The sequence below is a fragment of the Suncus etruscus genome, chromosome 15 (genome assembly GCF_024139225.1).
Source record: "Suncus etruscus isolate mSunEtr1 chromosome 15, mSunEtr1.pri.cur, whole genome shotgun sequence".
NCBI lineage: Eukaryota > Metazoa > Chordata > Mammalia > Eulipotyphla > Soricidae > Suncus > Suncus etruscus.
Window position 1 is genome coordinate 32,612,280 of NC_064862.1, and position 284,596 is coordinate 32,896,875.

General features: G+C 48.4%; 6 protein-coding genes and 3 non-coding genes across 10 annotated transcripts; 8 read left to right on the top strand and 1 right to left on the bottom strand.

The window, feature by feature from the left end:
* Nucleotides 1–16,520: 16,520 nt before the first annotated feature.
* On the top strand, nt 16,521–21,031 carry RNF215 (ring finger protein 215). The gene is made up of 9 exons (XM_049788835.1): nt 16,521–16,829; nt 17,067–17,216; nt 17,852–17,923; nt 18,003–18,085; nt 18,367–18,523; nt 20,196–20,315; nt 20,396–20,539; nt 20,701–20,803; nt 20,888–21,031. The coding sequence occupies exons 1-9, from the start codon at nt 16,539–16,541 to the stop codon at nt 20,908–20,910; spliced, it is 1,143 nt and encodes a 380-aa protein (XP_049644792.1). The 5' UTR covers nt 16,521–16,538; the 3' UTR covers nt 20,911–21,031.
* Nucleotides 21,032–22,989: 1,958 nt separating this feature from the next.
* On the bottom strand, nt 22,990–43,226 carry CCDC157 (coiled-coil domain containing 157). The gene is made up of 12 exons (XM_049788792.1): nt 43,162–43,226; nt 35,010–35,157; nt 33,606–33,863; nt 29,210–29,381; nt 27,914–28,562; nt 27,340–27,417; nt 26,874–27,064; nt 25,582–25,758; nt 25,246–25,438; nt 23,946–24,118; nt 23,409–23,497; nt 22,990–23,326 (listed from the first exon to the last, which is right to left on the bottom strand). Exons 3-12 carry the CDS (start codon nt 33,851–33,853, stop codon nt 23,086–23,088), a joined length of 2,211 nt encoding a protein of 736 aa, XP_049644749.1. The 5' UTR covers nt 33,854–33,863; nt 35,010–35,157; nt 43,162–43,226; the 3' UTR covers nt 22,990–23,085.
* Nucleotides 43,227–43,425: 199 nt separating this feature from the next.
* Nucleotides 43,426–68,850, top strand: SF3A1 (splicing factor 3a subunit 1). The gene is made up of 16 exons (XM_049788783.1): nt 43,426–43,620; nt 46,696–46,817; nt 55,445–55,652; nt 56,854–57,111; nt 60,822–60,896; nt 61,551–61,701; nt 62,018–62,211; nt 63,005–63,122; nt 63,941–64,126; nt 64,821–64,942; nt 65,044–65,289; nt 65,752–65,974; nt 66,331–66,485; nt 67,455–67,556; nt 67,647–67,718; nt 68,360–68,850. The coding sequence occupies exons 1-16, from the start codon at nt 43,558–43,560 to the stop codon at nt 68,459–68,461; spliced, it is 2,397 nt and encodes a 798-aa protein (XP_049644740.1). The 5' UTR covers nt 43,426–43,557; the 3' UTR covers nt 68,462–68,850.
* Nucleotides 68,851–80,839: 11,989 nt separating this feature from the next.
* Nucleotides 80,840–127,842, top strand: TBC1D10A (TBC1 domain family member 10A). Its single transcript, XM_049788823.1, has 9 exons — nt 80,840–81,078; nt 110,114–110,213; nt 117,980–118,087; nt 123,185–123,291; nt 125,216–125,330; nt 125,410–125,475; nt 126,085–126,274; nt 126,365–126,519; nt 127,159–127,842. Exons 1-9 carry the CDS (start codon nt 80,852–80,854, stop codon nt 127,633–127,635), a joined length of 1,545 nt encoding a protein of 514 aa, XP_049644780.1. The 5' UTR covers nt 80,840–80,851; the 3' UTR covers nt 127,636–127,842.
* Nucleotides 127,843–131,958: 4,116 nt separating this feature from the next.
* CASTOR1 (cytosolic arginine sensor for mTORC1 subunit 1) lies at nt 131,959–137,216 on the top strand. 2 transcript variants are annotated; one of them, XM_049788841.1, is made up of 9 exons: nt 131,959–132,078; nt 132,350–132,420; nt 134,797–134,984; nt 135,067–135,199; nt 135,457–135,583; nt 135,990–136,097; nt 136,260–136,342; nt 136,436–136,530; nt 136,661–137,216. In XM_049788841.1, exons 1-9 carry the CDS (start codon nt 131,966–131,968, stop codon nt 136,727–136,729), a joined length of 987 nt encoding a protein of 328 aa, XP_049644798.1. In that variant the 5' UTR covers nt 131,959–131,965; the 3' UTR covers nt 136,730–137,216. The 2 variants fall into 2 exon arrangements, with proteins under 2 accessions (XP_049644798.1, XP_049644799.1); XM_049788842.1 differs by having other exon boundaries at nt 135,460–135,583.
* Nucleotides 137,217–179,294: 42,078 nt separating this feature from the next.
* Nucleotides 179,295–182,036, top strand: LIF (LIF interleukin 6 family cytokine). The gene is made up of 3 exons (XM_049788875.1): nt 179,295–179,313; nt 180,844–181,022; nt 181,626–182,036. The coding sequence occupies exons 1-3, from the start codon at nt 179,295–179,297 to the stop codon at nt 182,034–182,036; spliced, it is 609 nt and encodes a 202-aa protein (XP_049644832.1).
* Nucleotides 182,037–186,335: 4,299 nt separating this feature from the next.
* LOC126031594 (U6 spliceosomal RNA) lies at nt 186,336–186,442 on the top strand. The gene has a single exon (XR_007503426.1). It is a non-coding gene; the product is annotated as a U6 spliceosomal RNA (small nuclear RNA).
* Nucleotides 186,443–198,402: 11,960 nt separating this feature from the next.
* LOC126031830 (U6 spliceosomal RNA) lies at nt 198,403–198,509 on the top strand. The gene has a single exon (XR_007503651.1). It is a non-coding gene; the product is annotated as a U6 spliceosomal RNA (small nuclear RNA).
* A 72,859-nt stretch (nt 198,510–271,368) lies between these two features.
* LOC126031682 (U6 spliceosomal RNA) lies at nt 271,369–271,472 on the top strand. Its single transcript, XR_007503514.1, has one exon. It is a non-coding gene; the product is annotated as a U6 spliceosomal RNA (small nuclear RNA).
* The last annotated feature ends 13,124 nt before the right edge of the window (nt 271,473–284,596 follow it).

The following is a 284,596-nucleotide window of genomic DNA, read 5'->3' on the forward strand; positions in this document are numbered from 1 at the left end:
CAGAGAAACAGGCCCAAAGAGGGCATGGCTTGCCCCAAAGTGTTAGTGGCATGAAAGTGTGGCCCAGAGCTGGGGCATGTGGATGTGCTCCGTGGCCCTCACCCACCCTTGCAGCCCAGGACTCTAAGAGTCTCCAGCCTTCTGGATTTCAACCACAAACATTTCAAGACCTACCTAAAACTTTTTTCCAGAAAGTTGCCACTTTTCAACCTCAACAAAGACCAGCTTTCTGTAATAAACATTTATGCATATGTTTGTAAGTATTTTTTTGTTTGTTTGGGAGACATGCCCAGAAATGCTCAGAATTTCCTCCTGGCTGTGCTTAGGAATCACTCCTCGTGGGCTCAGGGAACGGTATCAGTTGCTGGGGATCTAACCCGAGTCAGTGGCATGCAAGGCAAAATCCTTACCCGTTGGCAAAATCCTTACCCGTTGTACTATCTGTCCAGCCCCTATAACAAACGTTTAAGTTTTGATTATGTTCTGAATTCAAATTTAACTTTTCTACTTGGGACTCTGAGAAACAAGAAAGCAGAATGGCCTTGGATCCTCTGGGAAGAGTATATAGGACGCCTATTCAAGGGAAGCAACTTGGCTTCACCTCAGGTATACCCATCCACCTATTGGAGTCTACTAGAAGTTAGAGTGAGGCTTCTCAGCCCAAACCTGTGACTTGGAGACCCCTACTTCTTCCCTGGTGGAGCAATTCCTGGAGACTCCCAGGAGCCTTGGTTTGGAATAGAGAGCTCAAGGAGTTGAGTGAAATCTTTGCATGCAGGAGGCACAGGATAGATTCCCCAGCACCTCATATATCCACCAGCAGTGACCTGTAAGTGCAGTCAAGAATAACTCCTGAGCTCCTCCAAAACAAACTAACAGGGTTAAAGAGATAATCCTGGGGTTAAGGCATTTGCCTTGCACATGATCATGTAGAGTTCGAATCCCCAGCATGCCGAATGACCTCTGAGCACTACCAGGTGTGACCCAAAATACCTTCACTTGCACACAAAGAACACTTCCTCAATCTGTCATTGTCAAGTCTTGTGACTATCTGCTTTTCCTCCTCCACTTATCAAAACATGTCAAACTCAGACTTTTGCAGAACAGTCCAAACCTATATTAATTACTTGCTCCTGGCTGTCAAGCTGGTTACTAACAATGAGCCCCCTTGTCCTTGTCCCCATCTTTTACCTTCCCTCATACCCCTGTCCAACAACCCCTCTCTAGGTATATTTGTCCCCTACTCAAGAATCTTCAGTGATGGGGCCGGAGCGGTGGTGCAACTGGTAAGGTAAGGTGTCTGTGCCTAGTGCGCTCTAGCCTAGGACAAACCTTGGTTCGATTCCCCGGCATCCCATATGGTCCCCTGAGCCAGGAATGATTTCTGAGCGCAGAGCCAGGAGTAACCCCTGAGTTTCACCAGGTGTGGCCCAAACACCAAAAATAAATAAATAAATAAATAAATAAAAGAATCCTCAGTGATGACCCCAGAGCTAGCATAATGGGTAGGACATTTGCCTTGCACGTGACTGACCCAGGTTCCATCCCTGGCATCCCCATATGTTCCCCCAAGCCCTGGAGCACAGAATCAGGAGAACCTGAGCACAGCTGTGTGTGTCCTCTCTTCCAAGAAAGAATTCTCAGTAGTTCCCTAGACAGTCCAGTCTTATGGTTCTGGATGACCATGCCTCCCTCCCATATAATTTCCTTTTTATTTTTTTATTTATTTATTTATTTTGTTTTTGGGTCACACCAGGCAGAGCTCAGGGGTTACTTCTGGCTCTATGCTTAGAAATCGCTCCTGGCAGGCTCGGAGGACCACATGGCATGCCTGGATTCGAACACCATCCTTCTGCATGCAAGGCAAATGCCTTACCTCCATGCCATCTCTCTGAACCTTTATTTATTTTAAAAATAGTATCTTTAAGAACCATGATTACGGGCCTGGAGAGATAGCACAGTGGTGTTTGCCTTGCAAGCAGCCGATCCAGGACCAAAGGTGGTTGGTTCGAATCCCGGTGTCCCATATGGTCCCCCATGCCTGCCAGGAGCTATTTCTGAGCAGACAGCCAGGAGTAACTCCTGAGCACCGCCGGGTGTGGCCCAAAAACCAAAAAAAAAAAAAAAAAAAAAAAAAGAACCATGATTACAAACATGTTTGTAGTTGGGTTCCCAATACACTTTCCTTTCCATTGAAGAATCCCCTCACTGACCCTGAGATGTGCCTCTGCCTCCTGCCCAGTCAGAGATGCTTTCCTTTCACCTGCATTCTTATCTGTCCTAGAAGTCGAAGTTTCTCTGTTTCTAGGATCATATGCTGTTTCTAGGAGCCTCTCCCCACCACCCCCCCCCCACACATACCTGGGAGCCTCTTTCTCCCAATTCTAACACTGATTACTTAGGATTATTGTGGTGAATGTCAAGGAACAGTCAGGACCAAAAGGACAAGTCCAGGGCCAGAGAGATAGTAAGCACAGCAGATAGAAGTCTCACTTTGCATGCAATTGATCCAAGTTCAATGACCCAAGTTTGATCTCTGTAGATAGGCCCCAGGAATGATCTCTGAGCACAGAGTCAGAAGTAAACCCTGCCTGCCACTGGGTGTGTTTCAAAAGCCAAAACAAACAACAACAAAACAAAAACAGGGAGTTGGAGAGATAGTACAAAGGGTAGTAGTGCATTTGCCTTGCATGCAGCCAACCCAGGTTTGATCCCTCACATCCCATACAGTCTCCTCCAGGAGTGAACACTGTTGTATATAAAAACATTTCCAGGGCCCGGAGAGATAGCACAGCGGCGTTTGCCTTGCAAGCAGCCGATCCAGGACCAAAGGTGGTTGGTTCGAATCCCGGTGTCCCATATGGTCCCCCGTGCCTGCCAGGAGCTATTTCTGAGCAGACAGCCAGGAGTAACCCCTGAGCACTGTCAGGTGTGACCCCCCCCCAAAAAAAAAGGCAAGAAAACATTTCCATAAGATTTGCCTGTTGTCCCACCTTTACCTTTCCTATTCTGCTGTTGAGAGCAGAATAGTTTGGGAGCGAGGTGCTTGGGGTCTTTTGGGAGAGTTTGCTGGTGGCTCCAGGTTTTTTTGTTTTTTGTTTTTTTTTTGGTTCTTGGCTTTTTTTTCTTGAGCTGGCAGTAGGCTTACAAAGGACTCTCTGCACCCAACCTTTTACCCTTTACCCTCCTGTCTGTGTGGATTATTTGCTGCAGATAAATATTACCAAGATCTCCCCCCAAAAGGGGAGAGGGGATGAAAATCAATTTCTCATTCTGGGAGCTCTTTGAGGATACACAAATAACAAAGAAGTAAACGGGACCCCAAGCACCTCTGACTGTACAGCCCCTCAAAACAACAACAAAACAATAGGAAGAGACTAGTCTACTAGTGCAGGAGAGGGAGGTGATCCCCAGTCTTTGGGTCTCCTGCCAGCTCTGTGCCAGGCTTGCTGGTTTAGGTGTCCCCTGTCTGGCACTGCATGGAAAGCAGGCAATGCTGAGGGGCATTGATGTGAGAGCCAAGATCTAGGAGGAGCAAGGGCTTATCATTTAGTGTCAGGAGTTAGCTTCTGGTTTAGAATTTGTATTTTTCTGGAATGTGATCTGGACATTGAACTGGAAGCCCCAAACTAGACCCCCACCATGCCATTTTTTGGGGTCAGTGGTTGGATATACCAGCATTGCTCAGGATTTACTCCTGGCTTAGTGCTCAGGGACACACGCAGTGGTGCTTGGGAGACCACACAGTGGCAGAGATTGAAGCCAGAGTTTCTGTGAGCAAAGTCTGCATCCCATTGGCCTACCTCCCTGGCCCTCAGCCATGTTCACTGTGTGTGTGAGGTGGGGGAGAAGATAGGCACAACTGGCTGTGCTCAGGGTTTCTTCTGGTTCTGGGTTCAGGGGCAACTCTTCAACCATATTCTTTTTGTTTTGTTTTGTTTGGGGGCCATACCTGCCAGTGCTCAGGGGTTATTCCTGGCTCTGTGCTCAGAAATCACTCCTGGCAGTCTAAGAGGACCATAAGGGATGCTAGGGATCGAACCAGGTCTGCCATGTGCAAGGCAAACCCCCTACCTCTATGCTATTGCTCCAGCCCCTCAACCATATTTTTGAGCGAATGAACTGAGGGGTTTGGGGCAGCAGTGAGCACCTCGGTGATTTACCCTTGATCTATGGGATTGACCCCATAATCAGAGAGGCCCAGGGCACTCTGCTCTCCAATGCCATGGTGCCAGCGGGAAGGGGGTGGTGCAGAGAATCGGGCATGGTGATTCGAGAATCAGAGAGAACTCTTTTAAACCCTTCAGCAAATATTTGTGAAACACTCGACATCCAGGGAGGCAGGATAGCAGGAACTCTCTGGAAAGCTCTCGTATTTGTTTGCAGATGACCAGGCAGAATGGCTCTACTCCCTCCCCCACATCCCTGCAGAGCTGGGTTTTCCCAGTGGCCTGAGCACCTCAGACCACTGGTCAAAGCAGAAAATGGGGTTCCCAGACTTTGTAGGATTGTGGAAAAGTAAGAAGGAATACAGAGCACACAAGGAATAGGATTTAAAGAGTACAGGGGGTAAGACACTTGACTTGCATGCAGTTGACCTGGGTTTAATCTCCAACATCCCATACAGTCCTCCAAATACTGCCAGGAGTAATCCCTGAGCACATAGCCTGGATTAACTCCTAAATATCACAACTCCCCAAAACAAAGAATTGATTCCTCCTCATAGAGAGATCATAGAGCACTTAAGGCACATGCCTTGCAATCGGTCACCCTGGTTTGATCCCTGGCACCATACCATCCCCCAAGTATCACCAGGTACATACCCCAAATACCTTTCCCTATTTCAAGTGCACAATTAAATAGCTTCAGTGTATTTCAGGTCACATATGAGGTGGCCTGGGAAATCCCTGGCACTGCAGGGCACGAGGGACCACTTTCCTGGCTCCCAATTGTGAAACACTGAAGGGGTCTCCTGAGCACTATTTGGGAGCTGGAGAGAACCTTTGCATGGGGGACCCTCAGGTTCCATTTCCTGCACCACATGGTCCTCCAAGCCCTTTAGCTGGAAGCAGCCTCCAAGTATGACCTGGTATGATTCCACCGAAAAATAAGAAGACTTAGGGGCACAGGAAGTAGGAGAGGTGGGTGCTAGGAAGGACTTCTGAGTGATAGGGAAAGGAATGGTTCTAAGATCCTCAATTTGGGGTACTCTGTGGGGACATATTTCTTCTTTAGAAGCCTTCATATCCTCGTGAAGTCAAACTGGAACAGCTGAGAGCATCCTGGTTATGTTTATTGGTTTGTTTTATGCCACCAGCCTGCAATGCTTAGGGGATATTCCTGACTTGGTACTTGAGGAATCAGCCAATGCCAAGGACCAAACCCAGGGCTCCCACATGAAGGTGTATGCATCAGCCTTTTGCATCATTTTCCAGACCCTGAGAGTGGCTTTGATGGTTGAGGGCCATTAAGAGCTTGTTCCTGAGGGGTGATGTACAGAGGAAGAAGAGAACACCCTTGGAGAAGCAGAGAAGAGAAGAACATCCTGCCCACCTACAGAGAACAAGCTTAAAGCCCTTCAGAACCTGACCCTTTGGGAAGCAATTCAGAGACTTTCGTTTTGGGGCTACACTCAGTATGCTTTCTCCTAACTCTGCACTCAGGAATCACTCCTGCCAGTGCTCAGAGAACCATAGGGGATGCCGGGAATCAAACCTGGGCTGGCTTCATGTGAGACAAGTGCCCTACTGGCTGTACTATTGCTATGGCCTCACTCCAGTGACTTCTGCCACAATTTCTTTGCCTTGCTCACTCCTAGGCCTTGGCTCCAGCCCCAAGAAAACTAAAGCTGGAGAGAGCGACAGGTAGCCCAGAGCCCAGCATCCTCAATGACAAACACCTGGGTGCCCAGAGCCTGGGGACAGAGATAATCCTTGCCTCTCACCCAGGCTTCTGGGAGAATTCCAAGTGTAATTTGTGCATACACAAAAAAAAGTGAGGGACTTGTAAATGCGGGGGATTATATGGACTATTGTGTGCTTTTCTGCAGGCACAACAAAACGTGAGAAATTGAGCACATCTGGCTCCTCCCCATAGCTCCACTTCCTCCTCACTTCCGCAGTCCACCTGGGCTTTCTGAAGACACAAATCCTCTCTCCACCCCACTTCCCACACCCGAACCCCTCTAATTAACTCTCTTACCTTGCTCAGTATCACGGTCTAATCCATAAGCCCTTTCTCACCCGTCTCCAGTTGTCTCCAGGAGTCAAATCCCTTTAGAACAAGGTGGCCCAGTTAGCTTCAACCTGGAGTGGGGTGGGGGTAGGTTCACTGCAGGACACCCACCCTCCACCCCTTGCCTGCTCTGGTCGTAGCTGGCACCAGATTCTGTGTTGCTGAAGACCAGCTTTGAACCTACCAATCCACCAGGGGCCAGCCCAATCGGACACAGTCTTTTTGTTTGTTTTTGTTTTTTTGGGTCACACATGGCAGCACTCAGAGGTTACTCCTGGCTCTGCACTCAGAAATCACTCCTGGCAGGCACGGAGGATTATGTGGGATGCTGGGATTCGAATCACCATCTGTCCTGGACAGCTACGTGCAAGGCAAATGCCCTACCTCTATGCTATCTCTCTGGCCTCCTGGTCACATGTCAAAGTGACTTGACATTCATACCTCCATGTCCCTCCCATGCATGCCAGAGACACTAATCTTACCACATCCATAAGATCCAATGCACTCATCCCCACAAGAACCTTGGATAGTGCCTGAGATTTGGATCAGCTGTTTTTATTGAAGCTTCCTGTCTCTTGCTCCATATCTGTGTGTGTGTGTGTGTGTGTGTGTGTGTGTGTGTGTGTGTGTTTAGGGGCACACCAAGGGTGCTCAGGAGCTACTGCTGGTGCTCAACTGAGAGGTCACTCCTGGTGGTGCTCAGGGCATCACAGTGTTGGGGAGCAAATCCTACATGCAATCATGCGCTCAACCCCTTGAGCTATCTCTGACTCTTCCTTTTTTTTTTTTAGAGGGTGAAGGTTTGGTCACACCCAGTGGTGCTCAGGGCCTATTCCTGGCTCTGTGCTCAGGGGTAACTCTTGGTGATGTGAAGATGGAGATGGGGAGAGAAGGAATTGTATGTGATGCCAGGGGTTCAAACCAGAGTTGGTGGGATGCAAGCTATGACAAGTGCCTTAACTCCTGTACTATCCATCTGGCTGCTTTTTTTTTTAGGTTTTTTTGGTAATGGGCACACCCAGAGTTCTTAGAAGTTACTCCTAGTTCTGTACTTAGAAACTACTGGTACGGGGCCGGGAAGGTGGCGCTAGAGATAAGGTGTCTGCCTTACAAGCGCTAGCCAAGGAACGGACCGCGGTTCGATCCCCCGGCGTCCCATATGGTCCCCCCAAGCCAGGGGCGATTTCTGAGCACATTGCCAGGAGTAACCCCTGAGCGTCAAATGGGTGTGGCCCAAAAACCAAAAAAAAAAAAAAAAAAAAGAAACTACTGGTAGACTTGCGGGACCGTATAGGATGCCAGATATCAAACCTGGGTTGGCCGTGTGCAAGGCAAGTGACCTCTCTACTGTACTAGTTCTCTGACCCCCTTTTAAAAAAATTTTTATTATAACACTATAATTTGTTGGATTTTTTGTTTGTTTGTTTTTTCGGGCTACACCTGTTTGATGCTCAGGGGTTACTCCTGGCTAAGCACTCAGAAATCGCCCCTGGCTTGGGGGGACCATATGGGACGCCGGGGGATCGAACCGGGGTCGAGATCTTTCCTTGGCTAGCGCTTGCAAAGCAGACACCTTACCTCTAGCGCCACCTCGCTGGCCCCTATAACACTATAATTTACCAAATTGTTTATAATACAATAGTTTCAGGTATTGACTGCTCAAACACCAATCCTACCACCAGTGAGACCGTGTTTCCAGTTTCCCGTCTATCACCTCAGCCTGACCAGTGCAGTCAAACAAGCAAACAAGCAAATTTACTTCATATTGTTTGTTACAGCACAAAGGCAAATGGAATTATCAAAGCTTAGATCAATAAGAGTCTATTTGTAAGAATTGTTCTGCCTCTCAATAGTCTCACTAAAATCATTGTCTAAACATTTACTGGAATGCGGTTGGTGCCAGTTGAGCCTTCTATGTTATTGTTTAGGCTCACCGAGCTTGGTGGTCATCTGTGCAAATTTCCAAACAGGTTTGCTATGATCCTACTGGGCTAACAATACTGTGAACTTATTTTTGTGGGGGGGGTCACACCCTACGGTGCTCTGGGGTTACTATTGCCTTTGCGCTCAAGAGCTTCTGGCAGGCTCAGAGTACCATATGGGAAATGCTGGGATTTGAACCACTGTCTTCGAATCAGCTGTGTGCAAGGCAAACGCTTTACTGCTGTGCTATCTCTCTGGCCCCAATACTGTGAAATTTTTGAGGTGTCTTATTGTCAAATATGCAGTTACAGAGTTTAGGATCTATAGATCTGGAACAATTTGGTGACTTGGTAGTTGATGAGGCCCAGTTGTGAAGCTTGGCCGATTCAGTGTAGGAGGGTGTCAGGTGTGTCTTCTGGCAGGAAGGGGAATCTGTATCTTCAGAAGGCCCTAGAGCAGTGGTCCTCAAACTACGGCCCATAGGCCACATATTGTATTTGTTCCCGTTTTGTTTCTTCACTTCAAAATAAGATATATGCAGGGCCAGAGTGGTGGCGCAAGTGGTAGGGCATTTGCCTTGCATGTGCTAACCTAGGACAGACCTCGGTTCGATCCCCCAGCTTCCCATATGGTCCCCCAAGCCAGGGGCAATTTCTGAGTGCATAGCCAGGAGTAACCCCTGAGGGTCACCGGGTATGGCCCAAAATAAAAATAAAAAAAGAAAGAAAGAAAGAAAGAAAGAAAGAAAGAAAGAAAGAAAGAAAGAAAGAAAGAAAGAAAGAAAGAAAGAAAGAAAGAAAGAAAGAAAGAAAGAAAGAAAGAAAGAAAGAAAGAAAGAAAGAAAGAAAGAAAGAAAGAAAGAAAAAAGATATTTGCAGTGTACATAGGAATTGGTTCATAGTTTTTGTTTTTACTATAGTCTGGCCCTCCAATGGTCTGAGGGACAGTGAACTGGCCCTGTTTAAAAAAGTTTGAGTACCACTGCCCTAGAGTTGTTAGCTCAGACCAGTCTACTTGGAAAGAGTAGGCTCCCTTTTATTTTATTTTATTTATTTATTTATTTATTTTTTTTGGTTTTTGGGCCACACCCGGTGACGCTCAGGGGTTACTCCTGGCTATGCGCTCAGAAGTCGCTCCTGGCTTGGGGGACCATATGGGACGCCGGGGGATCGAACCTCGGTCCGTCTCCTAGGCTAGCGCAGGTAAGGCAGGCACCTTACCTCCAGCGCCACCGCCCGGCCCTATTTTATTTTATATTTTTTATTTTTAGGCCACACCTGGTGACGCTCAGGCATTACTCCTAGCTATGCGTTCAAAAGTCACTCCCGGCTTGGGGGACCATATGGGATGCTGGGGATCAAACCCAGGTTGGTCCTGGGTCAGCTGCATGCAAGGCAAATGCCCTGCCACTGTGCTATTGCTCCTCCCATCCCCTTTTAATAAGATTATTGGCCCATGCCTTTATGGTATAGAGATCCCAGGGCATCTGAACCCCGAAAGCAGAGCCCCAAAGCCTCTCTTATTGCCACTGGCCCTGAAGTCTCATGGGTGGTGTGTTCCTCTGAGCATAAACTCAAGGTCCCTGAGTAAAAACAGCAGAGACCAAACTCTGGGTCCCAAGTGGCCTCATTCCCAGAGCCTCGTGTGCCGCCTAGTGGCCTCTATATTTAAAGTTTCCAGGGCTTTTGGAATGCAGACCTTCTTACCCCTCATCTTAACAGCTCCACCACCTGGGGGTGGTGGTGGTGATGGTCACCAAATACTTCGTCCAATTTTAAGCACAGCTTGGTGCCCCACTAGACAAGCACTTCAGAGTGGAAGATCAGCCCCCAGCATTCACCCATCTTGCCATACACCCTCTTTTCCTGATTCTAAAGCACTTTCTCTACCTCCATCCTATTCCTGCTTGGCCACCACAACTACTTCTTTGGGGGAAGGGGGGTTTCACACCCGGCTGCACCCAGGGGTTACTCCTGGTTTTGTGCTCAGAAATTGTCCCTGGCAGGCACTGGGGACCATATGGGATGCCAGGATTTGAACCACTGTCCTTCCTGAATCGGCTGCTTGCAAGGCCAACACCCTACTGCTGTGCTATATCTCTGCCCCTCCCACCACAATTTTTTTTTTTGTGTGTGGTTTTTGGGTCACACCCGGCAGTGCTCAGGGGTTATTTCTGGCTCCAGGCTCAGAAATTGCTCCTGGCAGGCACAGGGGACCATATGGGGCGCTGGGATTCGAACCGATGACCTCCTGCATGAAAGGCAAACGCCTTACCTCCATGCTATCTCTCCGGCCCCCAACCACAACTTCTTATCTTCTGAGGTTCCCCAACACTTTTAGAAGGTCAGGGAGGATGGTGGAGGTGAGGCAGGGTGGTGAGGCAGATTGGGGGAGTGGGGGGAGAGCATTGGCGAATCTCACACACTTCCCAGGCCAGCCCTGGGCCCCAAATTCTTGTCTTCTAAGAAATGAGCCACTCACAATTCAGGACACTGCTTTAAGATCTTTTCACCCAAATTCCATCTGACACTTGGGAACACAGCCCCAAATAAAGGGAGTGTAGCACCTATCAGCTACCCACAGTGCCCTAGAAGCAAGCTAGGAATTTAGGGGCCAGGATTGGTGGGGTGTGGGCAGGCATTTTTCCTTCTGGATTGTCTCCTGGTTCTGTCTTGTCTGTCCATCCATGAAGAAGGGGTGAGTTAGCAGGCCCAATGACTTCTTTCTAGCCCCAACGGGGACCCCCTTCTTCCCATGGGGATCTCCTCTTCAGAATCTGGGTTCCCCAGCTCCCAACCAGGATCTCTCCAGGCGCTTTGGTGTCAATCTCTGCGCCTTGGCCACTCAGTTTTCAGGCTGATACTCCCTCCAGTGGCAGCTCTGAATCTTTGAAGCTTTGGAAGCTTTTGAAGCCTTGAAGCTTTGAATCTTTGGCTCCAAATCCTACTTCAGAAGGGACCAGCTATCACAGAGAAACATCTTCAGGCACTCACTGAACTAAAGCTCATCCAAGACCCCCAATGATCACTCTGGGGGAGGATAGTCAGGCACAGCGGAGTCCTGCTTCCTCACCGAGTCCTTGGGGGAACAGAAGTGGATGTTTGTGTGAAAAGCACAAGCTTATTCTAGATGGAGGGGACATGTGTTAGCAAGAATCTGCCTCGGGCAGGAGATTGTGTGTTGGGTCAATGAGGACCCTCTGCCAGGGAAGGTGAGGTGGGGGCAGAGGGCAGATTATGGGAACAGGAACAGGTAGATGATCTAGTTAATGGCCTGGCTGATGTCACTGTCCTTATAATCTGCTTACTGGGGTGGCAGATGGGCTGAGACACTGAGACAATCACCAAAAAGGAAAGCAAGATTCTACAGACACTAGGGTCTCCCTCTGAATGCATCTTGCAACTTTTGTTTGTTTGTTTGTTTATTAATGAGGAGGGGATGACTTTGGGGCTGCACTCGAGAGTACTCAAAGGTTATTCCTGGCTCCTTGCTCAAGAGTGACCCGCAGAGTTGCTCAGTACACCAGGGTCTGCTGTACTTTCTCTCTAGCTTCAATTTTTGCAACTTTGAGTGGCTTCAAAATATCACCAATAGGGCCGGAGAGATAGCACAGCTGTAGGGCATTTGCCTTGCATGCAGACAACCCCAACCCCAAATGAACTCCGGTTCAATTCCCAGCATCCCATATGATCCCCAGTGCCTGCCAGGAACAATTTCTGATCACAGAGCCATGAGTAGCCCCTGAGCATTGCCAGGTATAACCCCCCCTCCAAATATATAAAAACCAATAGCAGCAACAAGTTTCACATGCCAAGGTTTGAATTCACTGGATTTGAAGTAGCAAAGGGGTGTAATATTTTTTCAGAATATTCTTTGATGAGTCCAATATTTGTTCTATTTTGACAGCATAGGCCTTCATTTTGTTCTAGAGTATATTCCCAGGTATATATCCTGAGAATCTACATGGCCCTTTAATTTGATAGAAAATCATTTAACCACGCTGTACTCTACTTCTCAACCAAGCCTTGTCCACATCACAATATATAGTATCCCTTGTTCCATATTCCTGCCAACACTTGGCAAGGCCAGACTTTTCCATTTTTGGCAGCCAATCTCTTGAATGATCTAATTTTATTTCTCTCTAATGATTATGATGACTATTTTTTTTTTGTATTTATTTACTGTAATTCTATGTTTCTTTCAAAGTCACACGTAGAAGTTCTAAGGGCTACTGCTGACTCAGGGGTCACTTCTGGCTGTATTCAGGGGATCTTGTGGTGCTACATATTAAACCCAAGTCAACTGGACCCAGAGCAATAGTACAGTGGTTAAGGTGCTACTTGCCTTGCACACAGCCAGCCTAGATTTGACCCCCAGTATCCCATATGGTTCCCCAAACACTGCTAGGAGTAATTCCAAAGTGGAAAAAAAAAAAAAAAAGGAGTAACTCTCTGAACATCAGAGGGTGCATCAAAATTTTTTTGAAGAAAAAGACCTCACAAAACTCAAGGCTCCTGAATGCAGAGTATGTGCTCCAACCCTTTGAGCCATCTCTGGCCTCTATTTCCATTCTTCTTTCTACTTTTGTCAAATTCCCACTTATCGCCTGTGCATGTATCTCCATATCTGAATGCCCTGTGAATGCATCACTTAGTTGGAAATAGTTTCTTCTAGTTTGTGGCTTTTCCAGTCACTTGATTCCAGTGTTTTGGTTCACAGATGTTTTTCATTTTATTGTGGGTGGATTTTTTTTTACAATCTTTTCCTTTGCAAGCTGCTTTTATTATGCCTATTTTATTTAAAAAAAATCCCTGGACTTTGAGGTATCGAAATATTCATTTTTCTAATATATCTATTTGGTTTTTGGGTCATGCCCGGCAGCACTCAGGGGTTACTCCTGGCTCGACACTCAGAAATCGTTCCTGGCAGGTACGGGGGACCATATGGGATGCCAGGATTCGAACCACCGTCCTTCTGCATGAAAGGCAAATGCCTTACCTTCATGCTATCTCTCCGGCCCCTTTTTTCTAATATATTTAAATTACTATTTTTCTGTAATACCGGTACTATTACTTTCTGTAATATTTTTCAGTAAGCTGGATGCTGCGGGTTCACTCTGGGGGTAGTTGGGGGACTATGTGGTGCTAAGGATTGAACCCAGGGCTCCTGCATGTAGACCATACCCTCTAGGGTTTTTTTGTTTGTTTGTTTGTTTGTTTTTTGGGGGGACTACACCCGGTGACACTCAGGGGTTACTCCTGGCTATACACTCAGAAATCACTCCTGGCTTGAGGGACCTTATGGGTCTCCAGGGGATCGAACCTCGGTACATCCTAGGCTAGCGCCCACAAGGCAGATGCCTTACACCCTGCGCCACTGCTCCTACCCTGTTTTTTTTTTGTTTTTGTTTTTGTTTTTTTGAGACCATAATGAATTACAAGTGTTTCACAGTGTATTTCAGGCATATATTGACAGTGAATTAGGGCCATTCCCACTACCAGTGTTGATCTCCCTCCACCATAGTTTTCTGCATGCATCCCAAACCTCCACCCTTAGCATCCTGGACTACCAGTATAACAGGTCCACTTTGTGTTTAGCTTGTTATAATTGGGTCTCTTGATTCTGTTGTCATTCATTTGGGCTTGGCATACCCTCTAGTCTTTTGATCTACAACCCTGGCCCTCTCAGATTTAGATCGTTAATCCACATGGTTTTGTATTTTTTATATGTATAATGTACTAAATGGGTTAAATTTAATTTATTTTCCTCCTGGTTAATTTACTTTCTTAGCATTTTTTTTTATCAAATTGCACATTTTACCACTTTCTGCCTTCCAAATGCAATGCTTCCTCCATCATCTTGTTTGGTTTGGTTTGGTTTTTTGGACCACACCTGGTGATGCTCAGGGCTTACTCCCAACTGGGCTCAGGAGAGCATATGTGGTGCCAGGGACAGAACCTGGATCAGTCGCATGCAAGGCAAGTGTCTTCCCTTGCTGTACACTATTGCTCTAGTCCTCTCCATCTCTCCATGTTTATGTGTGAGGTATTTTCCAGGGCCTCTCGCCTGAGAAGTATATATTCTAGCGCTGAGTCTTTCTTTCTTGCTTGCTTTCAGCTTTAGGAGCATCTTGGTACACCACAATGGAATGGAGATGTTTATGTACATGTTCACTGTAAGATTTTTCATTATTTTTTTATTTGCTTCAAACTTTTCATAATAAAATATTAAGGGGAGGAATGTCAGGGCTCATAGGTCTGTGTTGTTGTTGTTTTTTTTTTAGTTTGTTTTTTGGGTCACACCCGGCAGCACTCAGGGGTTACTTCTGGTTCTAAGCTCAGAAATCGCTCCTGGCAGGCTGGGGGAACCATATGGGATGCCAGGATTCGAACCACTTTCCTTCTGCATGCAAGACAAACGCCTTACCTTCATGCTATCTCTCTGGCCCCAGGTCTGTGTTTTTGTTTTAGTGTTACACCCAGCAGCGCTAAGGGATTACTCCTGGCTCTGTGCTCAGAAATCTTTCCTGGCAGGCTCAGGGGATCATATGGGATGCCGAGAATTGAACCCGGGTCTGTCCCAGGTTGGCTGCATGCAAAGCAAACACCCTACCACTATACTATTGCTCCAGCCCGAGCTCATAGGTCTGTGGCCTTTTAAGCAATGGACAATGTTGTTTTCAAAGTCTTGGGTTTCAGGTGAGCCAGTTACAGCAGCTTCCACCCTTGGTGACAAAAAGAGGAGTACTAAGATAAGGAGTGAAACCATCCTTCTGGATGGCATCAGTGATTACTTGTGAGCGGTATGAGTGGCAGTGTGGAGAGACAGAGTCATCTTATTGTACCCATTTCACAGCCCAGGAAATTTCACAACCCAGGAAAGGCTGGTGTGAAGGGACTGGACCTTTTCTCTTAGTGTAGTCAAGTATACACAGCCCAGACCCCTCAGGCCCTTTGGGAAGCTAGCCTCCATCTCCCTAGTTTGCCTTTCCTCTCCAGCCTCTGATTTTCAGCCTCCTTAAACTGGCATGGTGGGGAAATGGAAATGGAGTCCCAGAAAAGAAGGAATACAGCAGCCAGACCTCTCTGTAGGATTAGGTAGTTGCAAATCTAAAGCCAGTGATCCTCAGAACCATGGCTCCCCTATTTCTGCTCATCCAGGCCTCTGATTTTGCCTTTCTCTCCAAGACACCCATTTCCATGATGTGGGGTGGGTGGGTGGATGGAGGGGAGAGATATATGAATAGATAGATGGAGTAGGATGAATGCATGCCTTGCAAGCAGGAGACAGGGTTCTACTCCCAAGCCGTCTTCCAGGTACTGCCAGAGTGAGGCCCTCAACCAGGAGTAGCCCCTGAGCTCCACCGGATATGGCCCCCAAACTAACTGACTTGAAGTCACTGAGATAATACAGTGAGTAAAGTGCTTGCATAGCACATGGTTAACAACATGGGTTCAATCCTCAGAATTCCACAAGATTCTCTTCAGGCAGGGAGACCTAGTGGAGTGTTGCCTGAGCACAGAAGAGGAATCCCTGAGCACTGCTGAGTGTGACCGCTAAACAAAACTAAAGAGACTAGAAACAAGATAAAAACCAGGGGCCGGAGAGATAGCATGGAGGTAGGGTGTTTGCCTTGCATGCAAAAGGACGATGGTTCGAATCCTGGCATCCCATATGGTCCCCCAGGCCTGCCAGGAGCGATTTCTGAGTGTAGAGCCAGGAGGAACCCCTGAGCGCTGCTGGGTGTGACCCAAAAACAAAAACAAAAAAACAACAACAACAAAAATAAACCATCTCTCTGGGTCTCCCCTACTTCGTTTCCCACCCCCCAGACATACCACATGGGCTGTGAGCGCCTCCCCTTCATTTTTTCTTTTTTTGGTTTTTGGGCCACACCCGGTGACGCTCAGGGGGGTTACTCCTGGCTATGCTCAGAAAACGCTTCTTGCTTGGTGGGGACCAAATGGGATGCCAGGGAATCGAACCGCGTTCAGTCCCAAGGCAGACAGACAGACGCCTTACCGCTCTGCGCCGCTACTCGGGCCCCTGCACCTCTCCTGACCCCCAGCTGGTGACGCTAGAGTTCCCTGCTGCCACCAGGGGGCGCACGCGACTCTACCCGAGCGAGCCGCCGAGAGGCCACGCCCAGCCAACCAGCGCCCCGCCCCGCCCGGCCCCGGACACGCCCCATCCGTCACCAGCCACGCCCATCAGACCTAGGCCACGCCCCCACAAGAAAATATCCACGTCCGTCAAGTCTAGGCCACGCCCTTCTGTGCTCAGGCCACGCCCCGTCGGCCTCCGCCGCTGCGATCCGCGCGCCGGGACCCAGTCGCCCTTGTCTCGTCTCGTCTCGTCTCGTCTGCCCGCGGGCTCCAGCCATGGGCCCCGTCGCTCGGCCCGCGCTGAGAACGTCCCCGCCGCCGCCCCCGCCGCCCCCGCCGCCGTCGCCGCTGCTGCTGCTGCTGCCCCTGATGCCGCTGTGGCTGGGCCTGGCGGGGCCCGGGGCCGCAGCCGACGGCAGCGAGTCCCCCGGCGGGGTGGGGCGGGGCGCGGCGCGCGCGGTCCGGGTGGACGTGAAGCTGCCGCGGCAGGACGCGCTGGTCCTGGAGGGCGTCCGGATCGGCCCCGAGGCCGACGCCGAGCCCCCGCTGGGCGGCCGCCTGCTGCTGGTGAGCCCCTCCGGGGACCCCTGCAGCCTGGATCGAGCCTGACTGCGGCCGATCGGGAGGCTAGGAGGGTGTGGGGGTCCTCCCCAGGCGGCCCCGGGCCACCCCCCATCTTCCTGCACTGCAGCTTCCCCAGGCCTGAACCCCGCACAGTGAGGCCACCGCTGCCCAGCTCCTGGGTATGCCCCAACCCGCCCTCCCCTGCTCCCCATTCTGTCTCCTCCCTCGGGCCCGTTCCAGATGGACGTCGTGGATGCAGTGGACGGCGAGGAGAAAGTGCCAGCCGATGACTGGATTGCAGTGGCCTACGTTGGCAAGGAGCAGGAGGCCCCGTTCCACCAGGAGAGCCAGGGCGGCCCGCAGGCCTATCCCAAGGCCCTGGTCCAGCAGGTGCTGGCCTTGTCTATTGGGGGAAGGGGGACCCGAGAAGAAGAAGGGGTCGTTAGAGCCAGACCCTGAGATGGGCTCCTCTGAACTGTCCTGAGATGGGAGGGGACCCTGGTTTGGAGCATCATCCGGTCAGCAGCAGTGGAAGCAGAGGGAGTGCAGAGAGAGGCCAGAAAGAAAGTCAGGAAACTGGGCTAAACTGAGAGTGTCTGATAGTTTCCTGCAAGGACTCCGGCAGACACAACATTGCTGGGGTCCTACAGAGTGACAGGGGTGTGTGTGTGGGGGGGGAGGCAGGAAGAACAAACTTCTGCTTTCCGTCTTGAGCCCTGGTAGAGGATCTAAGGTGCCTGCATACCTGCCTGCCTGCCTGCCTGGCACACGCCGACTCAGTGTTGATTCCTGGCAGGACATATGGGTTCCTAAGCACAGAGCCAGGAGTGGTCTCTGAGTGCTGCTGGGTGTGACCACTGAACAAAACAGTTTGTGCCCTTGACCCTGCAGCAACAGATTCTGGTCTGTGCAGAGGAAAGGCACCCTATGCAATACTCCGGCCTCAGCAGGAGGGACTGGGGTGTGAGCAGGTACACCCTAAGTTAGGGTGTACACACACCCTAAGCCCTTCCTCTGCCTTACAGATGCAGAGGGCACTCTTCCTGGGGGCCTCTGCCCTGCTCCTCCTCATCTTGAACCACAACGTGGTCCGAGAGGTAAGCTAGATCAGGTGGCTTGGGGGGTATGCAATTCGAAGGCCTGGAGACTCCGCTGACCTCTCTGTCCCCCCTCTAGCTAGACATCTCTCAGCTGCTTCGGCCCGTGATTGTCCTTCACTATTCCTCCAACGTCACCAAGCTCTTGGAGGCATTACTGCAGTGAGTTAGGGCTTGCGATTCGGGGGGGTCCCTGATCTAAAGATGGGTCATGGAACTTAGCACTAGGGAGAGGGAAGACGTGACTGTGGGCAGAAGGGATGAAAACCAAATTCCTAAGCAACTGGTTCTTTCCTGAACTATCAGGAACCCTGACCTTGCCAGTGTGAGAATAGGAAGGGACAGGAGATGAAGCAGTTGCTGAGAAAGACCCAGTGGGGTCAGGGGTCCAAAGATCGGGGTGCTTGTGTGGGGGTATCTTGACCCCCTGTGCTCTAATGCAGGAGGACACAGGCCACAGCTGAGATCACCAGTGGAGAGTCCCTGTCCGCCAACATTGAGTGGAAGCTGACACTGTGGACCACATGCGGCTTCTCCAAGGACAGCTCCGGGGGCTGGCAGGACCTGGTGTGCCTGGGAGGCAGTCGTGCCCAGGAGCAGGTGGGTGCCATGACCAAGCAGCTTGAGCCTCGTCCGCCTCCCAGGGCTGTCATGAGCCTTTAGTGGCATGGCCTTTAGTCAGCCATGGCAGGTGCTGACCCCAGGTTGCAAGAAGTCATTGTTGCCACCAATGCCCTGCCTAGAAGCTTCCTTCAGTGGAAGAAACTTGACTTTCTCAACACTCCAGGACACTTATCTGTTCCTTTTCTCTTGTTTTGGGGCCACCTCCGTGGTACTCAGGGTTCCACTTCAGCTTTTTGTTTTGTTTTGTTTTTGTTTTTGGGTCACACCCAGCAGCGCTCAGGGATTATTCTTGGCTCTGTGCTCAGAAATCATTCCTGGCAGGCTTGGGAGACCATATGGGATGCCATATGGGAGTCGAACCACCATCCGTACTTGATCGGCTGTTTGCAAGGCAAACGCCCTACCGCTGTGCTATCTCTCTGGCCCCTCTGCTTCAGCTTTTTGGTGGAAATGGGAAGGTGTTGGGGGCTATACCTGGCAGTGCTCAAGGAGCTGTTGCCAGCTCGGTGCTCAGGAGTAACCTCTGGCAGTGCTCCAGGGACTCTATCTGGTGCATGGGATTTGAACCAGGGTGGTGGCCACTGAAGAGCATGCAAGCCTTTTCCTCCTGTCTGAGCTTTGTGGCCTTCTACTCCTGGCTTTAGGCTTAGGGAAACCATGCCATGAAATGCGGGGGATCAAAAACAGACTTTTGGCATGCAAAGCAGGTACACTAGCCCTTTGAGCACTCCCCAGTCCTGTTCTTTTTTTCTTTTGATGGGGGAAACACACAGTGGGGTTCCTGGCTCTGTGCTAAGGAATCAGTCCTGACAGAGCTCAAGGGACCATATAGGATGCTGTGAGTCAAACCTAGGTCAGCTGTGTGCGAGGCAAATGCCCTACCTGCTGTGTTTCCTTTCTCAAGCTTTCTCCTCCTCTCTGGCCACTCTGTGTCATTTACTGGCTTCAGCACATACCCCATCTTGCCCCCAGGTTTTGTCCATGCTTGGCAGCAGATGTCGACAGTCTTTTCCTGTCTATCTGGAGACCACCCAAACCTTCCTTCCTGCTTGCTTTGGAAAGTCTCCCTCACACCCTCTGCTCACACCCTCTCCTCAGAGATAGTTAGGCCTTCCCAGGCTCTTAGGACACCCCCTCCTATATGAATGTTGGGGAACAGGATTGTCTCCATTAGGCCTAGATTTTCCAGTGCCCAGAACCAAGAGGATTCATTTTGTTTTGTTTGGGAGATGACATACCTGGCTATGCTTAGGGCTTACTACTGGCTCTGCGCTCAGGGATCACTCCTGGAAAAGCTCAGGAGACTATATGGGGTACCTGAGATCAAACCCAGATCTACTGTGTGCAAAGCAAATACCCTACATGCTTTACTATCTCCGTAGCCCCCAGCATCAAGAGGATTCAAAAGGACTCTGCAGCCATTTCTGCAACTACACGTTGAAGCTTCCATGTATGCAAAAATATGTACTTGCAGAAATATGTCTGTCCCAGATGAGGCTGGGGCAGAAGACCCGTGTGGGTACTTTAGCATGTGGGTAAGAGAAGGCAGCTGCGGAGCACTCAGGCTGAAGCCTAGTTCTAGGGTGGATTTAGTGTAGGGCGGAGGCAGGAGCAAGGCCAGCGGCCCTGACCTGCCTCTTATCTCCAGAAGCCCTTGCAGCAGCTGTGGAATGCCATTCTGCTGGTGGCAATGCTCCTGAGCACGGGCCTTGTCGTCCAGGCCCAACGGCAGGCATTGCGACACAGCCAGACGGAGCCCGGCAGCCAGGTGGGAGCCAGTCTCTGAGAGTCCCTGCACCCCCCTGGGGGCCAACTGCAGCCTCCCAACTGTGTCTGTCTCCCCACCAGGTGGACCTGCTCAAGCGCCGAGTGGTGCAGAGACTGGCCTCTCTAAAGACCCGGCGCTGCCGCCTGGGCAGGGCTGCCCCTGGACCCCTGGAGCCGGACACTGAGACATGTGCTGTGTGTCTGGACTATTTCTGCAACAAGCAGGTTTGTGTCCTGGCAGCGGCCAGCTGTAGGTCAACCTGGGAACCCCAGGCACTGCCCCCTTTCACTCCTAGGATCACTCTGCATGGATTCCCACCCCACATCATGGTTTTGGTTCCTGGCTCGAGGGCGGGGACCCCCACCTGAGCCTCCCCTATCCCCAGTGGCTCCGGGTGCTGCCCTGTAAACATGAGTTCCATCGTGACTGCGTGGACCCCTGGCTGATGCTGCAGCAGACCTGCCCACTCTGCAAGTTCAACGTCCTAGGTGAGCACCAAGGGGTTACCCTCGGCCAGTTCTGCCTGCTCCCCGCCTCACACATGCCCCCTGTGTTCTACTCCACCCCTGCAGGGAACCACTACTCTGATGATTAGCTGCACTGGCTTCATGTCTGCCCATGGGGCTTCTCCCATCAGTACCCCTGACCTGGCTGTTGGGCCCCCGACAGTGGGAGAGCCAGAAGAGGAAGTGCGTAGGTGGGAGGAGGGAGCCTCCTCTCCTGAGGGCTGAGGTGCCCCTTGCATCCACATGGATATGGAGGGTCACAGCTCAAGATTCCGGTCCAGACCTGCCAGTCAAGGAAGAGAGGTCACCTCACCGTTCTGTGACCCTGGGGAACCTGTGTCTGCCCCCGGAACTGCTTCTTCCTGGCTCCTTCAAGCTTCCGTGGCCTGCCTGGCACGTATCCAACCAGGCTTTGTGCTTATTTATTGGACAGTGGGTTGGAAGAAAGAGCCCTCAGCCTTGGCGGCCCCCTGGCTCGACTATCTTTCAGGACAGTTGTCCAAGGTAGCAGCAATGATAGACCCAATGGTTTCTCCGCTGCCTGCCGCCCGGTGTGGGCGTTGAATCCAAGAGACCAGAGTCCTGAGGACCTCCTGGCACTTTGTGGTACCCAGGCCGCTACCCAGGATACTTGAAGCCACAGGAAATGTGGTGCATCTTCCAGGGGCATCTTTGTTGTGTTTTATTTTTTAAGAAGACCTGGGGTAGGAGGGGAGGTTTAATATGAAATAAATATATTTTATCAGAAGACATAAAATGTTTGAGGGTTTTTTTTGTTTTTGTTTTTGTTTTTGTTTTTTTGGTGGGAGGTAGGCCACAACTGGTAAGCCCTTAGCTTAGGGGATATTACTGGCTCTTTCCCTTGGAATTATTCCTGGTGGACTCAGAGGACCATATAGGATGCTGAGGATCAACCCCAGGTTGGCAGCATGCAGGGTAAGCACCTTTCCTCTGTACTATCTCTCTGGCCCCTGTGTGAGATGATTCAAGATAAACAAGTGCTCTTGGGTCTACTGCTTGTGGGAGGTGAATTCTAAAATGGATGGGATCCCCCAATCCTGGGGATGGGAGCACTCTAATGGACACTTCACTGCCTCTGAGGTCCTGTTGCCATGGTTCTATGGCACAGCTGCCCTGAGTGCACATTTGAGTGGGCTTGTGTGGGAATGGGAAGCTAGAGATTCTCTCACCGACTTGGAGGGGCCTCTGAGAGCCAAGTGGTCAGATTCTGTCCACCACAGAATATACAGACAATAGATGAACCCTGGGACAACTGAGGTGACCCTTGGGTTCCAGCCTTCCAAGCCACAAAACAGCCCACACCAGAGGAGCTTTTCTGGCCTGGCCTGGACTCTGATTCAGGGAGTCCCCTCAGAGTCCTGTCACTCCTTAGCTTCCCTCAGTAAGCCTGAGGTGGGCAGACCTGGCCTTGCCACTTTCAGCTCCACACAACCGCTCTGAACACTTCTCTTGTCAGCAGAGGTGCTTGCCAGCTGCTCCTAGAATTCTCAGCAGCTGTGCCTTCAACCTACCCTGAAAGGAAAGGAGACTCAGGAGGATGTGAGCATGGCCTAGAGGTACTCCTGGCCCAAGCCCGAGGAAGCTGGGGCTGGCAGGGTGTACTGCTCTCTGACTGAGGTCTGGCTTGGCTGTGGATAACCTGGATCCTCAAACATTCTGAGACTCCAGTTCCCTGGAGAGAAGCAGTTCCTCAGTGAGAGGTACCAGTCCTCTTCAGGCCCTCAACAGCCTCCCAAGTTTGGAGCACTGGTAGGAGGCCCAAGTGGGCGCTAAGCTACAGCTGGCACTGCTGCCATGAGCCCAGACCTACCAGCCCAGTCTGACTCCTTTGTCACCTCAAGGCCCCCCATGGAGGCTGCTCCTTCCCCCTTCCCTGAACCTCTCTCTTCATTTGCTGAGCATCACTGAGTCCTTAGACCTTGCTATAGAGATGAACAGACTGTCCTTTACTGGACTCAGTTTCTAGAAGTTTTTCTGCCCCCTTTTCTGCTGCCCATGCAGCAGGAAAATGGGAAGCTCCCTCAGTAAGCCAGGCCTCTACTGGTCATTGACCCCCAGGTTTAGAGACACAGTGGGTCCTTCCAGGCCAAGTCAGGAAGGATCCTACCCGCCTCCCTGAACCTCCAACACAAGTAATGAGGCTGATATCACAGGGGTTGATGGCCTAGGCTTTATTGCACTGCGTGGGCTTCCACTCAGACCCTTAGCGCCCCCCACTCCACTGCAGGCTGCGTGAGCTGCTCCTAGGGCAGGTGGGTCAAGCTGACCTGGTCCTGGTTCCGGGAGAGTCTCCTCCTGAGCCTCGCCAAGGCCCGGATGGGGTTTTGGGCACAGGTGATCGGCTGGGCCACGTCCTCAAGGGGGGACCTGCTAGGCTGGCCGCCGCGGGGCTGCAGCACTGGGGATGCAAAGCGGGGCTGGCCCGGCAGGGTGCGGCCCATGCTGCCTGTCCGGCTCCCCAGTGGAACCCTCCTGCCCTGGAGTCTGAGGAAGGTGACGGTAGGGTCACCAGTCACAGGGGATACCCTCTCAGCCCAGGCACCGCCTCAGGAAAAGGATCACTCACCCTGGGGAGGTCCTTGGGGACTGGACAGGGGGTGATGCTCCCCGTTTCCCTTTGCTGGGGGGTACCCAGAGTTGGTCTTGTGAGACCATCTGCAAAGAAAGGCCCAGGAAACCCTGCCCCACTGTACAGATGGGGAGTCTGCCAGTCAGGGCGAGTGCTAAGGGGCCTAGCATTTCTGTTTTTGGTGGTTGTTCTTTAATTTGAGGGCCACACCTGGCAGCGCTCAGGGATTGCCCCTGGCTCTGCACTGAGAAATTGCTCTTGACAAGCTCAGGGGACTATGTGGGATGCTGGGATTCGAACCACCGTCGCTCCTGGATCAGCTGCTTGCAAGGCAAATGCCCTACCGCTGTGCTCTCTCTCCAGCCTCCTACATCCCATTTCTGGGATGTGAAGAGTCCCAGAGTCACCATGGTTGCAGGGAGCCACACTGCCCTCACACTTTTTTTTTTATCTTTTTTTTTTGTTTTGGGGTCATATTATGGTTTCCAAACTTGGAAAGCCCACTCCCATAGGTGTGAGGGCAAGGCTGCGTACCTTGAGGGCCCCCTGCTGGGCCACCTCCTGGATTTTGGACAGCATGGACTGGAGCCGCTTATTTTCTTCCTGGAGGACCTGGATGCGGATGCTGTTGGCCTGCACCTGTCTCTCCATGTCATCGGTCACGTTGCCGGAGCCTGTGGGGGTGTGGGGGGGGGTGGAGATGGTATCTGGAATGGCATGGTGGGCTCAGTGAGTCACGCCCTCAGGCGCCTGGCCAGGCCGGCAGCTGAGTGTCCTTGGCCAGAGGCCCAGAGGTCCTCTCAGCCCTTTCCCCTGCCAAGCCCTACCGCACAGGACACATCTGAGACTGGAGGCACCAAACACTCACTTAAGACAAAATGAATAGGGCTGGGGAGAGGGGGTTGAATGCCTGCTTTGCACACATCTAAGATCGAGGCTCTAAACTACAAACCTGGGCTGGAGCAATAGCACAGCAGTAGAGCGTTTGCCTTGCTGACCCAGGATGGACCTCGGTTCGATCCCTGGTGTCCCATATAGTCCCCCAAGCCAGAAGCAATTTCTGAGCGCATAGCCAGGAGTAACCCCTGAGCTTCACTGGATGTGGCCCAAAAACAAAAAATGAAAACTACACAACCTTCTAAGCACCAGTTATCCCTGAGCACAGAACCAGGAGTATCCCCCATGCACCACTAGGTACAGTATCTCAAAGCAAAACAAAGATTTAGTAAATGGGTCTTCCTAATGTCTCTCTCAGAGGCAGCTCCAGTTCAGCTTTGAGGGCCCCAAATCCTCTGGAAGAACCTTTCTCACACTTCAGGACAACACGTCCTCAAACTCTGTGAACCACGAACGTAGCTGCCTGCTCCTGCTTTATGAGAAAGGGCTGATGTCTGCCTGGCTGGATGACACCGGGAGAGGCTCCATGCCTAGATCCCCTAATAGCAATGGATTCACGCCCCCTGCCCCCAATATTTAGAGCCTAGGTGGCCTGATATCCAGTCCTCCATTAGGGCAAGCACCAAACAGCTGTATAAAGCTGTCCGGGAGACTGGCACTGTGTTCTAGGGGCTGGTCCCTTGGTACAATCAAAAAATTTCAGGATGAATGACAGGATGGCAGAGTGGAAAGCACAAACCACCAAGCTGGCTATATACCAAGCTGGCCTTGGGGGCTAGGGGGAAGGGTCCTCAGTTTCAATGACACTGAGGATCAACTAACACAGGAGTTACATGTGGCAGGGGCTCTGGGGGGGCAGCCCCCCATTACCACACTTGTTGCAGGCCCCAATGTGAGTCCTCAGCTCCCCTACCCCTGGTCAGGCCCCTTAGTGCACCTTCCACCAGCCCTGAGCCCCTACTTTGAATCTGGGCCTCGCTGGGCTTGTGCAGATCTGGGAAGGCCACCAACAGCCGCTCTCGCTCGCCCCGCTCTGCCAGCTCCCGCTCCAGATCTGAGATGGTCAGCCGCAGGTCCGTGGTGGTCAGCTCTAGTTCCTGCTTTTCCCACTGCAGGCTCTGCAGCAGCTCCTGGTATGCAGGGAAGCTTAGGTCTGGCCCGCAGCACAGCTCCCAGCTTCCCTGGGAACCAGCCTCCACCTGCCACCTCCTTTCTGTTCCCCAGTATCACGGGCCAGGTATGCAGGCTCCTGGGGCTGACCGAAGCTGCCCACCTGCTGGGCCTGGAGCTGGCACCACCCTAGATCCTTCTCACTCTGCAGGTTCTGCAGCTGCTCGTCCACATTGGCCCGCTGGGCCTCAGCCTCAGCCAGGCTACCCTGCAGCTCCTCCCGCTCTTGGTCCAGGCTGTCCAGCTGTTGCAACAGGGCTCGCTGTTTGGCCTGCAGGGACTGAATGAGGCAAACAGGCAAGGAAAGGAAACCATGAGGTATAGCCATTTGGAACTGAGGAGACTCCCGCACCATGATCCCCAGCTGTCCCCTGGTACAGCACTTGTCCGTGCCCAGGCAAGGCTGAGCACACAAGTGCACAGAAAGGCAGAGAAATGATGGCTGCAGGCTACATACCCTCATCCAGTTGGGCCAGCCCCATCCTCTGCCTCTCTCACGTACAGGCTCCTGGCCTGCCCAGCACTGGCTGGCTTCCTGCTTCTCCCTAGCCTTGTCCCCACTTAGGATTCTGAGAAAGTCTTGTCCTTGGGGCTCCAGTGCCCCATCAGCCTTGTCACTCGCAACCCACATGTCCTCACATCCTCTGAATAAAGCACAGCTCGGGGAGCCAGTGCTTGCCTCAGCACCTCAGGAACTTCACTTGCTCTTCCAGCACACAAGCAGTCAAGATTCTCTCCCTGTTCCTGAGGTGGGAAGGGGCTATGAGACCTGCTCACAGCAGATACCCAAGGCCCATGTCATTGTGACTATTTGCTGGGGAACTGAAGCATGCTACACTTGGAATTGAAAGGTTGGGGTGAAAAAAAAAAGAAAGTTTGGGGTGATAACTCAAAGGAATGGAGTACAGGCTTTGCAAGTTGGAGGCCTGAGTTCAATTTTCAGCACCTCAGTGGTCCCACTGGTACTAAGACAACAAAATACAAAAAGCCTTTGTAAGACCCGTCGGGGGTCAGGCTTAAATTAGGGTCAACCTGGGCTCTATGCTTCCCCTCTATTTTGTTGGTTTTGGTTTTGAGGCCCCAACCTGCTCAGGAATTACTCCTGGTAGTGTTCAGGGGACCATATGAGATGCTGGAGGTCAAACCTGAGTAGACAGCGTATAAGAAAAGCGCCCTACCTGCTGTACTATCTCTCTACCCCAAGATTACTTTTCTGATGTATTCTCTTTTTTTTTGTTTTGTTTTGTTTTGGGGCCACATCTAGCTATGTTCAGGTTTACTCAGGAGAGTGTCTGCTTGGGGGATGATATGAGATGCTGAGGAGTGAACCTGGGTCAGCCATGTGCTGGGCAAGTGCCCTACCCACTGTACTATCTCGATGGCCCCTGGCCTCACCTCCTGGTGGCGAACCATGCTATCCACACGGGCCTTTTCCTTGTCCAGCTCTGTGTTGGCCCAGAGGATCTGCTGGCTGGCCCCATCCAGACGCTCAGACAGAAGCTGCACCTGTTCCTCCAGCTGTTGCACCTGCCTCTTGGCCTCTGCCCGCCCCGCCACCTCCTCCACCAGCTGCTGGGACTTCATCTCTGCAGGACCAAACAGCTTTGTGAGGGGAAATGAGGGGAACGCTGGGGCGGGGGTGAGGGGAGGCTGTTTCCCACAGATAGGAGTCCCATGCAGGAGTCCTATACAGTCTATTTCAGAATTCTCAGTCACCCAGTGGGGAACCCCAGCTCTTACCTTACCACTGTGGGTTCTCCTGGCTCAGACCCTCAAGTCAGGCCCACCATCCTCTGTGACTCCCTCTATTGTCACCCCTGAAACTTGGCAAATGCTGGCAATGGGCCAAGGGAGTCCTCACCCATGTCCTGCATGGTCTCCCGCTGCTGCTTCAGCTCCCCCTCAAGAGTGGTCACCTTCGCCTTCAGGTCACTTGTTTCTGAGGGAGCCAAGAGGGGCTTTCAGAGGCACTGCACTGAGGGGCCAGTGTGCTTGGCAGGGGAGTCTGGGGATACCCGTGTGCCCAGTTTCCCAGGCCAGGTGCACATCCCTGATCCTCTGAGTCTTAAGTGGCCTCTTGGGAGGCCTTGAAAGCCAGTGATTTGCCTGAATTCCAGGTTCAGGGATGCTGGGCAGTGGCAGGGTCCTAATGTTGGGGCCAGTGTCTCTACACGATAGCTTTCTTGAAACAAAAATGTCAGGTGCAGGGCAGGCCACCCTGGCCCTGACAGGATTCCTGGTCCCTCTGATGAGCATCTGTATTGGGCACTGACTCCAGGATTAAGTAGGATTAAATGACAATGAGCAGCCTTGGAAACTGGCTGGAGCAGCGCCTGCCATTCCCTGCCTGTCCCTGTGCCCTTGCCCACTCTCCTGTTAAGATTACTTCTACACCACAAGGCACTGGAGCAGCGTCCTGGCCTCAGGGCACTGACCTGTCAGCAGTTGCTGTTGCTCAGCCTCATGGGCAGCCTGATGCTGCTTAGCCTCGTCTGCCTGCCGCTGCCGCTCTTCCTGTTCCTGCTGCAGAGCCTGCTCCAGCTGGCCCACCTGTTTCCTCAGTTCTTCTTTCTGGGCCTCAGCCTCCTCCAGCTGGGCCCGTAGGGGCCCCACCAGCTGCATGAGTGCCCCCACATGTTTGCTGAGGCGTGTCAGGTCTTTGCTTTGCTCGGTGGCCCACTGGCCCATGGTGGCAGCTGGCAGGGGCTTGAGCCCCATACTGTCCTGCACCAGTGGCTGGAACTGGCTCAGGGCTGACGGCAGGTTCTGGCTCTGACACAGGCCAATGAGCACCTTGCCTACCTCCTGCAGGCTGCCCTGCACACGGATGCATGCATCACAAGGCACTAGGGCTGTCTCCACAGTCTGGCAGTGGATGCTCCGGGTGTCTTCCACAGCGGTCCTGGCCACAGAGTGCAGGGGCACTTGCCCAGGGAGACTTTCGAGCTGCTGATTGGCGAGGGGCAGGCCAGACCCAGGAGAGGAGGCCTTGAGGAACTTGACAGTCACCAGTTCAGGGCTCCTGGCTGGCTCCCCTCTGGCTGTGGGCTTGGAAGTAGGGGTCTCCCCTTGGTTTGCTCCTTTCTGTGGTCAGGAAAAGAAAGGGAAAGGAAGTGAATGGGGGCTGGTTTGTGAGGTGGCCTCTCTCTTGGGGACTTCCGTGATGGCCCCTCCTGATGCTTAGACCTGCCATGTCTGATGCCAACGTGAATGGGAGATGCTTCTCTCTTTCTCGGCCTCAACTTACCAAGTTTAGGCCTCCCCTCTGCTCCCATCCCAGTGCAACAGTCATGGGCATGGAATGGGGAAGTGACAGAGAGAGCCCCTGCAGGACTCACTCTCATGTCACCGAAGCTGCTCTCAGTCTGAGCTTCCTTTCCTTCATGTTGATAGGGGTCTTTCCCACCAGGCAGCTGTGAAGGTTCCAGAACAACCCATGACAGGGTAGGGGAGAGGGCTATTTAGCCCCATGACCACCCAGCTGTGCTCTGAGGGAGTGGCAGTGATCTTGTTCCCATTGGAGAGACCAAGCAACTGAGGCTTGGAGGCCCAGCCTTGGCTCTACAGCCAGATGTTAGCTAGGGTGTTGTGAGGGCCTTCATCAGAGGCTGGAATTGACACTGTTCTCTAGGGTGTGGGAGTGCCACAGTGCCCATGTGGTGGGCTAGGAATTTGGCACAGGGTAGAACGATTGGGATGGCATATTGGGAAAGGGGGTGGGGCAGACCCACCTGGGGGGTTGCAGGTTGGAAGAGCATTCCCAGTTTCAGTAGACTGTTCCAGAAGCGCCGCACAGTGAGCCCCACAGAAAGGCAAGGCCCCATGGCCCGGGCAGGGGCCACCACCTGCTCTGAGCCCAGGTTCTCCAAGTAACTCGCACAGCTCTGCAGGAGCAGCAGGAGTCTGTGGGCAGAGAGGCTGGGGCAGCATTAGGCCACCCTCATACCTTATAAGCTGCTGCTTCCATGGAGTTCTGGGAAACCAGACCCAGAAACTTGGGTGCCTCTCCAGCTGCCAGGTCAGCTTCAAATCCAACCCCAAGGCTACTTCCTCTAGGAAGCCCTTCCTGAACCCTCAGGCTCCACTCAGGGGTATCTGCTGTGTGTTCTGGTGATGGCACTTCTGACTGGCTGTTCCTGTTGGCTCAGGATGCTCTGAGAGCCAGAACTTTCCTCCTCTGGCTCCCAAGTACTTGGTGGCCGTGAATGACTTGGTGGCAGTGTATAGCTTAAGTGCTTTTACTCACAGTGGGCAAAGCTGATTGGGGTGAGGGGTTTGCCAGAGTCTTGGGGGTAAGCATTTGGGGCAGGGGGATCCCCATTATCCTGAATGTAGCCAGACACTTCTCCAGAAGACAGAGTTATTACTCGAGAGCCCAGTAAGGGCTCCAGCCTAACCTGGGAGCACAACACTGGAGTCAGGTGCTAATCTTGAAGTGGAGGTGTTGGGAAGATAAGCGTGGATTTGCACACAAGCCCAGCTTGTGCTGTGTTCACAAATGTGCCTGGCAGATAAAGCAGGTGTGTGGCAGGTGCAGGAGGTTCATCCCAAACCACTGGCCCAGGTGGGGAGAGTGGACAAGAACATGTGCAGCAACCTCTGAGCCTGTGTTTCCTGGGCACAGGGACATGCATGCCTACTGCAATGATAAAAGCTATGGGCCAGGAAAGGGCCTAGAGAGAAAGGACAGCATGTGGCCTTTGCAGAGCACCCGGTCTGCCCAGATAGAGAGATGTTCAGGGAGACTGCTGTGCCATCTGCAATGCCTTCATCATCAGACCCTTTATAAGATGAGCAACTCCAAGGCCACAGACCAGCCTCAAGCTGTGGCCCGGTTTCAGTACGAACCCGGGGGCTGGAGGATGGAGAGAGAGAGAGAGGGAAAGAATGGGGAGAGAGGAAAGAAAGAGAGGGAGAGAAGTGAGGAGAGAGAGAGAAAGAGAGAAGAGAGAGAGAGAGAGAGAGAGAGAGAGAGAGAGAGAGAGAGAGAGAGAGAGAGAGAGAGAGAGCGAGAGAATGGGGGGGGGGAGAGTGCTCTGCCAGGAGTTAGACACAAATCAGGCATCAGAAATGATGAAGTGACATGCAGGTGAACTGCTATGCCCCCAGAGTCACAGGCAGAAGGCAGAAGGGGATAGAAGAGGGAAGTGGCGGGACAGTGGATTTAGTGGCAGGATACTGCTACTTTGGCAGTGGTTGAGGTCTGCTAAGATACTTAAAAGAGGTATGAATTGTGTCCTGAAAACATGAAATCAGAGGCTGGAGTGATAGTATAGTAGCTAGGGAATTTTCTTTGAACTGGGTTCAATCCCCAAAATCCCATATCGCCCCATGAATTACTCAGGAGTAATCTCTGAGTGAAGAACTAGGAGTAACCCCTGAGCACTGCCAGGTATGACTCAAATCCCAAAATCCAAAATCCAAACAACAACAACAACAAAATATCAAATCATGTAAATCAACATTACTGAAATAAAATACAATTTTTTAAAAGGGGAAAATGAAATGAATAGGTTCAGGGATAGCTCAGTGACAAAACCCCTGCCTTTGTAAATATAAGGCCTCAGATTTGATCCTTGCATGGCTGCCCATGCACTGAACCTGGCAGCATGGACCACTGGGTTCTCCAGTGTCACAGGTGTGCACCACCCCCAGCACTGCAGCCAAAATGTGTATGAACATCTCTAAAGAGGATGACCCCCAACACACAGGTGAGTATCCTGACCAGGTGTGTGCCATCTCCACTCATCCCAACAACAGAAAGACGTGGGGGGGGGGGGGCGGGCGCAGAGAGATAGCACAACAGTAGGGCATTTGCCTTGCACATGGCCAACACAGGACGGACCATGGTTCAATTCCCAGCATCCCATATGGTCCCTTGTGCCTGCCAGGTGTAATTTCTGAGCACAGAGCCAGAAGTAACTCCTGAGCAGCACTGGGTATGACTCAAAAACAAAAATACCCCAAAAATAAAAAAATAAAGTTAAGATATCAGTTTCAGGGGCTGGAGAGATAGCACAGTGGTAAGGAATTTGCCTTGCACACAGCCGATCCAGGACTGATGGTGGTTTGATTCCCAGCATCCTGTATGGTCCCCCAAGCCTGCCAGGAGCGATTTCTGAATGCAGAGCCAGGAATAACCCCTGAGCGCTGCTGGGTGTGACCCCCCCCAAAAAAAAGAAGATATCAGTTTTACAGAATTGGGGGGGGGGGGCAGGATTTCCTAACACAGGGCACTTCTCACAGCCTGGAGAAGTTAGATGTGTTCTTGGGTCCAACACAGGCAACTGGGCTCTCCACACCCAGGCTCCTCCAGGTCACCAAAAGTTTACCCTGCCTTCTCTGTCTTCCTGCAGGACATCCCACCACTAGCGTCCCTGACTTGACCCCTTCTCCATCCCTACACATGCACAGAAGTCTGGACTATGGGACTTTTGGAAGAATAAGCGGAAGTAAATGCTAGTGACCTCAAAAGTGAGCATAAAAGTGGTGGGGCTGCGGCTCCTTCCAAGCAGGGCCAGGCAGGGATTGGAAAAATACAGCCTATGTTGGTGCTGGGGCCCAACAGCCTGCAGGCTGCCAGGAAAGAGCCTGGGATGGAAACTCTGATCAGCAGCTGTGGGTTCCCACCACCCAGAGATCTTCGTGGCAGCTGGTATGGTAGCCAGAGAAGCATCAGCCAAAGCTGTGGGCCACAGGAACAGTCAGGTGGCCAGCGCCCCCCTGAGGGCAGCCAGGTTAGGACAGCAGAGCCCAGCCTGAGCTGCCTGGGAACTGCAAGGAAACACAGGTGGTCCAAGCTGTTTTCTCTTTGGGGGTGGGGAAAGATGGGGATTGGGCCACACCATGCACCCTGCAGTGTTCAGGGCTTACTCTGTGCTTAGGAACCACCCTGGCAGTGCTCAGGCGGCCATATATAGTGCTGGGGATTTGATATAGAGCCTGCCAAGTGCCAAGACAAATACTGTAACCTTTGTACTAGTGTGAGACAGGTGCAGTTACATTTGTGTGTACTCTGTCAAAGTCATCTTCTTAGGGCAAGCAAAGAATATAGCACTTGAGGCACTTGTTCAGCATGCAGCTGACCTGATTTCTGGCACCATGGTCCCCCAGAACCGACAGGTATAGCCCTAGAGACCCCCAGCACTACCAGAGAGGTCCAGGTATTTCTAACCTCAAGTCCCTGTACTGAACTGTTGGCTGAGAATTTCCTCTTTCTCTTGAGCTCCTCTTGGGAAGTCCTTATTTATTTATGTATTTATTTATTTTGGTTTGGGGGCCACATCCGGCAATGCTCAGGGGTTACTCCTGGCTCTGTGCTCAGAAATTGCCCCTGGCAGGCTGCAGGGGGGGGGGGGAGTGGAGACACACCCATATGGGATGCCAGGAAAAGAGCCTGGGCCTATCCTAGGTCAGCACCATGCAAGGCAAACACCCTACCGCTGTGCTATCACGCCTGCCCAGGAAGTCCTTTTTTTTTGTTTATTTTTTGGGCCACACCCAGTGTTGCTCAGAGGTTACTCCTGGCTGTCTGCTCAGAAATAGCTCCTGGCAGGCACGGGGACCATATGGGACACCGGGATTCGAACCAACCACCTTTGGTCCTGGATCGGCTGCTTGCAAGGCAAACGCCACTGTGCTATCTCTCCGGGCCCAGGAAGTCCTTTTTTAAAAAAATAAAAATAAACCATAGACATCAACTTGGAGGTCCCTATGGTTGTTGCTGTCTTCACAGGTGGGAGCCAACAGCAGACTGGGGCAGAGGGGATACTGCAAAGGGTGGGAGCACATGGAAAGACCGTGGGAGCCCCAGGTTCAGTCCCTGGCACTGCTGGAAGTGGCCTCCAAAGATAAATCCAAAGACAAAAATATCTGGGGCTGGAGAGATAGCACAGTGGAAGGGTATTTTGCCTTGCATATGGCTAACAAGGGAGGGACCCAGTTAGATCCCTGGCATTCCATATGCTCCCCCAGCCTGCCAGGGGTGATTTCTGAGTGCAGAGCCAGGAATAACCCCTGAGCACCGCTGGGTGTGATCCAAAAAAACAATCAATCAATAAAGTTCAAAAAGAAAAACAAAGACAAAAAAATCCGTTTAAGGTGACTGGGTTTGGGACGGGCTCTCACCTGTCGATAACCAGCTCTAGTAGCACGGCGTGGGACAGCTGTGTAAATTCAGGGTCCCCAGGCACGTGGTCATAGTGCTCTAGCAGGGCCACCATGTCCAGGTCACAGGCCACACGATCCGGGAACTTCCAGGAGGGAAAGCGTACAGGCCCAGCTCGGGAGAAGACATCCACAATGGCACCCTGCAGGTCGGTGAGGTCCTTGCGCAGGCTGTCCATGCAGACCTGGCTGCCCAATAGGTGTGCCATGCTCTGGCCCCTAGGGAAGGCAGAGAGCAGCACTAGAGGAATGGGCCTAACTTGCAAGTTAGACCACTTGCTCCTAGGACAAAAGTGCTTGAGGTGCATGGCACAAGTCTGGTCCTCCAGGTCATTGGTTCCTTTGAAACTTGGCAGTGGGTTTCCTTAACAGTAAACTGGCCCCAAGCCTACAGAGCCTGTGTGTGCTAAGCTTCCACTAAATTCTGGGCAGATATAGCATCTCCCATCTTTCCCTCACTTTAAAAATAATAAAGGCATACATTTGTAAATATTTTGTCCAGGGCAAGCAGGAGAAAGCTGTAAGGCAGGGCCATTATTCTAATCCTGAATAACATCAGGTGCAGATAACAATAGACAAGACCATCCCTGTGGGAGCTGGTGTCTGGACTGTCTGCTTCCTGTCTTCTCCTGCGTGATTTGAATCCATTTGTCACATTCTGAGGACCAGTGAAGACAGTGACTACAGACTGTGGCCTCGGTCCGTGGGGGAGAATGTGGAGAAGTGAGTCCTGGCCCCTACCATGGTATGGCATGTGCCATGGTTGGGGGAAACAAGCCATCAACTGCAGCAGTCAGAGCCCACTTTGCTTAGAGATGGGAAACTGTAAACCTGCCAAGCCTTGCAGCAGGAGGCCCTATTCCTTTGTGGGGTCAGCAGTACAGGGCTTCCTTGTACCTCATCACCTTCCTGAAATACACGGGTAACTCAGGTGATAATCATCCATGGCCCCATTGACCCCTACAAAGCCAGGTTTAGGTGGAAAACCTTGTTTCCCCCAACCTCTTTCTGCCTTCTCATTTCCCTCATCTGGGAGGTAGGGTTGGGGAAAAGTACTCCCTACTATAAAAGTAGCAGGCTAATTCCCTTTCTTCCTTCCCACAGGGTGCTGTCAACTCCATACCCACCCTCTCCCAACCCAGTGCCACACACACCATGAGGCATCCTTCACTCTCTGTCTGCCCTGAAGCCCCCCCCCCCACCTCATTCATTCTTTATCTGGCAGCTCTGAGGCCAGGAGCCAGCTCAAAGGGCTGAGTCTAGTATTGCATGAAGAAGCCCTAAGGGCCAGCCTATAGCAATATGTACTAAGATGCTCCAAGGCCTCAGAACTCAAGCATCCTGTAGGACCACCCATGGCCTCACCTCAGTGCAGGTGTTGGCCTGCAGTGCTGGATATGAATTTGTCCAGGGCAGATTAGCCTGTGGATATGGGGCTTGGGGTCAGAAGCTCTTCATCAGGAGCCTCACTACCTGTCTCCTGTGTGGCCTGGTGTCCAGTAGCTCTTCAAACCTTGGGGATGAATAAAAGAGCAAACAAGGAGGTGAGCAGGCAGTCAGGTGGATTTCCTGGGGGCTGAACGAATGAGATTAGGAAAAGGTCAAGGAGATTGTTACCCTAACCCTGAGCACAGATGATAGAGCACTGTTCCAGTCCTTTGTGTTGGGCCATATCCTGTAGTGCTCAGGGTCTATTCTTTTTTTTTTTTTTTTTTTTTTTTTTTTTTTTTTTTTTTTTTTTTTGGTTTTTGGGCCACACCCGGTGACGCTCAGGGGTTACTCCTGGCTATGCGCTCAGAAGTCGCTCCTGGCTTGGGGGACCATATGGGATGCCGGGGGATCGAACCGCGGTCCATCCGAGGCTAGCGCAGTCAAGGCAGGCACCTTACCTTTAGCGCCACCGCCCGGCCCCCTCAGGGTCTATTCTTGCTCATACTCAGGAGTGATCCCTGGCAGTGCTTAGGGAATCATATGCCTAATCCTAACCATTAGGGTTGACAAGCCCCTTATCACCTGCATCATTTCTTCAGCCTCTAACATTATAGACATCCATAGAACCTACTAGGTGCCCCAAATCTGCACCCTTTTACAGGCAAAGAACCTGAGCCTCTGAAGCTGGGTTGCCCAAGCCCATTCAGAGATATGTGATTCTTTTTTGTTTTAAAAGGGGGAAGTGGATGGGTACACCTGGAAGTACTCAGGGCTTACTCCTGGGTCTGTACTAAGAAATTACTCCGGGGCCGGGTGGTGGCGCTAAAGGTAAGGTGCCTGCCTTGCCTGTGCTAGCCTTGGATGGACCGCGGTTCGATCCCCTGGTGTCCCATATGGTCCCCCAAGCCAGGAGCAACTTCTGAGCACATAGCCAGGAGTAACCCCTGAACATTACCGGGTGTGGCCCAAAAACCAAAAAAAAAAAAAAAACAAAAAAACAAACAAACAAACAAAAAAAAAAAACAGAAATTACTCCTAGTGGTGCTTGAAAGACCACATGGGATGTTGGGGATTAAACCCCAGTCAGCTACATACAAGGCAAATGCCCTCTCCACTGTACTATCACTCTGGTCCCAGAGATGTGATTGATTCCAGTGTCACTGCTCTGTCCTCATGCCAAGCTGCTTCTAGAGGAGAATGTCCAAAATATTCATATTATGATATAATAAGAATCATTTATGGGGGCCTGGAGAGATAGTATGAAGGTAGGGCATTTGCCTTTCATGCAGAAGGATGGTGGTTCAAATCCCGGCATCCCATATGGTCCCCTGAGCCTGCCAGGAGCAATTTCTGAGTGTAGAGCCAGGAGTAACCCCTGAGCGCTGCTGGGTACGACCAAAAGAAAAAAAAGAATAATTTATAGAATTTTAAAATTTTCATTTTAAAAATGAAATAAGTAAGGTCCAGAGAGAGAAAGAGAGAGAGAGAGGAGAGAGAGAGAGAGCAAAGATATGGAGAGAAAAAGTAAATGAGAGAGAAAGAGAGAACAAGGATTGAGGCACTTACCTTGTAATCTCTAGTCTAGGTTTGGTCCCAAACTCCCCCAGTCACCCAACAGAAAAATAAATAATTGATATAAAATGAATGAAGCAAATTGTTTAGCTGGGGCTATAAATCAGCAGTAGCCACTCACCTTCCCTGTGTAAGGTCCAAATCCAGGGCTCTGTGTGTGTGTGTGTGTGTGTGTGTGTGTGTGTGTGTGAAAGAGATTAAAAAGCAAAGCAAAACAAAACAGAAACCTTGGGGCTGGAGCTATAGTACAATGAGTAGATCATTTGCCTTGTATGCAAGTTCAATCCCCCATATACTATATGGTCCCCAGAAAATGGCCAGGAGTGATTCCTGAGAACAAATCTAGGAGTAACCACTGGATACTGCCAAGCATGGTCTCCCAAAATAACAAACCAGCCTTCGAGGGCTGAAGAGATAGTATAGCCAGTAGGAAATTTGCCTTGCATGCAGCCAATCTGGGTTCAATCCAAGGCACCTAATATGGTCCCCAGAGCCTACCAGGAGTGATCCCTGAGCACTGCTGGGTGGGCCTCCAAATATAAACAAGCAAATACAAGGCCTTCTGCTGGACTAGAAACAGCTCAACTTTAGGGCTGAGCACATGCTTTGCATATGGAAGACTGAGTTTCAGTTCCTGGCACTGCATTCGTGGGCCCAAAACTGAAAAAAAAAATAACACAGAAGTTTACTGTAGTATACCCAAAGTATTTCACTTAAGCCTGAAATCAATATTAAATTATCATTATATTTTGGAAGGGCCATACTGGAAGGTGCACAGGGCTTGCATTCAGAGGTCATTTTGGTAGTACTCAAGGAACATATGGGGGTGTCTGGAATCATACTTGAGCCAGCTGTGTACAAGGCAAAGTGCCCTACCTGCTGTACTATCCCTCCTCCCACTCAATATAAAATTATTAAGGAGGCTTTGAGGGGTACACATGATGTGCTCACAGCTTATATATGACTCTGAACTCAGGGATCACTGCTGGTGGTGCTCAGGAGACAGACCATATGGGGTACTGGGGATTGAATCTGGGTCAGCCATGTCTTCAGCCCTGGGAAACTTTCTTTTCAATAGTCAGTCTCAAAATCCAGTGTTCAGTTGGGTTTGGTTTTGATTTGAGGGCCACAAATCAGTAGTGTTCAGTGGCTACTTCCAACTCAGTACATCTCCTGGTAGTGCACCCGGATAATGTGGTGCTGGGAATTGAGCCCAGTGCTTCTATATGCAAAGCATGTGCTTGACCCATGGAGCCTCCAGTGTCTATTTGATATTTACAGCACATCTCAAGATCTGGACTAGAGACCACTGTGAAATGCATCTCCATATGAGCTAGCAGTAGCCAGCCGCGTGACAGTGCAGGCACAGAGGTTGAACTGCTGTGGATTATTCATTCAGTTCAACAAATGATTTAAAATCTACTGTGGGGGGCTCGGAGAGATAGCACAGTGGCGTTTGCCTTGCAAGCAGCCGATCCAGGACCAAAGGTGGTTGGTTCGAATCCCGGTGTCCCATATGGTCCCCCGTGCCTGCCAGGAGCTATTTCTGAGCAGACAGCCAGGAGTAACCCCTGAGCACCGCCGGGTGTGGCCCAAAAACCAAAAAAAAAAAAAAAAAAAAAAAAAAAAACACAAAAAAAATCTACTGTGGGGTGGGCACTGAGTCAAGAATAAGGCCACGGGGAGTCTAGCAGGAGGAGGCTTGGCAGGCCCACGCCATGCCGGAGGCCTGCTTGGCCAGGCCTAGGGGGGGGTGCGGGATTTGGGTAACCCCAGCACCCCTCTGCCGCCTTGCTCCAGATCTCCAGGGCTTCCCCGGGCCACAGCCCTGGGCAAGCCGGTGAGTTGGGTCCCTTGGTGGAGTTTGAAGGTACCCTAGGCCTTCCCCCACTATCCATGCGGCTCCTTAGGGAGGGTCTGGGTGGGGCTCTGAACTTCTGTTCTCCCAGCTTCTTGAAGGATCTCTCCTTCCTGGGAGCCGGGAGTCTAGCAGGAAGAGGCTTGGCAGGCCCACGCCATGCCGGAGGCCTGCTTGGCCAGGCCTAGGGGGGGGGTGCGGGATTTGGGTAACCCCAGCACCCCTCAGCCGCCTTGCTCCAGATCTCCAGGGCTTCCCCGGGCCACACCCCTGGGCAAGCTGGTGAGTTGGGTCCCTTGGTGGAGTTTGAAGGTACCCTAGGCCTTCCCCCACTATCCATGCGGCTCCTTAGGGAGGGTCTGGGTGGGGCTCTGAACTTCTGTTCTCCCAGCTTCTTGAAGGATCTCTCCTTCCTGGGAGCCGGGAGTCTAGCAGGAGGAGGTTTGGCTGGCACTGGTAATCTCTGTCCAGTCTACATTTTCAAAATCACAAGAAACATTAATAGTACTCTCACAAGAAACATTAATAGTACTCACTATCATTGAATTATGTTTTTATGTATGCAGAATGTCCATTTTGTACTCTGCCCTTTTGCATACCCCTTCATAAGTTCATATTTCTCTTTAACTTCTTTAACTCCTATCATCATTACTCCTTTTTTACCCTTTCTAACTTAAGTACTGTTGAGTCCTAATTCACAGACCAAAGTGGTGCCCTAGAGTTAACACCCACCCAACTATTTTAAAAGGCATAAAAAGGACACATATCTTTTCAACATTTTATGGGTGTTTTCTTTGACGGCTATAACTTTTGCTAAATACTTTCTTATACAGTGATGATCCCCCCCCCATGTTTTTTATCTTCTCTTTATGAACTGCTCAAGATGGAATTTGGTGTGAAAGAATCCCTCAGTTTAATACTTATGTTTGAACCAAGTCATGGGTCTTGTTGGAAATGTTCTTATGCCCCCATATATCTGATAGCACCACGTGGCTTTATATCTTGTTTGCGTAGGCACACTAACATAGGAAAATACTATACATACCAATAAGTTCTTATCTAATAAAAATGGGAACTCACAAATCATGTAGTGCAATGAGACCTTACACCCTGAACATTGACATAAAGACCTGGCACAGGCCTCAGAAGAATGGGCATTCTCCATTTACCCCTTGATCTACAGAAGACATTTACAAAACATCCAAGGTTGTATATAACATCACCTGGAGGCATTCCTGTACCAGGGACGACCCTACAGCTGCTCTGACATCGATCTACTCAAAAGAGACATCCCTTAACACTGAGAAGACAACAAGAACAATGACCTGTTTACTGGACAGGGCTTGCTGTATTGCCCCTTTATGGTGAGGTTTGTCTATAACATCACCTGGAAGCAATCCTCTACCACGGAAGACCCTACCACTGCTCAGACATCGTCCTGCTCAAAAGAGACTTCCCTTAACACTGAGAAGACTTAACAACAACAACCTGCTTACAGGACAGGGCTTCCTGCATTCCCCTTTCATGGTGAGGTGAAACGAAAAGGCACTCCACATCATGACTTCAATGTAGGACATGCAGATTCCAGAATCTTTAATACAGAAACATGAGACCAACAACAGAGACTGTGTGATAAGTGTGTTGGCGCTACGGACAATGTCTTGGAGCGAACGATAACTTTCCTGAGGCCTAGAGCTGGTCTTATGCCAGGAAACTTCAGGGGTAGGATCTCTTTGTATTTAGGCCAAGGCTATTTCTTTCCATGCCTCTCATATTTTGGTGGGCCTATGCAAACAACAATTGCCACTCTAACACCGTTTTTACTGTGCTCCTTTGACTCTAATCCTTAAAACACACCCATTTAAAATTTGAGGTTAACTTAAGCTAATATGCATGTACATGGAAATGTAAAAAATACTATGCCTCTAATGTTTAAGGAGTTACGTATGTTTGATGGCTTTAGATTGCCTTGTGTGCTGTTAAGAAATATTATAATGTGCTACAATCTGGGGACTTGAGGGAAAAAGTAATTGCACATGGATTCTGTTTTATTTATCTTAACTTTCTTTGGTGAAAATTCAAAGTTATGATATCAGCAAGGGGACTTCTTCTGATAATTATGTTATGGGTGATTGTCCTTCCACTGTAACTTTACCTTATCCTCTTTCTTTGCATCTTTTGTTCTCATAATTCATAATAAAAAATTATAAAAAAAAAAAAAAGAATAAGGCCACATAGGTGACTGCACAGGACCTAGGTTGTTTGCCTTATATACAGCTAACCCAGGATCAATACCCAGCATCCCATATGGTCCTCCGAGCATTGCCAGGAGTGATTCCTGAGTGCAGAGACAGGAGTAACCCTGAGCCTTTCCAGCTGTGGCCCAAAAGCAAAAATAAATAAATCAGAACAAAAAAGAACAGGAACATTGGCCCCGAGACAGCTCTTTAGGCTGCATGCTTGTTCTGCATGTAGGAGGCCTGTATTTAATCCCTAGAATCATATGGTTCCTCAATTATGAAGCCAGGAGCAACCCCTGTGCAGTGCCAGGTGTGGCCAAGCTGCCTCCACCACCACCCCTGCCAAACAAAAACAAAAACCAAAAAAAACACCACAGGGCAAAAGCAGGGTACACAGGGCTCTTACCTCAGGATCCACCACCATCTTGCTGAAGGTCTCCAAAGGACCCTAAACTGTGCTTTGCAGTCCCCTTCCCACACAACACTTGTGTGTTTGCCTCCCAACACTCACAGACACACACAGTCCCATGTCCTGAACGTTTGTTGACTAGGCAACTACCTCTTGTGAAATAATGGAGCCCAGGAGATTTTATGTCCCTAGGGGAATGAGGCAGAAATAAACAGGAAGGGGAATAAAAGTGAACCAAACATGGGTTTGCTTCCTGCACTGGGAGAATGGAAATTCAAGTGAGCAACCCCACCCTCTACCAAGGGAGGTGTTTGCAAGGGACAAGCACCTGGAGTTTGCTTATGAAATCAAGAAACACTGAGATGGTCATTTCAAATGACACTGCTGCCATCTGGGGCCATCAGAGAGATCAATTCCTGATAAGCAATGGCAAGTGCCAAAGGATCAAAAACAAAAATAGAAGCCAGAGATAGTACAGTGGGTAAGGCAAGTATTTGTCTTTCAAGTGCCTGTGTGAGTTTCATCCCCAGTGCACCACCAGGATTGATCCCTGAGCATGGAGCCACAAGTAAACTTTGAGCATCACTGAGTGTGGCCCAAAACAAAATAACAACAACAAAATATATGTATTTATATAAATATATATATGAAGCCAGAGACATAATATAAGGTTAAGGTGTTTTGCCTTGCACACACAATCAAACTCAGTTTAATTCCTGGTGCTACGTAGTCTTCTGAACATCACCTGGCACAACCCTGGAGACCCCTGAGCACTACTGGGTGGCTTAGGTTATCCTCAGCATTGCATGACCTGAGTAGCACCAAACACTTGGGCCGTCACATTGAACTTCAAGCCCCACTGCTGAGAATTTCCAGGAGGTGTACCGCCACTCTCCTTTCCCCCAGGCCAGGGCCTCTAAGCATTATTGCTTAGAAGGCAGCCAAAAAATCCAAAATAGAGGCTGGAGATCTAGAAAAAGCAAGCAAGCCACTTGTTTACCTGAAGACCACCTTGGTTCGATCCCGAACACCCCATATGGCCCACCAGAAATAATCCTTGAGCATTGTGGTTGTGGACCAAAAACAAATAATAAATCCAGAGTATTTAAAAGAAGGGGCAGGTGAGATAGTTTCAAAGGGAGGCAAGCTGTACATGCGGAAAGCCCAGGTTTCAATCCTGTCACTACATAGTCTCCAGAGCACTGTCAGAAGCAATCCCCAAGCAAGGATCCAGGAGGAGCCCCCACGCATCGAAGCTGGGGGTGCAGAAAGCAAGGAACCTTGAGCTATTAGGAGACAAAAGCTAACACTGGTGAACGAAACTCTGGTATCAATAGCATTGTAAATTACAAGGAATAAAAACTAAATTTTTTTGAAGTCAGAAATTTAAGGGGCCAGGGCTGGAGAGATAGCATGGAGGTAGTGCATTTGCCTTTCGTGCAAAAGGTCGGTGGTTCGAATCCCGGCATCCCATACGGTCCCCCGAGACTGCCAGGAACGATTTCTGACATAGAGCCAGGAGTAACCCCTGAGCGCTACCAGGTGTAACTCAAAAACAAAAACAAAACAAAACAAATTTAAGGGACCGGAGATATAGCATGAAGGTAAAGCATTTGCCTTGCATGCAGAAGGACAGTGGTTTGAATGCAGGCATCCCATAAGGTCCCCTGAGCCTGCCAGGAGCGATTTCTGAGCATAGAGCCAGGAGGAACCCCTGAGCGCTGCCGGGTGTGACTCAAAAAACAAAAACCAAAAAAAAAAAAAAAGTTTTCTAATGGTGGTGTGCCTCGTGATTTTTTTTTCATGAAGAGTGTGCCTTAGCACCAAAAGGCTGCAAAACACTGGTGGACGTAGCCCGGAGGTGGCGCTAGGAGAAGGCGCGCCTCCGGGGGAGTGGGCCAGCGAGAGGCCAATGAGGTGTCAGCGGGGACTGGAAGGCGGAGTTCTAGGGAGCTAAAAACCTAAAAAGGAAAAAGGAGCGACGCAGAAGGGAGCGTGACGGAGAACGCCTCACCAGTCTCGGCCGTCGCGGCGTCAGCCCTTGGAACTGCCGCTGGTCTCCGCAGCTAAACCCCAGCCCGGTGCTCTGACAGCTGTCATGGCAACGGCGTCGCGCGCAACCCCTCCCCGCCGCAAAGGGACCGGAAGTGCGTCGTGCGATGGGCTCACCGGAAGTACGTCTCTCAGACGCGCCATGGCAACGAGCTCTCCACCCCCGGAGGGACCGGAAGTGTGTCCACGGGGGCGTTACCGGAAGTACGTCATCCTAGCTTCAGCGAGGACGTGCTTGGCTCCCGCCATCTTGCGCGCTTAGGCGTACGGTCAGTGCGGGGAATCCTTTTTTGGGACTGCTGACTCGTTCACCGACATTGAGGCGGACTGGCAGCCCTGAGCGTCGCCGTCATGCCGGCCGGACCCGTGCAGGCGGTGCCCCCGCCGCCGCCCGTGGCCACCGAGCCTAAACAGGTACTGCACCCCCACCCTTCCCGAACGTCGGCCGGTACGGGGCCCTTTAGCGGGACTTTGGCGGGACTACAACTCCCAGGAGGCCTTGCGCGCCTTGGTCGGACTACAAGTCCCAGGAGGCCGCGCGCGCTTTTGGGGCTGCACGGTCTTCTGGTCGTGAAACGGGTTCGAGCCCTCTGTGTTCTCCAAAGTCTGCCAGGGTCCTCGTCATGATTTGGGGATTTATCAGAAATGTGAAGTCTCTCCGATCTCAATAGGAATCTGCATTTTTGGGGGGTCATACCCGGCAGGGCTCAGGGATTACTCCAGGCTCTACTCTTAGAAATCGCTCCTGGCAGGCACAGGGGACCATGTGGGATGCCGGGATTCGAACCACCGTCTTCTTTTTATATATATATATTTTTTTTTGTTTTGTTTTTTTTTGTGGGGGGGCGGCCACACCCGTTTGACGCTCAGGGGTTACTCCTGCCTATGTGCTCAGAAATCGCCCCTGGCTTGGGGGGACCATATGGGACGCCAGGGGATCGAACCGCGGTCCGTCCTACGCTAGCGCTTGCAAGGCAGACACCCTACCTCTAGCGCCACCTTCCCGGCCCCATCGAACCACCGTCTTTAGAATGCAAGGCAAACAGCTTACCTCCATGCTATCTCTCCGGCCCCGGAATCTGCATTTTATTTTACTACCAGCCTTGCCCCGCAGCCTGTGCACAATTAAAAAAAAAAACACCAAAACCCGAATTATCCTGCCTATGGCACAGCTTTGGTACTTTGCGAGGGAGAGGGTTACTCCTGGCTCTACACTCAGAAATCGCCCCAGGCAGGCACAGAGGACCATATGGGATGCGGGGATTCGAACCACCGTCCTTCTGCATGAAAGGCAAACAAACGCCTTAACTCCATGCTATCTCCGGCCCCAGCTTTGGTACTTTTTAATATCTCTTCGGGATTTACTCTTAAACCAGCCTATGTCCTGCCGTTGCCTGGCGGCACTGTTACTGCAATGAATGAAGCGCAAGCCCAGCCTTTAAAGAGCTCGCAGACAGGTTGGGAGACAGTCTTGTGAATGTTCAACCCACTGTTAATTGCTCCATGAAGTTTATTGCTCCATGTCAAACAGTGTGTCAACAGACCTCCAGCCGCTGAGTGGGGGAAAATATTGCAAGTGGAATGCGCCCAGTATTAAAATTGGTCAGTGGCCAGAGAGAACAACGGGGAAGGCTCTTGGCTTGGCTTGTTTGCACACCGCTCACCCTGGTTTGAATTCCGGCATCCCAGATCAGATATCCAAGCCTGGCCAGGAATGATCCTCGAGCCTCTTAGGCTATGCCCCGCCCCCCCAAAATTAAAATTTCAAATACAAAAGCGGTGATCCTTTATGAGTGGCTTTGATCAGTAGAGAGAAAGGCAGGTGAGAGCCATGGAAATGAGCAATAATTTGCCTCAGAATAGAAATTCCTAAAAACCTAGCTTTTTTTATTTGTTCCTTGCTGTTTGTTCCACACTCTACAATGTTCAGGTGTTATTACTGGATTTACACTCAAGGATATTGGGACCTGGCTGCATGCGAGGCAAGTGCCCACCTGCTGTACTATCCTTCCAACCTGGTTCCAAAACTTTTTTGGCCTACCTTCCTTGTTTTTAGGAAAAAAAACACTATCAATATAGGAACAAACTGAAAGCATCCTCCAGTTGTTTCTAAGACTCCTGCCAACCTTGAATTCCTCCAGCATTGCTCCATGCTCTCTTTCCCACTTTGGGAAATACTGTTCTAGAAGGATAAATAGGAGTTAGTTGGGAAAGGAAGTAACTAGAAACAGAGAAGGTTCCTGTCCGTTTCTCAAATGTGTGTATGTTCTATTGCTACAATGATTAGGAATCATACAGCTGTGCATGCTTTAGTTGTGGTATTGGCATTCACCTGGCTGATGTGTCCCGGAGTGAGGTCCCAGTACCACATTCTCCTACAGTGCATGTGGGTGGCCCAGGGGCTGAACTCACAGTCTCACACTTACACAGTAGGTGCTTTTACCAATTAGTTGTTATCAGGTCCCTTCCACATGTATCCAAGTATCGTTGACCCCTGACCTATATCTAGTCATCAGATTCTACCAGATGTAAATGCCAGAAAGCCAAGGTACCAATTCAGTGTTGCTTCTGGCCTAGGGTAAACAGGGCTCTATGCTCAAGGATCACTCCTGGCAGGATTCAGGGTGCTGGGAATCATAATCAAACTCTCATTCAAGGCAAGCACTCTTCTTATAGTACTATTGCCTCTGCCTGAGTAGTGGAGGGTTGTTTGGAGGAGTGCTCATACAGTTAGGTAGCCCTGAAGCCGATACATATTACATGTTGTGTGTTCCAGTGGAGTTCCAAAAGCTTTTCAGTGTTGCTTGCTAGGTTCTCACTGGGAAAGGGCATTCAGGAGTGTGTTTCTTGGATAAACTGATACCCTGTGCCAGAAACATTTCTGGTTGTGGGGATAGAGACTAAACCTTCTGGATTCCAGTATATGGGTCTTTGTTTTCTTAGGGGGTGGGACCCACATTTAACAGTATTTAAGGGCTGTTTCTGGCTGTGTTCAATCAAGATGGATCCCTGGTGGGACTCAGAGAACATTATAGTGCCCTAGGGATTCAGCTGAGGTCAGCCACATTCATGGCAAGGTCTTTACTCCAATACTATCTCTTTTTGTCATCATCTTCCCACCATCTCAATACCTGGGCACTTGATAAAATTCAGGTCTTGCTGGAGGGGGCCAAGGAGAGTACTCCTTGAGGAGACAGAGATTGCCAAACCCAGTGGTGGTCAGGATCAAATTGAGGCACCCAAATGCTGCACATATGCTCTGTCTTTAGAGCCATCTCCCCTGCCCTAGGCTGCCCTTTCCATGGGTTCCCTGGGAGAATCCTGTGCAGGGATGGTGTCAGTAAGAACCCCCCTTTTCTGTGTGAGAGGGTTTGAACCCAGAGGGCATCTGTAGAAGGAAATTTGTTTGTCCTAAAGGAGTTTTTAAGCTATGGGACTACAACCTCAGTCTGCGAGTTTTAAGCTTTTTTGCTTTTTCTATTTTCACAGCCCACCGAAGAAGATGCCTCTTCAAAGGAGGATTCTACCCCTTCCAAGCCAGTGGTGGGGATTATTTACCCTCCTCCGGAGGTCAGGAATATCGTGGACAAGACTGCCAGCTTTGTTGCCAGGTAACCTAGCATCTTTTGCTTATGGGTATGGCACTAAAAAACATCTTAAGTTTGCACAAGGGTAATGTCTGCATTTGTTGTTGTTGTTCTTTCCGGGAGGATTGTTTTCAGGTCATAACAAAGAATGTTTAGAGTTTACTCCTGGCTTTGGTGAGGCTTTGTGGAGGAGAGCTTATGTGGTATTAGGGATTGAATTCAGGTCAGCTGTATGAGAGACAAGCACCCAGCCCACTGTACCATCTCTCTGATCCTTTTACTTTTTTGTTTTATTATTTTGGGTGCAGAGGGTGTTTGGGTCACAACTGGCAGTTCTCAGGGCTTATCCCTGGCTCTCTTCTCAGGGATTATTCCTGGTGGGGTTCAATGGACCATGTGGTTATGCCAGGATCGAACCTGGGTCAGCCACATTCAAGGCAAATACCTTACTAGCTGTGCTATCGCTCTGGCCTCATTTACCTGGGTTTTAGAGGCTCAGGCCCCATTAAAACATATAGAAAAAGAACATGGCAGTGAAAGAGGTAACAGCAGAGCTGCTTCCTACTGCATGCCTGGTAGTGGCAAGTGGTGAGACAAACCCAGCCCCGGAGTCACCAAAAACTTGCTTCCAAAGCAGGCTAGGGAAAGATCTGGAAAGACACACATACAAGTAATATGTTTTCCTTCCTTCCTTCCTTCCTTCCTTCCTTCCTTCCTTCCTTCCTTCCTTCCTTCCTTCCTTCCTTCCTTCCTTCCTTCCTTCCTTCCTCCCTCCCTTCCTTCCTCCCTCCCTCCCTCCCTTCCTTCCTCCCTCCCTCCCTCCCTCTCCCCCCCCTCCCTCCCTCCCTCCCTCCCTCCCTCCCTTCTTTCCTTCCTTCCTTCCTTCCTTCCTTCCTTCCTTCCTTCCTTCCTTCCTTCCTTCCTTCCTTCCTTCCTTCCTTCCTTCCTTCCTTCCTTCCTTCCTTCCTTCCTTCCTTCCTTTCTGTTTTTGGGCCACACCCGGCATTGCTCAGGTGTTACTCCTGGCTATCTGCTCAGAAATAGCTTCTGGCAGGCACAGGGGACTATATGGGACACCGGGATTTGAACCAACCACCTTAGGTCCTGGATCGGCTTCTTGCAAGGCAAACGCCGCTGTGCTATCTCTCTGGCCCCACATACAAGTAATATGTGTGTCTGTCTGAATCCCTGTGTCTGAGAAAGACAGAAGAGGTAGTTTGATCCTGTTATTGTGAAAGGACTCTTCCTCAGAGCCTCAAATGTCCCGCCTCAAACTAGTACTGCGACAGGAATGGACCCAGTTGTAACCACTTGCAGCATGCAGGTGTTTGCCAGCTTCAGAGCTGAGGAGGAAATCAGTCCTAGCACTTCTACTCTAGTCACACATTCACTTTTCCTAAGGGGAATCTTAGGATCAAATCCAGGGCCTCATTCTTTTTTTTCTGTGTGTGTGTGTGGGGGGGGGTTGGATTTTGTGCCACACCTGGCAGCACTCAGAGATTACTCCTGGCTGTGCGCTCAGAAATTGAAGATCCCGGGGCCGGGAAGGTGGCGCTAGAGGTAAGGTGTCTGCCTTGCAAGCGCTAGTGTAGGACGGACCACGGTTCGATCCCCCGGCGTCCCATATGGTCCCCCCAAGCCAGGGGCGATTTCTGAGCGCATAGCCAGGAGTAACCCCTGAGCATCAAACGGGTGTGGCCCAAAAACCAAAAAAAAAAAAGAAAAAAGAAAAAAAAAAAAAAAAAAAAAAAAAAGAAATTGAAGATCCAAGGAAGATCCAAGAAAACAGAAACAGAAGTAGCTCCTGAGAGCACCACAGGTTGTCTCCCATAAACTTGACCCCTCCAATAAACAAAAAAAATTTTTTTTTTGTTTTAGAAGCCACACCTGGAGGTACTCAGGGGTATACCTCTGGCTCTGCGCTCAGAACTTGCCCCTGGCAGGCTTTGGGGGACCATATGGGATGCTGGGGATCTAACCGGGTCTGTCCTACAAGGCAAACGCCCTAACACTGCTATTGCTCCGACCCCCGAGATTCTCATTCTTATGCCTCATTCTTATGCTTTATTACTGAGCTCGCAGATGGAATTATCGTCATGGCCTCGTTTTGTTCCGCAGACTAACATATCCCCAATTAAGGAGATATAAAGTGATCTTTTTGCATCCAACATTCATATTCAGCCTATAGATCTATTGTTTGTCCTCACTTTGCAAGGGTGGGGGGCGGGTTGGCCTCACCTGGTGTTGCTTAAATGTTAATCCTGTCTGTCTTGGGGACCCATATGGGTTGCTGGGGATCAAACTCGGGTTGAATTCACACCAGGCAAATACTCTATCCATTATATTACCTTTCTGACCCCTGTTCATATTACCTCTATGACCTCTGTCCTCAATATTTTAAAATTTTATTTAGGGGCCAGAGCAATAGCACAGCGGTAGGGCGTTTGCCTTGCACATGTCCTATCCAGGATGGATCTCGATTCGATCCCCGACGTCCCATATGGTCCCCCGAGCCAGGAGCGATTTCTGAGCGCATAGCCAGGAGTGACCCCTGAGCGTCACAGGCTGTGGCCCAGAAAAGCAAAAAAATATAATAAAATTGTATTTATTGGAGGGGGCCGCAGCGATAGCACAGCGTTAGGGCATTTGCCTTGCACACAGCCTACCCATGATAGGCCTAAGTTCTATCCCTTGTGTCCCATATGGTCCCCTGAGCCTGTCAGGAGCAATTTCTGAGCGCAGAGCCAGAGGTATACCCCTGAGTACCTCCAGGTGTGACCCCTAAAACAAAAAAATTTTTGTTTATTGGAGGGGTCAAGTTTATGGGAGACAACCTGTGGTGCTCAGGAGCTACTTCTGTTTCTGTTTTCTTGGATCTTCCTGGTTGTGCTCAGGGGACCATAGGAGGTGACAAGAATTAAACCAGGTTTAGCCATGTGGGAGACAAGTACCTTAACCTTTGTACTATCTCTCCAAACCCACAATAATTTTTAACAAGTTGAACTAGTTGTCACCATATGAAAATGAGGCCTTGCACAATAAATTTGGGTTTTTGACTTCTTGACAAACTGGACAATTCCCTCCATGAAAGTTGGAGAGCTGCCCTCTGTCTGTGCTAACCCCTAGGGAACACACCTCCCCCGAGGCAACTTTCTTTATAATCCAGTTATGGTTGGTTGCTTCCTTCCTTCTCTATGGTCTCATAAAATGAAACATAGAAAGTGCTTATTTGGGGCGGAGCAAATAGTACAGCAGGTAGGGCATTTGCCTTGCACAAGATCAACCCGTGTTTGATCCCCAGCATCCAGTATGATCCCTTGAACCTGCCAGGAGTGACTTCTTAGAGCACAGCCAGGAGTAATGGCTAAACACTGCTGCTGCTGGATGTGGCCCCAAAACAAACAAACAAGAAAAGTGCTTACTCTTATTGGTGTCTTTCACCCTTCCAGGCTCCTTTATTTGAGACCCTTTATCTCAATTTTATTTATTTATTTATTGGTTTTTTGGCCACACCTGTTTGATGCTCAGGGGTTACTCCTGGTTCTGCGCTCAGAAATCGCTCCTGGCATGGGGGACCATATAGGACACCAGGGGATCGAACCACAGCCCCTCCTAGGTTAGCGCATTGCAAGGTAAACACCCTACCACTTGCACCACCACTCTGGCCCTCCTTCATCTCAATTTAAACTTTATTTTTTATTTTATTTTGTTGGGGCGGGGGCACATCTGGTGATGCTCAGAGGTTCTGTACTCAAGAATTACTCCTGGTAGGCTTGGGGACCATATGGAATGCCTGTCCACTACACTATTGTTTCAACCCCGCAATTCAAAACCTTGTATTTACCTGAGTATTAATTTCATTGCTTTGGGCTTTTTTTATTGTTTTTGGGCCACACCCAGCTGTGCTCAGGGATCGCATTGGCATTGTGAGTGCTGGGAGGACCATAGGTGCTCCCAGGGTTCTTGAGCTGACTACATGCAAGATAAGCTCCTTATTCAGTAGTCTATGTCTCTGGACCCTGCTCTGAGCGTTTTGTTTTGTTTTGGGGCCACACCTGGCAGTGCCCAAGGGTTACTACTGGCTCTCTGCTCAGAAATCGCTCCTGGCAGGCACAGGGGACCATATGGGATGCTGGGATTTGAACTACCTTTGGTCCTGGGTCAGCCGCTTGCAAGGCAAACACCCTACCACTGTTCTATCTCTCTGGCCCTGCTCTGAGCTTTTTGAATGTTATTAGGCCCCAGTTTTTGGAATCATAAATGTTTTTTTGTTTTTTTATTTTTAGCAATGTTCTTGATACCCCTCTCCCCACCCTAGTATTTTAAAAAAAAAAAAAAGAAAGATGGGGCTGGAGAAATAATATATTTGCCTTGTACACAGCTGAGCTAGGTTCAGTATTGTCCCAATAAAGTCCCATATAGTTTCCCAAGCAAGACCAGGAGTGATTCCTGACTGCAGAGCTAGGAGTAACCGCTGAGCACCACCAGATGTGGCCATAAACAGTACAGTGGGTAGGGCATTTGCCTTACATGCAACCAACCAAGGTTCAATACCCGACTTCTCATATGTCCCTCAAACCCAGGGTTGATTCCTGAATTCAGAAAGCCAGGAGTAACCTCTGAGCGTTGCTGGGTGTGGCCCAGAAACCAAAAAAAGAAAGAAAGAAAAAGTAGAAAAGGGGTGTTGGGGAAGTATCTTCACAATATGGAGACTAGAATAGATCCTACCAGATGTTTTCACTTTTTCCTGTTTTCTTCGGGCCTTTGGGCATCTTATTTTTAGAGCTGTGTAATACTAGCAGAGACACTTTGCCATCCTGCCTTTCTCTTCACGCTGTGTGGTAAGCATTTTCTCCTATTCCCTAGTGCTTACCACTCCTCCAGGGACAGAATGAGCCCAGAGGCAATTAAGGGCCTTCTTTCCTCTAAACAGCTCTCCTGGACTTTTTTTTTTGAGGTTGTTCCCACCTCTTCAATTTGGCAAATAAAGCTATGGGCAAGTACTTTATGCCAATTTCTGCTGCCACTGAAATAAAAGTTTATCCAAATTCTTAAAAATAAATTTGTTGAGGCTAGAGAGATAGTACAGCAAGTTTGACGCTTTACACATGGCTAACTTGGGTTCAGTCCCCAACACCACTTAATGGTCTCTTGAACACTGCCATGTGTGACCAAAAAGAAAAAAAGAGGAAGAAAGAAAAAAGATTTTAGGGGATAGAGAGATAGGGCAAGCAATAATGTGCTTGCCTTTCATCTGCTCTTCATCCACTTTGACTCTGGCACTGCATATGATCCTACTGAGTACCACCAGATGCCATTTTAGAGTATAGAGCCAGGAAAAGACCCTGAGCAATAAAAGTATGGTGTCAAAACAAAAAAGAGAAGTTATGGGGCTGGAGCAATAGCACAGTGGGTCAGGCGTTTGCCTTGCACATCACTGACCTGGATTTATTCACAGTATCCCATTTGGTTTTCTGAGCCTTCCAGGAGTGATTTCTTTTTTGTGTGTGTGTGTTTTAGTTTTTGTTTTTGGGCCACACCCAGCAACATTCAGGGGTTACTCCTGGCTATCTGCTCAGAAATAGCTCCTGGCAGGCACGGGGATGCCGGGATTTGAACCAACCACCTTAGGTCCTGAGTCGGCTGCTTTCAAGGCAAACACCACCGCCAGGAGTGATATCTAAGTGCAGAGCCAGGAATGATCCCCGTCACTGGGTGTGGACTTCCCCCCCCCCCCCCAAAAAAAGAAAGAAGTTTACGGGGGGAGGGGGGGGAGTAAGGGGCAGTTTATACACCGAGCAATGCTCAGGAATTACTCCTAGCAGGGCTCAAACCAGGATTTTCTACATGCAAAGCAAGCACTTTACCCACTGTACTGTCATTCCAGCTATTTATTTTTTTAACTTGATTTATTGATTGATTGGTTGGTTTTTGGGCCACACCCAGAGGCACTCAGGGATTACTCCTGGCTCTGCACTCAAAAATCCCCCCCCCACACAGGCTGGGGAACCATATGGGATGCTGGGAAACAAACCGGGTTCCTCCCGGGTCGGCTACATGCAAGGCAAATGCCCTACCACTGTGCTATCTCTCCAGCCGCTCCAGTTCTAGATGTATTTTTGACTATGTGACGGGGTCAGTAGTGCTCAGAATTTACTCCTAGCTCTGACCTCAGATATTCCTGTCAGCCTCAAGGAAATATAGTGGTGCCCAGGAATTGTACCTAGATCAGCCATGTGCAAGGCAAGTACCCAACTGCTGTACTGTCTCTTTGGCCCTCATGAACTAGTTTTGTTTGTTTTGTTTTGGGGCCACACCTGGCAGCGCTCAGGGGTTACTCCTGCTCTGCACTCAGAAATTATTCCTGGTAGGCTCGGGGATCAAACCCGGATCAGCCGTGTGCTAGGCAAACTCCCTACCCATTGTGCTGTCACTCTGGCCTCATGAACTAGTTTGTATGTTGCAATGAAGGGTTGGGCTAGTGTCTCACTCCAGATGAAGCGAATGATGAGGAAGGACCCTCAGCTTCACTTCTTTCCAGTTCTCACATTGATAGTATAGGTAGTAAAAAGTCACAATAAAGTGGATTTCCGAAAGCAAGTTGTTTTCTCTAGATTATGTCTTTTCTTCTATTTTCCTGTCAGGGAACTGAAATGGAAATTACCCTTAAAACGTCCCACCAGCTATGTTGAGTCAGAATCATGTCATTTTCCTGCTGAAAATCTATTCCTTGTGTTCTAGAATATAATTCTAAAATTAACACGAAGCTGATTTAGTGTAGCGGAGTCACTTGGAATGAACCTGCCTGCCTTCTTGCTGTTTTTTAACTTGCAGATTGTATCCTGATGTAGGGTGAGGTGTTGTGGTTTATGAGGCAGGGGTAGAGGAGACCCCCCAGAGTCCCTTTTTTGAGCAGCTCTGTCGGCTCTGGCCATGTGGCCTAGTTTAGCAGCCCAGTATGGAAAAGGGGTGGGAGGAGAAGGCTTCTGCTCTGAGCCTGAGGTTCCAGTTGGATCATGAGTGGTCAGAGCAAGGCTTCATGGTGTTCTTAGTCACACTACAGAGTGTGATCAGAACTTGCTAAAGAGTTCGCTTGGGTGTCGTTGGCCCTCTAAGTGGCCCAGATATTGGTAGTGGCTAATCTAGGGTGCAGCAAATCACCCTTCCCCGCTTCAGCTGATAATGCTAGGGTGTGAAAGTTGAGGCGGCTCTCCATCAGCCTTGGTGTACTCCTTGGTGTTGATGTAGCTCCGAGGTCAGAGCTCTGGTTAGAGGGCAACAGACATGTCCACTGACACGTCCTCAGAGCAAATCCTCTCAAGTTTATGAAATGGCTCCCCTCGCCTTCACAAGGGTCACAGCCTCGTGCATTTTGGGCCAGGAAAGCAAAGAGAATGTTGGGGATTTGATAAGTCAGTAGCAAGTCCAGCACAGTTCCGTGTCTTGTGTCTTTGTGGGCTATGTGCTTTCTGACATATCTTTTGCAGGTGTGTATCTATATCTATGTGCATAGAAGTGTGTGAGACTTTGATGCTTTATCCTCAAGATGCAAAACATGATGGTTGGCCAACTAGCATGTGGGAGGACTTTTCATTATCCTGAGCGCATACCCGGGGTTAGCTCTGAACAGAGGAAGGCAGAAAAATAGCCAATGGGGGTGGGGAAGGGGGTAGTGCAGATACTACTTTAGTTTTGTTTGAGTGCTATGCCTGATAATGCTCATGGCTTATTCCTGATTCTGCATTCTGGGATTAATTCTGGTAGCTCTTAGGAATCATATCAAACCTAGGTCTGCTGCTTTCAAGCCCAGTGTGACTGCACTGACTCTCTGGCCCTTGATGGTTTTGGAAATAACAAGCCAGAATGAACAGAAGCCCAGAATAGTTTAGTCAGTTGGTCAATTGATAGGATAGGTCTGGGGGAATGGAAAAAAGACTCAGAGAGTGGAGTTTGCTAGAGCCTCAGGTGTGATCCCTGGCACTTACTGCATGTTTTCTAAGCACTGCTGGGTATTCTCCAAAAACAAACCAAAGGAGTGACAGGCCTGGGAGATGGAAGGGAACTCCTGTGCCAAATTGAGAGAGTAGGTGGCACACTGCATGCCTATGATGCCGCTGGACTCCAGGAGGCATTAGCTGACTGCTTAGGACAAGCCAGTTGATGGGTAGTAGCTTTAAGTCACATCAGGTGGGGATATATTTTGGTTTTGTTTTGTTTTGGTTTGGTTTTTGGGTCACACCCAGTGGGGCTCAGGAGTTAGTCCTGGCTCTGTGCTCAGAAATCACCCCTGGTAGGCTCGGGGACCATATGGGATACCCAGAATCTTTTATTTATTTATTTATTTATTTTGGTTTTTGGGCTACACCCGGCGTTGCTCAGGGGTTACTCCTGGCTGTCTGCTCAGAAATAGCTCCTGGCAGGCACGGGGGACCATATGGGACACTGGGATTCGAACCAACCACCTTTGGTCCTGGATCGGCTGCTTGCAAGGCAAACGCCGCTGTGCTATCTCTCCGGGCCCTGGGATACCCAGAATCTTATAACCAGATTCCATCCTGTAAGCAAATGCCTTACTGGTGTGCTGTCTCTCCGGCCCCTCAGGTGGGGATTTAAACTAGCCTGTTAATTGCAACCTTTTTTTCTCCTTCCAGAAATGGTCCTGAATTTGAAGCTCGGATTCGACAAAACGAGATCAACAACCCCAAGTTCAACTTTCTGAACCCCAATGATCCTTATCATGCCTACTACCGCCACAAGGTCAGCGAATTCAAGGAGGGGAAGGCTCAGGAGCCTTCAGCCGCCATCCCGAAGGTCATGCAGCAGCAGCAGCAGGCCACACAGCAGCAACTGCCCCAGAAGGTGAGCTCTAGCGTCTCCCCTCATTCACTCAGCACCTGCAGGGAGGACAGTGCAGTCAGACACTGCAGGTCAGATCTTGCAGCCATTCCGGGAGCACAGTGGGGCTGTCATCCTCATCTTACAGCTGCAGAAGCAAATCCTGAAGCTCAGGCTGTGTAGCCTCGATTGTCAAGGCCTATGGTTGGTGATTGAGGTGCCCTGCTTCACTGGTGCCCCCTGGGGGCTGCTCAAGAAGGCCCACAGAGTAACCAGGTCGTTAATAAGGAATCTGAGCCTCTGAAAGAGTGGTTTGGCCTGTGACAAAGGGAGTCCCTACCCTTCCATGACCACTGGAGCCCTTGTTCCATCCATCCCTTCTATTTTACCTTTGATACTCTCTACTTGCTTTAACTCTCCCACCCTTAGGCTGAGCCAGAGACTTTGAGGCCCAGGTCTAGGATTGGTTGGGTTTTGGGTTTTTTTTTTGTTTTTGTTTTTGAATTTTGGGCCACACCCAGTGACGCTCGGGTTACTCCTGGCTATGCACTCAGAAATCGCTCCTAGCTTGGGGGACCATACATGACGCCAGGGAATTGAACCGTGGTCCGTCCTGGGTCAGCTACGTGCAAGGCAGATGCCCTACCCTGCACCATCGCTCTAGCCCCTAGGATTGTTATTGATGATGGAAAGGCCAACACTCTATCTGGACCATTTTTTTTTCATTTTGCTCCACTTCTAAGCCCATACAGTGGATCTTTGCTGGGAGGTCAGTGGGAGGACAACACTGAAGTAGACTTTGTGTTGTGGAAAAAATTCACAGTTCCTATTCTGTCCATAGCGTGGTCCTTAGAGAGGCCAGTGAAGTAGCAAATGTGGAGCTGCCCTGTCCAGTGAAACCTTCTGCATATGTAGGAATTGCTGTGTCCTTTGCCTGCCTTGGATGGGATTTAATAGACCATGCTCCTGTTGGATCTTCTGCCAACCAGTCTAGGCTCAGTCTCACCACAAGAACAAGTACAAAGGGCATGAGTCTGAAGCCATTCAGGGAGCTGAGGCCACAGTTTGCCAGGAAATTGACGCCATTGTGAATTAGGATTCTCTCACACCAAGTGCGTGTGGGGTTCACAGATGAGCAGAATGGTCCTACCCAGGGTACATTCCCCTGTTCCCCTAAGCCCATCTAGCCCTGTGCAGATTTCCTTACACTCTCTCTGCATCTTAGGTGCAAGCCCAGGTGATTCAAGAAACCATTGTGCCCAAAGAGCCCCCTCCTGAGTTTGAGTTCATCGCAGACCCTCCCTCCATCTCTGCCTTTGACCTGGATGTGGTAAAACTCACAGCTCAGTTTGTGGCCCGGAATGGGCGCCAGTTTCTGACACAGTTGATGCAGAAAGAGCAGCGCAACTATCAGTTTGACTTCCTCCGCCCCCAACACAGCCTTTTCAACTATTTTACCAAGCTGGTGGAACAGTATACCAAGGTATGTGGGCCCATGGGATGTGCCCGGTGACTGAGCCGTGGGAAGGGAGGCTTCATTGTCTATATACGCTAACATCTCCTATCTGCAGGAAAACCATAGATGTTAATCATTTTAGTTTGGGACCAGGGAGAAAGGCTTATGACAGTTGCATTGCATGCAGCCAACTTGGGTTGGTTCTGTAGCACCACATATGGTACTTCTGAGCCCTCTCTGGAGTAGCCCCAAGACCAAAACATAAAATAAAATAAACTTTCCAGCTCAGAACTGAAGAAATAGCTTGATAAACTAGAGCACATGCTTTGTTTTGTTTCAGTTTAGTTTGGGTTTGGGGCCAGCCCAGCAATGCTCTTGACTCTGCACTCAGGAATCACTCCTGGTGGGTGCTCGGGGGATTATATGGGATGCCAGAAATTGAACCCGGGTCAGCCATATACAAGGCAAGCACCTTAACTGTTATTCTATCTCTCCAGTCCCATGGAGCACATGCTTTTGTAGAGCTGGGAATAACCCCTGAGTCCCACTGTGTATGGCTCCAAATTACTTTCTGTACCTTCCAACCTCCATCAGAAAAAAGTTTCAGTTGAATCTGAAATGAATTTTCAGTTATTTGTGTGGATCTAAGGAAGCAAACTTCCTTTGTTGCCTCCTGTTAACTAATTTATTCTCACAAGAGCTTAGAAGAGGAATGATTTTGCTCCTTCTGTAAGAGAAAAAATAAAGCTTAGAAAGGTGAGGAATCCTATAGTGTCATTTGGGGGCTCTATCTCAGGCTTCACTCCTGGATTGACTCTGGGGGATTGTATGGAGAGTTGGGTAAGACAGGTACCCTCCTTGATGGACTCTTGCTCCAGCCCTTTACAATAATTATTTTATGTGGACTCTGAGTTTGTCTGTCATTCATGGAACTGCTTCTGTGGTTAAAGCTTCCCTGAACCCTTTTCTTTTGTTATTTTACCTTTTTCCCTTAGAATTTGAGGGAACAATAGTTGGTACTCTAAATTGAGATTACTAAATTGATGTCTCTATAATCATGAAGAAAAACTCTCAGAATGGATTGGTTCCTGGAAATAAATCAATAAGGAGAATAAATGAAGGGATAAATAAAGAGGATGAGCACAATAGTACAGTGGGTAGGCTTTGCCTTACAGGTCAACACAGGTTTGATTCCTGAGCCAGCCAGAATTTAAACCCTGAGCACCACTCAAAAAGGGAAAACCAAAAAAAAAAAGAAGAGACAGCTGAACCACATTGTCAGTGACACTACCATTGAGGCTGTTTTGAATAAAATCTGTTTTTATACTCAGCAGATACCCATTTAGTTCTGCTCACTGTGGTACTAGATATTTGGAAGAGAATAGATGTGAGAAATCCTTGTGTTGGTGAAGTTGCTAGACTGTCAAGGGGGTGGCAACAAAATGAACTTTGGAGAAGGGCAGGTATTGGTCTCCACTTGTTTCATTTCCAGCAAAGTAAAAAATAAAAGTTGGATTAAAAAAATCAAGGATATGGGCCCAGAGAGATAGCACAGCGGCGTTTGCCTTGCAAGCAGCCGATCCAGGACCAAAAGTGGTTGGTTCGAATCTCAGTGTCCCATATGGTCCCCTGTGCCTGCCAGGAGCTATTTCTGAGCAGACAGCCAGGAGTAACCCCTGAGTAACGCCAGTTGTGGCCCAAAAACCAAAAAAAAAAAAAAAAAATCAAGGATATGGGCCAGAGCATTGGTGCAAGTGATAGGCCTTATGCCTCGCACGCACTAACCTAGGATGGATTGCAGTTCGTGGTTCGATCTCCCAGAGTTCCGTATGCTCCCCCAAGCCAGGAGCAATTTCTGAGCCCATAGCCAGGGGTAACCCCTGAGCTTCACAGGGTGTGGCCCCAAAACAAAGAAACAAAAACAAAAAAAATCAAGGATATGAAACTGATAGACTGCTTTTAAATAGGTGGTCAGGGGAGATCTGTTACTATATACCCAAGGATTGAAACACATCGACCCCTAAAGACAACCATCATATACTGGCTGCACAGTCTGTCATTGGTTTTGTTTTTGTTTGTTTGGTTTTTGGTTTTTGGGTCACACCCGGCAGCGCTCAGGAGTTACTCCTGACTCTGTGCTCAGAAATCGCTCCTGGCAGGCTCGGGGGACCATAGGGGATGCCAGGATTTGTACCACCGACCTCCTGCATGCAAGGCAAATGCTTTACCTCCATGCTATCTCTCCGGCCCCGGTTTGATTATATTTTTATTAATGGGTAGTTGGGCTTTGGTATGCTAGGATTGAGCCCATCTGGTCTTTGATAATGTAGACTACAGGTCAAATGGAAGAGGCCCCAAGTTTGAGCCCCAGAACCACATGCATACACAATCACAATTGGTTTGTGATGGAAAAACCCATCAGAGCCAGAGGATAGTATAGCAAGTAGGGCATTTGCCTTCCACCAACTAACCTGGGTTTTATCGCCAGCATCCAATATAGTCTCCCTGAGTAACTCCAGGTTACCCTTAAAGACAGCCAGGGGGCTTAACTGGTAGCACAGCAGGTGGGGCACTTGCCTTGCACATGGCCAACCCAGGTTTGATCTCCTGGCATCCCATATGGTCCTCTGAGAACCACCAGAAGTAATTTCTGAATGCAGAGCCAGGAGTAGTCCCTGAGTACTGCTGGATGTGACCCAAAAACAAACCAAAGAATTATACATGTGAGATGAGCCCTGTTGAAGCCTGTTCCTCTGAGCACACCTCTGTTCTCTATGCTTTGTTTTGCACACTTTGCTACTGATCATTGCAAAAGTATTGGATGGGATGATATCAACTTTGTTGGGGGTGGGGGCAGTTGGGCCACATCTGGTAGTTCTTAGAGCTTACTTCTGACAATGAATAGAGGATACCAACTCTTTTCTTTTTCTTTTTCTTTTTTTTTTTCTTTTTTCTTTTTTGGTTTTTGAGTTATACCCAGCAGTGCTCAGGGGTTTCTCCTGGCTCTGTGCTCAGAAGTTGCTCCTGGCAGGCACGAGGGACCATATCGGATGCCTGGATTTGAACCACCATCTGACCTGGATTGGCTGCTTGCAAGGCAAACGCCTTACCGCTGTGCTATCTCTCTGGCCCCTGATGATACCAACTCTTAAGTAGTAGTTTTTGTTTTTTTTGTTTGTTTTTGTTTTTTCTGTTTGATTTTGGTTTTGGTTTTTGGACCATACCTGGCTGCACTTAGGGTTACTTTTGGCTCCTTTTTCAGAAATCGCACTTGGCAGGCTCAGGGGACTATATGGATGCCTGGAATCAAATCATTTGCAAGGCAAATGTCCTACCTGCTGTGCTATCACTCCGGCCCCAACTTTAAGGAGTGATCTAAGTAAAACAGGTTAGAGAGGTTATGAAACTCCCCCAAATAACAGCCAGGTGGAGCTGGAATTGGGACCTAGAGCTCATGGTTTCTTTTTTTTTTTTGGTTTTTGGGCCACACTCGGCAGTACTCAGGGGTTACTCCTGGCTGTCTGCTCAGAAATAGCTCCTGGCAGGCACGGGGGACCATATGGGACACCGGGATTCGAACCAACCACCTTTGGTCCTGGATCGGCTGCTTGCAAGGCAAACACCGCTGTGCTATCTCTCTGGGCCCCGAGCTCATGGTTTCTTGTGGGCCCTGATAATGACCACTTCTTCGACTCTTGTCCTGCACTGACCATGACTATAACTCACCTGTGTTTCAGATCCTGATTCCACCCAAAGGCTTATTTACAAAGCTCAAGAAAGAGGCGGAGAACCCCCGGGAAGTTCTGGATCAGGTAAATTGAATTTCTTCAACCAGTTCTTGATGGTACGAGAGTGAGCTTTGTTTCAAGTTTGGGTATAACCTGACCTTGCCAGGTAGCAGGCAGTGGAGAAATGGTGGGAACACAGCCTTATGGCTAGCTACAAAGACTGAAGGAATGTGCCATCTCTGCTCCCCAGCACACCAGCACATTCTCTTTCTGCTTTGCTTTGACTTAGGAGGTCTTTTCCTCCTCCACCCTCTCTAGAAGCCAGTTTCTGGAGAGTGCTTCAGGTTTTCAAGATTCCCTGAGAGATGGTCACTGTGGGTGCTGGCTGTTGGGGTGTCTGTTTTTGCTGCAGCTTTTCCTGCAGGCACATGGCTGTTTTTTTAGCCAACTTCCTGGGGCCAGCACAGCTAACTAGCAGAAAGCTTTGTGGGTAGAACAAATGGCTGCTCTTAGGTTCAGATGGAGGTTTCTAGCATGGACAGTTTTCCTACTGTCCAAATTCTGGGCTGCCTGAAATCAGATGCAGATGTCACAGTTCACACTGGGAAATGGTCCTTGTGCAAAGGGCAGCCTCCTATTCTACAGGTAGGTACTTGCTCTGGAGTTAGTCCCAGAGTAAGCCTGCCTGGGAGTTGACGCTGACCGAGCATGGTACCATACTGTTCTCCATCCCCTCAGGTGTGTTACCGCGTGGAGTGGGCCAAGTTCCAGGAGCGTGAGAGAAAGAAGGAAGAGGAGGAGAAGGAGAAAGAAAGGGTAGCCTATGCACAGATTGACTGGCATGATTTTGTGGTGGTGGAAACAGTGGATTTCCAACCCAATGAGCAAGGTAGGTCAGCTAGAAGTGACTTGAAATGGGAAAGAGATGGAAAAGTTGCTCGGGGCCACTTCTGAAGCCTCGGACAGTTGTCGAGGAGCAGCAGAATTCCACAGAGGGTGCTGTCAAGGTCTTGTCCCTCTCTGCTGGGAAGCTCTGCCACACAACTCCTTTTAAATCTGCTTCAACCAGTATGTGTTGTGTGGGCCCTGGGGATAGGAGTGAAATCAATTGCCGGCCTGTAGAGCTGATGGATCAGGGCTAGGTATCTAGGCCATTGATGAGCATGCCTAGAAGTATTCCTCTGACTTTTGACTCCCTCTGCCAGGAAACTTCCCTCCCCCCACTACCCCAGAGGAGCTGGGGGCACGAATCCTCATTCAGGAACGCTACGAGAAGTTTGGTGAGAGTGAGGAGGTGGAGATGGAGGTTGAATCCGATGAGGAAGATGAAAAACAGGAGAAGTCTGAGGAGCCGCCTTCTCAACTGGACCAGGACACCCAAGTTCAAGACATGGATGAGGTAAGTTCTTGGGAGAGGCAGTGGGAGGACTTTTTCCCTGGAGGGAGCTGCAGGAGATGGAGCCTGGAAAGGGGCCATGGGCCCCAGGCAAGGCGGTTCTGGCTGAGATGCTGCCCAAGTTTAGGAGCACAGAGCCTCTTTCCAACTCAAGCAACAAAGATGTATTCATAGGCGAGGATCTAAAGGCTGGGCACCCCCGTCCAGTGGCCTTGCTCTTCACCCAGAGGTCCTGCCCCCACTATCCCACACCAATTCTCAGTGAGGGATCCCCTGCACCACAGGCTTGGGCACATTCAAACTTCACCCTGAGGATCAGTACTTCCCAAAGCTTGGCAGAAGAAGCCTGTGCCTCTGTGGGGCTACCACTTAACCCCTTCAAGCCATGCCCTCCAAGTAGGCCAAGCATCTCCAGAGCCAAGTTGCTCTGGAATGAATTTTTCTACCACCCAAGAAGAAAGGGCTCCTCTGTCTGTGGGAATTGACTTTTTCTCTTCCTCCCAGCAACCCTGGTGAGCAGCTCCCATTGAGTGCTGCCCTTCCCCACCCCCACCCCCACCCCCCATTCTCCAGCATGGTAAGCGCCCTTGGCCTCCTGGGACCTCCTGGTGCCAGCTGCTGGAAGTGCCTGGGCAGAGTGTTCGCACCGCAGCTCCCGAAGCTCCCATTCATGTTATGAGGAAATGGCTTGGCTAGCTGCCGCCTGGCCTTACTGCCCCGGCGGCTTAGCACATGGGTTGTGGCTGGCAGAGGCCTAGACTTGCCTCTGAATCCTGCCACTGTTGTTGCTTTTCAGGGTTCTGATGATGAAGACGAGGGGCAGAAAGTACCCCCACCCCCAGATACACCCATGCCTCCTCCTCTGCCCCCAACTCCAGACCAGGTCATTGTCAGAAAGGACTATGACCCCAAAGGTAAGTCCTGCCTTCCTGCCTTCCCTCCACTTTTCTTTTCTTTTTTTTTTTTTTTTTTTTTTTTGGTTTTTGGGCCACACCCGGTGATGCTCAGGGGTTACTTCTGGCTGTCTGCTCAGAAATAGCTCCTGGCAGGCACGGGGGACCATATGGGACACTGGGATTCGAACCAACCACCTTTGGTCCTGGATCGGCTGCTTGCAAGGCAAACACCGCTATGCTATCTCTCCGGGCCCTCCACTTTGCTTTTCTAGTGGCTTCAAATAGTTGGTTAGGAAGGCACTTGTGACCCTATGCCATAGGCCTCAGTGAAGAATGTGGCTTAACCATCTCTATAGTCTGGCACCTTATATTTTGCCAGGGACAGAGTGGCCCTAAAAGAGTGGCCCGGAGGGATAATACAGGGGGTAAGGTGCTTGTCTTCATGCAGTTGACTCCATTTTCTTTTTTTTTTTTTTTTTTTTTTTTTTTTGGTTTTTGGTTTTTGGGTCACATCCGGCGGTGCTCAGGGGTTACTCCTGGCTGTCTGCTCAGAAATAGCTCCTGGCAGGCACGGGGGGGCCATATGGGACGCCGGGATTTGAACCAACCACCTTAGGTCCTGGATAGCACCACTGTGCTATCTCTCTGGGCCCAGTCGACTCCATTTTCATCCTCAGCAACACATGGTCCCCTGGGCACGAGTCAAGAATAGGCCATGAGCACTGCTAGGCCTCACCTCTCCCCATCCCCTGGTCCCCCCCAAATATGTGTGTTGAATGAATGATGTGTAAATAATATAGCCTCTTAACCAAACTATCACATCTGTTTCCTTTTAGCCTCTAAACCGCTGCCTCCAGCCCCAGCTCCAGATGAGTACCTTGTGTCCCCCATCACGGGGGAGAAGATCCCTGCCAGCAAAATGCAGGAACACATGCGCATTGGGCTTCTCGACCCCCGCTGGCTGGAGCAGCGTGATCGCTCCATCCGTGAGAAGCAGAGTGATGACGAGGTGTACGCTCCAGGTGAGGCGGGACTCCCCACCCATACACACCCTTTCCTGACTCAGCTTTGACTCACTGGTCTGTGGGAATCTTTTAAGTGACAGTCAACCTGCTTTAAATGTAGGAAGCAACACTTGAGTTTCACAGAAGCTGCTGAGAATAGGTGCAGCCTATGATGCTCAAAAAAAGCTCCCCATTTCCACATGGGCTTCCTAAAAGACTCCATCAGGTTTAATCCCTGACACCACATTTGGTGCCCTCAGTCCCTTCAGTCCTCTCAGCAGGGAGTAAGCTGTGAGCACAGCCAGGTGTGGTCTAGAAATCAAAATAAAATACAAGGCACCTTGGGTACACACTGGATGTAGTTGGTCAGTGCCCATTGGGATCTTAACGGCAGATCAGGTTCTGAACTAAGAGGTACTTGTTTTGGGTACTGTGTGGCTGCATGGTCTTGCTGACCAGATGAAAAATAGTAAATAGGAGAAAACTGCCTCTTGGCTCATGTGGCCTTGGCCTCTCAGTTGCCTTTCTGACCCACAGTCTTGTTCTGAGTGGAGTGGTGGAGCACATACTAGTTGCCAGCTTGGTGCCAATTGGGTGGCTTGAAGGATAGGAGTACTTTGTTGGGACATGCAATCAACCTGGTATCATGGACCCGGGCACCTGCTTTAGTTTCCCTGTCTGCCCTCTGCCTCTATTCTCTGACCCTCGCCAGGTCTGGATATTGAGAGTAGCTTGAAGCAGCTGGCTGAGCGACGTACTGACATCTTCGGTGTGGAAGAAACAGCTATCGGTAAAAAGATTGGCGAAGAGGAGATCCAGAAACCCGAAGAAAAGGTGAAGTGCTCATGACCTCCCACCAGGAGTTTCCCAAGAGTTGTGACAAATGGTTAAAGTTCTAAGAGCTGTGACAAATGATGGTTTGGCTTCCTTTGTAGGTGACCTGGGATGGCCACTCAGGCAGCATGGCCCGTACCCAGCAGGCCGCCCAGGCCAATATCACCCTCCAGGAGCAGATCGAGGCCATCCACAAGGCCAAGGGCCTGGTGCCGGAAGATGACACCAAAGAGAAGATCGGTCCCAGCAAGCCCAATGAGATCCCCCAGCAGCCTCCCCCACCGTCCTCTGCTACCAACATCCCCAGCTCAGCCCCACCCATCACCTCAGTGCCCCGGCCACCTGCAGTAAGCCAGGATTCCCTTTTTGTCCATCATCTAATGTCAGTTCTTGAGGTTGGATACTGGTAACTGGGGTACTGGGGCCTGAGTAGTGCTGAGTGGTAAAACAAAACAAACAAAAAAAACACCTCTGTGAAAGGGGACCTCTGGCCTTATCTTCTAGCTACTTGGGAGGATTAGAACAAAGGGGGTGGAGGCCAGTTGACAGATGTGACAACATAGGCTTAGGGCAGAAAGGGAGTGGAACTTGGAGTCTCTGGGGTCTGCTAGCCCCCTCTTCGGTGGCTCTTGGCAACTTGTTGTGTCCTAGGAGAATTGCTTTGGGCAGCTCTCTGGGACAGCCTTGAAGCCCTGGGGACTGTGTTGGGACACAGTCCATTTCTACTCTATTTCTACTCTCGGGCAGTCACTGGCCAGTTGGTAGTGGTATGTGCTTCTGACATCTGACTGGCTGTCTGTGTTCTGTAGGTCTCTCCCTTGCAGATGCCACCTCCAGTTCGCACCACGGTTGTTTCTGCGGTTCCTGTCATGCCTCGGCCACCCATGGCCTCTGTGGTTCGGTTGCCTCCAGGCTCGGTAATCGCCCCTATGCCACCCATCATCCATGCACCCAGGATCAATGTGGTACCCATGCCACCCTCAGCACCACCCATCATGGCACCTCGACCACCCCCTATGATTGTGCCAACAGGTTAGTGTCTGCAGGCAGAGTGGTAGCTGATGGTAGTGCCCACTCTTGCAGCAGGGAAGGGGGTCATCTCCAGAGGAAAGCCTTAGGTGTAAAAGATGAGAAGCCAATGTAGCAGAGCTGGTGTCTATGCACCCAAAGTGCTAGTCTGCTAGCTCCTGTCATCAGTTCTGTCTTTCCCTGGTCCCTAATATGGGCAACCTCCCAGATGCCCTTGCCAGAAAACCTGCCACCAGGTTCAGCCCGGAATAGCACTTCACACCTCTAGAGAAACAGGAAACTCTCACCTTTCCTTACCCCTCAGCCCTGGGTATCTGCTCCTTCTCCCCACATATAACTGCTGTTTCCTGTCCTCACAGCCTTTGTCCCTGCTCCACCTGTGGCCCCTGTCCCTGCCCCAGCACCAATGCCCCCCGTCCACCCCCCACCTCCCATGGAAGACGAACCGACCTCCAAGAAGCTGAAGACAGAGGACAGCCTCATGCCCGAGGAGGAATTCCTGCGCAGAAATAAGGTGTGGGGTCCCAGAGCATGCTGGCCTTTGCCTGGAGTGTCTGGGTGTGACTTTAGCTTTAGTCATTCATCCTTGGCCCATTCTATATTCTTACTATGGTTTGGGCTGGTGTAGCCTGAGGCATCATGGGAGACCTGTGAGGGGTTCTAAGCACCATTAGATGTGGGGTCAGCAAAAGGGTGTAGCCACATGGGTGGGCCCTCCTGTGAACTCACGTTGTGGGTCAACTACAAGTGTTGAGACCTGAGGTGGTTCTGGGACACACCCAGGACAAGGTTTGGGTGCCTGGTCTTGTCTTCTCTGTTCTGTTTCCCATCTACAATCTTGCCTGTTTTGGGGTATTTGTTGGGTATTAGAAACAAGAGGGTGAGAATCTTGGTCCTCTTAGTTCCTAGGGAAGTAGCATAAACACAGCACAGGTCCAGGGTCATTCTCTTGATACATTCCATCAAATCTCACTTTGTTTTTCTCCTCTCAAATGAGAATTTCCGTTGCTTAAGCTCTGATGCCAATGCAGAGCTACCCAAACATGACTCCTTGTCCAGAGTGTTCACACCAGCACATTGTCAAGCTAGTTAGTCATTGGGTCAGAGTTGGGGGAACCCACACCAACCTCCCAGCTTAGAGGTTTCCTCTAAGGTTTTCATTAAGGTTTCCTCCTTTATGTGTTGGGTTTGTCCCAAACTTTCCATGCCACCACTTCAGCTCCTCCCTACAGGAAGTAGAACAGAGATCTGTTGATGTTACCTTTTTTGTAAATCACTGTGACAATAGTGTTTTATGTTTGTGGCTTAGATAGGCAGTTACTGCACACTACTGGCAGGCAAGCGATCATTTGAAGATGAGAAAGAATGAGAGCAGACATGACAATGTGTGACCTTGGCTAGACTGGCCTGGAGATGGGGGTGGGGGTGCTGTTCCTACTTGACCATGAGTTCCCAAGGCTAATGGCTGCTTCCTATTTTTTAGGGTCCAGTGTCTATCAAAGTCCAGGTACCCAACATGCAAGATAAGACAGAATGGAAACTGAACGGGCAGGTGTTGGTCTTCACTCTTCCCCTCACAGACCAGGTATGTGTGTATGCCAGTTGCCAGCAGATTTGAGGTACAGAGACCCTTAGGATGAGGGAATGAGTGATTCATTTATCTCTGATTTCACAGGTTTCTGTCATCAAGGTCAAGATTCATGAAGCCACTGGCATGCCTGCTGGGAAACAAAAGCTGCAGTATGAAGTAAGTAGAGTAGCTGCATCTTGGACTTGGGCACCCTTTCATTCTTGTTCCAGAAGCTAAACTACCCCAAGGAAACAAATGCAGTAACACCAGGGTGTGGCCCCATCTGCATCCTATCCAGAGGCGAAGCTGCTGTATGGCTGTAGTGGTGCACCTGGGACCTACTGGGTTCCGACTTTGTTCAGTCCCAATCCAGTTTGATGTGTCCAGAAAGGCCTCAGTTGTAAGGGTGGAAATCTGGGGGCAGTATGTTGGGAATGGCCACGTTTCTGGCCAAGTGGGGTTCCTTTTGAGGAGTCTGGCTTTAGGAGGAACTCAGAGGTGTTAATGCTCTGTCTTGTCATATAGGGCTGCTGTTTGCTTCCTCTTTTGAATGTTGACCAATACCCACTCTGCTCTCTATCTTGAGGCTATTGTATGAGATGATTGTTTCAGGGCTATGATTTGAAAGTCTGAGTTCTATGGGATCCTTTCCGGCCAGCTTTTAGGGAAAAGTATAACTTGGTGGGAGGAAAGAAAAGGCATTTGGGGAAGAGTCAGAGCCTCCAGTATACTCCCTCACCCCCAGCCAGACCCCTCATTCAAAGCACATCTTGTTCAGGGCATAGTTGGCCCTCGAGCACATACTCTCTGTTTTCCAGGGCATTTTCATCAAGGATTCCAATTCACTGGCCTATTACAACATGGCCAACGGCGCTGTCATCCATCTGGCTCTCAAGGAGAGAGGCGGGAGGAAGAAATAGATGAGAAACCAGTGAGATTCCAACCGCTGCTGTTGGGTCTCTCTTCTCCTCCCACCACCTGTTGCATACCCTGAAGACTGCTTGCACATTCGTCTCCCTTGTACCAAGTTTGGAAGTTGGATCTACAGTGTTTCCTTCCCCGGACCCCACCTTACCCACAGTAATGAGAAGCAGGCATTTCTGAGCCACACTCCTCCTGGTGATGCTGAGCTCGTTTATGTAAGGCCTTGATTTGGAGAGGTGCCTTCTCTTCACAGCCGATTAGGTAGGAAGCTTGCAGGATAGCATCACAGTGCCAAGTGGTACTTGGCTAGTAGGATGTCATAGATCTTTGTTGTTAATCATTTTGTATCTTGCCTTGGCTTGTCTAATAAACCTCTTGGACCCTTCTTGTGAGATTAATTGACATCTGAAGACTTAATCGTTACCACCTTTTAGCCAGATCCTTAGCAATGCAAGTACAGTACCATGCCTGGTGGCTCCTTCTGTTTAAGAAATGCCAGGGTTGGGGCCGGAGAGGTGGCGCTAGAGGTAAGGTGTCTGCCTTGCAAGTGCTAGCCAAGGAAGGACCACGGTTCGATCCCCCGGCGTCCCATATGGTCCCCCAAGCCAGGGGCGATTTCTGAGTGCTTAGCCAGGAGTAACCCCTGAGCATCAAACGGATATGGCCCGGAAAAAAAAAAAAAAGAAAGAAATGCTTGGGACGGGGCCAGAGAGATAGCATGGAGGTAAGGTGTTTGTCTTGCATGCAGAAGGTTGGTGGTTTGAATCCCAGCATCCCATACAGTCCCCCGAGCCTGCCAGGGCCGATTTCTGAGCTTAGAGCCAGGAGTAGCCCCTGAGCACTGCTGGGTATGACCCAAAAAAAAAAACAAAAGAAAAAAAAGAAGTGCTGGGGTTTTTAGCTAAATTCTTGCCAACAAATCATTTGTAAATTTTTCTTAACTTTTTTCTTTAAATAACACATTGGGGGGGGGGGGCAGAGAGGTAGCACAGTGGTAGGGTGTTTGCTTTGAACACAGCTGACCCAGGACAGACCCCGGTTCAATCCCCCTGTGTCTTCATATGGTCCCCCAAGCCAGGAACGATTTCTGAGCATATAGCAGGAGTTACCCCTGAGTTTCACTGGGTGTGGCCCAAAAACAAACAAACAAACATGGAGGGGCTGGATTGATGGTATAGTAGATAGGGCTTTTCCCTTGCACATGGTTGACCTGAGTTCAGTTCCCAGCACAACATATTGTCACCCAAGCCTCAGCAGGAATAAGTCCTAAGCATACTGGGTGAGGCCCAAAGACCAAAATAATAAATAACAAAAATGAAAATATTGAAAGGTTGGTGAGATAATAGTACAGGGGTAAGGCCCTTCCCTCAGGCACAGCCAACCCTGGTTCAAGTTTCCAACACCACATAATTGTATCACCAGCGTCAACAAGAATAATTGTTGAATAGTGAGCCAGGAGAAAACCCTGAGCAATGCTGGGTTTGGAAGGATTGCTGTATTTTACCATGTAATCTCAGCTCTGCATGATTATCAAGACTTTTTGGGGGGTGGGGGTCATTTGGTGGCATTCAAGGGTGTTACTCCTGGCTCTGCTCTTAGAAATCGCTTCTGGGTCCCGGAGAGATAGCACAGTTTGCCTTGCAAGCAGCCGATCCAGGACCAAAGGTGGTTGGTTCGAGTCCCGGTGTCCCATATGGTCCCCCTTGCCTGCCAGGAGCTATTTCTGAGCAGACAGCGAGGAGTGACCCCTGAGCACTGCCGGGTGTGACCCAAAAACCAAAAAAAAAAAAAAAGAAAAGAAAAGAAATCGCTTCTGGCAGGCTCATACGGGGGACCATATGGGATGCTGGGATTCAAACCACCGTTTGGCTGCTTGCAAGGCAAACGTCTACCACTGTGCTATCTCTCCGGCCCCCCTCCATTTAATTTTTGAAACTACTCCATGAGGTATTAGCAAGGTTCAGAGAGGTGAGGTCATTGCCGAAGTCAGAACCATTATTTAACCACTACCCAACCCTCTGCCTCTTCCCCTTATCCAAATTAAAATTTTTAGTTCCAGAACAAGGTAACCCACCTAGCCCCCTTATAGTGCCAATCGTACGTCTCAACCACAAAACTATGAATTTGTGGGATTTTATTTCTCCCCTTTGGACATTTGTTTGCTAAAGATGTCTCTTAGGACAGTTTCCAGAAGAGGGCTTCATGGTTTGGGGGTCTAGAGTATACCCACTGCAAGGTGCTCCTCTAAGGCTTCAACCCCCAACAGCTGTATCATCCCAAGAGGGAACAGGACCAGGAGACAAGGGAATTGCCCATTTCAAGCTCTCCTTTCCTCTTGGGATTAACTTTGGGGGTAGAGGACCAGGGCGTAGTGTCAGGCATTCTCCATAGATCTTTCAGGCTCTCCCTGAGCAGGGCTGTGATTTGATACCAGCAATATAGTTGGGCGGAAAGGGAGTGAATGGGGCCTTTGAGCCATCCTCTAGGCACAAGCCCAGTTTCCCGGAGCTACTGAATGAACATCTGTATTGACTCATGCTACTCTACAAGGCCCATTGACCAGGGGACCTTGTGATCATTTGTGGCCACAGATCCGGCACTTGGCGTCCTTGTTTGGGACCAGTAGCATGTAGGCAGCAGCTTGCTGGGGACAAAGCTACTCACACAGCTCTTCTGGCTCGCTTTGATCCTCTGGAGTTCAACAGCCTCCTAATTTTAAATGAGAAATACCCACGCAGCAAGGACTCTGAAAGACCAACGCAGCTCTTCTTCTCTCCTTTCCTGCAGTCCACACTATCCTCACTACTTAATCAAACCATTCTGTAATGGGAAGAAATCCTATTGTGGGATTACTGAGGAAACTGGAGGGTTTCTGCTTTGAGTTGTTAAAATGCAAATTACTCAAACAAAGGACTCTGGGAGTCTAGACAGTAAGGAATTTTAATACATAGTGGCTTTGTAACTAAGGAAGCCATTAATCATTAGAACCATCCACTAGATTCTTGTCCTGAGATCAAACTCAGGGCCTCATATATCCAAGATAAGCACTCCCTTTGAACCATATCCACAGACAGACCTTTTTTACTTCCTAAAATGACTTTTTTTTTTTTTTTGGTTTTTGGGTCACACCCGGCAGTGCTCAGGGGTTATTCCTGGCTCCAGGCTCAGAAATTGCTCCTGCCAGGCACGGGGGACCATATGGGGCTCCGGGATTCGAACCGTTGACCTTCTGCATGAAAGGCAAACGCCTTACCTCCATGCTATCTCTTCGGCCCCCTAAAATGACATTCTAATACAGAATTTATGAAAAGGTTTAGGTGATATTAGAGCATATACTATGGTTTTGTTAGAGTATGTGTAAAGGGTTAGGTTAGGGTATTTGCTTTAATGAAAATTTGATAATTAGTAATTTTTATATTTAATTTTTACTTATTCCCATTGTAAGGCAAAAAAAAGTCACTCATGAGCCAGAGCAATAATAGTACAGTGAGTAGAGCATTTGCCTTGCATGTGGCTGACACGGGTTCAATCTCCAGCATCCTATGTGGTCCCTGAGCCTGCCAGGAGTAACACCTGAGCATTGCTGCGTGTGACCTAAAAAACAAATCATGAAGGGTATGCACAGTAGTCTAAGGTTATTTGTTTAGGGTTGGAGAGAAAGTTCAACAGACTTAATCACATGCTTTGCATGCAGGAGGCCCAGGTTTGATACCATACACCACAATGTAGGTGTAGAGCTCCCTTGAGCACTACTGTGAATGATACCCTTGTACTGCCAGGTGTGGCTCCAAAATAAAGTAGCTTATATATATATATATATATATATATATATATATATATATATAAGCTACTTTATATATATATATAAATATATATATATATTGTTTGGTTTTGGTTTTGGGGACCACACTCAGCAGTGCTGAGTCAGCTTACTCCTGACTTAGACTCAGGGATCACTCCTGATGCTGCTGCAAGACCATTTTGGGTGCTGGAATTGAATCCAGGTCAACTGTGTCCAAGGCAAGGGCCTTACCTGCTGTACTGTTATAGTTTTAGTCCGTCCCATAGCTATAATTTTTTTTTTTTTTTGGGAGAGTACAAACTGCGGTGCACAGGGCCCAGTTTTGGCAGTGCTCAGAGGACCGTGTGTGATGCCAGAAGTTAACTAGGTGTAAGGCTAGTTCTTTATTCCTTTATTCCTTGTACTATCTAGCCTTTGTTTATTTTGTGGTGTGTGTGTGTGTGTGTGCGTGTGTGTGTGTGTGTGTGTGTGTGTGTGTGTACCTGGTGATGCTCAGGGGTTATGGCTCTGCACTCAGGAATTACTCCTGAGATGCTGGGAATTGATCCCATGTGCAAGGCAAAACACCCTACCTGCTGTACTATCGCTCTGCCCCCATCCAGCCGTTTTATTTTGGAACCATACCCAGAAATGCTGGGAAACAAACCATCTTTCAGGTTTTGCATTTTTTAAAATATGAGTGTCAAATGTAAGATCTTAAATATTGTTTTACCTAGTTAGGAAATTTGCTCTTACTAGTCTACATTGTTTATTAAAAAAAAAGTGTAACAATTCCAGGTCCCTCTGAGCCATCTAATCCCTAAGCTGGACAGGATACACTCTTGCTCCTTATCGTATCATTACCTAGAGGATACTGTTGCATTAAGTGGAGTTCAATTAGGCCAATCAATGTTCCCTTTCCCTGAGTTCTGATAAGATCAGAATAGGCAGGTGTCCTGATGATACAGGCATGGAACAGAAGCCACCAAAAAAAATCATATGGATGCGAGGAGGAAAGTTGTCAGCCTGGATCTGGCTATCAGGGGCTCTATCTTTAGGATGAAGCAACCATAGAAAGGAAAATAAAGAGGGAAGGAAAATGGGACAGGAACCCTGATGATAGCTTTGAATTTGATGATAGCTTCTGGATCAAACTGTTCCTGAAGCTTTTTTGGGGGGGTGGGGAGTGGGTAGGTCACACCCAGCAGCGTTCAGGGGTTACTCCTGGCTCTATGCTCAGAAGTCGCTCCTGGCAGGCTCAGGGAGCCATATGGGATGCCGGGGTACGAACCATCGTCCTTCTGCATGCAAGGCAAATGCACTACCTCCATGCTATCTCTCCGGCCCTGAAGCTTATTTAACTTATGAATGTAAACTGTAAGACTCACAAAATACTGTTTGGATTTGAGTTCATTTGGGTGTGTTTCCTACCATTTGAACCAACAAATTCTGTTTTTATGGGTCTTTCCCAACCAACTGTTCCAGGGATATTGCCAGCTCTGCACAGGGGACCATATGTAGTGCCAGGGATTTTGGTTGGTCATGTGCAAGATAAATGCCTAAACCCTGTATTAGCTCTCTGACCCCTGGAATAATGTTTGCTTGTTTGTTTTTGGGTCATACCCGGTGGTGCTCGGGTTACTCCTGGCTCTGAGCTCAGAAATCACGCCTGGCAGGAATAACTCGAGCAATGCTTGTTGTGGCCAAAAGAAAACAAAAACAAAAATGCTGACAGGTTACCCGAGCACACAGAAGTTGCACTCCCTGTGATTGAAGAAAGGGGACTCCACTGGGGCCTATATAGGAGCCATAGAGGAACAGCTTCTCCATAGAGAAACAAGTATTCAGAAATGACCACAGCAGAACAAGATACCTCATCCACCCATTCCTGATATTCCTTAATGTTTTGTTTTGTTTTTAGGCCACAGCTGGTGATGGTCAGGGGTTGCTCGTGGCTCTACACTCAGAAATCACTCCTGGTGGTGCTCAGAGAATCATATGGGATACTAGGGATTGAACTGGGCTGTCCATAGGGCAAATTCCCTGCCTGCTATCACTCTGGTTCATTTCCTAATGTTTGTATTTGTTTGTTTGGTTGGTTGGTTGATTGGTTTTTGGGTCACACCCGGCAGCGCTCAGGGGTTATTCCTGGCTATTTCCTTGCTCAGAAATTGCTCCTGGCAGGCTCGGGGGACCATATGGGATGCCAGGACTCGAACCACCGTCTTTCTTTATGCAAAGCAAATGCCTTACCTCTATGCTATCTCTCCTGTCTCGTTTCCTAATGTTTTAAGCACTTTGCCTGTGTCAGTTCACAAGCCAGGGCATCTTCCTATTTTACATTCAAGTAAACAGACACAGAAAGGTTGAATGATAAGCCCACTGTCACACAGTACAAAGATAATAAAGAATGTGGGGCTAGGGGCTGGAGAGATAGCACAACAGTGTTTGCCTTGCAAGCAGCCGATCCAGGACCTAACGTGGTTGGTTCGAATCCTGGTGTCCCATATGGTCCCCCGTGCCTGCCAGGAGCTATTTCTGAGCAGATAGTCAGGAGTAATCCCTGAGCACCGCTGGGTTTGCCCCCCCCCCCAAAAAAAAAAAAGAATGTGGGGCTAGAGAGAGAGTACAAAGGCTTATGAGGCTGTTGCCTAATACGTAGCTGCCACTGTGATCCTGATTCGGATCCTGGCACCGAATATGGTTTCCCAGAACTGCCAGGTATGGCTTCTGAGCAGCCCTTCCCCTGACCAAAATAAAGAAAGGAAAAGAGAATGTGTGCAAATCTTTATGTCCTTGCATTCCTATAGGACTGGCTAAGCATCTCTCATCCTAAATGACAGGCTCCAGACCACCCAGATGTTGCACACTGTTGCTGAAGGCCTTGTGTTTGTTTTATTTGTGACACACCCAGTGATACTTGGGATCTGATCTATGTCTGGATCTGTGCTCAGAAATGAGTCCTGGAGGGGCCAGAGAGACAGCATGGAGGTAAGGCGTTTGCCTTGCATGCGGAAGGACAATTGTTTGAATCCCGGCATCCCATATGGTCCCCTAAGCTTGCCAGGAGCGATTTCTAAGCGTAGAGTCAGGAGTAACCCCTGAGCGCTGCCGGGTGTGACCCAAAAACAAACAAAGAAAAAAATGAAGTGAGTCCTGGTGGTGTTCAGTGGACCATATATGGTTCAGGAATTTGAACCTAGGCCTTCGCATGCAATGCAAGCACCGTAACCCCTGTACTATCTCTCTACACGCATGGCCTCTTAGTTTGTACTCCAGTGAACCATATCACTCTGCAGGACATTCCACTGGGTTATTTACTCACGCCTCCTCCCCTTTATTTCTCAAGCCTAACCACACAATATGCTGGATCCGCTTCTCTTTCAAGGACTTTGTACCTGCTCTCCTGCTTCTTGTGCGCTGTTTTCCAAGATCTCCCAAAGGGACGCCCTCATTTCCATCTATTTTCACACTCCGCTCCACTCTACTTTGTCTCCACAGTTTTCTGTGTTTTCTGTGTTTGTTTTGTGGGGGTTGAGGGCCATATCTGGTGATAATTCGGAGCTCCCACCTGGTTCTGAGTTTGGGGACCACTCTGAGTGCTGAGAAACACAATGAAGTACTGTTGGATTAACCTGTTTCCATCTTTTTCAGGATGTTTGTTACTTATTGGTCGGAAACACCTTTGGATGGAAGCATCCTTTGCATTGGCCTCTTACACTACCTGTTCCCCACCCCTGGGTGTAATCTTGGGCTTCCCATAAAGAGCTTGAGTTGGGCTCGAGTCTCGGGGTAAAACCGCTTGCAGTTTCAGTTTTCCACCACTGAACTATCTGCTTCTTAGGAGCAGAAGGCTTGCGTGTGGAAGTTTCTGAACCTGTTTTATCTCATTAACTGTGTGTGCATTATTTCCTGCATCAACATTTGCTTCCAGACCCAAATCCCTCATAACCCGCATGAGATTTCCACTACAAAGTGCCAGGAATTGAACCAGGGTTATCTATGAACAAGGCAAGCACTGCTGTGAACTCTTCTGCTGTATCTTTTTTTTTTTTTTGTTTTGTTTTGTTTTTGGGCCACATCTGACAAGTGCTCAGAGGTTACTCCTGGTTCTGTGCTCAGAAGTTATTCCTGGCAGGTTCTGGGGACCATGTGGGATGTCGGGGTTCAATGTCAGGTTCCTGTTTGTTCTCCTTCATTGGAATATAAACTATTGGGCTGAAAATTTATCTCATGCTCATCACAAGAGTAGTATTTGATCCATTGTAGGTTTAACAAATAAGTTAAAGAACTTTGGAAGTTGAGAAAGTCCATAAATGTAACATTTGCTTATTACTATGTACAGGAAATTTAAAGAAAGCTCACCAACTCCTCATTAATTATCCCTTCTTACAATGATTATTTTGGGCCACACCTGGATGTATACAGAGATAATTCCTGGGTCTGCACACAGAAATCATTTCTGGCAGGCTTGGGGGACCATACGGGATGCTGGGGATCAAACCTGGGTTGGCTACATGCAAGGCAAATGCCCTATCTACTGTGCTATTGCTCTGGCTCCACTAATTATCTTTTTTTGTTTTGGTTTGGTTTTTGGTCACATCTGGCGGTGCTTAGGAGTTGGTTACTCCTGGCCCTTCGCTCAGAAATCGCTCCTGGCAGGCATAGGGGACCATATAGGATGCCGGGATTCAAACCACCGTCTGTCCTGAATTGGCTGCATGCAAGGCAAACACCCTACCACTGTGCTATCTCTCTGGCCTCCAATTATTATTCTTAATTTTCTGAAAAGGAAACATGTCTGAGAAATTTAGCCAATTTTCACAGTAATACCCAGTTATTCTGGATAAAGGGTATAACCATGAAGAAACCCAAGCCATGTCCCATTGATTTAATTAGGCTAAAACTCCCCGGCTATAGACTGGTTATATTCAAGACAGTGATTTTGCATAGCCTCTGCAAACTATAAATTCCACCATGGCTGCCACTTCACATACTAGATACTTAGCATGTATTTGCACAATAGAGTCTCAGAACAAATTTTTTTTAGTATTTCTGTTTTTCAGATGAGGAAAAGAACTCAGAGAAGTGATTTACTCAAGGTTACAGATGTGAGCCGAGGCAATATTAAGTAAAAACAAAACAAAACAAAAAAACTGGAAACAAGGACATCAGAACCTTAACATGAGTTTGGTTATGTTTGACCCCAGCAGTGCTCAGAGGTCATTCCCATGTGCTGGGGGGAGGGGGTCATGTAGTGCTGAGTATTGAACCTTGGCCTCCTATATGCAAAATATGTATTCAGCATATTGAGCTATTTTTCCAGTCTGAGGCCTTAATTTGAAAAGTATCTATCACTCTGTCTTATCCCCCAAAGAAGGAGCCTTGGGTGTCAGTTCTGTTTCCTACCCCCACCTCAAATACTGCAGAAATGACCATCCCCATGACTATGTCCTAGAGCTGAGCATGTCTGAGATCTCTGCACAAAAACGATCACGTCAAAGGCCTGTGAAGATTTCATCAGGCTTAGAGCTTCGTGTCTGCTCCAGTTTTCACTCCCTTCCCACTTCTCTGGGTGAGGCCCACACCCACATGTGAATCTGGAAGCTGTGACTAAGCCTACCACTCTGTTTGGACCCCCCTGAGAAAAGGAACATCCTTTCAGATGGAGGCTTTAAGACCAAAATAGCCTGTGCCCACTCCCATGTCTGCTGTTGCTCTGTTTATGGAAAACTAAAAACCTATGGAATGTGAAGATTGCATCGTGAATTCTTCCAGAATGTATGTGCACATGGCATCAGGACAATCACTGGTAAAATCACTCAAGACTCTAAACTCCCCTAATATCAGAGCTGGCACTGGGCTCCTCAGTGGCCTATCCTAGCTCTGCAGTTCAGTCCTGGATTTTGTTTTAGTTCATTCTCTTCTTCGGGCCTATCTCCCAGGTTGCAAGAGAATGTCTGGTGACAAGATGAAAGTGACTTATAAATCATAGAGGGTCAGAGTTGTAGCGGAAAGGGCTGGAACACACACTTCGCATGTTGGAGGCCCAGTTTCAACCCCCGCACTACATAGTCCTTCAGTATCCTGAGGAACAACTCCTGAGTATATAACTAGAAGTAGCATCTTAGTACTTTGGGGTATGACTCCAAACCTGACAGATAAATGAAATAAAGTACTGGGCTGTAAAGATAGCACAGTGGTAGAGCATTTGCCTTGCACAGACAACTCTGGACAGACCTGGGTTCGAATTTGCGTATCCCATATGGTCCCCTGAGCCAGGAGAGATTTCTGATCTCAGAGCCTGTAGTAATCTCTGAGCACAGCCTGGTGTGGCCCAAAAATCCAAAAAAAAAAAAGTACTAAAACAATATGGATTAGCCTCAAAGACATTATACTATGCAAATAAAGTAACACACTAAAGGTTATGTAGTATATGATTTATTTCATTTGTATGGGATATCCAGGGGAAAAAATCTATAAAGACAAAAAATAATACTGGAGGGGCACAGCGGGTAGGGAGTTTACCTTGCATGTGGTGGACCTGGGTTTGATCCTCGGCATCCCATTTGTTCTCCTGAGCACCGCTAGGAGTGAACCTGAGTGCAGAGTCAGGAGTACTGACTGACTGAGCACTGCCAGGTGTGACCCAAAAACAAAACAAAACAACAACAACGAAAAAAGAACACTGGAGGTTGCTAGGGGCTTGGAGGAGGAGAAAGGGGAGGAGTCACAGCTAAGGAGTAGGGATTTCCTTTCTGGGTGACTGGGTGTGGCCTCCCCTCCAAAGGTGACCTAATTAGATTATGATGATGGTTGCACAACTCTCTACATCTGCAAATATGCTTAAATATTTACTTCTACAATTTAAATGGTTTTTATGGCATGTCCATTCCATTTCAGTAAAGTGGTTTTGTTTTTGTTTCGATTGATTCATTTCTTTTTTGCCACACCCACTGGTGCTCAGGGCTTACTCTGCTCTGCATTCAGGGATCACGCCGAGCCAGCTAGAGGACTATAGAGGAGAGCAGAACCTGAGACAACTCCATGCAAGGCAAGAACCCTTGCTATACTTCTTTTTTCCGTTTGATGCTCAGGGGTTACTCCTGGCTAAGCGCTCAGAAATCGCCCCTGGCTTGGGGGGACCAGATGGGACGCCGGGGGATGGAACCGTGGTCGTGATCTTTCCTTGGCTAGCGCTTGCAAGGCAGACACCTTACCTCTAGCACCACCTCGCCGGCCCCCCTTGCTATACTTCTATCTCTCCGGCCTTTCAATCAAGCTTCTTTTTAAAAAATTCTAAGATTACGGGGCTGGAGAGATAGCATAGAGGAAGGGCGTTTGCCTTGCATGCAAAAGGACGGTGGTTCGAATCCCAGCATCCCATATGTAGCCCTGAGCCTGCGAGGAGCGATTTCTGAGAATACAGCCAGGAGTAACCCCTGAGGACAGCCGGGTGTGACCTCAATCCCTCCCCCCAAGAAAAAGATTATAAGATTACAAGAGAAAGGGGCTGAGAGATAGCATGGAGGGAAGTCATTAGCCTTTCATGCAGAAGGTTGGTGGTTCGAATTCCGGCATCCCATATGGTCCCCTGAACCTGCCAGGAGTGATTTCTGAGCCTAGAGCCAGGTGTAACCCCTGAACACTGCCAGGTGTGACCCCAAAACCAAAAAAAAAAAAAGATTACAAGAGAAAGCCGGTAGGACTTGGGGGCGATGAGGGAAACCTCAATAAACGTTGGGCCATAGTTTATTTTAATTGAGTTTCCCAAGAGCTAAAATCCAAGAAGCAGGGAGCAGCTGGAGAGGGGAGAGCTTGTGAAATTTCGTATCAGGCCCGGACTTTTGAGCCCTGAGTGAAATTGAGAACCACCTGAGGCTCCTCAAAGCTTAGAAATCAATGAATGGGGGTCGGAGAGATCTCATGGAGGTAAGGCATTTGCCTTGCATGCAGAAGGTCGGTGGTTCGAATCCTGGCATCCCATATGGTCCCCTGAGCCTGCCAGGGGGCGATTTCTGAGTGTAGAGCCAGGAGGAACCCCTGAGCACTGCCGGGTGTGACCCAAAAACCTAAAAAAGAAAAAAGAAAAGAAAGAAATCAATGAATGGCTGCAGCCAGCAATAGCAATCCGCACCCAAACAAGCACCTTCAGAGGTATGATCAGGGGGCACTGAGAGAGAAAGGCCGCATTGCAATTCCCATCCCGTCCCTCTCTCCGCCTCGCCTCTCTGCAGGTGACAGGGCAGAGAGAGCCGCTGGCTCGGTCGACCCGGAAAGGCCAGAGGAGCCGGTTCAGGTGCTCCGCCTTGATGGACAGCCCGAGGTGGGCGTGGCTCCCGCGGACGGCGGCCCCGCCCCGTCGCGGCGGGCCCGTTGGCGCCAGCCCGGGGAAAGTGGGCGTGGCCCGGAGCCGGCGGCTCCCATTGGGCGCGGGGACGCTCCCTTCGGCGCTAAGCCCCGCCCCCGCCGGCGAGGCGGCCAATGGGCGCGCGACGGGGGCGGGGCTCCGGCGGCTCCGGCGGCTGAGGTGGCTGAGGTGGCCGCGGAGGCCGAGGCTGAGGCTGAGGCTGCGGCTGGGGCTGAGGCGGCGGGCGCGGCCGGGATGGCGAAGAGCCCCGGAGAGAACGGGCCGCGCGTGGCGGTGCCCGCGGCGGCTGCTGGCGGGGAGAGCCTGTCGGGCACCCGGGAGAGCCTGGCGCCCGGTCCGGACGCCGCCGCCGCCGCGGACGAGCTCAGCTCCCTGGGCTCCGACTCGGAGGCCAACGGCTTCGCCGAGCGCCGCATCGACAAGTTCGGCTTCCTCGTGGGCTCGCAGGGGGCGGAAGGCTCGTGAGTTGGCGCCGGGGTTCGCGGTGGGGGGCCTCGAGAGGGACGGGCGGCGAGACCCGCCCCCTCACCCCAAGTTCACTTCCGACCCGCGCCCCTCCCCCCGGCCAGGGGGAGGGGTGGGGAAGGCCCACGACCCCCCCACCCCGTCCCAGGGCTGGGTGACGCCCCCAGTGGGCGCCTGGTCCCAGGGGGCTGCCCCTCCCTCCCTCCCAGTGACAGGTCGACTGCATGGATCCCCCCCGTCCTGCACCCCCAAACACCCACCCACCCACCCTCGTCCCTCCTTTCAGAACAGATTTCACTCACAGACACACACACACACACACACACACACACACACACACACACACACACAGTGACCTGGCAGATATCGGGATTCGAACCAGTGACCTTCTGCATGAAACGCAAACACTTCACCTCTGCAACCAGAACAGACTTCACTGACACACACACACACACACACACACACACACTCACACACTCACACAGAACAGACTTCACTGACACACACACAGAACAGACTTCACTGTCACACACATACACACACACAGAACAGACTTCACTGACGCACAGAACAGACTTCACTGTCTCACACACATACACACACACACACACACTCACACACTCACACAGAACAGACTTCACTGACACACAGAACAGACTTCACTGTCTCACACACACACACACACACACACACACACACCCGACCCTTCCTTCACCTCTGTAACCTCTGGATACACTGCATTAGCTACAGCAGCCAGTCCCAGCTGGGCTGCATTCGAACCTCTGCCTTCCCCCTTTCCATCCTCCTACTCCCTCTTCCCCCCATGGAAGGGATAGAGGGGATAGCACGATCCTTTCGCACCCCCCCCCCCTTGGAAGCAGATTGCTCCCTGACTCCCGCAGCAACAGGTGGGTTGTGTGTGGGTCGGTAGATGAAGTCCCCATTCTCAGTTCCCCAGCAGGAACCAAGAAGACTGTCAGTCAGCTGTCCTGTACTGTAAACTGAGGATCCAGGGGGTGGGCTGGAAGATCTAGGAGGTCTCTGCTCAGAGTAACATAGATCATCTCTTTCCCCCCACCTACCCCCCCCCCAGAGCCTCCAGGCATCCAGCACAGGCTGGGAGGTACCTGGGCAGTCCTTCTCTCCAGGATGGTCAGATTTGGGCAGCCCCACTGCCTCCACTGAACGCTTCCTTCCTCTCCCTGACCTTCCTAAGAATCACAGCCCAATTCTTTGTGCCCCTTGTCTGCCCGTTGGAACAGCCCGTCTCTGCCCACAGCTTCTTAGGACTTACAGAAGGGCCTTGATTATTTTTTCAAGACCCACTGAACATAAGCAGTTTCATAAAGGTCACTTCCAGGATTTTCCTCACCCCACATTTCACATTCACCATGTCTTCTTCTCCTGTGGAGACATGTAGGTCTCCCTCTTAGGGAGAGACTTCCTACCTGTGATATCTTTCCTCAACTCTCCTCACTTGCTCATCAGACTGACTTTTCTTTTTTTGGGTTTTGGGCCACACCCGGTGACGCTCAGGGGTTACTCCTGGCTATGCGTTCAGAAATTCTCCTAGCTTGGGGGACCATATGGGACTCCAGGGGAATCCAACCGTGGTCTGTCGTAGGCTATTGCACAAGGCTCTCCGGCCCCAACATCAGACTTTTTCAGGACTCAGATCACCTCTCATTCAGAGTGCTCACTTTGATTTAATATCTTGCCACAGATTCCCACTGATTGGCTTGGAAGAATAAAAGGGGATTTAGGGCATTTTCTGAATTGAGGACCAGTTACAAAGACTCAAAACCATGGAAGGGGAGAGTGAGGAAGGAATTCTAAATTGCATTTGTGGGACCTCATACAGAAGAGCTCAGATGTGGCGGTGCATTTTAGGAGACAAGAATCGTTACTGCATACTTGTTAGGCTTGCTAACTAAATCTTGGGATCCCAGGCAGTGTGTTAGAATGGGAAAAGACCTGATTTAGGAAAATCATACTTGCAGGCTGTGTGACCTTGAACAAAATCCAGAATCTCTGGGCCTGTTTACTCACTGCAAAGGGCAACAGTAACACCTACTTTCAAGATTACTGTAGGGATGAAATGAGACCAGGTATGTGAAAGTTAGTCTAGCACACTGCCTGTTACAAGTAGTGGCCAAGAAAATGTGACTTCTTTTTCTTTCCTTCTTTCTAAAAGTCTAAGAATTGAGAGAGAAATTAGGGCCTACCTCTGGCATTTGTGGATAGAGACCCCCGTGAGAGTACCTCCCTTTGGTTGTAGTCCCCAACCAGGTAGACATGTCTTCCCACCTTCCAACCACATATTGGGTTCTGTTGGATTGTGGTTGAGATCAGATCCCAAGTCCCATTCTTTTCCTTCCTCACTTTACTTTCAGCCAACCCAAAATTTCTGTTGCCTGAAAACTTAGATGCTCCTTGTTTATATTGTGGTTCTAAAAAGCTTCAAAAGTAAGTCATTGCCCAAGGCCCTGAGTGGGGAAGTTATGGGAAGTTTCAGGGTGAACGCCCTTAACCCAGTCTCGTGGTTGAGGGCTAAGAGTCCATGTGCTATCCAGAGAAGTGAAACATTAGTACTGATGGCTGCAGTGGAAATGGTGCGAGACTCTGGCTCCAGTCTAAAGGTCTTTTTCAGTACCCTGGGTTAAAGGTTGTCTTGAGAAGGACTATTTTTGCAATTACCAGGGGATGGGGTTTGGAGAAAAAGGCAGGTCAGAAGTTACCCTGCGTAGATGACAGACTGTTGTTAGGTTCCTAGCATGAGTAGATCTTTAAATCATAGGACAAGCTGGAAGGGATTTTAAGAAATTGATCCTTTTAGCCTTTATTTATGAAGATAAGGAACTGAGGCCTAGATAAGGTAACTCATTATGGGCTGGAGAGATAGTACAGATTGGGTAGGATTCTTGGGTTCTTCCCGGCACCTCATATGGTCCCCTGAGCTCAGAGCCAGGCCTTCAGCTGGATGTGCCCCACTCGTCCCAAAATCAGCATATTAATAGCTGAATCAGGACTTGGCCTCAACCTTTCTGGCTCCCAGTTGGGTAGTTTTCACTGATAAATTCATATGACCTGTGGTCCTAGCAGAAAACCAGATGTTGGATAGGTGAAACAAAGTTCCTAGCAGAAACCTGTCTGCTCTTCTCCTAGCTCAGCATTCTTGATTCATGAGCTGTGTAGGCGGCTAACTAGGATGGCCCAGAAAGGGGAAGAGTGTGTTGTCTTACCAGTTTATTAGATTGACAAGCCAGGCTCGGGGCCAGGCTTAATCATTGTTTCTCCTTAAGACTGTAGCGAAGTAAATGCTCATTAATTATTTAATAGCTGCCATTTATTAATAGATATTTCAAGTGAGAAAGCTGATAAAAGTGACATGCTTCGCTCATTTCTGATTTCCAGCAGTAGGCTCTTTTTCATTTCTTCACCTTATTTGTCTTTTATTTTGATGTTTTTGTTTATTTTGGACTACATCCTGCAGTGTTCAGGGGCTACTCCTGACTTATGCTCTGGAGTCACTCCCGGTCGTGCAAGGGGTTGGGCAGGGAGGGTGGACAAGGGTGGGACATAGGTATTACTAGAGAATTATTCCTACATTGGCCACAGGCAAGGCAAATGCCTTGCCCCCATGCTCTGGCATTTATTTGCCTACTGAGTCTACTTTGCAGGGAAACTTGGGTGAGCCTGTCTGCCAGTAAGAGAGACAAGAAAGGCAGTCAGAGCGGCCTTGTAAATGAACTAGGCACAGATAGTGATAGTAGTAGGGTTGTCTATTTTGCCGTGACTGGAGACTGAGCTGGTTGTTGGAAGTGTTCTTTGGAGTGATGGTTACTATTCCTAAGAAGATGTTTGGGTCCCTTCTATAGCTAGAGGAGGAGGGTAGGAAGGGTACCAGTTTGATAGAGGTCTCCTGGCCTGAGGGAGAAATCTTGAGATTGATGGGGCTCTGACCTCCCACTACTCCCCATGTTATTGGTAGGGCTGGCCTCCTGTGACTGGAGCTCTTCACCCAGCATCAGTCTGTTCGGTGCTGCAGGCCAGATGAGGTGAAGAGCTATGATCTCTGGGATCCCGTGGGTGTTGACTTCCTGCTAAGGGAGTGAAGGATCAGAGCTGAGCCCGGGAGAAACATCTGGAATAATAGTTGTGTCTTCTGCTGATTCAGTTCCTCTGTCTCCTAATTCCTCCACTACTTCTGGCCAACAATGTAACCCCTGTGATTTTGAAAATTGTAGAACTGGCTTAATTGACATCTCTATAGTTTGATGTGTGCCAGTTTTTGTTGGGGTAGAGCCAGGGCACTCTGACAGGCCAAAGCCTGCCTCCCTGACTTCTCATTACCTTCTGCTTTTTGTGAACTCAGATCATCTTCTTTCCTTTTGCTATTATAATGCCACAGAGAATGTGTTGCTGGCTGTGGACTAGTCCCTGGGTGGCCCATATGGAAGGAGGCAGTTAACATGGAAGATTCTGGTTTTCTACTCCAGATCATAGTCCTTTCATTTTCTCTCTTTTATCTCCTCCTCTGGTCTCAAAGGAAAATCTGGTTTGGTGGCCTCAGGGGTGTTCTAGGGCTTCAGACAAGACTTAACTTGGTGTGGAAGGAGGTGGGCAGCATACCAGCTGCTACCCTGGGAAGGTGCCTGTGTGTCCGTCTGCTAGGAAATCCTAAGCTGTGGGAAAGAGATAAGGCCGAGGGGCCTGCTGGATGTTTTGTCCTGCCAGCCTCTGGGTCTGAAACAGAACCTCCAGAAGGCCAGTGAGGCCTGGCAATGGGCCAGCCACTCAGTCTGTTTATTCTGAAGTGGAAGAAAGGCAGTGCCCTACGCTCCCTCCTTACACAAATTCTGGAGTCTGGTTGGCTGTGTGACCTTGGACATAGCTCTTTGCTTTTCTGAGCCTCAGTTTCCAATTGTGAAATGGTTACAATAATAGTGACTTTGCAGGTGGTTGTAGATTTAAACCAATCGATATTTTCTTTGTCTTTTGGGGTTGGAGGGTGGAGGCCACGCTCTGTGTTGATTGGAGTACTGACTGTGCTCAAGAATGACCTCTGACAGTGGTTGGAGGACCATATGTGGTGCCAAGGACAAGAACTGAATTGGGGTCAGCTTCATGCAGGCAAGGCTAGTGCTTTATGTCTTATACTATCTCTTTAAACCCTGAACTGATGTTTTAATAGAGCATGGTATTAAAATAAAAGCATGGTATATAGTGGGCACTCAATATATCCCCCTTCCCACACCTACAAAGTGGAGTAGTAGCTGGTAGGTCTCTCTCTTTTCTTTTACATCTGTGTGTGTGTGTGTGTGTGTTTACTGGGGTGTGGGGTAGAGGGTGCTTCAACCATGCCAACAGTGCTCAGGAGCTATTCCTGGCCCTTGGAATTGAGTCAAGACACATGCAAAGCAAGTGTCTTAAATTCCTCTACTATCTCTCTAGCCCTATCTTCCCCACCCCCTCCCCATGCCACACCCTGCGCTCAGGGGCCACTCTTGCCTTTTTGGGGGGTGTATTTGAGCCACAACTGGTGGTGCTCAGGGGTTACTCTGGCTCTGCACTCAGGAATTACTCCTGGCAGACTTGGGGACCATATGGGATGCCAGTGCTCAAACCTGGGTCCATCCTAGGTTGGCCACGTGCAAGACCCCTACAGCTGTGTTATCACTTGGCCACTCTTGCCTTTTCCTTCAGGAAAGACCCTTAGTGGTCCTCTTAATTTTCTGTTTTCCATTTCTGCTTCTGATAATGGGTATCAGTGAGATCCAACCTTAGGGGCAGGGATGAACCTAGCAATGATGAACCCTTACTTTCCCCTCAGAGAGGTAGTTATCTCCATTCTATGTATGAGTAGATTGAAGAGCTGAGAAAAATGTCCAATGTTTGCTAGCTGGTAAATAGAATAACTGGGACTAGAACCTGTTTCTTGGTGGTGAATCCAGTAACTAAACGGTGCTAAAGTGGCAATTGGCAGAGTAACAGGTGCTCACCAGTCCCTGAGGTCCCCACGCCAGAGCAGGAGTTAGCAGAAACTGTCCCAGCTTGTAAAGCAATTCAGTTCCCAGCACAGTGAAAGTCCATGAGTAGCCAAGTAAGGGAAGTCCTGAAAACATGATGCTGCCTGGTCTAGCCTGTCCATACAAAGTTCCCACTACATTGCTTTTGACTTAGAGTACTGTGTAATGTTCATCTAACTTTGATATCCAGTCTGTGCCTTTTGGAAGAAGTATTTCCTTCCTTCCTTCCTTCCTTCCTTCCTTCCTTCCTTCCTTCCTTCCTTCCTTCCTTCCTTCCTTCCTTTCCTTCCTTCCTTCCTTCCTCCTTCCTTCCTTCCTTCCTTCCTTCCTTCCTTCCTTCCTTCCCTCCCTCCTCCCTCCCTCCCTCCCTCCCCCTCCCTCCCTTCCTCCCTCCCTCCCTCCCTCCCTCCCTCCCTCCCTCCCTTTCTTCCTCCCCCTCCCTCCTCTTCTTTCTTTTGGTTTGTTTTTGGACCACACCCAGTGGTGCTCAGGGTTGCTCCTAATTCTGATCTCAGGGATTATTCCTGGTGGGCTCAGGGGACCTTTATAGGATGCTGGGGGATCAAACCTGGATTGGCTATGTTCAAGGCAAGCACCCTACCTGGTCTGCTATATCTCTGGCTGACAAGAAGTGTTTTTTTGTTTGTTTGTTTGTTTTGTTTTTTTAATTTAAGGAAGAAATTATGCTCACTATATAAGTGAGAAATTGAAGGTTTGGTGAATTCTCACAATTATTTAACAAAGCAGTTATATTAGGAAGAAATCCTAGAATTTTTGCCACTCTGTCTATTGCCACTACAGCTACATGGACTTTCTCATTCTCTTCTCTTCAACTCAGTTGAGCCTTCAGGCTGGGATGCATTCATTACTCACTACCAACTGTCTCCTATTTATTGCCAGTATCCAACAATTTTTAGCCACATCCTGCTGTACACAGACAGGGTTTACTCCTGGCTCTGTACTCAGGATTTATTCCTATCAGTGCACAGGGGAACCACTGCTGGGGATCGAAGCCAGGTCCATCAGGTACATCACTTTCTTTCTCTTGAAGGCTGGACACCAGAAGGGGATAGGGGGCCTTATTTAGCTTATTTGTTGGCCCTTGGTAAATCTGGTCCTCTCTTGGGCCCAATTACCTTCTCTATCAAGGAGAAAACTTTCCAGGCTGAGCCATTGGCAAAATGTTGCCTCCTGATGTTTCCACCTGCTTAAAAACTACCTATGCAGGATTTTAGGGCAACTGCTGATTTTTATTTTCTCATCTTTCACTTTCTCTTTTTCCTTCCTCCAACATTACAGGTCCCTTTCAACTCTTCAGAGGCCCGCATTGTTTCTTTTTATTGTTATTCAGGTCTTTAGGTCGAGAATTAGGTAGTGATCTCAGGAACCTCAGAGAGAAAGCCATGATTTACTTTTCCTAGCATATCTGTCTTACCAGTAGTTTCTCAACCAAACATTTATGAAGCACTTACTCTGCCAGCCCTGACTAGAATAGGAGATTCATAATTGAACAAGACATCTGTGTCTTGTTCTCAAGGGGTGTTGAAAGACTGGTTGAAAATAGAACCACAAATAAATCATCACAGTGTCGAACAATAAAGGCTGTAATATAAAGAGGTGTGTGATTGCTTTAGAAATATATGGAAGGGGGCCGGAGAGATAGCATGGAGGTAAGGCGTTTGTTTGCCTTTCATGCAGAAGGTCATCAGTTCGAATCCCGGTGTCCCATATGGTCCCCCGTGCCTGCCAGGAGCGATTTCTGAGCATGGTTGCCAGGAATATCCCCTGAGCACTGCCGGGTGTGACCCCCCCCAAAAAAAAAGAAAAAAAAAAAGAAATATATGGAAGGGGCCGGAGAGATAGCACAGCGGTAGGACATTTGCCTTGCACGCAGCAGACCCAGGGTGGACGGTGGTTCGAATCCCGGCATCCCATATGGTCCCCTGAGCCTGCCAGGACCGATTTCTGAGTGTAGAGCCAGCAGTAACCCCTGAGCATGCCAGGTGTGGACCTGAAAACTAAAAAAGAAAAAAATTCATTTCATTGAATGGAGCCCCTTCTATGTGCCAAGTCCCTCTCATAAACAGCTCTTTGAGAAACATGGTGTGTCAAGGGCGGACGTTACAGGAAGAGCAGGGGTCATGAGGAAGTTGTTTGGTGAAGAGAGGAAAGGAAAATTAGTTGAGCATAGTCAGTTTAACTTCAAATGTGTTTTTCATCAGAATTAGTTTCATGATAGCATGGAAGAGGGCATAAAGAGGAGCAGTCCCACAGGTGGTGAGACTGTAGCAACTAATAGAATTAGTAGATACTAGAACAGCTCCAGAAGATTATGATGGGACCTGGAAAAAGATAAAGAGACCAATAAGGGGCCAGTGGGTAGGGTGCTTGCTTTGTATGCTGCCTACCTAAGTTTAATCCTCAGCATTTTATATGGTCTTGGTAGCTCTGCTAGGAGCCTTGAGTACAGAGCCAGGAGTAAGCCCTGAGCACTGCTGGGTGTGATTCTGCAACCCTCCTACCCCCCCCCACACACACACACACAAAAAAGGAAATAAAAAAGACCAATAAATGTTCTGTAGCTGGCAGGCTATATAGTCTGATGGGGAGGAAGGAAGGAAGGCTTGAAACTAGATGAGGGGGCCCTGACTTCTCATAGAGTTTATCCTGATTTGGCCACAGAGAGGGGAGGCCAGCTGTGACTTCGTCTGCTATGAACAGTAGGCTGCTGCTGACTCTGCTTTCTAACAGCTCTAGACTCCTGAAGCTGCCTGGCATTGACTGGCACAACCATAGCATATCAAGGGGTTCTTTGTCTTTCTGTAGGAGAGCTGGTTAAACTGACCTGGTTGGGAGGGTAGAGGAGAGAGGTACTGAGCTCTGTGGTCTGCCTTGTAAACACTGATGGCAAGAAAGGCTGCAGGGAGGGGCAGATTCCTCTACTAGAAGATAAGGCATGAAGCCGTAGAAATACTCTCTAGGGGCCGGGCGGTGGCGCTAAAGGTAAGGTGCCTGCGCTAACCTTGGACGGACCGCGGTTCGATCCCCCGGTGTCCCATATGGTCCCCCAAGCCAGGAGCAACTTCTGAGCACATAGCCAGGAGTAACCCCTGAGCGTTACTGGGTGTGGCCCAAAAACCAAAAAAAAAAAAAAAAAAAAAAAAAAAAAGAAATACTCTCTAGAGTGATTTTTTGTTTTTGGGTCACGCCCGGTAGCTCTCAGGGGTTACTCCTGGCTTTATGCTCAGAAATCGCCCCTGGCAGGCACAGGGGACCATATGGGATGCCGGGATTTGAACTACCGTCCTTCCGCATCAAAGGCAAACGCCTTACCTCCGTGCTCTCTCTTTGGTCCCAAGAGGAGGAGGTTTGAGCCTTGGGCTCAACAGCAGTTGAACAGAGGCAGAGTGCTGGGTTGACCTTACTTTGAGATTTCTGTTCCTCTCATCCTAGATTCAGTTGTGCATGGCACGAAGTGGAAGTAAGTTTGATGCTGATGAGTTAAGTAGGCAAACCCTCAAATTTTAGGGGGACTCAGTTCTCAGAAGAGATTCTGGGTACAGATGTGAATTTTATCAAATATGTAGTAGAAAAAGGCTCCCAACTAGGCACAGGATCAAGGTGCAGGTGGCTCTACTCCTTGCTTATCCTTGCTTTTGGGACTTAGGTTCATTCCTTGACCCCATCTTAGAGTTGATACTCCAGTTTCTCTCAGGCATTTACTCTATGTGCTAGCCCAAGGGCCACCCACCCACTCCTGCCCTGTAGGATTAATAGGAGGAGTTGGAGTTTTACCTTAAGTAGTTCATTACTAAACTAGAAGATAAAGATGTGGTGTATATACTAACAGATCATGAAGATAGTCCAGATGACTAGATTAGAAGCACAAAAGACTTCTGAGCAGGTAGGACACCTGACTGTGAGACCTGAGAAAGTTGCTGAATCTTTCTACTTCAGTTTCCCTCACAAACAGGTAAGGCTGTTAAAAGTTGATGTTGAAGAGCTCTTCTACTTCTAAATTCTGTGACTTGAAATATATAGAAAGTACTTTGCCAAGTTTTTCCTGAGAAGCCAAACAAATGCAAGGGATTGTTCGTGTCAGAGCTGAAAGAAGCTACCCCTTCCAGCATGTTCCTTGTGAGAGGATCTTTCTGTAGACTCTTGCTTTGTGACTGCAGATTTGGGTGTGTAATCTAATCAAAAGATCCTCTGATCTTTCTAGTCTGCAAAGTGCTTTTCTTCTTCTTGCCCTGTAGTAATCCTTACCGAACAACAGGATAAGCTTTATTTTAACCCTGTTTCAGACAAGGAAACTAAAGCTGAACAAGTGATCAGACCTTCCCAATTTTCCACTGTGAGGCCTCCCTTCCCTCCCTGGTAACTACTGTGAGGCCTCCCCTCCCTTTCTCAGCCATAGAACTTCAGCCAAACCCCAAATATTTACATTTGTAGTAGTCTTCTTGAGCTGCTTTTGATGTTGAATTGTTATGATGGATGCATACTTCCTGTCCTAGGTCTTCACACATGTATCCCTGATAGGTACCCCAAGATGAGACAGGAGCAGTCGAGTAGTGAGGGTGCCAAGAAACATAATGTGGAGTTTTCTTTCTCTTTCTGGCTCAAACTGTATGTCCAGAGTGATCCTTTGCAAGTTGCCACTTTAAGGAGAGTATTGTTTCTTTTCTTTTCACTCTGTCTTGGTTTCACAGAACTAAAAGAAGACTCTAAAATTGGTCGAGGGGCTGGAGAGAGCACAGCGGTAGGGCATTTGTCTTGCATGCAGCTGACCTGGGAGAGACTCAGTTTGATTCCCATTATCACATATGGTTCCCCAGCCTGCCAGGGGCGATTTCTGAGTGCAGAGCCAGTAGTAACCCCTGAGTGCCACTGGGTGTGGCTCGGAAACCAATCAATCAATTAATAAAGTTTAAAAAAATAAAAATACCCACCACCACCATCATCACCAATAAACAAACGAACAAACAAACAAATAAATAAATAAAAATAGGGGCCGGAGAGGCAGCGCTAGAGGTAAGGCCTTGCAAGTGTTAGCCTAGGACGGGCCACGGTTTGATCCCCCAGCATCCCATTTGGTCCCCCCAAGCCAGGGTCGATTTCTCAGCTCATAGCCAGGAGTAACCCTGATCGTCAAACTGGTGTGGCCCAAAAGACCAATAAATAAATAAATAAATAAATAAACAAACAAACAAACAAATAAATAAAATTGGGCTTGGGAAATATTGGGTTCAGGACATCAGTAGTTCTGCTGCCTACAAATCTGACTCACTTTTTTTTCTTGGTGGGGGCAAACTCAGCAACTTTTAGGTCTATGCTCCGGGATTCTGGCAGGGAACGTACATGGTGGCAGGGATCAAATCTGGATCAGCTGCATCCAAGAAAAGTGCCCTGCCTACTCTATCTCTCTGGTCCCTGACTCACTTTGTAACCTTGCATGTAAATGGGTTAGATGGTGATCTTTGAGAAGTGGGGGATGTTATGAAGGTTAAGGATGCTGATGTTGGTACAAGGTAGCCAGCACAGAATCTGCGACAAAGCAAGGGCTGTGATACATGATGGGTTTTATGAGATTTATCCTATGAGGTTCACTTCAGACTTTTGGCAAAATGGTGAGAAAACGAGAACTTGGTTGTGAAAATTCAGATTTTTCAGATTTCCCCAGTTTTTATGTGTACCACCCTTGGGCTTTAAGAGTAAGGCAGGAGTCAGTCTCATTCAACTTGTGTGGTCTGGAGCCTTTTAGTTTGCCAGAGCAGATTAGGAATTTTCCCCCTTCTCCCACCTTGCCTTCCCCATTTCTCAGTGAGTCATTTGGGAACAGAGCCATTAGTGGACCCTGACTCAGGATCAAAATCAAAGAATCTGATCTTTCACTTTGGTCTGTGGGGTAAAGCAGAAGTGAGAGAGGTATTGGATCATCTGAAAGATTCAACGTCAAGCATGCAGTGTGCAACCAACCATAGGGCTCCTGGGACCTCTTTCTTCCTGGGTAGTGGTAGCTATTTGGGGAATCAGTGAGACTGCTTCATATTCTCATCACTCATCTGTGTTCCTTATAGACTTTCATCCTTGGTACCTTGGAATTGGAGATTTAGTACAGCATGTAAGGTGCTTGCAAGCTGCATGCAAGGAAAGTGCCCTGCCCACTCTATCTCTCTGGTCCCTGACTCACTTTGTAACCTTGTGTCTCAGTGGGTTAGGTAGTGGTCTTTGGGAAGTGTGGGGGATGTTATAAAATTAAGGATGCTGATGTTGGTAAGGTAGTCAGCACACGGTCTGCATGCAGCCAACTCAAGCTCAATTCCTGGCATCCCATGTGGTTCCCTGAGCCCATCAGGATCAACTCCTAAGTGCAGAGCCTGAAGTAACCCCTGAGCACTGCAGGGTATGGCCTAAAAGCCAAACAAATAGGCAAAACAAAACAAAACAGAAACACTTTCTAACTCTGAGTGAGCCCCTCCATCTTCCAGCATAATCAGGGTGCATCATGAACAGATAGCCTGCTGGGTCAGGCTTTCACCTGTACTACCTCATTTAATCTTGTAAAACATAGTTATCAGCATAATCTATATTTTATAGAGGTAAGTACCAGCTGCCAGTGAGGTGAAGTGATGTGCTAGCATTACCCATTCATTTGTTGGCTTTGAAGCCACTAAACTCGAAATTCCCCAGGAGCCAGGCTGTGTGTGCCCAGCACAGTCTAGTAGACCGCATGACTTTACTAGAGTTGAGTGACAACACAAGAACACAGCCGGGGATCCACCTCCCAGGTCTGTCCTCTGCTCCTCTTAGATGGTGATTGACTTGCTGAAAACCTTAGTTTCTTTATGCAATAATTAAAGCATATCTCTCAGGGCTTATTGTCAGTATTAAATGAAATCATGTCAGTTAAGTACTGAGCACTATGCCTGGAACGTGGTGAGTGCCTGGTAAGTGTTGTAATTGGCATTCAGTTATGTTAATTGAATACTTGAATTATAATATTGTTAAAAGGCCATTATTGAGTGTATCTGTGCTCAGCCCTGCATTGGACTTTGAAGAAGATAAAGAGTTCACGTCAAGAGCCGATCCAGGACCAAAGGAATCGTCCCATATGGTCTCCCGTGCCTGTCAGGAGCTATTTCTGAGCAGACAGCCAGGAGTAACCCCTGAGCAATGCTGGGTGTGGCCCCCCCAAAAAACAAACAAACAAAAAAAAGAGACTGAGGACACAACTCTGCAGTTGAGTGCTTGCTTCATATAGGTGTAGCCCTGGGTTTGATTTTCAGTACCACCACCATCAAAAATTATCAGAAGCAACAGAAATATATATCAGGGTTTTGCTCAGGGAACTATATTGGATAATGGGGCTTGAATCCTTGTCAGCTGCATGCAAAGCAAGTGCTCTGTCCGCTGTATGGCCCTCTTCTCTAGCCTCACCAACAAAAATTAAAAAAAAAAAGTAAAAGCTACTATCAGGCTAGAGAAGGTATGTTCCTTTAGAAAACTGAAACTAAGAGTGGCTGACAGGTCACAAACCTAATCAGTCTCTCACAACATGTTTAATGAGCACCCACTAGACAGGGGCTTTCATACTAGGACCAGGACATACTGTGGAAAAAGATGTCTGCAGAGTCCCTGCCCTCTTTTTTTTTTTTTTTGTTTTTGTTTTTGGGCCACACCCGGCGGTGCTCAGGGGTTACTCCTGGCTGTCTGCTCAGAAATAGCTCCTGGCAGGCACGGGGGACCATGTGGGACACTGGGATTCGAACCAACCACCTTTGGTCCTGGATCGGCTGCTTGCAAGGTGCTATCTCTCTGGCCCGAGTCCCTGCCCTCTTGAAGAAAGCTGTTAGTGGAATGCTGCCTCAGCAGAGGGGAAAGTTGGGCGGGGAAGCTGTACTGGCTCCACTGGCCTGATCACATTCCCGAAGGAAGCCAGGCCTATTGCTTTTAACTAGCTCATGCTCATGATGCATCCTGTGCCTTTCTCTCCCTGGCCACTCCCTTTTTTCTTTTAGAGAGCATCTCCAAAGTCAGCTCCCTGGGCTGAGGAAGATGGCCAAAAGGGTTGGAGTGCAATGTATTGCCTTTAGGAGCCCCAAGTTCAAACCCCAGCACTACATGGACCTCGGAACACTCCTGAGTCCACCAGACGTGGCCCAGTAACATCAATAAAAAAGTTAGCTTCCTATTAAACTCCTCATTAAAACTTTCCCTGAACACCTACCCCTACATCCTTGAGGTTTCTTGTATTTAGCAGCACCTTTTACATGTTTCTGTGATAGAACTTCTGTCTGTGCTAATTATTAAATTATTATTATTATTAATTATTATTATTAAATTTTCACCTTTTATTCCTTTTTGTTGTACTTGTTGCTGCAGTGACCAGGAGTTACACATTTGGTTGTAATGATCACAGGTCTCCTACCAGATTAATTATATTGTTCGCTCACACTGGGATGCAGTACACCAAAGATGGTGGTGGTGGTGCTTGCCAGGGAATCCATACAGCTATGTCACCAGGTCATTTTAGCATGTGAAAAAGTCCTTGAGATCTAAGAGGTGGCCTCACACCTGCAAGACAGGTACTCTACCCTTAACTCTCCCTGGCCAATTTTTTTTTTGGGAGCCCCACACCTGGTGGTGCTCAGTGGTTACTACTGACTTTGTGCTCAGAAATCGCTCCTGGCAAACTCAGGGTACAATATGGGATGCCAGAGATCAAACTGGCTCTGGTTGGCTTCAGGCAAGGCAAATGCCCTACCACTGTGCTATCACTCCGGCCCTCTCTGGCCATTATATGTTAGTTATTTACTCATTCATCATCTCTTCTACCTGCTGACTTACCTGCTCAATGTAAGAATACATTTTATTCATTGATTTTATTTTTGTTTTTGTGCCGTACTGGATGGTGATCTGGACTTACTCCTGGCTCTGCACTTAGAGATTACTCCTACCTCTAGGATACCACGTGGGGTTCTGGGGATTGAACCCAGGTAGATGGTATATAAGGCAAGCACCCTACCCACTATATTATTTCTCCAACCTCTACTCATCTCTTTAGACTTTGGGCCTGGAACGTGAGTTCTAGAGAGACATGTATGGAATATAATGGGCAGTTGATTTTGCTTTGGAGTAGTTTGGAAAGCCTTTGTAGAGATGATAAGAATTTCTCTCTTTTTTTTTTTTATGTGGTTTTTGGGTCACACCCGGCAGTGCTCAGGGGTTTTTCCTGGCTCCGTGCTCAGAAATCGCTCCTGGCAGGCACGGGGGACCATATGGGACACCGGGATTTGAACTGATGACCTTCTGCATGAAAGGTAAACGCCTTACCTCCATGCTATCTCTCCGGCCCCATGACAAGAATTTCTAATGACACAGAAGATGAGTGAAAATGCATTCTAAAAAAAAAAAAAAGAAAATGCATTCTAGGGGCTGGGGCGGTGGCGCTAGAGGTAAGGTGTCTGCCTTGCCAGCCCTAGCCTAGGATGGACCGCAGTTCGATCCCCCGGCATCCCATTTGGTCCCCCCAAGCCAGGAGTGACTTCTTTTTTTTTTTTTTTTTTTTTTAGGAGTGACTTCTGAGTGCATAGCCAGGAGTAACCCCTGAGCGTTACCGGGTGTGGCCCAAAAACCAAAAAGAAAAAAGAAAAGAAAATGCATTCAAATAGAAATAAAGGAAAGGTAGGGTGAGTAGGAAAAAGAAAGATGTTTATTGGGAATAAGAGGAGGCCCTAAGCAGATCTAGAACTTTAGTACTGATTGCAGAGCCAGGAGTAAACCCTGAGTGCCACCAGGTATGGCTCAAAAGCAGGAGGTGACAGGGAGAAAGAGAAATAGAAAGGTGGGATAGAGAGGAGAGGGGGAGATGGAGGGGGTGGGGGGAAAGGAGAGAGAGAGAGAGAGAAGAGTGAGGGAGTGAGATTGAGATTGAGAGCCAGGCTTTGAGAGACAACAGAGGGTTGGTGGGGCAGCAGACCCAGTATTGTTCAGGAACTATTCCTGGCTCTGTGTTCAGGAATGATCTCTGGTGGTGCTTGGGGGAACCACATGTGATGCCAGGGACTCTAACCAGGGTCAGCTGCATGCAAGGCAACTTTACTCCTGTAATTTCTTCAGCCCAGTATCTGAGATTATTGGACAAGGAGGGCAATGGGGAGTCCTGCAGGGAAGAAGAGCGATTTTATTAAGCAGTAAGTCAAGAATAATTAGATAAGATTAGCAATAAGATATAGCAGTTTGTAAAGAGAGGTGAGGGGAACCATACATGAGTCATGGTGGCCTTAGAGTGTCTACAATGAGATTGTGATCTGAGAACTCAGTATTTCCAGCAGTACTTTGCTAATAGGGGTGGAGCTTGGGGAAGGCGTATATTCCATTGGGAATAGTCTCCCCATTCTTCTCAGTGGTCTGAGATCTGCCCTCGAAGTTTCTGCTGAGGTGTGTACTCCTCTCTAGCTGAGAGAAAAGGGGAATTTCTTGCTTTGGGGAGCTAGCAAGGTTGGTACATCAAGGAACATTTCTTCTTTCTGACGTGGATGAGGGTGGAGCTGTATAAATGAAGAGCTGGGCAGAGGCCCAGGACACCGAGACTAGTGAAGGGTGGAGAGAACCTGTTTACTATTGTGCGCTGACCCAGGGCTGCAAGGAGCAGAGACCAGGAATTCCTTATGGGACAGGGAGACAAGCCTAGAACTAGCTTGTAGGAGGGAGGGGTAAGAGTGAAACAAGCCAGACTGTCTTCCTGGTAACAGGGAGCCTGTCCTCTGCCTTACCTTCAAACTAGGGCTGCCAGGCTGGGGAAGGAAGCTACATCACTCTTCTTGCTGACTTACAATGTATGTGGCTTTAGGAAGATCAGTTTTCTGTTGGGCTGCAGTTCTCCCTGGCTCTCTCTGAGGAGGTCGATTCATTAGCACATCATTGCCCAACCTCTCCCACATTCCGATTTCTTTCCATGAGCTATTTTGGAGCTCTTTTTACTTTTAGCCATTATCACCTCTTAATAAAGTTAATGAACTCTAGAGGTTATTATCCAGAGTGCAAAGTAGGTCATCTTTTTAGTTAACACACACACATACACACACACACACACACACACACACACACACACACACACACACACACGCTTTTCCATTCTGGGTTGGGGAAGGTAGCTCCCCTCATCCTTGTCCATGGATCTGTGATCTTTGCACCTTCACTCTCCATTTTCCACACTTGCGTGTTGCTTATTTCTGCCCTTCTCAGCTGTGAGTAATGATTCACTACTGGGTGCTAAAAAAGAGGGGAGGGAAGACGGCAGTTATTGTGACCGTGTTAATGTGCAAGGCACTTTATATTTTTTTGTAGTTTAAAGCTCAAGATATATCTATCCTCTTAGGCTATATAAACTTGGGAAGATTATGCAACTGGATTTTAGTTTTCTTGTGATGATCATGCTACATCCTTTGGTTGTTTTTGTTTGTCTGTTTTTTGTTTTTGGGCCACATCTGGCAGGGCTCAGGGGTGACCCCTGGCTTTGTGCTCAAAAATTACTCCTGGCAGGTTAGGAGGACCATATGGGATACTGGGAATCAAACTTGGGTCAGTCCCATGCAAGGCAAATGCTCTGCCCATTGTCCCATGGACTATATAGAGCATTGGGGATCAAACTTGGTCTGAGCACATGTAAGACAACATACCTTACCTACTGTACTACTTCCCCGAAAACTACTTCGTCAGGATGTTGTATGCCCATGTTCGCATAGTGCAAAAAATATTTTAGATTTACTGTCTCATGTGATCTTCACTGCTATCCTCTGAGAAGGTGCAGTGCCTACATATTACATGTCCTCTATTCTGGTGGAAAACCAAATGCTCTAAGAATTGAACAGCCTATCCCATTCCATACAGACATAAAGTAGTAGAACTAGTATCAAAAGCCAGAAGTTAGACTTGTCGATTAGCAAGTTACTTAATCTAGAGGGAGGTCTTAATTGCTTTATAGGTAAAAATAGAGATATTCCTTCCTTGTTGCCTGGCTATGTAGAAATCAGTCAGATTGTAAAAGAAGGAATGTAGGAGGCTGAAGTGATGGCACAGTGAGTAGAGTATTTGCTTTGTACGTGACTGACCCAGGTTTAATAATCTCGGTATCCCATAGCCTGCCCGTAGTTATTTCTGAGTGCAGAGCCAGAAGTAACCCCTGAGCACCTCCAGGTGTGGCCCAAAGATCATAAAAAGGGAGGGATGTGAAAGTACTAGGTAGGGTGCAAATACTAGTCTCCAGTCATACTATTTGTTGGTCACCCATTAGACTGGGTCTTCTTCTTTTTTTTTTTTTTTTTTTTTTGGTTTTTGGGTCACACCCAGCAGCGCTCAGGGGTTACTCCTGGCTCTACGCTCAGAAATTGCTCCTGGCAGGCTGTGGGGGGTGGAGGGGACGGGAACCATATGGGATGCCTGGATTTGAACCACCGTCCTTTTACATGCAAGGCAAATGCACTACCTCCATGCTATCTCTTCGGCCCTTTGGGCTGGATCTTTTTAGGGGGAAGGGGACACATTCAGTGGTACTTAGGGCTTATTCCTGGCTCAGAATCATATGGGTTTCCAAGGATTAAACCTGGGTCAGCTATATGTAAGGCAAATGTTCTACCCACTGTACTATCTTTCATCCTGACTGGGCCTTTATATACTCTTATTCGTTATAGCCCTACAAAATATGAGATATGTGGTTATGATCCCACATAAAAATGAAATCTTTTGAGAATTGGGAAAAGTACTGTGCCATGGTCTCCTGGATGGTGGAACTAGTTCCTGCTCTACTCTCCCACTTGGCTTCACCAGTGTTTGAGATACAATAGATCAATCTTATAGTCTCTGACCCTGGGTTTTCTCTTGGAGTTGTTTCTCTTTGCTGAGGTTGGTTTGGAATGTGAGACTTGGAGATGCCTAGCTGGACTGATTCCTGGGAACATGGGTAGAGATATTATTGATCTGCTAAAGGGGTCATTAGCCATTGGCTCATGACACCTGACTGAGTCTACCAGAGAGGCTGAGATGCTTAGGCAGGAAACAGATGACTAGAAGGACAAGGAGCGGGCCCCAGCCTGCGGTCTCAGTAACCTTGGCAACCAAGTTTGTTTCTTCAAGCTTTCAGCAGCCTTCAATTTCTGGTTTTGGGGAGAGGCTAAGGGAATGGAGAGCCTGCAGTTCAGGAGGACAGTGGATTGTCATTGCCTTTTTGGATTTTACAAAGAAAGCCATGGCTAAGTTTAGCTCAGCTTGAAAAATCTGCTCCTAGATTGCCCACCTTTGTCCCCTCTATGCCCTCAATCCATTGGGAATGAGGGATGAAGAGGGAACAAGCAATGGTCCTATTTCCTAGAGTTGAAAACCTGGGATCTCCAACTGAAGTTGTGCATAGGAGCTGTGCCCATTCAGCATATTAACCTCACTGAGTGTGCTAGGTATGAAGGCTACCACTCATTGGGACAGCTACAACATTGGAAGAGGGAGTTAGAGGTAAGCAGTAGGGCTCTTGCCTTGTACATAGCTGACTCGGATTTGATCCCCAGCAATCCATTTGATCCTCCAAGATTCCCAGGATGATCTCTAAATATAAAGCTAGGAGTAAGCCCCAGAGCACAGATGGGTGTAGTTCAAAATCAAAAGAAAAGGGTTAGAGGGCCGGGCGGTGGCGCTGGAGGTAAGGTGCCTGCCTTGCCTGCGCTAGCCTAGGACGGACCGCGGTTCGATCCCCTGGCATCCCATATGGTCCCCCAAGAAGCCAGGAGCAACTTCTGAGCGCATAGCCAGGAGTAACCCCTGAGCGTCACAGGGTGTGGACAAAAACAAAAAAAAAAAAAAAAAAAAGAAAAGGGTTAGAGATGGTGACATCTGAAGCATGGCCTGATTTTCTCACAGCCTTCTCTGGGGACTTAGAAGCAGCACACATCACTGTGACAGCAAGAAAGCTCTGGTTCTTCCATTTCCTTATTAGCTTTGTGATTTTGCCCAGGTCATACAACCTCTTTGTTGTGTTTTGGTTTTGGGGCCGCACCCCATGATGCTTGGGGGCTACTCCTGGCTTTGTGCTCAGAAGTTGTTCCTCGCAGGCTCGGGGGACCATATGGGTTGCCGGGGATTGAATCCAGGTCCACCCCAGGTCATTTGCATGCAAGGCAAATGCCCTACCACTGTGCTATCACTCCAGCTTTATATGACTTCTCTGAACGTGTCAAGTTTTTCTTGGGCCAAATGGAAATCTATGAAGGATGACATGAGATGACTTTGGGCTATTAACAGTACAAATAAAATTTCTGTAGGCATCAGTGACTGGTAGCCATGAGTGCAGTATGATGAAATTAAAAATATTATAGAAAGAAAAAGGCAGGTACTTGTTGATCTCCTCTGAAGTGCATTATAGGAGTTATAGAAGTTCTAGGTTCAATTTAGTTAAGGCAGGACAGTGCTGAGCTAATTATAATGAAGTGCTCATATTATACTTCATTTCTCGACTCATAGATTAATTTTTTTTTTGTTTGTCTTTGGGTCACAACCAGCAGCGCTCAGGGGTTCCTCTTGGCTCTAGGCTCAGAAATTGTTCCTGGCAGGCTCAGGGGACCATATGGGATACTGGGATTCGAACCACCGTCCTTCTGCATGTAAGACAAACACCCTACCTCCATGATATCTCTCTGGCCCCTCATTGATTAATTTTTGCTAAAATAAATTTCAGGAATGGGGAGATGGCTCAAAGGGTGTGGACTCATGCTTTACATGCAGGAGGTCTGGGTTTGATCCCTGACACCGCATGGTCCCATGAGAAGGCACTGAGAGTGGCCCCAAGTGCTGCTAGGTGTGCCCCCAAATAAAAACAAGAAAAATCAGTTTTAAGAATTGTGTCCAGGGTGGCAGAGAAATAGCACAGCGGTAAGGCATTTGCCTTACACACGGCCAACACAGGATGGACCCACGTTTGATTCCTGGCATCCCATATGGTCCCCAAGCCTGCCAGGAGCGACTTGTGAGCTCAGAGCCAGAAGTAACCTCTAAGCACTGTCAGGTATGACCCAAAATCCAAAAGAAAAAGAATTATATTTAGGGCTGGAGTAATAGGTCTCTTGCCTTGCACCCGGTCAACCTAAACTTGATTCCTGGTATCCTGTATGGTCCCCTGAGCCCACCAGGAGTGATTCCTGAGTACAGAGCATCTCTGGGCATGGTTCCCACTCTCTCCTCCATAAAAAAAGAACTTTATCCAGCATTTAAAAAAAGGTACTCTCTCCCAACAACAAAAAAATCAGTCTGGGACCATAACTCCAAAGTTGGACTGGAGTACATTTTTGTATGTAGGAGGTCCAAGTTTGATCTCTACACTACAGAGTCCCCAAGCACCTATAGCAGTAGATCCTGAGTAACTCTGGTATGGCAAAGGAAAAAAAAGTTGTTTTATTTTTGTATTTTAAAATAGAGGGCCAGGGGTATGATTCAGTGGTAAAATATTTGCCTTGTATGTGAGGTCCTAGACACTGCAAAAAAAATTCCGACACTGCAAAAAAGCAAAACACAACATAATACAGAATTGAACTGAAAATAGAGTGCATGTAGGAAAGCCTTAGTATATTATAAGTTAACTGTCTCTTAAAAAAGGGCCCCAATGAATAGAACTGGTGGTGGGTTGTTTGCCTTGCATGTGGCAGACCTGGGTTTGCTCTTATATGGTCCCCCAAACACTGCCATGAGTAATTCCTGAGTGCAGAGCCAAGAATAACCCCTGAGCATTGCCAGGTGTGGCTCAACCCCCCTGCTAATATATATTTTTGTTGCTTCTTACAATCCCCAGATATATTTATACTGAATATCTCTAATTGGTCTGCTAGAGACTGTTCTCATGAGCCACCTGAGAGAGACAGGAGTTTTTTTTGGGGGGGAGGGGGTGTGGTATTTGGACCACACCTGGGTTACTCGGGGGTTACTCCTGGTTATGCGCTCAGAAATCGCTTCTGGATTGGGGGACCATATGGGACACCAGGGGATCAAACCGCGGTTCATCCTGGGTCAACCATGTGCAAGGCAAATGCTCTACCACTACACTACAGCTCCGGCCTCGAGAGGAGTTTTTTGGAAGACGGAAACTATCCTCTCAGACTAACTTATTCTCCCTTGGACCATTTGCGTTCCCTGCTCTTGCTCTTCCTCTTCTGTCAGAGGACAGTCACCGTCCTGTTTTCAGAGAGGGACCTGACCGCAACTTCAACTCATGGCTCCTCTCTCAGCATCTTTTCCTGCCTTCCCTCCCTTAAATGTGTTGCAGTGTTCTTAATTGTGTTGCTTGCACACTTACATACTTTGGTTTTGGTGTTAAGTGGGAGTTGCATGCTTGTGTGGTGTTCTCACACATTTGTCAAATGTGCCAGAGATTATACCTTTTATTGTGGTTCTAGGAATCACATAACAGTTGTGCAAGTAGGGTCACCTGTCAGGGAATCATCTCCATGGTCCCAACATCTGCAAGACAGGGTTCTCTGCCACTGCACTACAACTACTTTCTCCACTTTTTTTTTTTTTTGTTTTGTTTCGTTTTGTTTTAAGTGCTAAGAATTCAATCCAGGATTTTGCCAATGTAAGGCATGTTCTCTACCTACATTCCTAACCCATCTAGAAATCTTTTGTTTGTTTATTTTGTTGTTTTTTGGGACACACCTGGGGGCACTCAGGGGTTACCCCTGGCTCTGCACTCAGAAATTGCTCCTTGCAGGCTCTGGGGACCATATGGGATGATGGGAATTGAACCTGTGTCCGTCCCACTCGGCTGAGTGCAAGGCAAATGCCCTATCACTGTGCTATCGCCCAACCCCCCCACCTAGATATCCTTTGAAGGACAAACAATTCATAGTTGGTTTAAGGTTTAACGTTGGGGATTTCCATTTAAAAGTACTTAGGATTGACTTATCTATTTGTCTAAAATAATATGACAAGGGAATCTATCTAAAGTAGACAAGTGGACTTAGTAGAAAAGTGTAACTGGAGCGATAGTACAGCGGGTAGGACATATACCTTGTACATGGCCAAATTGGGCTCAGTCCCCTGCATTCCATATGGTTCCCTGAGCACCACCAGGAGTAATTCCTGTATGCAGAGTCAGGAGTGGTCCCTGAGCATCTCTGGGTATGCCCCCCCCCAAAGGAAAAAAAATGGAATACGTCTTTGGCCCTAGATTATAGAAATAGAAAAGTCAGGAAGGAGAGAAATGGAGGGAGGGAAAAGTAAGAGAAGGTAAAAGGGAGGAAACAGTGGCTAGGATCAGAGGCCTTGGCCATATCAGTGGTATAGCAGTATGGCTTGATATATGTGTGTGTGTGTGTGTGTGTGTGTGTGTGTGTGTGTGTATGTATGTGTGTGTGTATATATATATGTGTGTGTGTATATATAGATGTATATTTCAATCACAGAACTAATACTATAAGCTAGTAAGGGGACCATCCTATAATAAAATTTAAAATGTGCCAGTGGGATTTGGAGAGATAGTATAGCAGATAAGGTGATTGCCTTGCACAAAGCTAGCTGACCTGGGTTCTATCCCTGGTACCCCATATGGTCCCCCAGGCTTGGCAGGAGTGATCCCTTAGTGCAGAGCCGGAGTAAGCTCTGAGTATAGCCCAGTATAGCCCCAGAACAAAAACAAAAAAAGTGCCAGTTAAGGAGGTGAGCTGGGAACTGGGAGGGTCCCTGGGGACATTGATGGAGAGAAATTGTCACTAATGGTGAGACTGGTGTTAGACCACTGTGTACCTGAAACTCTATTATGGGCACCTTTGTTAACCAGGGGCCTTAAAGAAAGAGAAAGAAGTACTGTAGGAAGTAGGAAGGATCACACAGAAGTTAAGGAGCATTTTCTTGCAGGTGGCTGACCCGAGTTCAATCCCTGGCACTACATTTGATCCCCAGTACTGCTAGGAATAACCTTTGAGCATAGAGCTAGGAGTAAGCCCTGAGCCTGGGTATTAAAAGAAAAGAATATTCCAGGGGCTTGAAAGATAGCTCAATGGGCCAGGTTCATTCTTTGTTTTTTGAGTTTTGGTTTTTTTTTTTTTTTTTGGTTTTTGGTTTTTGGGTGATGCTCAGGGGTTACTCCTGGCTATGTGCTCAGAGACAGAGCAGAATGAAAGATGTGAAATGGATACATATTTAATCACCACGTGGAAGTTCTTTTTTTTTGGGAGGGTGAGGGCACATTCGCTCAGGAGTTACTCCTGGCTCCGAGCTCAGAAATCGCTCCTGGTAGGTTTGTGGGACCATGTGGGACTGGGGATTGAACTCTCTGGTTCAGCCACGTGAGCAACACCCTACCTGCTGTGCTATAGCTACAGCCCCCACATGGAAGTTCTTTAGAAACTGCTAATCTGGGGGCCGGGAAGGTGACACTAGAGGTAAGGTGTCTGCCTTGCAAGCGCTAGCGTAGGACGGACCTCGGTTCGATCCCCTGGCGTCCCATATGGTCCCCCCAAGCCAGGGGCGATTTCTGAGCGCATAGCCAGGAGTAATCCCTGAGCGTCAAAAACCAAAAAAAAAAAAAGAAGAAAAAAGAAACTGCTAATCTGCAGTGTCAGCTTGTTGTCTTTGAGCCTTTATTTTCTCATCTGCACAGTGGAGGGGTTTGGATCAGATATATACATCCTTAACTGTTGATTCAGTGTTGATTCCTGTTGATTCAGTGTGGGCACTGCCTTTGCTTTTCATTTAGTTCACATGGAAGCTCCTCTACTTGTAGAAGCAAGTGCTTTGTAGGTGGTGGGTAGCTGCATGGCCTATCAAGCGTGGGCTTTTGGTTTCCGCTCCCAAGGTATTTGGGTGTTGCTTGGAGACCCAAGCCTATAAATTACCTGCTGCAAAGGTGTGGTCTCTGCTTCTCTCCTGCAGGGGAGGGAAAGGAAGGGTGTATTCTGATGCCCTGGTTCTGCCTCTAGGTGGTGAGTGGATCAGCAGTTTAAGAGGAGGTGACCTGTGTCACTATGAAGGGAACCTAGTTTGCCCCTAGGTCATTGTCCTTCAGCAACAGTTCTGTTGCAAGGCTGTGTGCAGGCCTATGCAGCTCTCTAGTTAAAATGCACGGAAGAAGGGGGCCTGCCCTTCTGTGTCTGGAGGCCTCCACACTGCCAGAGCCCCTCCCTCTGATCTTCCAACCAGTAAAAGTCACAGCAGCTCATTTCCTTCCGGCAGAGAGAAAATCAGAGAGACTTTGTGCCAAGCCTCAGCCCTACCATGTCCTGTTTCTGAGAAACAGGGCCCAAATGCCTCTAACTAAGCTTTCATGAGATCGTGCTGGACTGGATGCAGGCTCCTAGCTACAGTCTGACTTGGATTTGAGTCTGGGTTTTTCCACTGCGTTGCTCTTTCTTTGCCTCTGAGGAAGAATCCCTTCCTGAGTATCTTACCTTTCTTTTTTTTTTTTTTTTTTTTGGGGGGGGGGTCACACCCGGCAGTGCTCAGGGGTTATTCCTGGCTCCACGCTCAGAAATTGCTCCTGCCAGGCACAGGGGACCGTATGGGATTCCAACCATAACCTCTGCATGAAAGGCAAACGCCTTACCTCCATGCTATTTCTCCGGCCCCATATCTTACCTTTCAATGCTGTCAACTACTTTTTAAATTGAAAGGGGAAATAAAATGAAACCATAAGAGGTAGAAAAAGGGAATTTTTTTTTGGGGGGGTGTCATACCTGGCAGCGCTCAGGGGTTACTTCTGGCTCTACACTCAGAAATCGTTCCAGGCAGGCTCAGGAGACAACATGGGATGCTGGGATTCGAACCACCATCTTTCTGCATACAAGGCAAATGCCTTACCTCTATGCTATCTCTCCGGCCCCCAAAAGGGAATTTTTTTTAACTTTATTTATTTATTAATTGATTGGTTGTTGGGCCACACCCAGTGATGCTCAAGGGTTACTCCTGGATCTGCACTCAGAAACCACCCCTGGCAGACTGGGGGACTATATGGGTGCCAGGAATTGAACCGAATCTCTCCTGGGTCGGCAGCATGTAAGGCAAATGCCCTACTGCTGTGCTATCTTCCTGGCCTTGAAAAAGGGAATCTTTTTTTTTTTTTTTTTTGTTTTTCGGGCCACACCCGTTTGATGCTCAGGGGTTACTCCTGGCTAAGCACTCAGAAATTGCCTCTGGCTTGGAGGGACCATATGGGATGCCGGGGGATCGAACCTCGGTCCTTCCTTGGCTACCTTACCCCTAGTGCCACCTCGCCAGTCTGAAAAAGGGAATCTTAAAAGACTCATAATCTACTGTTTAAAAGTGATTTTTTTTTTTTTGAATTTTGGGTCACACCTGGCAGCGCTCAGGGGTTCCTTCTGGCTCTGTGCTTAGAAACCTCTCCTGGCAGGCTCAGGGGACCAAATGGGATGCTGGGATTAGAACCGCCGTCCTGCATGCAAGGCAAATGCCTTACCTCCATGCTATCTCTCTGGCCCCTAAAAGTGATTTTTTATTTTTTCTTTTAGTTTTGGGGCCATACCCAGCTTTGCTCAAGGCTTACTCCTGGCTTTGTGCTCAGGGATCACACTAATAGACAGCTGGGGATAGGGAGGAGAAACTATATGAGGTGGATAAAACCCAAATTGATTCCATATAAGGCAAGCATTTAGCCATACTATCTCTCTGGCTCCCTAATTCTGGCTTCCTATTTTTTGGGGTTGTGCATACCAGGCAGTGCTCAGGGGTTACTCCTGGTTCTGTGCTTATAAATTACTCCTGGCAGGCTCAGGGGACTATATGAGATGCCAGGGGATGAACTCAGATCCAGCTGCGCACAAGGCAAATGCCCTACCCTCTTATTATTGCCCCGTTCCTTTGTAAAACTTGATTTTAAGGACTGAAGAGATTACACAAAGGAGTTAAGGCTTATATCTTGTTTATACCTGATCCTACTTCAATCCCTAGCACCACTTATAGTTTCCTAAACACCAACAGGAACTATTCCTCAGCAAAGACAAAGGTAAGCCCTCAGGGGCCAGAGTGATAGTATGATAGTACAATGACAGATAGAGTACTTGCCTTGCATGTGGCAGACCTGGATTTAATCCTCAGCACCATGCATAGATCCTCCAGGAATGATCTCTGAGCACAGATCAAGGAGTAAGTCCTGAGCAATGCCAGATGTAGCCCAAAACACCCTCAAATAAATAAAAAAAGAAGCAAGCTCTGAGAACTGCCAAAACAGTCCCCCCAAAAGTAGAAGAGTATATATTTATGTAAAAAGGTACTTACATATTCATTTTTTAATGGTAGGGGAGACCACACCTAGAAGCAGCCTTTGTGATGGGTGCTAACAGTACTAGAGTTGAACTCAGAACCTTATATATGCAAGGAATGTACTTTACCACTTAAGCCACATTTTAGTCTATGTAATTGTTTTTTTCTCAAACTAATTTTGTTCTGTTGACTGCATAAGAAAGAAAACATGGGCCCGGAGAGATAGCACAGTGTTGTTTGCCTTGCAAGCAGCCAATCCAGGACCTAAGGTGGTTGGTTCGAATCCCGGTGTCCCATATGGTCCCCCGTGCCTGCCAGGAGCTATTTCTGAGCACATAGCCAGGAGTAACCCCTGAGCATCACCAGGTGTGGCCCCAAAAAAGCAAAGCAAAGAAAAGAAAAGAAACCATATGTTGAGACTACAGATAGTACAGATATTTAAGACACTTGACTTTCATGTGGCCAATCCAATTCTAGCCTGGCTATAATATATGATACTCTGAGAACCACTAGGAATGACCTCTGAGTACAGAGCCAGGAGTAAGCTCTGAGTACTTCCAGGAGTGATTCTTGAGAACCGAATCAGGATTAGGAATAAGCCCTGAGCTCCATCTTGTGTGTTCCAACACCCCACCACCACCAAAAAAAAAAGTTTATGTCAGATACCCAGCCTATATATTAGTCTCTCACTCTTTTTTTATGGGGGGGGTCACACCCGGCAATGCTCAGGGGTCACTCCTGTCTCCATGCCCACAGATCGCTCCTGGCAGGCTCGGGGGACTGTATGGGATGCCGGGATTCAAACCACTATCCTTCTGTGTCTAAGGCAAACACTTTATCACTGTGCTATCTCTCAGGCCCAGTCTCTCACTCTTGATCTCTCAAAGTTACATAAACTCATGGACTTCCAGAGATTTAATCTTTGAGGAATTCCCACTCACTAGAATCTCCTCAGGCTAAGCTGGGGCTTCCCAGCCCAGCCTGTCAGTGCACTTAGGTGCTGGTCAGCCTGCCTGAGTGGATTTATAAACTGAGGTGTTTTTCCCAACAGCTCTAGTGGGTTCATAGAATATTCATGCCACTAGGGCCAGGGCTTTGTTCTAGTCACAGTAATGTTTTCCCACAACCTGCCAGAGACCTTGACCCTAGAATAGAGCCAACACAGATGTGAGCTGCTCAGTTCATAGATGTCCAAATACAAGGGGTGGTATTTGAAAAGCATGAGGCACTTTGAAAAGCATGAGGACTTCAACAGGTAGAGACTAACTTAGCATTCTAACTAAGAGACTAGCATGAGTAAAATTGAGAGGTGAGAAAGGCTGAGTGGGGAAACTATGAGTAACTAGTTTATTGGAGTAGAGGCGAGCATGTTCTTCTGTACTTGTTCAACAAGTTTCTTTATCGAGCCCTGTCTCTTGTGTGCAGACTATCTGAGGCGGCTTATTTTCAAGCCTACACATGAGTATGCATACAGCCACTCTGTTCCAGAGAGATACGGCTGACTCCTAACCCCTGGATACATTGGGGGAATGGGCACTTGACCTTGGTGTCTGGCCTGTGCCTTCCAGGGTGGGAGAGGCAGTGTTTTCTTTTATTTTGTTCAGTTGTTGCTGTATTAGGCTCTTTAGAGAGCCTCAAAGATGGAGGGTGAGGGGAGGAAAAGAGGAGGCCTGCCCAGCCTCAGAGCTGGAGCCCAAGCAATGACCTTTGTGTCTCTTGGCACCTCTGATGGGATTTGCTCTCTGCTCCACAGGCTGGAGGAAGTCCCCCTGGAGGTGCTGCGTCAGAGGGAGTCCAAGTGGCTGGATATGCTCAACAACTGGGACAAATGGATGGCCAAGAAACACAAAAAGGTAAGCTGCCTTATATTTTGGGCTGGGAGTTGGCAGAAGGATGAAGGAGGAGGAAGTGCACCTGTTTGGAGGAGCAGCGGCTGCACCATTCACCAGCAGCTGAGGTTTAGGTCAACCTTCACTTGGGCTTCCCAGGTGGCTTCAGACTCTGAACTTTGACAAGCTTCAGAAGCTGTTATTTATTAGTTTTGACAGCTCTACTAGCCCTGCTAGAAGTTCTTGCTGCTCACTGCTTATGAGGAAGCTAGATGCAGATATGTATAGAATGTTTGCTGGACACTTGGCTTACATAATGCTTATGAACCCCAGTGAGGTTGGGAGGGGGAGAGACTTATTGCTACAAGTGACCTATAAAATAAAAAATGAGGGGCCAGAGAGATGGTACAGGTGGTAAGGTGCTTGCCTTGTATGCAGCTGACCTCAGATCATACCCTGCCACTGTCTATGGTCCCCTGGCCACTACTTGGAGTGATCCCTGAGCACAGAACCAGGAGTAAAGCTCTGAACATCACTGAGTATTTCCTCCCTCCCAATAAAATATAAAATAAAGCCTTTTTTTTGGGGGGGGGGTTCACATCTGGCAGTGCTCAGGAGTTACGTAACTCCTGGCTCTACACTCTGAAATCACTCCTGGCAGGCTCAGGAACCATAAGGGATGCTGGGAATCGAACCCCGGTCTGTTCTGGGTTGGCTGCATGCAAGGCACACATCCTACCACTGTGCTATCGTTCCATCCCCAATAAAGCTGTTTATAAATGAATACAGATGGTCTCACTTTACTGCATGTACTTGTCAGCACACTAAGGGCCTTCTTCACTATCTAGATTAGTTTAGTGATTGCTTGTTTGCATTCCTCTTGGTTAGATTAAAAGAAATGTGACTGCATTAATGCTCTGAAAATGAAAGCACCAATAGCCCTTTCCTAGTTGGATTGTCTTTGGACAATAACCCTAAGGTCCCATATGAATCTTGCTCACCATTCATGCATATGTATATTGATACCCCAGGTCATTTTGGCAGGTTCTTCTTACTCCCTGGCCTAAAGAAGGCCTGCCCAGAGCCTTGTAGCTAGAGTAATCTCTGTTCCAAATTCCCAGTGAACAAAGTGAACCCCTAGCTTTCTGTGGTCAGGGTTAATCTGATCTAGGTTGACACTATGGAAGAAACCTTAAGCCCCAAGGGCAGGTAAAGGCTTATGCATGGCCCCACTACCTTCCTCTTCTCTCCATGTGTAACTCTAAGACCCACTTTGCCCTCTGAACTTAGTCCTTGGGTGAGTGGACTTGACATTCTGTTGTGAGGTTCCTATGAGATCTGACTGTCAGGTCTTTTGCCAACCAATTGGGTACTTTCTTGCTCTTCTATATGGACTTTAGAGTACTTTTTTTAATTAAAAAAAAAATCTCCAAAAACCACATTTTAAAGATACCTGTTCCTCAGTAACTTCCTGCCTAACTCTACAATCTGTTTTTGTTCCTCAGCTCACACTGAGCTTCCATTTCCTCTTCACAGTCTGTTGTGACAACTGGTAGCTAGCAGTCATGACAGGGCTGACTACTTTAGCTCCGATCTCTCTCACAAGTAGGTATTCCAGAAGAGAACCTTGGGGAGGTCCTGTGAGCAGAGTGGTCAATTCCACTTCCTCTTTCCCTTTGCTTCTCTGCACTGTGGTTAAAGGCTAAGGTCTAGCCCTGCCTAGTAGGGGCTACCACGTGTGCTTTACCCTACCTGACCCTGAGTCCCTTGCCCTCTCTGCTTTGCTTCTCAGCTATGGCCACATAGTTCCTGGCATCTCTTCCTGCCTGGTCATATAAACTGGGGTTCTCCCTGTGGTCAGGAAGTGGGCTTAGACCTAACTTTTCTTTGGGACTACTCCTCAACCCTCATACCCACACCTCAAGAGGAGACCCTGAAGAAAGACTTGATTGTGACTGATAGACTGTCTATACCTAAGGCTCAGAGCTGTTTTGATTGTTTTTGTCTTTACAAAGTTGATCATGATTGAATTTCATTCATGCAATATCTTAGCACCAATCCCTTCACCCCTGCACATCTTTTTCCCATCAACATCTCCAGTTTCCTCCTGTCCTTCCCCGCTGCTCACCTCTATGGAAGACATTTTCTTTTATTTTTTTTTCTTTTATTGCTTTTTCTTTTTTTCTTTTATTGATTTTTTAGGCCACACCCTGTGACATTCAGGGGTTATTCTATTTTTCTTCTCTCTCTCTCTCTCTCTCTCTCTTTCTCTCTCTCTCTCTCTCCCTCTCTCTCCATCCCACCCTCCCTTTTATTTTTTGTTTTAAACATTGTAATTTACAGTCTTGTTACTGAAGGGATATTGTGTGTATCATTTTACCTCCTTTCAGCATCCAGTTGTTTCCAGAGTGATTATTTCCAACTATCATCCTATTGTGGTTTCTTCTCTGCCCTTGTACTCCTCTGCTTTTTGTGACAAGCTACCCACCATGTACCAGCCTTTCTGGACCACATATCTATTGTTTTTGTATTACTACCAAACTATCTTTCTTTTGGTGGGGGGCACACCTGGTGATGCTCAGGGTTTACTCCTGGCTATGTGCTCAGAAATCGCTCCTGGCTTGGGGGACCATATTGGTCACCTGGGATCGAACCAGGTCCATCCTGGATTTGCTGTGTGCAAGGCAAACACCATACTGCTGCGTTATTGCTCTGGCCCCATACTATCTTTTTTTAATATATAATCTCATATATGAGTACAGTCATTCTATATTTATCCTCTCCCTCGACTCAGCATAATACTGTCTATATACATTCATGTATAGACAAATTTCATGACTTTTCCCTAACAGCTGCATAGTATTGTATACAGTGTAGATATACCATATATTCTTTATCTGCTCATCTGTTCTCAGATACTTGACTTGTTTCCAGATTCTAGCTATAGTGAATAGTTCTCCAATGAACATAGGAGTGCAGATGCCTTTTCTGCATTGTGTTTTTGTGTTCTAGGGGTATATTCCAAGGAGTATTATTGCTGGGTCATACAGGAGCTCAATTTCTAGTTTTCTGAGAATGTCCATATAGCTTTCCAAAAAGGCTGGATCAGTCCACATTCCCACCAACAGTGAATGAAAGTTCCTTTCTCTCTGCATCAGCTCTGGTTGTACTTTTTTCTTTTGTTGTATGCTAGTCTTTGTGGTGTGAGATGATATCTCATTGTTTCGATTTGCATCTCCCTGGTGATTAATGATGTGGAACATTTTTTCATGTGCCAAATACTGTTGACCAGAGCTATGTTCTTGCATTTCCAAGTTCAGCCAGGTGTGGCCTCACTCAGCCATCTTTAGAGAACTCCTTTCCCATGGGCTTATAGCAGAGTGCTAGTTTTTTTTGCTTTCTGTTAGCAGAAATACTTTCTCTTGCTGTATCCTTACTGATCCTTGCCATTGTCTCTTCCCTAAAAAACACTGGTACATTACTATCTCTAGCACCCCTTACAGAAGAGGATTCTGGAGACCAGAGTGGGAAAGCAGAGCTTCCTTCTGGTTCTCTAGGACCAGGGAGTGGAAAATGCCTGCTTTACATGTTTGAGACATGGGTTCAAGCTCAGGACTATAAATCAAAACAAATTCAGCTTTCATTGTCCCATCTCCACCACACACATCAGTGTGGACCCAAGTGAGTGCATGACCAAAGGCATTCCTGGTATGATTGAAGAGTGGTGATGTGGAGACTGGCTTAGCCTGAGCTTGGCCTGGAATGGTGTGTGGGGTGTTTAAAGGCAGTGTGGCCCTACTGTGTTCTTTTGCCAAAGCCTTCCCAGATTAAGTGGTTTCCTTAAGGAGATCCTTGTCCCAAAGATGCAGGAAATTGTTCCCAGAAACTGGGGCAGTTCCCTTCCGTTCCCTTCCTCTCTCTGCTTTGCAGACAGTCCCAGAAACTGGAGCATGGTTCCTGTGACCAGCCACTCTGCTCTTCCCCCACTGCTCTCAGCTCTCTGCCGGTCTCCTTCCTGGTTCTTGACTCTCTCTGACCCCTGGAAAATTTTCACTTGTTTACACTACTAATCAGGAAGGCCTGGCCCTCTGCTCCCTCCTTTGAGAGCTTCCATCTGTACTGTTTGAGGGGATTTCCAGGTGAGGGGAAGTTAGGTGTGAGCACCAGGGAGCCTTCTCTTAGGGTGGATAGGAAGTTGTTGGTTACAGCAAGCATGTGGTCTCAGGCTCCATGCTGATCATATGTCTTCTTTCTTCAGTAGAATCCCAGGTATCTTTCTCATCTCATAATTCTGCTGGGAAGTGATTGGCTCAAGGCCAGCACTGAATTCAAACCCATACTCAGTGGCTCTTCTCACAGCATTGACCTGTCTCCTTTATGCCAGGCCAGATTGTTTAGTGCAGTAGTATAAAGGAAAGTCCTTGGCCAGCCTTCCCTTCCTTATTCCTCTTTTTGTGTGTATGGGTAGGGGAAGCAGAGTTTTGGGCCACACCTGGTGGTGGTTAGGAACTACTCCCAGATCTGTGCTTGCTTATTTGTCCCAGTGGTGCTTTGGAAACCATGGGTGCTGAGGATTGAATTAGGGCCTGTGGTATGAAAGGCACACAATATATTCATTGTACTGTTCCTCATTGAACCTCCATTCTTGTTCTGTATCATCCCTTTGAGTGCCTTTGCCCTCATCTTCCTTTCTATAATATAATATTTAAAATTTTAATCATCATGAATTACAGAGTTAAGAGTTATTCACTATTAAGTTTCAGGCATGAAATATTCTAACATCAATCACTTCACTGTCCACTTTCTTCCACCAATGTCCCTAGTTTTCCTCCTGTCCCTCAGGATGCCTCTAGAGCATCCCCCTCCACAATTGTCCAACTATTCCCTTCCCTGATTTATCTGTCTCCCACCTCCAATGCAGTGTTAAGCTTCCTACTGAAGAACAGTTTTCCTGCTCTTCTTTTCTACTGGCTTTTGGGCTTTGTTACTCCTTTACAAAGTTTCTTTATATTTCACATGTGAAAGAGATCATTCTGTATCTGTCCCTCTCTCTCTAACTAACTAATTCAACGTGATACACTCCAGATCTATCTGTTTAGCAGCTAGTTGTATGGCTTTATCTTTTTGTACTGCCACATAGTTTTCCATATTGTTTAATGTACCATAGTTTCTTTATCCAATCATTTGTTCTTGGGCACTTGGGCAAATTTTGGCTATTGTGAAAAGTGCTGCAGTGAACATAGGAGTGCAGATGTCTTTTCTGGATTGTGCTTTTGAACATTGGGATGTGATTACTCGGTCTATGGAAGCTCAATTGCTATTTTTTTGAGTAATGACCATCTTTACTTCAAAAAGGATGGATCAGTCAACATTACAGTGACTGTCATCCTTACCAATACTTGTTTTGTCTTTTGGTTTTTGTTTTGATGAATGTTTTTGTTTTGATGGTGTGAGGCGGTAGCTCATTGTTTTGATTTGTATTTCCCTGATGATTAATGCTTTCACCATTTTTAAAGGTCTTGAGGGAAAGAAGGAGACTTAAGTTAGCTGCTTGGACTGTGAGATTAGGCTCTCTCTCTGTTATATACTCTCTCTCTCTCTCTCTCTCTCTCTCTCTAACTCTTAAGTTTTTGGGTCATGCTTGCTTCAGCAGCACATATACTAAAATAAGATTTTGGGTCATGCCCAGTGATATTAAGGGATTATTTCTGGCTCTGCACTCCGGATTCACTCCTGGCAATACTTACGGGACCATATGGCATACCAGAGATCAAACCTGGGTTGGGTGCATGCAAGACAATAGTCTTACCCACTGTACTATCCAGACTTCTTCACTCTATTCTGAGTCCAGAAGGAACTTCCTTCTGTCTCACTAAGGGTCTGTGAGGTAGAAAGTGCTTATGATAGAATCTCTTGTTGGTATAGGGTAGCTGGAGCCCTCATGGGAATATCTTTTTTTGTGTGTGTGTGTGGTTTTTTTGGGTCACACCTGGCAGTGCTCAGGGGTTACTCCTGGCTTCATGCTCAGAAATTGTTCCTGGCAGGCACAGGGGACAATATGGGACGCCAGGATTTGAACCGATGACCTTCTGCATGAAAGACAAACGCCTTACCTCCATGCTATCTCTCCGGCCCCTCATGGGAATATCTTTTTTTTTTGTTTTGTTTTTGGGCCACACCCGGTGAGACTCAGGGGTTACTCCTGCCTATGCGCTCAGAAGTTGCTCCTGGCTTGGGGGACCATATGGGATGCCGGGGGATCGAACCGCGGTCCGTCCTAGGCTAGCGGAGGCAAGGCAGGCACCTTACTTCTAGCGCCACCGTCATGGGAATATCTTAAGGCTTTTCTACTCTGTTCTTTGATTTTTCTGTTTGTAAAAGATGTGATGATTTTCCAGACTGGATTTTAGTAGTTGAGACTTTTTATAATGACGCTGAGCATTTATCCTGGAATAGTCTCTGAGCAGCACAAGGTGTGCTTCTGGGGGTTCTTGAGGGACCATGTCATAGATATAATCCCTGCCTCTACATGCAAAACATGTACTCTGGTCTACTTAGTCATCTCCATGACTCCCCCCCCCTTTTTTTTTTTTAATTTTGTTTTGTTTTTGTTTTTGGGCCATTCTCGGCTGTGCTCAGGAGTTACTTCTGGCTCTGCACTCAGAAATCATACCCTGGCAGGCTCAGGGACCAAATGGGATGCCTGGGATTCAACCTGGGTTCATCACAGATCGGCCACATGCAAGTCAAATGCCCTACTGCTGTGTTATCACTTTGCCCCCTCCTCTTTTATTTTGGTGATGCTCCATTAATCAGACTAGATATTAAATGCTTAGGCAGACAGTGCAATAATGCTGAGGCCCAGACATGCTGGGGGCCATTAGGGCCATTCCAGTAGTGCTTGGGAGAATCATGCAGTGCTGGAGATTGAAGTTTGGGGCATCATTCACTGTAACCTTTGATTTATCTCCCAGCTCTAGTAGGGATTCTTCATTTATTTATTTATTCATTCATTTATTTATTTATTTATTTATTTATTTATTTTTTGGGGCCACACCTGGCAAAGCCCAGGGGCCACTCTGGCCTCTGCACTGAGGAATCACTCCTGGTAGGCATTTGGGACCATATGGGATTCCGGGAATTGAACCCAGGTTGGTCATGTGCAAGGCAAATATCCTACCTGCTGTACTATCGCTCCGGCCCCTAATAGGGGTTCTTGACCCTAGGTGATGGTGATTAGTTCCATCTTTATTCAGAATTCTCATATTTGTCTGGTCCTGCCATATGGGTTCTTGAATACTTCCCAAAAAATAACCAGGTGATATCCTGTGGAGTTCTTCCAGTATGTTGTTTCATTTGGATTGAGAAAATGATGAGGGGCATTTAGATGTCTGTGGTAGGCCTTAGGGATACCTGTGCTGTCATTGGCTCTGAAGACTTGGTGTCTCTGCCATCACCTGGTGGCAGCATGTCTAATTGCAGTCACACCTCCCCCACTTCTAATCATAGGATCTGTTTTGTAGTTGCAACAGGAATGCTTTCTTTTCTCCCTCTTTCTGCTCTCACTAATATGCTCACTGAATGCTCTCTAAGAACTGGCATAGGAGCTGGCTGGCATACAACTTCTGGGGGAGCTGCCACAGTGGGCACAATTTTCTTACCCTCTGTCCAACACTTCCCTCCACTCCCCTAGTTGCAATAGACATTGAATGTAGAGCTTCATATATGGGGCTCATGCTTTACCATTTAGTTATTTCCCCCAGTTCACAGCTATCTCTTTTGACTTTCAGATTCGTTTACGGTGCCAAAAGGGTATTCCACCTTCCTTGCGGGGCCGTGCTTGGCAGTACCTGTCAGGAGGCAAGGTGAAGCTGCATCAGAACCCTGGAAAGTTTGATGTGAGTTAACTTCCTTCCCCAGCCTTTCTTTCAGGTCTCCTGGCAATTTTCTTCAAGACGTAGATCTTTCATGTATGCACCTGGAGAACCTTGATCCATACATCAAGTTCCTGAATGTCCATTTCAACTCTTCCCTTTCACAACCAGTTAGGTTTTCTTTTCTGGGATCAACAGGCTATATCCCAGCTCTAGGAAGGGACACGAGGATCATTTTCCTATTCTCTGGACCTTTTAGAACCTTCACCTGAATATGCATAGGGCCTTTCATGCTTTCTGGTCTCCCACCCTCAACTTTTTTTTTTCTCTATGTAATCATTTAACCTGTATTACTTGTGAGATTGTTAGCCCTGGGGATGAGCCTAATGAGTATCCTTAGAGGACAGAATTAAGTCACTGGCCAGAGAGAGTATTCTCTAGAGCTATATCTTCCCCACCCAACACTCTTCCACAACCTCCTGCCCCCTAGCTGTTGGGTATGAATGTCCCTCTAATCATGGTGCTTTTTAAGGCAATTTAGGCTGGGTAACTCCTCTAGCCTGTTCCTTTAAAGAATTCTGGGAGGCAGTTGGATTCCTTGGGATTTCCCAAAGCATATCTGCCTAGATCTTACCTAGCTCTGGGCATCAGGGCTCCTTCCAGATTCTTGGGTCTGGTGACAGACAGTGAGATACTGCTGCTTGCTAGTGGCATTTTGCTGTTATACTTTATGCTTTGGCAAACACTCCTGTCCTGCCAAATCCCTTCCCTGAAGGGAAGATGGGGTAGGGGAGCAGAGTTTCTGATGTTGAACTGAAGAGGGTGAAAGCTGTTTGCTGGCAGAACTTGGCAGCAGGATGCAGAGTAGGGCAGGAAGAGGTTGAAGTGGAGGCAGGGGCATTGGAGTGTTTGGCTTGGAGGAGTTCTGAATGAGGGCACCCATTTTTCCAGAGCACCAGTATCAGACCACCACTCAAGTTACTTCTAGTTTCCAGAGACTTCCAGTGATAACTTTGCTTCTATTTTAGAGGTCAACTGCCTGGGCAGTGGAGGATATATGGAGTAGAAGCTCCACCACAAGTCTGTAGTAAACCTCCAGCAGTAAGAACCCAGACAGGAACAAGAACTGAGAGCTTGAATGGCTCAGTCCACCTCCTGGTTACACAGTTAATAATATCTGCATGCTGCATTAACAGAGCACAGAGCTGTGGTACACTGAGTATGGGTGCTGAGCAGGTACATCTATAGAGGAATTGGCCATCCCTGTGAGATCTTGTCGGATGCTTTGGAGTGTAAGTAGATTTGCTAGGAAAGATCTTATAGATGCTCTATAGTGGAGTGGTGGATTTCTATAGGACAGTCCTGGGACTAGATAGTGGCTTGTGAATACTCCAGGAAGAACTTCTGCTTGGGTTTGATACAGAAGCAGTGACAGGGATCAGAGTCTCTCTCTGGTTGCTATGAGGATGTGAACCCAGAGGCAAGGGTACAGTGACAGGACTGGTGGTACTGGTGGTAGTATCACATACCTATTCCTGTGCTGTCCTGTAGTCCCAGGTATCCAGCCCCTACCTCAGTTCTCATATTTTCCTGTACTTGCTGCTGTTTTTTGTTTTGTTTTGTTTTGTTTTTGTTTTTTTGGCCACACCTCAGGGGTTACTCCTGGCTGTCTGCTCAGAAATAGCTCCTGGCAGGCAAGGGGGACCATATGGGACACCGAGATTCGAACCACCACCTTAGGTCCTGGATCGGCAGCTTGCAAGGCAAATACCGCTGTGCTATCTCTCCAGACCCTGTTTTTTATTTTTATTTTTAGGGCCATACCAGGTAGCCTCAGGGATTACTCCTGGCTCTGTGCTTAGAAATTGCTCTTGGCAATTGCTCTTGGCAGGTTCAGGAGACTATATGGGATGCCGGGAATCAAAGCTGGGTTTGTCCCAGGCCAACCGCATTCAAGGCAAATGCCTTAAGGCTGTGCTATCTCACTGGCCCCTACTTGCTGCTTCTTATTTATTTACTACTGTCTTTTTTTCTACCTGGTTTTCTTTTCTGGCTCCACCTCATGATGACACTGGCCTTTTCATGCTTTTGTGGGTTGTGGTAGCGCTTCATCTCCTAGGAGGCAACACTGGCCTTTATTTCTCAGTACTCTTCCCCTATCAGCTCTTTAGCTACCTCTTCCTTTCTCACTGACACACAATCTACCATAGCTTGGTGCCTTGAGCTGCTGAGGTACCAAGCAACCACATTCGAGGAACGAATGTTGAGGTTTTACATCTCTACCTTATGGAAATGCATGGGAGAATTCATAGAATTCTTTCCTTCCCAGTACAAGAAAATCTGTATTCTATTCACTTAGTATTCAACCCTGTTCTTTATTTTTTTTGTTTGTTTGTTTTCTTTTGGTTTTTGGTTTTTGAGTCACACCGGCAGCACTCAGGGGTCTCAGAAATTGCTCCTGGCAGGCTCAGGGGACCATATGGGATGCCAGGATTTGAATCACTGTCCTTCTGCATACAAGGCAAATGTCCTACCTCCATTCTATCTCTCCGGCCCCCCAACCCTGTTCTTACCTAAGAGGGAACATGGGACACACAAATCTCCACCTTGAGGTATGCTTTGTGATTTTTTTTGGGGGGGGTCACACCCAGCAGTGCTCAGGGGTCACTCCTGGCTCTGTGCTCAGAAATCACTTCTGGCAGGTTCAAAGGACCATATAGGATACCGGACTTGAACCACCATTTTTCTGCATGCAAGGCAAATGCTTTACCTCCATGCTATCTCTCTAGCCCCATGCTTTGTGATTTTAAAGATTGTCCATCTATCTCTTTGACTGTGTTCCTACTCAAGGGTCTTCTGCAGATGCCTGACCCCTCTTTATACTCTGTTGTCCTGAATATTGGGTCAGCTTTTTCTCTGAGTACTTACTCTAGTGTCAAGTCACCTAGCACCCTCCATTTTTATGTTAAACACGGGAATATCCCCACTAAGGGGGCAAATGACAGGGTATTCTGTGCCAGTCAGGACCTGGGCCTGTGTGTGCTGGTGATTTTGCTAAGGATGCAGCCTTTCCCTCAGCACATTTCCTCAACTGCTCTTGTCCTCCCACAACCTTAATCTGTTTCCCTGTTCGGTTCTTTTGGGGATGGGGGTGTTAGGCCACACTTGGCAGGGCTCAGGGGTTATTCCTGGCTCTGTGCTCAGAAATTGCTCCTGGCAGGCTAAGGGGCCATATGGGATGCTAGGAATCGAACGTTGGTTCATCCTGGGTTGAATGCATACAAGGCAAACACTGTGCTACCACTGTGCTATCACTTTGGCCCCTTCCACGTTTAGTTCTTTGGCCTTTTTTTCTATTGATTTATTTTTTTTAAGTTGAGGTATGAATTTATATAGGTGAAATACATTGATTTTAAGTGTACAGTTTTGAGACATAATACACATAGATGTAGCCAACAGGCAAATCAAGATAAAGAACATTTCAAATAATCGAGAGGATTTTTATTTTTGTGATAATCTTGTCTTTATAAATAGTAACTCATGCTAAAATGTTCACAGATGTTCAAAGAATAAAACTTGGTTGAAACCCCAGAACCAAGAAGTGGTTCTGAGGTTAATGGTTTGACAGATGTCATATCTTTTCAGACAGTGCTGAGTAGATCTCTCTCACTCCCTCCCCTCTTTCTCTTTCTCTGTTGTCTCTGTCTCTTACAGACACAGGCACAGACACCAACCACACATACACACACACACACACACACACACACACATGCACGAGGGTGTGCCTGAAGAGGCAGTACCCCTTGTATAAGGAGGGGCAGGTGCAGATGAATTGATTTCCAGTTCCACTCTATTTTTCTAGTTACTAATCCTTAGGCACATCACCTTTCTTTGACTCTTAGTTTCCTCATCAGTGAACAGTGTAAGTAATAATAGGCTCTGTAGGGGCAGAGAGATAGCATGGAGGTAAGGTGTTTGCCTCACCTGCAGAAGGTTGGTGGTTCGAATCCCGGCATCCCATATGGTCCCCCGAGCCTGCCAGAAGCGATTTCTGAGTGTAGAGTCAGGAGTAACCCCTGAGTGCTGCCTGCCGGGTGTGACACAAAAACAAAACAAAACAAAACAAAAAAATAGGACCTGTATTTGGAGGTTGACTTAGTGAGGCCCTTAGATGCTCGTCTTCACAACTAGTTCAAGGGATGCCAACTGGTGGTAACTATTGCTTTGAGAGTTGCCCTTTTTTTTTTTTTTTGTGGTTTTTGGGTCACACCCGGCAGTGCTCAGGGGTTATTTTAGGCCACAGGCTCAGAAATTGCTCCTGGCAGGCACAGGGGACCATATGGGACCCTGGGATTCAAACTGATGACCTCCTGCATGAAAGGCAAACGCCTTACCTCCATGCTATCTCTCTGGGCCCTACCTTTCTTCGCAAGGATGTAACATTAGGTATTTAATTGAGCTCCAATGAATTGCCTAGAGCAGAGGTTCCCAAACTTATTTGACCTGCCATCCTCTTTCCAGTCAGTAAACTATGCCTCTCTCCTCCACAGTTTATCTTCTTTTTTCTTTTTTGGTTTTTGGCCGCACTCAGGGATTACTCCTGGCTCTATGCTCAGAAATTGCCCCTGGCAGGCACAAGGAACCATGTGGAATGCCGGGATTTGAACCACTGTCCTTCTGCATGAAAGGCAAATGCCTTACCTCCATGCTATCTCTCTGGCCCCACAGTTTACCTTCTTGTATGTGTGGGGAGACCACTCCACAGCACCCCACCCCTTTCAGTTGCACCCAAGGCTATTGTTATACCTGTTGGATTGGTCCTGTGTTCCCCAGGAGCCAGTATTGCCCACTTTGTCTAAGAAATCTTCTAGACATTAGTTCCAGAGATAGCTATAATGAATACTCTTGCACACAAGGTCTTCCTGGAGTCAGGATCACTCCTCAGGGTTCTGGGGTCCTTATCCCTTTGGTGCTTTGTCTTTGCCAGGGCTTCCTGGCGTGGGCTTTCTCATCTACCCTAAAGCAGGCCCATTGTCTCTGATTGAGGATGGGGCTTCAGGGCCTGGTAAAATTATATAAGCACCCCTACCTGCTAACATCTGCCCTTGATTTTGATTCCAGGAGCTGGACATGTCACCGGGGGACCCCAAGTGGCTGGATGTGATAGAACGTGACTTACACCGGCAGTTTCCATTTCATGAGATGTTTGTGTCCCGGGGAGGCCATGGGTGAGCAGGCTAAGCTTGAAGGACTGGTGGGGATTCTAGGAAGCAGAAGTCAACTTCGTTTGTGGGCCTCAGAGCTGGTGGGAGGGAGGTAAATTCAAAGTTTTGAGTTACCTTTTTTGGGGGGAGGTTGGAACACACCCGGTGGCTGGCGCTCAAGGGTTACTCCTGGCTCTGCACTCAGAAATTGCTCCTGGCAGGCTCGGGGGACCATATGGGATTCTGGGATTCGAATCCACCATCTGTCCTGCATGCAAGGCAAACTACCTACCGCTGTGCTATATCTCTTCGTCTCCAGTTACCCTTTTTTTCTTTTTTTTTTGGTTTTTGGGCCACACCCGGCGGCGCTCAGGGTTTACTCCTGGCTGTCTGCTCAGAAATAGCTCCTGGCAGGCACGGGGGACCATATGGGACACCGGGATTTGAACCAACCACCTTAGGTCCTGGATCCGCTGCTTGCAAGGCAAACACCGCTGTGCTATCTCTCCGGGCCCTCCAGTTACCCTTTATTGATAGGAGTCTGATGAATTCTCTTAGTGTTTATTTACCTTCCCAGTTCAGCCATCATGTACTCCCCAGAGAGGTAGATCCTGCCTGGACTGGTCCTTTTTTAGGAACAGGTTTTGGTGTGGTGAGAGGTTGGTGAGGGCTGTGTAGGTGGAGAGGATGTTGGAGAAAAGCGGTGTGTGGTGGGCCTGCAGAATAAGAGACACACAAAAAAGATTGGCTGGGCTGAGGGGCCATAGCTATGAAAGAGGATACCTTTCCCTTTTGCAGATACATTACTTTTCTGTCTTTTTATTTTTTTTTAAATTTTGGGTGTAATATCTGGTGGTGTAATGCCAGGGATCAAAAGTATGGACCTCCCACATGCTCATGCTCAGCTTTTCTAGTAGCTACCTCTCTGGACCAGTCTCTCATATACTCCTTTGTTTTTTGTTTTGTTTTGCCTTTTTTTTTTTTTTTTGTTCATTTTGGTTTACTCCTAGCTCTGCATTCTGAGATTCCTCTTTGCAGTGCTCAGGATCCATATGTGGTGCCATGAACTTAATTTAGATTGACTGCATGCAAAGCAAGCACCTTACCTGTAGTATTATCAATCCAACCTCTCCATACCACTCATTACCCTCAACTGTGCTTCTGTCTTCAAATCTGCACTTTCCCAAACAGGGTCTCTGACCTGACTGTGATCATTAAGTTCATTCTCTCTTTGGAGTATGTAGATTTTCATATGGTTAAGAGAAGTTGGGGCCCGGAGAGATAGCACAGCGGCGTTTGCCTTGTAAGCAGCCGATCCAGGACCAAAGGTGGTTGGTTCGAATCCTGATGTCCCATATGGTCCCCCGTGCCTGCTAGGAGCTATTTCTGAGCAGATAGCCAGGAGTAACCCCTGAGCACCGCCGGGTGTGGCCCAAAAACCAAAAAAAAAAAAAAAAGAGAAGTTGGGAGGGGTATTCCCACTTGAGAGCAGAAGATCAAATAAAAAGTAGAGGGCAGGAGAGATGGTTCATAGAGTAGAGTGCATACTTTGCATGCAGAAGCCCTAGGTTCAGGCATTTGTGGTCTCTCCAACACCTTTAGGAACAGTGCACAGTGTTAGGGGATCCCCAGTACCTCTAGGAACAGTGCACAGTGTTAAGGAGGAAGAAAGGAAGGAGGGAGGGAGAATAGGAAGGAAGGAAGGGAGAAAGGGAGGGAGGAAAGGAGAGGAGAGAAGGGTTGGAGGAAGGAAGGAGTTGGAGAGATAATACAGCAAATAAAGTACTTGCATGTGGCCAACCAAATTTCAATCCCTGGCATCCCACTGACCACTCCAGCAAAGAAAAAAAAAAGTTAAGGGTAGAATCAGGATGTACTGATACAGGTAAGAATGCATCTATCTGCTTTCCCTAACCTGTCATCCTTGCCCTTCTTGGCTATTCCATAGGCAGCAGGACCTCTTCCGTGTGCTGAAGGCCTACACATTGTACCGACCCGATGAGGGCTACTGCCAGGCCCAGGCCCCCATTGCTGCTGTCCTGCTCATGCACATGCCTGCTGAGGTATCACTAGGCCCAGGGTGGGTGAGCCGGCAGGCTGGGCACACCCAGCAGCAAGGCCTCACATCTTTCTTGCCCATAGCAAGCCTTTTGGTGCCTGGTGCAGATCTGTGAGAAGTACCTGCCTGGCTACTACAGTGAGAAACTGGTGAGTGCTTGCCTGGCCTGGGCACTATGCCAACTGGATGCCCGCCCTCTGTGGTCCCTTTAGGCCTTTAGCAGACTCTCATGCTCCACCTTCTTCCCTTTAAAAACCTCCTTAGACTTTTGTTACTTTCAGACTAAGTCCCTGGGCCAGCCAGGGACTAGGCCCCTGGACTGCCCAAGTGATAGGATCTGCACTAGCCTCCAGCTATCTGGCCTCCTCCATGGAATTCAGTTTCTGGAAATAATTTCACCAATTTCCCTGCCTTGGCCTAGGTATAAACCTCTTCTCCATTCCTTTCCCTCCTTTTTCTTTATTCTTCCTCTCCTTCAGCCCCTAGGGAGTATTTCTTCCCCCTGACAAGGAGGGCCTCTAATACACATCTGCCCCATATCCCTGCTCTGGGCTCTCAGCCCTTGACCCCCTCCCATCTCTGACTGTCCTATGACTCATGTGTGTCAGCCCCTTTTCACTGTATACTCCATAAGGAGGTCCAGCTGGATCTGATTTGCTTCTCTTTGCCTCCCAGAGCCCTGGGGCTTGGGTCCAGTTGCTGCCCTAGCTGCAGTGATTGGGTCCATGGTCATGGCCCCTGGTCTCACTGCCCTGCAGGAGGCAATCCAGCTAGACGGGGAGATCCTATTCTCGCTACTGCAGAAGGTGTCGCCTGTGGCCCACAAGCACCTGAGCCGGCAGAAGATTGACCCGCTGCTCTACATGACAGAGTGGTTCATGTGTGCCTTCGCCCGCACCCTGCCATGGAGCTCTGTGCTGCGTGTCTGGGACATGTTCTTCTGTGAAGGTACAGGAGTGGGCTCAAGAGCACTCTGCCCCCAGAGGGGGTCTCAATTTCCAGAGAAACTTCTAAGTGCCCCTCCCACCCCCCATGCAGGAGTCAAGATCATCTTCCGAGTGGGGCTAGTGTTGCTCAAGCACGCGCTTGGCTCTCCTGAGAAGCTCAAAGCCTGCCAGGGCCAGTATGAGACTATCGAGCGACTGAAGAGCCTCAGTCCGAAGATCATGCAGGAAGCCTTCCTAGTCCAGGAGGTCAGGCCTGGAGTGAGGGAAAGTTGGGGGGGGGGCTCTGGAGGGAGGACTCCAAAGGGGGTGCTCCCATGGCGGGTTACCCATATTAGTCTCAGCATTTTGAGTAGTTACCCAAAAGCACTGTGAGAAGAACACATCTTTTGTTGTTGTTGTTGTTGGGTCATCTCTGGTGGTGCTCAGGGGTTACTCCTTGCTCTGTGCTCAGAAATCACTCCTGGCGAGCTCTGGGAACCATATGGGATGCAGGGCATCAAACCCAGTCAGCTGCATGCAAGGCAAATACTCTACCCAGTGTGCTATCACTGTGGGCCCTATGTAAACCATATAGAATGAAGGGACCTAGAAGCTCTCACCCCTTCTCTCTGACTCCCTGGTACCACACCTATGGTCTTGGCTTTATTTTCCTTTTCTTGGTGGAATGTTGTGGTATCAAAAACTGGAAAGTTGTGGAGAGGCTATGAGGTGGGGCTCAGCAGACACTCAACTCTAGGTTTCCTCAGGTACCAGACCCTCATCCTTCTTAGAGGTCAGCCTTTGGTAACCAGAGCTGGGGGGACTGAGACAGCTCCTGCTGTCTGGCCTGGAAGACAAAAGGGAAGGTTCTTCATGGTGCTCACCTACCTGTCCCCATCCTCACAGGTGGTAGAGTTGCCACTGACAGAGCGCCAGATTGAGCGTGAGCACCTCATCCAGCTGCGACGCTGGCAGGAGACCCGGGGAGAGCTGCAGTGCCACTCCCCACCTAGGCTGCACGGTGCCAAGGCTATCCTGGATGCAGAGCCAGGTCCCCGGCCCTCCCTGCAGCCTTCACCATCCATCCGCTTGCTCCCTGATGCCCCCCTACCTAACTCCAAAGGCAAACCCAAGCAGCCCAAGCACGTCCACAAGGAGCAGCAGAAACCGGTGAAAGCAAATGAAAAGCCAGACAAGACCCTTACCCCAAGTCAAGTCAAGGTGGCAGCTGCTGCAGGAGATGCAAATGCCCCACAGGACATGTCATCAGACCACTCTGTCCACCAGGACCCAGCTCCCCAGGACTCCGCTTCACAGGACCCAGCCCATCACCGCTCCCAAGAAAGCCTGACCTCACAGGAGAGTGAGGACACCTACTTGTAACCCAGGCCTGGTCAGGACTCTCCACAGGGTCCCTACACCTATTCCTTTTATGAACGAACACTCCAAAGCCTGCTGGACCACAGGGTCTGGCTGGCCCAGCACAGATTCTGCCTGAGACTCCTTATTTATTTTCTCCAGAGTGGAGCTCAGGGTGAGCCCAGTTAGGACTGGCAGTACGGGCCAATGAGTGGGGCCTTACTCAGCCCTGTCTTCTAGGGGAATGCTCCCCCCACATTAATGTGAGGGGAGAGGGTGGGGTGGAGGGTGGGGTACTCTTTGTGTAAAATAGAAACATGATTTTGTACAGAAATAAACAAGTTTGTGTAGAGCTGGTGTGCAGTTGGGAACTAGAAAAGGAGTGCCAGCCTGGCCTCAGCTTCACTCCATGTCCTGAAGAGCCCCCCCCCCCCCATCCTGACCCCAGTTCAGTTTCAGGATTTTTGTCAGTGCAAAGCCCAAGTTCAGGGCCGTCCCCTGCTTATGGCCCCTATTTTTCCTTACCATATCCCCCTCTGCCCATGTGTGCCCTCTATGGATTAAAGGTCTCTGGGACTGGAGCCCAGGGTGGGCCTGATCAGGCCAGTTCCCAGGCTTTGATCTTTACTCATCTCCTCAATGAGAGGATGTCTTGTAAGGAAGGATCTTCCTTCTCAAAGCCTGACCTAGACACCATTCAGAATCCCAGTTCGTTTTTATTTAATTAATTTTATTATCATTATTGTTGTTAAGAGGTAGCATGTTTCTGTTTTTCTTTTTGGTCACACCTGGCAGCGCTCAGGGGTTACTCCTGGCTCTATGCTCAGAAATTGCTTCTGACAGGCTCGGGAGACCATATGGGATGCAGGGATTTGAACCATGTCTTTCTGCATGCAAGGCAAATGCCCTTCCTCCATGCTATCTCTCTGGCCCCGGTAACATGTTTTTTAATAGTGTTAACATTCGTGGTCTTAAAAAAAAAACATTCATGGTCTTTTTTTTTTTTTTTTTTTTTTGATTTTTGGGTCACACCCAGCAGTGCTCAGGGGTTACTCCTGGCCCTATGCTCAGAAATTGCCCCGGCAGGCACAGGGGACCATATGGGATGCCGGGATTCAAACCACCGTCCTTCTGCATGAAAGGCAAACGCCTTACCTCCATGCTATCTCTCCGGCCCCAACATTCATGGTCTTGATGTAATTACCATACCTCACCACCATCAAAGTGTCCAAGGCCCTTCACCACTGTCTTTAGGTTACTTCTTCCACCAATGCCCCCACTTCTTGGTAATCTCAGTTTTATAATTCAAGGCCAAGAGTTTGTCATCATTTGTTACTAAGCAAGATTCTTAGCACACTTTCTGGGCAAAGTACTGGTGCCAGGGGTGGAGTGACATGAATGACCTCATATGCTCAGCCAGAACCTCTGTCAGAGGCAAAGAAGGGTCAGGGGTAAAGTCTGTGTTCTCTTTTTGTTTTGTTTTGGGGCCACACCCACAAAGTGTTCAGGGGCTACTCCCAGTGCTGTTTGGAGGACCTTGTGCTGAGGACCAAACCCAGGCCTATGCTCAACCTGTTCCACTATCTCTTGGACCTAGAAGTCTGATCTCTGGTCTAAGGCCTCCTGCCACTGACTAAACACTTAACTGTACCAGGCTGGCTGGTGCTGAATCACAGACTCATTATCCCCATTTTATAGATAAGGAAGCGGAGAAGCTGAGTGTAAAAGAAGACACTGATCCTGATTTATACCCAGAGCTCCTTATCTCTCTCTCCTGAGTAGGGTGCCATATGACCTCACTCTACAACTGAGGGTCCAGGTCAGCACTGTGGTCATAACCTGGTGACTGGCAAGGGCAAGGACAGGGTGTCCCTGAGAGAGGCCCCCCTCTGCTGAGGAAGCAGCTTTTCCAGTCAAACAATAGCGGTGTTCCTGGCAGGCCACCAAGTTGGGCTGGGCTGTTGGCGGAGGTGGGAGGGGGAGGCATAGCACCTCCCAGGGAGTTTTCAGACACTTAGGGCCTTAGCCTAGAACATCTTGTCCTGGTACAGCCAGGGATACTGAGACCTGGATAGGCAAAAGCCTTTTAGGACAGTCCACCTAATTCCTACCTCCTATCCCTCACCCTGTGGTTTTCCATCCAGTCTGCTTGCCATCAGCGCCATCCAAGGAATAGTCTTTGAGGACATTCCCCTCTGGCCTCCAGAGGACAGGCAAGATGTGACAGCTGTACATTGTCCCATGGGAGCCCACTGAGCCTGAGACTCCAGGAATAAAAGATTTTGCCTGGCTTCCAACTGTCTATAGTGAGATTCCTCGACTGACTAGAGACCTGTGCAGGCCTGATGGGTCCCAACAAGGTCTGTGGCCTGCTTTACCCTGCATGGTTCAGAGCCTCAGATCTTGAAGCCTGAGTATACTGGGGCCAAGTAAGGCCCCCTGCCCCTACATGCTCAGTCCTGTTATTTGACCAACTTAGTGTATCGATGCCTGCTTAGCATGGGGTCTGAGACCAGAAAGGGCCTAATCTGTATCCAGTTCCGATGCTGAAATAATGCCTAAATGGTCCTAAAGCCTCATATCTGGGGTGCATGCCAGTGATGGGGGCCTCCTTTAGGCCTGAAGTAAACATTTATTTATTTTTGGTCTTTCGGGCCACAACCAGTGATGCTTAGGGGTTACTCCTGACTATGCGCTCAGAAATCGCTCCTGGCTTGGGGGACCATATGGGACCCCAGAAGGATCGAACCTCGGTCCGTCCTAGGATAGCGCTTGCAAGGCAAACACCTTACCGCTTGTGCCACCTCACTGGCCTCATGAAGTAAACTTGTTTTTAACAGTTTTATTGTTTAAAAAATTGGGGGAGTATTTTGGGAGGCCATTCCCCGTGGTACTCAGGGCCTACACCTGGTTCTGCACTCAAGGCTCACTCCTGGTGGGCTCAGGTGACCCTTGTGCCAGGGATCAAAACCAAGTCAGCTGTGTACAAGGAAAGTGTCCTGCTCTGTACTATCTACAATCCCTGTGCCTGAAGCAAATTTGGTTATGCTTAGAAAAACTGGATTCTGCTAGTGACTGCGGGTTTGGGGTAGCCTGAGGAGGATTCAAGTGTTAGGTCAGAGTTACCCATAAAGTGCCAGGTGCATGGGCGCTGGTCCCTCAAAGTCTAAGCTTTGGCCACTGCTGACATAAGCACTTGTTACTTAGTGGTTAGTCTTGAAAGGTCAGGCCTTAAATCTGGCTACCTGTGTTCTCCCATCCCACAGTACAGGCAGGGGGCGGGGATTACCCGGCAAGGCTAGGTTTCACCTTGCCAGGACACTTAATGACCTCGGACTGGGAAGGGATACTGGTATGTGTCAGCATCAATCCTCAGCAACCCTTATTGGAGGACTAAGATTTTTTTGGAGGGGGGCTGTCATGTCACACACAGTGTTGCTCACGGTTACTCCTGGCTGTGTTTAGGGATTACTATTGGCAGAGTTTGGGGGACCATATGGGATGCCAGGGACTAAACCCAGGCCGGCAGTGTGCTAAGCAAGCACTCTTATCCACTATCCAGGGGTCCTCAAACTTTTTAAACAGGGGGCCAGTTCACTGTCTTTCAGGCTTTTGGAGGGCCAGATTATAGTAAAAACAAAAATTATGAACAAATTTCTATGCACACTGAATATATCTTATTTAGAAGTGAAGAAACAAAATGGGAATAAATACAATATGTGGCCCGCGGGCCGTAGTTTGAAGACCCCTGCACTATACTATGGCTTTGGCCCCAGGAATAGAATTTTGGTCACCACTGCCTGTGCCAGTTCTGCTTGGCCTTGCTCTCTGCTGAGAGGCAAGAAGGAAGAAGATGCCAGGAAGGGCACTTGGGCGCCATCCCAGGCTCGCCCAGCCTGCACGGGGGTACTCTCACCCCTCCCGTGGGTCCTTCCGAGGTCCAGTGATCAGACTCTTTCAAAAAACCACCCCAAGTTCCCGAGCGCTCCACACACACCAGGGAGCAGCCGAGGACCTGTAGACGGGAAGGGCGTGGCCCGACGAGGGGCATGGCCGGGCCGGGGCGGGGCCGGTGGGCGGGGCTTTGACTTGGGAGGGCGGGGCACTGTGGGCCTCGAGGGCCGGCGATTGGCCCCGGGTGTTGGAAGGGGGCGTGGCATGGCCCCTGATAGGCCGCGCGCTCCGAGGGGCGTGTCCGGGGAGAGCAGGACGGGCCGCGGCGCGGGCCTGGGCGGGCGGGCGGCGTGGGCCTGCAGCGGCGCCGCGTCTCCTTACGCGCCCCCCGGCGGCGCCGCCCCCGACGCGGCTTGGGGCTTGGGTCCGGTCCGGCCCGGGAGGCGCTTTGCTCGCTGCCATGGAACTGCACATCCTGGAGCACCGGGTGCGGGTGCTGAGCCTCGCCCGGCCCGGCCTGTGGCTCTACACGCACCCGCTCATCAAGCTGCTCTTCCTGCCCCGCCGCAGCCGGTGCGTGCTCGGGTGGGCCCGGGGACCGGATCGGGGGGCCTGGGTGGGGGCCGCCCTCCGCTCGGCCTCCCCTGCGCGGGGGGACCGCCGCCTATCCGGCTCCGGGAGGCCTCGGTGGAGGTGGAGCCCGCACCCCGCTGCCCGAGGGGAAAGTGGAGGGGTGGAGGGGGGCCTGCGGGCGGGCAGGTGGTCTCTCCAGGCGCTGGGGAGGGAGGACGGAAGGGGCGACCCACCCAGGCTCAAGTGCTCCCTCGCCCCTCTCCCCCACCAGGTGCAAGTTCTTCAGCCTGACCGAGACCCCCGAGGATTACACGCTCATGGTGGACGAGGAGGGCTTCAAAGGTGGGGCCTGCCTGGGCTGGGGCGTAAGGGAGGAATGCAGAGCTTCCTTTTGTGGGGTTCTATTTTTTTGGGGGGAGGGCTGCAACATCCAGCTGTGCTTAGGAGTTACTCCTGGCTCTGTGCTCAGGAATCATTTCTAACGGTGCTCAGGGGACAGTTTGGGTTGCAGGGGATCGAACCCTGGTCAGCCATGTGCAAACGTCCAACCCACTGTACTTTTGCTCCTGCCCCAACTCTGGGATTCTTTATTTTTTTGGGGTGGGGTGGAGGGTGTGTGGGCCACATTTTGCTGGGCTTAGAAATGACTCCTGGCTCTCTGTTCAGGCATCACCCCTGGCGGTGCTCGGTGGGGAGGGACTGTTTGGGGGTTGCTGCAAGCCATGTGCAAAGGCCCAACCCACTTGCCCTACTGCACCAGCTCTACTCTCTGGGATTCTTTACCAGAGGCTGGGACCCGATGTCCCAAGAGCTTCCATCTCAAAAACAGAAGGATCTGGGTTCCAGTTCAGCTGGCATCACTACTGGCTGTGTGCCCTAAACAACTCACTTCCTTGCTCTGAACTGTTTTGTTTCTTCTTATGTAAAAGTGGATCCAATTATGGTTCTGATCTGCTAGGAATCCCCTAAGGGCTTTCTAAACAGTGTGCAGTTTCAGGACCTCCGTGACAGGCATGAGCCCCCAGCTCTGTGGCCATTATAACCCTTGGCCCATTCTTTTCTCTCAGATTTCTCTCCCTAGTGTGGGTCACACCCTCCCTGACTGGTCTGCTGAAGCCCAGTCTGAGGGTTGGAGAAGGAATGCAGACACAGGCATCTAGCCCAGGGCAGGGTTCAGGGGGCCTCTTGGCTGCTAACCTAGCCCAGCCCCCTGTTCTGGACTAGGCGCCAGTCTGGATTGTCCTGGGCCTCTAGAACTGACATCTGACACATCTGACAGTCTTGCAGTCTCAGGCCAGTGAGCGCTTGGCCTACCCACTCATGGCGTTTGTAGGCCTTAGTTTCCCTGTTTGTACAGCGGGCAAGTCTAGTTCTGTTGAGGGACCTGGCATTCCCCAGCCAAACTGATGTCTTGGCGCCTCCTGGTGGTGGAGGGTCTTTGAATTTTCAGCACCGGGTTCCCTTTTGTGAACTGTTTTTTTCTTGTTTGTTTGTTTTTTTGGTTTTTGGTTTTTGGGCCACACCTGGCAGTGCTCAGGGGTTACTCCTGGCTGTCTGCTCAGAAATAGCTCCTGGCAGGCTCGGGGACCATATGGGACACCAGGATTCGAACCAACCACCTCTGGTTCTGGATCTGCTGCTTGCAAGGCAAACACCACTGTGCTATCTCTCTGGGCCCCCCTTTTGTGAACTGTTACTGAGAGCAGAGAACTTCAGCTCCAGCTTTAAAGTAAATTGTGGAACGAGTTTGAGCCCAGGTTTCAAACTCTGACTTGCAAACAAACTGGATTTTTGTTTTTTATATTGGCCACACAAGCCATGCTCAGGGATCACTCCTAGAGGCACTAGAGCCTCGATGGCGAACCTATGGCACGCGTGCCAGCGGTGGCACGCAAAGGCCTTGCAGCTGGCACGCAGGAAGGGGTCCTCAATTAAGATATTCGGCGCAGCGTGAGGCGAGTGTGCCGGTGTCTGCTTTGCAGCTCATCTGGCAACAGGGCTGGACTGGCCATTGGGAGGACTGGGCATTGTATGGCAGTTTGGGCACTCAGGCTCAAAAAGATTAGTCATCACGGGCCCGGAGAGATAGCACAGCGACATTTGCCTTGCATGCAGCCGATCGAGGACCAAAGTTGGCTGGTTCGAATCCCAGTGTCCCATATGGTCCCCCATGCCTGCCAGGAGCTATTTCTTAGCAGACAGCCAGGAATAACCCCTGAGCACTGTCGGGTGTGACCCAAAAACCAAAAAAAAAAAAAAAAAAAAAAAAAAGATTAGCCATCACTGCACTAGAGGGACCATATGGGATGCCGGGGATCGAAGCTAGGTTGGCCATGTGCAAGGCAAGCATCCTACCTGCTGTGCTATCTCTCGTTTCTTTTTTTTTGGGGGGGGGGGTCACACTCAGCTGTGTTCAGGGATTACTTTTGGCTCTGCACTCAGAAATTACTCCTGGCAGGCTCGGGGGAATGCCGAAGATCAAATCACCATTCATCCTGGATTGGCCATGTGCAAGGCTAACGCCCTACCACTATGCTATCTCTCTGGCCCCTCTCGTTTATGCTTAACAGAAAAGTTGAAATCCCTGGCAGGCCAACAGAACTTGAGGGGAAGGAATCAGCCCCCATTTCCAGACCTGTCAAGCTCAGACAGGGAGACAGGATGGGAAGGGACCCGTCCTATAGGGCCTGACTGGGCTTGCATCCTCCCTACCTGCAGAGCTGCCCCCATCAGAGTTCCTGCAAGTGGCCGAGGCCACGTGGCTGGTGCTGAACGTGTCATCCCACAGCGGTGCGGCTGTGCAGGCTGCTGGGGTCACCAAGATCGCTCGCTCAGTCATCGCGCCACTGGCCGAGCACCACGTGTCTGTGTTGATGTTGTCCACGTACCAGACAGACTTCATCCTGGTGCGTTTCCTAGGGGTGCTGGGATAGAGCGGAGGGTCGGCATGGGTGCCTGTCATGGACCTTCTTTCTCCCTGCTATGCAGGTTCGTGAGCAGGACCTGTCCGTGGTCATACACACCCTGGCCCAGGAATTCGACATTTACCGAGAAGTGGGCGGAGAGCCTGTACCTGTTACCAGAGATGATTCCAGCAATGGTTTCCCCCGGGCACAACATGGTGAGAACCCCTTCTCCCCGACATCCAGACCTGTGCAGGGCTGCCTTGATGCACAGATCCTTTTCCTGGTTTATGGTTTCTGTTTGCTGGGAAGACCCTTGGTCCCTGACTGGGAGAAGAAGGGGATACTTGGGGGAAGGTGGGTTGCGCGGGAAGCAGGACCCTCTATCTGTCTAATCCAGTCTTCTCCCTGGCTGGCCACCAGAGGGCGCCCATGCCCCAGGCCACACTTAATTCACCACCCAGTCTCTCCCCAGCAGGCCCCAGCCCCACGGTGCACCCCATCCAGAGCCCACAGAATCGCTTCTGTGTCCTCACCCTGGACCCCGAGACACTGCCAGCCATTGCCACCACCCTCATTGATGTTCTCTTCTACTCACACAGGTGAGCCTCATCCCGGCTGGATCTCCTCACCCCAACTTCCCCCTTCCTTTCCTGACCACCTTCTGCCTGTTACCTGCTTCTGCCGCTCTGTACCCCTTCTGTATCTCGGGCTTCTGAGAACCCCTGTGCCCTTGATTGATGATCATGAAAGCTCTAGATACCCACTGCTGGCACCCTCTCCTGTGATCAGAGCTACTTCCAAGCCATGCCCTCATCTGTCCTGGTATTGGGGTTCCACATCTTTAGCACACTTGGGGTGTGTGTTCTGTCCCCACCCATAGCCTTTGGAGATCTGACCCTTGGACAGAGAAAAGTAACCCGGAGACACTCCTGGTGCTGACCCGGAAGGAATGGATTGGTGTTGGGGTTGGTCTGGCAGCTCTCCGAGCCTCCTGTCTCTTCCTAGTGTCCCCAAAGAGGCAGCCACAAGCGGGCCCAGCACCATCACGTTCTTTGCCTTTTCCCTCATCGAGGGCTACATCTCTATTGTCATGGACGCTGAGACACAGAAAAAGTATGTGCTTCAGAGGGAGTGGGTGGGCCAGAGGCCCTCAGCCAGCCCACGGAGGGAGGGGGCATCAGGCATTTGGGCTGCTGGGCTAAACTGTTCCCTGGGGTTCACAGTGGGACAGGGAGTGGCTAGACGAGCCCTACCCCTGTCCTTCTGTCTGTCCAGGTTCCCCAGTGACCTCCTGCTGACCAGCTCCTCGGGCGAGCTGTGGAGGATGGTTCGCATCGGCGGCCAGCCCCTGGGATTTGGTGAGGGCTGCTCGTGGAGCTGTAGGGACTTGAGGGGGGGGGGGGCTGTTGTAGGGATCAGGGTGACTTCTTGACCCTCTCCTCACCTCTCAGATGAATGTGGGATCGTGGCCCAGATTGCAGGGCCCCTGGCTGCGGCAGACATCTCGGCCTACTACATCAGCACCTTCAATTTTGACCATGCCCTGGTGAGTGCCCTAGACTAGGCAGGAGAGGGGAGGTGCCCTGCAGGGAGGGGGAACAGGAAGTGGTTGCATCTGCATGAGGATGCAACTAATTTCGACTCTGCTTCCGCCCTCTCTGCCTACCTGTCCACAGGTGCCCGAGGACGGCATTGACAGCGTCATCGAGGTGCTCCAGCGGCGGCAGGAGAGCCTGGGGTCCTGAGGCCATGGCAGAGGGCAGCGCCGTGCCATCTTCCTCACCCCTTGGCTTCTAGAGACATCTCTAAGCTATCTCCTCAGGCTCTGGGATGAAAGCCCCCACTTGGGGGCTTTCCCAGTTCCCACCAGGGCATCCCTTTTGATCAGCTATATCATATGTAAGCTACATGCAGGCACCAGTCCTCATGTGGGGACACGCATGTCTGCCCACAGATGACACAGTGCTCAGGGCTTCCGCTTGGAGGCCCCAACCTGTCACTCCGGGGCAAGGCTGGCCTCTGCATTTGCACATTCCCTGCTGAGGCCCGAGCCAAACCTCCCAAACCCCCTTCTCAGTACCCAGGCCTGCTGCTCCCCGCAGGCCATGATGTCCGTTCTGCCTCTGGCCTGGCTTCCCTTCCCCAGTGAGTCTGAGTGCCTGCCCCCTCAGGGGACATCCAATGAAAGTGTTTGTACAACTCTCCTTTTTTATTATAAAGGGCTTATTATGACGTGGTTCTCTTTGGTTTATTTGGTTGTTTGGTTTGGGGGCCACAGTCTCAGTGCACAGTCTTTACTCCTGGCTCTGCTCAGGAAAATCACTCCTAATGGTAGAGGGGAACCGATCAAACCTGGGTTGTCCATGGTGCAAGACCGGCTTCCTTCCTGCTGTGCTCGCTCTCTCTCCAGCTTCTTAAGCCAGCCTGTGGTTCTTGGAAAACTCCCTGGGAAACTGGCATGGGTTGTGCTCTACTCATCTGTGCCCCAATTCCCATTTGGGGGAAAAAAAGCTGGGAGAGTGGAAGTGATGAGACTCAGAGTCGACAGACACCCTCTTGTCCTGTGGCATAGGGGCTACCTCCCCACTCCTGGAGACTGGGATTCGGATGGGCCCCACACATGCCCCAAGAAGGTTATCAGGGGCCCTCAGCCCAGCCCTGCCTGCGCTCGGGAAGGGAAGAGGGTGTGACTTCGGTGTACTAAGGTCGCCCTGGCTCCCCAGAAAAGCCAGAACAGCCCAGCTTCTGGCATTGCGCCCACCCTGTCTCTCGGATCTTGAGGTCGCCCATCAGAGGAGCAGAGAGCTATGCCTTGTTTGGTGAGTGAGCAGTTGGGGACCCTGGATCACCCCTTTCCCTTTCCTAGTGTTTGGAGACGAGCTGGTTTTTAGCACCCAGGACTGTAGCCCCTGACTCTACAGAATGGCTGATGGGCTGATGCGATGCTCATAGTTTAGCATGAGAGGTGGGAGTTCCACTTTCTCATCCTGGGACCCTTTCAAGACCCTGAACCAAGGGCTCTCTGGGCTGGTTGTCACCTGACTGCAGTTAGGGAGATCCTAGCCTCTCCCACTGCCCTGTTGGGCTGTTTCCGTCATCTAGATTCCTCAGTGCCTGTCAAGTCCTCAGGTCAGGTTTTAATCTGGCACTGGCTTCTTCTGCCGAGCCAGGGTAGGGGCCCCAAAAAGCCGACATGGACTGATCTCCAGGCCCAGAGAGAATTTTTGCCTCTCTTTGCCTCATGCTGGCATGTTGGAGTGTAGGGGTCCTTTGGCTAGAAACTAACCTGGGGGGCTGGAGCAATAGTACAGACAATAGGGTGCTTGCTTTGCACCTGGTCAATCTAGGTTCGATTCCCCAGTAGCCAGTATGGTCCCTCGGGCTCTTCAGGACAGATTCCTGAGTGCAGAGCCAGGAATAACCCCTGAGCACTGCAAGGTGTGGCCCCCAAACCAAAAAGCAGCCGGGATCAAGGGCAGAAGGAATGGAAGGTGTCCAGGGGACATTGAAATAAGAAGAGGATGACTCTGGGCCTCAGCTAGATAGAGCTATGGTAGATGTTTTGGGGGGCATCAGATGGGTCTAGAGTGGCTCCCTGCACAGGTGGGAGTCATCTTTTCATCCTATTCCAGGCCCAGGAGGGTCTTAAAGCAAAGGGGTCTCCTTGGGTCTTCCCACCCTGGGGTGGATCAGGGACATTCACTGGGGTCCCACCTTGTCTTCCCAGCCCGCACCCCACATCACAATCTCTTCTGAGGCTGGGGTGGGGACCCTCACCCCCTGAAGGAGACAGTGTGGCGGGGCTGGGGGTTCTTGCCCACTCACCCTCTGGGTCTGAAATGCTAAGTCCAGCCCCCAGTCCAGGATGTGGACCTGGTGGGTGGGGTCAGGGGATGAGGAAATGCAGGCAGGCGTATCGGGCCCATTTCTACCCCTCTGGTCTTCCTGTCCTTGGAGGAAGTCCCAGTGGTATCAGAGGAAGAAGTTTGGGGGGTTAAATCTTCACTCTAGCCCTCCTGGGCAGAGTTGTGGGTTCCCCATACTTGTTCAATGGCTCCCAAGCTGGCTCCATGACCCCCAGAGGGAAGAATAAAGTCTGGGGCCATCTTAGGGGCCCCGGGGCAAGGGTCTACCTGGTGGGAAAAAAAGCTAGTGTTCAGTCCAAGGGCAGCTCAGGTTCTCAGCACCGGAAAGCAGTTTTTCCCCTTCTGGGGCGTGTCGTCCATTCTTTATATGTCGCACAGAGATTCCCAAGGGAAATAGTGTGTGCAGAGGACCGAGGGGACCGCTCCAGGCTACAGAGTCTGGCAGAAGCAGAATTCAAACAGGTGAACAGAGCCAAGTGGGGGACGGACGGGAAATTACCCTGGGGGAAGGAACACTTTCGCTGACCCCGGAGCCAGGGACGGTTTTGCAAGCTCCTCGCCATCCAGCTGTCTGTGTGGGTGACTGGGTGTCTGCTGCCGGTGGCAACGAGTGCGTGGGCAGGCACGCGAGGCCTGGCTTGGCTCCTCCCTGACCCTGGGCCAGGCCGGATGAGCCCATTGGGCAACGGCCGCGGTTTCTGCTTCACTTTCCCAGGCAGGCCAGGCCCCGCCACTGGGATTCCAGAGCCCCGCCAGTGGCCTCAGATGGGGTTAGGGGGCTCTTCCTTCCTGGGAGGTCAGGCTCTGCCTGCCCACACGTGTGTGCCACCTGGTGTGTGCAAACGTGTGCATTTATATGCATGTGCAGCCCCAATGTGGAGTCCATGCTGAGGTCTGTCCGGGTGTCTGTGGCTGTTCGTCATCTGATTCCACATGATGCTCTGGCCAGCTTGTGTTTGCATGTCTTATGTTTACATGTGTGTCTGTGCCGGGCCGTACAGGTGAGCATTTGGGGAGGTATCTTTTCAGATGTCCGTGGCAGTTAACAGTCTCTATGCAGGCCCTCAGCTCTCAAGTTTTCATATTCATATGTATATAGAAAAAGGTTTACAACTAATTTGGCCTATGACCCTCTTGTAAGGAAACAAAATACTCAGTGTGCCCTCCTTGGAAATTTATCTTCTTTTTTTTTTTTTGGTGGTGGAGGGGGTCAGGGGGACCACACCTGGCAGGCTTTCAGGGCTTTCCCCATTCAGTGCTTTGGGGCTACACCCAGTGATGTTCAGGGGACCATGCAGTGCTGGGGATTAAATTCAAGCCCCCTCCCTACATGCAAAACATATGCTTCAGCTCATTGAACCATTGCTCTGCCCCCAAATCTATTTTTAGGATTTGGTTTTGGGGTCATCCAGCTGTGTTCAGGGGCTCTTCCTGGCTCAGGAGAGACCCCGGCAGTGCACAGGGACCATATATGGTGCTGGGGACTCTGACTGGGCTCAGCTGCTTGCAAAAGCAAAGTCTTGATTTCTGTATCACCTTTCCAGTAACCCCCAACTACCTTTATCAGTTTGATTTGTTTTCCCAGTGGTGCAACCTGAACCACACCTGGTGTGGTCACACCTGGTGACGCTCAGGGGTTGCTCCTGGCTATGCACTCAGAAATCACTCCTGGCTTGGGGGACCAGATGGGATACCGGGGGATCGAACTGTGGTCCAGCCTAGGCTAGTACACGCAAGGCAGACACCTTATGCCCTCTGTCACTGCTCTGGCAGGGGCTACTCTTGGCTCTGCAGTTAGGAGTCACTCCTGGCAGTGCTTAGGGGACCATATGGAATGCTGTGGATCGAACCTGGGTTAACTACATTGGAAGGCAAACATACCATGCTATCGCTCCTACCCCTTTGGTTTGATTTTATGTCATACTCAGCAGCACTCAGGGCTTACTCCTGGCTTTGCACTCAGGGATCACTTCTGGATGGACTTCAAGAGACCCTATGGCAGAGGTGGCAAACAAGTTCGACACAAAGAGCCAAAATTTTAAACTGTGAGAGTCAGAGAGCCACACCACGCAGTGACCTGCCAAAACAGACAAACACTCACACAAAAGCATCTAATTTTAACAATAATAAATTAAACACATATTGCATTTTGCCATTTTGAGTGAGGGTCAAAATCTTGCAGTGATGGGGCCGGAGAGATAGCATGGAGGTAAGGCTTTTGCCTTTCATGCAGGAGGTCATCGGTTCGAATCCCGGCGCCCCATATGGTCCCCTGTGCCTGCCAGGAGCAATTTCTGAGCCTGGAACCAGGAATAACCCCTGAGCACTGCCAGGTGTGACCCAAAAACCAAAAAAAAAAAAAAAAAAAAATCTTGCAGTGATAGTGAGGGTGTGCTGCGTCCTCCACACTAAGAACTCACGGCAAGATGTGACACCACATGAGACACACGGGTCCCCCCCCCCCCCCCCCCCCCCCGCTTGCTGGCCCGTATAGTTGTTTCCGAGGGATGGGAGACAGGATGCTGCAGCCTGGAGGTGGGACTCCGCGCTCGGAGATCTCTCCTCAGAGGTCCCTCCCCAGAAGCAGCATAACAAAATCCAAGCTTGGCAAAGAGCCACAGTATACAAAATAATGATAAGAGGCAAAGAGCCACATTCACTTTGGCCAGGAGCCACATGCGGCTCGAGAGCCACGTGTTCGCCACCCCTGCCCTATGGCATGCTAGGAATCAAACCCAGGTCAAGCGCCCTATCTGCTGACTATCTCTCCAACCACATATCTTTTTTTTTTTTGGACTCATATCTTTTTTTGTTTTGTATTTTGAGTCACACCGGGTGACACTCAGGGGTTACTCCTAGCTTTGCACTCAGAAATTGCTCCTGGCAGGTTCAGGAAACCATAAGAGATCCCAGGAATCGAACCGGTGTCCATCTGGTGTTGGCCACTTGCAAGTCAAATGCCCACTTGCAAGTCAAATGCCCTACCACTGTAGTACCACTTCAGCCCCTGACTTCATGTCTTCAAATGAGCAAACAGAAAGCACCCCCAATTGTACTCAAGGCCACTATGATCCCCTACCATCATTCTGTGGCTCCTACTGCAGTTGGGCTTATATTCCTACCTGGTGACTCTTCCCGGGGTCCAGAACCCCTCAGGCCCTCTGGCTCTTCATAATCTCTCAGGCCTGCCTCTGTCATGCTGAAGTACACTAGATACCCATTTGGCCACATCTCAGTCCCCCACCCACACCTTTTTGCCTCTTTCCAGTCTCCCTCCTCCCCTCTGCCCACTCTGTCCCTCTTTTTTTTGGGGGGGGGTGTGTGGGTACACCCAGCAGAGCTCAGAACTTATTTTAGATTCTGGACTCAGGAACCTGAGTCCTGACAGTATCATGAAACTATATAGGATACCAGGGATCGAATCGAGGTTAGCGGTGTGCAAGGCAAATGCCCTACTCTCTGTGCTATCTCTCTGGCCTCTCTCCCTCCATTTGTCTGTAGCCTAAAGCAAAGCTCATTTCTGCTTTGTGCCTTAATGTGCAGGAACCCCTCAGCCTGCCAAACCTTTTCTCCTCCTCTTTGCCCAGGGGCCCTGACCTACAAGGCTCTGCTGGCCATCGTCCCTCAGGCCTCAGCCTGCATTTGCTTGAAAGCCAGGAGCTTCTTCTGGCCAGTAGGCAGGCCCTGAACTGGCACATTCTGGTGTTTTTTTTGTTTGTTTATTTTTGTGGTTATTTTTTTTGTTTTTGGGTCCCACCAGGTGTTATTCCTGGCTCTATGCTCAGATGTCGCTCCTGGCAGGCTCAGGGGACCATATGGGATGCCGGATTCGAACCAACATCCGGCATAGGTTAGCTGCATGCAAAGCAAATGCCCTACCACTGTGCTCTCTCTCTCTCTCTGTCCTCCATTCTGGTCTTTTTTGTCAAGACTATTCAGGTGGTTGCTTTATCTCTGGAGGCTGCACCTCACTTCCCATCTCCTCTAGTTTTTTGGACAGAGCCAGTGTTTTGTTTTTGCTTTTTCTGTTTTTTTTTTTTCAGGCCCCTCCTTGGGTACACATTTTTTTATTATATATTTTTATTTAAGTAACATGATTATAGTTGGGTTACAGTCACAAACAGAACACCCCCGTCACCTGTGTAATATTGTTTGTTTTGTTTTGTTTCTGCCAAACCTACAGTGCTCAGGGGCTTTACTCCTGGCTTTGTGCTCTGGGTCCACACCTGGCATAAGTGTGTTCAGCCCACAACCCCATGCAATGTAAGTACTGTTAGCTACTTGCTGTCTCTCTCAGCCAGCTTTGGTGTTCTGTCTCCCCTTGATATTGTGGGGGTTTGTTTCTTTCATTTGTTTTTGTGTGGGGACCATACCTGGTGGTACTCAGGGTTGTTCCTCTTTGCTCAGGAGTGACCCTTGGGTGGTGCTTCAGGGGCCATTTGTAGTGCTGTGCATTGGAAGAAGAACAGGCAAGGGGCTAGAGTGATAGCACAGTGGTAGGGCATTTACCTTGAATGAGGCAGACCCAGGACGAACCTGGGTTCAATTACCAGCATTCCATATGGTCCCCTGAGCCAGCCAGGAGCGATTCTGAGTGCAGAGCCAGGAATAACCGCTGAGCATAACTGGGTGTGGTCCCAAACCAAAAACCAAAAACAGAAAGAGCAAGACAAGTGCCTTACCTCCTACATTATTCCTCTGCTCCTTTTTTCCCCCTTGTATATCAAGATCAAAGCCCAGCATTTCCTTGGTGTCTCCTCAAGAACAAGACAGGTGAGGGTGAGTCTTTCTAAGCAGCTGTTTTCAGTCATTTCAACATCCCTGCCCATAAATCCCATCCGTGTCCTCGGCTTCCCCTGGGGGGCAGGCCTGCAGCAACCCTGGAACTACTCCACATGTCTTTTTGTTTACTTGTTTTGGGGACACAGCTGACTACTCAGGAGTTACTCCTGCCAGTGCTCAGGGCACTCACTGTATGGGATGCTGGGGATCGAACATGAATCAGCTGCGTGCCAGGCAAAGGCCCTGCCCACTGGACTACCGCTCGGCCTCTCCCTCTGCCTTTACTCTTGAGAATTTGCTGCTTTTGCTGAGCCAGTGCAGCTGGAGCCCCATCCACTTCCTCCACCTTGCCCTTGTTCCCATCCCCATGCCTATGCAGAGGCAGGACTTTTTCCTGGCACAAGTGACAGGAAGCCAGCTCAAGTGGCTGAGAAGAGGCTCACATGTCCTGGGGTGCAGGGACACACTTTCCGATTGCCTGGGCTGGGGGAAATCTCCTGGCTTCCCCTGCTGTACCAGTCAGTTCTTGGTCACTTGGCAGGAGATGGGAAAAGTGGCCCCTGCCCCCCTCCATCACCCCCCACTCCCCGCCAGAAAACATCTCTGCTTTGAAAAATCTCTGTGCTCAAGGGAGGCCCATCTCCTGCAGCTGACAAGTCCTGGGGAACAGTGAACCTAATGTCCTGTGTAGATGCAGGCACCCAGCAATGAGGTTGAGGCATGGCCAGGAAGGTTGGGCTGGGGCCATGCACCCCCTTTCTACTGCCTGGAATAAGAAATGGGAAGAAAATAGGCCTTCTAAGCCTCTCCACCTGTGGGATGTGGTGTGAGTGGTTTTGGGGAGAGTCTCATATGCAATGAACAGGACCAGGGGTCACTGGTGATTCTCGGCCAGTAAGCTGGACAGTTCCTTGCTGAGATCATAACTGAGATGCTGCTCAGGCCCAGCAGAGCTTGGGACCACCAGGATTATACCTAGGAGCACCTGGGGATCAAACTCGGCCTTATGCATGCAAGGACACATGAGTTATATCCCTGGCACTGTGTTATTTTATTTTATTTTGGGTTTGGGGCCATATGTGGCTGTACTAAGGTGTTACTCTTGGTTCTGCACTCTGAAGTTACTCCTGGCAGGCTCAGGGGACCATATGGAATTCTGGGGATCAAACCTGGGTTGGCCACATGCAAGGCAAATGCCCTTCCACTGTATTATCACTCTGGCACCAACTAACTGTGTTATATTTTTATTTACTTCAAAGTCATTGGACATGATCAGCATTTCCAGCCAGTTCATTTGCTTGTCAATCTTGTCTTTCTCACCATTATTTGTTGGTCTAATTTATTATGTTTTGGTTTGGGGGCCACACTCAGCAATGCTCAGGGGTTTCTTCTAGCTATGCACTTGGGGAATGCTCCTAGTGGTGCTTAGGGAATTTTTTAGGGTATCGGGAATGGAACCTGGGTCAACCCCATGCAGGGCAAGTGCCTTCTCTGCTGTACTCTCTTACTGGTTTCTTCCTCTCTCATTTAATCCTTCCCACCTCCTGGACAATCCAGAAGTCAAGTTACATTAATAGAAGGTGAATGAGAGACTGAAAAGGATTTGGTTCTGCCAAGTGTAGCCTGTCCCCTTCAAGTAAAGACTGGCCTTTTATGAAGTTAGCTGCACTTAATTGAAACTTATTCTGAATTAATTTGTTGTTTGTCTGGTTTTGGTGGGGTGAGGACACTTAGCAGTGCTAATACAGGGGTGGTGCACTGGGGCCACAGCTGGCCTTCCTCTGGGCACCAGGCCATCCTGGAAATAGGATCCAGTATTTCCCATTGCAAAGCACGTGCATCATTGAGCTCCATTTTCCACCCTTGCACAAATTCTTTGAAGAAAGCGTGAGAGATGAGGTGTCCTCTTTCTAGCCTGTTTTCCAGGAAAGTGTTGCAAATCTGCAGTGGTTGAAAGAAGAGAATTTGAATTCACTTTAGAAAATGTATCAAGAAGGAAAAAAGTCAGCTTCTTTAAGAGTCAAGGGTTCCCCAAAAGAGGTCATGCGCTTCTGTGTATTCTGAGTAATGGGATCCTGATTTCCCTGCAAATGGGAGCCAGGGTAGGGCCAGCCAGGGAAAGGCTCCATGGACCACCCTTACCTGGGACAAAGTTTGCCTGCCCTACTAGAAGACTGGCAGCAGGTGAGCTTGGGGATAGTGTGGGGCCCATCTGTAGGTTGCAGCTTATCTTTCCTGGGGCTTTTGCTGAAGGTCAGATGCTCCTTCTTTCATTAGGGACAGAGCCCTGGGCTCTGGGCCTGCTCCATGATGTAGAGAGGTGAGGGGTACCCCATCCCCAGGGCACACCCTCCTTGAATTTACACTGCCACAGATATGGAGATAGCCTCCTAGTTGTTCAGGTTAACAATTCCAAAGAGAGCTGCAAAGAGGGGAGGGGGCATGTAGTTCATGGTGAGGGGCACAGGGTGGGGGTTGGGAGGCAGGAGAAAGGTCAGGGAGGGGCTGACTGACCTAAAGAGACAATTCTTTGTTTGTTTTTGGGTCACAACTGGCAACGCTCAGGGGTTACTCCTGGCTCTGCTCTCAGAATATGCCCCTGGCAGGCTCAGAGGACCATATGGGACGCCAGGAATCGAACAACTATCCGTCCTGGGTCAGCTGTGTGCAATGCAAACACCCTACCACTGTGCTATCCCTCGGTTCCCAAAGAGGCAAATCTTGAACTAGACCTGGTGTTTGGAGGGTTTGGGAACAACATTTATCAAGGCTCTGGGGGAGGATTATGCTCTCCTGAAAGACTGGGAATGCCCAGATTGGGGAAGCTGGCAGACCGGGAGATTGTGGCAATGACATTGGCTTTATTGGAATGGCAAAGAGGAAGACTGTGAAGTAAGAGGGTGGGGCCAGAGACATGATTCTAAGGACTCATATGCACAAGTGCAGGAACCCAGGGTCTCCTGAGCACCACAAAGAGCAATCCCAGGCATTGTCAGAGTGTGACCCCTAAACACACACACATCACACCACACCACATCACACCACACCAGGGAGGGCTGGGGAGACAGCTCAGTAGTTAGAAGTGAATACTTCACATGTGGGAGATCCAGGTTTGTTCCCTGGCACCATATAGCCTCTGAGCATCACCTGCTGGTTCCTGGCACTGCACCTCATGCTTGGGTCCAGCATCAAACCACCATCCCTAGCTGATCACGTATCACTGGAAATGGCCTCCCTTTGAACACTGCTTAGGAGGCTGCCTGCTCCCTGCCCAAGTGAATCCATAAATAAGGAGATGGACCAGTTTGTGTGGTACAAGCCCCTTTCGGGAGCTGCCATGCAGCAAAACCACCTTGCTGCTGCTGGTTCAGTCGAGATGGCAATTGTCTAAATGAGGCCCCTGCGCTGCACAGTCCTGAGCAGGTTCACTTGCATTTGTGGGGTCTCTTTCCTGCATTTCCTCCAAGGAACCTACGTTATTTTTACAGACCCATAGGATAGAGAAGTTTCCTGTTAATTTATTTTTTCCTCCTGTTACATCTACTTGATTTAATTTTATTTTCTTTTAAGATTTTTTTGTTTTTGTTTTTGGGTCACACCTGGCAGTGCTCAGGGATTGATTACTCCTGGCTCTATGCTCAGAAATCACCCCTGGGGGCTGGAGAGATAGCATGGAGGTAGGGTATTTGCCTTGCATGCAGAAGGACGATGGTTTGAATCCCGGCATCTCATATGGTCCCCCAAGCCTGCCAGGTGCAATTTCTGAATGTAGATCCAGGAGTAACCCCTGAGCACTGCCGGGTGTGACCCCCCCCCCAAAAAAAAAAGATAGAAATTGCCCTTACCTTACCTTCATGATATCTCTCTGGCCCCTTTTTAAGATTTTTATTTAGTTAAAGAACCTTCATTTACAAAGTTATTGATAATTGAGTTGGCTTTTTGGGGGGAGTTCACACTCTGCGACACTCAGGAGTTACTCCTGACTCTGTGCTCAGAAATCTCTCCTGGCAGATTCAGGGGACCATATGGGATGCCTGGGATCAAACCTGGGTCCATCTTGGGTCACCACGTGCAAGGCAAACGCCCTATCGCTATGCCATCGCTCTGACCCAGATACTTGAATTTTAGCCATGTAGTCCTTAAACACTAATCCCACCAGCAGTGTCACTCCCATCACACCCTCCCCCCCCCCTACACACATCTGCCACCTTGACAGGCATATTACAAAGTTTGGTGGTCGTAGCTTAGATCACATGTTTTTAAGAGCAGGTCATCACAAGTTAGCTCCTTCCAATTCTGCTACTTCCTGGTTATAGGAGGGCATTTAGCCTTTTGTAGACACATTAAGCTAATTTGTCTTCATTTACAAATGAAAAAAAATACATACCTCCTCCCCCAGTTCCTCCCTGGTGGGTGCTTGGCCCACTACTGCCCCTCCCTATGGCAATAGAGTTTTGGACTCCCTACCCCAGAGCCTTTTGCTTTGGTTTCTGGTTAATCTGCATGTCCACCTCAGTTCTGTGTGGGCGATTAATTGACCAGACGGGGCGTGGGCCAATTCCACAGCTCAGAGAGGGCTGCGTGGGCTCCTGCCCTGAACCTTCTCTGTCTCTTGAGCCTCAGTTTCTCTATCTCAGGATGAAGACAATGGTATCTGCCTCATAAAATGAGGGATCAGTGAATTAGCCTGGGTGAGATGTGGAGAACTGACTCCACAAGATGCCAAAAATGCCCCTATGGCCACTGAGCTGAGAGCAGATGTGTGGGACACCAAAATCGTTTTAGCGAGAATGTGAGACTTCAAAAGAGTTATCTTGAGCCAGAGAAACAATACAGATGTTAAAGCACTGGTCATGCATGTGGCTGACTTTGGCTTACTTCTTTCCTTTTTTCTTCTTTTCCTTCCTTCCTTCCTTCCTTCCTTCCTTCCTTCCTTCCTTCCTTCCTTCCTTCCTTCCTTCCTTCCTTCCTTCCTTCCTTCCTTCCTTCCTTCCTTCCTTCCTTCCTTCCTTCCTTCCTTCTTTGGTTTTTGAGCCACACCTGGTGACACTCAGGTTACTCCTAGCTATAAGCGCTCAGAAATCACTCCTGGTTTGGGGGACCATATGGGATGCCAGGGGATCAAACCACGGTCTGTCCTCGGTTAGTGCATGCAAGGCAAACGCCCTACCGCTTGTGCCACCACTCCAGCCTCAGGCTTATTTTCTGATATTGTGTATGGCGCTCTGTGCACCACCAGAAGTGACTTCTGAGCATAGAACTAGGAAGAAGCCCTGAGCACAGCTGGGTGTGGCCCAGATCCCACTCCACTAAAACAAAAGTACATGGTCATCAGGGTTTATTCCATGGGCTTCCTGACCCTCCTTTCCTGTTTAGGGCTTTGGTTTTTGGGCCACAGGGGCTTGCTGCTCAGGAGCTAGCCCTGGCTCAGTGCTCAGAAGTTGCTTTTGCAGTGCTTGGGGGGACCATGTGTTTCTGGGCAGCAAACCTGAGTCTGGCAGGCAAAGCATGTACTCCAGCTCACTGAGCTCTCTCTCTCTCTGACCCCTCAGCTCCAGTTAGGGTTTTAAGTTAGTGACATTTCAGGCCTCAGAGCCACTCAAGAACCCAATGATGTTCTGCAGGGTTGAGGTCATCCAAACTCTGGGAGGGGGGGAGGCTTGGGATTATTGCAGGACAAAATGAGTGGAGAGGGGACAGCATGGCTGTTCCTTGGACTCCTGCCTGCGAGCTGACACGTCGCCCCAGCCCAGATGCCCCTTGGCCTGGCCGTGGGGCTGATGGAAGGACCCAGGACTGGTGCAGCGGCCAGTGAGCATTTCCAAGCAGGAGATAAGTTCCTTCTCTCGGAGCTGATCTCTCTCCTCATCTCTGCTGCTTGAAATGTATTCAGGCCCTTCAAAGGAAGTCAAACTGGGGGAGCCCCAAGCATGCGAGGGGTGGGGAGGGCCTGGCTTCCTTTGGACACGCCAAGTCCCTAAAGAACCCAGGTGTTGAGCTGAGGCCTCCCCAGCACAGGGGACGCCTTGCTGACTTCCGCAGAGACCCGGTTGGTCCTTCTTCACCGGGGGTTGATGTAACTCCATCTTTCTCAACCACCATCAGGCCACCAGTGACTTCAGTGAACACGCCTTCGTCTGCTGAGCTGTGTTTCTTCAGTGCTTACTGGCCCTGTGGTGACCCTGGGGGTCAGCTTTGGAACTTTCAGCCTCAAGATACTGAAAGAAGTGAAAAACATACTTTTCATGAAAGCTTTAAAATATGATATGAATTTATTAAACTCCAGCCATAAGTTGCTTTGCTCTCCCATTTCATTTCAACTAATTATAAGATGTTTTCTTTAACTGCCTGTCTGCATATTCCTTATCTGCCAAGTTACAGAACCTGCCTGCCGGCCTCTCTGCGGCCTCCCTGCTTCCCGCAGCTTTATGAGCCCCTGTGTGACCCACCTGCCCTCGAGCTCCTGTATGACCCACCCGCCCTCGTGCTCCTGTGTGACCCACCCACCCTTGAGATTTGAAAATGCTGCCCCCCTGCCCCCCAGCCTCCCTGCTTCCCACTCCTGTGTGGCCCACCCGCCCTAAAATCTTGAAATTTGAAATCACCTTTATCTCACAACCCTGAGCGCAGCTCTCCTACGTTGGTGCTCATTCCTGTTTCTTTTAAGATTGTGCTTTGATGATAAGAATGAATCAACCTGTCTAAATTCTGTATAAAAAGAGACTGGCTTAAGGTTTTGGGGTCCGTAAACCTCTACTCTGTCACGGGTACCCTCTACTCTGACACGGGTACTTTTCGGACCCTCTGACCGGTCAGATAATATACGGAACTTGCTTGTATTATTGCTGGGCTTGAGTCTTTTTCATTACTCTGCGCCGGGCAGCTGGACATCGGGTTTTCCGGATCCTGCAATACAATTCACAGGGCTGGAGCAATAGCACAGCGGTAGGGTGTTTGCCTTGCACGTGGCGACCCCAAAATGGATCCGGGTTCGATCCCCAGCATACCATGTGGTCCCTCGAGCCTGCCAGGGGCGACTTCTGAGTCCAGAGCCAGGAGTTAAACCAGGAGCGCCTCTGAGTGTGGCCCCCAAACAAAAGCAAAACAAAACAAAAAGATACAATTCACATACCTCCAAATCTGTTATTTTACTGTATCTCTCAGTGGCACTTAGTGGTGCTCAGGATTTACTACTAGCTTTGTGCTCAGGGACCACTTCTAGCAGAGCTTGGGGGGACCATATGGGTGCTGGTTGACCATGTACAAGGCAAGCAGCTTTTAGTATTTTCACAAGATCACATGACTCGCAGCACTATTGGAGTCCAAACTCTATTCATCATACTGAAATGTCATCCCCTACCTCCAGCATCACTTTCTAGGTCTCTCTGATCCCCTAAGTCCCTGGCCATCATGAATCTCCCTTTCCTTGTGCTGGACATTTCATATAAGTGGGATCATATCATATGTGACTGGCTTCTTTCACATGCATCACATTTTCAAGGTTTATTCATTTAGCATGGGTCAAGGCCCCTCGCTCAGGGGACTGGAGCAAAAATACAGTGGATAGGGCATTTGCCTTGCATGCCACTGACCTGGGTTTGATCCCTGACATCCCATCTGGTCCTCTGAGCCCTTCAGAAGTGATTCCTGAGCCCAAAACTAGGGGTAACCCCTGAGTACCACTGGGTATGGCTTCAAAACAAAATAAAACAAAACAAGGTCCCTGGCTTAAAGACTATATTTTCATTTGTTTGTTTGTTTGGTTGTTTTAGTTTTTGGTGCTCTGGATTGAATCCTGGTTCTGCTCTCAGAGATCTCTTCTGATTTAGTGATCTCTTCTGACAGGCTCAGGGAACCATATGGGGATGGTGAATAGAACTCAGGTCAGTTGCATACAAGACAAACACTGTATTCTGCCTACCCACTGTATTCTTTCTCTTTCCTTCAAAACCACAATTCTGTTTGTTTGCTTGTTTTTCTTTTGGGGCACACCTGGCACTCAGGGCTGACTCCTGACTCTGTGCTCAGGGATTATATCTGATGGGGTCCAAGGACCATATGGAGTGCCAGTGATTAAACCCAGATAAGCCCTCCCCACTGTACTATTGCTCCAGCTCAAAAAACCACACGCTTTTTTTTTGTTTTGGTTTTTGTGTCACACCGGCAGTGCTCAGGGGTTACTCCTGGCTGTCTGCTCAGAAATAGCTCCTGGCAGGCACGGGGGACCATATGGGACACCGGGATTCGAACCAACCACCTTTGGTCCTGGATCGGCTGCTTGCAAGGCAAACGCCGCTGTGCTATCTCTCCGGGCCCACAAAACCACATTTTAAATGAATTAATTTGGGATTTTGGACCATACATCTGTGCTCATGGATCACTCCTGGTAGTGCTCAGGGAACCATATATAATGCCAGGACTTAAACCCAGGTTGGCTGCATACAAGGTAAGCATCTAAATTTCTACTGTATCTCTAATCGTATTTATTTATATTTGAGGTGCCAGAGTGCAAAGGCAGGAGTAAGTCTTAAACACTACCATGTATAGCCCAAGAAACCAAAAACAAAAAAATGTTTTTTCCTACTTTTTGTTTTGAAGCCACACCAGGCTTGCTTAGGGTCCCTAAGATCTCCCTACAGACAAAGCAGTTGTCTTGGCTCTTTGAGCTACCTTCCTGGCTCAAGACCCACATTCTTTTTGTTTATTTGTTTGTTTTTGGGTCACACCCAGCAGCCCACAGGGGTTACTCCTGGCTCTGCACTCAGAAGTTGCTCCTAGCAGGCACGAGGATCATATGGGATGCTGGGGTTCGAACCACCTTCCGCCCTGGAGCGGCTGCATGGAAGGCAAATGCCCTACTGCTGTGCTATCTCTCCTGCTCCTTTTTAAATTTTTTTTTTAAGACCTACATTCTTTATTTGGAGAGGCCATACCCAGAGGTGCTCAGGGGTTACTGCTGGCTCTGCACTCAGAAATCGCTCCTGCAGTCTCTGGGGGTCATATAGGATTCCAGGAATAGAACTCGGGTCCGTCCCGGGTCAGCCACATGCAAGGCAAACACCCTACCACTGTGCTATTGCTCAGTGACCCCAAGGCCCACCATTTTCTGGTGGGTAGCCCTACAGTGGGTAGGGCTCTTGCCTTACATGTGACCAACCTGGAATTGATTTTCCAGCATTACACATGGTCCTCCCAGAAACTTCCCAGAGTGATCCCTGAGTATAACCAGGTGTGGTCCAAAAGCAAAAATGGGGGGGAGAAAACCCATGTTCTGTTGATGGACCTTTCGCGTTTCTTCCACTTTTTGCCTGTTGTGAATAAAAACTGCTGTGGACATTTGGGTTTTGTTTTGTTTTGTTTTTGGGTCACACCCACCCAGCAGCACTCAGAGGTTACTCCTGACTCTGTGCTCCTGGCAGGCTCGGGGGACCATATGGGACGCCAGGATTCAAACCAACGACCTTCTGCATGAAAGGCAAACGCCTTACCTCCATGCTATCTTTCCGGCCCCATGCTGTGAACATTTATATGCAGCTATCTGTGTATATTGACTGAAGAAGTATCTCATCAAACCCTGCTAACCCCTGCCATAGGACATGGCTCATGAGGATGGGGCACATGCCTAGAATGCAGGGACCCAGGCTCCAGCCTTGGTGCTGACCACCTCCCGGCACAAGGAAGACCAAAAAAAGGAAAAAAAAAAACCCCACAAAAATCGTGTGTATGAGTATGTATATGTGCATGTGCACGTGCGAGCCAGGATGGGACTCAGGCCCCACACATACTGGCATAAGTTCTACTTCAGCCATGTTCCTGGCCCTTGCTTTTTTGTAGGTGGGGGGGGCACACCCAGCAGCACTCAGGGGCTACTGCTGACTCTGCACTCAGAAATTGCTCCAGCAGGCTTTGGGGACTATATGGGATTGAACCCGGGTTGGCTGCATGCAAGGCAAACGCCCTACTGCTGTACTATGGCTCTGGCTCCATTCCTGGCCCTTGGGTTTGTTCCAAACTGTGGTCTTTGCCCTTTGGCTGTTAAGTGGTATCATTGCATTCTGCAGAGGCAAAAGGGGATGTGGCTAGTCTCCATCTCCCACCCAGCAGTGCCCACTGTTCACTATGGAGTGCCAACCTCTGTCTAAGACTTGGGGTTGTTGTTTTTGTAGTTTGCGGGCCACATCCAGCAAGGCTTAGGGGCAGCTCCCACTTTAGTACTCAGGAGTTGTACCCAGTGGTACGAAAGTGGGGTTTTCTCCATGTAGCATAGGGCATGCATGTGATCCTCTGGCCCTCTCCTTCCTGGCCTGAGCACACCCCACCCCCCCCAGGCCTCCTGAATCCCACCCTAGCATGAAGAGGTAGGGAAAGTGAGGAAGTTGCAGTTCCAAGGAACCGAGCCGGTCTCTTCCGCTCTGAATCACGCGGACCTGGCTGACGTGACCTGGGAAGAGGGGACAGCTGGGGCCCTGTGGTGGGGAGCCTATTTATACCGGCGGGGCCCATGTTGCAAGCTGTTTTCCTGCTGGTGAGAGCGAGAGACGTCACTGGGCGCTGACCTCACCAGAAACGCTGACGCATCTTCATCTTACCCTGAAGCCTTTTGAGTTGGAACCCAGGACCTCTTCACCTGAAGGCCACTCCCTGACCCTCACAGCCCCCTCCCAAAGACTCTGACTTCCTCTCTGGCACCCCTCTCCACTGCCCTCCACCCCAACCCTCCTCTTGCAAACTGGGTTCCCCTGCGTTCCCAGCCCCAGGCCTTTGGAAAGGGTCCCTATTCAGAGAAATTGTCCCCAGGAGGCTTTGGAGGGGCAATGAAGTGATGGACTGACTCCTAAGCCCGTTGGACAGGTGTCCTTGAAAGGAGATGAGGACAGACACATGAACAGACACTGCTACAGATGGAGAAGAAAGGTTGGCTCGAACTAAGCCAGCCCAGAAGTGGAGTTCACGATCCCTGAGCATAAAGCCAGGAGTGAACCCTGAGCATGGCCAAGTGTGGTCCCCCAAAACAAACCAAGAGCAGACTTCCAGCTCCAGGGCATGAGAAAAGATAGATGTCTCTTTTGTTCAAGCCTTCCAGGCAATGGTATTATGCTCAGCAAATCCCACTCTACCTGGACGACCCGGGTCCCTAACTTGCACTTCCACTAGTAATTTTTATATATTTATATATGGTTTTTGGGTCACACCTGGTGGTCCTCAGGGGTTACTCCTGGCTCAACACTCAGAAATTGCCCCTGGCAGGCTCTGGGGACCATACAAGATGCCGGGATTTGAATCACCTTCCTTCCTGGGTTGGCTGTGTGCAAGGCAAACGCCCTACCGCTGTGCTATCGCTCCGGCCCCCTCTAGTAATAATTCTGAACACTGGCTTTCTGGCTGATGCAGGCTTTAAGCACTGCTCTCCTCCTGGCTGTTGTGCCAAGGCCTGTTGCCCTTCTGGTCTGGGAGGGGAGAAGGTAAAGATCTGTAGTGGCCCTGCAGTGTGACAGCAGATTGGCCCCAACCGAGGAGCCCAGATCTCTCCCTTATCTCCCTCCTTGACTCTGACCCTCCCAGAGCTGCTCTGAGCCTCCGTTTTCTCATTCAAGGAAGCCTCCGAGCTCCAGCCTGGTGTTCTCCCTCCCCCGGCTTTTGCCAGATGAGATCAAAGACATGAAATGAAGAATTCTAACTGGGCCAGGGCCCCAAGAGATGAGCTGCAGGCGTAGGCACTGAGATGAGAAGTTTAGCAGAAGTGACATTCTCGCATTCTTGGGGAGAATCCAGGCTGGTGGCCCAGAGCTGGCCACAGTGTTGTGATGGAAGCCGGAGCTGTGGGCACTGAGCAGAGGTGTCAGACATAGGTGGATTGGGGCTAGAGAGATAGCACAGTGGTAGGACATTTGCCTTGCAAGTGGCTGATCCAGGATGGACCAGGGTTCGATTCCTGGCATTCCATGTGATCCCCGAGTCTGTCAGGAGCGATTTTTGAGTGCAGAGCCAGGAGTAACCCCTGAGTGCTGCCGGGTGTGGCCCGAAAACCAACCAACAAAAAAGGAGTGGGTGGATCAATGAGACACCTGTGGGATTTGGGATGTATCTCCCCATCTCACTACTCAGCATCTTCAAGTTCTGAGAGTTTAGCTGGCCCAGAGAGAGGCAGAATAAAAGCCAGCTGCAAGAGTAATTGATGCAGGAGAGGGGACTGGTAAGACAGTCTTGGGGACTGTGGTGGGACCCTGTGCTGGTGGACCAGATTAACCACCTTCCTCCTAGCTATGCCCGAGTGTCACAGATCCAACACTTCACAGAGCAGCTCAGAGCCTCCGTATCACTGCTTGAACCCCTACAGCCACTGGTACCCCTCCAGAGGCTCCTGGAGCCTCCTCCCCATTGCCCCTAAGGGCCAGGAATCCTTTCCAGTCCTGGTTTCTGTGCTGATGACCAGAGAGCTCCTACACCTCCTTGTCTAGCTCTGTCAGGGCCTCAGTTTCCCCCCTGGTAAAAGACCAGGTTTGTTGTCCCTACGACTCTGTAGGCTGCTGTTCAGAGTCTGTGAGCAGCAGCAGATATGCTCACGATCTCTCTTTCGAGAAAGTGAAACCTGGTCCCCAACCGTCAGACTCGATTCCCCTCCCTGGCTTCCCCCTCTGAGCTCATCACTTCCCCCACCTCAGCACCCACCCCACACTTAGTACTTGGAATTAGACTTTTATCTCTCCTGCTTCCTCGGATGCCTTTAAAGCCCTTTTATGTCCATGCTGGGGCAGAGAGGTGGGCAGGAAACACTCTCCTCTTCCTCATTTGACAGGTGGGGCCCAGGAAGGTGAAGCCACTGGCTTTAGATCACATAGCATGTGGGCATGCGGGTTCTGCCAGGCACTTTGCCTGCAGTGAAGATGCTCTGTTGGGAGCCACGGGCTTTGTGAAGATGGAAGGTGGTGTGGCGTGGCGTGGCGTGGCGTAGTGTGGCATAATGTGTGGTGTGTGGTGTGGCGTGGCATGGCATAACATGGCATGACATAGTGTAGATTGGTGGAGATGTCCATCATGAGCCCCTCTGATGGACACAGGTCTTGGGGCCTAGACCACAATCTCGGGGCTGCCAGCCTAGTCTGGCTGGGTGCCCAGAGCCCAGTGGTTTCTGCTCACAGATGTCCTAACAGCCCTGGTAGCAGGGCGGGAAGAGCACCCACTCTAGAAGGATGATGTTGGCTCCCTCCGCCCCAGACCACAGGGGCTCCAGGGCCGAGGCAACCTAGAGGGGTATCTCTGGCAGACTCGCCCCTCGACTTGGTGCCAGGACCCCTGAGATGGCCCAGACCTCCTTGTTCCCCGCACACTCTCAAAGGGACTGAGGCTGTGGTTTGCATCATCCTTGGGCGTGGGGGCTGACCTCGAAGAACGAATTCGAAGAAAACAGGAGGAGGAACAGGCGCCTGGCGCCCATTGGCCAGGCTGAAAACTTTGGTTTTTGGGCTCATGTTCCCAGAAGGGCCAGCCCTCCCCTCTCCCTCCCCCCTCCCCACCCACCTCACGAGGTGTTGGCCAATCTTCCCGGGCATAAAGTGGCTGCCAGCCCACAGGGCTCCCAGTGGGAAGTGTCACCCCCTTCAGGCACGGGCTGGAGCTTGGGCACCCAGCATGTGGGCACAACTCACTCGGAGGACACTGCTCAGTAAGTATTTCCTTCCTCTCACCGGCAGCCACTGACTGCTGTGGCTCCAGACACCGGCAGGGAGCAGGGGTACCCTCTGCCTTCCAGAAGCCGGGCCTGGGGCAGAAGGATGCTGAACAGGGAGCCAGCCAGGAGGACAGAGACGGATCCGCTCAGAAGCCGGTGTCTTCACAGATTGGAGCAGGGGTCTCCTTGGAGGGTTTCCAGGGGGAGATGATAGGGAGGCGATTCTGAGCTGAAGCAAAGCAAAGCGGGTGGGATGGGCAGAAGCAGGGGAAGCAAGAGGAAGGTGGGAGATGTGCTAGGGAAAGAGGAAGCTGCAGAGGCTGAGCAGGAAGATCTTTCCGGGCCCAGGAAGCATGCAAGGCCTCCTTCTTGCCCCGACTGGCAGCCTGTGGGATGTGGGATGGACAGCCAGCCAGGACTGGCCCCGGACCCACAGTCACACAGCTCCACAGCCACACCCGTAGGGTGACATCATCCCTTGTCTTCAGCCTCCCTAGCCTGGGACCAGCACCCTTGTGCCCTCCTGCTGCACCTGCTCGCCATAGCCCTACATGGTGCCCACTGTTCCCTGGCATCTCACACGGGCACAGGCCCACAGGCCAATAGGCCCACAAGGCAGAACCTGGTCCCCCACGGGCCCCCCACAACCGGGCAGCAGGTACCTGGGAGGGGCGAGGGCCACTCTGCCATCAGGTCACGCCAGGCGCTGCCCTCCGCCCTGCCCTCCCCATAGCATCTTGCCGGGACAAGCTGTCAGCACCTTCCGCCCATTGCGCCACAGGCCCCTTCCGACCACGTGGTGGCTGCTGGGTGGGTGCGGGAAGGGGTGCCTCTAGGCCGGCCCCCGGAACCCCTGTGGGCCCTGGGAGCATGAGCGGTTTGGGGAGACGCCTCCCACCGTGAGCCTTCTCCTTCCGCCCAGTAAAGTCAAACGGGGCATGGGTGTGGATGGAGCAGAAGAGGGTCACAAATCTTTCCCAGGGGGGAGTCATGGAGGGAGAGACAGTTCTCACCCCGGACATAGCCAGGTGCCCGCACTCTCAGCCCACCCTAAAGCCTTGGCACGCCAAGCACCCAGCTCTGCCCACCCACCGCCGCACAAGACGGAGCTGAGGACTCAGCTACCTGGCTCTGCGCTGGAGGCCTGGATTCCACACCAGCACTGCCAGGAGTGACCCCTGAGCACCGCCAGGTGTCACCCCACTCCTGCCCACAAAGCCAGGAGCTCTGGGCGACAGGCTGCACCCTCTCGGGTCCCCTGAGCTTCCCCCGCCTTTGAAATCCGAGAGAGCCTTCTTCAGATCAAGCAGGTGACACCCTCTCCCCTTCCACCCCAGGTATGACCCTTGGACTCCTGTTCCTGAGGCCGGTGGCCTTGGCCAACTGCACAGCCAACTGCATAGGTCTCCTCTGGCAGCTGAAGCAGCAAATAGCATTTTTAAAGGATTCCAATAATTTCCTGAACCACTCTGTGAGTGCCTGACTAGGTGAGGGTGGGAGCCAACTGCCCTAGCCCTGGGAAGCAGGCCCGACTCCCCACCCAGCGTGGAAAAGGGGCTGGGGGAGGACAACCCAGAGCTCTTAACCTGGAGAAGCCTAGAGACAGTGGGGCTTCCCACCCACCAGTGGCAGCTCAGCTCAGCCCAGAGCATCCGGGCTCTGGGAGGTGGCAAGAGGGCAGAGCTGTGTCCTATGCTCAGTCCTGTCCCCTCTCAAGGGCTCAGGGTCTGCAAATGTGCCAGGAGGGCGCATGTGGGTACCTGACATCAGCCAGAGTAGGCTCGTCTCATGTAGAGGGACAGGCCTACAGCATTCACCCACCTTCTGATTCTGTTTTCTCCCCCAGATAAAAGCTCTAACCTTGAAAGAAGACGCCTGTGATTACAAACACTATATGAAATCCGTGGAGGTCGTTGGGACCTTCCCCAGCACAGATGACTTGTGGGGGCTCAGTCGGCTGGACTTCCTGCACACTGTCAGGGGCAAACAGGAGCAAGTGAAGCACAAATTCGAATCTACTCTGAAGTTCATCAATCTTTCAGAAGCAATACCCATAAACAGAGCCTTGTCAACCGTCCGAGGCTTCTCAAACAACCTCTACTGCATGGCCCAAAAGCTGTCCAACCACTCCTGGCCAACTGAGCCCACCCAGGAGGTCCCAAGAACCCCGACCACCCCCACCCCCAAAACTTTTGAGGCCAAACTGCGCCTTTGCCGACTCCTCAGGGGCTACCATAGCTTCATGGAGTCAGTAGCGCAAGTGTTTAATACGTGGGAGGACTGTAGCAGTCGAAGACGCAGAGGTCGCCCGAATCCGTGGAAGATAACCCGGAGGTCAAGAGGCTCCAGGAGGGGCAAGAAGTTTATATCCAGGGGGCTGTCACCCCAAAAGCTTTTGGGAACCCCTGTAGATGAAAGCACTGCTGATGCCCTGTAAAAGGGTGTCAGAGTCTTGGAGAGTCTCCCAATTTCCTCCCCCTTTATTCACTTGTCCCCCCACCCCCGGGGCACTGCCTGGGGCCGGTTCTGGGCAGGCTGGGAGGCGAGACTCGGTGGTTTGCAACCCCAGTCTTGAGCCCCCAGTCCCATCAGGGTCAGGCCCCGAGCGACCAACTTTCCATTGATTCAGGGGTCTGATGACACAGGCTGACTCACCACCACACTGCCCCCCCACCCATGACTTGCAGGGATGGTGCCCCGACTTCCTCCTTTCTGAGGCAGTTTGGTCCGGAGGGGGTGGGGAGAGGAGCTAGGCCTGAGCTGGCCTTCTATGCCTCATCATTTCTCAGGCCAGACACTGGGGTGTCTGGGTGACCTCACTTTAGGCAGCTGTGTCAGGGCAGAGGGTCTAGAAGGAGCCCATGTCTGGGTTATCCAGGGAACTGGGATTCTGTTCTTAGTGGGGTCCCCAACTTGCTTTGTGACCTTAGGCAGGTCCCTTAACCTCTCTGGACCTGGTTCTCTTTATGACCTGAAATCAGAGATTGGGTAAAGCCCTTTCTTCCTGTTGGGTTGTTGGGCCTCTGTGACCTGTGGTGGATATCAAGTTCCCCCTGTAAACCAGGACCTGTGGTGCAAATAGACTGTGGGCGCAGACTCCCGTAGAAGACCTGGGGGTGTGTGCTTCAAGGAACCAGTCCTTGGGGGTCTAGATCCAGCTTCTCCCCCTGGTGGTGCAGTGTGGTATTTTCTCAAGCTGAAATCATAGTTCTGTGGTGTATTTCTAGAGAGGGACATGAATAATTTATCGATTTTTATCCTATTTTTAAAAACAAAGTTTTATATTTATATGATCTATTTATAACATATATTTAATGTTCATAATAATATTGTATCAATATGTATTTAAAAACGTGTCTGGTTTTAACAAATCTTCGGTGTCTCTGTTATCTGGGGAGATGGAGATAGAACTTGGAGATGTAGGACCCCTTAAAAGGGGGGGCATGGGTGACAGGGCCACAACGTGTAGATTTGAGGGCGGTGCTGGAGGGAAGATGCATTCTCTGATCACAGAATTTTAGTCCGCAAACCCCAATCAGACCAGGTTTTAGGTGTGTCTAGAATCTAGATCCTTCTAGACTCTAGATGGATCATCCTTATCACATCCTTGGGTCATACCTTGAAGGACCTGGTGCAAAGGAACGGGGGAAGACTGCAGTGTGTGTGGGGGGGTCTGAGTCCCCTATTTGTGTGTATAGGCGAGGTTGTGAAGGATCCAGACCTGTGTTATAGGAAGTGGACAAGATAGAATAGGTATATATTTAGTTTGGGTGTCTTATCCAGTAAGTATTTAGGACTTCCTCCTGGCTCTGCCCTCAGGGATCATTTCTCAAGACACTGCTGGAGATTGAGTCCAGATCAGCAGCATGCAAGGCTGGCATGATGCCCACTTTACTCTCTTTCCAGCCCCTGAAATGGACACAATATTAACAGTGCCTGTGTTAGGTCTGAGCTGGGATGTGCTTGAATCTGCTTCCTGTATGGCTCTGGGCAGATTAGTCATTCCATTTAATACCCAGAGAGCTGGGTTTTATTCTGATGCTCAGAGCCCCACTTTTGGACAAGTCTGTAGAGGCTGCTGGTCTGCAGGAGGGCAGCGTGGAAGGAAGGGCCAGCAGGAGCTGCTGACTAGCCTCGCTGCTTGGGATGAGGTAGAGTATAAAAGTGGAAAAAAGAACTTAACACCCAGCCTGCAGGCACACCCTTGAGGGAATTTGCAATAGATATGGCATGTTCTGGGGATGAAAAAGTAAGGTGCAGGACCGGAGAAATAACACAGTGGGTAGGGTGTATGCCTTGCATGCAATTGACCTGGATTGGGTCCCTGGCATCCTGTATGGTAACCCAGCACTGCCAGGAGATTCCTGAGTGCAGAGCCAGGAGTAACCCCTGAGCATTGCTGAGTATAACCCAAAAACGGAGAGAGGGAGAGGGAGAGAGAGAGAGAGAGAGAGAGAGAGAGAGAGAGAGAGAGAGAGAGAGAGAGAGAGAGAGAGAGAGAGAGAGAGAGAGAGAGAGAGAGAGAATAAGGCTCAGAAGTTTGGTGAGTTTTGTGGGTTTTTTGTTTGTTTTTTGGTAGAGAGATGGGAGGATTGAACCATACCCAGTGGTGCTCAGGAGTGACTCCTGACTGCTCAGGGACCATATATGGTGCCAGAAAATTAATCTGGGGTTGGCCACTTTTCAGGCAAATGCCTACTCCTGTCTCATCATCCTCTTTTGTGTGTGTGTGTGTGTGTGTGTGTGTGTGTGTGTGTGTGTGTGTGTGTGTGTGTGCGCAAAGAATTCAATCCAGGGCGTCCTAAAGGCAAAGACAGTTGCTCTCCCACTGAATGGCTTCCAGGCCTGAGGGAGCATCTTGTTGTCAGCCTTGAATCTATTGAACCTGACTGACAACTTTGTGAATCCCCGGGGCACAGAATTCTCCCTAGGGAGTGAACCTAGGAACCTAAGAGCAGTCAAACAAGTGACAGAAAAGAGTAACAGAGACTGCAGGAGGAGCTCAGGAAAATAAAAGCAGGGTGATGTCACAGGGAAAGATTCAGGGTGTGTGGGTGTGAGTGGCACCTGGAGAGGTAACGTGCTGTGGCATGCTTGGCAAGTGGAGGAACCAGAGTGGATAGAAGGAAGGGGGTCGGATTTCTCCAAAAGACCCAGAGAACGAAGGTGGTGTGTGTTACTCAAAGGCTAAATTTGCAGATGCAAGACCCCAGATCTACCCAGTTCCATCATTGCGGGGTTCCCCTCACCCCACTGTTGATAGAGGTCTATCTATTGGGTTGGTCCTCATATGACCTTCTAATTAGATGTCTCTCAATAGGTTCCTTTGGTTTTCCTATTCAAAAGATGTTTCTGGGGCCAGAGTGGTGGCACAAGCGGTAAGGTGTCTGCCTTACCCTCGTTAGCCTAGGCCGGACTGCATTTTGATACCCTGGCATTTCATATGGTCCCCCAAGCCAGGAATAATTTCTGAGCGCATAGCCAGGAGTAACCCTGAGTGTTACCGGCTGACATCTTGGCTTGTGGTTCCACATGATGAGCAACTGGCTTGTGGGTGAACAGCTTGCGGTGTGAGTTTCTAGCCCGCTATTTCTTCCCAACTGTGTGTGGATTATTTCCTGCATTGGAATTGCTGCCAGACCCATGTCTCTTGTCCTACCTGGACTGGGGACATGGCGATCCCTCTCCTTCTCTGGGGATTGTGGAACACACAACCCACCATTCCATACCCTACCTTGACACATCTGGGAGTGCACCCCCTGAAAATAAAATGACCCAGAGAGCAGAAGGTCACAAAGCTAGAGAGAGTTCAACAGCTTAGCATATGCAAAGCACATGTGGAAGACCCAGATTTGATCTCCGGTGGTGTGGTCCCATGAGCATTGCACCTAGAGTAGCAAAACAAACAACACAAAATGAACAATAAAACTTCCTAGGGTGGAGCTGGAGCGATAACACAGTGGTAGGGCATTTGCCTTGCACACGGCTGACCCAAGATCAACCAGGGTTCGATCCCTGACATCCCATATGGTCTCCTGAGTCTGACAGGAGCAATTTCTGAGTGCAGAGCCAGGAGTAACAACTGAGTGCCTCCTGGTATTCCCCCCCCCCCAAAAAAAAAAAAAAAAACAAACCAGTTTTCAGGCTGAGTTAGTTCAGACAGGCTAGAACTCAGGCTTCCAGAGTCACTTTACAGTAATTTACTTGGGTGACTCTCAAAATAGTCCAGTTTAAAGGGGCTCTCATTGTCCCCCTCTGTTCCTCTCTGTTCTTGAAGTTCCTGCTACACTATCTTTTGGTTCCCCCTAGGTCCAGGGTTTCCTCCTACCTTGAAGCCTCTACTTATGCTGTTTTTTTCTGCTGTTTCCTGCCCCTGAAGGCAGCGCATCTTTAGTGATTCTTTCCCTTTGCCCACAGTGTGGGTCATTAATTCTCTCTTGATTGAGGTTTGCAAGGCAGGACTCATAGGTGATCTGTTGCATTATCAGCCCCTCCCCCACAAGCCTGAAACTCTGGACACCTTATAAGAGGAGCCCCCCACCCCCAGAGCAGACAGGTGCCAGTGTGCCCATGAGGAACCTGAAGGAGCTTATCAGGGAGCCTGGCCCAGACAGGTACTCTCAACTGCAGGGGGCTGGCACTTGGTTTTTGCTTTGTTTTGTTTTGGGGCTATACCTAGCAGTGTTACTCTTGGCTCTGTTCTCAGAAATTATTCCTGGCAGGTTCAGGGGACCATATGGGATGTCAGGATAGAACTCAATTCAGCCATGTGCAAGACAAATGCAAAACCCATTGTGCTATTCTTCTGGCCCCTAGGGCTGGCACCTTTTAACCCACCCACCCCTATGTAGCAGGGGTGCTTTCCTCAGCCTGGAGTACTGGGAAGCTGTGGGTAGGAGGCAGCAGACAGGAAACACTAGGCCTGCTTAGGTTCCTGGAGAGGAAGGGGAGTTGGTGCGGTGATGGGCAGAGTGTTGCCCACAGCGTGGGTAGAGGGAGTGGAAGAGCTGGGAAACCCAGGGTGACATCCGTCTGAACCTCTTGCCACCCCTCTTCCATGGAAAGACCCCCAAGAGAGTCTTGGGTAGGAAAGATAGTACAGTGGGTAGGGTGTTTGCTTTGCATGTGGCCAACTCAGGTTCAATTTCCTGGCACCTCACTCGTATGGCTCCCCAATCCCCGCCAGAAGTGATCCTGAGTGCAGAGCCAGGAGCACCGCAGGGTGTGGCTTAAACCCCCAAAGTAGGTCTCTGAGGCTTGAAGCTGGAATACTGCCCCCTCCCACATAAGGAACCAGATCAGGGAGGTGGTGGTCTTGGGGTCCTTCCTGTAGTATGCCACTCCCCCGCTACTGTCTCCTGATGAGACAGCTGTAGGTGCCCAGATCACCAGCTCCAGCCTAGACCTCTTCACAGCCCAGTCACAGGGACACTTCAGGGCCCAAAATTCCCCTTCCCAGAGGGGGTTTTCTGCTTCCTATTTGCTCCAACTGAAACTTTAATCCAGGTCACCCCCTTCTACTTCCTGAGCCTGTCTGCTTGCTTGATCTTTGTTCCTGCAGCTCTTCCCCTGGTCTGCGACCTGGATCTCTCTATCTCTTCTGCCAGCTGTCCCACTGGCTCCGAGCAGGATGGGGACAATCACAGGCCCCTGATGCCAGAAGCTCCCTGGCCTGACGTATGAAGCTTTGAGTTTTTCATGGGATGAGTTCAGGGGCAAGTTCTGGTTCTGTGCTCAGGAGTGAAACTCCTGGTGGTGTTTGGACAACCATATGGGTACCAAGGAGACGAACCCGGGTTGGCAGGGTTAAATGTCTTGACCTCTGTTTTACCTCGCAGGCCTGTTTCCAATGCCTCATTGTGCCCCTTGCAGGCCCTGTTCTCAAGTCTGGGCTTTCACACACACACACCCCCCCCCCCCCCCCCCCGCACAATAGCCTTCAGCCCTGGGCCAAGTTCAGGAGACCAGAACTGCCCCATGTCTGCTGTCCCCCTCCTGCTCCTCCTGAGACATTCCACCCAAGGCAAGCTCCAATGTCCCCTCCTCCAATGTCCAATCCATTCGCAAAAGGATGCTCATAGGATACCCCTCGTACTACAGGCTCCTTGCAGGACTTTGCATTCAGAAGGTGCCTCATCTCTATGTGAACTCTCCACCAGTCCCAAGCTCTGGACTTCCTGAGACCACATGCCATGACTGGCAGTCAGGGGCTCTAAGGACAGAGAGAGCATTTCTCACCCCACTTCACCTTCCATACCCCTAGCCAGCTGCTGGGCAGCAACTAGCTTCATGAAGGAACCGAGTGGCCAGAGGCATGGGGAGCATGGGCCTGGCCCAGAGAGGAAAGGACCTTCCTGATGACAGGTGTTACCCCAGCTTGGGTTGTTAAAATTTTCATCTAGAGGTGCCAGAGAACAGTCGTGATAGCACCACAGGTAGTGTGTTTACCTTGCACACTACTGACCCATGTTTGATCTCTGGCATCCCGTATAATTCCCTGAGCTTTGTCAGGAATAATTCCTGAGTGCAGAGCCTGGAATGACACCTGAACATTGCTGAGTGTGGCACAACATTTTTTTTTTTTTAATTTAGAAGCTAAGAGATAGTAAAACTCCTAAGGTGCTTGCCTTGCACGTGTCTGTTTTATCTCCAGCATCTCATATGGTCCCCTGAGCCCCACCAGGAGTGAAACCTATGTCAAAGCCAGTAGTAATCTCAGTGGATTGACAGGCATGGCCCCAAGCCAAAAACATTCATTTGTTTCATTTTTTTACTCATCGACTTGGAGTGACAGTTACAGTCTCTCTCTCTGAACAACATGGAATGTACTGGAACAAGGTTCCTGTCTCAGAGAGGAGGGAGAACTCAGGAGCACTGTCTGCGTCAGAGGGGCCCCGGCCGCCACCACCAGACTGGACCATGCATAGCTCCAATGTTTGTTGCTGTTGCTCGGACCATCCCTAGTGGTGTCCAGGGGTTCAAGGCTTGAGGTTCACTCCTAGAAGTGCTTGCGGCGAACATTCAGTACCTGGGTTCAAATGTGGGACTCGTGTTGGCAAAGCCTCAACTCCAGCCTCTTCTCTTGAAGACCAGCAGACACGTGAGAGTTAAGCCTAACGAGTTCAACTCCAATCCCTGGGCTGGGCCTCAGCATCGCTTTCTGTACAATGGGCTCATTTGGCCACCTCCCAGGCTGCTTCGCTGAAGCCACGCCAAGTACCACCGTGCCCCCTCAGAGCTTCATGGAGCACAATTCTCTTGCTTTCCTCTTTCCCAGCTCTTTTGTCTCTGTACTTCTCCTCCATTCTCTTAACTCCTTCCCCTCTGCACCGCTTCTCATCAGACCTGCAAACCGCTCAGCGCATTCATGGAACTACTCTTCTGGGCGGAGGGAAGGGCCACAGTCCACAGCCAGATGGGGAAGGCTCTACTCAACCAGGGCCAGCCCTGCACCCACTTGGCTTCCTGGGGCGTCCCCTGTGGGCTGGGCCTCAGGGAGGGGCGAAGGTCTGGTGGCAGGAGGGGGCTGGGCAGGTGATGTCCTGGAACCTGTGAGGGCGGACCAGGCGGGCCAGGTGACTGCAGAGCTTGAAGTGGGTGCCTGCACAGGCAGTGGTGTCTGGGGGGCCACAGCGTCCAGGAGTCCCTGCCACTCTCCCTGGGACAGAGACCAGGAGGCATGGCCCTGATGCACACGGCCTATGGCAGGTCTGAGTCAAAACACCTAAGGCCGACCCTGGACGGTCATGCGGAGGGAGCCCAGTCATCGCCTTATGCTGGCCTGGGTCACCCCAGCAGCCTGGGTGCGGCCCAGTCAGCCGTGACTCAGGACCCAGCGGCCTCTTCACACAGCTCCAGGAAGGGGCGCAGGGCACTGGGTGGCCCCCTCCCCAGCTCTGTTTTGCCCCTGGGCCTCACCCAAGACCCTGGATCCCACCTGGGTCTGGAGTCATCTGCTCAGGAATCTGGGGTTCTCCACTTTTGTGTCCCTCCCCAGCCCTATAGCTGGGGGTGGGGTGGAAGTGGGGGAAGTCTCGGTGCCACCCGGCCCTTGATGGGAAGTCCAGCGGGGGCGGGGTGAAGATTGTCTCCAGAGAAGATCCAGCTGGAGAAGGAGCCAGAGGGGAGCCTGACCCCGAAGACAATGGTGGCCCAGTGAAGATCTCGAAGGTTCCAGGTCTGGAGACACCAGAGGGTCCTGCACCTTACAGACTACAGTAAGCTTCCCCCATGGGGCACACAGGGGGTTGATGCCAGCCTCCGCCTTCCTTCCTGGGCATGGTCGAGCCTCTGTCTTCTCTTGATTCCCTGGCCAGTCCAGGCCTCCGTCTGACTGTCTCTGTGACAGGCATGGGCAGGGTGGATTGTATGCACAGCCGCTGAGTTCCCCAGGACAGATGTGAGTGTCACGTGGATATGTGAGGGGTTAAAGATCACCTTCGGGTGGCAGGGTGCAGGACAGGCCCTGACACTTACACTTGGTCCTGACTTCCTGCGATCTTGGCGGGGGTAGGGGAGAATAGTGTGGTCTTGAATTCTGAGTCTTGAATTCCTTTTTTTGGGATCACACCGGTGGTATCAGAACTCAGGGTGACCTGCATGATGCTGGGGAAATCCTAGGAAATGCCGGGGGCCAAACTAGGGTGAGTCGCATGCAAGGCAAGAGCCTTAACCAATATATCCCCTATCATGATTCCTAAATGGCCAAGGTACCCAACAGTCCCTTCTCCTGGGACAATGGCAGGGTGAGCCCCAGAGAGTCCACCTTTCCTGTCCCTCCTGAGGGATGTGGAGAGAGAAGAGGAAAGGGATCTGCACAGGAGATTCCTATGGGAGGCTCTGGATCCGTGGACAGTCAAGGTCACTGCCTCAGTCATGTTTGACCTTGGGCCAGCCTAGGTCTCCAACACTTTGTGCTCCGCTCATAGTGCGGAGAAAGGAAATACGAGCAAAGTCTTTGTACGGGGAGTATGGCGGGCAGGCGGGCACAGATCATTGGAGAGGATGGGAGATGCCAATTTTGCCAAAGGGAAAGGAAACTGCCCCCCAAGACTGGCCCTGCCTCCCACACAGGAGGGCTCTCTTGGCTTGACAAGGCAGCAAAGAGCTTTGGAGGGCTCAGAAGGAAGAGGCATGGCCAGGCCCTGTAGAGTGCAGTCTGGGTTCTCCTGCAGCTCATTATGTGCCACCACCAGCCAGTGTGCAATTCATTTCACTCTTTTCAAGGCCTGGCTTTGCTCTCACGGGGTGGGATCCCAGGAGGGATCCAGGGTCTCATGGCGCTCCTCATCTTGCAGAATCAAGGTGCAAGTCTGTCAGTGGTGCAGCAGGCAGGGGTCCCCACTGCCGGCTCCCCCACCTCCACCAGATGGTCACACAGCCCATCTCCAACCCCAACCCCCTGGGTGTGGTCATGGCGCCCCCTTGCGACAGACCTCAGGACTTTCCCTACCCTAAACCCCTCACCCCACATGTACCCCGAATGTAGACAACCCCTCAGCTCCTTCCCTTATCTTCACTGGAGCTTTATTCGCCCTCAGTGCCGAGTTGCAGGAATCCTTGCCCATCCTTTCACGCTCACATCTTATCCTGAAGCCTGGACGTGGCCGAGTGTCTGCTGCCTGTTGGACAGAGGGGGGCGCTGTCGTCCAGCACTTGGAGCCAAGTTAAGATCAGGACGCTGGTGAAAGGCAGGCCAGGAAGCCTGGGACCTGGAACTGTCTCACTTGGGCTCTGGACACCCCGCAGGCCTTCTCCATGCCCTCTTCTGCCCTCACCCATCTCAGAGACTTTTTCTTTTATTTGGGGGGTGCTACACTGGGCGATGCTCAGGAGTTACTCCTGGCTCTACACTCAGGAATAGATGCTTCTTTTTGGAGTGTGTGTGTGTGTGTGTGTGTGTGTGTGTGTGTGTGTGTGTGTGTGTGTGTTTGGGTCACACCTAGTGGTGCTCAAGGGTTACTCCTGGCTCTGCACTCAGAAACTCCTGGCAGGCTCCGGGGATCATATGGGATTCCAGGGATCGAGCCCAGGTTCGTCCTGCATCAGCAGCAAGGCAAACACTCTACAGCTGTACTATTGTTTCGGCCTGTCTTTTTGGTTTCTTACAGCAATTTAGGATGGAAGCCTAGAAGTACTGAATAACTGAGACAGAAGGAATAGTACAGCCTGGGTTGTGGGGGGGGGCACTTACCCTACACTTGGCTGACCTGGGTTCGATTCCCAGAATCCTAAGCACCACCAGGAATAATTCTTGAGTGCAGAGCACCCTTAGTTGTGGTCCCCCCAAACAAACAAACAAAAAATGCTTGGGCTGTCTGGAAAAAAATAGAGCTCCTGATACCCTGCTCAGAGACTGAACAAGGAGAGCAGCTCCAAGGATATTGGGAGATGTGTCATTAAATTGCTGTGTGACCTTGGAAAATGTGCTTACCTTCTCTGGGTTCCAGCAGTGATGTTTTAACAGTGTAGATATCAATATCAGTGGACTCCTTCCCCAGAATTTCCAGAGGGAGCTGCTAATCTCGGAGGCTGACAACACTGTATCCTCTTCTGAGAAGGAACGGCCGAGAAATGAGGTCACCTGTCTGAGGATTGGGCATGAGGCCTAGGGCCCATGTCACCTCACCCAGCCTTAGCCCCTCTGCCAAACCTCATCCTTCCATCTTTGCCTTATACAAGTGGAGACACTGACGTTCGAGGCCTCGATGGTCACGGAATGCCCCTCAGGTCTCGCTGTGTGGACTCTGCCACCACAGTGCTCTGGCTAGAGTGGACAGCAGAGCGTGTGGGGGCACTGAGGCACTTGCAGGGTTGCCAGCTCTCCAGACAGCCCAGGCATAGCCCCACCCAGAAAGGGAGGAAGTGGACATGGGGGCCAGGGGTGGGGTGGGGGCGGACAAGGCTCGCCTGGGCAGCAGATGAGAAGAGGATTGTGTCATGCAGTCCTGTGGTTGATAAGCAGCAGAACGAGAGCCTGGGCGGAAGGAGGGGCCCCTCATCTCGGGGGACCCCCTTAAGGCCCCTGTTAGCCAGTGAGCCCTGCCAGGCGCCTGGACCACCCTGCTTCTCAGCTCTGATTTAATTTAGGGATCAAGCCTCCGAGTTATTTGTAGGGAAATAAATTGTTTTACTTAGGAAATAGAAGAGAGGAGAGAAAGTCTCATAATGTTAAGACAGAAGAATGACGCACAGGCGCACCGTGATGTGGGATAGATGGGGTGGGGAGCAGGGGACAGGGCTTCCCAACTTGCCCATCGGCCTGGTGTAAGTTCGACATCCTTCTGAGCCTCTGTTTCTCAGCTCAGGTTTTCAGGAAGGGGAGAAAGGGAGCAAGGTTGAAGATTATAAGTGGGCTGTGGTAAGCAAGAGGTAATGTTAGCTTTGGGGGGGTTTCAATGGGAAAGAGATTCATGGAGGAATTTGGGGCTCTCACCAGCCTTATACCCATAATTCGTGTGTGTGTGTGTGTGTGTGTGTGTGTGTGTGTGTGTGTGTGTGTGCGCGCGCGCGCGCGTGCATGTACAGCAGGCAGGGAGTTTGTCTTGCACGGAGCCATCCCAGGTTCCAACCCTGGCATTCTATATGGTCCCCAGAGCCCATCAGAAGTGATTCCTAATTACAGAGCCCTGAGCATCACCAATGTAAATATAAATATGAGAATAGTGGGGGTGGGAGAGCGGGGCTAAAGAGGGTTGGGGACTAACACTGGGCTCAGGTGGCCTGCAGGAATGCAGGGGATCCTGATCCCCTCCTCTCAGTTCCCCAGAACTGTTTTCCAACCTGCTCCTGGCTATCTCCCAGACTTTGGGAAGCTCATCCTTTCTTTGCTTCCCAGCTGGGGAGGGCAGGATGGTCCAGCCCCTGTCATGAGCTGCCTCCCTCCATCCCTCCTCCACACCCACTGGGATGGGCCCCGGCAGCTTTTCCCATCTGGTCACCAGGCCTCCCCTCCCCTTGATGAAACTACTCAGTCCCTGCTCAGAAGGGGCCTGCGTCCTCCCTGACATCATCATCATTGGGATCAGGTGGGGTGCCCCCCCACCTTGAACTTGTAGGGGGCTGGGCTGGAGGTTGAATCTGTGCCCCTGAGGTGCAGGCTGAGGGGATCCTTGGGTGGCTTCCTGTTCTGTTCATTGCCTCTGAGTTCAGGAAATTGTTGAGTGAAACACCCCCCCCCCCCACACACACACGCCAGGCCACGATTATTTATCAGGGAGGCGCTGTGGTCTCTCGCTCCTTTGGAAAACCCAGTGGGAGTGGGAGAAGGAAGCTGTTGACTTGCTCTGACATCAGTTTTGTCCCCTTGCCAAGCGTCAGGGTGGCCAGGGCGGGGAAGGGGGCCTGGGCGGGGAGGACAACAGCTGCTGGTGGCCCCCTGTGACGTCAGGCTGCCACACATTCCCAGGGGTGGAGGCAGGAGGATGAGGAATGAGGGGCAGCAAAGACACACTCAGGGCGCACGCACACAAGCACCCCCGAACAGGACATGCCTCTCCACTAGAGCAGAGCCCCCCCTCCACCACACACACGTGCAGTCCCCGCAGGAGTGAACCGGGACCCGGTGGGTTCCCCAAGCCAGCCAGAAGCACATCCGCACAAACACGGCCCAGCTCAGACATATGGACACACAGGGACTGGCCACGTGCTCACACACAGCCTTGCTGGCCCTAAGCCCCAGCAGAAGACCACGGGGTCCAGCTCCAGGGGGAGCTCTGGAAAAATAGCTCAGCTGGGAGCTCTCCTGTAGCGGGACTTGGGCCAGGCCACTTCCTTTGCCCTGGGGGGGGTGGGGGAGAAAGAACAGGGGTGGGTGGGGTGCAGTGAAGAAAGGCCTGTCCCTTTCCTGGGCCCGCCTGGCAGCCCCTCCTCACATTCCTCAGCAGGCTGCAGCCAGGCTGGGTGGATGTCACATACTGCCAACTGCTACGTGGCCCTGGGCAAGTCACTGGCTGGCACCTTGACTTGGTTTTCATCATCGATACTACTAGTGTGCGTGTATTTCCCTGAGAACCCGCACTAAGAGACACACTGCACCCTGTAACCTAAACATGATGCCTACCCCGATGCTCAGGCCTTGGGAAAGCAAATCTCGTGGCACTCACGTTGCTCAGGACGATGTTGGCTCTGATGGTTCTTTTTGGAAATGTGGGGGGGGGGGGGGCAACTGTGAAGGGAATCCTTTACCACCACCAGGCAGTAGAGCTGTACCCTGGAGCAACCTCACACTTTGCATTTATCTGTAATGGGGTCAGGTCAGTTGGAGGCTCAGGCAGGTCCTGGCAGAGGTCAAAGTGCAAAAGTCAAAGGGCCCTCAAAGCAGCGCTGGTGGGTGCTTGGGAAGACAGTGAGTCATTCCCCAGGCAGAGATGTTGGGGGCCCAGCGCATAGGGGAGTTTAGCTCAGGAATCTTCAGGGTTTGGGAGCCAGGCCTCGGATCCTGCCAGTTACTGGGATGCTGAAATGCCTTTGCAATTTCCTAGAAGTTGAAGAAGGGGCTGGAGATCTAGTAAAGCGGATTAGCACTGCTTGCCCTGTACATGGCTGACTAGGATCGATCTCTGGTGTCTCAGATCTTTCTGAGCCCAACCCTGAGCACGGAGCCAGGAGTGAGCCTAGAGCAGTGGGTGTGGTCCCCCTTCTCAAAAGGATCTGAAGAAATAGGGGGCCAGAGAGATGTTAGCTGTCCGGGTGCATACTTTGCATGCAGGAGGCCAGCGTTCACTCCCCAGTACCACACACTCCCATAAGCATTGCTGGGTGTGGTCCCCCAAACCAGAAACAGCAGCAACAAAAAAAGAATTGAAGAAATAATGCAGTCACTCTGATTCACTTCCAGGGGGTCAATCCTGACGCAGACTCCCCAGGAAATGTCAATTGCCGGGGACTGTTGACCCAAGGCCAGGGCTACCTTTGTTCTCTTCTTGGTGCTGAGGGAATATGGCTGAACCCTACCTGAGATGGAAGTTGTAGGCCCCAGTTCTCCTTAAGAACCTAAAGAATTGTTGGAAGCGAAGCCTCTGACCAGGTTGGAGACATGCTTTTTCCTTTTTTCATGTGTGTCGTATTCAGTGATTACTCCTGGCTCTGCACTCAGGAATCACTCCTACTGGGCAGGGAGAACATATGGGATCAAACTCAGGTCAGCCATGTGCAAGGCAAGCACTGTACCTGCTGTATATCTAGCCCCTAGGAAATCACATTCTTTTTTTTTTTTTTTTTTTTTTTTTTTTGGTTTTTGGGTCTCACCCGGCAGTGCTCAGGAGTTACTCCTGGCTCCATGCTCAGAAGTCGCTCCTGGCGAGCACGGGGGACCATATGGGACGCCGGGATTCGAACCGATGACCTTTTTGCATGAGAGGCAAAACGCCTTACCTCCATGCTATCTCTCCGGCCCCGGAAATCACATTCTTTTTTTTTGCAGGGGGGGGTCATACCCAGCAGCACTCAGGGGTTACTCCTGACTCTATACTCAGAAATTATTCCTGGCAGGCTCGGGGGGCCATAAGAGATGCTGGGATTTGAACCACCATCCTTGTGCATGCAAGGCAAATGCCCTACCTCCATGCTATCTCTCCGGCCCCTGGAAATCACATTCTTTGCCTTTTTTTTTTTTGGTTTTTGGGCCACACTTGTTTGACGCTCAGGGGTTACTCCTGACTATGTGCTCAGAAATCGCCCCTGGCTTAGGGGGACCATGTGGGACGCCAGGGGATTGAACCACAGTCAGTCCTACGCTAGCGCTTGCAAGGCAGACACCTTACCTCTAGCGCCACCTTCCCGGCCCGGAAATCACATTCTTAATAATAAATTTTTTGTGGGGGGGCCACAGAGATAGCACAGCAGTAGGGCATTTGCCTTACACATGGACAACTTGGGATGGACCTAGGTTCAATTTCCGGTATCCCATATGGTCCCCAAGCCTGCCATGAGCGATTTCTGAGTGCAGAGCCAGAAGTAACCTTTGAATGCCTCTGGGTGTAGCCCAAAAACCAAAAAAAATTTTTTTAAATATAAAACCATGATTTATCAAGCTATTTATAATACAGCTGTTTCAGACATTAAATGTTCCAACAGCAATCCCACCGCCATTGTGATCATCCCTCTACCAGTGTCCCCAATTTTCCATCCACAACCCCAGCCTGCCCATTGCAGGCACAAACAAATTGACTTCATATTATTACAACACAAAGACAAACTGAATGATCAAAACTTAGATCAATAAGAGTTATTTTGTAATAATTGTGATATCTCTCCATGCTGTTATTATATCTAAAGATATTATTTTTATGGGGCTGTGGTTGGTGCCAGTGGGCCTTCTATGTTACTATGTAGGCTCACTGAGTTTGGTGATCTTCTATGTAGCTTTCCCCTCTGATTTACTAGGAGCCTACTGGGCTGACACTTTTGTAAAATTGTGAGGTGTCATATCCAGGACATATAGTTCTATAGGTTGTATCCTGGACCTATAGCTTGAGGTCTAGGACTTATATTTTTGGTGGTTTGGCAGTTCTCACATTCTGCTGAGAAAGGTGACCTGGTCTCTTGTGTCCCACATACCATCCTTGGGATGGTCCCCCAAAGATGGCCTGACAGCATCTCCCAGTGCTAAGGGGACTTCAGGGCTCTGAGAGGGAAAGTCAGTTGCCCTGGGTCACAAAGCTGCAAGTGGTGTGGCAGGATTCAAAGTCTGCATGCGGGGTTCATGGACACCTTGATCACACTGTATGACCCACATGCTTTCTGTCCTGTTCCACCCCCAAACTAGCATATGCCAGAGTAGAACCCAAGTCACCTTCAGAGGTGAGCCAGGGGCCCTGATGGAGGTTCCATGAATGCCAGTGCACCATTTCAGGGTGCTGTGGATGCCAAGCCAGGTGCCTTGAACAAATGAACAAATGCCCTTTGAATGGGACCTTTGAATGTGTGCAAGGCCCAATTACGCTCACACGCAGGGCTGTGCCAGTGACACCTGAGCTTCTCCTGTCTCCCTGGCACTTCTGGGCCTGTTCACACACCCTCTTTGGGCCCCAGCTTCCTCCTCTAGGACCCTTAGACGTCTGTGGACCAGTTCTGGCTTGAAGAGCAGGATGGCAGGCTGCATGTGTGTAGCACGCAGAGAGCTCTTGTGGGCTGGGTTTTCAGAGAGCTGAGATGTGTTTGGCTCAGGCCAAGGGGAACGGGGGATGGTAAAGGAAGGAGGGGGGACAGCCTGGGCAGTGGGGGTTGCCCGGAGCGCTTCGTTTCTGGGTCACTGGTCTTGGGGAATTCCCCGATGCCCAGGGAGCTGCTTACCTGGTGAGTAAGAGCTGCCAGCTGCCCACACAGGATGCCTGATTGAGGGTACCTCCCAGTCCATGGCCAGTGCCGTGCAGCCCTCTCCCCTGTGTGCCCCGAGGCCCAGGAAAGAGACAGACAGACATGCAGGGGGCTGGCCCCCGCCTCCGCCCCCCCTTGGGCTCCACAGGGGGCGGCTGGTGATTCAAGCCCCTCTGAGCTGAGCTCTGTCTCCTTCCTTCTCTGATGGGGCCTGGGGGGGTGAATCAGTTTCTGGGGGCGGTGAGGCGGGGTCAGCCATTGTCCCCAGCTCACATGTGAGGGGAGTCAGGGCTCAGAGGGGTCATGGGGAATGGAATATACCACCATGCCAATCTCCTCTGCACTCAGCTGATATTTGGCGGGTGACCACTAGAAATGGAGGGTGTCAGGGCATCTTGTCTCCATACCTATCTGGAGATGGTGGGTGGGCAAGGCCCTCTCCTGATTAGCTTCCTCTCTAACACCTTGGCCTGTGCCAATGTCTCCAAATCCAAACACAGGAGCCTGGCTGGCTGCGGCAGGTGGATGGCACACTTGATGACCAGTCATGGGCTCTGGTCACCGTGAACCCAGCACCATGCTGAGCCCTGAACTTCGTGGTCAGCTCATAGCCAGGTGTCATTCTTCCCATTTTATAGATGGGAGCAGTGAGGAGATTCCTGAAAGTCTCCCAGCTCAGCACAGGCAGAGACAAAATGCTCATCTGCCTCTGACTGAGGCCAAAGTGCATCTTTCATACCACCAGACTCCATACTCGGTTTCCATGAGAGTTTTTGGGAATTATGAGACTTTTCTGACCTTTCAGGCAGATGTTACTCTGAGCCAGCTACGACAGCTAGGGAAGTGTTTTCAGACTCCCTCCAAGCACGGAGAAGCTGGGAGTAAGCCTCCCGGCTTTAAAGACGAGTGGACAGACAGGACAGGACAGATAGAGCCAGTGCGGGCTGGGTCAGGAAGGGGAAACTTCTGGAAGGAGCAGTCCATGTGCTCTTCCTGGCAGCCCCTCGTGGTCCTTTCCTTGAGAGGTGTGGCTGCTGCTCTGTGGGATACTCTGTGTGGCCTGGGGGTGAAGGCATCTCCTACTACTGCCTCAGTTTTCTTATCTGAAAAATAAAGCTTCTCTGACAGTCTGAGGGTGCTCAAGCATCACAAAAGGAAGGACTGGGCCAGTGTGTGTAGGAAGAAGGCCTGGAAGGGCCTCTCTCCCCCACAGCCACTGGAAGGCACAGCCAGTCACTGCCCAGCCCAAGGGGGCTCCATGGGGGTCCCAACTGTCCCTCTCACCCTGAGGCAGGTCAAATCCCCAGCAGGTCCCATGTGCAAACGGGCCAGGCTGGAAATGAGGTCACCACTGGAAGGCTGGGGCTGCCACTCCAGGGTGGGGCCTGGGGTCATGACCCCAAGAACAGCAGCCAAGAAGGGAGGATGCATCCCAAGGAAGCCTGGGGAACAGGCACACACAGGCGTGGAGCGGGAGGAAGAAAACAAATTCCCGGAGCCCAAAGCAGGCCCAGGCCCAGGCCCACGCCACGTTGCAGGCATCCGGCAGCTCTGAGACCCTACCCGGCCCTCCTCTCCCTTCTCCTCCGTCCAGAGGTCCAGAGCACGTGATGCTGGACATGGCCGGGACAGGGAGGCTGGGCCTGGGGTGCCGAGGGGCTCAGAGCGCTTGGGGAGCACGGACCAAGTCAGGTACCACGAGAGGGAAAACGGAGGCCCGGAATCAGGGTGGGAAGGTTATGGGCCTCCTAGCCTCTGCCCCCACTTCCTGTTTCTGGGGGTGGTTAATATGACCTGGCAGTTGGTGGGGGGGGGGCTCTAGAGCCCATGTGGATCTGGAGAGCCAGATAGTGCATTTGGGAAGAACTTCAGGGGCTCAGGGGTGGTTTCCAGGAGAACCAGGGCACCCTCAAGAAAGTTGAATGGGGGAACAAGGACATGGGCAGATATGAGTTATGGTGGGACTCTGTCACGTGAATTGGAGGGGGCTAAATGACGAGAACCAAGTGGAATCAGGTGACAGGGTTGGAGGCCCAGGAGTTAGGCTCTCATCGGGAAAGTGAATGATGGGCGGTCAGGAGAAGAGCTGGCATCTCCTGAAGCCTGGGGTTACCTGAATCAGGCTGAGAGGTACAATGATCTCAGGGGGCCCCTGAGAAGGATGAGTTCCAAGGGACAGACAAGGTGAGATGGGAGAAGGCAGGAGAGCTAGTATGGCCTTTAGCTGCCTCCTGGGGCATGGAGGTTAGAAGGAGGGGAATCTTGTGGCCAGGCATGGCTAAGGGAGCTCCCTGATCTTGGGAGGACCTCTTCTCTCTGGCCTCTTTAGCTGGGGGAACAGGGAACTGCAAAAGGATCCCCTGGGGATAAGACATCTCCTGAGGCTTGTGGTGTTGGTGTGATGAGTGACCCCAGATGGATGCTCTGACAAACTTCTCCCCCACTTATCAAAAGTTCTAGTGAGGAGTCCTCACCACTTGTCCCTTCTCATTGCCATGTCTACTGTGAATCCCCTCAAATCTGTCACCAGTGCCATCAAAATCACCACCTGCTTGAGGGGCTCGAAGTGCCTTGGGGTGGGGACAGGCCACCGGAATGACCTCCAGGGGCCTTCTCGGCAAGTTGGGGAGGAAATGGAATCATTTCTGGTGATTCCTCAGCATCCCACACCCCAAGAAGCCTCCCGGAGACTGTTTCATGAGTCTCTTGAAGAACAGAATCACTGGGCCATCTACTCCTGGGGGTGGGGGACATGATGGTCGCCAGGGTCTTAGGTGCACCCCTTCCCCTAAACACACAGCCCCTTCCCAAGAAGCTCTCCTGAGGCTGTCCCCAAAGAAGAGAAAAGCAGTGGTCACACCTGCCTGTCCCTTAGGGTCAGCCCTGTGGGCTTTGCAGCCCAGGGTCTGGGGCCTGACTTTGTGAGACCTGAGACAACTCCTCTCTCAGCCAGGCTACAAGAGGCTCTCTCGGAGGTGACTTCCAGAACCCACGTTCAGTTCAGCTTTATGACTGTCTAAAGTCCACAGTAGGTCCCAGCCCCTCTTCCTGGAGACTCCCTGTCAGTCCAGCTCCAGCCTGCCTCCTTCCCCCGCACCCCCCAAAATTCCCTAGCCAGGGGCCCCAGGTGCCAGCCTCCAACTACTTGCCCAGTCTCACTCAAGTCACCTCCCCAGACCAAAGGTGAGTCAGGGCTGTCTGGGGTGCCCACTGCTCCTAGGGGACCCCATGACTCGGCAGTGGGGGGGAAGGGGCACCTCCCCTCCCCCCCTAAAATATCCTTCAACAACTCCCAGGCAGGGCAGGCCACTCAGCAAAACCACAGAGTGTTTTGTCGGGGTGGTGGTGGTGGTGGTTGGGGGGGGGGTGTGTGTGAGAAGAGAGTTCATTCTAATTTATCAATCAAATTCTTAGAAGAGGGAAAAGGTCTGCCCTCCCCACCCTCCCCCTCACGGCCCCCCCCTTCACTCTCACTTTCTTCCATTCATAATTTCCTATGATGCACCTCAAACAACTTCCTGGACTGGGGATCCCAGCTAAATATAGCCGTTTCTCTCTTACAACACAGGCTCCAGTATATAAATCAGGCAAATTCCCCCTTTGAGCATGAACCTTTGAAAACTGGCCCGGCGGCGTCTCAGGCATCCTCCGAGGTCCAGCGCAGTCCAGCCCAGAATGAAGGTCTTGGCCGCAGGTAAGTCCAACCCGCCCCGCAGGCTGCCGACTCCCGAGCCACTGGGGATCCCCACCCGCCGCCGCCGCACACGCACGGACACTGGGGGCGCCCGTGCAGCCGCTGGCCAGGCTAGCAGAGCTGGGTGGCGGCGAGCGCGGCGTGGACACTCGGTTCTGTCCCGGCCCGGCCCGGCCGCCCTGGAGCTGCAAGTTGGCTGGTACGGGGGTTCGGGGCTCTCCCCACTTCTGCTCCTCCCGCTGTGCTCCCTCCGGGCCAGTCCTGCTGCCCGCTGCTCTGCTTTTTTTCCTCCTCCCTCTCTCTCTCTTTCTTCCTTTTTCTTGTCTTTCTGTCTTTCTGCTTTCTCTTTTCTTTTCCAACTTCTTCCCCAGTAGTTTGCAAACTCCCACCTGTCCCAGAGAGCAGCAGGTGCCTTTGTGACTGCTGCAGAGCTGTTTTAGGTGAGGCTGACTTAGGGTGTGGGGCCCCACAGAGATGCTGGGAGAAATGGGGACCCTCCCTGGAGAAGTGAACTAACTAACTGGAGGCTGTCAGCAGGAGGGGGCCCCAGTGGGGTGGCTCTCCTGGTCCCCTCCCTCCTGGTCCACCAGTCTGGTTGGTTCAGGGAGGGGAGCGGTCCTCCAGACCTTCCAAGTTCTCCTTGCAGTCCCCCCCCCCCACAAGGCGCCTCTAAGGGGACCCCCAAGGAGAAGCCGAATAAGCGGGTGCCCTGGGGGAGGGGTGAGCCACGACAGGCCCGGACAGCTCCCAGCTCCCCTGCCACCTTTCACTTTCCTTCCTCCCCGCCCACCTGGCGGCCTGCGACCTTTTCCCTATTCTTTTTCCCAGTGGCACCGTTTCCTCTCTTTCACGGTAGCTTTGGGGGGGGGCTGCTGGGACCCCAAAATTTGACTCATCTCTCCCTTCTACCTTTAAGCTGGGGCAAGGAAGAGTGGATGAGAGGCAGGGAGGGCACAGAGTTGGGGGGGGCAGGAAGTTGGGAATGGTGATGAGTTTGGGAAGTTTGGAAGAGGTGGAAGGGTGTATGGGAGAGAAGAGAGAACTTTTGGAGAAGGAGAAACGAAGATGGAAAGGGGTTTGGAACTTGGGGATGAATAATCAAGAGAGGTTTGGGAGAAAGAAGGACCAGCAGATGATGTGCCCCTACCCCAGGGGTCCGCATGGAGCCCCATGTGGAGAACTTGAGGTGCAGTGAGCTGATGGCCCAGAATCTGAGTGCCTCAGAGTCTGGACTGTCTTGGGAGTTGAGAAAGATGACAGGGACCATTTTCCTCCCGAGACACCACTGCCTCCTTGCACCCCCCATGCTGCGTTCCATGAGACTCTGTCATTTCCCTTGACTTCCTAAGGGAAGTTGCTAGAAGGCTTGGGTCAGCCTGGATCCAGCCTGCAATGGATAAGAGCACCTCCAGGCTCTGGGACTCAGGAAGGCAGAGATGTGAGGATCGGGGGAAAAAGGATGAGGGAAATAGAGGTACTGGGGTACCTGCCCCTCACCCCTACTCAAAGCGCCTTCCTGTCTGTTCCCAGGAGTTGTGCCCCTACTGCTGGTTCTGCACTGGAAACACGGGGCAGGGAGCCCCCTTCCCATCACCTCTGTCAATGCCACCTGTTCCACACGCCACCCATGTCACAGCAACCTCATGAACCAGATCAGGAACCAACTGGCGCAGCTCAACACCAGTGCCAACGCCCTCTTTATTCTCTATGTAAGTCCGCCTGCTGGGACAGAGGCAAGAGGCATGGTGGGGCAGGGCTTCCGTGCTCTTACTGGGGCTGGCAGGGCTGGTCTGGGAAAGAACCTTTCTGGAGCTGGGAGAATGCGAGAGTTTGGTTAAACCACATGTAGACTCCACGTCCATTTCCTTCTCACCCCCAGCTCAGGATTCCAGGAGGTCCAGTTAAAGAGGGTATGGCTGAGGATAGTTGGGGGAGCCTGACACTTCTACTATTGGGGTTCAGAAGCAGTGAGGTGGAAAGGGGGATGCCTTTGGGGGCATTGGGGGTCCAAAGCTGCTCAGGATGAAGTTGAGCTCAGTAAGAAAAGGTGTGGAACTGCCCATTGGTGGTGAAGTCCCTCATTTAGGGTTTGTCCCCACGAAGTTCTGAAGCTTATGTCATTTCACCTGGTGGGGAGCCTTGATTCTTGGCTAAGTACATCCCCCTCCTGGCAACCCCACTTACTCGGTGGTTTCTGGCTCCCAACTATCCTGACCTGCCTCCAGCAAGTGACATCAAGGTTGTGGGTGACAAGGCTGAAGTACCTGTCCCTGGCTTCTGACTCATCTGCCCATCGCTCCTCTGCCCTGCAGTACACAGTCCAGGGGGACCCATTCCCCAGCAACTTAGACAAGCTGTGCGCCCCCAATGTCACGGACTTCCCACCCTTCCACGCCAACGGCACGGAGAAGGAGCGCCTGGTGGAGCTCTACCGCATCATCGCGTACCTCGGGGCCTTCATGGGCAACATCACGCGGGACCAGAAATTCCTCAACCCACAGGCCCACAACCTCCACGGGAAGCTGAATGCCACGGTCGACATCCTGCGGGGCCTGCTCAGCAACGTGCGCTGCCGCCTGTGCACCAAGTACCACGTGGGCCACGTAGATGTCACCTACAGCCCCGACACCTCGGGCAAGGACTCCTTCCACAAGAAGAAAATGGGCTGCCAACTCCTGGCAAAGTATAAGCAGGTCATCCCCGGGGTGGCCCAGGCCTTCTAGACCCCAGGCTGGGCCATGGGCCATGACGCATGGGAGCTAAGACGCAGTCTGCTCTTAGGCTGGGCTCAGGACTCAGAACACCCCCAAACCCAAGGTATGGGGGCTACTAGCATAATCTCCAGTGGTGCCTGGTCCACCCATCCCCTTCTGGGGTGGCCTGTCATGAGGCCCAGCAGAGACACAACTTTTATAGGTTAGGCCTCTGGATAGAGCTGTCCAGTAGGAGGTGCGCCTTCTTTTGGGGAACAGCATCCAGCCACCAAGGTTTCAGGCTGGACTTCTGTTTCCACCTGACCCCTCTGTTGGGGACTTTGACAGCAATTCGCACAAGCTGCCTCCTGGGTCAGGCAGGTTGGTCATTCCTTGTCTTCACCCCTCTCCTCCCCCTAGGAGGTCCTGGTTAGTGCCTTTGCTCCCCTGAAACTGAAATTCCCCAAACTCTGGAACGTTTGGTTGGGATTGAGGCCAGATGGGCTGGTACCCTGATGGATTCCTTGCTCCCAGTGTTGGGTGAGCTGAAGTTAGGGAAGGGAATTTTAGTGTGAGAGATGGCCTTGTCTTGAGTGTGAAGAGCAGTCTGGTGGACTGTCAGGTGAAAGTTTCTAGGCAGAGGTCACTTGCAGTGTGTCTTTTGTGGAGGGCAGAGAGGTGTGAGAAGGAAGATGCTGGACGGAGGAGAGATGCTGAGAGCCTGAACTTGACCTCTCTCCTCTTCCCTGCAGTCTTTCCTATAACCTGGGATGACCTAAGTTCGGTGGCCAGACCCAAAGGCGGGGTTTGTGCAGGTTGCAAAGTGAGGTATGGAGGTTCTGAGGGCACCTTGATGAGAGTTTGTAAGGGAAGAGAGTTCAGAGTGGCTGCTCAGACCTGGTGTCCATGGAGACCCTCAAGTGGCCCTGAGGTACCTGAAGGGGATAGGAAGTCATCTCAGAGAATAGGGAGACAGCTAAACTCGAGGTCAAAGCCTTAGGGAGGCCTTGAGACTAGAGACTGCTGTATGTCTGATCCAAAATAATTGTCTATTTATTATGAGTACCCTATTTATATTAACTTATTGGTGCTTTCAATGCCAAAGTTATTTCCCTTGCCCCATTTCCTACATAGCAAATAATATGGTAGCTCTGAAAGAGAAGGAGCCAGAGCCAGGCCTGAGCAAAACCTGCCTGGGAAATGAAAGATGTTACAAGTAGAATTAACCTACTGGTGAAGCACAGAGAAAGGTCAGGGTTTGAGAGACTCGGTCAGTCTGGATGGGGTTGGCAGTGTCCCTGCTCCATCCATCTATCATACCTGTTTGGTGGGGAGAGGGGGTTGGTTGGTGGAGTGACTGCCATGTTGTTTTGGCTCCCCCAACACTATTCTCTGGCGCCCCCTGGAGTTATCCTCCTAGGAGCTATGCCCTGGGAAGAAGTAGTCCTGGGAGCATCAATGGCCCCCTGGCTTTTCCTCTTGGACTCCTGGACCCCATCTGCCTCTTAGACTTGAGGTGGTGGGAGCCCCAGTTCCTAGGGAACTCCAGAACTCCATGGAACATGGTGGGGAGGAAGCTCTTTGAGTGGCTTGATACCCACACAGGACAAGAAGGCCTGGCTGGGCCTCAGCAAGCTGGGGAGTGCAGGGAGGAGCCCCCTGCCCCCAGGGAGGACTGAGAGGCTCTGGGACGCCGACCAGGAAGCTGTGGTCCGTTCTGCTCCCCCACCCCCCAGCCCTGTCTGGGCTCCCAGGCTGGGAACTCGATCCTTTCCTTTGTGCTGGGGCCAGGGAAAAGGAGCTACGCCCTCCTGTCTGGGAGCAGGGAGGGCAGAGGGGGAAGCTGGGCCACTGCTCCAGCGACTTCTGGCTCCTTCCCCACCCTGAGCCGGCTGCGGTCCTAGCAGTTCAGCCAGCGTGATTACGGTACTTTGCACTCACTTTGCACCTCTGTCTGTTCTCTACGCACTTTACCCACATGACCCAGCCCCACGGGTGGCAGGTGGGCAGGCAGCAGGCTGGCCCTGAGGCCGAACACGGGAAGCCAGGGCTTTGCTATTCCATTCTGATTCCATTTGGTTCACTGGCAAGACCTGTGCAAGGGGCTGAGGGGACCCACAGCACAGCGGCATCTTTTCTAATTCCATTTTCAACGGGTTCCCCTGGTTCAGGATCTCAGCTTTTGCTCAAAAGACTTGGGACTGGCAGGGGTTCTCTCCCCTCACTCCACGGTAGACACAATCTTCCTTTGCTGACCTCTTCACCTTAGCACCCTCCTGCCTCTGAGATTGGAGGATCAATAGCATTTTCCCCTGGGGCCCAACACAGCCCCAGGTTTGGGGATCCTTTCCTTCCCTACTCCTGCTCTTCCCCTCAACACCCTCTGCATTCTTCCGAAACCAGTTCTGCAGCTCAGCACCCACATTGCACAGCACTCTAAGTCCTGTGGCTTTGTATGGAGAGCCAAAGGCAGATACTGTCCTTCATCTTTGGTGCTGTCCACCCCAGTCTGTGTGGTCAGGGGAGGGACTGCCCAGCCCAAAGAGACTAGCCATCATGTTATGAGGAATTATTGGGACCTTTATTTATTTGAAGCATTTTAAGCCAAGAAGTACTGCTAATGTCTTTGTTGTCTCCTCTTCATTGTTCTGCTCCCCTTCTTGTCCCTTTTCGGGGGGATTTGCACCCCAACAGACACAGGGCAACCCTGGGGCACAGTCTGTACCCTACACCTGACTTTGGAGGCCACGGGCAAGTGAGAAGTGGATTTCCCTTAAAACTTACTTGGTTCTGGGGGTCTTCTCTCGCTCCCCACTGGCTCTTCCTGCTTCTGTCCCCCTTTCCTTTCGAGGGGAAAGGATGTGGCCTTGGGGGACAGATACCCCTTTGATGAATGTACCCTGTGAGAATGTTTCATACTGACAGATTATTTTTATTTATTCAATGGCATATTTAAAATATTTATTTTTTATACCAAAGACTTTTTTTTAAAAAAGAAATTAAATAAAAGATCTGCTCTTGACTAGTTCTTCAAAGTGTCTTGATATTGGGAGGACTGGGCTGGAGGGGCAGTGGGGAGAAGAACGGAAGGAGGGGGAACCTCGACAGGCAGGGCCTTTGGCATGGGTGGGGCCTGGGGTGCAACTATAGCACAAGACAGAGCAATATGGTGGGGCTCTTGCTCCTGAAGGTTCTGCCAGGTTCCCGAAGAGAGAGGATTGCTATCAGTTGATCTTTTATTCCTGTTCTTCAAATCTATCGTTTCATGAATGCCTGACAATCACCACTCACATTTACCTGAGGGGAAACTGAGCTTCAGAGACACAGCCACTGGACAGGGTCATATCATCTCAGTGTTTTAGGTCAATCCTTTAGCTCCAAACTTCATGCTAGATTTTTTGCTGGGAGGGGCTAGGAATAGGGAGCAGTTTTTAGGCCATACCCTACATTGCTCTCTGGCTCTTTGCTCAGGAATGATTCCTCACAGTGCTCAGGGGACCCTAAGCAGTGTTTGGGATTTGAATTGAGAATTGCCTTTGTGCAAGACACGAGTCTTGTGCTATCTCTCTACCCCTCTCATGCCCTTTATCCACAGAGAACACCAGGCATCCAGAAGATGCAGTTCTTTTTTTTTTTTTTTTTTTTTTTTTTTTTTTTTTTTTTTGTGGTTTTTGGGTCACACCCGGCAGTGCTCAGGGGTTACTCCTGGCTCCATGCTCAGAAATTGCTCCTGGCAGGCACAGGGGACCATATGGGACGCCGGGATTCGAACCGATGACCTTCTGCATGAAAGGCAAACACCTTACCTCCATGCTATCTCTCCGGCCCCGAAGATGCAGTTCTTGAAGCCTCTGTTCTCAGGGAATGATCTATGGGCCTTGCAGAGGAAAAGCAAGTGGCCAAGGCCTGTGAAGTATCTGGAAAATCAGGTCCCCCAATGCCCTGTCCAGAGTCACACAGAATGTGGAGGCCTGACGGGGGATTGGCTCATCCTAAGGCTTTTAAGGTGGTCACTCTTTTAGCCTGAGTGGTTCCCCAAAGTGACCACAGTCATTCCTCTTCATGCCTCATACCTGGAAACCCCCTTCTACTCCTACTGTTTTGGGGAAGAAGAGGTGTCCTAGACCCAGGGTTTCTGGAGCAACCCAAATGCCTCCCCAGTAAAGGTTCATTTTGGGGGAATCTGGTGGGCTTCTGAATTACCTATTTGTTATTTGGTAAATGTTGACAAGGGCCAGGTTTTGGGTTGGGTTCCAGAGGTGAAAAGGACATAGTCCTCACTTTCTAGAAGCTCATAGGTGGGAGAGGACTAGTAAAAAGAGCATTCAGGTGCTCGTTTTGGCAGCACATAAACTAAAATTGGAACGATACAGAGAAGATTAGCATGGCCCCTGCACAAGGATGACATGCAAATTCATGAAGCGTTCCATATTTAAAAAAAAGAAAAGAGCATTCAGGATGATGGAAGATGTGCCAACCAGGGGGGGGGGAGAGAGAAACAGAGGGACATCCATGAGAGAGACTCATAAGAGAGACCCTGAGAGACAGAGAAAGACCCATGAGAGAGACTCAAGAGAGACAGAGACCCATGAGAGAGAAATCAATGAGAGAAAGACCCATAGGGTAGACCCATGAGAGAGACACACACAGGAGAGAGAGAAACCCATTACCCTGGTCTTTTCCTCTCTGTGTACTACAGTGGACATTCTGCACCTCACGCATGCACACACACACACACACACACACACACACACACACATATGGGCACACATGCATGGACTCTCCAGATTAAGATGGAGGTTCTAGGCCTTCTACCCTTCATCTCAGGTATGCTGACTGTGCTTTGCATGCATGATCAGCCCCATGCTTCCTGCCATCTCTCTGGGTCTGTGAGGGGCCAAGCACCATGCCAAAAGTACTTGGGAGGGGGACTTAGAAGGCCAGTTAGGAACTCAGCTGTCTAGACTTCCTGTCAGGACTCAGGCTCCAGCTCCGACCTGCATCCCACAGCCAGGCCACACCTGCAACATCCTCCCTCTCCCCTGGCTGACAGGGACAGGTTGAAACTTTTCAAAGTCAGCCTTCCCTAGGAAACCAGAGACAAACAAAGCCAAGGCTCTGGAATGAGCAAGGACAGAATCATCAGGGTCTTAACTGCGGTGCTGTGGGTCTGGCTGGGCCTCCCAGGAACCCTGGGTATTCTCCCAGTTGAGTGGCCCTGGAGTTTTCTGAACAGGAGAGGGCAGGTAAGTGTTGGATTCTGTGCCCTGCCCTGAACAGGGAGAACAAAGACCTGCTAATCGATTACTGGGTCACTCTCCCAAGAAGAGGTTGATACAATCTCTTGGTGGGAGGCTGGGAAAGCCCCACCCTGGCTCTGCAGCCCAGATCAGTCCTCCATCTTCAGCCTTAGGCTGGGCTGGGTCAGGGCAATTCTGTGACCCGCAGCCTAGTGAGCTCAACTTTCTTATCTGGGAAGTTGTATGAGGAACCAGAGCTGATGGCCCAGGCTTTTTGATGATGTTGTTATTGAAAAGTACCAAGGCAGGAGCAGGGGCCTAGGAGGCCTAGAATGCCTGAAATTGTCTTCCCTATGAAGGGAACAGATCTACAGTTGACAGGGAAGATGGAGCTGCACTGGGGAGCATAGGCCATGTTCCCTGGACTGCAGGGTTGGTGAAGTGGCTGGTTGCTCCTCTCAAGGCTCCCTGAACCCCAGAACTGGAGGTAATCTACATACAGGGATGAGGCTCCTGACTTGAGAGGTGTATGTGGGGGGGTTGAGAGTAGTTCAGTTGCTCAATTGAGCCCCCAACTATCCTAGCTGTCAGGAGAGCATGAAGACTTAGAGGGCAGGTGTCCCCCATCTCAAGAGGATGACTGTCAGCTTTGGATTACCAGCCTGTGGGCTCCATATTTTACAGTTTACAAAGCATTTTCTCCACCCTCTTGAGAGACATCCATCTTTCTGAGAGTAGGACTAGATTACTGATTCCATTTTATAGGAAAGTTAAATGAGGCCCCTGATAGCTCAGTTTGAGAGATCCTTCCCATTTGCACATCTTTTTTTTTTTGGTTTTTGGGTCACACCCGGCATCGCTCAGGGGTTATTCCTGGCTTCATGCTCAGAAATCGCTCCTGGCAGGCTCGGGGGATCATATGGGACGCTGGGATTCGAACCGATGACCTTCTGCATGAAAGGCAAACGCCTTACCTCCATGCTATCTCTCTGGCCCCCCATTTGCACATCTTCAAGCTCTTCATCTATCTGTTCACTACTCTGATCATGGCCCAGGCAGGCCTCCAGGGGCTGGGTGATATATCCACAGGGCTCAAGAGTGGATGGTAGGGGCTGGAGCAATAGCACAGAGAGCAAGGTGTTTGCCTTGCATGAGGCAGTCTTGGGTTCAATCCCTGTCATGCCATATGGCCCCCTGATTCTGCTAGGAGTAATTTTTGAATTTCTTTTTTTTTTCTTCTTCTTTTTATTATTTTTGGTTTACTAGACCCCGGCAGCACTCAGGGGTTACTCCTGGCTCTACGCTCAGAAATCGCTCCTGGCAGGCTGGGAGGGTGTGGCGGGAGGGGGGGGCATATGGGATGCTGGGATTTGAACCACCATTCTTCTGCCTGCAAGGCAAACACTCTACTTCCATGATATCTCTCTGGCCCTAATTTCTGAATTTCTGAGTGCAGAGCTAGGAGTAACCCCTGAGTGTCCCCCCACCCGAAATAAAAAGTATATGGTAGAGAAAGGAAAGAGAATTCCTCAGGTCACTTCTGCTGGAAATTCATTTATCACAGGGAACTGTCAGTTTCTGCAGTGAATCTGTGTCAAAGTGGAACCACCTAATGTCTTAATTTCTTTCTTTTTAGACCTCTGTTCTCAACAGTATGCAATGTAACTAACAATAGAGGTACCCGAGGGCTAGAGAGAATACTATGGTTAAAAGTACCATCTTACATGTTACCAACCCCAATGTGATCCTCATCATCCCATGGTCCCCTAAGAACCAATGGGAGCACCTCCCAAACAGAGAAGGAGTTGAACGGAGAATGCCCCAAAGAAGACATATGACATAAGTATGGCAAATGTGCATATGATCCCCTTTGGAAAATCCTATTAGAGAAATAAAAATCAAAACTACAATGAAAAATCATCTCACACCAATAAGAATGGCACATCCTGGGGCCGCTGATGTGGCGCTAGAGGTAAGGTGTCTGCCTTGTAAGCACTAGCCAAGGAAGGACCGTGGTTCAATCCCCCGGCGTCCCATATGGTCTCCCCAAGCCAGGAGCAATTTCTGAGCGCTTAGCCAGGAGTAACCCCTGAGCATCAAACGGGTGTGGCCTGAAAAAAAAAAAAGAATGGCACATCCAAAAGTCTAGAAATTCTTGGGGATATGATGATAAAGGAACCTACATTCACAGTTGGTGGGAGAGTCATCTGTTCAGCCTGTCTAGAAAGCAGTATAAAGTTCTCCAAAAATAGGAAAAGAAATCACATATGACCTAGTGATACCACTTCTTGATATCTGTCCCCAAACATAAAAACATTAATTCAAAAAGGTCTATACACACCAATGTTCATCTTAGCACTTAATACAGTAGTCAAGATATGGAAACAACCTAACTATAGATGATATATATCAAGAAGTTGTGATATGGGGCCGGGCGGTGGCGCTGGAGGTAAGGTGCCTGCCTTACCTGCGCTAGCCTAGGAGACGGACCGCGGTTCGATCCCCCGGCGTCCCATATGGTCCCCCAAGCCAGGAGCGACTTCTGAGCGCATAGCCAGGAGTAACCCCTGAGCGTTACCGGGTGTGGCCCAAAAAACAAAAAAAAAAAAAAAAAAAAAAAAAAAAAAGAAGTTGTGATATATATATACATGTATATACACAATGGAATATTATGCATCTCTCAGAACAAAACCATGCAATCTGCAGAAACATAGATGGAATGAGAGGAACTAGATGAACTCAGTCCTAAGGAAAGGGACAGATACAGAATAATCTCTCATATATGGGACTTAAAGATACACAGTAAGGTAGCAAAGGGTCAAAGGTAGCACAAGGGGAGAGCTGATCTACATAACTGGGTTTGTGGGAGGGGGGAGGCAGTTGAAAGGGCATTAGGGTACTTGGCAGAGTGAGGTGGGTACACTGGTGATGGGTGTGGTGGAATTAGTGCGAAGGAAACCATCATTATAAATCACAGAGCCTCTATCAGTCAAAAAAAAATGGTTAAAACTAAAGAACCACTGGAAGTAGTTCTTTACCCCAAGCATAGAGCCAGGAAAATGGTCAAAACCATGCCCCCTCTACCCCCACACACAAAGGGACATTAAAAAAAAAAAGGCAAAATTGATAGGTAAGGAGACCAGAGAAGATATAAAGATATACATGGAATAAAGAAAGAAAAGCCACTGAAAACATAAAACAGGGCCAGAAAATAGTTCAAAGGACTGAGAACAGAATTGCCAGAAGGAGGCCCAGGTTCAGTCCCTAGTTTGCTGAATAACACTGGGAACAACCCCTGAGCACAGAGCTGGGAGTATCACATTATATGTAACTCCAAAACAGAAAGAATGAAAGAAAGAGAGAGAGAGAAAGAAAGAAAGAAAGAAAGAAAGAAAGAAAGAAAGAAAGAAAGAAAGAAAGAGAAGAAAAGAGAGAGAAAGAGAGAGAGAAAGAGAAAGAAAAGAGAGAGAAAGAGAGAAAGAAAGAAAGAAAGAAAGAAAGAAAGAAAGAAAGAAAGAAAGAAAGAAAGAAAGAAAAAAGAGAGAGAAAGAGAGAAAGAAAGAAAGAAAAGAGAGAGAAAGAAAGAAAAGAAAGAAAGAAAGAAAGAAAAAGGGAAGGAAGGAAGGAAGAAAAAGAAAGAAAGAAAGAAAAAGAAAGAAAGAAAGAAGGAAAGAAAGAAAGAAAGAAAGAAAGAAAGAAAGAAAGAAAGAAAGAAAGAAAGAAAGAAAGAAAGAAAGAAAGAAAGAAAGAAAGAAAGAAAGAAAGAAAAATAAGTTTCAGATCAAGGGGTCCCATAATGACCAAGAACGAGCTTCAAGGTGCTGAGGTTCTTGCCAACCAAAGGAAAAAGGGAAATGTGATGTTGTGCAATCCTTGCATCAATAGGAAAAGGCTTTCTGTAATCTCAGGGAAAGCAGAGCCTGGGTGCTGAGGTAGATTTTTCCCTCAGGTCATGTGGGGAGTGGGTGATGAGATAAATTCCAGTGCAATACGTGGATTCCGGCAGGCAGTTTCCACAACAGTTTGCAAAACTGTGCATTGCACCAGTGAATCCTGGTGCAGGGTTCTTCAAGGGCCCAGATAACACAGTGACCTGCTCAGGTTTTGGCTAACCTGAACAGTTCAGCAGATGAATATGCCTCAGAAGCATCTTCTCTATCCGCATTCCTGTCCCTATCTCCATCCTGTCCCTTCCCTTCTCTCCCTCTCTCCTTTCCTTTTTTCTCCTACCCTTCCTCTCCCCTCCCTTTCTCCTATCCTCCCGTCCCCTCCCTTCCCTTTCCTTCCCCTCCCTTCCCTTCTACTCCTGGCTCAGTTTGGGGGCCACTCCTTGCTGTGCTTGAGTGACCCTGTGGTGCCAGGGATTGATCTAATCCTGGGGTTTCTGCATGCAAGGTGTGAGGCGAAGGCGTGGGTAGGACAGGACTGTGATGAAGATAGGAATTTGGGGTCTATAATCTGGTCCCTTCAGTCCCTACTCACCCCAAGCCTACCTAGGTTCTCTGGGACCCAGCAGAAAGCCTATACTGGACCCCTGGTTTTAGGTCTAGGACACTTCCTGTGTCCCCTCTTGCCTAAATAAAGTCCAGCTTGAATGTGTCCCTGTGATTTGGGGAAGCTCCAATCTGGGTTGGCTCCCTTTGGGGGCCAAATATTTCGTTTATGAAGTTGTGGTTAAACCCTGCCCACTAGCGAGCAGGGAAGCTAGGGTGTCTCTGTGGGAGAGTTGGGCGGGTACAGAGGGAGCCACAGACAAGCATTGGATGGGCGCTGTGAGCAGACAGCAGATGGGGCTTCTCCAGAGCTGAGAGCAGAACCACCGGCTGAGGAAACTATGTACAGAGCATTTTTCTAATTCCAAGAAGCCTGGTCCAGCTCTTGTCCAGACAGCCAATGAATCAAAGCTGGGAGAGGATCTACCTGTCAGTAAGCTTTCTCCTGGCCCTGCTCACCGAGGCCCACCCCTCAGGCTGAGGAGGCCAATTGGAGCCCTCCTGGCTGCCCAGAGAGAGAAAGGTTCTTTAAAGGATAGCAGGTCATGGGCAAAGACTGGCATCAGGTTCTTGGCATCGTCCTTTGCAAGGCTCTTCAGAGGACACATCACCCTCTGTGGTGGGGACAGACAGGAGCCCCAGAGAAAGGTGTGTCATGCCCCCAGTCCCTAGAATCTGGCCACGTGTCCTTATTTGGAAAAGAATCTGTGCAGATGTCACTGAGAGGATCTCGAGGTGAGATCATCTGGGATTGTCTGAGGGAGCCTGACATCCTAGGATGAATATCCATCCTTATAAGCAACACATGGAGAAAAGACATCTCTAAAGGAGGAGGCAGAGCTTGGAATGATGCAGCCACAAGCCAAGGAATGCTTGGCATCACCCAAAGCTGGCAGGATCCTCCCCTTGAACCTTTGGAGGGAGTCAGACCTGCCAACTCTTGATTTCAGATTTCTGGCTTCTAGCAACATGAGAGAACAACTGTCTGTGGTTCTGAGCCACCCAGTCAGTCTGTGGTCATGGGCTGCAGCAGCCCCAGGACACAAATAAATCCCGCTCTCCTCTAAGGAGCATGCAAACCATGGAGCAGGTCTGTGCAATCTCAGCTTCTCTGCTCCCCTCTCCATGTTCCCATCCTTCTGGCCATGATGTGAAGTGGCTTGGCGCTCTGGTAAAGGTCGAATCCTTTCCCCTCACCTTTTCTCTGGCTCTGGCTGATTCTTGTCTAGAATGCCTTTCCTTCTGAGCCATGTGGGAAATTCTTTCTGGTCCTTCAGGGCTCAGCTCAAACTTCACCTCTCCTGTGAACTCTTCCTTGACCTCTTCTTCTGACTGCCCCGTCTGTCCATTTTAGCACCAGTGACCCGTTTGCGCAAGTGTCTAGCATTTCCCCAGCACTTCCTCTGTCTGAGGTGCTTCAGAAGACCACAACTGTTTATTGAGTTCTTCCTCTGCAACTGGGACAAGATGGTGCTTTATACAGAACACTGAGACGACACCTTCTGTGGACTGAAATTCTACACTTGCCCGTGACCCCCAGTGTAAAGGGTAGAGCAGGGATTGTCAGCCCTCAGAGCTGACAAATACAAAATCATGCCCCTTTCCCCCAGAACAGGCTAGAATTTGTGTCTCAGTGAGCCTTTGCTGTTGTGTTTCAGGGGCCACACTCAGTTGTGCTCAGGTTCTGTGTCCTGTGCTCATGGGCCATAGGACTCATGGGCCACAGAACTCAGGGGCCATACCTGCTGGAGCTCAGGAGACTGTATGCTGTGCCAAGACTCAAACCAGTGTCATGGCCACAGCTGCCTGCTCTGGTGACCTTTGTACTATCTTTCCAGCCCTCCTGCAATGCTTAAGAGATTCTGTTCAATATGGCCAGAGAAGTGCAAGTTGATCACACATAGCATGAGACCAGGGATTCTGCCTTCGAATACTGGCTCTGCCCTTCCAACAATAGGAACCTTAGCATTTACTTTTCTGAACCTCAGTTTCTCCTATGCCACACGCCCCTCGACATGATCGATGTCTATCATAACCTGGCACACAGGCCTAGAGTGTGTGAATATCTAAGTTCCCTCTGCCTAGTCTTTCATTGCTCGTGGGGCCTGACATCCTTGATTCCTTTCTAGAAACTTCACCAGTCCCTCTTCTATGGTACCCCTCTAAGGAAAAGCTCTGATTTGAAGTTAGCAGAGGAGGATTTCGGAAAGCTTGGGGGGCTTTGGTCTCCTCCATGCTTAGCCCTGGTTCTAGATAAAGACTAGGTTCTCAGTACCCCTCCAAATCAGCACAGTCTGGCATGCCCCCCAGTCCTAGCTCCCTAGGAAAATAAGTCTCCTTCCCAGTAGCTTTGAGCCCCTAAGGGAAACACTGGAGGAGGGAAAGAGGGCGTAAGGTCAGCCTACATCAGCTGCTCTGATTGCCTCTCCCCAAGCCCCCTGGTGCTGGGAAGAGGCCTTGAGCTGATGCCAGCCACAGGGGAGGTCTGACTGTCCCCTGCTCCTGAGCCAGACCACAGTCAGCTATGCTGGGCTGCAGCCAGCCCCTCAGCCCCTAAGCTCCTCTCTGTCTGGCTCTGAGACCCCTCCCGACCCCAGATTCCAGCAACCACTGGGGCTTGTCCCAGCAGGTGAGATCATTCTCTCCAGCCACCCCACCCACACGCAGGACTCTTGGAACCCCAAGTGTCCCAATCAAGCTCTGGCTCCTCCTCCCACAGTAGCAATCCTGGGACCCCAATATCCACCACTCCATTCCTTCCCAGGAACTCAGGAGATGAACCCAATACCTTCGAGGTGAATGCAGTTAAATGGGAAAGAGACCCTGTGACCCAGAGCGGTGGTGACACAGTTTGGACCTGAACCTAGGGAAACAAAATGGAGACTAGGCCTGCCCAGTGCCCCGTTCTGTGAGGGCAGGGACCAGTGATAACAAGCAAAGGGGGTTTATAAGCCAGATGCATGGCTTAATCTAGCATCTGCTTTGCTAATATGTGCCTTGAAGGAATATGGATATGTTCCTTGGATACACAGGCTAAAAATATAAAAATTTTGTGTCTACCTTGTACTTGGGGCTCCAAGTCTCTCTCTTTAATTTATTTGGGGTGGGCACATCCAACGTTGCTCAGGGGTTACTCCTGGTACTGCACTCAGAAATCACTCCTGGGAGGCTTAGGGGGGCATATGGGATGCTAGGGATCAAACTTAGGTAGGCCACATGCAAGGCAAACACCTTACCCACCTTGTCCCCCTTCAGTGCCAAGTCTTAATAAATCTATCCTTACACTCTCCTCTCTGTGTCCTCTGTCTTGTGTGGTGACTGGCCACCTAACAATCTGAGTGGGTCCTGGAGGAGAGAACCACGCTGGTTCTGAACAAGCTGCATGTGCTCCAGAGCAGGTCCTGGAACTTCAGCCTCTGGCTTTTTGAGCCAGGTTCATGCTGCGCTCACTGCAGCGCCTGCAGCTGTTGATCAGGACTTGGTGAGACAATCATGCCTTTGCTGCTTAGCAGTGCCTGGGGGAGCAAGCCAGAGGGGTCAAGTCAGACCCAAGTCACAGGCAGACCTCTGAACCTCCCCTCATCTCTTTTAGGGGGCTGCTGGTTTAAAACAAAAATTTTTTTTTAGTTTTTGGGCCACACCCAGGCATAGTCAGGGGGTTACTCATGGCTCTGCACTTAGGAATCATTCCTATTAGGTTCAGGGGAACATACGTGCTTCAGGAGATTAAAGTTAAGTTGGCTATGTACAAGGCAGGCTCTTACCTGCTGTACTGTAGCTCCGACAAAGTTTATTTTTAGTTTCTTTTTTTGGTTGGTTTGGTAGTGCTTAGGGCCACTCTAGCTCTTTTTGATAGATGCTCCTGGTGGTACTTAAGGGACAATATGCCATGCAGGGGATCGAACGCTGTGCCTGCCTTTGTTTTTTGGCCACACCCTGTGTGCTCAGAGACAACTTGCTCTGGGTGGGGTGTGTGTGTGTGTGTGTGTGTGTGTGTGTGTGTGTGTGTGTGTGTGTGTAATAAACTCTAGGTCTTATGCCTGAAATGCAGACACTCCAATCCTTTCATCTTTCTCCCAGCCTAGCTTTTCATTCATTTAATTTAATATATATATATATTTTTAGGGCCATACCTCATTAATTTAATTTAATATTTTTTTTGGGCCATACCTCATTACATTCAGTGTGTTCTAGGGCCATCAAAGTCATACCTGGTGTCCTACCCAGCTGTGCTACCCAGCTGTGCTCAGGGATACAGGGCTATATTGGATGGTGCTGGGGATTGAACTCAAGGCCTTGCATATGCCACTCTTGTACTCTACCATTTGAGTTGTCTGGGGTTGGAGGTGAAATTTCTGTACCCTCTCTTTGACCCACTCTCAGAGCAGTGTCCAGGATGATCTTTGGCCAAAGTCTCAGGAAGTTTCTGATCTTCAGAGGACTGGTAAGTGTAGTTCTGAGAATGAACTCCTGAGAAGGTGAACTCTGTCCTTTAAATACAGTAGTTTGAGAACTGGAGAGATAGTGAAGGAGTTTTTGCCTTGCACGTGGCTGACCCTGGTTTGGCCCCTAGCACATAGAATTCTCCAAGCGCTTACAGGAGTGATCTCTAATCACAGAGATAGTGTAACTGCTGAGCACCCCGCTGGATATAGCCTAAATTTCCTCTCTAACAAAACAATAGGTCTCAGTAGGATGGGATGCAGTTTTCCTCCTTCCCTACCTTCCAGGGACATTTGACAATATCTAGAGACTTTCTGGTTCCGTGTTATTTACTATCATCCAAAGGGTGGAAAGGAAAATGGAGCAGGGTTGGAGCTTTTAAAATACGGCATAAGATTCTGCCTCCTTCACCCCAACAAAGAATCAAGGCTGAAGACCCCTGGTTATAACCAATCCTTTAGGGGCTGAAGAGATAGTACAATGGGTAGGATGTTTGTCTTGCAAGCAGCAAACTGGGTTTGATCTCTAGCACTACATATGGTACCCTGAGTTTCACTAAGGGTGATTCCCTAAGCATAGGGTCAGTAGTAAATCCATATAACCCCAAAACAAAATAAATGGAAGCAGGCAGGTATATAGGGAAAGCCCATCTCTTCATAGAAGTGAGTTTGGGGGATGTAATAAAATTTCTCAGGATATACTAAAACCAAGAGATGGAATTCAAAGAAGTTATTCCTGTCCTAGCCCCAAGGCTACCAGGGCCCCTAGCCCTAAGGCTAGTTTCCTTGTGGAAACTAGAACTAAGGCCTGATAAAGAGATGTTCCAGCAGGAACAAAAGCCAGGAAAGGAAGGCCAAAACAATTCAACTCATCCCAACCTTTACCCCTGCTGACCACAACAGGACCCTTAACCTCCATAGAAAACCCCACATGGGGCAGATTGGGAGAAAATTTTTATAAACCAACTTGAAACAAAAGAGATGTACGCATGTGTTCCCTGTATTCATGGATATGGTGGCCACATGCACACGCCACCCTCATCTCCCCTCTTGAGATGTGACTTCCCTACTTTGACGCTGCCTGTATACCAGGGCTCCCTCCACCTTTGGAGCAGCCACATTCTCTCTTGAGCACATTACTCTCTCTCTCTCTCTCTCTCTCTCTCTCTCTCTCTCTCTCTCTCTCTCTCTCTCTCTCTCTCTCTCTCCTTTTCTTATCCCTCCCTCTCCTTCCTCTAAATTTCCAAACGAAGCCCATTTTTAATTCATGATTCATCTCCTCCTGAAATCCCTTTTTTTTTTTTTTCATCTTTTTTAGGGCCACTCGGGCAGAGTTCAGGTATTATTCCTAGTTCTGAACTCAGGAATAACTCCTGGTAAACTCAGGGGGACCATATGGGATGCAGGAGATTGAACTTGGGGCAGCTGCTTGCAAGGGAAATTCTTTTCTGTGAAGGAAGGGGACAGGCTTTTAAGGTCTGGGTAGGATCTAAGACTGACTCACTTTTTCTGCAAAGAGCAATTTCTCTCTCTACCTGAATCCATAGCTCCCTGAGAAATTGTGTAGCAGAAATCAATTCCCAAGCCAGGCAGACCAAATGGATATCAGATGTGGCAAAAACAAAACAAAACAAAAACATCCAAACAAGACAAAAATAACCAAAACAACAACAACAACAAAAGAAAACAAACATAAAACAAAAAAACAACAGAGTTCCAAGCAATAACACTGCGGTAGGGTGTGTTTGCCTTGCACATGGCGGACAGGAATGGCCCTGACATCCCATATGGTCCCCTGAGCCTGCCAGGAGCTATTTCTGAGTGCAGAGCCAGGAGTAACCCCTGAGGGCTGCTGGGTGTGGTCCCAAAACCAAACCAAACCAAACCATAACAAAAAACAAATAAAATCAATCAATCCCTTTCCTCTCAGCATCTTACCCACTGTCAGAAAAGATCCAGCCCCAACAAAATGACTCAGGTCATATTTAAGTGGGAAACATACATTCACACAGACTAGCAAGGTGGTACTCATAAACAGGAAGTAGCCAGAGAGATCAGCAGTGACAAGTTTGTACATAAGCTCCAGGGGTCCCCAAGAACACTCAGAGCATAGAGAGCCATGGTATGGGTTCTATTGCTCTGTGCTCTCCATGGATCATTGTACCTCTCTGGGCTTGGCTTTTCCCAAAATAAAGTGAGATCAGTTTAAAAGTGCACAGGCGTGCTTGCTACAGAAGCACACATCCGAAGATTGGAACAGTGTAGAGAAGATTAGCCTGGCTCTTGTGCCAGGATAACAGGCAAATTTGTGAAACATTCCATATTTTTTGTATCAGAGTAATGCAAAAAAAGTGTGACCTCTAGCCCCAAGTTTTATTGCACCCATAAACCACGTTTTACAGTTTCTGTCCAATTTTATGCTGGCTTGCTAAATGTTTGAATCATATGCCACTTTCAGTGTATTTACGACATGTCAACAACTGGATCTGAAAAAAAAGTTTAAAGAGTGAAATAAAGTTTAAAGAGTGGACAAACTGTGGGGCTAGACAGGCCTGGCTGTGTGTGTGTGTGTGTGTGTGTGTGTGTGTGTGTGTGTGTGTCTTTGGGCCACACTCAGGGTTTATCCTCCAGGCTCTGGGTTTAGAAATTACTCCTGGCAGGCTCAGGGGACCATATGGAATGCTGGGGATCTAAACTGGGTTGGCCATGTGCAAGTCTAATGCTCTACCTGCTGTGGTACTGCTCCAGCCTCACGCCTGAGTTTTGTCTTTGTTTTTGGTCCGCCTCTAGCAATGCTGGGGTTACTCCTGGCTCTGCACTTATGACACATTCTTGGTTGGGCTAGGGCTTCATTTTGGATGCTAGGGATTGGGGATTAAACCCAGGTTGTCTGCATATAAGACAAGCACCCTACCTGCTGTACTATATTATCTCTCCAGTCCAGGTCTTGGCTTGGACTCTGGGTTTAGCCCTGGACCAGGTATGAGAACCTGGTTTCTTTCTTTTCTTCCTGGGCTCCCACTTCCTCATTTATAAAATAAATCATCTGGGTCCTTCTCTGCACTGCTGGGAGAGAAGGTCCTGACTCAGTGCTGCCCATGGGGTATATATATCAGGATGGTTCTCCCCTGTCGCTTCCAGGGTTCATGCCAACCTTGGTTCTCCACTGGGGTCAGCATGCTCCTGGCCACCAATTGAGTCTTGCAGGTAAATTATAGGATCCTGAAAGTCACATTTTGCTGAATGTGCTAGGTTTCTTTTTCCACCCCATACTCTGGCTCACTGCCCACTTTTGTCAAAAAGCTTAATGGGGACACAATAGTGTCTATTCATTTACCTAATGTCTCTGGCTACTTCACATGCTCCAATAAAGTTAGTCTCTGGGGATAGAGAGATGGTTTAAGTCCCCTAGGGATCCTCAAACTTTCTAAACAAGGGGCCAGTTCACTGTCCCTCAGACCACTGGAAGGCTGGACTATAGGTTTTTTTGTTTGTTTGTTTTGTTTGTTTTTTGTTTGTTTTTTTGTTTGGTTTTTTGGGCCACACTCGGCGGTGCTCAGGGGTGACTCCTGGCTGTTCTGCTCAGAAATAGCTCCTGGCAGGCACGGGGGACCATATGGGACACCGGGATTCGAAACAACCACCTTTGGTCCTGGATCAGCTGCTTGCAAGGCAAACTATACTGTGCTATCTCTCCGGGCCCAAGGGTGGACTATAGTTTAAAAAAAAAAAAACTATGAATAGGGACTGGAGAGGTGATGCAAGTGGTAGGACGTTTGCCTTGCATGCACTAACCTAGGACTGACCACAGTTTGATCCCCTGGCATCCCATCCCATATGGTTCCCCAAGCCAGGAGCGATTTCTGAGCACATAGCCAGGAGTAACCCCTGCGTGTCACTGGGTGTGCTCCCCCCCTCAAAAAAAAAAAAAAACAAAACAACAAACTATGAACAAATTCCTATGCACACTGCTCATATTTTATTTTGAAGTTAAAAACCCAAAACAGGAACAAATACAATATTTAAAATAAAGAACAAGTAAAGTTAAATCAACTAACTTACCAGTATCTCAATGGGAACTATGGGCCTGCTTTTGGCGAGCAGGAGTTTGAGGATCCCTGCCCAAGACTGAGAGGAAGAGTCCAGAGACAGAGAGAAGGAGGAAGTTGGAGAGTGCCAGCACACATTCCAAGCAGTGGACAGGAGGAGTAGACTGGGCTGCTAAGAAGGACAGGCGAGTGGCAGCAAAAAAACCCCCCAATGGGCTGAATAACCAGATAAATGTCCTCAGCTGGCTGCATGTGGTCCTCAGGCTCTAGTTTGGGGTCCCTTGGCTTAAAATAATAGATATGAGAGACCCTGAGTCTCTGCACGACATGGCTCAGCACCACTGGATGTGGCTTCCATAAAAAAGGGGGGTGGTGGAGTGATAGCACAGTGGGTAGGGTGGTTGTCTCGCACAGGGTCGACCCAGGTTCTATCCCCAGCATTCCATATGCTCCCCCACAGCCTGCTAGGAGTAATTTCTGAGTGCAGAGCCTGGAGTAATCCCTGAGTATCACCAGGTGTGGCCCCAAAACAAAACAAACAAACAAACAAACAAAAGGGCTGGAGTGATATAGTACAGCAGGTAGGACTTTTGCTTTGCATGTAACCAACCAGGGTCTTATTCTTTTTTTTTTTTTTTTTTTTTTTTTTTTGGTTTTTGGGCCACACCCGGTAACGCTCAGGGGTTACTCCTGGCTATGCGCTCAGAAGTCGCTCCTGGCTTGGGGGGCCATATGGGACGCCGGGGGATCGAACCGCGGTCCGTCTCCTAGGCTAGCGCAGGTAAGGCAGGCACCTTACCTCCAGCGCCACCGCCCGGCCCCCAGGGTCTTATTCTTGACATCCCATATGGTTCCCATGAGCACCACCAGAGGTAATTCCAGAGTGCAGAGCCAGGAGTAACCTCTGAGCATCACTGGGTGTACCCCCAACAACAACAACAAAAAGAGCTAGAGAGATTGTACAGGAATTAAGGCACTTGCCGTGCTTGCCTCAAACCTCAGCTTGTTCTCTGGCATCACATATGGGCCTTCAACTTCTAATTCCTGAATGCAAGTCAGGAGTGAGCCCTGAGTACCTCTGGGTTGAATCCCTATGCTTCAAATAACAATAACCCTATGTTTCAATAATCCTAAAATAGTTTTGGACCCTTACAGAGGTGGGTGTTGAGTCCTGTTTGTAAAGGGGTTGAAGTCTGGAGTGTCTGAGCAGAAGGTGGGTTTCTCAAGCCACCCTAGAGATACAGCCTGGATGGAGTAAATGAGAATAAAGGAGAACCTATGCTGGCCTGGGGTGGGACCAGGGACCTAGATTTTAGAATCAGCCCTGAACTGGATGCTGAATGATCTTGGCCAAGCCCTTCCCTGTCTGAGCCCAGACCTTCTTTCCGTCCTTTGTTCAGCAGATGATCCAATGCCCACACCGTGCTCCAATTCCCCTTCCTCACTGAGTTTCCAGCCAAGCTGTGGTGAGAGATGCTGAACACGGTTCAGTGCTACAAGTAGAACCACGAAGGTGACTGTGGCAGACAGGTGACCAGGGAAGTGACAAACGGGAGACGGAGGGTGGGGTGAGGGACAGTTTCAGTTTACCCATCTGCTACTGAGGGCAGCAATGGGTCAGTTCAGGCTAAGAGGACTGTCTTTCTTCTTAACGTGTCATCCCTGAGAGGTTCCAGCTCTGGGCTGCAGTGCAGGGCCCCTAGCCAGCTGGACTGTCCTGGACTGTCACCTGGGGGGTGAGGGTGGAGCAGAAGAGAGAGGAAAGCCCTGACCTGGGCTAACAGCTACCTCCCTTCCTGTTTTCCTGCACTCGTTCCCAGGAGTGTCTGTTGCTGAGCCCACAGCTGGTGCTGCTGGCCTGACCCCACCCGCTGGACCAGAGGACCATGGCAGCTCTGCCTGAACTTCCAAGAGACTGAGCTTCCAGGAGTTGAAAATGCATCAGAGGCTCCCTTTTAAGTACCTGCTTTGGGAGGTAAAGGACATGGTCCAGGCCTGTCTGGGAGCTGGTGATTGGGGGTGGCCCTGTAACAGACAAGGCTGGCTTACAACCAGCTCACACACCATCCCCTGCAGTTTTGCTTCCCCACACCCTTAATCCCAGCAATAGACTCCCTTCCTCAACCATTCCTCCCTCCCCTCATTTTCACCCTTTCTCTCCTCTCTCTCTCTCTCTCTCTCTCTCTCTCTCCTCTCCTCTCTCTCTCTCTCTTTCTCTCCTCTCTCCTCTCACTCTCTCTCTCTCTATATTTTATTTTCTTCTTTTTCCCCCTCCTCTTTTCTTTTCCTCTCCTTTTCTCTCTTTTTCTATCTGAGCCACACCTTAGGGCATTTGGGATCCTTTTGGAGGCAGGTCCTAGGGGCCCCACTCTGTGTCAGTTCAGTTGAACCTAGACGAACCACTTGGTTTGTAGAATGGAACGCATTGATGCAGTAAAGCAAGCACCTTACTCCCTTTACTATCTCTCTGGCCACTTGGTCCTCTTTTGACCAGGAACTTCGCAGGGCTGTGTCCATGCATCTGGACAAGAACAAGGGAGGCAACCCAAGGCAATGTATTTACAATTTAATTGGGTCCTTGGAGGCAGGAAGACCTTGTATGAATAAGGGTGAAAACACACACCACACACACACACAACCCACCACACACACACACACACACCACACACACACACACACACACACACACTGCTCAGGATTTATTTCTGGCTCTGCTTTCAGGGATTATTCCTGGCAGGTCTCAGGGACCATAAGGGGTGCCAGAGATCGAATCCAGGTCAGCTATGTACAAGGCAAGCACCATCCCCACTGTACTATCACTCTGGCCCCCCACTCAGTATGCAAATGCACTGGAAGAGGGAAGGCCTTTAGAGATATGGCTGGAGAAATAGTGCAAACGTTTAGATCTTACTTTTTGGTAGGCCAGCTCCAGTTAGATCCCGTAACCACAGCCAGGAGTGATCCCTGAGCACAACCCCACCTTTCCCCTCACCACAAAGTAATCCAAGAGGTGAACAGGAGTGTAAGGTTATTAACATAAACTCCATATCTTACTCATTCAAAACAAAGCAAAACCCCTCCATTCATGTATTCATTCGTTTTCTTGTTCAAGCATTCCTTCAGGGCTGGCTCAGTGTCATGCTCAGAGGACCCTACGGTGCCCAGGTGATCAGATATCCAAGGCTCCCCACATGCAAAGTATGTGCTCAGCCTTTAAACATCTTACCCTGCCCACAAATTCCCTTCTCGATGGAGCCCTAGTGGTCAGTTATTCTCCTGGGAAAGGAGGTAGCAAGTGGAAAGGAGAGAAAATAGGGTTTTCTACCAATTCTTCTTCTTCTTCTTCTTTTTTTTCTTTGGTTTTTAGGTCAAACTGGTAACACTCAGGGGTTACTCCTGACCTGACTATGCACTCAGAAATTGTTCCTGGCTTGAGGGATCATATGGGACGCCGGGGGATCCAACCGAGATCCATCCTAGATTATCCGTGTGCAAGGCAAACACCCTACCACTTGAGCCACCGCTTAGGCCCCTCTACTAATTCTTCTGACTGTTGGGCCAGAGCTTCCTTCTATTTTGTTTTGTGTGTGTGTGTGGTTTTTGGGTCACACCCGGCAGTGCTCAGGGGTTATTCCTGGCTCCAGGCTCAGAAATTGCTCCTGGCAGGCATGGGGGACCATATGGGGCGCCGGGATTAGAACCGATGACCTTCTGCATGAAAGGCAAATGCCTTACCTCCATGCTATCTCTCCGGCCCCAGCTTCCTTCTATTGAAGGTGGCATGAAGGGGATTCTCTGTTATGCAAGTTCAAGGGCAGGGACACTGCTGTCTAGAGAAAGAAAGGACTTTGTCTTAGAAAAGTCTGGGAAATATTGGATTCCACAAAAGTGAAGATTTCTTTGCCAACAGGCTTCTTGAACCATTGCAATATTCAGAAGGGAGATTGGTGTGTCCCTGAATTTGAGGGGACTCTGCTCTCTGTAAATAGTCTTGTAAACAATGGTTGGGTCAACTTAACTCTTTAACTGCCTGTTAGGCACACCCTTCAGGCCACCACCTGCCAGACTGAGTGCTGGTGAGATCCCATATGCTGACTTTTTATCTTCCAGTGCCCCAAACTTAGGACAAGAGAGATAAGACAGGGATTAAAGTGCTTGTCTTACAAGTGACCAACTCTGGTTTGATTCTCTGTTCCATATGGCAATGCCAGGGGTATTCCTAAGCATAAATCTAGGAATAGCCCCTGAACACTATTAGGTGTGTTTCCCAAAACAACAAAACTAAATCAATCCCCTAGACTTCCAGCTTGGCTTGGACTTCTAGATCCTAAGGTGAAGTGTGAAGAGTTGAGATACATTAAGTCTGAGATCTAACTAACTTCCTTCCTTCCTTCCTTCCTTCCTTCCTTCCTTCCTTCCTTCCTTCCTTCCTTCCTTCCTTCCTTCCTTCCTTCCTTCCTTCCTTCCTTCCTACCTTCCTTCCTTTCTACCTTCCTTCCTTTCTACCTATCTTCCTTCCTTCCTTCCTTCCTTCCTTCCTTCCTTCCTTCCTTCCTTCCTTCCTTCCTTCCTTCCTTCCTTCCTTCCTTCCTACCTTCCTTCCTTTCTACCTTCCTTCCTTTCTACCTATCTTCCTTCCTTCCTTCCTTCCTTCCTTCCTTCCTTCCTTCCTTCCTTCCTTCCTTCCTTCCTTCCTTCCTTCCTTCCTTCCTTCCTTCCTTCCTTCCTTCCTTCCTTCCTTCCATTTTGGAGCCATACTCGGCAGTGCTCAGGAGTTACTTCTGGCTCTGCATTTAGGAATTACTCCTACCTAGCAGGCTCTATAGATCATATGAGATGCTAGGGATAAAATTCAGATACACTACACGCAAGGCAGGTACCCTATTAACTATACTTTCGCTCTGCTGCTCCTAAATAATTTTCTAAAACACAAATAAGTAAGTTGAAATCATTTATGGCTACCCAGGACCCTCAGGATCGACACAAAGTCTCAGCAGGTGTCCTACTTACCTGATTCCTCTCCCCTGCCTCCCCCTCACTCCATTCTTTCCTCCCATAATTCCTGCTCTCAGCCCACTGAACCAAACTGCTTATCCAAGACATAACTTTTCTTTTCTTTTTGGGGGGAGTAATTTGGGGCCACACCTGGTAGTGCTCAGGGTTTACTCCTGGTTGTGTTTGAGAAACCATATGGGATGCTGGGGGTGAAACCTGTATTGGCTGAGTGCCTTATCCATGGTGCTATTTCTTCAGTCTCATAATATTCTTGTTCATGCATGCCTGTGTCTATGTAGTCAGTTCCTGTACCTTGAACATCCTTCCGATTCCTTTCCTTCTTCTGACTTCATTCCTGCTCAAGGGCTCAACTGGGCCTCCCTGGGGGAGAATTCTCTAATTCCCTGGACCCAATAGCATTAGGAACTGCTTTTGTACATCCTCCCCTATTAGCTGTTCTTGAAAGCTTTTAGTTTGTTTCCTACCAGCTGATATCCATGGGTTGTGTTTTCCTTCCTTAACTCAGGGCTGTTCTGGGTTCTCTAAGAACATGGAGTCCTTAGCGAGCTTACTGCCTGATTTTGTGGTCTTGGGAAAGATCCTGGGCCTGTCCTGTGTCTCTCTACTCTTCTGTTAGAAGGGTCACACTGAGCTGATGGAGATGCACCACAGAACCATGTGCATGCAAAACAGAGCTATATGAATGTCACGCTCAGAGATGTTTGGCTGTATTAGTGCTGAGGGCTGTGCCACTGGCAGGTCCACCTCAAACAAGTATTTTCCTGCCTGGACCTCAGGGTCCTCCAACTGCAAAACAAAGCTGGCTGGTTGGTGCCTGGAATGGGGAGCGTAGCAGCCCCTCCCAAGAGAGATACATCCACATTCCAGAACATGTCAAAGTGACCTTATCTGGAAAAGTCTTTATAGACATAATCAAGACAAGGCTCACTAGATGAGATCATCCTGAATGGACCAAATGGCCTCTAAAACCAATGACAAGTGGTCATATAAGAGAAAGGCAGCGGAAATTCATTGTTATGCACAGAGGTGAGATGGAGGCAGAGGCTAAGGTTTGCGGGAGCAGCATGGAGTTACCCTTCTGGAAGGCATCAGAAGGAGCAAGGAAGGATCCTCCCCTAGGGCTTCAGCGGGAGCATAGTCCAAAGATACCTTCTTTAAGACTCCTGTGAAACTGAATGCTGACTGGTTTGTTTGGGCTGTTTTTCTTTGTTTGTTTCTTTCTGTTTTGTTGGGCCACACCCGACAGTACTTAGGGCTTACTCCTGACTCTTCACTCAGGGATGACTCTTGGCTGGGTGTAGGGGGACCATAGGTGATGTCAGGATTGAACCCAGGTCAACTACATGCAAGGCAAGTGTCCTGCCTCACTATGCTATCATCTGGCCCCAATGCTGGCTTTTTGTTTTTTTAAAAAAGTCATCCCATTTGTTGTTTGTTAAGGTAGCTACAGGAAAGTTAGACAATCCCTTACTGATTCTTGTAGCTCACACCATGAAGAATGCTGTGTAGACAGCTCAGAGGTCAGGAGTATATGCTTTGCACAAGAAAGGCCCGGGATTCATCCTTGGCACTGCATGGTGCTGGAGCACCTCTGGGAATGATGCCTGACACACACCAACAAAATAACTGACTACAGATTCTTGCCATTCTTCTAGCGTGTTCTCCTGGGAAGCCTCAGGGTCTGCAGTGCAGGAATCTGACTCTGCAAGAACCCTCATTCCTTCTCTGAGACATGGAATACCTACCAGCATCCTTCATCATCCTAGAGTGATTCACCAGTACTGGAGGCAATTTGAGCTGGAGAAAACCCATGATACCATTCCTTACACCTCCTGGCCTTATCACAGGCTAAACATTTCGCTCTGGAAAAATGCTATTCCCTTTTCCTCAGCATCTAGACTGCTCATCCTCCAGATGGGCTCAGACAACCCTTTCTTTTTTTAGGTGAGTGGATACTACCAGTGATGCTCAGGAGTTATTCCTGGTTCTGCACTCAGGAATTACTCCAAGTGGAACTGGAATCCATAGGGAAGCTGGGCTATCTCTCTAGACCCAGACAATCCCCCTCTTTTTAAATTTTAGGCCACTTACTCCTGGCTCTGTGCTCAAGAATCACTCTTAGTAGGCTCAAGGGACCCTACCTGCTGTGCTATTGCTCTGGTCCCAGACAGCCCCTTCTTGACCAAACCTTCTTCACACTCTCACCCACCAACTGCCTGGCAGCCTCTATTCTTAGCGCCTTATGCCTCTGAGGGAGCAGGAGTTCTGTCTTTATTCAGTTCTCTGTGGTTTTTTTTTTTTTTTTTTTTTTTTTTGGTTTTTGGGTCACACCCGGCACTGCTCAGGGGTTACTCCTGGCTCTAAGCTCAGAAATCACCCTTGGCAGGCACAGGGAACCATGTGGGATGCCGGGATTCGAACCATCGTCCTTCTGCATGGAAGGCAAATGCCTTACCTTCATGCTATCTCGCCGGTCCCTTATTCAGTTCTCTGTGATCAAGGTCTAGTTCAATTCCATCCAGAGCAATACACTGAAAGGTATGTTCCAGGCAAACACTGTGGTTTTCTCTTGTTTTCTTTTTCTTTCAGGACTTACTCCTGGCTCTGTGCTCGGGGATCATATCTGATCAGGCTTCATATGAAGTGCTGGGAATTGAACCCTGGCCAGGCGCCTGCCAGGCAAGTGCCCTACCTGTAGAACTATCTCTGGTCACCTACACACCCCAGTTTAAAGGACTAAGCTTGGGTTTGCTCACAGTTAGATAAATGATGTATGTAGTACAGAGCTGAGTGCTCTAGCCTGGCCCATTTTTGCAAGAGACTATCCTTGAGCCCCAGTTTCTTTAGTTTGTTTTGGGGGACAAATGGGGATAGTGTAGTGCTAAGAGGACCACAAGATGATAGGACTCAAACCCAGGTCTCCAGCATGTGGAGCATGTGCTTGGCACTTTAAGGACTTTCTCCAGCATAAGCCTCAGTTTCTAAAGCAGGAAGATGGGGAAAATGTGCAGCAAACCTCAAAGGGAGGAGAAAACGCTGGTACAGCTTTCCCGAGTCCCAGCCTGTGACAGCTGCCCTTTCTCTGGCCGCTGCTCTGGGGTGGCTGGGACCAGACCTGGGGAGTCTCAGCTTTGGCCTCTGATATCCAAATACAGCAGGGGTAGCCTGGGGAAGCTCACATCCCCGGCCTGTAACCCTTTCTGGGGGTAATGAGTTCCATAAGTTTATCTTTGCTGGGTACGGTGAATTCCTGTTTATCCAGGGACCCACAGAAATAAACAGAATACTCGGATGACTAGAATTTTCCATCTCAGCATGTTCAAGGATAACCCAAGTCACAGCTCTCTGCTGGGCCTGCAGGACCCTGAGTTAGTTAGAGTCACCAAATATGCCCCCCCTTTCACCCTGTTCTGTGTTGATGCATTTTATTCATGTTGGGAAGTTGGGGAGAGGAGGGTGGGTTGTAGCAAAAAATGCCTCTGGGTTTTGAACTGTCCCCATGAGCATTCCTGTGACAGTGTGTGTGTGTGTGTGTGTGTGTGTGTGTGTGTGTGTGTGTGTGTGTGTTGTGTGAGAGAGAGAGAGAGAGAGAGAGAGAAGAGAGAGAGAGAAGAGAGAAGAGAGATGCTCCTGTGGTCCTGTGGGGAGCATCAGCAGCCTCTGTGGAAGCAGAATCCCAGGTTTTATGTGGATGGGACATGGCATGTGATTTTCCTTGAAGAAGGGTCATCTTTCATTAAAATAAAAAAATAAATAAAAACACCCACGGAAATCTCAAAACCCACCATCTTCCTCGTTTTGTAAAAGAAACCTCAGGGGCTGCTCCCCGTGTGAGCCCCAGAGCGACTGAGCAAAGACAGGCAGCTGGTGGCTCCACGGTGGCCAGATCTAGAGGCCTGGCCTGAGCCCATAAAGGCTTCTTGCTGTCTTATGCCACGTCAACCGACTCCCCCTGAATCAGAGTCTTGGACTCCCAGGAACACCCTCTGCCCTGACCGTTCCCAGTCGGGACTTGACCGGGCAGCCCTGGTGTATCCTGAAGTGACCTCCTTCCGGCTTGGAAGATGGACCAGCATGGAGCGCAGGCTTCGCTGTGAGGCTGTGGTCAGTCTCTCTATCCGGGTCATTTCCTTCTGCAGGGGAGGTGCAGCCCACACAGCCTGCCCTGGGCCTTCCTGTGGAGCCACTGTCTGGACATGGCCTGGGAGGAGCTGGGGAGCAGCTGGAAGCTGGGGGACTGCCTCAGGGGTTGCTAAGGGTTCCCTCATTCAGCACAGGACAGTGGGCAGCAGAATACAAGGAGGAGGCTGGGCTGGGGCTGGGGGAGGAAAAAGGATGTGAGGCGATGGAAGGGCAGGTGGGTATATTAAACATAACTGAACATTGTGAGGACATTAAATGTGTCAAGGCCACAATTACTCCAAAATGACAGGAATGCTTGCCTGACCATTCTTGTCTAGAAGAATGGTTCTTGAAGAGCTTTTGATTTGATTTTGGGGGCTACACTCTGTGATGCTTAGGGGCTGCTCTTCGCTCCATAGTAAGGGGGGGACTAGCTCCTAGAGGTGTTCAGGGGACCATGTGGTACTGGAGATTGAGTTCACCCTGCCCCCCACGTACACACATGCTAAGCATGTGCTTGACCTGTTGAGTTATTTCTCTAGTTCCAAGGATTTTAGGGGATCTTAAAGTTAAGAGTTCTCAACAGGGGGGTTGTAGTGATAGTGCAACGGTAGAGCATTTGCTTTGCATGTGGCCAACCTGGGACAGACCCGGGTTCAATTCCCGGCATCCCATCTGGTCCTCAGAGTCTGCCAGGAGCAATTTCTGAGCACAGAGCTAGGAATAATCCCTGAGAGCCACCGGGCGTGCCCAAAACAAAACAAAACAAAACAAACAAATAAAAAGAGTTCTCACCTGGGCAAGGAGAAGGCAATTGTGCTGCCAAGTTCCCTTGGAAACTTCTACAAACTTCTTTTCTGGGTCACAGTCAGCGATGCTCAGAGGTTTACTCCTAGCTCTGCACTCAGGAACTATTCCTGGTGGTACTTGAGGGACGGACCATATGAGCTGTCAGGGATCAAACCCAGACTGGGCGCATACAAGGCAAACTCCTTTTTTTGGGGGGCCACACCCAGCAGTACTCAGGGGTCACTCATGGCTGTTTGCTCAGAAACAGCTCCTGGCAGGCACGGGGGACCATATGGGACACTGGGATTCGAACCAACTACCTTTGGTCCTGGATCGGCTGCTTGCGAGGCAAAAGCCACTGTGCTATCTCTCTGGGCCCAAGGCAAACTCCTTAACTGCTGTACTGTTTCTCCAGCTCCAGACCTGCAAATACTACTGATGAAGGAAAAGATTTAATGTTGCTCAGTAAGTAGGCAGAGACCAGACACATTGCTGAAAATCTGAGGGTGTAGAGGAGATCCCCCTAATGGGGCAGAAAGCCTGGGAGTCAAGCTATTCAGGAAACTCAGCTGACACTCTGGCTCTGTGCTCAGAGGATGAGTTCAGGGATGATATGGGGTTCTGGGGATTGGGTAATCCAGGGTCAACTGCAGGCAGGTAGGCACAGTAATTTCTTGTTATTTTTTTGTTTTGTTTTTGGGCCACACTCTGTGACACTCAGGGGTTACTCCTGGTTATGTGCTCAGAAATCGCCCCTGGCTTGAGGGATCATATGGGACGTGGGAGATTGAACCCAGGTCCCTCCAGGGTCAGTTGCATGCAAGGCAAACACCCTACCACTTGCGCCACCGCTCTGGTCCCAGGTTTGGTACTTTCTGTACAATCTCTCTGGCTCCTTATCTTCCTCCTTGAACTGTGTCCCCCTCCACCCCCCCAAACTGTGCTGCCAGCTAATTGTCAGGTCTGCACTGGAATACACTCTTGGTGATGGGGAGCTCACTATTGCCCCCCCTGGGATGGGTCAATGGTTTTTTTTTTTCTGTTTTTTTTTGGCTTTTGGGTCATACCCGGAAGCGCTCAGGAGTCACTCCTGGCTCTATGTTTAGAAATCACAACTGACAGGCTCGGGGGACCATATGGGATGCTGGGCTTTGAACCACAGTCCTTCTGCAAGCAAGGCAAATGCCCTACCTTCATACTATCTCTCCAGCCAGGGTCAATGGGTTTAAAATGTTCCTTCTTGGGCTGGTGGAGAGGAAATTAAAAAAAAATACACCAAGGAATTAAAAAATTGGGGTCATAGTACTTAGCATAGTGGGTAAGGCATTTGCCTTGCATGTGGCCAACCCCGGTTCAATATCCAGCACTCCACATGGTTCCCTGAGACTGCCAGGAATCATGTCTCAACATAAAGTCAGAGGTAACCCCTGAGAGCTGCCCAGCATGACCCAAAACTAAAACTAAACCAAAACAAAAAGTCTCTTCCCACAATAAGTTGAGGTCCCCTTTTAGTCCTACAATGTCTAAGCTTTGTCTTCTTTTCCACCCATGGAACGACTAGGACTAGCCTAATTCAGCCTTTCATGAAAGTCTTTTTAATGTTGAGAATGTGTTTGACTTGCCCCTTACTCCAGTTTCCTTGGGAGTTAGGAAATGTCGCTGGAGCATGCAGGGAGGGTGGGAGGTGGCTTTGGGGCCACATGTATGTGTAGGGGCCATTTGCAAGTGGGAAAACCAGGAAAATTCCCTGCTCAGGAGGCCGCAACTACGTGCTGCAGAGAGAGTAGAGTCTATTGCCACAGGTTGCTTTACCCCATGTCCTGCGCTCTCTTGCCCTCACTTGCCCTGCCCATGAACCTTTTACCTTTTACTTTCTGCAAAGGGTTCTAAGAACACATTCTTGACCCTCCTTGTGCAATGCCAGAAGGCTCAGAGAGTCAGAGATGGGAAAATGCCTTGGAAAGAGGAAAGTCACACGCTAGACAAGGAACAAACTTCTCATACCTGTGATTCCCTTTCACCTAACAGTGATTCCCTGAGTTTCAATAGGGCCCCATTTTTTTTTATAAGTAATTAAAAACTTTTATTGCATTTGGCCATGAGGGGCCACTGGGGGCAGTTCTGGGGATCAAACCTCAAACATACGAGGTAGGTTCTTTACAACATGCTTAAACTTGGTTGATCTCCATTTTACAGATGAGCAAACCAAGGGGCAGCCTACGAGACACGGCAGGGCCAGATGTGGAAATTCTTGGGCTCCCACTCAATGGCCCTTGGTGTCAGGGCACAGTGCCGGCAGGTGATAGAGAGGAGCAGGAATGGGGTGGGAGAGGCTGATAGCAGCCAAGGGTTCCCCATATCCTCCATACACATTCCTTTGCCCTATTGTATGTGTGTGTGTGGGGAGGGAGAATTTGGGTTACACCTGGCGGTGCTCAAGGGCTAGTCCTCGTGCTGTAGACAGGAATCAGTCCTATTGGGCTCAGGGGATCCTATGGGGTGTTGGGATCAAACTCAGGATGGTCTTGTGCAAGGCAAGAGCCCTCCCTGCCTTTGCTTTTTTGAAGCTGCTAGAAGTATTTGGGTTCATCTGAACACAACTGGTGGGGGTGGTGTGGCCTGGGAACCTACATTTAGGCGCCTGTCCTCTCGAACACCTCCCCTCTTTCACTTCCTGTGGCGGCTCTGGTTTCCTTCCTCCCTTCAAAGCTCGTGGCTTCCCTCTTGCCAAAGCCACTTTCTTTTCTTTCTTGGAAGCTGCCCAGAGAGAGAGACACCTGTGTTTCTGTTTCAATTTCTCTGCAGGGCCTGTGTTTCCTGGGAAGGTTTGGGGGCATGCGGTCCTTGGGCAGAAGGGCCCTGCTTGGGCCTTTGCCAGGCAGGGAAGCTGGGGTCAGGGAGGCCTTGGTCCCTCTGTTTCCAGATGCTGACCCCTGGCCACTGTCTTTCTCTCCTATCTGCCTGCATGTCATGTCAGTCTCCATCAAAGTTCCCAGCTTCTGAGTCGGGAGGGTCTTTTGGGGGGAGGGGGCTGGAATCTGGGCCAACCTACTCTCACTTGGAGGTGCTCAGAGGTTATTCCTGGCTTTGTGCTCAGGGGTCTCTCTTGGCACTGCTCAATGGACTCAATGCTGTGTTGGCGATTGAACTGGGGTTGACTACATGCAAGACCCTTGTGTTTCTCTCTCTCTCTCTCTCTCTCTCTCTCTCTCTCTCTCTCTGACTCCAAGAGGATTATTGTGGGAAACTAGATCCGGAGAAGGGCGGAGCTTTGCTTGAAGGAATTTGGGGGCAGTGAGACAGATGGGCAGCCCCTTTCCCATCTCTTTCCATCCTAGAGGGGGGTATAGTTGGAAGTCCCAGACATTACCTGAGTGGGTCTCTGCCCCCCTCACTTGGTAGGTAGGTTTGTGCTTCCCCAACTCATTCTTGGACTCAGTTTAGTCTACATGGACACTAGGAAGTCTTCCCAGTTGCCTCTCTCTTGACCCCAACTCCTTCATATTCTCCCTTCTTCCCTCAACCAAGCCACTACTGATCTTTCTTTTTTCCTTTTTTTTTTTTTTTTTGGTGGGGGGCACATCCAGCGGTGCTCAGTGGTTACTCCTGGCTCTGTGCTCAGAAATTTCTCCTGACAGGTTCAGGGAACCATTTGAGATGCCGGGGATCAAACCTGAGTCAGACAAGTGCAAAGCCCTACCTATGTGCTATCCCTCTGACCCACTGATCTTCCCTATCATAAGGAGTCTCTCATTCTGAATTTGCCAGACCTGAGGCTTCCTGTAAGAGGTTGACTTCGGGATATGATCCTGCCATAGAACATGTACAGGAAATGAGCCAGCCTATTTCGGAGGTTCCTTTGGATGTTTTTGCATGCGGACCTAGAGCAGCCCAGAAACTGGCTTTCCCTACATGGGCCCATTTTATATTTTTCTTGGCTGAATGCTAAGAGTGAAACAGCCAGGTCCTAGGGTCATTGGGCTGTTGTGGTCTGTGACCCACTGACTATTTTTCCAAGTGGCCGCATCACTGTCCACTTCCTCCAGCATTGCAGGAAGGAGCTCCTCTCCCCTGTCCTGACGTCACTTTGTTGCTATCTGATTTGATTTGAGCCACCCTGGTGGACATGCAAGAGGGAGCCTCACTCCCTTTAACTGACATGCCTGCTTGACCAAGAATAGGGCTGTAGGGGCCCTGGAGCAGAGCCAGGACTGGACCTCTTTTCTTCCCTTCTGCTCTGGGGGTCTTAGGCCAGATCTTTGCCTTCGCTGAGCCGCCCTGAATCTGTCTTCACTGCAGTGAACATGGGTGATCAGTAGCCAAGGGATCCAAGGCAGGACTCTTAGCTGAATGGTTGACAGACAACTTTGCTCGATGGCTGGGAGTGACAAGACCAGAGCCAATATGCCCTCCAGAAACCTCTCGCTGTTTCTGGCTGCGCCGTGGGCTCCGGTGGGTATGGGTGGAGACTGGGCGGTGAACATGCCCCAGGAGGTGGCCAGCGGAGGGCCTGGGTTGGCCCCAGGGTGCTGGGGAGGTGCTCAGGCCTGTGTTCAGGAGCCCCTTGGCCCGAGCCCCGTCTAGGCTGGCCCTTGTCTGGCATGGGAGCAGCTTTCTTTTGACAGGCGTTTGGAGACTCAGCACATGCGACTCGTCTCCTGATGGTTTGAATTAGAAAGCAGCTGATGCCTTCTGGAAAACCCAGGGAAAAACATTATTGTTGGAGGCCGGGCTCCTCACTGGCACAGCTGACTGCTCTGGCCTGGCATTCCGAAGCACAAAAACCTTCGCTGGCAAAATCGGAGCCTTCCCATCGGGGCCTCCTTCCCAGCCTCCCGCCTTCTCCCCAGACCTTGGCTGGGCCTGGCCTACGCAGGCTGCCGGCTGGGTGTTGGCACCATTCAGAATCCTCCGGCCGTCTGGGCCTGTCCAGACCAGCAGCATGTTGGTGCACTGAAGTCTGACTCAGCTTCCAGGCTGGTCAAGGCCCAGAATCTGGATAAATGCACAGTGGGGGAGCCCCTCTGTAGATAGTGTCAGGGGGTCCTTGGGGAGGGAACAGAGCCCCAAGGAAGTGGGCCACCCACTGGCTGGACTCTAAGCTTGGAAAGAGTGAGATGGCAATGCTGCTTTCTCTGAACAAAGAGGAAACTGAGCCTCAGAGAGGTCTCTCAGATACTGGGGTCGGGGGCAAAGTATGAGGGCTGGGTCCCTAAATCTCTGGCTGGTTCTGTGGCCACTTGCCTTCCTTGCCCTGAGAATGGAAGTCAAAGAGCTGTGAAAGCCAGGAAGCTCAATGCCAATGTAAAAGGTTTTCAGAACCATTTCTTCTTTTCTTTCTTTTCTTTCTTTCTTTCTTTCTTTCTTCTTTCTTTCTTTCTTTTCTTTCTTCTTTCTTTCTTTCTTTTTCTCTTTTTCTTTCTTTCTTTCTTCTTTCTTTCTTTCTTTTTCTTTTCTTTCTTTCTTTCTTTCTTTCTTTCTTTCTTTCTTTCTTCTTTTTCTTTTCTTTTCTTTCTCTTTCTTTCTTTCTTTCTTTCTCTTTTTCTTTCTTCTTTCTTTCTTTTTCTTTCTTTCTTTCTCTCTCTTCTCTCTTTCTTTCTTTCTATCTTTGTTTCTTCTGTTTCTTTCACTTCTTTCTTTTTCTTTCTTTCTTTCTTTTTCTTTCTTTCTCTCTTTATTTTTCTTTCTTCCTTTCTTCTTTCTTTCTTTCTTTTCTTTCTTTCTTCTTTCTTTCTTTCTTTCTTTCTTTCTTTCTTTCTTTCTTTCTTTCTTTCTTTCTTTCTTTCTCTTTTCTTTCTTTCTTTTCTTTCTTTTCTTTTCTTTCTTCTTTCTTCTTCTTTCTTTCTTTCTTTCTTTCTGTTTTTGGGTCACACCCAGCCATGCTCAGAGTTATTCCTGATTGAAGTCACTCCTGGCAGGCACGGGGGACCAAATAAGATGCTGGGATTCGGGGGCCGGGCGGTGGCCCTGGAGGTAAGGTGCCTGCCTTGCCTGCGCTAGCCTAGGACGGACCGCGGTTCGATCCCCTGGCGTCCCATATGGTCCCCCAAGCCAGGAGCGACTTCTGAGCGCATAGCCAGGAGTAACCCCTGAGCGTCACCCGGTGTGGCCCAAAAACCAAAAAAAAAAAAAAAAAAAAAAAAAGATGCTGGGATTCGAATCACCATCCATCCTGGATTGGCTGCTTGCAAGGCAAATGCCCTACCTCTGTGCTATCTCTCAGGCCCCTTCAGAACCATTTCCCTGGCCCTTGTCTTCTTCCTCCTCTTTCTGCTCATCTCCCTCCCTTCTCTTCCTGTCCCCTTTATCCCCTTTATGATTGTGGTTTTCATGACCCAGGTTTGCTTACTTGGTTGGGGTGTGCTGGTGGCTGCAGTCAGCAACCTGGAGGATATGCTGAGCATTCTGATGGCTCCAGACCTGCAAGGCCTGTGCTCTGCTGCTCAGCTATGTCTCCCTGGTCCCTTAAATATCACTTTATATATACATATATATAACATATATATGTATATATTAGTTTTTGTGTCATACCTGGCTGTGCTCAGGGGTTACTCCTGGCTCTGACCTTAGAAATTACTCCTGTTAGGTTCAGGGGACCATATCAGATGTCGGGATTTGAACCACCATCTGTCCCTGAGTAGGCTACTTGCAAGACAAACACTCTACCACTGTGATATCTCTCCGGCCCCCACTTTTTATATATTTATTTGGGTTTTGGTGCTCAGGGGCTACTCCTGGCTCTGTGCTCAGGGATTACAGTGCCTGGGCAACTAATGCAGCATCTGGGACTGAACTGATCCCCTTTCTCTTTCCCTTTTTTTTAGGGCTTTCTCATGGTGGTGCTGGGGGGCCACCAATGTTCCACTGGGTGGTGCTGAGAGGGGCTTCTGAAAGGGGCTTCTGAGAGTGTCGGGAATGAACTTGAGGTTTTGCAATGCTGGTTCTTTCTGTGTGCCTCTCCTTAGCCGTCCCACCTGTAGCATGTTTATATGTTTCACACCCAGCTCTGCCTTTTTCCTTACCATTTCCCTGACCCAGAGCAGCTGGAGGCAGGAGGTGGTCAGAATGGAGGGGCCTCCGTGCAAGCTGGCCATGGAGTCTGCAGTGACTTCTGCTTGGTCACTGACAGTTAAAGCCCATGACCAACTGAGGTGCCTTATCGTCAGTCTCGAGGGCCACAGTCCTGTGTATCCCAAAGATGGGCAGCAGCGATTGTCAAGAACTGCAGAACTCTGATAAAGCCTCACGCCATGGGACCGGATAGACCAAACATCCCCCTGTGTCTCTTTTCACGGCTCGTGCAGCACTGGCTACTGCTTCATTGTTTGCAGTGCTGGGGACTGATTGCGGCCTCACACATGCAAGGCTGAGTCAAGACGTGGGCTGGGGGCCCGGAGAGATAGCACAGTGGCGTTTGCCTTGCAAGCAGCCAATCCAGGACCAAAGGTGGTTGGTTCAAATCCCGGTGTCCCATATGGTCCTGCCAGGAGCTATTTCTGAGCAGACAGCCAGGAGTAACCCCTGAGCACCGCCGGGTGTGGCCCAAAAAACAAAACAAAACAAAAAAAACAAGACTTGGGCTTCCCTTATGCCAAGCCTGTGGTCCAATGCTTTTGCACCAGCTCATGGCTCCCAGGAGCAACAATTTCAACAGCCCCCTTTCCACTTGCTCTCGAAGAATATTGTGTCAGATGGGGTGACAGGGGAGCCCCATTTCTGGATGGGAAGGTTCAGGCACTGCGTTATCTCCCCCTACACACACACACACACACACACACACACACACACACACACACACACATCCCTCAATCCTTTCCACTCCTTGGGCCAGTCCTGACACATAGGCCACCTTTGCTTCCTGTCAGAACCAAGTTTCCGCCCAGGCCATACCCTTAGCCTGAATCAGCCTGCAGGTGACCTCCCTAGCTCTTGTTAGTGGAGTGACCCATGTCCGAAGGCCACACTCTCTGAAGGCATGCACAGGTGGGGCTCAGAATGAACAGAAGGAGGAAAGGCCAGACACACCTTTCAGTCCCTCCTACACCTCAACTCAGCCTGCCCATGCGTGAGCCTCGATAGGTCCCATCCGGGAAGCTGAGGGAAGGTCAGAGTTGGTGTCCAAGGAATCTGAACCTTTGCTCAGCTTCTCCCGGCTTGTGTGATGTTGAGGAAGTTGTTTCTTGCATGGGTCTCCCTATATTTCCCAAGATCCCTCCCGGGTGCTTCTGATGATGGGATGCTTCTGTGAGTGAAAGGTCACACTAAGTATGATCGTGATGATGATGATGATCATGGCTGCTGATAACGAAATGACTCAAAGGATTTCTCCTTCCCCTGAATATCTTTGTGCTGTAATAGCAGGCACCAAGGTCTTGACCACAGAATTGGAAAAGCTGGGAAGGGAGCCAAGTGCGGGCCGTGTGACCAGAAGGAAGTCAGTCCATTTGGCCCGCTAGCCAGATGACTAAAGTCAGCAGCAAGTCCATTTCCTACTTTGCTACTTCACCGGGGCGTGGGAGGAGATTTAACAGACATGAATGAGAACCCTTCTCTCTGCAAAGGTTGGCTGAGCACCTGCTATCTTCTGGGGCTTCAGGAGGACCCAACAATGGGTGAGATCGTGGGCACTTCTCCATGCCAGGAAGCCAGGAGAGAATCTACTGCAAGTGCCCTTTCCAGGCCCATATAGAAGGGAGGGCATATGTGGTCACACTGCAGGCCCTCGGGTGGCCTGGTCTATTCAGGAAGTGGTGGACTATCCTTCCTGCCTCCTCCTTCTGTGAGGATCTGCATGCCTCCATTGCTGTCAAAGCCTCTGAATATTATTTATCTCTGAAGTGGCCTTTGAAGTGGGCACCACATACCCCATTCTTATAATGCCGGGGTAAGGCTGAAACAAATTTGTGCATATGAAGGCAGGGCACAGAGCCAGTCCTGCTAACCTCTCTCTTCATGGTGATTATAGTCAGTGCCCCAACCTCGCTCTGACCTTACCACCTGGCCCTGAGCAGGCCCCCAGTTTGTGAATCAAAGACAGATGTGATATTGAGAGAGTCCAGCAGTGTGCCTTTTCTCTGGGGGTTTTGTTCCCTTCCCACTTTCAGGGGCCAATGTCTATGGCACATACACACATGGCCAGAGAGAACATATAAAGGAATATACAATATTCCTGAATATTCTCACACGAGGCAATCAACCAATCACTGTTTTTCTTTGTTTTTGTTTTTGTTTTTTTGTTTGTTTGTTTTTTAGGGTTTTGGGGCCATATCCAGTGGTGCTGAAGGGACCTTACAGAATTCTGGGGGTCAAAGCAGGATTGGTTGTATGCAGGGCAAGCACCCTCCCTACTATACTATAGCTCCGACTATCATCTGTCTACTTTTATGTGATTGAACAATAGATTCTTCTTGGTCGCTTTGCTGCTTTGTTTCTTTCTGATGAGGAATGAAGAGAAAACCAAATATATAAATTACCAGTTTGTTTTTATTTGGGGACACACATAGTGGTATTCAGGGCTTACATCTGGCTCTGTGCTCAGGGTCCTCCTCTCCTGGTGGACTCGGGGAACCATATGGAATTCCAGAGAGTGAACCTAGTTTTTCAGCATGCAAGGAAAGTGACTTGCCTGCTATAATGTCTCTCTGGACTCCATCATTTACCAGTTATAACTATCCAGCTCAGCAGCATTAAGTGTATGTTACTATTTTTTGTTTTGTTTTGTTTTGTTTTGTTTTGTTTTGAGCCACACCTGACGGTGGCAGTGCTCAGAGGTTACTCCTGACTCTGCACTCAAGAAATCGCCCCTGGCAGGCTAGGGAGATGCTGGGTTTTGAACCTGGGTCCGTCCTGGGTCAGCCACGTGCAAGGCAAACGCTCTACTGCTGTGCTATCATTCCTGCCCAATGTTACTATTCTTGTGCTGCACTCTCCATCTCTAGAAACTTCTTACCTTCTCTAACTCCCACTACATTATGCAATGACAACTCCCAGAGGACGGCTTAGCAGCATGAATTATCCTGGCAGGTATGAGGCCCTGGATTCAGTCCTGGTGTCACTAAACAAGAACCTAACGAGCACCGGCTCTCCCTGTGCCCTCCCCTCACCCTAGCATCTTCTGTTCCACTTTCTGTTCCTGTGACTTCATCTCCCTGGGTGCTCATACAAGTGGACTCATCCACCAGGACTTGTTCTTCCTGCGCAGTGACTTTCAGTTAATCTCTGATGGGGCTGAATTCAGAACTTTCTAAGACATGAGTGATTCAACAGTTCTGCATAGAAAAAGAGGACAATTATAGCAAACAAACAAACACAAATCCAGTGAAAAGAAGGGCCGTGGGAGCTTTTGAAGAGGGCAAAGATGGGTGGGTGGCTTGCAGGAATGACTCCAACTCTGTGAATTTTGGGAGGTGACAAGTCCGTGGGGATGGAACAGTGCTGGCACCCCATGACTCAGCTGTGGGTCTCCTCTATGGCTGAAGCTCGGACCCCCACAGTTCCACAGCCTGTGAGTGGACAATGAGGACACTTAGCCTGCTGTCCTGTGGCTGTGACTCACAGGCCGGGAGGCCGGCAGGGCCCCCACACTCTGCCCTGGATATTCAACCTGGGCAGAGCAGCTCGGAGTTCCTAGTCCCTTCTGATACTGTCCGTGCTCCCCAGCTCTGGGGATGATCCAGTTGGCCCGGCCATCAGGAGGCCCCAAACAATTCCTTCTTTCATAAACTGCTGCTGACTAATGCCTCCTGCACACACTGGCCCCAGCCACCTTCCACCCCAAAACCCAGCCCGTGCCCCAGCACTGCCCTGCGTGGTTTGGAGAAAGCCCTCTCCCCTGACCCATCACGATGCCTTTGTGCCCTCTTCTCTGTCCCTTTAGCCCACTGGTTGGTCCCCCTGCAAGTCAGATCCCTTTCATCTCCTTCCCTCCATCCACCCCCAGACTTCCCAGACACTCACCTCCTATTCTGATTGTCCTGCTACAAGGAAAACCTGGCCAAGGGTGTTCTTGGAAACCAAAGAGTCCAGGATTCCCCTATTAGAGCAATAATTGCCCTGCTCCCCACCAAAGCTGAGCCCCCTCATATCCAGATGACTCTCCCACTTAGATAGGTGGGAAGGTGTCACCTATCTTCGCCCTAACTATTTAGATATAGACCGGTCTTCACCCTAAACAATAATGGCTTCCTCTTTTACATGTTGAAGATCCACACTGCCCCCACCCCACACTGCCCATGGGGGGTAGTCTTAACTTCCCAATAAATACTGCGGTCTCCTTGACCTTTTATTTTTTTTGCTTTTTGGGCCACATCCTGTGACGCTCAGGGGTTACTCCTGGCTACGTGCTCAGAAATCGCTCCTGACTCAGGGGACCATATGGGATGCTGGGGATTGAACCAAGGTCCATCCTGGATCAGCTGTGTGCAAGAAAACATCCTCCTGCTGTGCTATCGCTCCGGCCCCAATCTTGGCCTTTTTCTATTATTCAACAAGGTGGAAAGATTCCTGGACACACATTTCATCCTCACCAGCCTAGTTTGGATTATTTCCTGTGACGGTCCCTGCTCTAGACCTGTTGTGGAGCCTAGTAGGAAAGGCCTATAAGAAGTGACCAACCTCTGAGGCACATGAAAGCCAAGTGGAGAGTCAGTTCAGAGTTGGACCTGAGTTCCAATTTCCTCCATCTCTGTTGCTGCCTGGCTGACCCCAGATGGTGGGTCTCTGAGCCTCTCTGAGGCTCTTTAGCCTCTCTGAGCCCCACTTTCAACAGCTGTTTGAAAAAAATATCAGAAGGGGTGCAGCTGAGAACAATTGTGTCTTCCTTCCTCAGGGAGATGAAGCACTTTCCAAAGCAACGTTCATCAGCATGTTCCAACCACAGTCCCTTAGTCTTGTATTGTGTCCCCCCCCCCCCCAATCTTATCCTGGGGTCCCAGGTTAAAAATGCTTGTCTATGGACCAGAGAGATATCACAGCAGTAGGGTGTTTGTCTTGCATGCAGCTGACCTGGGAGGGACCTGGTTTGATTCTGGCATCCCTTATGGTCCCCCAGCCTGCCAGGGACAATTTCTGAGTGCAGAGCTAAAGGTAACTCCTGAGCACCGCTGGGTGTGGCCCAACAACCAACCAACCAACCAACCAACCAATTAATCAATAAAGTTAAAAAAAAAAAAGAAATGCTTGTCTATCCAGGATCTTCAATACAGAAACATGATACCAACAACAGATACTGTGAGAAAAATAAAACTGTATTGGCACTACAGACGTGACCTGGATTGGACAGGCTAGTTTGCCTGGAGCCTAGAGAAATGCTTGTCTAGAGAAACTCCTGACTTAGCCTGGTGGACAGTGATGATCCTAATCAAGTGGCTCAGGAATTGGGGCTGGGGGTTCTGGAGGTGCCTCAGAAAAGAGAATGGTGCTCAGAAATGATGAGTTGGGGACTTCTCACTGAGAACCAGCCTCTTGTTCTCGGGGTCTCTGGAGTTGTGGGTGGTTTGGCAATGCCATGTGAAACAGCCCAGTTGGGCTTCCTGTCAGGCTGAAGGCAGGGACCAGGCTCCACATTCGATTCCCAACTCTCCGTGTGAGGCGGCCAGAGGGAGGGAGAAGCAGCTCTGAGCGGACTCGATGACGAATGAAGCCGAGGGCGCCAGGGAAGAATGTTGAAAGGACTCGTGTCTTGGCCAATCCAGAGGCAGTTTGGAAAACTGGGAAATCCTGAGAGCTGGACAATAAGGCCACCGCAAGGTGGACCTGTTAGGGGCCTCTGCCACCATCGCTGGGTGACCCAGGGGCTGAGGCTGAGTCACAGCCACTCGGGGTGCCAGGGCCTTGTCGAGAAAGTCGGGAGCAGAGTCATGAGGTCTAGGTTCTCCTCAGCTCTGCTCTTAGGCACTCCCAACCCTTCTCCTTCAGGATGAAAAGCACATCTGCTGAGCTAAAACAGATGTGGCGGATAAAGCCAAGATAATCAGCTGGTGGTTTCTCTCTCTCGCCACTGCCCTGCGTCAGCAGGGCCTTGGGTAAATTCTGGCATTTACTCATTTTGATAGGCAATCAAGGCAGCATCTGTGGGCCCGGCTTCCGGAAGAGGAGCTGATCAAACACTTTTACCCTCTCCCTAAACAGAGCCTGTGTGCGAGGTGGGAGTGGGGTGGGGACTTCTGAACTCACGGGGTTCCACGCTGCCTCCTCCTGGCACGGGGATCCCAAGCCTGCTTCTTTGCTCAGAGCCACCCCCACTCCCTGCCACCTGTGAAGTCCATTACAGTCTGGGGATGTCCCTTTCCTAAAGTAGTATTGCATGCGTGTGTGTGTGTGTGTGTGTGTGTGTGTGTGTGTGTTGGTGCGTGTGTGGGCATCCAAGGAAGGGAATTCCCACTTGGCCCTGGTGTGGGAGAGAATTGTGCTTCCTGCCTCAGGGGCTCGTGAGCCAGAGAGGGGAGAGGTAAAACAGGCAGCCCAGGCAAAGTGACAGGTAGGTGAAAAGGGGCAAGGAAGGGCTCAGGGCAGAGCAGCAAACCTGGCTGAGCCCTAGTGGGGAGAGAGAAATTGGGAAGGGGAGTCATGACCTACAGGGGTGAGGCGATGTGCAGACTCAGGCTGCAGGCAGCTATGAGGGTTGGATTTTATGTTTCGGTTTCCCCCACCCTCACCTCATCCCAGTTTCACGTCCTAACCTGGTGGTTTTCCTTCATAGCCTGAATTTCTTTCTGGAAATCTCCTGCTCATTGAGTGAGCATCTAAACCAGCTTTCCTATCACTGCTACTAAAGGTGGGGGCCTGAGGGAATCGGAGCTATTGTACAATGGGGAGGGTATTTGCCTTGCATGTGGCAAGCTCAGGTTTAATCCTTGGCATCCCATAGCCTGCCAGAAGTGGCCCATGAGCATTGAGCCAGGAAGGGGTTGAGGGAAGGAGTCAAGAGAACTTTGTTTTAATTGGGGCTGGAGCGATAGCACAGGGGTAAGGCATTTGCCTTGCATGCAGCCAACTCCAGTTCGAATCTTGGCATCCCATATGGTCTCCCAAGCCTGCCAAAAGCGACTACTTTTTTTTTTTTTTTTTTTTGGTTTTTGGGTCACACCCAGCAGCGCTCAGGGGTTACTCCTGGCTCTATGCTCAGAAATCGCTCCTGGCAGGCTCAGGGGACCATATAGGATGCCGGGATTCAAACCACCGTCCTTCTGCATGCAAGGCAAACGCCTTACCTCCATGCTATCTCTCTGGCCCCTAAAAGCGACTTTTTAGTGAAGAGCCAGAAGTAACTTCTGAGCACCAAAAACCAAAAAAAAAATTTTTTTCTCTGTAAAAAAGAGAACTTTGTTTTAAATAAGTTTCTTTACAATTTGTTATCAAATTCTCATTCATAGATCTCCTTCATGTACCTCTACACCTGGGGAATATTTCTCAGGTAAAAACAGTATTGTGCATGAAAAAAAGTTTTAAAATTCCTGGGCTTGAGGAGACCTTTGAGAAGGGAGGATGGTTATCCATTGATTCACGACTCTCTCCCAGTGCCTGGACTGAGTCCAGCCCAGAGAAAGTTCTGGAATATGTGCATGAAGGCATAGGAGCACGGCAATCCACCGGCCCAGCATTGAGAGGTCAGTGCTGCAAGGCTGAGACCCACTTGGGTTCAAGAGAGCTTGGACCTTGTAAGAGCCCAGGCTGTTTTTTGGCTTCATGCTTCCTAAACCACAGTTGTCTGTCCTTTGCTGGCACTCGGGGCATGAAGCATCCAGGTCTGGAACGGTCTGGAACGCGGACACGGACGCGCGTGGGTGGGATGTGAAACTGTCGCAGCTCCTAGAAGAGAATCACTCTTTGTCCTCCCTGTCACATACACCTGTCGTCCCAAACCCTTGACAAAACATTGTGTCATTCACCTTCTGTGAGTTCCGTCTGGGGGTGGGCTGGGGAGGGGGGCACCTCCTCATGGGAGCCCTTGGAGCCTACATTCCAGGCATTCCTGCCTCCTGACAGCTCCTGGTACAGCGGCTGGGAGCCTGGGATGTCCAGAAATTCCAGCTGACTCATCTGTGGGTGAACACAGCCAACACGGGGCCCAGCCTCCAGGAGCCCTGCTCGGGTTCGGGTCCTGGTTCAGAAGAACTGAGCTGGGGCGGCAAGGACAGTGGGCAAAATTTGGACTCTGTCTGCAGAAGTGATGTTTGGATGACATTTTAAGGGGGCAGGAAGCACTGACATATATGGCCAAATGCCAGGTGGCAATGAATAATGGGTGCCTGGATTGAGTTCAACTCTATTAATATATCATATATTTGCTGTGACCTCTTCCAGTCTCAGGGAATGAGGGTGCTTGGTATCCTGGCACAGATAGGGGTTGCTAAATGACACTGGCTAATGGTTCCAAGTCCTGAGGACCCTGATGAGGGGCGAGTGTGGGAATGTGGGTAAAATATCAGCATTACCCTGGCAAGACCCTCGTTAGAATGTCGTCTGTCTGATGAATGACGTGAGCATTCATCTGCCCTGGGAGGGCAGGCTAATGTGTCATGGGCCCACAAGGCAAAGGCTGCACAACTGTCTGGGGGACTGTGCTGGGTATCTGGGCAGAGCTGCCCTCCCTTGGCATCTGCCCGGTCACCTCTGAGTCCTGGTGGGTGAGCAATGAGGCGTGACCAGACGCAGGCACCTAGATTGTGGTCTTTGCAGTGGCAGCCTCCAGCTGGCTCGTAACCGGATCCCAGCCAAATGCTTCTGACCTTTGACTCCCCCAAGTCTTGTCTGATGCCAGAGCATTTCTCAAAAGGGGAAATACAGTTCTGCCGTCAGCAACCCATCATGATTATCCTGGCGTGGCTCTGCCTTTCAGCTGCCTTCCAGGATGTCTTGGTAGGGTTTTCCCCAGACTCTGTCAGGGTGAGGGTGAGGGATTAAGTCTGAGAAGGTCCCCCCCATCCTTCCCCACCCAGTCCCACACACACAGAGTGAAACGTGACCTTGGGCCAGTAACTGACCTTCTCTACTTTCATTGGCTGAGGTCATCCGGGAGGCATTTTCCGGCAGTGGGGCCCTAGGGGTTCCTGGCTTCTAAATGTGGGGGTGAACTGGGCAAAGTTGCACTTGTTATTTTGATTTTGGATTTATTTTTTTTCTTCTGCATTGCAGGGAATGAAACCCAAGTCTCATGCATGGAAACATGGGTTTTACTTTTTTTCGGTGGGAGGGGGCATTGAGCCACATCCAGCAGCAGCGCTCAGGGGTTATTCTTGGCTCTGTGCTCAGAAATTACTCCTGGCAGGCTCCAGGGACCATATGGGATGCTGAGGATTGAACCCCGGGTTGGCTGCGTGCAAAGTAAACACTCTACCTGCTGTGTTATTGCTCTGGTTCCAACATGACCTTTACTTTTGAGCCGCATCGCTGGTCCTAATTATTGTTCTTCTTCCTGAGAGTACAGCAGATTCCTGCCTCTGGGTTCAGGTCCTTATCCCAACCCTGTGTGGCCTCTGGACACCGAGGCAAGACCATCCCTGTCTGAGCAGTGGTGCTGTCCATGAAGGCACTTGGATGATGCCTTCTCAACTCAGCTACTGCCTGGTACTGACAATCAGTATATGTTATTTTGTTCTGGGGCCACTTGTCAATGCTCAGGGGTTGTTCCTAGCTCTGCACTCAGGATTACTCCTGAAGGTACTCAGGGGACCCTATGGGATGCTGGGTATCAAACCCATGTCAACCTTGTACAAGGCAAGCATCCTACCTGATGTACTTTCTCTCCAACCCCCAGAATGTTATTTTAATCAATTCTCACCCCCCAGGCTGCAAATGAATACTTGTTTCTTTTCACCGAAGAGCTTGCTTGACAGTGAGAAATGGAAGCTCAGGGGCAGTTGTGGGAAGAAAATTCCAACCATGTTTTCATGTTTTTGCCTTCACGCCAGGCTGGTGTCAGAAGGAAGCTGTAATTTCTCAGGAAAAAAGTCCTACCGGGCCATCTCCACTCCCCTGGGCGGCTCTCAGAGCTCATGCCAAGAGATGGGTTGGTGGGGAGTGCTTGTTCTGCATGCCCACTAGCACAGTTCCAGATGCTTCGGGCGCAGCTCAGGGAGCTCCCCCAGGTTCTGTGTCTTTGGATCTCCCTTTCTGCAGATTTTGTTTCTTTTGCTTTTCTCCCAGTTCAGCTTAAGGGAAGAAAAAAATTCCAACCAAACAAACAGAAAAACCCAAAATTAACCTTGAACACCCTTTCTCAGAAGATCCCTGGAACTTTGTATTTGGCTGCACATGCCATGTTCAGGGTTGACTCCTAGTTTTGTGCTCAAGGATCACACTTGGAGAAGCTTGGGGGACCATAAGGGATGCTGGGAATTGAACTCAGATTGGCCGTGTGCAAGACAAGTGATCTACCTGCTGTACTATTGCTCTAGCTCCAGAGGGTCCCTGGAAATGTTCTGGCTCATCAGTTCTAAAGGGAGGGCCTGGATAGCCTCCTACCTTTTAAAAAACTGCTCTTATGAGCAACATCAGTGAGTCCTGTCCTGTAGGTACCAGAAGGCCCTGAGAAATGGCACCTGAGGAGTTCTGATGACCTCAATTGGCAACATGGAACTCATGTTCCCTCTCTGGAAAAACCTACGTGGCGACTTTATGCCTGTCATCTAGAGCTTCTCATTTCCTTGGAGTGGGTATGAACTCCCTTCTGGGGCAGAGGAGGAGAAATGAAAGACTCAGAGAGGCTTTGTAACATGTACCAAGGTCATTGGCCACTAACCAGGCCCTAGTCTCACTGTGACTATGGATGCTGGGAGCAACAGGCTCTGTTGCTTTGGCTAGCAACCAGGAGTTCTAGGTCAAGAGCCTCCGATTAAAATCTAGTGAGGGAACCTTAACTTTAAGCAAAAGGTAGGGAACTTAGAATCGCCCAAGAAGTCTTTGCAAAAGAAGCTACTGTGTGGTAAAACCAGTACCTCAGGGGATGCTTGTTTGAGAGGATGTGCGGACACACACACACACACACACACACACACACACACACACACACTCACACATACACACACTGTTAGGGTCCAGAGTGGGAGGACAAGGCCACACAATTTGAAATAAAGCAAAACAAGACTTTATTTCATCAGCCACAAGCACCAAACTGGCTAGTCAGGGCAATCTCCATGAGGAGATGACTTTCTGTCAAGGTCACAAGTCAGTTTTTGTAGGGAGGGGATGAGGAGTTTCTAGCTTCTGATGGTCTTTAAGATAATTGGATGTTGTGTAGGCTACCTTCCTACTGTTCCCTTGTGTCCCTTTCAGATAGGCTACCTAGTATGGCCAGATAGCTTGGGGCAGTGTTAATGGAAACTTAAGCCTAAGACATCTACAAGGCGTGGCCCTTTACAAAATGGCGTCCTTCTTTGTTAGGAACCCAGGGCCCCACAATACATGGGAGAGGACACGTAAGCGAATAAAATGCTCATGAGGCAGATTGCACACACATGTCAAGACTCCTGTGAGTGCTGAATATACATTCCCGAGGACTGAGCGAACTGCTTATGTGGGGATAAAGATATGCATGTGTAGGGGCTGGAGAGATAGCATGGAGGTAAGGTGTTTGCCTTGCATGCAGAAGGACGGTGTTCGAATCCCGGCATCCCATATGGTCCCCCGAGCTTGCCAGAAGTGATTTCTGAGCGTAGAGCCAGGAGTAACCCGTGAGCGCTGTCAGGTGTGACCCAACACCCCCCCTCAAAAAAAAGATGTGTGGAGGTGTATGTTTGAGAGGCCCATGCGAGCAAGAATATTGTGCTCTATATGATAAATTTTGGGAGACACACTACTGATATGAATGATCAGGAAATACATGTCCTGATGTGTGAAGGTAGCTGTGTCTGGATGCATGTGTAGGAATGAATGTATGAAGCTTAACATGTGTTTGAGAGTAGCTATGTGCATGCTGTGTGTGGAATTCTGGGCTATACACATTTGTACAGGAGGGTGTACACATACCCTCATGGTAAGGATGATCATGCTCCCACTTGTGTGGGAATGTGTGTGAAGACATAGAGATGTATGAGAACAGACATGAGAACGTGTGTGCTCTGTGTGAAGAATTCTGGAACGTGCACATTGGAATATGAGAGTGAAAATGCGTCTCCTGATATGTGAGGGTGGCTGGAATATGTGTGTGTGTGTGTGTGTGCATATGTGAAGACATGTATGAACATAGATAGGAGTACATGAGTGTTCTCTAGGGAATTCTGGGCCACACACCTAAATAGGAGAGAACACACACGTCGTGGTGTGGAGATAAGCATGTTTACACTCATGTCTGCACATGTTTGGGGGCTGTGTGGCTCCGGAAGGGTGAGCGAAAGCTGGATGCTGGCTCCTGGGTGAGCATGCGTGTGTGGGAACATGAGGGAGGCATGAGCATCATGAAACAGAGTGGTGGGGTGGGATGCTGTGATCTGGCTATTGGAAGTCTTTGATTTTCTGGAACCTCCTAGGTGTTGAGCTCAGGCATTTTCTTTTGAAAGAACAGATATTGTGAAAAAATATCTTTTCATGGGTCAAAGGGCAAGATTCTTACAGAAAGGGGGTGAACTTAGCTTGAGGGTGGGATCCAATCCTCCCCCCGGGCACTGCTGAGGAAGGTTTACCTTGGAGGTACTGAGTGTGGGCCCCGTTTCCTGGGCCAGGCTGTGCCCCAGGCCAGAGCTTGCTCTGTACCTCGGGCGTGGCTCCTGTATCTCAGGGCAGATTAATTTGTGGCTTCGTTTTGGCTCATTACAGAGGAGCAGACGCTGAGAGAGGAGGCCCTTCCCTCCCAACCCCTGGGCCTGGTTCTGCTAAAAACTCTGAATTTGGAGCTGTTCTGCTTTGCTCTCCCAGGACCAGCTGTGCTAGCAGGCGGGCCCTGAAGGGGAAGCCCCGAGGCCTGGGTTGTTGTGTCTGTAGAGATTGAGGAGGGGATTTAGTTTTCCTACTGCGGTGGCCCCAGCCCCGGCAGCCACTGTGGGTCTGGGCTGTTTGTTGAGTGTCTATTCCTCTGGATGGGTGGGTAGGGTGAGGCCCAGGAGGCTGGACTGGGAAGCTGCAGCCAGGAGCCCAAGCCTCCACAGAGAAAAGTCTCCTCTGGGATGGCGGCTGCTTTCCCGCCTTTGTCAGTCCAGGCAAAGTTGCTTGTGTTTTCAGTCCCTGGTCTTTGTTTTCCTCCAGTTCACTCCATTCCAAAGCTCCCTCCCCACTTTCCTTCCTGGATCTCTTCTCAGGGTGCGAAAGAACAGAGTGACCCCGGGGTCATCTGGCCTTGCCCTCTCCCTAGGGGATTTCTGCTCAAACATCTGGAGCAACATGCCCACCCAGACTACCTGGACCGGTTCAGGGCTCCTGGCTGCCACCCTCTGAGAGGGACAAGCCCTGTAGCTCTCTTGAGTTTGTCACTAGTCCAACACTTGGCCTGATGCCCGCTGGCACGTAACAGGAAGGATTTGTCAGATGGGAGAAGGATGAGGTAACGAATGCACGATGGCTGCAGGTAGACAGTCTTTGGCAGACAGCCTTAATCCAAAGATCCTTTGGATCTTTGAGTCAAATTATACTGAGTCAAAGTTTATCTCCTTCTGAATGCTACCCCAGGCCTAGAATGGATCAGGTATACCATAAATGGCTCTAACTAAGAGAAGATGGCCATTATGTCCTCCTAACATGTTCCAGATCTGGGTGGAATGTAGTTTTCAGACCATTTGTCATGTCAAGATTCTTCACCAGAGCTGGAGAGATAGTATTGGGGCTAAGGCAAAAATGCCTTGCATGGGTTTCATTCTGGTTTGATTTGGGTTTAGGGGCTACACTCAGCTGTGCTCAGGGTTACTCCTTGCTCTAGGCTCAGGGATCACTTCCAGGGTGGTCAGGGAGTGCTGGGGATTGATCCCAGATTGGCTTCATGCAAGGCTGTACTATCATCGCTTTAGCCTTTGAATCCCCCCCCCCAAAAAAAAGACATTTTGAAATCTGGTTCATGAGTTAGAAGTAAAATTCTAATGTAAACAGGTCAGCGACAAGTACACTGGATATTGTAGAACTGTATCTACCCCAAAATATATGTCCAAGTAAATGTTTCTGTGTCCAGACATAGGGTATTTGCCATTGTCATCCATTCAGATAAGGTTACACTAGATTTTAGGGAGCTCTAAATTCAATAGCTTTGTCAAGAGGAAGATCTAGAGAAACATCTTTAGGTGTTTCACAGACATTTCTACGAGGAAGACAAGTTGAGGCCGGAGTGACACAGCTACAAGCTATGTACCCAGGATTCCTGTTAACCACCAAAAGCTAAAATAGGCCTGGGGCAGATGCTTTCTCAGAGCCTCTGGAAGGGACCAAACCCCCTAACACCTCCATTTTAAATTTCATATCTCTAGCACAGTAAGAACTCATGTCTATTGTTTTAGATCATCTAGCTGGCTACTTAGTTAAGGCTGCCCCAAGCGCAAATACAGAAGACCCACCCTCCTTAACTTGAACATCAAAGAAAACATTAGTCTTGGCTGAAAGGTGGTGTTGGGGTCTGTGTTTACACCCTTAAAATTTTTTTAAAGAGGGGGGCCGGAGAGATAGCATGGAGATAAAGTGTTTGCCTTGCATGCCGAAGGATGGTGGTTCGAATCCTGGCATCCCATAGGGTCCCCTGAACCTGCCAGGAGCGATTTCTGAGCATAGAGAAAGGAGGAACCCCTGAGCGCTGCCGGGTGTGACCCCCTCACAAAAAAAAAGTTTTTTTTTAAAGAATACAGGTCAGGGCTATAGCTCAGGGGTTGCATGCATGTCTTTAGGGGTAAGGCCTGAATTCCATGCCCAGCTCCAGGTGTCTCCCCTGCGTATTGCCAGCATAACACTGATGCCTCCAATGTGACTGAGCACTGAACTTATCCAGTTTGATTGGGGGAGTATCAGCAAGTAGTTTCCTGACCCCCTGAACAGGAAGGTCACTCCAACACAGACTGTTTTTATTTATTTTTTTCTTTTTTGAAAAGAACTGGCTAAAGGCTATTGGAATTTCTGTAAAATATTTGGAAAAGTGACCTAAGAGATAGTACTGCAGGTAGGGTGACTTCCATATGCACAGTCAACCTGAGTTTGACCACTGGCATCCCACGTGGTCTCCCAGGCACCACCAGGAGTGATTCCTGAGTGCAGAACCAGGAGTAACCCCTGAGCACTGCTGGGTGTGGACCAAAATAAAAACAAATAGTTGAAAAAGTGACTGGCTGAAGAGAAACACACAAGGTTGGATGACAACAAGCTCCTGATGGTCAGGGCAGCATCCGAAGCCTTAAGACTTACCAATATCCATGTGTGGGATCCTATAAAGACAGGCACCATTTACCTCAAAACCAAAAACACACTTGAAGAAAATGGGTGTGCCCCAAAGTGGAGGTTAAAATCTGCACATTTTTTTAGCATCAGTTTACAAATATCTTGAGTTTCCAGCTTAAACCCTGGAGGAATGCCCTTCCTTTTTGTGGTGGTTGCTTTGTAATTGTTGCTAATGGGTTGGGGTGGAGATCCACACACTCTGGGCTGCTGTGATGGCAGGGTATCAGACTTTGCCACGGCACTCCCTCGGGTTTGCACACTCTTAGTTGTGAGGGTCACATGCAGAGATAGCTGGGACTCTACCCAGCAGTGCTGCAGAGATTGTGCTCCCCATAAGAGGTTCTGTTTGTGGGACTTGGCAAGGCAGGAGATCTGAACCTTCCCATAGACCACCTAGTTTTTTGTTTTCTTTTAAATAAAATTATTATTATTATTATTATTATTATTATTATTATTATTATTTGATTTTTGGGTCACAACTAGCAGCGCTCAGGGGTTATTCCTGGCCCTGTGCTCAAAAATTGCTTCTGGCAGGCTCAGGGGACCATATGGGATGCCGGGATTCAAACCACCTTTGGTCCTGAGTCGGCCGCTTGTAAAGCAAACGCCCTACCACTGCGCTATCTCTCTGGCCCCTATTTTTATTTTTTATTTTTTGGGTCACACCTGGCAGCACTCAGGGGCTACTCCTGGCTCTATGCTCAGAAATTGCCCCCGGCAGGCTCAGGAGACCATATGGGATGCTGGGATTCGAACCACCATCCTTCAGCATGCAAGGCAAATGCCCTACCACCATGCTATCTCTCTGGCCCCCCCTATTTTTATTTTTAAAAGGAAATTTATGTTCACCAATGCATGCAAACATGTGTGTTTATATTTTTACATAAACATGTACATTTTATAGACATGTATGCCTTTCTTATGATAAATGGATGCAGTATCTATTATCAAATTCTCAATACCTATTATCAAATTTTTAGATTTAGGAACCAATTTTGGATTTGGTTCCTACCAATTTGGACTTGGTTCCTAAACCCAAAAATCTCAAGAATCAAGTGTTTAGATAGTATTTGGTCTAGTCATTTGTTCTTGGTTTAGGTCATTAATTCCTAGACATAGCCATTGGGGCTTGAAATAAAACTGCTATAAAACAAATTAAGTGTGTTTACCTCAAGAATATTAACTATGATGGAATTCATTTAAAAAATGTCATCAAATAAGAGGACACAAATGTAACAGGAATATCCAAGGAAGTCTCTAAGTTTTGATACTGGGTTTCCATATGTGCAAAGATTGAGATCTGTTTTGTTCACTGCTCCATCCTGGTGAATAGGAGAGGATATGCCCATAGAAAGGGCTCATAAAAACGTGTCCATCATTTGGGTTCAGAGAGATAGTACAGTGGGTAAGGCATTTGCTTTGCATGTGGGGGACCAGGATTTGATCCCTGGATCCCTTATGAATCCCAAGCACCATGAAACAGGAGCAACTAACCCCTGAGCACTGCCTGGTGTGGCTGAAAAAGAAAAACAAAACAAACAAAATTAGACATCCATCAGCAGGAAGCTAGATCAATCCAAAGTGCATACCAGAGGCCATGGTACTGGGATGCTGGCTTTTTCTCTAGGTGGTTTTTGAGATGGATACAAAGGCGGGGACCTTTCCTTCACTTCATGGTTTTTTGTTTTCATTTTGCTCAAGTCTCACAGTGCTCAGGGACTCTCGAACCACATCAAGTGATGCTGGAGTGTGGCTGCCACATGATGCTGGGAACCAAGCTCAGCACAAGGCATATTATGCATTTGTTCTACCACTTGAGCCATACCCTCAGAGCTCAACATTTCTATTTTATTTTATCATTCTGTTTCTGAGTCATCCCTAGTGTTATTCCTAGCTTGGTGCTCCCTAGTGGCTCAGAGCAGTGCTGGAAACCACACTGTGCTGGGGGTTGAGTCCAGGCTTTCCGGGTGCAAGACGTGAGCTCTGGCCTTTCCTGCTATCTCCATGGCTCCCATTATTATTTTAAAATAAACAAATCCACATTTACTTTGCTTTTGTTTTTGAATACCTGACAGTGCTCAGGACTTACTCCTGGTTCTGTGCATGGGGAATCATTCTTGGCAGGGATCTGAGGCCAGGGTTTGAACTCACGTCAACTGCATGCAAGTCATTTAGCTATACTACCCTTTCCTGCTGTACTATCACTTTAGCCCCCAACAATTCCATATTTAATGAATGAGAGAAAAAAAAAAAGGCAAAGGTAATATTGGAAAAGAGACATGAGGAATTTAAAAGGAGCCGTCCTACCAAAGGTGAATACAAAGCATTACATAAAAATACTGTGCATGATACAAAGAAAAACCAGAAATCTAGGTCCACTTTCCTCCTTCCTTGAAAGAAACTCAAAGTGAAATGCAAGGTCTAAAATGGAGCCGCTTTGCATTTGACTTTGAGTGAAAAGACAAATGATACTGTTGAGTATGTGGGGCACTTGGGTGCTCACACCCAGAGAGCTCACACCCAGCTTAACACAGGCTAAGCACCTTGGTCTACACCCGTATTTCTCCACTGAGAAATGACTCTATCGGTCCCCAGGAGATTTCTAGGGGACTTCAGGTGAAAATAACATACATGGAGGGTCAGAGCATAGGGGTCAGTTAGTAGGATAGAGAAAAGATACAACATTAGAAGGGGGTCAATGAAGCACCAAGTTTGAGAAACACCAACATTCCCCTATGATCTACACAACGTGGAGGAATCTGCTTTCTAACCCCAAGCAACCAAGTTGCTTTCTCAGCGGAAATGCAGTCCTTGAGTCCTATTTTTGATGTTGTTCCAGAGGACAGGCTCCCAAGGGGGCGCGGCAGGAAGGGTAAGGCAGATGTCTATCTGTTCATCACTCCAGCATGTACAGGGGAATTCTGCCACTCATGACAGTTCCGAGAGGGGTTTTGCAATCCCCGGAACATAGTTTTCCTAATTGAGTTGTTTGAATGTTCAGAACTAAATGAGGTTGGGGAAGATCCTTGAACGTGAAAACTTCATGATCTCATGTTAGAAATCAACTGTGGGCCAGACAGTACAGTGGGTAGACCATTTACTTTGCACGTACCTGGCCTGGGTTTGATCTCCCAGCATCAAGTATGATTCCCCAAGCCCTGCCAGGAGTGATTCCTGAACATAGTCAGTGGTAAACCCAGTAAACGCTCTTTTCTGGCTGGGATTATTACTGGCTGTGATACCCAAACCCAAACAACAAAGCCGAATATCTCTGGGGTTCTGGAATATTCTCATAAAGTTATGTGTGCCTTGCATAGGATGGATTGGCTGTGGGTCAAAGGGATGCTTGGTGCAAGACTCATCAAGGTAGGGGCCAGTCAGGTGGTTCCAGTGCTGGGGGGTACTGGGGTGTTTCTCATCTCATTCTGTAAGAACAATCAGGTTTCTTTCAAGTCTGATCATTTTTCTAGTATGTGAAGAAATAACTGAGATGTTTGATTATGTGTGGGAATTTGAGAACTTTATCCCCCTCGCCCCCCACAGGGCAAGTCACAGGTCCACCATACTGAAGCCTGTGGGGTGGAGGGTTAGGATCAGAGAGAGCAAAGAAAAAACCTGTGTAAGAGATATTGTGCAATGTTTTTGTCCTGTATCTGCCTGTGATGTGGACGCTCTTACTTTATATTTCTTTTCTTTCTTATATTTCCCACTCTGGGATATGCATTTGCTTTCTCTCGGAGAAGCCCATGATCTCTCACGAACATATTCCTCCTTTTGGGGGATGGTGTGTCACCTCTGGCAGTGCACAGGAATACTTCTGGTAGTGCCCTCAGGGTTACTCCTAAAAGGGTTCAGGGGACCATCAGGGGTGATGGGAATTGAACCTGTGTCAGTCAAGTGCAAGGCAAGTGCCCTGCCTACTGTGCTATCTCCAGCTTCTTGAGCACTTAGGTCCAGCTCTTTACTTCCCTCCCTTTTATTTCCCATATAAACTTGTTTTACTTCACTACTTGCCTCTTCCTAAATGTGTGTGTGTGTGTGTGGGGGGGGGTTAAAGTACAGACCTGGAAAGCTTGGGTAAGACTTAGGACTAATTTTCTTTCTTTTTTTCTCTTCTTTTATTCTTTTCCTTTCTCTCCCCACCCCCCTTCTTCTTTCTCTCTTCTTTATTTTTGTTTTAGGACAACACCCAATAATGATCAGGGTTATTCCTGGCTCTGCACTCAGAAATTACTCCTGGAGGGGCCAGAGAGATAGCACAGCGGTAGAGCATTTGCCTTGCAAGCGACCAACCCAGGACCAATAGTGGTTAGAATCCCGGCACCCCATATGGTCCCCTGAGCCTGCCAGGGGCGATTTTGAGCACAGAGCCAGGAGTAATCCCTAAGCATCGACGGGTGTAGCCCAAAACAAACAAACAGACAAACAAAACAAAAAAGAAATTACTCCTGGAAAGCTTGGGGGACCATATGGGATGCCAGATATCAAACCCGGATTGGTCATGTTCAAGGCAAATACTCTATCTGCTGTGCTATCACTCCAGTCCCCATATTTCTTTTTCTTTTTCTTTTTTTTTTTTTTTTTTTGGAGAGGCAGGCACACCCCGCAACACTCAGGGGTTACTACTGGCTCTACAACCAGAAATTACTCCTGGCAGGTTCAGGGACCATATGGGAGCCAGGGATCAAACCTGGGTCAGTCCTGGGTTACAGCATGCAAGGCAAATGCCCTACCTGCTATGTTATCACTACAGCCTCTCTTTCTTCCCTCCCTCCTTTCCTCCCTCCCTCTTTTCCTTCCTTCCTTTTTCCTTCCTTCTTCCTTCCTTCTTTCCTTCCTTCCTTCCTTCCTTCATTTCCTTTCCTTCCTTCCTTCCTTCTTCCTTTCCTTCCTTCCTTCCTTCCTTCCTTCCTTACTTCCTTCCTTCCTTCCTTCCATCCTTCCTTCCTTCCTTTCTTTCTTTCTCTTCTTTCTTTCTTTCTTCTCTTTCTTTCTTCTTTCTTTCTTTCTTTCTTTCTTCTTCTCTTCTTTCTTTCTTTCTTCTTTCTTCTTCTTTCTTTTCTTTCTTTCTTTCTTTTTCTCCCACCCTCCCTCCTTTCTCTTCTCTTCTCTTCTCTCTCTATTTTTTTTTTTTTTGTTTGTTTTTTGGGTCACACCTGGCAGTGCTCAGGGGTTACTCCTGGCCCTACGCTCAGAAATAGCTCCAGGCCTGCTCAGGGGACCATATGGGATGCCGGGATTCAATTCACAGTCCTTTTGCATGGAAGGCAAACGCCTTACCTCCATGCTATCTCTATCTCTCCGGCCCCAATTCTCCTCTCCTCTCCTCTCCTCTCCTCTCCTCTCCTCTCCTCTGCTCTCCTCTCCTCTCCTCTCCTCTCCTCTCCTCTCCTCTCCTCTCCTCTCCTCTCCTCTCCTCTCCTCTCCTCTCCTCTCCTCTCCTCTCCTCTCCTCTCCTCTCCTCTTCTTGGTTTTGGGCCACACCAGGGGACTATACAGGGATTAGATTCAGGTCAGCCATGTACAAGGCAAGTGCCTTACCTACCATACTATCTAGCAACCCCTAATTTTTTCTGCAAAAAAGCAATTCCTTGATGCAACATAGGTTTCAAGGCTCCCGGAGACAGGAATCAATCATTCCCACGTAGGCCAGAACAAGAAGATGCTAGGTGCAGTTTGATGCCCTTCTCAGGGGCTGATGAGACTAAAGAGCTGGCTTGTCCAAGGCTCACTGCAGACCCTCATCAGACCTAGCTTCCCAGGCACTTCCCTTGAGTGTGACCGAGTGGCTAAAAGGCCACTGCCTCTTTCCTTCCCACCTCACACAAGCCACTGGGATACCCCTACTCCTTCCCCACTGAAAGTCACACCTCGTATCAGCAAGTGTCCTTTGTGTGTCTAAGGAACTGGAGGTGAGATCAAAATAGAAGAGACTGAAAGGAGGAAAGTCAACCCCCTGCAGAAGACCCAACACTTCCTTCCCCAAGTGCGTCCCTTTGCCCGCCCCCTAATATCACCTCCAAGAAGAATCAGCCTAAGATGTTGATCCCAAGAGCCTCCAGAAAAACCTGGACGGCAGTGGCGGGTCTCAGCAGTTCTCACAGAAGGCGCTTGCCTAGGAATGACGAGGCCCAGCTCTGAAAATTTTCCAAGGCGGGAAGGGAAGAAAAAGAAAGAAAGAAAGAAAGAAAACGTCCTCATCTACATGGAGAATAAACTTCCTGTCTTATTAAACAATGAGGCATTCAAATCTGCCTGTAGTAAAAGTCCCCTGATGCAATGAGAGGGTGAACAATTTCATGTCAGGCTGTTGTTATGGGATTTATACATGTCCTGGCTAGGGCTTGGGGTGAAAACTGGAGCCAAAAACAATAGCCTGAAACTCCACATGCACAAGAATTCTCATTCCAGAGGAGCTTCCTTCACAGAGAACTCAGCAGACTTTGCACAAACAGAGTAACTTCAAAGGTAGGATTGCATCACCAACCCCCCCCCCCCCCACTTCCCTTTAGTCCAAACCTGGCCTTTCTGCCTCTTGGTTTACTTTCTGAGGTTCTCACACACATAGCAAAGCAATTATCTGGGTGTTCAGCCCAACAGGAAAGGCATTGTGGACTTCCTTGGGTAGACACTGTCATGGCCATGGTCCTGAGGACAGGAAGAGGCCACCACTCAGCCAGCACCCAACACCTCAGCCACCTCAGCTAGTGCTTCAGGCTGAATTCCCTGGGGAGGGAGGAGGATGCTGGTATGATGGGGGAGCGGGGAATTTTCTTGCATCACTTGACGTGCATGCTTTCCTTCCCCTGAATCCTGAGTCATGCCGGAGGAGGCCCTATGGCCTCGGGTCCCAGCCTGCAAACTAGAGGTTCTAGATTTGCAAAGCTGACTCCATCCGTCAGCTGACACCTGGCCGATTCATCCGAGGAAACGTGTCTGATTTTAGTTGTCCCTCTTGCAACTGAAATGCCTCCTCCTTGAAGGGATTACGTGAGGAAAGTGGCTCGGTGGTGGCTTAGTAAGCTGATGCTACGCTAGTGAACAATATTTGACATTCAGTGAGTTTACAAAAAGGGCAGTCTCTCTGTTTGTTTAAACCAAGATTAAGTGAAAGGAAAAGTTTTTCTTTCCCATCCAAGACAGAATGGGAAACATATGTTTTCCCTTTTGACTTTGTAGTACAAGGCTCAAACAATTCTCCCCACACCCCTCAGCTATGAGTTTTCAAAGATTGCAGAACGTTTCCTCTTTGGTGGCCAAAGCCAATAGAAGCCTTTAGATTTCCAGACAGTGGGGCTCACGATGACTGCCCAGTTGATTCCAGGTAATTGTGGGAGGTCAAGAGGGAGGGGGCCCCTTCTAGGCCTTTCACTGTAGAATAGAAGCATTATCAATTCTAGAACAAGGCATCCTGGGAACGGCGAGGTCTTTGCCCTTGTGACCATGCTGTGCCTCAGTTTCCTTATCTGCAAAATGAAGTGGTTTGAATGGGAAAGGTGTCCATTTCTCTCTCTAGAAAGACTTGGTCTTTGGGATTAAAGGAAGATGTTCTGAGTTGATCCTTTCCTGGGATCCTTCCAGGGCATGGAGGTCCCAGGCAGAAATCGTGCCCTGCCACTGATTCACCGTGACCTTGAAAACTCACTTCTCCCCTTTGTGAGACTTTCTCCTTATCTGAGAGGGGAGGGAGCAGAGTCTTGCCTTGACATAGCAGCAGTTCAGATATATGATAAGTCTGGGTGTGATTGGGGTGTAAGGTATCTGGTGATCCTTGTACTGAAGAATCAATTCATCTTGAAAGATAAGTTGTGTTGGTTTTTTTTTTTTTTAAATGCTCAGTATTGAGCTATTTTTGGACTATCTCAAAAATAAAGTAACTAAAACAAAGATTTTGTTTGTTGTTTGTTTTGGGGGTCACGCTCCAAGGAATTCAGGGCTTATTTCTGGCTCTGCACTCAGGAATTAATTCTGGCAGGACTAAGAGGAGCCACATGGGATGCTAGGGATCCAACCTAGGTTGGCCATGTGCAAGGCAAGCAGCCTAACCACTGTACTATCTCTCAGGCCCTCAATACAGAGATTCTTTATTCTTGGTTTTCCTGAAACTGCTGCTGACTTATGGAACGCAAGCATCCTAGGCGGTAAAAGTCAGAGTTTCTCCCCATTATTGGCTCAAGCAACGCAAGAAGAATCTTATAGGTTTCCTGGCTGAATAGCAAGATGAGACAAACACAGGGTCGTGGTCCCAAAGACACGCCACCTCTATTCAGCCTCATTTCTCTTCATGTTTGAAGACAGCCATCACATCAACCTCTGAGAAATCTTTTTTCCAGACCAAACAATCATTCTCTCTTTAACAGATTTTCATTGGCTTGGTTTTTTTAATCCCTAAATGTCATCATTGTTACCTTATTTTGAATAATGTTTCTTTTTTAAAAAGTGAATAAATCCATGTTCTAAATGTGAACTTGGTGGAGCAAGTATTTCCTTGGTAGTACAATCATCAGTTAGGTAGGAGATGTGACAATGAATCAGTGGCTTAAAGAATATAGGATGTTGGACTAGAGCAGTGCTTCTCAAATAGTGGGGCACACCCCCCAGGGGGCACGAGACTCCGTAAAGGGGGGGCGCATTTGACCTCGGTAAACATTGTCATAACAAACTAAGCCCTGTGTTTATGTCTCTGTATGTCTCTGGAGCTGAGAGTTGCTGTGTCCTGCTTCACACCCCGCTTCGAAAAGCTCTGCATTGCAAAACGTGCTCATTATAGTCATTAATCCAGACATCACCTCTGATGAAAAAATCAGCTCAAATTATTTGATATATTTTTGTTTTGCAGGTTAAAGTTTTTTTTTTAAATAAAGATACTATTTGCTGTCACGTGGGGGGCACGAAAAATGTTTTCTTCTTCTTAGGGGGGAGCATGATAGAAAATCATTGAGAAGCACTGGGCTAGAGAGAGAGAATACAGGCTAGGCTCTTGCCTTGCATATAGCAAACTTGGTTTGGTCTCCAGTACCACATATAGCCCAGAGCCCCACCAGCACTTTATCCCTGACTGCAGAGTCAGGAGTAAGCCCTGAGCACTGCCAGATGTGAGGCCCCCGCCTCCCTCCCCCAAGAGTACAGAATATTAGGACAGAGATAGTACAAGGAGGTAAGGTGCTTCTCTTTCATATGCCCCACCTGGTTTGATATCCAGTACATATGGTTCCCTGAGTACTACCAAGGAGGTCACTTTTGAGTACAAAGTCACAAATAGCTCCTGAGCACTTCAGGATATTTCCCCCCCCCCCATAGAAATATAAATAATTTAAAAATTCTTTTTGGTCCTATCCGGCGGCTCTCAGAAGTTACTCCTGGCTCTGTGCTCAGAAATAGCTCCTGGCAGGCACAGGAGACCATATGGGATGCAGAGGTTCGAACTACCATCTGTTTTGGATTGGCTGTGTGCAAGGCCAACGCCCTACCACTGTGCTATCTCTCCTGCCCTAAAAATGTTTCAAGTAGCATCAGAAGAGAGTTGTCCAGGCCAACAAGTGGGCTGGATCTCTGCAGTTACTTAGGCATCCAGGCCTCTCCCAGCTGGTCTATTGTTGCCTTCCAAGTCTGATGCAGCCAGTAGAAAAAGAAGGACAGAGTATACCTACTTCTTTGACACTTAGAGCACTTAATAAAAACATAACCCCAGTTCACATTCAGATTCTGTGTCATCTAGAATGTTCTGCCTCCAATACTTCCTTTTCACTTGGACTCAGTTTGTGTGACTTCTTTTACTTTTTAATTTCATTTACTTTATTTAAAGAGCATGTATCACATAATTGACATAGTTGATCATAATACATGTGTTTCTAGGTAAGTGGGAGTGAAATTATCACAAAAGTAAAAAAAAAAAGAAAAAAGAAAAAGGGGGCCGGTGAGGTGGCGCTAGAGGTAAGGTGTCTGCCTTGCAAGCGCTAGCCAAGGAAGGACCATGGTTTGATCCCTGGAGTCCCATATGGTCCCCCCAAGGCAGGAGCAATTTCTGAGTGCTTAGCCAGGAGTAACCCCTGAGCAGCAAATGGGTGTGACCCCCCCCCAAAAAAAAAGAAAGAAAAAAAGAATAGAAAAAAGAATACAGAAGCAGATTTGTGAAAATTATTTTATCTCGCAATGAGGTCATTCGGTCATTGTCAGAAGGTTTCATAAACTATTGTTGCTAGTTAATCTTTCTGTTATTTCAGTTGTTTCTAAACTAATTCAGATATACATTGGCATCTAAATTGGTATAGCCCTAGGGGGATGACAGTAAACAAACAAACACCCCCCCCCCAAATGGAGTTGTTGCACATTCTTGGTCTCACAGTCCAGGAATTTCAAGCACTATTGCTGATATGGTGGCTTTTGTGAGGCAATTTTTTTGTCTACCAGGGCTTCTGGAAATATGAGAAATCAGGGGCAGAGGGAGGATGCCCACACTCACTCCAAAAATGTCATGATGCTATCAGTATACTATCAGGTACTGGTATTCCTGGAGTTTTTGATCAGATTGTGTCTCTTCAGAGATCTGCAGATTAGTAGTGAAGCCAGGCCATTGGAGAACCAGTGATTGTGGGTGATGGGTGCAACAGGCGTGGCTTTGGCAAGATGGGACTTGGCCTGCCTTCTCTTCCCAAAATTTCCAGCTTTTGGCTGTGTGGCAGCTGTACCTATATTTTTTTCATATTTTGGTTTACATCTCTTTAGAGAATAGAATGAGTCTGTGGAATTGGCTGGTTGCAGACATGGTGACTGCATTATTGAATGACTTCTTAAATAAGGCCTGCCCTGATTTCTCAGGAAAGTGAAAAGCTTGTCATTCTTTTAAGACTCATTTTTGTCCCTTCAAGCCTCAATTTAAGTCATAAATTTTAGTGATTTGTGAGTGTTTGATCTTTTGTTTGGTAAACTGCAGATTCCAGGTTGCATGTGATGAACTCTTTATCTTGTTTTCCAGTGTTCTCACTAACTAGTCCACTGTCTGACACATATTGGGTGTTAAATAAGAATATATTGAATTAAAGATTATAAAGCCACTCTTTATGTACTAAATACACTTTGCCAAGCTCATCTGTTTGGTTAGATTTGGGAAACGAAGAGCTCTAGAAACTTCACAACCACTGTTACTAAGATTTCTCCACCTACTTCTTGAAAAGTTGATGAGGGTTGAGGCGTAGATTGGATCACACCCCACTGTCCTTGGGGCTTACTCTTGTCTCTGTGCTCAGGGATCACTCCTGATGGTGCTTGAGTTACCATAGGCAGTGTTGGGAATAGAACTTGGATCGAAAGATGCAAGGGAAGTTCTTTTTTTGTTTGTTTGTTTTTGTTTTTGGGCCACACCCGGCAGTGCTCAGGGGTTACTCCTAGCTGTCTGCTCAGAAATAGCTCCTAGCAGACACGGGGGACCATATGGAACACCGGGATTCGAACCAACCACCTTTGGTCCTGGATCGGCTGCTTGCAAGGCAAAGCCGCTGTGCTATCTCTCCGGGCCCACAAGGCAAGTTCTTTATGCTGTTATCTCTCTGGTACAAAAATTGATTTTTGAAGGGAAGGAAGGGTTTGGCAAGACCAAGTAGACCTTAAGGGCTATTCCTGGCCCTGTGCTCAAGAGCGATCCCTGGCAGTGTTCATTATATGTAGTGCTTGGGTTTTGAGCCAGGGTGTGCGGCTTACAAGGCAACTTCCTTACTTCCTATACTCTGGCTTAAGAAGTTGATATTTTTTGTGTAGTGGTCTAGCATTTTACATTTTTTTATTGATTTATTTCAGATGCTTACATTTCTCTACCATTCTTCCTTCAAAAATTTTCTTTTGTTACTTAGAACTGTTACCTATGATATTGTTAATAATGGCACTTCAGGTATACAATGTTGAAACTCCACAACCACCACCAGTGTTACTTCCTCCATCAAAGTCCCAACGTCCCCTCCCTTCCCCTGTCTTAACCTCCTTGGCAAACTAATTTTTAAAATATTATTGTACCAGAGCCAGAGTGATAGTACAGTGGGTAGGCACTTACTTGCCTTCCAGGTGGTAGGCAGGAGATTAATTCCAGGCATCGACATGGTCTCCTGAATCCACCAGGTGAAACTCCTGAGTGCAGAGCCACACCCTGAGAATTATTACTAGGTGTAGCCCCAAAACCAAAAAAAAAATTATGTTTGGAACACTATTATGAATATGTAATTTACATATTTAGTCACATGTTAATATGTGATTTCCTTATGGTAATGATATACAGTTACTTCACTTCATCACCACCAATTGCCCAAGTCTCCACCATATTGTCTGTCTATCCATCCAGTCCACCTCATCTTACTTCAAACCACCCTCCCTTATTTGGTTGGCATTTTCTGTTCTGAAATACAGAGCCACAGGTTTGCCATCACTTGATACCTTCCATCTACTTGTCTTAATTCTCTATATACCACAGATGAGTGAAATAAATTGTTTGGTATTCGTCCTTCTCTTTCTGATTTACATAGCTTAACACCATACCCTCCCATTCCCTCCAGATTACATGATTTAATTTTACTTTTTTTTTTTTTTAATCTTGGGACTACACCCAGTGATGCTCAGGAGTTACTCCTGATTCTGCACTCAGGAAACACTCCTACTGGTGCTCAGGAGACTATTCGAGATGCTTGGGATCAAATATGGGTCTGCAAATGTCCTACCTGCTGCACTATTACTCTGGGCCTACGATTTCATTTTTCAATATGGCTGCACAGTATTTCATTGTGTCTATATAAATTACTTCTTATTTATTTACCAATTTATTTATTTAGGGCCACACCTGGAGGAGCTTAGGGCTTGTTCCTGGCTCTGTATAGCATTTGGTAGTGTGGGGGGGGGGGGTTGGGCCACACCTACTGATGCTCAGAGGTTACTCCTGGTTCTGCTCTTGGCAGGCTTGGGGGACCATATGTGATGCCAGGGATCTAATCTGGGTCAGCAAATGCCTTATCTGCTGTTCACTCTGGCCCATGTATAGCATATTTTTTATCCATTCATATGTTGTTAGACATTTTGATTATGTTCAGATCTTGGATATTGTACTAAGCACAGGTATGCATATATATTTAAAATTAATTTTTTGTGGGCCCGGAGAGATAGCACAGTGGCGTTTGCCTTGCAAGCAGCCAATCCAGGACCAAAGGTGGTTGGTTCGAATCCCGATGTCCCATATGGTCCCCCGTGCCTGCCAGGAGCTATTTCTGAGCAGACAGCCAGGAGTAACCCCTGAGCATTGCCGGGTGTGGCCCAAAAACCACAAAAAAAATTAATTTTTTGTGAGGTAGATGTCGAGAAATAGAGTCACTGGGTCTCTACTTTTTTATTCTTTTTTTAATAGGTCTCTACTTTTATGGTTTTTTTTTTCTTTTTGAGGAATCTTCATATTTTTCCATAGTTGATGAACCAGACAACATTCTTAGAAATAGTGGCAGAAGATTCATCACATCTCCACCAACACTGATTATTGTCTCAAAAGATCTTTTATGATATACCAACACACTGATGTTTCCTTTTCAGTTATACATTAACTTGTGTATTTACTTGTGTCATTAGCAAATATCAATGAAGTTGGGACAAAGAAATGGGTGAAGCAGAGAGTCCCTATATATTCTGGAACCCACTCTTTCTCCTACATCCATCCATCATCATTTCATTTTGGGGATAAGTATTTGCTTATACAAAGTAAGGTCTTCTCAGTAACTCATTATGTTATATGTCCTACTAAAAGGAGATGCAGAGAAGAACTCAGGGCCTACTTTTTCTCCTCTCCTCCCCTCTCCCCCCAAATTCCTCTTCCTTCCCCCTCGTCCCCCTTCTCCCTTCAACTCCCCTCCTCTCTCTCCTCTCCTCTCCCTTTCTCTTTTCATTCCATTCCATGCACAGAACTATAGAATATATATATATAGCAATCAATCACAAGAATTCACTTGTTGACAACCTCTAGCTTATCAGTTTAGTAACTTCATAAAAATTAGATTATTAGTCCTCATTAAATCCACACTGGCTTCTAAAGATGATTGTTCTCTCATTTATATTTCTTTCTTAAACTTTTCAGGATTCATTCTTTCTTCCTCCTGAAAGACTTGCTAGTGACCGATTTTCTGTTCCCAAATGTTCTGCCACCCTCACACCTCTGAGATCTCTGTTTCTGGAAGGAAATGGTATTCCTGCCCAAATGAGTATCCAAATCCTGGCTACTCAAGATCTAGCATCAAAGTCTTTTTTCTTTTTTTTATCTTTTTTTTTTTTTTTTTGGCTTTTTGGGACACATCCGGTGATGCTTAGGGATTACTCCTGGCTATGCACTCAGAAAATGCTCCTGGCTTGGGAGACCATATGGGATGCCAGGGGATCGAATCAAGGTCTGTCCTGGGTTAGCACGTGCAAGGCAAATGCCCTACCGCTTGTGCCACTGCTTCAGCCCAAAGTCTTCTCCAAAGTTGTCCTCCAAAATTTCCAGGGTGTTCTATGCAAAATCCCTGTGAGATTTACCAAACTTGTCCCTCCTCAGTACTTGTCACTGCCACCTGGAACATACTTTCTGGGTGAAAAGGCTTTGTTCTGTGCCTTGAACATAAATTTTCCCAATAGGTAAGCAAATTGAATTGACTTCCAAAAGTCATCATCCTATGTCCAGGGCACTAAAGCCATAGCCTTGGTCCAGCAAATACTAGGGGTAAGGCAATGCATTGCATGCAGTTGCCCTCAGTTCAATCCCCAGTACCATATATGATCCCCTGAGCATTGCCAGGAATGACCTTTGAGCACAGAGCCAGTGTAATCCCTGAGCATTGTCAGATATGGCCTCAAACTCCCCCCACCCCCAAAATAATTGAAGCCAACTGTGCTGAAGGGCCAGAGGATGTGGTCTTCCAGTGTGTTTGGAATTTGAAACAAATTTATTTTGTTAAAAAGAGTTGATGACATATTCTAAACTCCTGAGGAAAATGTGTAGTTAGTGTTTCTGGACTTTTTTTTTTTTAATACTAAGGGGACCAATTCGACATAAGTTTCTGGGAAATCAAAATGGGCAGTGACAGATGATCAAATGACATTTACAACATTCTGAGTGTTCCGGCAGCATAAGAGACACATCAGAATTTAAAATTACAAGCAAAATATTTTTGAACGTGCTTACTCACCTTTCAGAAGCACATGAAAAGGGCACCTTTTCATTGGCAAAAGATTTCCGATAGGGTTTCTATGACTAGCTTTGCAGACTTAAAACTGTTACTGGGAGAAGTGACTGAATTATGTTGCCTCAGTCCTTGTCTTCATGAGAGATGAGGAGACCCAACATGGGAGAGTGACAGATTTTATTAAGAAAAAGAAAAGGAAGAGGCAGATGTTTGAGTTGGCTGGCCCATGAAGCAGGGAATTGTATGGGTTGTCCTTTTTGGAGGGGGTTGGGCTTGAGCACATCCATTAATGTTCAGGCTAACTCCTGGCTTTGTGCTCAGGGATCACTCCTGGAAGTACTCAGGGGACCATATTCGATGTGGGAAATTGAACCAGGGTCAGTTGTATGTAAAACTAACCTCCTATACTATCTCCCTGTTGCATGGGTTTTTATCAGACCATTTTTTTCTGGGTTACTATACTGTTGGGCTATTCCTATCATTTCCCCCTGCCATCTTGCTTTTGCTTCTGGGATGGGAAGTCCTGGCATCTGGTTGTCTCATCTGCTAAGAATGAAACACCAGAGGCAACATATGCACCCCACAGGAAGTTCTGTGTTAGGATCCTGGATTTTGGTATTTGGGGTCTTGAGATCCACAAACTTTGGTTCTGCCCTATTGGAGTTAGCATATTGGGGGTGCATGCGTGGATCCCCTGTACATAAGACTTCCCTTAGTTCATGACTGTCTAACTACCTAGTCTACAAATACAATTTCTTTGTCTTATAAGTTTGGGTCAACCAGGTTATAAAATGAAGTCTACCTGCCTTTAACTTTTCCACAAGTCTCATTGGCATCTGACCCCACAGAATACTGTATTTAAGAAGAAAAAGTTCTCTTCGATTGAGTCCAATTTCTCCTGTTGGGTTACACTTTATTTTACCTAAAACAAAGATCATGCCTGGTTTCTTTGTATGTTTGTTTACAACTTGGATTTACCCCCAAACAGATTGTCTTACTTGTAAACCTGGGTGGGTTACTGCCCCACCCAGGGTGGTCCCTGTACTCAATAAAAAATAGTAGTTCTGGCAGGCCAGAGGGGCTCCATACTAGGTAGGAAACTGCCAGACTACACGTGTTTCACCCTCAGCCTAGTCTAGATTATTTTTTGTGCGACTCTGATTCAGACTCGTTCACCTGGGGCTGGAGTTACAGTGTGTGGAGTGATTTTACACCTCCAACTTACAACTGAAAACCTGTGTTCTGAGATGGAGGGGAGAGAAAGGCACGATTCTTCCATTCTTGGATGCTTTGAGGTTATGGCTGTATTCACAAGAGGCACCCCCTTCTCTTCCCACCTTCTTGGAGAGTGTCACCACTTTCTCCCCCCTCCCTTTTCATAAAAATGCTGATGACGCTCACGATAAAAACATCTCATTATGGGCCCGGAGAGATAGCACAGCGGCGTTTGCCTTGCAAGCAGCCGATCCAGGACCAAAGGTGGTTGGTTCGAATCCCGGTGTCCCATATGGTCCCCCGTGCCTGCTAGGAGCTATTTCTGAACAGACAGCCAGGAGTAACCCCTGAGCACCACCGGGTGTGACCCAAAAACCAAAAAAAAAAAAAAAAATCTCATTATAAAAAACTCTTTCGGTGGCTGGCTTTTGAGCTTTAATAAATCCTGGCTTAGTATGGAAACCACACAGGCACTGACTCTCCACATTTCCCAATGAGCTGTCTGGAATTGGCTGCTTCTTTATGAGTAATTTCCCCAAGTGAGTGGAAAATTGCCCAAGAACTTCAGACCCCCAGATTTACTTTGCCAAGCAAGAAAAGAAGTCACGACGTCAGTCTCACGAGTGAGCAATAACTTTCCCCCGTGTTTATTTCTTTTTCTAGATTTCCTCATTCACTTTTCTTGCTCATTAGCAATGCATGCCCTCTTTTGACTAAGAAGGCAGTTTGGGTTTCCTGCTTGAACATCCAACATGACCTACAACTTCCAACGTGGGGCTTCTTATAACTCTGTTCGTCCAACCGTGCTCTTTCTTCTTGCTCACTTCTCCATGATAGGACATTCAGCAATCTGGAGGAAGTCTTTTCCACTTCCGTTTCTGAGTGCTTGACTATCTTCAAATCATTCATCTGCATTTCTAGGAACTTGCAGTGCTACAGTTGTTCTTGTAAAAGGGCCACATGAAAGGCTCCAACCTTAACACTTTCCCTGGCTCTCACTTCACAGGGTCTGTGGGCCACTTGCCCTACTTCCAGTTTCTTTCTAGCCTCTCCTTTCCCTTCCCTCATGCCTCCTGCTTTTGCTCTCCTTGGGAGTGAGTCACTGTGATGAGGCTGAGGATAAGGTCTATATCTACCATAAGCCTCATGATGAGATTGCCTCTGTCACCTTTCGATGTGTCAGTCTAAGGTGTGAATAGGGGAGCTCAGAACTTCAGAGCAACCTTGAAAGATGACAGTGAGAATCATTGGGGGAGAACATTGGGGAGGTCCACTGAAGGCATATATTTAAAAAGACTTTGGTTCACCTAGGTGAACTCAGATATTGTTTGGAACCCATATACCTATCATTAAGTCGTACCAAAAAAAAAAAAATATATATATATATATATTTTTTTTTTTTAACTATAACACTGTGATATACCAGGTTGTTCCTAATACAGTCATTCAGGCATTAAATGTTCAACTACCAATCCCACCAACAGTATGGCCTTCCCTTCAACTGTGTCCCCAATTTCTCACTCACCACCTTAGACTGCCCCCTCCTGTAGACAGAAACAAATTTTCTTCATATTTTATGTTACAACACAAGGGCAAAGAGAATTATCAAAACTGAGATCAGTGTGGGTCAATTTGGAATGATTGTTCTATCTCTCCATGGTGTTACTAAATTTAATATCTATGGATTTACTGGGTTATGGTTGGTGCTAGTTGAACCTTTGGCGTTACTGTTTAGGCTCACTGAGCTTGGTAGATTTCTTTTCTGTTTACTTGTTTTTTATTTTTTGGGCCACACCCAGTGGTGCACAGGGGTTACTCCCAGCTCTATGCTAAGAAATAGCTCCTGGCAGTCTTGGGGGACAATATGGGATGCCGGGAATTGAACCCAGGTCCATCCTGGGTCGGCCAAGTGCAAGGCAAATAAATGCCCTACTGCTATGCTATCTCTTCGGCCAATGGTAGATTTCTTTTTTTGTTTTGTTTTGTTTTGTTTTGTTTTGGTCACACCTGGCAGTGCTCAGGGGTTACTCCTGGCTCTATGCTCAGAAATCGCCCCTAGCAGGCACAGGGGACCATATGGAATTCCAGGATTCTAACCACCATCCTTCTGCATGAAAGGCAAACACCCTACCTTTATGCTATATCTCCGGCCCCCCATGGTAGATTTCTATGTAATTTTCCAACCAGATTTCCTGTGATCTTACCTGGCTGATACTACTATGAAATATTGAGGTGTCAGGGTTCAGGATCTATAGATCTAAAACAAATTTGATAAGTTGACAGTTTGATAAGCTGGGCATTTCTGTTAAAGGGAGTTGATTGTGGAAGTGGGCTGCTGTGGCTTTAGGCAGAAAGGAAATCTGCCCTCACCAGTTCTGAGAATGCCTAAAGTTATCAGCTTGGACTACCTGGAAAATCCAGCAGCCAACATTTGGGGGGGGGGGGAGCTAAGTAGAGGAACTGAGCTGTTTTTCTGCTGGGAAGGTCTATCATTGCCCTTAAATTTTAAATATCTCCTGCCTAGAAGAGCGCTAAGAGGACCTAGGACCAGTAACTGTGAATAAAACATAATTCAAAGGGAAAATGGAGCCGAAGATATAAGAGATTCAGGAGGTAAGACACACACCTTGTATGAAGCTACTTCCACCAATTCTGGTTTGACCCAGGTAGCACATATGGTTCCCTGAGCACCATCAGGGATCACTCCTGACCACAGAGCCTGCTACTACTTTAGTACTTTAGTACTACTTTAGTACCAACTCTACTCTTCAATTTTTTTTTGTCACCTGGTGACACTCAGTGGTTATTCCTGGCTATGTGAGCAGAAATCGCTCTTGGCTTGGGGGACCATATGGGATGCCGGGAGATCAAACCGCTGTCTGTCCTAGGTTAGCGCATGCAAGGCAAATGCCCTACGGTTTGTGCCACTGCTCTGGCCCCTCTCCAATTTTTTTTTTCAACTGAAAAGTACAGGGGTAAAGGGGGAAATTTCAAGGCTCAAGTTAGTGAGTCCTAGTTTCAAAATACAGGTCAAGTTTAAATTAGCAATTGAAATACACCTGATTTTCTGGTAGCACAACTCAAGTTAGAACGTTGGACTGGAAGAATGAAAGAGCAGATCTGCACTGAGGGTACTTATTATGGAAATTTTTGTGCATATGAAATTCCCAGAGCAGGTCCCATGACCAGGCTGATTCTTGCTTCTGCTCCTCACTTCCTTACCTGCAAGCATGTAAAGTGGTTGAAGGGACAGAAGATGGAGGTGGCTTGTGTTTCTAGCTCTTCACTGATTCCTTTTATTCAGAGATTGTACTCAGTCTTTGATTTTTCTCTTTTGAATATTGTTTTTCTATTTCTGCCTATTTCATTGGCATTCCACATTCCATTAACAGGAAAGGAAAAAGAGAAATAATCTTTTGAAGCCAAATGTCCTTGTGTTCCCAAGAGGTTTTGAGTTTAGGTCAGCACATTTCTGAGCTGCTGAAGTCTGGCTGTTGACAGGATGGCATGTGACTTGGGGAAACGCTGTCACCAGCCATTGCAATGTGTTCTACTGTCTTGGCTTTAGAGACTGTTCTTGATTGTCTTAGTATATCGTGACAATTTTGTTTACCAGGCAAAGGTGTTTTGAACATTTATTATTATTTGGGAGAGAAATTGGGTAAGCTTGGGGTCACCCCCAATGGCATTCAGAGGCTATTCCTAGCTCTGTGCTCAAGAATAATCCCTAGCAGGCCTTGGGGGACAGAATGGAGCATTGGAGGTTTAAACCAGAATCAGCTGCACACAACACGAGAGCCTTACCTCACCCTCTTGTCCTATCTTCTGCCCTCTCCAACCACCATCGCCACTACCACCACCATTGTTACTATTACCACTACCACCGCCACCACTACTACTATTGCAGCTTCTTCTCCTCCTACTACTACTACCACTACCTTCACTACTACTACCACTACTACCAGCACCATCATCACTTCTGCTGCTGCTACGACTACTACTACCACCACCGCCACTAACATACTACTGGCGCTGCTACTGCTGTTGCTACTACTATTACTGCCACCACCACTACTACTGCTGTTGCTGCTACTACCACCACTACCACCATACTACTAATTACTACCACCACCATCACCACCACCACTACTACTATTACTTTACTACTACCACCACATATATCAAAGAAAGAGAAAGCAGGCATGTCAGGTACACATGGAGGTACCGTGCCCTGGAAAGGGCTTCAGGTTTCCTGTTGATTAGCCTACATTTCTCTTTTTTTTTTTTTTTTTTTTTTTTTTTGGTTTTTAGTTTTTGGGTCACACTCAGCAATGCTCAGGGGTTACTCCTGGCCCTATGCTCAGAAATCACTCCTGGCAGGCTCAGGGGACCATATGGGATGTTGGGATTCTAACCACCGACCTTTGGCATGAAAGGCAAACGCCTTACCTCCATGCTATCTCTCTGGCCCCAGGCCTACATTTTTCTTTGCACCAAGACACCCCAGTGTAAACTGAAAGCTATGAAATAAGCACGATACTAAATGATTTGAAAGAAGCAGTCACTCTATGTTTTTAGGCTACACCACTATTTTTTTTTCAGGTCACTTAAGAGAAAACACGATGAGTCTATTTTCAGAGAAACTCTTTGGGCTTGGGAAATAAGACATCTGTTAAATTAGCAGCCCCATCTGCCCAGCAAACTTTAAGTGCTTCTACACTTTACTGGCCCACTATTTACAAAATAGAAAATTGTTTAAATGTTTGATCAAACCAATATATTTCTATGGGAGAATGTTCACAAGGTATAGATAACAAAGAGAAAGAGTGTCAGAAGAAGGCAAAGGGAGTGATGAAGGGTGGAGAGAGGAAAGAGGGGGTGGAGGGAGGGAAGGAGTAGGGAAGAAAGGAGAGGGAAAGGGCTGTTTCACTTCTTAAGGGATCAGCTGGGATCATATAGCTGCCAGGGAATGAATCCAGGTCTGTCATGTGCAAGGCAAGTGCCCTACCACTGTGCTATCTCTTCGGCCCCACAAATTCTTGAATTTCTCTAGACCTCATTTTTCTCACTCAACTCATCAGTTATGAAAATTAAAGAGTTAAGATGTAGAATTTATGGGCCCAGAGAGATAGCACAGCGGTGTTTCCCTTGCAAGCAGCCGATCCAGGACCAAAAGGTGGTTGGTTCAAATCCCAGTGTCCCATATGGTCCCCCCCCCCCCCCCCCCCCGTGCCTGCCAGGAGCTATTTCTGAGTAGACAGCCAGGAGTAACCCTTGAGCACCGCCGGGTGTGGGCCCCCCCAAAAAAAAAGATGTAGAATTTATCAACACATAATAGAACTATTCAAGTGTCTGTTAAATGGGGAAAAAGTTTCCCCTCTTTTCTCTTCCCTTTGTTCTTGTGAGCATTGGAATTTGGTGAAAGACAGTGATTTTACTGGGTAAAGAATGGTGTACATACAAGACCGTGTCATCAGCACTGGGGTCAGGCAGATGGTGAAGGTCATGATTTAGGTAGCCATACATGGGACAGGGCAGTGTGAGATAGGATGGGTGATGCTGGACACAGGTAAAAAGGAAAGAGACCTGGACATTCAGGAAGGACCCAGTCCCATCTACTTAAACTTTACAATAAACTCAAACCTCTAAAATGTCAAACAAGCAAAGCAACAGAAAAGAAATGATTTTCAACTTAGTCACATCCTGGTGCATTTTTTCTAAAACATTATATTTCTATGGCCTTCTGTTTTATGATACAGGTTTCTCAGGAAAGAAACCCACACCTATCTCTCTGCCTCTGTTTGTCCTCAACAATATGGTTAGAATGAAAGCACAAGGACTAAGCTGCTCGCCTGACCTGTGATTGTGATGGCTCCAATCCTTGCTTAAATTCCTAGTAACTACTTATGCTCCCCTGAGTACCCCCAAGGATCACTCCTAAGCACGGATTCAGGAATAGTTCCTGAGTACTCCTGGGTGTGGTCTTAAAAAAAAAACCCAAAACAATATAGTTAGAGTTGACACATGATGTCTGAGGTATTCTAAAGATATTAAGGTTATTTGTTAGGTCATAACAAAGAGCAGGGGTTTCCCAAGAGTATACTATGACGCCCCTCATTTGGTCAAAGCTGGATTACAGCAAGCCTATTTCTCTCCTAAACCACAAATTATACTATCACAATTTGATTCGTGACGTTCATAGACTGGAAAGATCCTTGACCTTTGGTAAATTATGCCCCCTCGCCCAGAGGTAGAAATGCCCTGGATAAAGATAAACCTATGTTCAATGATATGTGCTTCATTTCCTCACGTAGGCCTGGGCGAAGCCATGGAAACATGAACTGGCTTTGTGGTATAGGTAGTCAAATAATTGTGAAATTGTTAATGACTGATAGAAGAGGGTGAAGGATATAAAGACCAGGCAGAATGAGTTTGAAATGTTCTTTTACCCAACAGAATGAGAGTATGCCCAGGACTGAGGCATTAGCCCAGTAGCTAGGGCAATTGCCTTGAGAGTGGCTGACCCAGGATCGATCCCTAGCACCACATACGGGTCCTCTGAGCACCTCCAGGAGTGATCCCTGAGCACAGAGCCATGAGTAAGCCCTGAAATCACTGGATGTGCTCCCCAAATGTAAAGGAAAGAAAAAAGTATCCACACAAAAGCAAACCCAGACACATATCTTTTGTCTTATCTTGCAGACAAAATAACTACCCGAGCTTGTTTTTAATTCTATAAGAAAAGATGTGTTCACGAGGAACAACCCAAGAACAGACAGAAAGAAAATTTTAAAATAATAATAATAAGAAGAAGCAAACAAGCACAAAGCAGGAGGCTAGGAGAGTTGGGCACCTCCTGTCTAAAGAAGGACAAGATGGCACTGGTAATCAGATAAAACCATACTAGTGCTGTTTCCTTTTAGTCAAGGAAAAAATATTGTAGAAAAAGGAAACTCCAAGTCTTTTGTTTACCCAGCTGTCTGTACTAAGTGAATTATTCATGATTAAATGTGAATAATAAACCTATGCAAATATTTGTTGTATTCTCAATTTTGAGGACGTTGAGGGGGAACAGCAGGAAATGAAGTCATTTAAAATAATTTAGTTTACTATCTTCTTTGGCAAGGAGAGAAAGTAGGGGCTAGAGTGATAGTACAGCGGGGAGGGCATTTCCCTTGCACGCTGCTGACCTGGGATGGAACCATGTTCGATCCCCGGCATCCTATATGGTCTCCCACGTCTGCCATGAGTGATTTCTGAGCATAGAGCCAGAAATACTCTCTAAGCACTGCTGGGTGTGGCCCCAACCAAAAACCAAAAAACAACAATAACCAAAAGGAAACTAGAGAGATTAAGTATAAGTTGATATTTAAATATACCAACTTTAAAAAAAGTCAATAGTTTTTGCTCTGTCCTGTTGGAAATGACAATATAAAAGGTTTTCTCTTCGTATCATGACCTTTAGATAATTTCCTTAGAAACTAATTGTGAAAGTTTTTTTTTATTTTGTCTGACTTTAGAGGGTTAAAAAGCTTACATCAAAACTTCTTCTATAAGGGGAAACCTTAACTGACAATTTTCCAAGCACCCTGATGCTTACTGTAAATCGGTACCTATCAATTTCAGCTACGAATTTTTGATAAGGGGATAATCCTGACAGTTGGCACTTTTAATTTTTTTTTTCAGTTGGCAGTTTTAAACTGTTTATCAATTGAGTTGCAGAATTAGATTAACAATACCCATCCAAACTTAGATTTTTAGGTGGAATAAGAGTTAGTAGCATATTCAAGAAACATTTAAAATTAAAATAAGCAATAGTACTAGATAGTGAAAGATATTATATCATCTTACAACCTGTAACATTTTTTTTTTTTGAGTTTTAGGGCCACACCTGGTGATACTCCAAGACCTACACTCAGAAATCATTCTGGTGGTATTGGAGGGACCATATGGGATGCTGGGGATCAAACCTGGGTTGACAGTATGCAAAGCAAACAACACCCTACCAACTACTGCTCTGGACCACAACCTCTATATCTGTCTAAAGTCACTTTATATAGTGGATCATCAACCCTAATCTCTTGTTTGTTTTTGGACCATTCCAGGATGTGCTCAGAGCATAAAACTGACTCTGCTTTCAGGGATCACTCCTAGTGGAGTTTAGGGGACCCAATGCCTGGGATTGAATCCTGGTCAACTGTGTGCAAGGCAAACACACTATCTGCTGTTCTATCTCTTCACCCCTCAACCCTAATCTCTCTTTTTTGGTGGTGATGGGGGCATTTGAGATGCACCTGACTGTACTCAGGGTTACTTCATACTCTGAACTCCTCAGAAATTGCTCCTGGCAGGTTTGGGGGGATCATATGGGATGCCGGAAATTGAACCTGAGCCAGCTGTGCTATTACTCTGGCCCCTTCCCCTAATCTCTTAAAGGAGTTTCTAGTATGTAAATGCCATATCTATGCACAATGTAGCTAGAAATGTTTCATTCATGAAACAAAAATCATTCTATACTCAAGGTTGAATGCATTTTTGCTGAAGCCTGTTCTGCATTTAATCTAAAGTCAGATGAATCTCACTTTTGTTTACTAATATTTGGAGAATTGGTTTGGTCTTTCCTAAATTCTGATAAAGAGTTATCCTCACCTCTCAGAATCTATCTCCTCCCCTTCTTCTCTGATACCAGAGCTGAGAATGGATTCCATGGCACCACACCAGAATCTGCCACCTGTAACTTCCATTTCTGGTTGTTAAAACCCTTCGTGGGCCACATCTTCATTTTGCATTTCATCAGACAGAGAAAGGAGATAAATGACTTGTCAAGAAATAAAGAATGAAGAATAAGAAGACAGTTCAGATTTTTGACAACTATATAGAGAATTATCGCATTATACAGTATTTATCTGGTGTTGACTTATAATAGCTTTCTTATTTAAAAAAACACACACAAGGGATCTGAGTGATAGGGCAGTTGCTTTGCATATGGCGACCCAGGATTGATCCCCGGCATCCTATATGGCCCCCTGAGCCTGCCAGGAGTGATTCCTAAGTGCAGAGCCAGGAGTAATACCTAAGCACAGCAGGGTGCGGCCCCAAAACAAAAAACAAATGAACAAATAACAAATGAACAAAATAACACATTAGGGCCAGAGCAATAGCTCAGGGAGCAGGGAGCACAGGCCTAGCATGTTTTAGGCCCTGCTTTTGATCCCCAGTACCACAAGGGTCCACAAGTATCATTTATTGTAAATTTTAGGCTCACACAGCACCAACTCTCTGGACCTGACCATTGAATCACCAGTCCCATACCACAGGTGAGTTATCACAAGGAGTGATGCCCAAGGCTCCATCACTCCTTGGGAACTCCCCCACACCCAAATATTTAAAAAAAAACATTAAAATTGTTGTCTGGCATTATTAATAGGTGACAAAGTAGGCCCCAAGTTAGGAGTGATAATAAGAAATTTGAAATGTTTGAGAAACTGATCTATAGCGAATAAACCCCCACTAGTGAGTGAAAATTTGGTTTCATTATTAACATTTTTACTCTTGTTTTCCAAAAGTCTGCAGTTTTCTTTGCAAACTTGCTTTGACTTTATAGGCTCTTGTGTCTCCATTATGATTTAGTTCAGTGGTTTCTTTGTCATACTTTTTATAGCTGGGGAACCATTTCATGATTCTGGGAAGTTTCTAAACCTGCAATGTAATTGATTCCTTAAATATGCTCCTCTTTGGGGAAGGCCCATTAATTGATATCACTGTGAATTAACATCTTCATCCAGGAGAAAACCCCTTGGAGGCAGCAGTGAAGGAGGTGCATCTTTGTTGAGAGAGGTGACCACTTAACCACTTTCCTTGTGGTTTCAGAATGACCCAGAGATAAGCAGAGATAGTTGTTCTCAGTAATGCCCTGACCACACCAGTTCTTTAACATAAAGAGATAGCTTGAAATAATATAAGTTCTTAGAAGAAAGCAGTGTGGCTGCTGTGGGCTCTGAAGGAAGAGAATGAAGCCTTTGCTGTCTGACTAATATCCATAAAGAGAGAAGAGGGATCATTGGAAACAGACTTGAAGGCTGGCACAAAACTTCATCATCTTCGAACTTATTTTCTCCATTGATTTTGTTGAATAGTATTGAAGTCATTTGTGTTGAAGTTTAAGCAAGGGAGTCTACTTTTTCTATTATTTTATTTTATTTCTATTATTTTAAATTCCAAGCTAGACACATTCAAAATGATTTTTATGCTTAGGGGATCTTTGGAAATTGCTTTTGTTTCAAAATTCTGGTTCTGCATTTACTAGCTGGTATCCTTGGGGAAGGGATGAAACATTTTTGTATTTGACCTGAAATTGAGATGACAGTAGTACCTGCCTCTTTTGTTGTGGACATGATCCCTTTTAGGTACTTAGTAGGTGATGAGCTCCAAGTAAAGCCCCAGTAAGTGTTGCTCATGTTGATGATACTATGATGGCTCTGTTGAGTGGGACTTTCACCATGTTATGGAGGCCAGAAACTTAGAAACTTCAAAGCTACAAAGTGGGTGCATGGGCTGAAGGAAGAAAATTGTCTATAAAGAGATGCAAGAGAACTTCAGGAGGTGAGAGAAGTGCTCTACCTCTTGCTTGTGGTTGTCACTAGTATCAAGTCAAAACCTTACTCTTTACCTGATTGCTTAATATACTAATATGCTTAAACTAATCTAGGCCCTAATCATTATATCCCTACCTAGATGAACATAAAAAAGTCTCCTGGTTGATTTTTCTGTCTCTGAACTCTTCTTTCTTCGTGTTTGTGTGTGTGTGTGTTTTGAGGGTCACACCCAGCAGCGCTAAGGGGTTATTCCTGTCTACAGGTGTATAGAAGGTAGACAATGCCTCCTCCTTCTCCTCCTCCTCCTCCTCTTCCTCCTCCTCCTCGGGTTACTCCTGGCTATTTGCTCAGAAATCACTCCTGCCTTGGGGGATCATATGGGACGCCAGGAATGGAACCCAGATCTGTCCTGGATCGGCAACATACAAGGCAAACACCTTAGTACTGTGCTATCGCTCGCCCCGCCCCCTTTATTCTTCCTTATTGTGCCATGTTCACCTTTTTTTCTAGGATCACTTCAAAAAACATTTCTAGACTGAGAGATGGTACAGGGGTTAAGACACTTGTCTTGCATGTGGCTGATCCCAGTACCATCTCTGTCACATGGTGTGCTGGGCATTTCCAGGAGTGACTCCTGAGCACTGAGCTAGCAGTAGCCCCTCAACCCTCCCCCCCCAAATCCTCTTAAGACAGTGTATGTTGTCCTTTGTAAGAAAAGATTGTGTGTATGAGAGTATGTTTGCTTATAGATGCCTAAAATAGCTCAGATATATGAGAAAGTGGTTGTGTTAGTTATCTAAGGGGAAGGGAACAGGGCAGCTGAGGACAGAGTGGGAGGAATGTTTTTCACTATATAGCCTTTTGTTCCTTTAGAATTCTTAAATCATGTGAATATATTACCTAATCAAAAATAAATAAATAAAATGCAGGAAATAATAAGCAGCCTGCCAAGTTCATCTGTTCATTCAACAAATATTTACTGGGCATCTACCACTTGCCAGGCATATAGCAGAGTTAAGGTGTCCACAGTCATGATTGTATTTCAACAAGATCCTGCCTAAATTGTGCGTCAGAGGCTCTGTCTGCTTGTTTAGCTTTTAAGTTTGCTTATAAGAAACAGAAAATGGACTGGTTTGTTACAATGGTCATAGATGGCATGTCATTTAGGAAAAATACAAGATTCAGGTTAATCACGCTATCAAGAACAACCTTCCACAGAATGAAAAGGCATAAAAAGCTGTAGAAGTGTGGCAAGGGCATCAGGAACTAACTACTAAGAAGTTTCAGGCATGAACTTCCTAGGTGCCAAGCATTCTTCTAAACACTTTACTCATTTTAGCTCATTTAATTTTCACAATAACTTGAAGATGATACTGTTATTCTCTCCATTTTAGAAATGAGGTAACTGAGGTACAAAGAACAAAGAACTTGTCTTCTCACACAGTAAGTAGAAAGGCCAGGTAATGTTTAACTTCAGAATCTTCAGGACTTCTTGTTTGTTTGTTTGTTTGTTTGTTTGTTTGTTTGTTTGGGGGGTCACACCCAGCCCCGCTCAGGGGATACTCCTGGCCTTGCACTCAGAAATCACTCCTGGCAGGCCCAGGGGACCATTTGGGATGCTGGGATTCGAACCACCGTCCTTCTGCATGCAAGGCAAACTCCCTATCTCTATGTTATCTCTCTGGCCCCATGGACTTTCTTCTTTTTTTATGTTTCATTTTGGGACCATATCTGGCAATGCTTTGGGGGCCACTCCTTATAATGCTGGGGAAAAACTGGGCCTCCTGTGTGCAAAGCCTGTGTTCCACTCTTTTGGGTCATCTTTCTGATCTCTAGTACCTTCCGTTTTATTAACACTTTATTGCCTTTTGGAAAAGGATTTGCAAAGTAATCTCTTGCTTTAAAATAACTTTATTTCATGAAATTTGCTTATATGTGGATGGATATGGAAGGTATTATGTGGAGTAAAATGAGTCAGGGAGAGAAAGATAGACATAAAATATCACTTATTTGTGGGGTATAAAAATAAAATATAGTAGAACCCAAAGACAATAGAGAAAAGAGTCATGGGAGAAAGCTGGCCACAAAGAGTGGGGGTGTGCAGTTAGGGCAGAGAAGGAACCACTACAATGGTAGTTGGAAATGATCACTCTGGACAAGAACTGGGTGCTGAAAGGAGGTAAAATGATATATATGATACCCCATCAATAACAGTGTTGCAGACCACAGTTGTCTAAAAAGGTAAAAATAAAAAGAAGACTCAGAGAGAAAGAGACAAACAGAGACATAAAGAAGAAAAATGCCTGCTTCAGAGGCAGGCAGAGGGGAAGGTGGGAGGGAAACTGGAGATATTGGTGGTGGGAAAATATACACTGGTGAAGAGATGAGTGTTGGATGTTGTATGACTGAAACTCAAATGTGAACAACTTTGTAACTTTAAAAAAGTATAATGCACTTTCTCAAAAAAGAATTAATTAAACTGGGATCACAAAGAAAGACTTTGGGGCTATGGTTGCCAGAGAGATAGCATGGAGGTAGGGCATTTGCCTTGCATGCAGAAGGATGGTGGTTCGAATCCCGGCATCCCATATGGTCCCCTGCGCCTGCCAGGAGCAATTTCTTAGCGTAGAGTCAGGAGTAACCCCTGAGCACTGCTGGGTGTGAACCCCCAAAAGAGGGGGAGCGGCGAGGTGGCGCTAGAGGTAAGGTGTCTGCCTTACAAGCGCTAGCCAAGGAAGGACCGAGGTTTGATCCCTCGGCGTCCCATATGGTCCCCCCAAGCCAGGGGCAATTTCTGAGCGCTTAGCCAGGAGTAACCCCTGAGCATCAAACGGGTGTGGCCTGAAAAACAAAGGTCTTTTGGCAGGAGGCTTCATGGGTAGGGTCTTTCTGTTTTTAGGCCAAAGGTTTTTTCTTTCTAATTTCCCCCATCTTTTGCTGTGCCTATGCAAATAAAACAAAACCAACCAATCAAACAAAAACCCTGCCATCTACGCACACCCTTTTTTCCATTTCTTATCTATTAAGTAGGGGATCCTGCCTTTTTCACTTTGGGACACAAATTACTTTGTTTTACCACATATTTCTGCATTTTTCTATAAAATTAAGAAGAAGAAAAAGCTGGGAGCCAGGGGCCAAGTGGACTCAGATGCATTGGCGGGGAAATTAATAAGGAAAGAACTAAATATTCAAGCCAAAGTCAATGATAATAGAATCAAGGGACCAAACTTTTTTTTTGTTTTGTTTTGTTTTTGGTTTGGTTTTTGGTTTTTGGGTCATAGCCAGGAGTGCTCAGGGGTTCCTCCTGGCTCTGTGCTCAGAAATTGCTCCTGGCAGGCCTCAGGGGACTATATGGGATGCCGGGATTTGAACCACCTTCCATCCTGAATCAGTTGTGTGCAAGGCAAACACTTTATTGCTGTGCTCTCGCTCCAGCCCCGAAAGGACCTAAACTTTAACGATCTAAACTCAAAGGGGCCTGTTACAGTGGCAGGCCAGGGGGCAAAGGGTGGTGGGATAGGATCCACTCTGGGGCCATTGGTGGAGAGAAGTTGACACTGGTAGTGGGAAGGGCCCTGACTCACTGTATGTCTGAAATTCAACTATGAAGAACTTTGTAGATCACAATGGTTTCAATAAAATAAAATAAATTAATTAAACTAAAAAATAAAAAATAAAAAAAACAACTACAAAATACTTTTGTTGAAATTCTACCACTAGTAAAAATTTTGGGTAGTAAACTTGGAAAAGACCTTAGTATTCATGTGATTCAATTCTTTTATATAAATATATATATATGATTCAATTCTTATTCAAAATAACAGCAACCCAGACAACCCAACTTAAATAACTTCTAGTGATAGAAAATTCATTACAGTTCTAATTGCTGACAAAAAAAATTAAAATCTTTACTTCAGTGCTTTTCTAGAGTACAATAGAGAAATTCTTCAAGACTCCACCCAAGTTTGCCTCACTTGTAATTTTTTCCTTTTGGTCTGTGTTCTATTTTTTGGAACACTACAGATTGTGCCTGTAGTTATGCACTTCATGATAGCTCTAGTTGTCTGTCTTTTGGGAGGCCAAACCCAACAGTACTTGGGGGATACTCCTAGCTCTATGTTTGGCGGGGGGGGGGGGGGTGTGTGTGTGTCTGTGCAGTGCTGGGTATGGAACTCAGCCTCCTGAATGCAAAGCATGCTCTAAGTAGTAAGCTTTCTCCAGTTCTCCTTAGACTTCCCTCTTATTCAATCCTTTTCCTATCACCTTCCCTAGGCGAGATTCATATTATCTGTTAACCAGTTTCTGTTTTAAAATGCCCATGTGGTTGGGACCAGAGCAGTGGCGCTAGAGGTAAGCCTTGCAAGCGCTAGCCTAGGACGGACCATGGTTCGTTCTCGCCCCCCCCCCCCCCCCCCCCCCCCCCGTGTTCCATATGGTCCCCCAATCCAGGAGCGATTTCTGAGCACATAACCAGGAGTAACATCTGAACGTCAATGGGTGTGGCCCCAAAACAAACAAATAAAATGCACATGTGGGAGGAGGACAGCACATTCAAGAATCTGATGTTTCTCTTCCATCCAACTGCCTGAGGGAAAAGGAATTTTGGTTTAAGGCTAGGAGCTGGGTGGGTAATGAGAATAGAGGTTAAGTGAGAACATGGTTGAAGGCTTGGAGAGGGTGTTGATACTGGCTTCTGAGTAGGTGAAAAGTAGTGCAAGAATCTTAAACTTCTAAGGAAATTAAGAGGTCAAGATGTGGCCTGGGGATAAAACATGAGATCTGGGTTGGATCCCCAGCATGATAAAAATAAGCAGAAATGAAACAAAAGGGGCCGGAGAGATAGCATGGAGGTAGGGTGTTTGCCTTGTATGCAGAAGGACGGTGGTTCGAATCCCGGCATCCCACATGGTCCCCCGAGCCTGCCAGGAGCGATTTCTGAGTGTAAAGCCAGGAGTAAACCCTGAGCGCTGTCGGGTGTGACCCAAAAACCCAAAAACCCAAACCAAAAAAAAAAAAAAAAAAGGAAAAGAAACAAAATGAAAAAGCCCTCTTAAGTAAGTTAAGGAGAAGGAAGAGAATGTACCATGAATTAAAAAATATTAACAATTGGGTATTTGGTGGTGGGTGTTATGGATACCATAATTTCATTAAAATGGAAATTTATATTTTTATAAGCCAATATTACTATGATATAAAAATAGGATAAAATTAATAGAAAACACATTGTAAGAGATAAAAGTTTTAAAATGTGTAATGATGGGATGGTGAGACAGTAGAATGAATAAGCTATAAAAGTGTGGCCAAGGCCTCTCGGCCTCTGTGACCCTGTTTGGATACCAGGCACTTCACAAGGTCCCCTGAGAACTGCCAGAAATGATCCTTGAACACAAAGCCAGGGGTAGGATCTGAGTACTGCCAGGTAACCCAGCTCTCCTACCACAAACAAAATAGCAATGATGATGAATGTATGTTGATCATGTGTTCAGGGCACTTAGCTGGACTGGCTTGTACAACCCTCACAACAGTGTTACAATTACCCACCATTGGTATCCATGTGTTACAGACTGGTTAACTCAGGGCTAGAAAGGTGAAGTAACTTACCTAGTGAGGTATTTTTTTGTTTGTTTGTTTGTTTCTGTTTTGGGTCACAGCTGGCAATGCTCAGGGATAACTCCTGGCTTTGTGCTGAGAAAAACACTCCTGGCAGGCTCAGGGGACCATATGGGATGCTAGGGATTGAACCTGGGTCAGCCAAAAACAAGGTAAATAAATGCCCTACCTGCTGTACTATTGCTTCAGTCCTACCTAGAGAGTTTTTATTTCATCAGACATGCATTTTTTTTGTGTGTGTGGTTTTTGGGTCACACCCGGCAGTGCTCAGGGGTTACTCCTGGCTCCAGGCTCAGAAATTGCTCCTGGCAGGCACGGGGGACCATATGGGGCGCTGGGATTCGAACCGATGACCTCCTGCATAAAAGGCAAACGCCTTACCTCCATGCTATCTCTCCGGCCCCCAGACATGCATTTTTAACGACCTTGCTAAAGGAACATGGGGGCTGGAGAAGTAGCTCAATATGTTGGAGTAAAGCTTTACATGGGAAGGGCCCCCAGTTCCCTTCCTGAGCATTGCTGGGAGTGATCCCCAAGCACCAAGTAATCTGTGAGCACTAATAGGTATGTTCTCCTTAATTAATTAATTTTTTATTTTTTGAATTTAATAATATCTTTTATTTAAGCACCATGATTACAAACATGGTTGTTTTTGGGTTTCAGTCATAAAAAGAACACCCCTCCCTTCACCAGTGCAACATTCCCACCACCAGTGCCCTCCATCTCCCTCTTTCCCCACCCCTTGCCTGTATTCGAGATAGGCATTCTACTTCTCTCATTCATTAACATTGTCATGATAATTGTTAGTGTAGTCATCTCTTTAACTGCACTCACATCTCTTTGTGGTGAGCTTTACATCGTGAACTGGTCCTTCCAGCCCTCATCTCTATTGTCTCTGGGCATTATTACAATATATTTTTTAAAACTCATAGATGAATGAGACTATTCTGGGTCTATCTCTCTCCCTCTGACTTATTTCCCTCAGCATAATAGTTTCCATGTCCATCCACGTATAGGAAAATTTCATGATTTAATCTCTCCTGATGGCTACATAATATTGCATTGTGTATATGTACCACAGTTTCTTTAGCCATTCATCTGTTGAAGGGCATCTTGGTTTTTTCCAGATTCTGGTTATTGTAAATAGCTCTGCAATGAATATAGGTGGGCAGAAGGCATATTTGTATTGTGTTTTTGTGTTCCTAGGGTATATACCTAGGAGTGGTAAGCTGAATCATATGGAAGCTCAATTTTCAGTTTTTTGAGGAATCTCCATATTGTTTTCCATAAGGGCTGGACTAACCAGCATTCCTACCATCAGTGAATGAGAGAGTTCCTTTCTTTCCACATCCCCGCCAGCACTGATTATTCTTATTCTTTGTGATGTGTGCCAGTCTCTGTAGCATGAGATGGTACCTCATTCTTGTTTTGATTTTCATCTCCCTGATGATTAGTGATGTGGAGCATAATTTTTTATTTTCATTGTGTTCACATCAGGCAGTGTTGAGGGCTTACTCCTGGCATTATGGTCAAGGATCACTCCTGGGAAGGCTCAGGGGATCAAATGGGATGCCTGGGGTTGAACCTGGCTCAGTCCTGAAAGAAAAGAACCTTATCTGGGAAACTTTCTCTTCAACCCCTATCTATAATTATTTTTTTCAAAGGAAGATGAAAACTTAACTTGGCCTGCCTATCCTAGACCCAGTTCTCCAGCCTACAGGAATTTTTGTAATGCCCAGATAATGTTCCATCTAATGTCTCATACCATGTTTCTGATTGTGTTCCTCCAGTCTGTCTCAGATGTTTCTGGCTCCTTGATAAAGCTGCCTTTCCATTCCTGCCATGGGGAGACCCTTATATTACTGAACTTCATGCACAGTTAAAACCAGACTGAAATATTTCATGTATCTTACCACCTGCAACTTCCATTTAATAAGCTAGAGCAATGTAACTACTGTTCTGGTCCATCTCCCTGCCCCCACCCCACCATCACAATCAGCCAGAAGTACTTTAAGCTCACTACCTTTTTTAAGAGACAGTTCTAACAATTAGATATAGAATGCCTGGGGAAATGAGCATTCAAGGCTCTCAATTCTCTGGATAAAGTCTTACTCTTAGCATTGCACAACTAAAGGGCTAGTAAGGCCTTCATGCTATTCTCATTGGTTTGTTGTTGTTGTTGTTGTTTGGGGGGGTCATACTCATCAGTGCTTAGGGGTTACTCCTAGCTTTGCATTTAAGAATCACTCTGGTAGGCTTGAGGGACCATATGTGATACAGGGATCAAATTTAGGGTCAACCATGTGCAAGGCAAGTGCTCTATCCACTGAACTATAGCACCAGCCCCATCTTTTCTCCATTATAGAAACTGAGAATTGAAAAGCAAGTTGCATCTGAAAGTTCAAAGTTAAGATATCAGGGCCCGGAGAGATAGCACAGCGGCGTTTGCCTTGCAAGCAGCCAACCCAGGACCAAAGGTGGTTGGTTCGAATCCCGGTGTCCCATATGGTCCCCCGTGCCTGCCAGGAGCTATTTCTGAGCAGACAGCCAGGAGTAACCCCTGAGCACCGCCAGATGTGGCCCAAAAACCAAAAAACAAAACAAAACAAAACAAAACAAAAACGTTAAGATATCAGCAAGGAGACTTCTTCTGAGAATTATGTTATGGGTGATTGTCCTTCCACTGTAACTTTACCTTGTCCTCTTTCTTTGATTCTTTGTTCTCATAATTAAAAATTAAAAATTAAAAAAAAAAAAAGAAAAGCAAGTTGCAGCCAGTGCCTCATTACCCAAACCACATAATAAAAGTAGGGTTCTTGCCAACCAGGGTTTGATCTCTGGCATTTCATATGATTCCCCAGCACTGCCAGGAATAACCCCTGAGTTCACAGCCAGAAGTAACCCTGAGCATCACCAGGTTGGTCTATTGGTCTAAGTTCCCTAATAAATAAAATAATGCATAAGCCAATGATTTTTAGAGAATACATTTTTAGAGAATAATAATTGTTTATTTATTATATTATTATAATAAACATTTCTTTTTTTTGTTTTGTTTTGTTTTTTCTTGCACCTCTAATAAACATTTCTTCAGTTGTATGGAAGCTAGAATCATAAAATGTGGAAGTGGGCCCGGAGAGGTAGCACAGCGGTGTTTGCCTTGCAAGCAGTCGATCCAGAAACTAAGGTGGTTAGTTCGAATCCCGGTGTCCCATAGGGTCCCCCGTGCCAGCCAGGAGCTATTTCTGAGCAGGTAGCCAGGAGTAACCCCCGAGCACCACCGGGTGTGACCCAAAAACCAAAAACCAAAAAATAAATAAATAAATAAAATGTGGAAGAATTTTCCTTCTCCTCCTGACTGATGATCATCACTATCACTGAAAATTATACTTACTATGAATTTATGAAATTCAATGAAGATTCAATACTATTGGGTTAAAACCATAAGCCAACAATGTTTTTGTTTGATTGGTTCTATACCACAGCTGGCAGTGCTAAGCTCTTACTTTTTGTTTGTTTGTTTTGATTTTTGGTTTTTGTTTTTTTGGGGGGGCCACACCCTGGAGCACTCAGGGCTTACTTCTGGCTCTGAGCTCAGAAATTGCCTGTTGCAGGCTCAGGGGACAATATAGGATGCCAGGAATTAAACCCAGGCCAGCTGCATGCAAGGTAAACGCCCTACTGCTGTGCTTTTGCTCTGGCCCTTCAGCTCTTATTTTTGGCTCTGTGCTCAGGAAACACTCCTGGTGGTACTTGGAGGATCATATGCAGTGCCAAGGGTCAGTCTTGCAAATCAAGTACCTTATCCTCAACTAGCTCTCTAGCCACGTAAATTGACAATTTTAAAGATACTGAGTAATGACTTTAGCGACTTGTGATATTTTAAAAGTATATATACAGCTTTGAACTTGTGTGAGTGAAACTTTGACATTGATGAACATTTCCATCCTTTTCTTGGCGAAGATGAGCTGGAGAATGAAAGAACCCAGACACCAGGTGGACCTGTGAGAGGGGAAATGAAGTTGTGGTTTTGGTGCCTGGCTTCAAAGGTTGGCGGCAATCATGAGCCTAAACCATCTCTTTCCAGCTAGACCAACTTTCTGTAAAGACAGAAAAACCCCAAACTGCAAAGTCAAATTTCCCCTGCATAATTTTTTTTTAACAATGTCCTAGTTTCCAAGCTATCATCATCTGATCTTTGTCATTGCAGCAGAGGGAATGACATGAGTAATATAGCTCAGAAGCTCCAGGTTAGGATATGAGACTTTTATTCTTTTCAATAAATTTCCAACTTCTTGAGAAACTTATATTCACTCTTCTCATTACTAATAAGGACAGAAACTAATTGACTAAAGGTTTTTTTGTTTTTGTTTTTGATTTTGTTTTTATTTTTGTTTGTGACCACACCTGCATTGTTAGGGGTTTACTCTTCACTCTGCACTCAGAATCATTCCTAAAAGGGTTCAGGGGGCCATATGGAACACCAGGAATCAAAACCAAGTCATTGGCATACAAGTGCCCTACTGTTATATGATCACTCTGGCCCTCTGGCCCCAAACAAGTTTTTTTTTTCTTTTAGTAAATCATTCAGTAAGTTGAGTTGAATATCCTCCAATCTTGATGCCCAGTTGCACGTATAAATTTTACTGTGTAACATCAGTTTGTTCACATTTTCTTTCTTTTCTCTTTTTACAAAGTTGTTCATTATTTTCAGTCATGCAATGTACAACACCCTCACCAGTGCATATTTCCTGCCACCAATGTCCCAGTTTCCCTCCCCTCTGCCCTCTTCCCTGCCTGCTTCTGTGACATACATTTTTCTTCTCCCTCTCTTTCTCTCTCTCTCCCTTTTTTCTCTAGACAACTGTGGTTTTCAAATTTGTTGTTGAAGGGGTATCATGCATATCACTTTATCTCCCTTTAGCACCCAGTTCTTGCCCAGTGTGATCATTTCCAACTATCATTGTCATAGTTGTCCCTTCTCTGCCTGAACTGCATTCCCTTACTATTTGTGGCAACCTTTTTTACCATGGACTGGAACTCCTGGCCTTTGTCTCTATTGTTTTTGGATATTAATACTATACTATCTTTTCTTTAATATCCCACAAATAAGGGCTGGAGCGATTGGCATAAGTGGTAAGGCATCTGCCTTTCCTGCGCTAGCCTAGGATGGACCTTGGTTCATTATCCTCCAGCACCCCATATGGTCCCCCAAGCCAAGAGCAATTTCTGAGCACATAACCAGTAGTAACTCCTGAGTTTCACCAGCTGTGCCCAAAAGCCAAAAAAAAAAAATTGCACAAATAAGTGTGATCACTCTATGTCTATCCCTCTCCCTCTTACTGACTCACTTGGCTCAGCATAGTACTCTCCATATATATATATATATATATATATATATATATATATATATATATATATATATTTCATGTATAAGAAAAACGACTTCATTTTTTCCTAACACCTGCATTGTGTAGATGTATCACTATTTCTTTATCTACTCATCTGTTCTCTGGGACTTGGGTTGTTTCTGGAGTCTGGCTATTGAGAATAGTGCAAGAATGATAGAAAAAGAAAAAAAGAAAAAAGAGAGAATAGTGCAATGAACATAGGCGTGCAGAAGGCTTTTCTGATGTGTGTTTGGTCTCCTATGGAAAATTCCTAGGAAGGCATTGGTGGGACATATGGAAGCTCAATTTCTAGTGTTTTGCAGAATATTATTTTCCAAAAAGGCTGGACCAGTTGATATTCCCACCAGCAGAGAATGAGCATCACCTTTCTCCCCACACATCCCCGCCAGCACTGGTTGTTCTTGCTCTTTTTTTTTTTTTTTTTGGTTTTTGAGTCACACCCAGCAGTACTCAGGGGTTACTCCTGGCTACTCCATGCTCAGAAATCGCTCCTGGCAGGCTCGGGGGGACCATATGGGATGCCGGGATTCGAACCGATGAACTTCTGCATGAAAGGCAAACGCCTTACCTTCATGCTATCTCTCCGGCCCCTGTTCTTGCTCTTTTTGATGTGTGCCAGTCGCTGTGATGTGAGATGATATCTCATTGTTGTTTTGATTTGCATCTCCTTGATGATTAAGGATGTGGAGCATTTTTTTCATGTACCTTTTAGTTCACATTTTCATGGTTCTCAGATCCTCTTGATAACAGCTTTCCCTATGTGAACAGCCAAGGGAGTAAACCCAGCAGATTCTCTCCACTCTCACTCACACTATTGGCTTAGAGGAGCATTAATAGAGACAACTCAGGATAGAAAATTACAAGGCGTGCTCGCTTCAGCAGCACATATATTAAAATTGGAACGATACAGAGATTAGCATGACCCCTGCACAAGGATGAAACGCAAGTTCGTGAAGTGTTCCATATTTTTAAAAAGAAAAAAGAAAATTACAAGGCAGATTCAGGTTCTAGATTTTGACTTAAAAATCTGTCAACCTTGGGGCTGGAGAGATAGCATGGAGGTAGGGCGTTTGCATACCTGCATGCAGACTGTGGGTGTTTCGAATCCAGGCATCCCATATGGTTCCCTGAGCCTGCCAGGGGCGATTTCTGAGCATAGAGCCAGGAATAACCCCTGAGCATTGCTGTGTGTGACTCAAAAAAAAAAAAATCTGTCAACCTTCAGCAGTTAGATCTCACTTTCCTTTTTAGCAAAAGTGTGCCTTTGGAAATTCAGACTGAGTATTTCATATAATTAATTTGTTTTGACAGTCAAAGATTCTTAGTGTTTGGATAGCTCCTCTGTGTTCAAGTACTTACAGTGGAGGTAGGTAAGCTTACCACCTCACAAGGCAGTACATTCCAAAAATTTGACACCTTGTGGAGTTAAAATATTTATTTTTATTCTGAGCCAAATTGACCTCCTGTAGCTTTTATCAGCTTGGTTTTTTAAATCTGCCCTCTGGAGAGACACAAAATAGACCTAATCCCTCTACTAGACAGCTAAATTCTTTATGTGATTCTCTTAAAAGACATTGTGGTGACTCAGGCTACATTTATCAGGGATATATTAAATCCACTATCTTCCCCCTGCTTTGCTTTTTAGTGACAGTAAGCTTTGGTGAGTATATTCAATATGCTAGGAGGAGAAAATATTCTGTTCTGGCAGTCCTGGTGTTACCTTAATTTAACGATCCAGTTTGTAGTAGTAACCTGTAGGTTGTCAATAATAGATAAGTCTGTCAGGCAGCAAAGCAGGACTGCAGGAAGTAGGGACTTGCCTTGCACCCAGCAGACCTGTACCATATGATTCCACAAGCTTGCCAGGGGAGTACTGAGTGCAGTCAGGAATAATCCGTGGATTACCTGGGCACTGCCAGGTGTGCCTCCCCACCCCACGAAAGAACTCTGAAAACAATCAGAAATTACATTTTACCAGCTACATCTCTCCACATCTCTCCACATTCAGTACATCTCTCCACATTCAGTCCCAGGTTTCTGGAATTGAAGTTCCAGGATCTTTTTTTAAAACTGGGGTGTGGGAAACACTCATATTAGGGTTCGGGGAACAATGTGGGGCCAGGGATTGAATCTGGGGCTCTTGAATACAAAGCATGCACTTTGTGCTATCTCCCTGATCCAAGTTCTGGATTCTCAATCTTTTAGGAGTCAAGAGAGGCTGGTTTATTAGAAATAAACGATACTTGTTTATTTCAAGCTACTATACTTGAAGAAACACTGATTTAATTGATGAAAAAGAAATGAGTGAGAAAAAAACCCCACAAATTTATGTTTTGGTTTTATTTAACCAGAAAAAAACCACAATTGATATTTAGCTTATCACTCCTATTCTTTTAAATTAAATTATTAAATTGCATGTGATATAAATAATAAAAGACACTTAAGTCATTAAGTCTATAGGAATTCTTTGAGAATAATGAGGAGACTAGCAGCACCATAGGAAGATTAACTGATAAACTCAAGTGATTTTGGGAAGCATCTAACATGAGCCTTGAAAGAAGAAACATGCACCTGAAAGAACAAATAGGCAGTTTGTTGCTTTATGTTCTACGTGTCTCTCCAGACTTGCCAAAATTGGATCTAGGCTCAGACCTGATGAATTTTACAGGGACAACTGTAAGTTATCCAGTGCTTCGCTGAGCAATTCTGTGATTAAACTGTACACAAAATTCACAACACAAAAAGCACCATCACACACATCCTATGAAGTTCTTTGCAACATTTAATAAAGCTATAGAGGGATTCCCATATACAGGTTTCAACAAGTTGAAACATTTCAAAATTATGTTAAAATGATGAAACTTCCTTTGAGAACAATGGCTTCTTTACAAAATAGTTGTGGTTTTTTTTTCTTCAATATATATAAAAATAAAAGGCCTCTCACTTCTAATTCTATTCTAAAGTTTTGGTATAGCAGGGCAGTTCTGGTGACTATTGTCTTATGACAAGGTGAACCATGCCTGTCTAATAACTTAGCACTTTGTAAATTGACTAAAAAATGATGACCAATGTATTTAGTCATAAGTTTTGGTGACAGAAATACAGAAATATATACAGAAATACAGAAATATTTTAGTTTCCTTCTAAGATGCTTCATGCATGTTTGTTGCAAAACAGAATTTATTTCAAAAAAGTATAGTGAAGACATCTAATTTTCATTTTCTGTCACTGGTTCACTGACCTTCATCTTCTTCCGGGAGTTTGCAGAAATTTGCTGATCATGTGCAAAATTCCTTTTCTGACTCTGTGAGAATCATCAGAGAGAGATAATTTCAGCAGATTGTAATTGTAACAAGGCCCACACAAGACAGGTAGAGCAAGCCTCACCCCTTCTAGCTGCATAACGGATCCAAACCTGCTTTTCTGTGGGCTGATTTGGCCCTGTACAGAAGCTCTACTGCCAGTATCAGAGTCTGGTATTCCAAGTTTCAGGAGCTGATGTCCCTGGAGGCAGTCAGTTTCATGGACAGTTTCTTGGCTCTCCAGTGAATTTAATGCATCCAACTCTTGAGAAAGAGTTGTCAAGGTGTAGAGCCAATGACAAGCAGTTAAGGGTCAGAGAGATCTAGGGCACTAATTGCTTTAGAGGCAAGTAACTTTGTTTTTGTAATGTCAGGGATCAAACCCAGGGCCTCACACCTATAAGGCAAGTGCTCTATCTGAGTGACATACTTGAGGAATGAGAGAGGGTGTGTGTGGTGGGGGAGGAGAGAGGTGGAGGGCTGGGGTGGTAGTGGAGAAAGAGAGAGAGTGAGAGAGAGAGAGAGAGAGAGAGGGAGAGAGAGAGAGAGAGAGAGAAAGGGAGGGAGAGAGGGAGAGAGGGAGGGAGAGAGGGAGGAAGAGAGGGAGGGAGAGAGAGGTAATTTACCTGCCAGAGAGGATGGGGAGAGGGGTGAGAGGTCTGTAAGTCAGGGCTTTGAGAGAGAGACTAGAGAAAGGTAGAGGAGGAACAGGCAGCAACTTCATGATGCTTCATCTCCAGGCAGGTCTGGCTGGGCCTGGCTTCCAGCTCCTATCCTGGTATCCCCTACTCCCAACTGTCAAACTTTTTCCTTAAATATCTGCTGGACCTTTGTTTGTTATGGGGGGTGGGGTATCTCCAAGGAGTATGTGGGGGAGCGTGTCTAGGTCCAATTACGTTACAAGAGGTTAACATTTTATATAAATATATATCAACACATACACTCTTGTTTTTTGCTATGCTGAGAATGAGTTAAAGAAGATGATGAAAAATATATGCTATTGATTAAAGGAAAGTTGATTAGTAAAGCACTGTAGAGATAAGCTTGTCATTGGGTTAAGCTTTTCTAAAGATCTTAAAATAAAAATAGCGATTTATTTTTCATTAGCTGATTGAGCAACTAGATGTATTATGATCTGTTAAATTTGTTTTGGGGCCACACCCGGTGGTGCTCAGGGGTTACTCCTGGCTCTGTGCTCAGAAATCGCTCCTGGCAGGCTCTGGGGACCATATGGGATGCCAGGAATGAACCTGGGTCCGTCCCAGGTAGGCCACATGCAAGGCTAGCACTCTACCACTGTATTATTGCTCTTGCCCTGTCAGATAGTTTTTAATGGCCCCAATTTCAAGAAATATGTAGATGACAGTTTGATTTTTCTAGTTAATAGATGGAGGGAAGGCTTTCCCAGAGATTTTTGGGAGCAAAACAGAATTAAAAATATATACATATACATATATATATACACATATACGTGTATATACATGCATATATTGGAGAGATAGGTCAGTGAACTGAATACATGTTTTGCATACAACATGCAGAAGGCTGGGTGCCACATATTCTTCTAAGAACTGCAAGGAACATTCTTTGAACACTGTTCTAGATATAGATCCTGAGTGCTGCTGAGTGTGGCCTCAGATCAAAACCAAATATGTATGTATACATTTCTTTCTTTCTTTCATCTATTTATGTATCTGTCCATCTATCTTTTTTAAAAAATTAATATATTTATGTAAGCACCATGATTGTAGTTCATCTTTTGTTGATGTTGCTGCTTCTTTTGGTGCAAGGGACTGAATTCAGGATTTCACACATGCAAAGCAGGTGTTCTACCACTTAGCCACGTAACTAGTCATAAGATATATATGTACAAAATATCGTGAAAATGTATGTACATACATATATATTGTGGGGTTGGGACACACCTAAATGTGCTTGGGGTTTACTACTAGTGATTCCTGTACTCAAGAATCACTCTTGCTAGGGCATAGGAGAACATATGGGAGCCAGGGATTAAACCTGGGTCAGCCATTTGCAAGGCAAGCACCTTATTCATTGTATTCTTTCTGGCCCCATGCCACACATACCTATTTGTTGTTGGTTTTTTTTAGGGGGGTCACACCCAGCCATGCTCAGGGGTTGCTCCTGGCTCTAAGCTTAGAAATCGCTCCTGGCAGGCTCGGAGGACCATATGGGATGCTGGGATTCGATGCTATCCTTCTACATGCAAGGCAAATGCCCTACCTCCATGCTATCTCTTCGGCCCCATCTATTTGTTTTTAAAGCAGGAATTGTCAGACTAATTCATAGAGTTTCCAACCTTATCTTTTTCTTCTTTGTTATAGATGTAGGATTTAAAAAATCACTATTGATTATTATTACTCAAAATAATATAAATATATAAAATATTTCAGTATAAATCAAAACCAAAGACTGGTTCTATACATATAACTTTATATTTCTTTGTATTTTATATTTATTATAAAATACTATTTTAAATTACTTAAATGGTTTAATCACTAGACCTATAAATATTCTAAAGCAGTTGAACTCTGATCTCAGAAATCACAAATTTGGTTGGAGAGGTAACTCAAAGTGGTGGAGCACATATTTTGCATGTTGGAGCCCCAGGGTTGCTCCTCAGATCCAGCCCAGCCTCTCCGGCTTCACTCTTTCCCCAAGAAATCACAAATTCCCTTTGATTTAAACTAAGTCTCTAAATACAACAAAAACAAAAAACAACAAAACTCTTAGAAAATAAATAGACCATGGGTGGAGGGGGGAGAACCTGGAGTTAGTGGGTTAGAAGCAACTTAAGAACATTGGTGGAGAGTCTTACTGATTAGTTTTGTTTGGGGGCTACACCTAGGAAGGTTGTTAGGACAAGCTTCCCATTCAAAGGAAATCTCCCACTTCTATAAATTTAAACTGATGGTTTAATAGTTTGGTTCTTTTTTTTGCACTCTTTACTCAAATAAATTGATTTTGCCTTCTTTTTTTTTTTTTTTTTTTACAAATTGCACAACTCAACTATAATTTTAATTCAGTGAGTTAATTAAAGTGGTTTCTTTCTTCTTTTTTGTTTTTGTTTTTGTTTTTTGGTCACACCCAGTGGTACTCAGGGCTACTCCTGGCTCCGTGCTCAGACATCACTTCTGGCAGGAACGGGGGACCATATGAAATGCCGGGATTGGAACCACCTTCCATCCTGGATCAGCTGCTTGTAAGGCAAATGCCCTAACCCCTGTGCTATCTCTCCAGCCCCCAGTGGTTTCTATAATGCATACAATTTCAAGACAACTAGTGAGGTTGTTGTAAATGACTTACAGAACAACAATGTACTCGAACACAAGTATATGACTAATCATAGGACGCTTCCTAATATAAAAGAATAATATATTGGGCCAGAGTGATAGCATAGGGGTAGGGCACTTGCCTTGCATGCAGCTGACCCAGGATGGACCTGGGTTCGATCCCCAGCTTCCCATATGTCCCCAAGCCAGGAGCAATTTCTGAGCACAAAGCCAATAGTAACCCCTGAGCATCACAGGGTGTGGCCCCCAAAAAAACAAACAAAAAAAGAAGGTGGGGAGGGAGAGTACAAAAATAGAATAATTTACATGAGATAAATTTACCTATACTAAGGAACATCTGGAAACTTTCAGGTATAGTCCAACTAAATCAGTTTGCATATTTAATGCCAAAGCTTATAGTCACTGATCACTTATCCAATTATACAGATGATGTGAGAAAAATCAAGTAATCTCTAGCGCATCTCATAACATTTTAAAGATACCTTTGGGGCTGGAGAGATAATAATAGTGGGTAGGGCATTTGCCTTGCAGGCAGCCAATTTGGGTTTGATCCCCAGCATTCCTTATGGTCCTTGGAGCACCACCATAAATAAGTCCTGGGTGCAGCACCAGGAGTAGTCCCTGAGCATCACCAGGCAAGTGTGGCTCCCAAACACACACACACACACACACACACACACACACACACACACACACACACACACACACACACACACACACACAGCAGCTGGGACCGGAGCAATAGCACAGCAGTTTTGGTGTTTGCCTTACACGCGGTTGACCCTGGTTGGATCCCCAGCATCCCATATAATCTCCTGAGCACCACAGGCATGATCCCTAAGTGCAGAGCCAAAAGTAATCCCTGAGCACCACCAGGTGTGGCCCAAAAACAAAACAAAACAAAACAGATAATTGGGCCAGAGCAACATAGCATAGCAGGTAGGGCTTTTGCCCTGCAGGTGGCCCACCTGGTTCAATCACAGGCATCCATAAGGTACCTAGCATGACAGGAGTAATTTCTGAGGCAGAGCCAGGAGTAACCCCTGAGTACCACTGGGTGCGGTCCCAAAACAAAAAAAAAATAAAACAACAACAACAACAACAACAACAAAACCAGGTAGCTTTTATTTTTTGTTTTGTTTTGTTTTTGTTTTTGGGCCACACCCGGCGGTGCTCAGGGGTGACTCCTGGCTGTCTGCTCAGAAATAGCTCCTGGCAGGCACGGGGGACCATATGGGACACCGGGATTGGAACCAACCACCTTTGGTCCTGGATCGGCTGCTTGCAAGGCAAACGCCGCTGTGCTATCTCTCCGGGCCCAAGGTAGCTTTTATTACTTTATATTTTTTTGTTTTCAGCCACACTCAGCAGTGCTTATGGCTTACTTCTGAATCAATGCTCAGGGATCACTCCAGGAAGGGTTTAAGTGGCAATGTATGATTTCTAAGATCAAACCACAAGGTACCTTACCCATTGTACTATCAATCTACTCCCAAGCAAAGTTATGGGTTCTTTTCTTTTCTTTGGGTGGGGGGGGGGGCACAGTTGGCAATGCTCTGGGGTTACTTCTGTTTTGCACTGAGGAATTATTCCTGGTGTTGCTTGGGGGATCATATGGAATTTGGGGGTTTGAACCCAAGTTGATCGCAAACACCCTACTTGCTATACTATCTCTCCAACCTTCCCCATTTTTGAGACCAACAATAACAATCTTTATTTCTTCTTTTTTTTTTTTTTTTTTGGTTTTTGGGTTACACCCGGCAGTGCTCAGGGATTACTCCTGGCTGTCTGCTCAGAAATAGCTTCTGGCAGGCACGGGAGACCATATGGGACACCGGGATTCGAACCAATCACCTTAGGTTCTGGATCGGCTGCTTGCAAGGCAAGCACCGCTGTGCTATCTCTCCAGGCCCCAATCTTTATTTCTTTACAAGAAACACTTGTTTCTTGACTAACAAGTGATGCTTAAGATCTACTTAACCAATAAAGTCACAGAAGTGCAGAATTTACAAATACATCTGAAAAAAAGCCCTAAAGATATATTTTTTGCTCTATGATCTTATCCTGCTTTTTATTTTCATTTGGTTACATAATTCCTATTGGAGACTTCAAAGGGAATATTTGGCATTAAATATAGATAGAAAAACTAACTAGATGTCTTGGGGACAGTAGAGGAGTCATATTGCAGTGTTCCTTTCCACTGAGTTAAATTAGTATTTATTTTTTTATTTGTCACCTAAGAAAAGTTGGTTTTTTTTATTGTTCTTCCAGCATTTTACCTTCTTTATTTTGTTTGTTTGGGCCACACCCAGTGGTGCAAAGGTAATATTCCTGGTTCCCAGTTCAGGGGTCACTCTCTAAGAGAACCACAGAGAGCGCAGGGATTGAACCGGAAGAAGGCAAAAACCCTGCCTACTGTGCTCTCTTTCTGGCCCATATTTCCCCTTTGTTTTCCACACTCACATCTAGGAATCATTACCATATAGAAGCAAAATTCCCATTTTTATATATCTAGCCTAGCTCTTCTTTTCCTACTCCAGATCAATGTGTAGACTCAATTGCCTATTAAAAAGTCAACACATGGATGTTCCAAAGAAAACTCAAGCACAATTTATCCAAATTGGAACTGATGAATTCTACCTCTCTAAACCTAGTCCAAAGTTTTATTATTATTGTCTGTGGTTACCCTCCCTCAAGATTTCAAAGTGATTTAAAAAAAATAAAAAAAAACAGTGGCAATAGCTCAGTTTTATGCTTCGCGAATAATCTTGGAAGAGATGTAAGCTAAGTGATTGAACTCACAAGTACAATGATCTTTGGACTGAAAACTCTGGGGTGCCCTTGAGAAGAAGATAGGTTGAGTTCCTACTCTGCCAAAGACCCAGAAGCTGTATCCACTTCCCATAACTGCTACAAAACAGTAAGTACAGCTTCACTGCTTTATGACTAATCTCTGCAGAGAAGCTAGACTTGTGAAACTCCCAGGTACACTTTTTTTTGGCTGAAAACTCTTAGGGTCTTCTCAGAGAGGGGATGGGCAGCCACCCCACCATCCCCAATACTGCTGGAAGCTCCAGCAGCCACATCCACACCCTACAGCCATTGTCAAGTGAACAATGGCCCAGTCCCACAGCTTCACATCTTATCTTAGAAAAGATATCAAGCAACATACAGGTATATATGTATGTTTTTAACTCTTTGTAGGTGAAAACGCTGGGGTGTTTTCAGGAGAATCATCTTAGTTCTACAGATCCTGGAGCTCTTGGAGTGTGCAGTCACATGTGACCATGCAACACCTCCAAATTCAACAATACTAATGATCCAGTAGGAGTTTAGAAAAATCAGATGAAAAAGTAATATAGAAGCCAACAATAACGCAACAGGCTCAGCTAACAACAAACATCTCAGTAAACCCTCAGCCTTTTCTATGACTTCACTAATCTTTATTGAATGAATAAATAAAAGTAAAAATAAATTTTCTGTTGAATCTTTGTACAGACAATTTCAACATGAATCTTAAAACCGAAACCCTTTGTTAGAAGAGATGTTTTACAAGCTGCAAAAAAATAAAAAAAAAAAAGAAAGAAATTACAGATACATCAGCCTTGCAGCTGAAAGCTGGAAATCTTGGGAGGAGAGGGCAGGCCAAGCCTCTGCCCTGCCAAAGCCATGCCTGCTACATCCATCACCCATAATCTCTGCCTTGTCTATGGCCTTGTTTCATCACTCTTCTATGATTCTTTGCAAAGACATCATCTGACCAAACTCTAAGTATATCAGTATTTGGGGTTGATATCACCAGGATTTTTTTGGAGTGAGTGCAGGCACCCTCCTCACCCACCCCACATTCTCCTACTTCTGGGAGATCTAGTGGCCCACTAAAGCCTCCAGACTTCCTGGACCATATGGCAGCATTCATGGCTGTATGACAACTTCATTTGTTTGATAACATCATCTCCATAGGTCACTTAATGTGTAAAATAAAAATCCACGAGTTGTCAGACTGCCCCAGGCATGATATTTCTTTCTTTCTTTTTTTTTAATTTTTTTTATTTTTGGGCCACACCCAGTGATGCTCAGGGGTTACTCCTGGCTATGCACTCAGAAATTGCTCCTGGCTCAGGGGACCATATGGGACACTGGGGATCGAACCTAGGTCCGTCCTGGGGCAGCCACGTGCAAGGCAAACACCCTACCGCTATGCTATCTCTCGGGCCCCTCTCATTTTATTTTTAATTTATGGGAGACAGTGGTTTTCACTCTGCAGCTAATGAACTGGCACCTGTCTCCAGGCTTTAGAAAGCTGGTCTTATTTAAGGTCTTTAGAAAGTTGACAATGTCCGGCATGAATTAATACAAAATATGGGCTAAGATTCAAGTGTTTTTCTTCTCCTCCACCTCCACTTCCGCTTATGCTCCCGCCACCTCCTCCTTTTTCAGTGGCTCTAACACCCATTTTTTGTTTGTTCGTTTGTTTGTTTTTAGGCCACACCCAGTGATGCTCAGGGGTGACTCTTGGCTATGCGCTCAGAAATCACTCCTGGCATGGGGGACCATATAGGACACGGTGGTCCGTCCTAGGTCAGCTGCGTGCAAGGCAAATGCCCTACCGCTGCACCACCGCTCAGGCACGGTATTTCTAAACCTCACGAAGCCGCAGCCCAAAGAAGTAATAGCAAGCCAGTCAGGAAAGGATAATCATGGCGTCCATGGCCTTTTGACTCATGCTCTCTCTGTCTCAGCCCAAGCCAGAACTGCTCTTTCTTTATTCAACCTATTCCAAATACCAGGCGTGGGAAGGTTGAGCAATCCAGGTGGGCTTTTACATACCAAAAGAGGTTTAGGGAAAGAGGAAGTTGGAGAAACACCTTTGTTTGGGGTGAATAGTTTGGTATCATCTTTTTTTTTTTTTTTTTTTGGTTTTTGGGCCACACCCGGCGGTGCTCAGGGGTTACTCCTGGCTGTCTGCTCAGAAATAGCTCCTGGCAGGCACGGGGGACCATATGGGACACCGGGATTCGAACCAACCACCTTTGGTTCTGGATCAGCTCCTTGCAAGGCAAACGCCGCTGTGCTATCTCTCCGGGCCCAGTTTGGTATCATCTTACATTAATGTTCAGAAACAAATGAAATTACAGAATGGTCAACTCTCAGCAAGAGCTTACTAAACCTTCTGCCAATGACAAATGACCCTTTTTGGAGATACAAATTTGCTTGTCACTATACTTCTTTCTCTCTCTCTATTTCTCTCTCTCTTTCTTTCTTCCCTCTGTTTCTTTCTTTATTCTTTCTCTTTCTTCTCTCTTTCTTTTCCTTTTTTCTTTCTTTCTATTTTTTTTTAAATAATTGTGCTCTTATCTGGAAACAAATGCATTATATTCAATTATGTCAAGTATGTGATGCATGTTCTTTAAATAAAGTAAATAAAAAATAAAAACAAATTTTAGATAAATAATTATAAATGTATATTGTTTCAACTAGTCTAGAGTTTCAATCCAGCCTAGAATTTAGTGGATGATACATGTACTTTTGTGACACCAATGATCTGGACCTACAATATGTGTATTTGAGAATTTGTGAAATGACAAGGTAAAACACACAGAAAATCTGGAGAGAAGAGGACAAGCAACGTTCACTTCTTGTTTTTTTCACTTCAGCTTGATCAACGGCCCTCACTTCCCAACAAATTCTTAGTTTTTAATAATTCCATTGTGATAATAATAATTTCCAAAAATTCTCTTTTCTTAACTATTTTTCAATAATTTCACTTCTATTTTGTTGTAACAAGTAATATATACAAATTATTTCGTATCTTCATGGGGGCTGACTTGGAGAATTGGTGAAGGAATGGGGAGAATGGGGAGAATGGTGGAAGGAAGGTCACGCTAATGGTGAGATTGTTGTTAGAATATTGAATGCCAAAACAACTGTATTATGAACAACTTTGTAAACCATTGTGTTTAAAGTTTAAGAGAACACCAGCTAGGAGTCATCCATAGCTACTCAATCATTCTCTTGTTAATATTTTATATTATGCAACTAATTTCTGTTGATCAGACCTTTCCCCCACATGTTTGGGGTAGGGGGTTGGCCACATCCTATAGTGTTCAAGGCTTCCTCTTGGATTTGTGATTAACCATCACTCCTGAAGATGCTCAAGGGACCATATGTGACTACAAGTTTCAACAAAATGGCTCCCTTAAAGTCAAGTGAGACATTAGTTTACATAAATTTAAATACCTTGGAGACTACTTGACTAAAGATGTGAAGGACCTATACAAAGAAAACTATAAAACACTGCTACAAGAAATAAGAGAAGACACATGGAAATAGAAATCCATACCTTGCTCTTGGATTGGCAGGATTAATATCATTAAAATGACAATACTCCCCAAAGCTTTTACAGATTTAATGCAATCCCTCTAAAGACATTTTTCAAAGAAGTGGATCAAACACTTCTGAAATTCATTTGGAACAATAAACACCCACGAATAGCTAAAGCAATACTTGGGAAAGGAATATGGGAAGTATTACTTATCCCAACTTTAAACTGTATTACAAAGCAATAGTTATCAAAACAGCATGGTATTGGAATAAAGACAGACCCTCAGATCAGTGGAACAGGCTTGAGTACTCAGAGAATGTTCCCCAGATATACCGTCACCTAATTTTTATAAAGGTGCAAGAAATCCTAAATGGAACAGGAAAGGCCTCTTCAATAAGTGGTGTTGGCACAACTGGCTAGCCACTTGTAAAAAAATGAACTTAGACCTCCAGTTAACATCATGTACAAAGGTAAAATCCAAATGGATTAAAGACCTACATATCAGACCTGAAACCATAAAGTATATAGAACAACATGGAGGTCAAACACTCCATGACATTGAGACTAAAGGTATCTTTAAAGAGGAAACAGTACTCTCCAAACAAGTGAAAGCAGAAATAAATAGATGGGACTATATTAAGCTGAGAAGCTTCTGCACCTCAAAGAAAATAGTGCCCAGAATACAAGAGCCACCCACTGAGTGGGAGAAACTATTCACCCAATACCCATCAAACAAGGAGTTAATATCCAAAATATACAAGGCGCTGATAGAATTTTACAAGAAAAAAACATCTAACCCCATCAAAAAATGGGGAGAAGAAATGAACAGACACTTTGACAAAAAAGAAATGCAAATGGCTAAAAGGCACATGAAAAAATGTTCCACATCACTCATCATTAGGGAGATGCAAATCAAAACAACTATGAGGTACCATCTCACGCCACAGAGATTGGCACACACCAGAAAGAATGAGAACAAGCAGTGCTGGCGGAATGTGGAGAGAAAGGAACTCTTATTCACTGCTGGTGGGAATGCCGTCTGGACCAACTTTTGTGGAAAGCAATATGGAGATTTCTCCAAAACCTGGAAGTTGAGCTCCCATACGATCCAGCTATACCATTCCTAGGGATATATTCTAGGAACACAAAAATA

Coding starts and splice junctions, on each gene's coding strand:
- CCDC157 (XM_049788792.1), bottom strand. CDS start 33,853: ATGGCACACCTATTGGGCAGCCAGGTCTGCATGGACAGCCTGCGCAAG. Junction 27,065..27,339: donor GGAGACCATGCAGGACATGG/GTGAGGACTCCC, acceptor TTGGTCCTGCAG/AGATGAAGTCCCAGCAGCTG. Junction 23,498..23,945: donor CCCAGCAGGGGGCCCTCAAG/GTACGCAGCCTT, acceptor CTTTCTTTGCAG/ATGGTCTCACAAGACCAACT.
- CASTOR1 (XM_049788841.1), top strand. CDS start 131,966: ATGGAACTGCACATCCTGGAGCACCGGGTGCGGGTGCTGAGCCTCGCC. Junction 134,985..135,066: donor ACCAGACAGACTTCATCCTG/GTGCGTTTCCTA, acceptor CCTGCTATGCAG/GTTCGTGAGCAGGACCTGTC. Junction 136,343..136,435: donor CGGCCAGCCCCTGGGATTTG/GTGAGGGCTGCT, acceptor CTCACCTCTCAG/ATGAATGTGGGATCGTGGCC.
- TBC1D10A (XM_049788823.1), top strand. CDS start 80,852: ATGGCGAAGAGCCCCGGAGAGAACGGGCCGCGCGTGGCGGTGCCCGCG. Junction 125,476..126,084: donor GCTACTACAGTGAGAAACTG/GTGAGTGCTTGC, acceptor ACTGCCCTGCAG/GAGGCAATCCAGCTAGACGG. Junction 126,520..127,158: donor AAGCCTTCCTAGTCCAGGAG/GTCAGGCCTGGA, acceptor CCATCCTCACAG/GTGGTAGAGTTGCCACTGAC.
- LIF (XM_049788875.1), top strand. Junction 181,023..181,625: donor ACGCCCTCTTTATTCTCTAT/GTAAGTCCGCCT, acceptor TCTGCCCTGCAG/TACACAGTCCAGGGGGACCC.
- SF3A1 (XM_049788783.1), top strand. CDS start 43,558: ATGCCGGCCGGACCCGTGCAGGCGGTGCCCCCGCCGCCGCCCGTGGCC. Junction 55,653..56,853: donor AGCAGCAACTGCCCCAGAAG/GTGAGCTCTAGC, acceptor TCTGCATCTTAG/GTGCAAGCCCAGGTGATTCA. Junction 60,897..61,550: donor CCCGGGAAGTTCTGGATCAG/GTAAATTGAATT, acceptor CCATCCCCTCAG/GTGTGTTACCGCGTGGAGTG.
- RNF215 (XM_049788835.1), top strand. CDS start 16,539: ATGGGCCCCGTCGCTCGGCCCGCGCTGAGAACGTCCCCGCCGCCGCCC. Junction 17,217..17,851: donor CCAAGGCCCTGGTCCAGCAG/GTGCTGGCCTTG, acceptor TCTGCCTTACAG/ATGCAGAGGGCACTCTTCCT. Junction 17,924..18,002: donor ACCACAACGTGGTCCGAGAG/GTAAGCTAGATC, acceptor TCCCCCCTCTAG/CTAGACATCTCTCAGCTGCT.